Consider the following 288,358-nt stretch of genomic DNA (forward strand, 5'->3'; position numbering starts at 1 on the left):
CCATTAAGCATTTCCATTGCAGAGACAGCCTGGAAATACAGATGTGATCCATTTTTTTCTTGTGCATAGATTATCTCGGGTAAGTGAAAAGGTATCATGATCATGTCAACATGGAGAATGCATGCTCCCACGGTTAAGCTAAATGTGTCATTATGGAATAAATACTAGTTCACATTTCCCTTCCACCAGATGAAATGTCACTAAATTATTTTCTTCCATTCAAGAAATTTACCAAGAAAAAAAAGTTTGGATAAATAAACCATTTTGAATTTCTATAAGAACTAACTCGAAGCAGGGTGGTTTTCTACTTTTTGGACATATTTTCACACACTTGTATTGGCTTGAACAGGTATACTTAGAATATATGATTTCCGCATGAAGAAAGGCAAGGGTGGGAAAATGGTCTGAAAGAGCAAAACCAATTCGTAGCCATGACACGAGGAGCAGTTGAACCGCACAAGAAAGCAAAGACAGGATTTGTTTCTATTGCAGAAATAGATTTTCTTCTCTTTCTCTCTTGTCTCTTGCCAGTAGATGGACATTAAAATTGTGGTATTTGCCCTTGTTTCCTAATTAAGGACTTACTATGATATAGAGAATGAGCTATTGCCCCATATGCTGTTAGGTACAAAGTTACAGTAGTTAACTGAATAGTGACTAAACTAAATTAATAGGGAAACTTGAAGAGTAAGGTGATTATTAAAAGCATAGAGTTCAGTGATGAATAACAAAGTAAACCTAAAATAACAGTGGGTTAAATATGGAGCAAGTTTACCGTACACTCTGTGATGTAAATTCTGGAAGAATGGGCTGGGATGGTGACTCTGCTTTGCAAATATCCCAGAAACCCAGGTTCCTTTTAGCTCACAGCTCTGCCTGCTGATGGCGTGCCCCATTTTTGCACAAGGCAGCATCCTCAAACTGGGTAATGGGATTGATTTAGGAAATCCTAAAGATAAAACCCTGAATACAAAGGTAGAAATCCCCACCTTCATGAAGTAGATGGCCATGAACAATATAAATAAGCAACTGTATTATGTTAGATGGTTCTGAGGCCTAAGGTTTAAAACAAAGCAGAAAAGAATGCTGGCGATGAAAATGCCATAATTTTCATGGGCTGGTTAGGCGTGGCCACCTGCAAAGGTGACATTTGATGGAAAACTTGAAAGTGGTGAGGTGGAAAAGAAGATATCTGGGGGAAGAATGTTTATGTCACAAGAAACAGCAAGTCAGAAGGTTTGGGAGGGAGGCGGGAAGAGGAAGGTTGATCTTGATTTGTTTGAGGAAAAGAAAAGATGCTGGTGTGGCTGGAGCAGAGTGAGCAGAGGGAAGACACACAGGAGATGCGATGAGACAGGTAAGTGGGGAGAAAGAATACATGGTGCATTAAGGCAGCCCTAACTCGTTTGGCTCAGTGGATAGAGCATCAGCCTGCGGACTCAAGGGTCCCAGGTTCGATTTCGGTCAAGGGCATGTACCTTGGTTGCGGGCACATACCCAGTAGGGAGTGTGCAGGAGGCAGCTGATCGATGTTTCTCTCTCATCGATGTTTCTAACTCTCTATCTCTCTCCCTTCCTCTCTGTAAAAAATCAATAAAAAATATATTTAAAAAAAAAAAAAAGGCTCACTATAAAAGCTTCAGCTTTTACTCTAAGATGAGAAAGCCATTGGAGGATGGGGCAGAGAAGTGATTATATAATTAACATTGAATGGGAACCTCAGCTGCCAAGCTGAGAAATGCCTATAGGGGAGGTAAGAGGACAAGCAGGGAGATCAAATATGATGCTATGACAGTCATCAGAGTTGGTCGGTGGTGGTTTGGACCAGGGTGATAACAGAAGTAGTAAGGAGTAGTTTTGATGGGTACGTTTGGAAGAAAGAGTGTGTTCAATTTACATTTCTGTGTAAACAATCTCATGACTACAAATGCAGTGGCTTAAGATAACGCAAGTTTATTATCTCAGTGTTTTCAATGGTTAGGAGTCCAGTCATAGCTTACCTGGGGTATCTACTTCAGGTCAACATCAGGCTGCAATCACGTTGTTGACTGGGCTTCATTCTTATCTGGAGACTTGATTTAGGAAGGATCTTCTCCCAAGCTCATTCGTGTTGTTGGCAGAATTCATTTCCTTGTGACAATAGAACTTATGGGGGCTTGCTTCTTCAAGTTAAGTAGGAGAGCTCCTAGCTGTGTTATGCCCAGATTTCGTGATCCCCAAAGACCACCAGGGAGCCGAGTCTGATGCAAAAGCAAAGAGCCTTTAATCGAGCTAGCTCGAGCCCAGTCCCCCCCACACACACACACACACACCGGCGCAGCGGCGAGGTGGAGAGAGAGAGAGAGCCCCAGAACCCAAACGCGCTGATTTATAGGGGGCCTGGGAGAGGTAGGAGGGGTGAGGTAGTGTGGCCTCCGCTGATTGGTCGGGGTCAGGTTGCACATGGGGGCAGGGCGCGGCTTACTTTCCTCTTGCATTTCTATTGGCTAATTCAAAAGTGTGGGTTGGGCTCTTGGAGAGGTTCTAGGGCTGGAACCTGACTCCACAAGGTGGAGGACATGGAACAAAAGGAACATGGAGTCGGTCTCTCCCCGCCCTTTCATTCCCCCCTTGTCTTGAAACTTACAGGCCCAATCATGGGTCGGTTTGTATTTCTACTGAACAACATTCCTGGGTCACGAGGGTACACCATCCCAAATTCCCTGCACTGATAAAATCGGAGTCCCCAAGTCTTCCCGGTGTCCCATCTGGTAGCCTTCCTTCCCCCTCCAGCATCAGGCAGGTCGAGCGAGCCATAGCTTGAGCTTGAGCAGGTTGCGTTGATCTCGATCAATGCTCCATTTGGTGACGAAGTCTTCCCGGATCACAGAGGGGTCCGCTGACTGGATGTGAGTGTGATGGACCCAGGTCGCGACGCCATCTACCTGGAGAGCGGTGGGGGTCGTCAGCATCACAACGTAGGGACCCTTCCAACGTGGCTCAAGGGTCTCCTGGTGGTGTCTCTTGACGTAGACCCAGTCCCCAGGCTTATGATGATGAGGAGTCGGGGCTGGGCCTGTCTCTTAGATAGTGTGGAGGCGCGGCCAAATGTCCTCGTGCGCCCTCTGGAGCCCTCTCAAGGAAAGAAACAGTTCTTGACTTTCAAATTCTGTAAGAAATTCAGCTTTAAGGTTAGGGATAATAGGGGGTGGCCGGCCAAACATGATCTCATAAGGAGTAAAACCCAGGGTGTAGGGGGAGTTCCTAACCCGGTAAAGGGCATATGGAAGGAGAGCCACCCAGTCCCCGCCAGTCTCCATGGTCAATTTGGTAAGGGTCTCTTTTAGAGTTCTATTCATCCTCTCTACTTGCCCTGAGCTTTGGGGCCTATAAGCACAATACAATTTCCAATTTGCCCCAATGGCCTTGGCCACTGCCTGCGTTACCTGCGAGACAAAAGCTGGTCCATTGTCTGACCCTATCTCAGCGGGAAAACCGTACCTGGGCAAGATGTCTTCCAGCATATACCATCACCCCTTCTCCTCCTTTGCTTGGGGAAGCTTCCTAATGTGCTGTAACTCCTCCAGGGAATATCCTGGCTGAACTGGCAGAGCTGGGTCTCCTGGGTCTGGGAGCTGTAGGGCCACGGTGAGGATCGGAGAAAGGGCTACTGCCTTGGCCGCCTGGTCAGCCCTGCGGTTTCCTCTTGCCACTGGGTCGTCAGCCTTCTGGTGTCCTTGGCAGTGTATGATGGCCAATTTGGCAGGGAGCCATAAGGCTGAGAGTAAGTCGAGTATCTCCTGTTTATTCTTTATAGTCCGCCACTCTGCGGTTAGTAACCCTCTCTCTTGGTAGATTGCCCCATGAACATGAGCGGTGGCGAACGCATACCGGCTGTCTGTGTAGATGTTGAGCCGCTTTCCAGCTCCCAGTGTCAGGGCCTTGGTGAGGGCCACAAGCTCTGCTCTCTGGGCTGACGTCCCGGAAGCAGAGCCTCTGCCCATACAGTGTCCGTTTCAGTGTCTACAGCTGCACCCGCATACCTGCTCCCATCCCGTACGAAGCTGCTTCCATCCGTGAACCAGGTGACCTCTGCATCTGGAAGGGGCTGGTCGGTCAGGTCCTTACGGAGCCCATTCACTTGCTCTAGGATTCCCAGGTCCTCGTGCAGGGCCTCGTCGAAGATGGTGGGCGAGTTCTTGAACCCGAGGCAACCGAGTCCACATCAGTTGTCCGCTGTAGCCCTCTATTGGAGAGGCTTTTTGGTGAAGCCGGTACTCATCCTCCAGCCTTATGGTCAGGACCTGAATGGGGTGGCCCTTGCCTTCAGTAACCTGAGGCCCCCCTTGTCTGAAAGTTATCTGAGCTCCAATCTTAGTGAGCAAGTCTCGTCCTAACAGTGGGTAGGGGCATTCTGGAATTACCATAAAAGAGTGGGATACCCAGCCCGTCCCTAAATCCACCGTTCTTCGGGTAGTCCATGAATACTGGCTCATACCAGATGCTCCTTGTACCCAAGACTTATTTGTTAATTTTCCTTGAGGCGTACAGAGGACCGAGTGTTGTGCTCCGGTGTCGACAAGGAAGTCAATGGGGGTCCCCTCCACTTTAAGAGTTACCCTGGGCTCGGGGAGGGGATCCGAACCCCGACTCCCCTAATCACTCAGTTCATCTAGCTCCAGGACCTTCACTCGATCCGCTTCGCCTCCCTTTTTGCTGGCCCTTTTTGGACACTCTTGTTTCCAGTGCCCTAACTCCCTACAGTAAGCACACTGATCTTTCTGCAGCTTCCGCCTCCCGCCCCGGGCGGTCCCCTTACCGTCCTCCTGGTTGCCGGCGAGTTGGCGGAGACGGCGGTTCCGTTCCTCGGAAGAGTCCGCGGTGGTGGCGAGCAGGATCTTAGCTAGGTCTCGGGTTTGTTTGCTGCTCGCAGCCGCCGCAGCGTGAGCCTGCCTTTCTTCCGGGGGCTCCCTATTATACACCTTCTCGGCTACCTCCAGTAGGTCCTTTAAACTCTTCTCACCCAACCTATCTACTTTTTGCAGTTTCTTTTTAATATCCCCAGCCGATTGGTTTACAAAGCTTATGATCACAGCTGCCTTGTTTTCAGGAGCTTCTGGATTCATGGGGGTGTAGGTGCGGTATGCCTCCATGATCCATTCTAAAAAGACAGCTAGAGACTCATCCCTTTCCTGCTGAACATTCCCTACCTTGGCCAAATTAGTTGGCTTTCTAGCAGCCATTCGGAGACCCCCCATTAGAGTCTGGCGGTAGACCCGGAGCCTCTCCTTACCTTCTGCCATGTTGAAATCCCATTCAGGCCTAGTTAAGGGAAAAGAGACATCTATCTGGACCGGGTTGGTGGTTGGGTTCCCGTCCACACCTGGAACCACTTTCCGGGCCTCATTGAGGATTCTTTCCCTCTCCTCAGTTGTGAACAGGACCTGTAAAAGCTGTTGGCAGTCGTCCCACGTGAGCTGGTGGGTGAAAAGGACAGAATCTAACAGATCAATAAGCCCTGCTGGCTTCTCAGAGAACTTAGGATTCTGAGCCTTCCAGTTGTAAAGGTCACTAGTGGCAAAAGGCCAATAGTGATGGGGTTGATTGCCATCTGCATCTGGGAGCCCACCGGAACCGTAGCCACTCCCGGAACTCCGCCCCCAGCTGCTCCCCGTGGCGTCCGCTTCCCCTCGCATGGGAGGATCACCCCCCTGTGGACTCCTAGGGGCCTGATATGAGGGAGGAAAGATTAGTTCCTCTTCAGTTCCCCCCTGAAAGACAGGGTAGAGGGGAGCTGATGGCGGGGTGAGATCCTTCTTCTTCACCTTCTCCGTTTCCTGCAAAGCAAGTATGGGTTTCAGCTCCAGGGGGCACGGGGACAGAAAGGGCTTAAGCCAGGAGGGTGGATCTTCCATGAGGTCCTGCCAAGTAATAATGTAAGGGAGTTGATCAGGATGTCCCTTCTTGGGCTGAGAGACGATGTCCCTCACCTGGTGGATGGTGGGGAGGTCGAAGGTCCCCTCCGGCGGCCACCCGACACTAAAAGTCGGCCACTCCCTAGAACAAAAAGTTTGCCACCGGCCCTTCCGGACCTCTACACTGAGGTTGCTATCTCTTCCCTTAACCTCTTTGAAATGATCAACCACAATGCTTAAAGGAGTGGTTTGAGTCTGTCCCATGATGTCCGTCAACAGAGTCCACAAAACAAAACAGAAAAACACAGACACAGACAAACAAAGGGCCCTTGAGACAAGCTTTCCAACGCAAGTCTGTTGGAAAAAAACTGACAAAACCGAAAGTGCAGAAAACGGCCTCACGCCGATTGGTGGGAGCGACCCACCTCGTCCCAGAGGTTTGAGGGGAATACACGTCCCTCCTGAAGGAGGATCGGGACGTCTCCCGATTCCTCCCGCCCGTGGTCCTCCGGTGCGTCCACCTAGACCGCTTTGGGCACTGCCAGAGATCCAGAAATGAGCTCACACAAAAAAGAGACAAGGAACAGACAGACACCTACCGTGGCCAGTCAGACTCTACAGATCGGGGGTCCCTTGAGGGTCTTGGGGATCCCGGACGAGCCCCCAAATGTTATGCCCAGATTTCGTTATCCCCAAAGACCACCAGGGAGCCGAGTCCGATGCAAAAGCAAAGAGCCTTTAATCGAGCTAGCTCGAGCCCAGTCCCCCACACACACACCGGCGCAGCGGCGAGGTGGAGAGAGAGAGAGCCCCAGAACCCAAACGCACTGATTTATAGGGGGCCTGGGAGAGGTAGGAGGGGTGAGGTAGTGTGGCCTCCGCTGATTGGTCGGGGTCAGGTTGCACATGGGGGCAGGGCGTGGCTTACTTTCCTCTTGCATTTCTATTGGCTAATTCAAAAGTGTGGATTGGGCTCTTGGAGAGGTTCTAGGGCGGGAACCTGACTCCACAAGGTGGAGGACATGGAACAAAAGGAACATGGAGTCGTTCTCTCCCCGCCCTTTCAGCTGCTGTTTGCTAGGAGAGTCATCTGTGATGTAATGTAACCATGGGAATGACACCCCGTCACCTTTGCCTTATTCTGTTGGTTGGAAAGGTCATTTGTTCCGCTGCCACTCAAGGGGAGAGAAATTCTGGATACTAGGAGGCTGGAATAATTGGAGGTTACCCTAAGGTTTGTCCATCACAGTGAACAAACAGGATTTTTTTTTTTTTTTGGTCTATTTGAATTAAAGTGTGAGATAAAGAGGAGAACAACTGAAAAGATGGAGTTGCCATTAACTGAGAAAGGGAAGACTGAGGGAGGGAAGACCCAGAGCACAAATTTGGCTACATAAAATATGAGTTGCCTGTTGCACACCCACACAAAAATGTCAAATAGACAGTTTCATGTACAAATCTAGATTTCGGAGAGAAGGTTAGAGAGATAAATTTGGGGTTCATTAGCATGTAAGTGGTACTTAAAGCCAAGGAATGAGATCACTAAGGAGTGAGGATAGACAAAAAAACAGGTCCAAGGACTGGGCTATAGGTTCCTCAATATTAAAAAGTTGGGGAGTCTATGAAGAAGCAGTAAAGAAGTGAGAGAAGAATGAGATAAGAGGAATGCACAAGAGTATAGAGTCCTTGAATCCTTTACATGTTGACTTAATTTGTTTAAGTCTCATTATGTAAATTTCACCCTTATCTCTCAGTTTTGCGAGACACCTACCTACCCTGCTGCTTCTCTTCTCTCTGAGATGCCAAGTGTGAATGAAAACAAGATTTGATTTTGTTGTGAAAGTTCAACACCCAAATTTACATTCTTGCCCGAATAAGCCAATGTAATTCATTCAGCCTGCGTGTGGGCAATGTGGTTGTGGGAATGTGTGAACTGTTTTATTTGGGGATTAACACCATCAAAACCAGGCTGCTTTAAAGCGTACACCCCTCAGGTGTCAGGTGACACATGCCATGCCGTACCTCAAAAGTGAAAGGGTTCAAACAGTGACGAGAGAATGAGTCTTCCTTTCATGTATTAGGTGTAAATAATAGAGGCATTTCCTTTTTGTCGAAATTTATTTCAGTATCCATTGATTATGCACAGAAATTTATTGCAATCATTTAAATGTAAAGCTTGTCTATGGGCATAATAAACTACCCTCAGTTCACCTAATCATACCTCAAATTTAAGGATATACTTTATTTTTGAGATTTAATCATGTTTTCAAACAGTGTACAAATAATGCTATGAGCTCTCTTCCACATGTTAATTTATAATTTGTTAAACGAGGAAGCAGAAGCAAAGAGTTCAACAACTCTCTCTGAACATAGGGGACCACACGCTGCACCTGGGCAGCTGGCTGGCTGGCTCCTGTTGGACCACACAGCTGACATCTCAACTGGGGCAGGCTGAGTCCGGAAGCAGGAGTTACAAGCAGTGTAATGAAATGACTGCATTGCCTTTCAGATAGACCTGGAGGTCAAGCCAGTTTATTTGTTTTTAATTTAACTAAAATGATAGGCTGGTTGAAAGATTGCTTTGTTGGTAGGGATCTTTTGAATAGCCATACAAACCTTTTGGTCTCTCTCTTACTTTCCTCCAACCCCTATTCCCATTTGCAGGATTAGAAAAGCACATTAATCTTGCCAGCGTTGTCAGGAGTGATCAGCGAGTTTTATTAAAAGCGTTGGGATTGCCTGAAAGGCCTCCTTGTCTGAGTTTGCAATGAAAGAAGCATGTTAAGAACTTGGGGCACATTGTCAGGACCCCTTGCCCTGCCCCTTGGACTATGAGCTGACATCCCCGGAAGAAGCACAGAAGCACTCCTTTGTTGAAGGGATTTCACTGGTGGACGGAAGCGAGCTGGCCCTGTCGGCATGAGCTCCGTGAGTTGGGGTGGGCTGACAGCCCTGCTGCTGCTGCTCCTGGGTTGGGCCAGCCCCACCTTCATCAGCGTGAACCGTGGGGTCAGGGTGATGAAGGGCAGCTCTGCCTTCCTGTCGGGAGATGACCTGAAGTTTGCCATCCCCAAAGAGAAAGATGCTTGCAAAGTGGAAGTTGTGATGAATGAGCCAATAACCCAGAGGGTTGGGAAACTCACTCCACAGGTAGGTCATGCCCGAGATTTTTCTCTTCAGTAGTGTGTATGGATGTGAGTGGGCGAGAATGTGTGTTGGGGGAGAACACAAAACAGAGACAGCCCTCCAAGAGTTGGAGTAGGCAGTTTCTTGTGTGGTGAGACACGGTAGGTCTTTATGGGTTATCCCTGTCCCAAATGATCTCACCCATTGCTTGTCAGGGCACCTTTGGATAAGATATCAGGATTTCAAGGCATTTTTAGGATACACCTGTGGCCGCAGAATAGCAAAGTAAAACAGGAAGGCATTTTCATTTGTTAGCATCACTTGAATATTCCCTTGAGTAAGGGAAGAGATGTGGGAAAGAGGTGAAGATAATTCTTTTTCAATATTCACTGTTCTTCAAAAATGTCTGCATAAATTTTTTTCCTTTACTCAAAACCTAGGAGATCTTGTCATTTAAGGGAAATCTATGCCCAAACATTTTCTAGGGTGAATAATAGCCTTCTAATTCATTGGGTTTAAAAAATCTATATGATCATATATTGTATTTGCTGAAAGTTGGAGTTTACTTGCATACACAATAGAAATATTGCTTCCGGTTTTATTATTTGTTTCTACTGTAATTTAATTATCCTCCCGATGTAAACCATTTTGAGAATATTCAACACTGGCTGCTGCTTCTGGAAAAATATATCATTTCCGTTTGCTAAACTGTGAACATTAATTTTCTTCTTCATTTGAGTAAAGAACATATTCTTTCCATAAAGTTGTTCAAAAGTGGTAATGGAAGTTGTAGAGGTGGACTATAGAGACTTAGATAGATGGTAGCTCAAATTAATATCTCTAGATATTCTATTTATGACACTAAGTTATGGTCCAATTCTGAAGCACATCAGAATTCTGTGGAGGGCTCTCATGTTGGGAGAATTCCTGATGTGATAGTAAACAAATATTTCCCTCCCATTTCCCACGAGCTTTGTCCACCAAAGAGCTTCAGGTGGGCATTAAAAAAATGCTAATATACAGTAATGGCCCCAGGTCCCTAAGTGTTTGATAATTGCAGTATCTCCTCACTTTTTCTCAATACACCTGCACTCTGAAAATGTGTTTGATTGACACCTATCACTCAAGGAGAAAGGAGAGCCCAAATGGCCAGGTGACATAAATAAGCTCAGCGGCAAGCAATGGAGACCAAATTACAGGGACAGGGGTCATAAAAAAAACCCTCAGAGTTTTGCGAGCAGTAAGATAGGATCCTAATCCTTGGGGCTTGGGGTCCCCGGATGGATATGTGTAGGTGCTTTATAAAGACTGATGAACTAATAATTTGGTACCCCTTCCAATCAATATATTTTAAAAATGTCCAACATTTATTTCGAAGTGAGGATGCATATTTTGTGGGTGGAGAAGAGAAGAAAAATTCCTCCTAGTAGCATGCTGGGGCAACCTTTGGTCTAGCTCCTTCCCAAGCATGCATCCCCCACTGAGCAGAACAAAAGCCCTGTTCTTCACCAGATTCTCTCTCCTTAGAAAGCACTTTGGGGAGGAGGTACTGTTACTTAAGTCAGCCTATGAGGGGTATCTTCTTCCCATCCCAAAAAGCCATCACTTCAAAATATATATAGCACTTTTTCTGAGAGCAATGGAATTGTCTCTATTGTATATTTTTAATGATGTTTCAGTGGTCCTCACCATTTGGCTGGCTGTGAGGCACTGGAGAGCAAAAAGGGATCTAAAACTAGGTAAAAAAAAAAAAAGCTATTTGGTCACAAGGATGAAGGGTTGTAATAGATCTCCAAGTTACCTTTATCGCAAACTTTCCCTGGTTTTGGGACAAAATTCCATATAGAAACACAATTTGGATCAGAAACAACAACATGCCTGGCCGACTTAGGAAAGCCCTGACTGCTAGGAAAGGGAGTGAGCCAAGACTGTCCCCACATGATCCCTTAGGATGCTGCTGCTCATTCAAAAAACACACAACAACAACAACAACAAAACAACAAACAAGTCCTGAATGTTCAGCGTATTTCCGGAGGTAAATTTGACATATCAAATAGATTTATATCATATAAAGTAGATGTGTGATTTGCACCTTCTAAAATGTATCCCATGGGAAGGGAATTCATTAACATGTGAAGTTTCATCACCCTTTTTGGGTCAAATATTAGAACTTCGTACCATAAAGAAATCTAGATATCCAGAAAGCTTTGTTTCTCAAACTGCCAGGTCATCTTCCTATTTTTATTATGATAATTTTAACAAAAAACAAGATTGCCAAGTAAAGTCTACTTTTTTGAAAAGTGTGCTTGTTTTTAATCCAGGTTGATTTAGCTCACTCCAGGGATTTATTTCTTATGGAGTTTTTGAAATGAAGCAAAGCCAAGTACACACACACACTCACACACACACACACACACACACACACACACAGCCTACACATTATTCTTTAATAGATCTTAGTAGGATGTTGAAAGCAAGGCTTATGTGAACCCATTTCTAGCAAGATGACTGTATTAACAACACCCTGCTGGGTAATGAACAGTTTTATTTGATTTGCACAGGAAATGTTTGGTTTAACATCTGTTCAATTAGTGTTTTCATTTCATTACTGAAGTTTGTCCTAGGACCAACAGGTTCATTTTCCTATTGGATATTTGGAAAGGGATTTCAATTGGTAAACATCAGTATCTTCTGTTTAGACAAGCCTCCTGATATAGTCAATTAGATAAGGTCGATGGCTGTGTGTGTTTTTTTTTTTGTTTTGTTTTGTTTTTATGTTTTAGGGCAAGACTTCCTCACACACAGCACTTCTCACACCTGTCCCAAAGCAAAAAAATTCCTGGGTAGAAAAACACTCAGGTTTGATGCTGAGCTTGCTCTTTTGTGTAAGAAATACAGCAGTAAGAAAACATTTCTAGTTTGAACCAGTTTACTGTCATTAAAGTGAGTAATGAGTTAGGAATGTGTGACAATTTAATTATAAATTGTAATTGAAAAGCAGTTGAAGTGGAAAAAAACAAAGCTAGACAGTAATTAGAAAAGGATTTAGCTCTTTTTTGTTTTAGTTAGTAAATTTATGGACAATTATGGTTGTCGCCTTTTATAAAAGGAAAACATATTACGAAACATAAAACAGATGTTTCTTTTAACAAAACAGATTGTCTCTTTATTACCCTGACTATTTGTCAATGATATGGGAAAGGTCTTTCCTTTATTCCTTCTTTGTTGTAAATTAGAAAGAGGAACCAATGATGTCTGTGGGAAAAGATCATTTGTATTAGTGGTAAAGTCTTCTCAGAGAGGAGTATGTTGTCTGTAAATGTTTGGAGCTATAATGTACAGGCTAAACATCATGAACTCAACAGTGATGATGTGTGAATACCTCAAGGGAACAGTAAGTCCTCACTTAACATCACCAATAAGTTCTGTGACTTTACGCTAAATGACGTGTAACAAAACCAATTTTACCATAGGCCAGTGGTCGACAAACTGCGGCTGGCAAGCCACATGTGGCTCTTTGGCCCCTTGAGTGTGGCTCTTCCACAAAATACCACGGCCTGGGCGAGTCTATTTTGAAGAGGTGGCGTTAGAGGAAGTTTAAGTTTAAAAAATTTGGCTCTCAAAAGAAATTTCAATCGTCGTTCTGTTGATATTTGGCTCTGTTGACTAATGAGTTTGCCAACCACTGCCATAGGCTAATTGATACAAACAAGAGTTAAGGTCCTACTGCATCTCATCAATGTTATAACAAAATGACGTTGAAAGAAACAACATTATCTGAGGACCTGCTGTGTTTCTTAGAACTCTACCAAGTCAGAGTGGGCAGAATGAGGGTAATGGCATAGGTGGAAGAGAAAAGACATCTTTTAAAAACTAGAGTTCTCAGTTCTGAATGAGGTGATCCAGTTAATTATAATTTTATTTGAATAGAAGTAATTGCCTTTAGGTTGCTATTTGTCTTACCAACTATTTCTGTTACATAAAGAATAAAAGCGGTCTCTCTAAAGTAGATGAGAAACAACTGTGGGTCAGGTTTGGCTCTGATGAACCACATTAGTGTTCATAGTTAGTGCCTTTGTTTTTTAAATATAAAAATGCTATTTGGAAAAGGAAGAAATAAAAGGAAAAGAAAAAAAATATAGAACTCATCCAGTGTATTCCTGGGTTGGGTAATGCATGCCTTTATATGCATACACATGGTAGACCTCCCTTACCCAACTGCTATGAACTATGAACTCCTGAGGAGTGTGGGTAAATAACATTTTGATTTATGGAACCATATTTCAAATGCACTGTAGACTGTAAAAAGATAATTATTTAGAGAATGATGAGTGGGTATGGGGGTGGGTATAGGTGGTGGTGATTAAAACACACACACACACACACACACACACACACACACACACACGAAACAAAACAAAAAAAACAAGATGTTAACAAACCGTAATTTCTCCAAGCAGTACTGCACTCACTGCTGGAAAAATTAACTCTTGTACCAATTTTCTCATAGATATTTATCCATTTCTTCATGTGAACTAGGTCTTTGACTGCCATTTCCTTCCCAATGAAGTAAAGTATATTCACAACGGGTGCCCAATTCTTGATGAAGACACAGTGAAGCTTAGACTCTACAGGTAAGCATCACAGGATCATTGCGCATTCTTTGCTAGATAATTATTCTGGGCACTTCCTTTTCTGTGGATAGGTATTACCACGGAGGAGTTACTAGATACCAAACAAGAAAGCAATCAGTAGAAACTGGAGACCTGAATGGGTAAGGCGAGAATTGTAGCCAATGTTCAGTTTTCTTTATTTGTATCATCTTTCTTGGTGCTTTTCTGTGGCAAATGATTAGCCCTGTCCTGTTTCCCATTAGGGTTCTTGTACAGGTATCTCTGGATCCAACTATCCCCTTATAATAGAAAATGGAAATTATACTAGTAAACTATAAATTCTTAATGAGAATTTGGAGGAATATATGTCCCAAAATTCAGTAAAATTATTCTTTTTGATGAGCAGCTGCTTAGTTATAAGAAGTTTATCATCTGTTTTTTAAATGTATTAGATAATATCACTCAGCCATAAAAAAGAACGAAATCTTGCCATCTACAACAACATGGAAGGACCTAGAGAGGACTGTGCTGAGTGAAATAAGTCAGACAGAGGAAGACAAATACCATATGATTTAACTTATATGTGGAATCTAAAAAAACAAAATAGTGAATAAGCAGAACAGAAACAGACTCATAGATACAGAGAACATTTTGATGGTTGCCAGATGGGAGGGGGTTGGGGAGATGGGTGAAATAGGTGGAGAGATTAAGAAGTACAAACTGGTAGTTACAGAATAGTCACAGGGGTGTAAAGTACAGCATAGGGAATACTGTCAATAATATTGTAATAACTGTGTATGGTGTCAGGTGGGTAATAGATTTATCGAGGTGATCACTTCATAACTTATATGAATGTCTAATCACTCTGTTGTATACCTGAAACTAATATAATGTATGGCAACTGTAATTGAAACATAAAAATTATTTTAAAAAAGTAGAATAAAAGGGGATTTAGGGGATGAAAAAAAAGTACCCGAGCACCAATAAATTTTGCCTTTGCTTTGTTCTCCCCACAGATTTACTGAGACAGACACTTTCACAGAAACCTTTATCCTGCGGGTCTATCTCCTGGAACCAGAATGTAACATCATCCGTATGAGTAACAATGTACTGGAGGTGTCTGAATTCTACGGCCTGTCCCGAGCCATTGATAAGAACCTGCTTAGATTTGATTATGATAGGACGCCTAGCCTGGAGTGCACAGTCAGGCTGGACCCTGCGGGCACTCGGCTGCCAGCCCATGGCCAGGTGGTTATGGTGGAGCCTGGGCCAGAAGAACCTCGTGGAGATCAGCCACACAGTTTTTTCCCTAAGTCTCGTACGAAATATTTTAATAATTATCTGAGGGTTACTAAAACTGACAAAAGTATCTGTAAATGGTCATCTTCCACTATGAGAGAGTTTTGCTTAGTCTAATTTGTAGCTGGTTGAAAAAATGTAGGGTAGTGGTTATGAGTAGGGACTTGGGAGTCAGAGAGATCTGAGTTTGAAAATTGCCTCTGCTATTTATTTCCTGTGTGATTTTACTTAACCTGTACAAGCTTCTATGAAATGGGCAAGGATAATAGCTGCTCCATAGGGTTGTATAAGGATGGGGTAAATGAGCACACAGTACTTCACACAGTATGGGTCATAATAAGTGCTCAAGAAATGTCAGCTGTTATTCCCAGCAGCAACGGCGGTGGTAGTAAGAGTAGTTGGTGTATTCATTAAGTATTATTAGATTATGAGCAGGTTTGAGGTAGAGCTGGTGGGCATCAGCCATGGTTTAAATCAGGAAGAGTTAGTAGATCATTTTCTTCTGTTATTCATTTAATCAAGATATTTTGGACAACTCCTATATGGCTAATAGTGTTCTAGGCATTATGGGAAGACCAAGAAATATAAGGGGTAATCATAGTCATAGTAACACCTTGAATCTGGATAGCAGTTTACAGTTAAAGACATGTTTACACATGTCATTGCATTCAATCTTCTGGTTAAGAAGTAGAACATCCATTTTGTACTTTTGAGAAATATATAGAAGGCCACTCAAAAAATGACAGGAAGACTTATAGAGGTGATTATGGTTTTCAGTGGAAGAGAGCAGGTTGGTTCACTTGGTCAAAGAATGTTTATGGGGAAATTCATTAAAAGACTAAGTGGACCTGGAAAGGTATGTAGGGACTCCAGTGTGTGACAAGCGTGATGGGGAGATCAGCCTAATAGAGAGAGATTGCATGATGGATCCATGGAAGTGAGTGCTGTAAAGGGAGACTGTGGCTGGACTTGGGAAGGCTTACAGTGAGCCACTGGCTTATTTGTCAGAGATGTTCAAGCACCAGAAAATGCATTTTATTATTTTTTCTCTCAGTGTAACTTCTAGTGGGCAAGGATCTCATGAGACAACTGGTCAACTATTCTTTTTAGTAAAGGAAATTACAGGCTTTAAGAATAATAACAACCCACTCAATGAATGATTGGAGGGTACACATGAGTATTCTTGGGGGCAGTGAGAGGGAATAAATATCCTCAGGAGGGAGGATTGGCTTTTAAATTTTACAATCGCATTGTTCAAATGACTATCTTAATTCAGTGCTATACATTCCAGAGCTGGGAACAGAACTCAGGTGTCCAGGGGGAAGCTGTGCCCTGGGACTGAAAAAAATAGGCAGTCTCACGGTGAGCTGTGAGGAGTTCCTGCTGATGAGGCTTCGATATCAACATAAGGATCCTCCTTCTCCCAACATTGATTATATCTCCATCCGACTGGACCTCACAGATAGCAGGAGTAAGATCGTATACAAGGTAGAGTTTGGGTTATGTGTCTGTGTCCCCAGCTGATCCACAAAAAGAGGGCCAGTTCCATGGGTGTGTTCATGTTGGTTCCCATGTCAGGGAGAGTTCCTGGGCATTGTGGATGGAACTGTTAAGTGACTCATTAGAACTCTAGGCTTGTTGATTCTGCCAGTAAGTGCTTGAGACAGAGGCTTTTGGATATAATCCTCCTATATAATAAAAGGCTAATATGCAAATAGACCAAACAGCAGAATGACCGGTTGCTATGACATGCACTGAACACCAAGGGCCGACGCTCAATGCAGGAGCTGCCCCCTTGTGGTCAGTGCGCTCCCACAGGGGGAGCGCTGCTCAGCCAGAAGCCGGGCTCACAGCTGGCGAGCACAGCAGCAGTGGCAGGAGCCTCTCCCACCTTCGCGGCATTGCTAAGGATGTCCAACTGCCAGCTTAGGCCTGCTCCCCACCATCATTCGATCCCCTGAGGGCTCCTGGACTGTGAGAGGTCACAGGCTGGGCTGAGGCCCCCCCCACTACCGAGTGCATGAATTTGGTGCTTCGGGCCTCTAGTGTCAGTATAAACAGCTGGGGTAACGGTGTAACAGCTAAGCAGCTTTGCTGTTTTCTATCTCTGGACTGGGGCCAATTTCATGCTTCTCCTCTTCCCCTCTTCCCCCTTCCATATTCTTCAGCTTGTCATTTGACCTTTTGTAACACCTCTTTGATGCCTCACTTCCCCCTTCTTTATGAGAACCACTTTTCAGCTGTTAGGAAAAATCAGGGTCTACATACCCACTCTGTGAGGCCACAGGAACTGGGAGGGAGGGGACCTCAGCCCCTCTGTTATGGGTGTAGCAGATTACGTCCTTTAACTCTTTTGGATTTTGAGGTGGAGGACTGGATCATCAAGGAGACAGGCCTCCAACAGCCTTCTCCATCTTCCAATTTCTTTTAAGCTCTCATGCCTTTCCTCCTCTCGTTCTCTTCACATTGGAAAATGATGACATAAAGTGAAATCAACTTATCTGAAATATTTAACATGCTACTCTACCGATTCATGTATTCTATAATTTATTTATTTGGGTTGTTGAGGAGACTGTGTAGCATATGAAACAGTTTGGATTTTTTGCTGATATCCAATGATCCAATATTACATTTGTGAAAGACCTTCATTGCTCACAGTATGATTTCTCACTAGGATTTCTCCTGTGATCCAAACATTGAACATTATTATCCCTCAGGAATTGATAAGACATGATATAATAAGGAAATGAAAAAATAGGATCAGAAAATTTTAGAATTGAGATTTGGAAAAAACTTTGAGGTAGATTTGAGTCTAACATTTAATAGTTAAGATCATGATGCTGGGCACAGATGGTCTGGGTTCAAATGTCTACTTAACTAACTGTGTGACTTTGAACTTTATGCTTTATTTCTTTAATCTTAAAATGGGGGTAATAATACCTACTTTTTAGAATAATCGAGAGAATTAAATGATGTAATACTTATAAAGCACTTGGCACAAAGCCTGGCACATAGTAAGCACCACACAAAAGCCAGTTAAAAAGCCACCCATTAAAAAAACCTGGTCATCAGCCAGGTTTGAAGTAACTGGTTTAGCCCATCTTATTGTATAGTTGTGGCCAGAGGAATTGTATACCTTGCCCAAACATACACGGCTCTTTTATGGCTGAGCCAAGACTAAACTCTAGGTCTCCTAATTACTAGTAGATGTCTTCTGCTTGTTTTGATGTGAAACTCCTTTACTTTTAATGCTTTCTTAGCTCCATAAAAAAAAAAGTAGATCCTTTTTTTTTACTTGATTGATTTTTCTTTTTTTCTTTCTATACTGAGTTAGAGCTTTATTTATATTTTCAGATCAGTTTTATTGGAAGTTGACCCCTTTAAAGCACCTTCTTAGTTTATTTAGAATTAACCTATGCAATAGTACAGTGGTCGGCAAACTGCGGCTCGCGAGCCACATGCGGCTCGCGAGCCGCAGTTTGCCGCTTTGTTGACTAATGAGTTTGCCGACCACTGGACTAGACTAAATGTTACCGTGTAGTTGGAAGCTGTGAGGATTAGGCAATTGTGGCATATTGTGTGCAAAGAGGTAAGGGGTAGTATATACAGTGGTCGGCAAACTCATTAGTCAACAGAGCGGCAAACAGCGGCTCGCGAGCAGCATGTGGCTCGCGAGCCGCGGTTTGCCGACCACTGCGATAGTCAATTTGGCATGTCATACAACAAATTCTCTTATGATTATAAAATTAATATGCTCACTGCAAAGAGCATTTTTTAAAAAACACAGAAAGCAAAATAAGAAGAAATAAAACTACCTATATTTCTACCACTTTTAGATACACACACAAGCAGGGAGACATGTACACCAAAGTTAGTTTTGTTTCATGGAGTTAAACTTATGCTCTATTTAAAATTTTATATTTTTATTATTTTTATGCTTGTATAAGTCTATTCTTATCAAATTATTTTACCGATAAATTTTTTTTCTAAAAATTTAAAGGTTTTCTTGTTTATGTTTGCCTCTTTAATCCACCTTCAACAAATTTTATTATATTTTGAAACACAGGAAGAGTGTTTTCCATGTAGCCAAAATTTTCAACACTATTGTTGAATAATTAACCTGTTAACCTTGATTTTCAATGATTCTTTTATTGTACAGAAAGATACTATTTCAAAGCTAGCTCTTTTGTTCTTAGATTTGCCTATTTATTGCTTTGTCAATTCTGAGTTATTCTAAATATAATGGGTTTATAATACACTTTAATATTTTATAGGCAGGTTCTTCCTCATCATTCCTTTACAAATTTTTTTTTTATTCATTCTCACCTATTCTTAGTTCCAGATAAATAATTAAATCATTTATGTTGGTTTAAAATTAAGCCCCTATGTATTATTATCAGGATTCAATTAAACTACAAGTTATTTAGGGAAGAATTGGGACATTAGAACATTTACTATATTTAGTCTTCTCACCCAGAAGTGAGGTGACTTACTTCATCTAGGCAAATGTTCTTTGATATGTCTCTTTAAAGTTTTCAGTTTTCTTCATGCAAGTTGACCCCACTTAGTAAATCTAGTCCTAGGCAGTTTTTGGGTTTTTTTGTAATCTTATTGGGAATGGGCTTTTCCCCCCTCTATTATATCTTCTAATTGGCTACTGATGAAAAATAGGAAAGCAATTTTTTTTTGGTATAATTTTCTTCTCTCTGGCTTTTTTTCTTGGATTCAATTATTCTAAGAACATTTCAATTCTTTGGGCTTTTACAAACCATAATTATATCTTTTACTAATCATGATAATTTTATCTTTCCTTTTTCAGTAATTATTCCTGTTATTTCTGGTCCCTTCTCCACTGAGTTGGCCAGAATAATATTAAATATAATGATGCTTATCAGAAGCCTTGTCTTGTATAAATTATCGTATCAACTGCCCACTCTCTCTCTTTTTTTTTTTTTAGTGCTTTTTGCCTTGGACTTATCTTTCTTTGAAATTGATATGGTCACTTTTGCTTTTTTATTTTCTTACATGATAACTTTGGATCATCCTTTTACTTCGAACCTTTGTATATAATTTTATTTTAAATGCTTCTTGTGCAAGACACACATAATTAGATATTTAATTTCAAAATATTTATCATGAAGAAAGGAATATAAGCTATATTTTTGTAATAATAGACATATAAGGGTGTTTTTTTCCTTTTGTTTTTTGCTTTTCTTATTAAAAAGCTGTCTTACAAGACAGGCTAAATTTTCTCTGGCTTTATCTGTACTTATTTGGAAATCCTTTATCCCACTTGGTGTTTTACCAGGATTAAATTCTAAATTTAAAAAAATTATTTAACCCATGTTTTTAATATTTAAAGTAAAAAAATAACAAGGTCACTGGCTCCTTCCTATAGATGATAAGGATTGATCCTATTTGTCCCTTTTACTGGCAGTTACCACACTCTCCAGGTTTCGGTTGTGCGTTAAATGTCACACTACTCACCCTGTGTGTTCCAGCTTTATTCACATCATTTTTCCCTTCATATTTTCTTTCTCCTTCAAAAGTCAGAGAGTGCGTGGTTGCCTGTCTACATCAGAGCTGGCATTCCTAACCAGGTTCCGAGGGCAGCGTTCATGGCCATGTTTGTTCTGGAAGTGGATCAGTTCATCCTGACCTCTTTGACAACGTCAGTTCTGGACTGTGAAGAGGATGAGACCCCCAAACCCTTGCTGGTGTTCAACATTACTAAAGCCCCACTGCGGGGCTTTGTGACTCACCTGTGGGATCACACCAGACCCATCTCCTCATTCACCTGGAAAGACCTCAGTGACATGCAGATTGCCTATCAGCCACCAAACAGCAGCCATTCTGAAAGGAGACATTACGAGGTAAGAAGGAAGGGAGACAAAACTTGTAGCCTATTTGGTAGTCAGAGTTACTTAAAATCCATGTCCCTTAGCTTTCAGGTGCATTTGTATATTCATTGCCCCAGAAGAGAAGCAATCACTGTCCATCTGGGTGCAAATTTGAATGCCCACAGGAACTAGGCTAGTGATGCAAACTGGCAAACCCTCCTGGAGGGACACTGTGGGGAACTGAGGAGCGAGCTGGTGCCTTTTGAAGCAGCTGCTGCTCAGCTTCAGCTGATCCAGAGGTGCCTGGAGTTGCTCTGGCTCTTGTTTGTCAAGAAAAGTTGGAAGTCTATAATTTCTTTGTAAAAAGGTTTCAGTTTTTAAAGATAGAAAACACATATTTAAGCATTTTTTAAAATATATTTTTATTGATTTCAGAGAGGAAGGAAGAGGGAGAGAGAGAGATGGAAATATCCATGATGAGAGAGAATCATGGATTGGCTGCCTCCTGCAAGTCCCCCACTGGGGATCGAGCCCACAACCTAGGCATGTGCCCTTGACCGGAATTGAATCTGGGACCTTTCAGTTCGCAGGCTGATGCTCTATCCACTGAGCCAAACCAGCTAGGGCCATATTTAAACATTTTAACTATATTGGGCCATCTACGAAGTATTTCTAAGGGCCACACTTGGTCCAGGAACTCTGCTGCCCTCAACAGCCTTCCTGCATTACACAGACCATTGAAGTTAGAGATGAGTTTTGTTTATAATTTTTAAATTCTTTTTTGTTTGCAAAAGTGTTTTACTGGGGTCCTTAATTTTGATTAATAACACTGACTTGGGGTAGGCGATTCCATTGTCTCATATGATGACTAATTTCACTATCCAACACTTTCCATCAGGAAAATCTTCTTTTCATTTAACCTAAATCTTTCCTGCTCCCACTTCAGCCTCTTTCCTCTTGCTTTGTATTCAAAGGGAGTAGAGAACAGCTGGTTACAGACTTGCACATAATAACCCTTCACATACTTAAAAACCTACCAGCAAGCTGAAGTTTAAATGAGCAGATTGATACAGACTTGAGTTCAGGTTTATTAAGGAAAATGAATGTCCCTGGGGTTACCACATTGTCCTCCACCTAATTCTGGCATTTGCAGCATTTAGTCCCAAGGGCAGACAAAAGACTTCAGACTGTAAGGGCTGCGTTTTGCCCTTTGCTTTGATTTCCTTCATTTCATAAAAGTAAGTGGCAGCTTTTGTTTCTTTCCTGTCCCTGCCTCTCATTCCTTCCATATTACGAAGTGATTTCTCATTAGCCATCGGGTTTACCTGCAGCTCATAAATAAAGCACTGCTCCTCTGCTGCTTCCTGTGTGCATTTTCTGGCATTGTGTCATGGAATCTCAGTGCAGCCTTTGTTCAAATCTGATATTTTTGTTAGACGGTAGTTCAATTATCTCAGTGGGGACTATGCCCTGTTCCAGTATTGTGGGCGGGAAGCCCTGCATCTCTGCAGAACTTTGCTCACTTAGCCGCCTGGGGTGGAACTGCTGGGGTGGAGCCTTGGTCAGAGCCCCTGAGCCAGCTGACCTTCTCTGGGTGAAGGTCAGTCTACCTTCCAGTCACGTTCGCCTCTTTAGGAAACGCAAACTCATTTCATTGGGTCTTACATATATTTGAGAGGAGTTTCTTAGTGAGTACATAACATATAATTTCATGTGGTTCAACCTAATATTCACATTACGCCTGCAAAAGTACTTCTCCCTCCTCAGTATAGTTTCATTTTCAGCCCGTCCCCTTGAAGCTGTTTTCTCTGTTATGTTGTAGTTGCTGACATGCTGCTGTCTGATCATTGCTCTTATCCTCTCAGAGGGACCATACGTTCTTCCAAAGTAGGCAGTATGTCTTCCATTCCTGCCTTATACCTCATCCTTCTCTGTCAACACCTGGTGAGACACACGCATATCACCTAATAAGGCTCAAACTTACATAGCCCCACTTAGCAGTTATGGATTTCACGGGAGCAAGTGAAATCTGGATATTTAAAAGTACGGCTAGTGGTGTAGATGCCTCTAGATCCGAATCTCAAGAGCAGCTGCAGTGACATTTGGACTAGGTAATTCTGTCATGGGGGCTGTCCTATGCATGGAAGGATATTAGCAGCACACCTCATCGCTCTATCCACTAGATGCCAGGAACACCCCCTCCACACACACACCCAAGTGTGAGACCAGAAATGTCTCCAGACATGCCCAAATGTCCCCTGGGGGCACAAAATCACCCCTATTTGAGAACTGCTCTAGGCCCTATACCTTTGAGAGAGGCTCCATTGGTATGATGCTGAGCAAAGTCAGGGATACTTTTTCAGCATATTTGCTTATTTCAGGTTAAGAATTCTTTTATTGAGAAGAAAATTTAAAAATTATAAACTAGCCCTGACCGGTTTGGCTCAGTGGATAGAGCGTCGGCCTGCGGCCTTAAGGGTCCCAGGTTCGATTCGGGTCAAGGGCATGTACCTTGGTTGCGGGCACATACCCGTGGGGAGTGTGCAGGAGGCAGCTGATCGATGTTTCTCTTTCATCGATGTTTCTAACTCTCTATCCCTCTCCTGTCCTTTCTGTAAAAAATCAATAAAATATATTTAAAAAAATTATAAACTAAGCAGTAAGATCTAGAGCCTGCAAAAGTGAGGTCAGGTTGTCATGAAGGAGATCAGGCAACAGCAGCCCCTGTCTGTGCTGTGAAGGTATTTTATGCTCTAACATCTCAATGCATGGCTCATATGCAACTGTTTGTTTACAGGTGGAGTTGGAGGTATACGACTTCTTCTTCGAAAGGAGCACGCCGATTACCATCCACATCTCCGTCAGAACATCAGTCACAAACGCCCCGCGTGTGTCCTGGAACACAGGTGCAGCTCAGTGTAGGGTGTCAAGCAACCTAGCCCTGAAGGGAAGAAAGTATATGGGTCAGGAAAGAAAAGCAGTTTTATTCCCATTTCACACACGAGGCAACTGAAACTTAGTCCAGTTCGGGCATCAGATAGTTGGTTTCATTTTGTTTTTCCTACAGGAAGGGTAAGAAACTTGAATCCAGGATTCCTGAGTCCTGGAGATGGGTTCTTTCCTCAGCAGGAGATAAGCCAGGACAAGTTTCACCTGAAAGAGGCACAAAGTGACTGTGTGTGATACGGAGCTCTAGTTGGACTGAGAGAGAAAAGGTCTCCAACTCAAATTGTTCAGAGGGATAGAAGGGAGACATACATTTGTCTTATTGTTAAGTTGGGTTGCTTGGAAACCACAACATATAAAGAAGAGCTTATACTGCTTGATTTGTTTTAAAAGAAGGCTTTACTCTGCCTCTCATTTCTAATTGAACTTACAGTGCAATGTATATATTTAGGTCAAATGTAAATGAAGATTTTATTCTTTCCCATTAATCCCATCAATAGTATTCAAAACATACTTATAAAAAGTGATGCTAGGTTCTGTTAAGGGGATAATATCTGTGTTTGATTTAACTCCTCTGGTGGCAGCTTAAATAAATCTCGTGTGTGTGTGTGTGCACGCTGTTGCATGTAGGTAGTATCTGCATGCACACATGTATTTGTCTGCATGTGAGTTTCAGTAGAGATGGATAACATTGGTTGAGTAGCCTTGATTTATAATTTTGACTCTGTGTCTCATCTACCTCTGTTAGAGGGATAATGAAAAGAAAAGAAGGAATTGGTGTCCTGTAGTTTAGTAGTTATAATCACATATTAAGTAGATTATTACGTGAGTATAGAGACTTAATAGTCTATATATTTATGTGTGATCTGTGAAGCCCAGGCTTGTTAAGAGAGCTCCAAATCTGATTTTGGCTACTCTGGACATTAGACTCCATTTTTAAAATAAAATTTTACTTATTATGAACTTATGTGTTCATTGTTAAGAACTGGGAAAGTACAATGAATAAATAGTAAAAAAAAAAAAGAATGAATAGTAATGAATGATCAAGAAAAAATGAATGATATAGTAATAAATGAATAAAATCATTTATTCAAAATCATTTATTACTTCACCGTGCAGACATTGCTACTGTTAATGTTTTGCTATATATACTTCTAGTCTTCTTGCTTACTCTTTTGCTGTGTCCCTTATGATGCCTTGTCCTGAGCCATACTGTACACTCTTGGCTTCAAAATTGTTATTACTAGTCAGAGATTCTTTATATGTACCCCTCCCTCCCTCCCTTCTTTTCTTCTTTCCCTTAAATATGCTGCATTTCTTAGCTCAGGTTCCCTAGCAACAGCTACTGAGGCAGGTTGCATGCACTAATCCTACACTGAAAACAGGAGAAAGGGGAAAAGGGAAAATCATGAGGAGGATGAAATACATTTACAGTATTTATTGAGAAAGTCTGTATAAATGGACCTGTGCAGTTCAAACCCCTGTTGCTCAAGACTCAGCTTTACTTGTAAAAGTACTTCTGCCACTTGTGCCCACAAACTATCTGGATGTGGCCTTTGGAAAACTCCCTGTGGACATTTTGAGTTAGAGGCCACTGTGAGCATAATATTTGTTCTTTCCTTGGTGTTTATTTTCTGGCACTGTCATGTCTCTAAAGGATATGTCCCAAGGAGCCAATTGTCAGATTGGAGGTGATAGTATTAAAAGTGAAAATATTACTAGAAGTAAAAGCTAACTTCCAGTTTCTTTTTAAAAAAAATATATTTATTGATTTCAGAGAGGAAGGGAGAGGGAGCGAGAGATAGAAACATCCATGATGAGAATCATTGATCGGCTGCCTCCTGCATGCCCCCTACTGGGGATCGAGCTCACAACCCGGGCAAGTGCCCTTGGCGGGAATCGAACCTGGGACCTTTCAGTTCGCAGGCCGACACTCTATCCACTGAGCCAAACCAGCTAGGGCTAACTTCCAGTTTCTTAAAAAGCGTTTGGGAATACAATTTCAGCTAGTTTTGTGAGTTAAAATGCCTTAATTTTGTCTTAACGTATGCGTGTTGGCATGCCATAGAACATTTTTGTTTTGTCTCGCAGGTCTGAATCTCCTGGAAGGGCAGTCTCGGGCCATCACCTGGGAACAGTTTCAGGTTGTTGACAACGATGACATTCGTGCTGTACAGCTGGTCACCGTGGACGGCCTGCAGCATGGGCGGCTCACAGTAAGAGGTGAAGGATCAACCTTGGTAACCGAGCAAAGAGCTGGAGAAGAAACTTCTCCAAAAGCAAATTGTATTTAACAGGATATACATAGCATCTCTTGGGCCCCATTTCTAACTGAATTGTCATATCCCCCAAATCTAGAGATCTTGAAACATTTGTGTTAGGGTGCCTTAGGCTCAGCTCATTATTTAAAGTTCAGATGCCTTATTGGGCTCCTAAATATACTCCTTAATTGATTATCTCATCCCAGTAGGAAGACAAAATATTTTCCTCTCATTTATCTGTCTCAGAGAAATGTATTGAAAAACATGCTTTTAAAAATACTTTGGTAATCATTATGTTATTATTATATTAGGGACAGTTACCATAGTTTAAAAGAAATGAATTTATAATTATAAGGATGGTAGTTAAGGTTAATGAGCCTAATAAAAATAATAGCCATACTTTATGATGATATAGTCCATTCCTGATAATAAGCTCAGAGGATTTAATTCAATTATCCTCTTAGTTTGCCTAATTATAAAGCAGAAAGAGAGCTCTTATTTATCATCATTTATGATAAGGGAATTCTGAAATCAAAAATAAAATGATAAATTCTCCTGTCTAATCCCAGGACCGTGCCAGGTCAGCTTATGCCTGAGCCTGCCAGTTAGGGTGGATGTGCGGCTGCATGTAGGGAAACTCAATTATAGTGGCTTAAAAATTCCTATTTTCCTCATGTGACAAGTTGTCCAGATGTAGGCATTCCATATCTATGATGCCAGATGCTCTCTTTTCTGCTCTGTTGGTGCTCACAAGATGGCACCTACACTTCTAGCTTTGGGTCTGCATTTGAGGAAGGAAGGAAGAAAGAGAAAAGTTACGCCATCTTAGTTTGCTTTCTTCAACCACTTGTCCCAGGAATCTGATACAGTGACTTTCACTTATATCTCCTATCGACTCACATGCTATCCCAACATGCAGTAGAGTCTGGGGACATGATTTTTTAAACATAGTCCCATGCCATTCCAAATAGAACTAGGATCCTGGTACTGAGCAAGAAGCATTCAGTGGCTATTGGGCAAGTAGCTTGCAGTGTCCATTATACTAGTGTTTAATCATGATTCCAATGAGGTCTTTAACACAAACACATGGTGTGGGGAGAGTAATGAGGGTCCTGCCATCAAGAATGGTAAATGTTTATACAAAGTGAAGCAATGTTTATTAATACTGTGAAATGAAGTAGAGAGAGAGCAGTAGTCCATAAGACAATCATGTTCTGGGCTCAGAGGATATAGGCAGTAGTACTAATATTTATTAAGTATGTACTTTGTGCCTGATATGGTGCAAAATATTCTACATGCTTTATCTCATACTACTTTATGAAGTGAGGTACTATTATTATTCTACTTTACATATGGGGAACTGAGACTTAGAGAAGTCAACTTATCTAAGGTCATGTATCTAGGAAGTGGCAGAACTGGGATTTGAACCTTGGCCATTTGATACCAGAGCTTTAGCTCTTGGTCAATAAGCCAGTGCTTCTCAAATTTTAGCATGTAGTAGACTCTTGGAGGGTTTGATAAAGCACATAGTGCTGGGCCCACCTCCAGGATTTCTATTTCAGTAGGTCTAGGGTAGGGCCTAAAAACGTGCATTTCTAACAGATTATGTTGATGCTGCTGGTTTGAGACCACACCTGCAAGTTCTGCCCTGTAGGTTGATAACAATGAGTGAAACAATAATTAACATTTATTGTCGGCTTACTTTTGTTTAGGTTCTCCCATCCATACTAGGGACTATGAGGTAGGTATTATTTCTGCTTTATAGATGAGTCTCAAATAAATTAAATACCTTGCCCAATCTACAGATAATAATTGTTACAACCAGTGTTCAAAACCTGATTTGTGGAGGTGGTTTCTCCCAAAGAGGAAAGTGTCAACTGCACCCCTTTCCTCAGTGCCCTTTTGCCTAGTGCAGTGTTCCCTGTAAGGTCTGCTTTGTGCCCCTCCCTCAGTCAGTGCCATCTCTGCTCTCTCCTTCAGGGGGGAAAGGCTTTCTCTTCACCGTGGCTGACCTGCAGGCTGGAGTTGTTCGCTATCATCATGATGACAGCGACTCCACCAAAGACTTTGTGGTCTTCAGGATATTCGATGGTCATCACAGCATCCACTATAAGTTTCCCATCAACATTCTGCCCAAAGATGACAGTCCCCCATTCCTCATCAATAATGTTATTATTGAACTGGAGGAGGGCCAGACCATACTGATCCAGGGTTCCATGCTGAGAGCTTCAGACATGGACTCCAGTGATGACTACATCTTCTTTAATGTCACGAGACCTCCTCAGGCTGGAGAGATCATGAAGAAGCCAGGGCCAGGACTGATAGGTAAGTACTGGGCAGTTAAGATATTTGTGTGAAGGTGGACATCAGTTTATGAGGTGAGATACTATTATTATTCCCATTTTATAGATGGAAAGCCTGAGACTTAGAGACTTGAAGTTGATTCATTCAAGGGTGGGCATCCAGAAAGTTCCAGAGCTGTGCCTGAAAGTAATCATTTCACTTGGAAAAACTAAGTTTGCCAAGTACAGTGATAGAACAAATAAGTTTGAAGAGAGATGTTTGACTTACTGTAGATTATTGATAAAATAATTTCGTGAATAACATTTCCTTATATTTTATTAGAATAATTTCATAACTATTTCTTAAAATAGGAGCATCAAAATAGGAATCAAGTAGTTTTTCTTAAGACAATGTTTCTTAAAAATATTTTTCTAATGCTAATTTATCTACATATTTTTAGACAGAGGTAACAACTTTATTATTTATAAGCTTTTATGAAGAGTCCTTGGGTACATACAACATGATATGCAGAGAAGACTTGAGATAAGTCCAATATCTTTATACCCAAACACTTGCAGTTGGTTGCAAAAATATTTGGTGTTTTGTGAACCCAATAGGCTATCCTGTCCCTGGCTTCCTTCAGAGGGACCTGCTTAATGGCCTCATTTACTATCGTCACTTTGGTGGAGAAATCTTTGAAGATTCTTTTGAATTTGTCCTTTGGGATAGCCATGAGCCTCCAAATCTCTCAGTGCCACAGGTAAGAGGCCATTCTGAACACCTACTCAAAGCCTTGTCTGCAGATATCAGTTCTGAGGAGATGTTATTAGGGACTACATGAAAGTAGGTTTCAAGGTTCAAAGACTGAGAAGCAATGGAGTAAGCAAAAGAAGTCAATTTCTTTGTAACATCATTTCTCTACCATTTACTTTTCGAATGAGTTCTGCAAATTTTTGTGCGTGATATTTCCAGCACCTTTATACAGGACACCTCACAAAATTTGCTGTCCTCATATCACTCAGGAAAACACTGGCATTTTATGTGTAGTAGTTCAAGTATAGGCTGTGGAGTTTGGCTGCCTATGTTTCTCTCTTGCACTTGACACAATTATCTGATTGATCTGTGGTTCAGTTTCCCCATCTGTAAAATGGGACTAATATAACTTCCTTATAGAATGACTGTGAGAGTAAGTAATATATATAAAGTGCTGCGAACTTTCTGGCACATGGTAAGCACTCAATAGATAAATTAGCTACTATCTATTGTTGCTTTTGAAGAACTAAAAGTTTTACTATAACTCAAGGATATCACTTAAATACATAGGATGCAGAAATAATTGTAAGGAGGGATTCTCATATAAAAATTATAGAGATGGAGTTAGTATAGTATCTGGACAACTGTAAGAAGATAAACTCTCTGCAAGGAGAGAGTGGTTAGTGGTTGGAGTGAAAAAAGGAGAGCTCAACATAAGTGATCACCTCCTACATATCGTTTATTTTTCTAGGCATTTTATCCCTATTATCTTGGAAGGTAGTATATACAGGGCTCTAAGCAAATCTTGAATCAGTTCTGGAATGGCTATTTACAGCTTGTGTCCCTATTGGTTATATAATGTCTTCTCATGTCACAGTCATTCACATTAGCCAATGCATAAATGATTGAGCTATTCATCTGATAGAATTATTTCTAAATCTTGGAAAATAAGTCATACTAAATACTGTAAGATCCAGTTATGAGATTATTTCTTTGGATGGATGGATGGGTTTCTAAAGAAGGAGTCATAATCACATTTTTATCTGCTTTCAGCTTATTAATCTACTAGAGGCCCAGCACACAAATTCATGCATGGGTGGAGTCCCTCGGCCTAACTGACGAATGGGGCCAATCGGGGTCAATGGGGGCTGGCTGGGGAGGGACCATGGGAGGTTGGCCAGCCAGTTGGGGAGGGACTGTGGGAGGGCTTCAGGGCGTGTCCAGCCTGTCTTGCCCAGTCCCAATCGGCTGGACCCCAGCAACAAGCTAACCTACTGGTCGGAGCATCTGCTCCCTGGTGGTCAGTGTGCATCATAGCGACTGGTCAAGTGGTCGACCAAACGTTTGACTGATCAGTCAGACACTTAGCATATTAGGCTTTTATATATATAGATGTTGAGGGAGAGGGAGAGAGAGAGAACCTATAAATTACTCTGTATTCATGTACCATTATTGTTTGGCTCCTAAGTATTCTCCAACTCAGCCTTGTGTACTCACCTCTCTACTTGTCATCTCTACATGTATATCTCACCAGCATTTTAAAAACACCATATCCACAGGCATTTAGTATATTTTCCCCCAAGCGTGCACAAAACCACTGTAACTGGAATCTCTGAAGTTATCCCTAATCCCTTCTCTCTCTAAGATCTGAATCACTATTTAGTCAGCAAATCTAACTAAATCTACCAGATAAATTTCTCTCATCTGCCTATACTTCCCCACCCATTGCCATTGCTTTAGTTCCAACATTCATCTTTTTCGGACTAGATTAACCTCAGAATCCCTCACAGGGTCTCTTGAAGAATAGATTAGCAACATCCTTATAACTGACGATAGTTAAAATCCACTGATATAGTAACTTTGTATTCAGTATAATTCATCTAGTATCCATTTCCCCAATTCTCCCTCTTCTAATTTGTGGCAGTGCCAGCTCACTTCCTCTCCAGACATGGATCTTCTCTCAGCGATAACATCGTCTGTTCCAGAAAGCCTTCTCTAGTGCCCTCATCCCACAGTTCCCCCACGCTGGGTCAGGTGGTCCTTTTATGTAGCTGATCCAGTGTCAAATCACTATAATGTGAGGCCATTATTTGTTTTATTGGATAAACTGTGAGCTCATTGATGACAGGAATCCTAAATTATTCATCTGTGTCTTCAGGTGTTGGTACCTGACTCAGAGTAGAACCTCAAAAACTGTTCTGGTTCTTTCAACTTTTATTAAAACTAAGGAGAAATAAGAAAACTGAAATGTTTTGTAAGAACTGGGGAGGTAGTGAGATGAAGAGGTAGTAAGTGCAAAGTTTAATTCTCCAGAGTTTCCAGGAATTAGTGTGTGCACTACAACAGAACAAGTATTTTATGTGTGTGTGCTGGTGAGAACTTTTGTGTTGTAAAATCCTGATACCTTCATTGAAAAGTCCAAATTTTAAGGGACTTAAATGATGATCTAGTCCAGTGGTCAGCAAACTCATTAGTCAACTGAGCGGCAAACCGCGGCTCGCAAGCTGCATGTGGCTTGTGAGCCTGTTTGCCGACCACTGATCTAGTTTATTTGATGATTGCATCTTCAATTTGGACAAGTATCTAGTCATGCCCTGCATATAAAATTGTATTTAAAGTATTTTTAAAAATTGTAACTTTCAGCTGTTCAACTAAAGGTCCAGATAAGATGGTTACTTAATGGGAACTATTGTGATCAGTAGGTCCCATGGTCACTGAAGGTTAAGTTAAACTCAGGTGATTGTTTAGGCCACATGTTAAAACTCTTCCTTTGATAGAGGCAGAAACCAAGCATCTCCTCAGGTGAGAAACAATTTAATAAAAGCAGGAAGGAAGTTGCATAAACAGGGATGCTTTTTACCACCTTTCATGCTTCCTAACTGGATACTCCTGCTGAGAGAACTACCTGTACATCAACAAGGTGTTCACATATCAGCAAGAAACCCCTCCCTCTTTTTATCTAGGTTGTCATGACTGTCATTAAATAAAGCCTCATGCTCTCAATTTGCTTTTTAAAAATATTCCCTTCTTTATCCTTCTCAGTAGAGAGCTTTATAGGGTTTAAGCCTCAGGAGATCTTAAACCAGGAGAGAGTAACGTTGGAAGTAAGATGGAAAATGCAACATGAGGATAGAAGAGAGAAGCAGAAAGATGCCTAAGAAATGACAGCAGATGCCCCAAAGGCCGGAGGGTGAAGTGGAAGGGAGCAATGAACTGAGGCCAGACAAGAGAACAGGCACCCAGGCTGTGAGCATTCAGAAGAAGTCAAACCTGAAAGTGGGGTGGGCAAAACGCATTGGAAGTAGTTCCTGGGAGCAAGAAGTAGCACAGGATAAACTCGAAGGAAGCTGTAAGATAAAGAATTAGGCGGGAATCAAAGGTCAGGGCAAAGAAAGGATCAAGAATCCATGTCAACAAGGAAGAGATATCAGCCCACAAAATATCATATGAACACTGAGGGTCAAGGTTAGGCTTTGTCACTCTGTGTACTGATTTGTCACTTTGTATTCTGATTCCCTGTAAGTCTGTCTTTGGGTGCTTGTGACCATAAGTAGACTGGAGGCATGCAGAGGACCCCAACAAGTGAGAGCCCGGCGATTGGGCTGGGCATTGCTTTCCCACCGTTGGGGAATGGCTATTTAATAACGTCTTTGTTACAACCAAATTTCAGTAAAATGTAAATGGTTCATTTCTCTATGGAGTTTGTTAAAATAGGATTTTTCTCATCCACAGACATACACACAGTAATTGTTTAAACATGCATCAATATGTAAAGACACATCGACCTAGGCGATCATAAAGCATGTTGAAAAATGTGCCCACCAAGAATTACTACAGGAGTATAAAAAAGCATGCCTTGTACATTCTTTTTACACAAAGAACACATTGGAGACTAAATTAGCATGGAAAATGGTCTCTTTGAAGGCACAATAACTATTGTTTCCTTATTAAATCCAGTTTTTCAATTAAGTGCAGCCTCACTGATCCACTCTGTGGCTGGGAAGCCCCACAGAGAATTTCTGAACTTTGTAGATTAGCAAAAAACTATTATTGGGGAAAAAAAATTGTGACATAGACTCCAGGAGATTGGAGAAATGACTGTCATCGTGTTTATTTATTTCGATAACTGCCTTTAATTTTTAATTATTGAAATGATTCATAATGGAGTAGCACGAATGCTGTAGGCTTTTGTAAGAGCAATGAAGAATGGAGACAAGGAATTAACTTATTGAACACCTACTACCAAGTACTCACTGTGTTACTAGATATCTCATTTGATCCTGACAACACTTCACTACAATAGCCATTGTTATTATTCCCAATGTGCAGAGAGAAAAACTGGTCCCAAAGGGGCTCACTGACTTGCCTCAGGGAGCACAGCTTGCACAGCTCATGTCCCAGTATTTTCTATATTGTAGTTTTGTTTTTTTGATTTGTATGTCAATTTAAAAAGGAAGTCACTTTATTTTCAAATTGGGTGTTGTGAATACTATTATTGTAGACAAAATTGGCATTGCTGCAGGCTGGTGTTGCTCAGTGGTTGAGCGTCCACCCGTGAACCAAGAGGTCACCAGTTTGATCCCCAGCAGGGGGGTGTGCAGGAGACAGTCGATTGATATTTCTATCTCTCTATCCCTCTCCTTTCCTCTCTCTAAAATCAATAAAAAAAGATATTTTAAAAAATTGGCATTGCAGATCTGTGCTTCAATGACAATATTAAATTTATTAAAATGAAGTTATTAAATTAAAATATTAAATTCATTAAAAGAAATAAAAACCAGGATAAAAATACCCACGACACCAAGCAAATGTACCATTTCAAGAGAGAATAAGTAATTGCTTTCTCACAACCAGTCGTGGTTTATTGTAAGAAAATGTGATGATGAAAGCTGTTCGGCCGCCCAGCTAGCGTGGCTCAGTGGTTGAGGGTCGACATATGCCCAGGTTGCGGGCTCGGTCCCTGGTGTGGGGTATGGGAGGGGCAGCCAATCAGTGATTCTCTCTAATCATTGATGTTTCTATCTTTCTCTCTCTTCCTTTCTCTCTGAAATCAATAAAAAAAATATATATTTTAAAAAAGCTGTTCAGCAAACTCTCCATGCCCCCTAGCAGGTTCCAGACCTGTGAATGTGCTTTAAGAATTCTTAAAATCACAAACAGGACATATTGACTCATTCAGTTAGCAAACACTGATGAAGTGCTTTCTACCTACAAAATACTGTGCCAGATGTAGAGCTACAGAGATGAACAGAATATTTATTGAGCACCTACTATCTGTGAGACATTTTTATCTACATAGTGGTCTTTGATCCTCATAACAACTCTGTGAGGCTGTTGTCATTATACTTAACTTACATATAAGAAAATCGACATTTAAAAAAGTTTAGTGACTTGTTCAAGATCAATAGCTACTAAGTGGCATATGTAGACCTTTAACGGCCTGCTCACTGCCAAATTCCATGTGGTTTGTATTATTCTATGATCCCCCTCTTAGGGAACTTTCAGTCTAGGAGAGACTGACATGTGAACTACTAACTAATAATATAAGACATAAAATAATACTGTTTCTCAAGGGACAAACAAATTTAGGAACAATTAATTCCAACTGAGAAATTGGGGAAAGTTTCAAGAAGAGCCTTTAAGTGTAAGAAAAACTCGTGTTGCTGGAGAAAGCAAGAGAAAAGAATTCCAGGTTGAAGAAACAGCATAACTCAAAGTCTAGGACCCAGACCTTTGTGTGCAGCTGGAGTGTTGGCTTAATGCTGAAAGGAGTAGCAGATAAAGTGGAAAAATAGGGTGTGCAAACTGTGGGGGGTTATATATCCTTTTCACAACAAATGTTAAAAGCAATAAAAAAAAACCCCAACACCATAATATTGGCAAAAAATCACTACAAAATCAAAACCAAACTGTAGAGGCTCTTAGATGCCATGCTAAGGAGTTTGAATAAGGCTGTCCCTCCTGGGTGGTTATTAAGACTGAGGAAGGGAATAACCTGATTTGATTTGTATTTTTTAAAAGATAACGCTAGAGGTATGTAAGTCTAGATTAGCTACTGAAGTTAGGGCCAGCAGAAAACTGTTGCAATAATGTGAGGAAGAAATTATGAGAGCTAGAGCTAGACCAGTAACAGTAGGAATGACAGCTGGGGTGGGAGTGGAGTGTGGTCACTGTATAGGAATTTTATAAGTAGAGACTCTGGGAGGTGTTTTGTACATATGTGGAGAGAGAATGAGGAGCCAAATTTTCTGTCACAGTTTCTAGAATCTGAGTAGAGGGAGGTAAAAAATGCACAGGTGGTTATTGGAAGGGAGATGCAGAAATACCCATTCTATATAGCACTCATGAACGATTACCTATAATTGTGATAATTATATTCTTAAAATGTAATATCGAATGGAGGGAGAATGTTCCATTTTTGGTTCACATTCTTAATACCTCTTAAATCATTTCAATTGATTATATTATATTATATTATATTATATTATATTATTATATTATATTATATTATATTATAATTGTAAGTTTTCAAAAATCACCATGACTAGGTGATTGTGGGTGTTTTCTTTGGTGTCTTTTTGGTACCTCAAATTAGTGGTACAGATAATTTCTTTTCAGGTGGTGACAATTCATATCACTCCAGTGGATGACCAGCTTCCAAAAGAGGCTCCTGGAGTTTCTCGGCATCTGGTTGTCAAGGAAACGGAGGTGGCCTACCTAACTAAGAAGCATCTGCATTTCATAGATACGGAATCGTATGACAGAGAGCTGCTCTATACAATAACAACTCCTCCATTTTTCTCTTTCAGTCACAGGTATCTATGAAAGGTCATTAGTGGAGGGTTGTGTTCTAGGACTGGAGAGTCCAAAGGGTCAATATATGGTGCTGTGGTTCAATTCTTGTCAGACATGAACATACATTCAATTCAGCATTTACTCTAATCTCAAACTTATACCTCCCTTCCAAAGCTGTATTAATGGGTATGTGACCTGTATCTTGTGTCTTTAGCTTAGATGGCCTAAAAACAGTCTTTAATCCCCTTTTCTAAAGAGAATGCTACTTTTTTCTTTTTAGTAAAATGTATTGAGTCTCTATAGCATTATTTTTAGGTATTGCAAGCCACAAAATGGTCATATTCTATGATGCCAATCCAAGGAAATGACATGAATATACCTTAGCTGGTGTCATGTACATGATAGCAAGGAAACATTTTTAGGATGAGAACAATGATTCTCTTTCATGATGTCAAAGCAGAAAATATTGTACATACTTTTTTGCAACAGTGATGAAAATAGCATTGATGAGATTACACTGAAGGCTAGCATCCCTAACATAAAGAGAATATAAAGATGTAATATTTTATTTCTTCCCACAATGAGCTCTTTTAGTTTTAAAAAAACTTGGTTGTAGGCTATTTGACTTAATTTTCATTACTTGAAAAATGAGCTGATGTGTTTAATATTTTTCTTTAGACACTTGGACGCTGGGAAATTATTCATGGTGGATAGCATACCAAAGCTAAGCAAGAATCCTGCAGCTCAGAGCTTGAAGTCATTCACTCAGGTGGGATGCTATGCTACAATGTTGAAAAACATAATGGAAGGACGTATCCTCAGAGAAGTCATGGTGCTCCTAGTATTGCCCTTGAGAATGATGGCCTTTGATGTCTGTTACCAGTGCTTGATGTCTTTATTCTTTCTGCTTGTGCATTTACATTAAGCATGCAACATCTATTTGACAGTGCTTGATCAAGCTGGATATGATTTCACAATCTTGTAACTCAGTACAGACTTTTGCATTGTTTTGCCAGCAGGGACCAGGCACATATGTTTTTATTCCACTAAATTCAGTTTATTTAATATCCTGCCATATTAGTGTACTAGAGCTGCCGTATCAAAGTAACACAACCAGGATGGCTTAAAATAACTGAGAGTTATTGTTTCACAGTCCGAGGCTGGAAGCCTGAAATCAGGGTGTTGGTAGGGCCATCCTCTCTCTGAAACCCCGTAAGGGAATCCTTCATTTCCTCTTCCTCACTTCTGGTGGTTTGCGGGCTTTCTGTGATATTATTTGGTTTGTAGATATATTGCTCCAACCTCTGCCTGTCATCCATGGCTATTTTCTTCGTGATTGTCTCTCTTCTCTTCTTGTAAGTTTATCAGATATGTTAGATTAAAGGCACACCGTACTCCACTATGACCTCACCTTAACTAATTACATCTGCAACAACCTATTCCCAAATAAAGCCACATTCTGGGGTTCCAGGGATTAGGTCTTCAACATACCTTTTGAGGGACACAATTCAACCAGAACATCTACTAGTTTCCAGAATTTTTATCAGTCTTCTTCCTACTCCTGTGGACCCTTCTGAAGACCTACAAGGGTGATAAGTGTGCAGACAGTTATAGCTGTAGTTTGGGTCCAATTATGCCTATCTCCCTGTAGTTAGATGCTGTAAATGAGTATGTCAACCCTATATGGTAAGTACTGTTATTTTATCATTTCATTTATCTTACAGATAAGGAAAAAGAAGCCTTGCAAGTTTCAGCAGCTTGACCAATATCATGCAGCTACTTGAACTGGTAGAGCTCTACTTGTGGCGAAGCTGTTAAAATTCAAGTGTCCTGTCTTTTACAGAGCTGATTGGCTTTATGCACTTGATATATTTACCTATTTTCTTTGTCCTTTTCCCTCCTGATTTTTAGAAAATGTGATTTATAAAGTGGACTTTTATGGAATGCTCAAATTGATGATGGTGGCATTTACAATATTCCATGTCCTTATCAGGATGGTTCTCTGAGACCTAGTTCTCTAAAAGTCTCTAATCCTTGCAAATTGGCATCCATGTGTCCATCTCGGTTTACTTTGTAGGATGCTGTGAACTACAGGAAAGTGGCCTACATGCCACCCATGAGTGACATAGGCCCCCATATAAGACATGTCCAGTTCACATTTTCCATCAGTAACCAGCATGGCGGGGCTTTGCATGGGATCTGCTTTAACATCACTCTTCTTCCAGTGGACAACCAAGTTCCCCAGGTATGTGCAATGTGTGCTGTGAAGGATGAAGATGTGGGAGGGCCTAAGGAAAGCCTTTAAGAGTTATTGGAAGTGCTAACTCCCCTTCAGGCATTTTTTAAAGAACTTTTTTATGTTCCAGTCACAGTGTAGGAAAAAGCAAGGGGAGGGAAGCCCTTCACCTCCCATGGGACTTTTTGTCTAAAAGGTGTGATTTTTCCAGTTGCTGAATTTGGCATTATTTTCAAAGCTTTATCAAAATCTCTTTCATTTGCTTTTCTTTCTGCTGAGTTTCACGTGTTGATCAGGGGAAGGGGATTAAATTATGGGTCTCTTAGCAACCAGAAGGGCTTATTTGCTCTCACCGCAGGCCAGCTATGCTACTCTGTAATCTACAGAAGCTTTTAATTTTCCAAAATGAATTAAGATGGGCCCTTCCATTCTATTCAGTCCTACTCCCCAATCTTTATGCAGCTCTAAAGCACTGGGGTCTCTCATGAAAACTGACTGTAAAGGCAATGCCACTTCATGTATCTTATCTGAGAAGCTGGGGTTCATACTGAGCTTGTTCCATAACCCGCCTCCTCCTCATCAAAGTGCTAGGCTTAATTAGTGTGGCTATTCCTGGGCTCATTTTCCCCCTAAGAAGCCGAAAGACAAAGTAGGATTGCCCATCCATTAGGAACACGAGGGGACTAGAACCTACACATGCCTCATCCCCGAAGGTTACCTTCACAGGTAGCTACCTGGAATATAGCCAGGAAAGTACTGATGTTCCCTTTCTTGCTCCCTCCTCACCATCTCTACACCAGCCCAGTTGTGGTGCAGATGGTTTACCCCGAGGGAATAAGGCTTACCTAATCCACAGAACTTGGGTAAAAAACAATATTTTTGAAAAATGAGTTGCCAACACTTAATTATCAGGAGGTTTCTTATCAAGTCTCGATTTCTGGGTTCCATTGAAAATTTGGAAGCTCTGGCAACACTGACCTCACACATCTCATAGCAACAGTGGAGAAAGGCGTGTTCTCCAGCCCCCAAAGTCCCCACTCAACTCAGCACAGCCATTTAAATTTCCAGCGTGAGGTTGTAATTTTTCGTAGAAGATGCACCAAGGAACCCAGACAAAATAATCTCAACTCTATTCTTTGACTCTTTCTCTGTCAGAAACCAGATCACATTCCTGTGGAGAAAATAGTTTAGAAAAACAGTTAATTAGATTAGATTTTATTCACACTATTCTCTTCTTTATGAGATAGAGGCCTGAAATAGTCTGGCATTTAAAGAAGGTAAAACTGTTCTTGAACTATTATGGGGAAATACTCTTTTATGCAAAGCAGTCCAAGTCATTTCCCGGAGAAAGATGACTTGTGGGGAAAGCCAAGAAGAATGCAGTGAGCAGGTGCCTACTTTATTTGAAGGCTGATTGAATAGTTATGAGGACTTGGAGCTAACATGGCGTAATGGCTTCTTTTTTCTACAGTCTACGGGACAAATGAAATATTATCTTAGAGACCTGAGAAAAGTAGAAATAAAATTAAAGAGTTTCAGTGAAACCAGTCACAGGAGTGGTTTCCTGATTTCAAATACCCACATCGCTCTGGGATGAATGATAACTACTAGGGATCTTGATAGCATGTTAACCTGAAGCCCCAGAGACTAAGCATTGGTAATGAGTGGGGTGGGGGGCAAATTAGCCTTGTGCTTTTATGTTTTGAAAGTTGTTCTATATATGTATTATACTAAAAAATCATCTACTCTAACAAAGTGTATTCCTTGGGATATTAAGCAATGTAATGCAGGAAAAAATGTTTCAAAGATAATACTCTTTTCTCAACAAGAGCGCCCTTTATTTCTTTCTCCTACAAACAGTAGAAATGTAGGGTTGGCAAAATGAGAGTAAGGCCACTGAGAGAGTGAGGGTGGTTGTAGGAAGAGAAAGCTCTTGCTTTTATGTTTTCCTTTTCTGGTGGAAATAGTTTCTATGGCCCAGAGGGTTGTCCCTGGGACATATGGATGCCCCTGGCGGCTGTGCCTGGTGGGCAGGTGGGTGGAGCAGGGCTCTGAGTGGAGCTGCGCCTTCTCCTTGCTGACTTCCCTGTCCTCACCTGTTCCTTGTCTCATCCCCTTTAACAATCTTCCCCTGGGATCGGTCTTCTTTCTGGCAGCAGCCGTTCTCCGAGGAGCGTGGCTGCTCACATGGAGAATGCTGTGTCCTCAGAGGGAAGGGCATCCACTCAGGTCATCTGTGAGGGCGCTCAGAGCCCAACTGGATCCGCTTGCTTTGCTTCTGGGTAGTAATACAAACTTGAGAAAATGCCAGGTTAGACACATTTAACCTTTTCTTACTCTAGGATCTCAGAGCATTGACTGTATTCTATGCCTTATAAATCTCCAAGGTGAAGACATTGTAGGTAACATTTTTCTAAACTTTCTTGAACATTCCCTTGGAACATTCCCTTGCTATACCTTCTAACTTTTTATTTTACTTTATTTACAGATAAATTATTAGTCAGTTGAGCAGTGAGTTTTTCGAATATAAAAATATCTTTATGGCTTCAATATTTAAGTCAAATGTTTGGATAAATCTATCTATTTCCTATGGAATCTTAAAATTCTGACCCATTTCCATCTTTAAGATACTCATTATAACTGATGTTTATAAACTCCAATTTCCCAAGTCTTTAAGATTTTTTTAGGTTGAAAAAAAGAGATGAATTATTTCTAGGGGAATTTGATAAAGCTTTTGATCATTTTATATGTTGAGCAATGGTAGGTGTCGACATGATGATAACTATTATTTTCTCACTTTAGCTCCGCTGATAGTAACCAATGTGCTGCTTTTACTCTATAGGGTCTGGGATAAATGAAATGTAGATCATGTCAGGTTCACAGACCTGCCTTGATTCTTCATATCCATCCATGCTTAGAATCAGAAACATTTAGTAAATAATATTTTTCAGCTGAGGTGTTCAGCTATAACTTGACCCCTTTACCACATTCTTTTTTTTAATATATATATTTTTTAATTGATTTTTTTTTTTTTACAGAGAGGAAGGGAGGGAGATAGAGAGTTAGAAACATCGATGAGAGAGAAACATCGATCAGCTGCCTCCTGCACACCTCCTACTGGGGATGTGCCCACAACCAAGGTACATGCCCTTGACCGGAATCGAACTCGGGACCCTTCAGTCCGCAGGCCGACGCTCTATCCACTGAGCCAAACCGGTTTCGGCATGGAACTTTTTTATTGATTTAACGAGCTCTTTCTTCAGGGATACCACATGGAACAAAGCTTTCAATGTTGCTTTCCTTATTTCTAGGTACTCACCAACCTCCTGAGAGTGGCTGAGGGCGGTCACTGCGTTATCAGCACGGAGCACGTCCTGGTTTCGGATGTGGACACCACACTGGACAGTATCTACCTCTCCCCGCAGAGACTGCCTCAGCATGGAAGGGTGGAGCTGAATGGATTTCCTCTGACCACAGGGTGCACATTTTCTTGGGGAGACCTCCATGCCTTAAAAGTTAGGTTAGAACATTTCCTGGCTTTTTTCTTTTGCACGCTTTGGCTCCCATCTGGATCAGTGGTGAGGCAGAGGAAAAGAAAGAAGTTTGTCCAATTCGTTCAGAAGTGCTTTCATGCCACTTAATACTTTCAAGGGACAGTTGAAAATTAGAAATGACAAAATTTTAACTTTTCTCCAGACATTTTCTTTCCCTCTGGCTTGCTGTACCAATGGGAATGATTTTATGGATATTTAAACAGCAAAAATTCATTACCACGAATATTAAATTTGCTGAAACTGCACATATTGTAAGAGGTAACAGTCAAACTAGATGAAAATAGAGTGAAATCATCGGTAAGGCGAATCTACATAATTGAACTTGGCTTTAAGAAAAGCCAGTTTCATAACCCTGGAAACTCTGGGATAGAATTCTGTTGGTCAATGTCTTCAGTGTAAATTTTATTATATTCTACTGGGAACGGGATTTGTAGGCAAACAAATAGGGTAGGCTGGGTAGGTATGGCATGGAGTAGGTCTTGGCTCTCTGACAATCACAGATAGGGCAATTCCTGCCTCATGGTCCTACAGTAGTTCCCCTTACCTTGAACTTAGTCTTTCATGGTTCTGTAAGAAACTTTTTACAAAATCTAGTAAAAAAAACCTTCTTTGTAAAACAATGCAAGATATTCAAAAGCAACATACTAGTTAATTTCTCACAAGTTCAAGTTATAAATAGGAATTTTGGCCTTTTTGATAGAGTATAGTAGAAAGTGTTAAGCATCAAATGCTTAGTTCCACACTTGAATATTGACTAGGAACTAGGATTTGTACACAAGAAGATCAATTTAATCTGACAATTTAATTTATTTACGTTGTTCAGTCTCCCTGACAATTTAATTTATTTACATTGTTCAGTCTCCAATATCTTTATATCTTTTCACTACTCTTATTCTCATTAAGATTTTGTTTTCTTTTGATATCTCAGCTCTTAGTTTCATGTTAGAGAGCTGTTAAAGTAATTCTTACTAGGGTGTGAATGATGGATAGAAAAATAAAAGTACCAATATTTGCCAGCATATGTAGTTCAAGTGTTCTTCTAGAGACTTGCAATTATGTTTTTTAATTTAATCTTTACATCAGTCAAACCTGACAAGGTAGATGATTCTAGTCTCATATTATAGTTGAACCTAAGGTACAAAGAGGTTGAGGTCACTTAGCTAGTATATGGAAGACTCTAGTTCCCCTCCCCACCTCTTTATTGTTGTAAGTATGTAGGAGACTTGTTTTAAAAGAAGTTCTGTTTGACTTCATAGACATGCCTTTGGATGTGTACTCCTCCTAGACCTACTTGGCCCTTTTAGAAGTTTTAGCATGGTAAGATAGCTTTAGCACATTATCTCATATCAACCTATTTTTGATGAAAACATCAGGGAGCATGACAAGATAAAGGAGGCAGCTTGTGGGAGGGATACTGGGGCTGGGAGGGGGACCTTCTCCACCACTGGACTAGAATCCCAAACCTGAGTCCCTAGCCAGAATATGGGGGAGACTAGTCCTGAGTAAAATACCTTTTAGCTTTAGAATTTTTCATATGTGATATATATACATATATCACACACACACACACACACACACATATATATAGCCAATATACTATACTATTTTTAATGCAACTTTCTTTTCTTTTTTGTTTTTTTAAGCAACTTTGAGATATAATTTACATGCCATACGTATACAATTCACTCATTTAAAGTATACAATTCAGTGGCTTTTTGTATAATCATAGATTTGGGCAACTCGCACCATTATCAATTTTGAAATGTTTTCATTACCCCAAAAAGAAATGCTGTACCCTTTATCTGCCACCACCACCCCCATCCTTTTTCTCCTCCCAGCCCTAGACAACCACTAATCTATTTTCTATATCTGTAGATTTACCCATTCTGAGCATTTCATATAAATGGTGTCATACAATGTGTAGTGCCTTGTGACCAGCTTGTAATAGGACTTCTGATTTAATTTCCTAAGTCTTACTTTCTTTCCTACCTATCTTAAACAGATCATTGATAAGCTAGAAATTTGGCTCAATGCAACAGCTATTTAGGACTCACTGTATATCACTACAGTGGTCTGCAGAGTAAATGGAAAGTCTAGGATTAGACAATTTCTTTAAGACATTTGACTGAGAATTAAAGGAAAATGAGGCCAAGGCCAGACCAAGGAAAAATATTTTTAAGTATGAATTTTTTATAGATTGAGAGGAAGGGAGCTAACAAGTAGAAAAGGTAAAATGGCAGGAGAGAAGCAATAACTAATTCATAGATCAAAGTTTTAGAGAAGAGATGAATAGATCCAGAGCATAGGCATAAGGATTAGCCTTAAAAGTGGGGGAGGAGGGAAAATCATGAAAATCCACACAGTGTCCCGCTATTACCTGCCTACTGCTCAGTCTCAGCACCTCCACCAACCAGTATTTTCTGTAAGTAGCCAGAGCTGCACCAACTGGTTCCCATTGTCACTGTGGCAAGCTGAAGGACTGCTTTTTGATTTGGGAAGAAATTATGTATGCATATAACACATTTTTTCCAGGGTGGAGCAATTTTACATTCATGGACCCTTGAGTGACTAAATCTGTGACTTCATGATTACGTCACCATCTTCCAAGGTCTCCCGCTGCATTTTTGATACTTATTTATTAAGCACTAGTGGCCCTGCGCATGAATCCGTGCGCCAGTACCTCTCTACGGGGCCTGGCCACTTCGCGCCCGCTGCCCAGAGGCTCTCCGCAGCCCAGAGGCCCATCCGCGGCTGGGGCAACAACACAAGCGTTCGGTGCCCTGGCCTGGCCAGAGGCCCATCCGTGGCTGGGGTGGAACGCTTGCCTTGTTGCCGCTTTGACAAAGCAAGCATTCCGCCAGGCCGCTCACACTGCCCGCTTTCAGCGGCCACCCCTCCCAGGACTGGGGACTCGGGCAGGGTTGAGAGGGCTGGGCGCCGCCATCTTATGGCTATGGGCGCTGCCATCATTGTGATGGAGTGATGGTTAATTTGCATATTTCCATTTTATTAGATAGGACATGGCCAAAGCCATGGAAGAACTCTTGTGTCAGGCATCTCAGTGTGCTCTCCTAGTGGCCTTAAGAGGTCAGTGACCAATGTCATCCCCACAGGTATCAACATGATGGATCTGAGACACTTCAGGATGACATACTCTTGGAAGTCACAGACGGCACCAATTCAGTAGAATTTGTTCTGCACATTGAGGTGGGTAGAACGTTTCCTTCCTGGTGTTCATATAGAAATAGAGCATCTAGTTTGGAAGCCTGCTTAGAGTCCCTGGTAGAATTTAAAACAGAAACTCCAAAAAAGAGAATGCCTGCTTTCATCTGTGAATGTCTCAGGACAGGCAACGGAGGGCAAAGTTGTACTGGTGAAATGGGCACACTGTTTCTCTCTCCAATCCATTTAAACATAGAACTGCTCTGACCTCAAATCCATTTACTTAACTTTAAAAGCAATTGCTTTTATATATAAATTATTTGTAATATTGTTGAGCTGTAACCCTCAACCTGCGGCTGGGCAGGTTAGACTAGTATCACTAGGATTTTCTTTTAGTGGGGAAGAAGCTGTGTATGTTTACTAGTATGTGTGGTGCCCCTTTGTGAATTTGCCTGCGGTCTATTGGAAAGGCTTCTTTTCCCCCTTTTGACAAATGAAGAAAAATCTGCACTTACAGGTTGAGTACATGCCCAAAGGCCTGAGGGGAACCCCCAAGTTTCACTGTTGAGTGACCACCCAAGTCCATAAGCATAACTCATAGGATTTGCAGGTATTTACAGTTAGTGACAAAGGAAGGTTTTGAAAAAGACTCATCATGCTCCTGGAAGAGTCACTGATTATCCTTACTATACTATATCCTACTTCTGTTTGAATTTTGTCAGATCTTTGTGATATGAAATTATTTGTGATAATAATAATGTGTTTGTACAATGTTTTACAGTTAATAATTAAGAACGATCACATCTATCTAGTGTTTTAAGAAGTAGACAGGGAAGGCATTATCCCCATTTTATGGTGAAGGAATGTAGGTCCAAGAAGGTTCAGTGACTTGCCCAAAGTCATTATCTTGACTGTGAAGACCTGGGCTGACACTGTCTGGTACTTGGGCCAGTGTTCGTTCCTCCTCACCACTGCCTCAATTGTAACTTACCAGGTGATTATAATTTTCATGCTGCTAACCTTTCCTGAGTACTTCTCCATGCCAGTCACCATGCAGAGCCCCTCCTTGCATTTTCCCACTTAATCCTCCTAAGGGCCATGCGGTCTAGATGAAGAGCAGCATGTTATTTCAGCTTCAATAAGAAAAGTTAATTTTTATTGGCAGACTTTTATATATAGAAAACTTTTCTGAGTTACCTTTTTTCCCTGAAAAGCAAATTTTAGGGGAAAATAATCCAATCTAACCTATTTTCTATTGATGACCATCTTCTTATTGATGACAGTAAGCAGTACATTTTGGGAAAGACAGTGTGTTCCTTTTTAGACAAAAAGGGCATGACCTTTGAAAGCCAGTCAAAGGCACAAGCAATTTTTGGCATATGATTGTTTTTTATCTAGGAGGAATGTTTTGATTCTGTTGCCTTTGGACTTTATTATTCATTTGAAGCAGAGGCTATTTTATGAACTTCAAGATGGTCATCATGAATATATTAGTGAGATTCATTGATCAAGTCAAGAAAAATAATAAAGAGAGTCTTTAATGAATCCACTCAGAGGATTTGAACAAAGATATTGTTTCCTAGTAAGCCAATAGAAAATATACTATTGTATACATGTTTTTACCTGTGATTAAATAAAAAAGGCTAGGTTTCTATCACCCCATCCCTCTATCCATTAAAGGAGAGTGTCAACACAGTTTCATGTATACTTGTAGAGTTGAACAATTGTTTAAATAGCAGGATAACTGGTGCATATATACATGGTTACATTAATTTATTCCATAAATATTTAATTAGTGTCTTCTCTTTGCCAGGTCCTATGCTAGATGCTTGGGATATGATGATGAACAAGAAATTCACATGTAATCTGGGGGAGGAGGTAGCCAAGCAGAGAGCTGGGGGCAGAGCATAGCAAGCCAAGGGGCAGAGAGCAGATGCAGAGATGGTTCAAAGACTGAGATGTGAGGAATGCAGTGTTTTGGGGTGAAATGGATTGGGGTGGCAAAGGCACCCCGTAGCATGAGATGAGGTCAAAGACATCCTAGGAGCAGCACTGGGAAGCCATTGAAGGTTCTCACAGGGCAGGGACTTGATGGGAGCCAGATTGTAAAAGATCCCATTGGCTGAAGCATGGGGGAAGGAAATGCAGGGTTGAGAGTATTCATGGGGCCGGACTTGATAAATAAACATGCAGCATACACCAAGTTGCCCTTGTGAACTCAGAGGAGGAATGCCCTTCATTCCCATTTAGAAGACATGCTTTTTCAAATTTCCCCATCATCTTTTTAAAATCTGAGAGCCAGCATGAGCTCATGTGGCTTTTCTTTCCCTTCTGTGTGGAGTTTTATTTTCATGACTGTGAGAGAAAAATGTTTTGTCAAGCTGAAACCTGGCATTGATTTGATGGTTATGGAGTTTCAAATTTAACTGAAAATGTTTGACATGCAGCTGCTGCTTATTGTAAGTCCAGAGAAACTTCCTGGGTGGCAGGAAGTCGAGGGTAGAAGAAAGGTTTGTAATCACCAAGTAATTTGAAGTATAAATAACTTTGATGTGGGAAATGTAAATGCATCAGACTGCAAGGATCAGACTTCCTCTAGAGTATGTGTGAATTTAATGAAGGAGGACAGGGGCTTTGGTGAAGGATGCTTTATATCACATTTATATTTTGTCTGCCTGGAAACAAATGGGATATTTGAGTCCCAAACCATAACTGTACTCTCCCATGCTTACCTAAAATGTCTCTCAGGTGGGTCGTTTCTTGCAAGATGGTTCATATGGGGAAAGTTAAAAGATACAAACTGCTTGGCCTAATTCCATGGCTATTGTTTCATGTGCCTGGAAGATTGAAAATGCCTGTCATTCCAACTATGAGCTATGGGTTACCAGTTGGGCCATTTGTCATTGCTTTCTTTTTCTTGAAAACATGCAATTTTTTCCTACTTAGGTGCTCCCCGTCAATGATGAGCCACCGATCCTGAAGCCTGACCTCAACCCTCAGATGCATTGCTCAGAGGGTGATGAGGTGGTCATCACCTCTGAATACATTTTTGCTACTGATGCAGACAGTGATGACTTGAAACTGATGTTTGTGATTTCTCGAGAACCTCAGCATGGGGTGGTGAGGAAAGGTGGAGTCACAGTGGATCAGTTCTCTCAGGGAGATGTTATCTCAGGGGCCGTGACCTACAAACATACAGGTAAGTGACAGTGTTGTGACTAGTTTGAGAGAAGGAATGTCAGTAACATGACAGTCTTAACCCCACTCCTCACGGTAGGCTCCAGTGATCTAACAGTCTTACTGCATCCATGACAAGGAAGCAGCAGCAGCCTGTATCCCATTGTTCAGTAGGCTCAGCATCCTTAGAAATATTTCTGATTTCAGTAATAGAATGCATTTCAGAGTAGAAAAAGAGCAAGTGTTATTGTTGCTCTGTTCATGATGCTCACACATAGACCATCGGTTCACTTTGGGCTTGTCCTCATCCCCTTTTGGACAATGTCTTTCTTGGACCATAACAGTTTCTGGGTTCATAAATCATAACAGAAATGTTATTAATTTTCAAAGTTTTACTGACCACCGTCTAGCTGCTAAGAAGTAACTGGCCTGCCTTTTGAGTTTCTGAGAAGCAAAGATGAAGTCTTAGGCTTTGTGTAACTTGTCCACAGTCATAACAGTGATGGACACAGATGAGAGATGCAGCAAACACTTATTGATCAGCATCATGCTTATGTTTCTGGCATCACATTACATCATTACTCAGGTGGCATGTGTTCCCAGGTAAAATATTCAAATAAGTGTAATATTAAATCACCATCTAATATCTGCAAGGCACAGTACTGGGCACTGTGGACCACAAAAGAGTATAATCCAGACCCTCTTGTGAAGAACTTTTCCTTTAAATGAGTAGACAAACCCACTCCCATGCAAAAGTGACAGTGTGATGCATCTGTACTTCATCACCCCTTGCACATCTTCAGAATTCCAGATTGGGGGCACTTCCTCAGCAATGACACTGTATGCTTCCTCTGACGTCCTTCCATTGCCTCTATTACCATTTCATGTTTATCACCCGTATGCCTCTCTCGCCTGTACATTCAATGGGGGGAGTACAATTGGCTATGTAGGCTAAGTGACTGGTAGTGGAAATAAGAGGCATCAGAATTCAAGTCATTTTCTTATTTGAAGAGCTATATAGAGAGAATGCAAGCAGTGAATGGGGTAGGGACCTCAAGAAGGGAGGATTGAGATAGCTAAGAATTAATTTGGAAATGGGAGAAAACATTTGGAAATAATATTTTTGTGTGTATTTTGGAAAGCAATGATTTATTAGGATACCAATAGTCTCATGCTAATTAGTTAGTATGGCACATTTTATTTACTGCCAGACAATTTTTTCTTTAAATGATATCTCCTTATATTTTCACCTGCGTTTAGTCTTAGATAAGATTTATTTCGTTATTTCCTTTTCTCAAGGAGCATCGTCCAGGTGTTTGATGTCTTTCAATGTCTCTCCAAAGTTCATAACTAGGTATTTCTTTTTGATTTCCCCAGTCAATCTCAAATAGACTGGCAGAGAGGGACCCAAAGACCAGAGATTGTCATTTACAACATAATTTTAACATCTTTGGCAGGCTCATGCAGCATGGATGAATTAGGGTGAGATGAATGTGTCTTCTCTTCCAGTGCCCTGTTCCAGGTGCTAAACAACAGGGATACATGCCTATAAATCTCTTCTAGTGTGATAGCCACGTAAGGGAATGTAACTAATTTTTTTCATAAAACCAGGTAGGACAATGGGGCAAATTATTTCAAATGAATTTTTTTGCTATGTTATTAAGTTAGCAGAAATACTATATTCAAAAGGTATTTTCTTTTTTTAAGTAAATCTTTATTCAGATTATTACAATTGTTTCTCCTTTTTCCCCCCATAGCTCCCCTCCACCCGGTTCCCACCCCACCTTCTGCCCTTACCTCCCCCGCACTGTCCTCATCCATAGGTGTATGATTTTTGTCCAGTCTCTTCCTGAAACCCCCCATACCCCTTTTCCCCTGAGAATTATCAGTCCACTCCCTTTCTATGCCCCTGATTCTATTGTATTCACCAGATTATTCTGTTCCTCAGGTTTTTAATTCACTTGATTTTTAGGTTCACTTGTTGATAGATATGTATTTGTTGTTCATAATTTTTATCTTTACCTTTTTCTTCTTCTTCCTCTTCTTAAAGAATACCTTTCAGCATTTCACATAATACTGGTTTGGTGGTGATGAACTCCTTTAGCTTTTTCTTATCTGTGAAGCTCTTTATCTGCCCTTCAATTCTGAATGATAGCTTTGCTGGGTGGAGTAATCTTGGTTGTAGGTTCTTGCTATTCATCACTTTGAAAATTTCTTGCCACTCCTGTCTGGCCTGCATAGTTTCTGTTGAGAAATCAGCTGACAATCATATGGGTGCTCCCTTGTAGGTAATTAACTGTTTTTCTCTTGCTGCTTTTAATATTCTCTCTTTGTCTTTTGCTCTTGGCATTTTAATTATGATGTGTCTTGGTGTGGTCCTCTTTGGATTCCTTTTGTTTTGGGTTCTGTGCACTTCCTGGACATGTAAGTCTATTTCTTTCACCAGGTGGGGGAAGTTTTCAGTCATTATTTCTTCAAATAGGTTTTCAGTATCTTGCTCTCTCTCTTCTTCTGGCACCCCCTTAATTCTGATGTTGGTACGCTTGAAGTTGTCCCAGAGGCTTCTTACACTATCTTCAACTTTTTGGATTTTTTTTTCTTTTTGCTTTTTCGGTTGAGTGTTATTTGCTTCTTTGTATTTCAATTCTTTGACTTGATTCTTGTGTTCCTCTATTCTGTTGTTGGGTCTCTGTATAATATTTTTTATTTCAGTCAGTGTATGTTTAATTTCTAGTTGGTCCTTTTTCATATCTTCAAGGGTCTCATTATATTTATCGGCCTTTTCTAGGATATTCTTGAAAAGCCTTATAACCGTGGTTTTGAATTTTATATCCAGTCGTTTGTTTTCCTCCATTTCTTTCGTTTGTGATCTGTTTCTTTGATGCCACAATTTCAGTGCTTCCCTGAGTTGGTAGGGTAGATTTGTGTGCTAGGTTTCCTATATGGCCCAGTGGGTCGGCCTTCCCAGTTAACCTGAGGTGGACACTCTTGGTGCACCCCTTTGTGGACTGTGTGTACAGCCTTGTTGTGGTTAAGTCTTGATTGTTGTTGGTATCACTGGGAGGAATTGATCTCCAGGCCAGTTGGCTGTAAGGATCAGCTGTGTCTACGCTAGGAGAAGTTCGGTGTTGGAGACAGCTTTATGAGACAAGACTTGCCAAATTGCAATAGCCTCTGTGCTCAGTTTGGGTGGGTGGAGTCTCAGGGTGGAGCAGACAGTCTTGGTTTCCAGTCAGCCTTGCCCTTGCGTGCACGCTCGCGCCTTCAGACCTCTGCCTTCCCTGGCTCCCGAGTCTCCGCCCGAGAGTCCAGATTCCCCCCACAAGAGCGTGGGTCCCCAGGAGCTCACCTGGAGCTGGGGTCCAGTGCAGTCAGAACTGGGGCTCAGTGCAGTCAGGAGCTTCTGACTCCCTTCCACTAGGGAAAGCCTGTGGCAACCTCCGCAGCCTTTGTGCACACTGGCGCGTGTGTCTCCAGACCCCTGCCCACCGGGGCTCCCCCGGGTCTCCCCCGGGTCTCCGAGTCTCCGGATGCCTTTCTCTCTACCTGACAGTCCAGACGCCCCCTGTCTGAGCCTGGGTCCACGGGGTTTCACCCGGGACTGGGGTTCAGTGCAGTCAGAACTGGGGTTCAGTACGGTCGGGGGCTAACTTCCCCCTTCCGCCAGAGAAAGTCAGCCAGGCTCTCAGCCACCCTTCCTCTCTGCGCACACAAAGACCCTTTGCCGTACCTCCAATTCTCTGTGAGCTTTTCTCTTTCCTTCTAGTTGTAGAATTTTCACTCAGCCAGCTTTCCTGTGGTTCTGGATGGTGTCCGTTCTGTCTTTTAGTTGTAGTTTTGAAATTGTTGTGCGAGGCAGCAGTTTAGGTGCTTACCTATGCCGCCATCTTGGTTTCTCCTATCGGTATTTTCTTTTTTCGTTATGTTTTCTTATAACGAAACGTTCACTCAATTGCTCAATTGGTAATTATTTAGGACCGTGCTAAGATCTGTATAAAAAAAACTACAGTATTGTAAGATCTAGTTTCAGTGGCCCAAGTCTTGTCTACATACAGTGATTATAAAGGCCACCTGAGAATGATTTTGTCACCATTATTTTATTTGCTTTCTATGACTGAAAATAATACATTCTTATTGCAGAAAACTTGGAAAGAATGCAAAAGTATCATGAAGTTTTGGAAAAACTGGTCTATCACCTTATTTATCTATCAAAGTTGAACATTTCAGTATTTTATTTTCTAATCATAATTTTTAACATAGTTGCAATTGTATTGTATGTCCAGTTTTGTAGATTACCTTTTTCATTTAAATCATCATATTTATTAAATGTTATAAAGTTACTATAAACATAAGCTTAATAAATGAATAATATTTTATGATATAAAATACATTATTAATTTGCTATTCTCCCATTATTAAACATGAAGTCATTCAAAACTGTTCTCTTAAATACTACTATGATTAAGAGTTTTAAGTATAAATCATGTCCTTAGACTATATTTTATTTCAAGGTAAAGAATTCCTCCACTTGTGTTATAGTTCTGGCTTAATGCTCAGGCTACTTTTCCAGCTCTTTCTGCAAATGTTTCCCATGCTTCCATTATATTGAAATTACAGTTACTGAATGTACTATACTTGACTTTCTCTGGCATGTGTGCCTTTCCCCAGCCAGTCCTCTCATCTTCTTCACCCTTGGTGCTTTGTACAGAATCAGACTGAGATATATGTATTTTTCACATAATAGGTAAAAATTGGCTCAATAGTGGCAATTTCATATCATTCCATTTCATAGATACACACATCTGTGATATTTTAAGTAAATTTGCATCTCTTTTTCTATAGACAGTGTCAGTGCCTGACACATAGTAGGTCTTCTGACATTTGACATACTTTTGAAATGCCTTTTGACATTTTCAAAATGTCTTCGTTTCTCTGCTGAAGCACTCAGAACACTAATTGTCACATAGTAGGCATTAAATATTCAATATGTATTTATTGAGTAAATGATGAATAAATATGTTTTAAGCCAATTTGTCTTTTAAGTATATTAAAGGATGATAGGCCTCTTGTTTTTTACCTTTCCTAAGGTTGAAGGCTGGTTGTTTGATTCTATTTTATTTTTTTTTTCAAATCTATTGATATGTTTTTAGAGAGAAAGGAAAGGAAAAGGAGGGAGGGAGAGAGACAGAGAGAGAAACATCAATTTGTTATTCCACGTATTTATGTATTCATTGGTTAATTCCTGACTGGGGATCTAACCAACAACCTTAGCATATTGGGATGACGCTCTTAACGGACCTTCCCAGCCAGAGCTGGTTGTTTAATTCTAATTTTCTCAACCTCAACTCTATTTTTCCTACTTTTCTTGTCCTTTGATCATTTAGTTGCTCAATAATATAATTTCTCCATTTTTCTAGTGTGTTTTTTTAAAATAGTGAGAATAATGCCAAGCATAATATTCTATAGACGTGACCAATGTGTCTTGTGAAACAGCGATGCCATCCCTGATATTTTGTGCTCTAGTCTCATTAAAACTTCAAACTTAATTGCTTCCGTTTTGGCATTTCAAAGCGATGCATGAGAATTACCAAAAGCACATCTGAACGTTTCTGTCCCCTGGATGCTGAACACTACAACCTCAGTGCTGTTAGTAACCCAAGAGTGGATTGTCCTGTTCTCTGATAAATGATCTAATCTTCCCTCTTCCCCTCACTGCCTAAATTGGAGGCATTTTGAAATTCATAGGTGTAAGCCCCAAAGAGTAAAAAAGAAAACAAATCTCACTTTTTTTCCCTGTGTTGTTCTTATTTTGTTAACAGCGTGGCTATTTTATAATGAGGAAAATACCAAAACAAATGACAAGAATGTGGATTATCTTTGTGTTTCACCTATCCGTGTTCTTCTATTTCTTGGAACTACTATGTGGTTGATGGTTGTTCATTTAAGGTGGTTAATGCAAATGGGCAGACAATTACCACAGGGACAAGGGTGCCTTCTGCTCTTCCTGATGTGGTCTAAACAATTATGAGGGAAGAATGAAACCATCACTAGTCTAGTTTTGTGTCTGTTCCTTGATCATTTGTGAACTGTCAGGCCCTCGTTAGCCCCTTTTGCCCCTCCATATGGTGATAGATGTCTGGCAGGGATCTCACCAAAGGCAACAGATGGGCAAGCATTTTTGCATTATTTTCACGACTCTATTTAATTTCATAGTGATAAAATGGAATTTTTGCATTTTAGCCACATACTTTTTTTTTTCTTGACATTCTGTGCTCGTGGAAGGGGTTTGAGTAGAACACCTTGGTATTCTATATGTTTAAAAAGTCAGGTTTCAGCTACAGTTGTGTCTTCCAGGTGGTGAGGTTGGCCTGGTGCCTTGTTATGACACCATTACATTAGTGGTTTCGGATGAAGAAGCAGGCCCTTTTGTGAATGGCTGTTGCTACAATGGACCTCACCCATCTGTTCCTCTTCATGCGTCCTTTCCAGTGTATGATCTCAACATCACAGTGCATCCAGTGGACAACCAACCACCTTCACTTACAATAGGTGACAGTGATTTTCTGTTAAAGTCCTATTATCTCACCGAGTCACATGCCCATGGTTCAATGAAATAAAGCACTTATAGTCAAAATAGAAAACCACCATACAGAATTGCCTCCAGTAATTGCCTTAATACAAATTTGTGGAAAATCCCAAATCTGTAAAAGATTTCGGGGCAAAAATAATTTATTTATTTAAAAATTTATGTAATTCTGTATGGAGAGAGCATGCAAGTGTGTGTGTGTGTGTGTGTGTGTGTGTGTGTGTGTGTGTGTGGTGTGTTGGGATGAGGACAACATTGGAATCCTCAATTATTCTGGTTTTATTTCACATGGGAAAATACTATTTGCCTTCTGGAGAGAGAGTAATTTATTTTACCCATAATAATTTCTATCAGAACAGAATGAGTATACCAGAGAGACCATTTATATACATTTAACCTTATTTGCTTTTTAGAAAGTCATCTCTTCATAAGCATTATGTATATGTTCTGTCTCTCAGAAAAAAATACAAACATATGTATGAATGTTATTGTAATTTGCAAACTATCTCCCAAGCAATGTTCTGGAAAGAAAGCATTGTCCCTGCAGAATAATTAAGCACCAGGCATGAAAAAAACGTTGGTTATGAGCAATTCATAATAGCGTGCAGGCAATTAACGCTCTGACAAACAGAGGTAACAACTGATCTTGAAGAGTACATAAACCACATTTAGTGCCTTATCATTAAAACAGTTTGGCAATTCTTATTTTCATTTGTCACTTCTATAGAGACACAAGGGAAATCAGAGTTCCTTGAGAATGACTGAAGGGCTGAACTGGAGCATTTAGCATTTCTGCTGTCTTTCCATTATTATCTGGCTTGCTTATATAAGAAAAAAATATAATTCCATAAGTCAAATTAAATTCCACCCATTACCCCTGAATATTTTCACTGTAAGGAGAATTATGCTGAAGGAAATGAACATCTCCCATGGAAGTATATGTGCATGTGGGAGGCTTCTCTGAATTGGAATTTCAGTCACCTTCTTTGTCCTCACTGTTCTGATGGGAGGATTGAACGCTAAGTCATAATTGTGCTATTATTTGCATGCAGGTACCATGTTTGTGGTAGATGAGGGTTTCTCAGCAGCCCTCACCATTAACCACTTGTCGGCCACTGACCCTGACACTGCAGCAGATGACTTGGAATTTGTTTTGACTTCTCCTCCCCAGTTTGGCTACCTTGAAAACACCCTCCCTTCGTTGGGTTTTGAAAAAAGCAATATGGGCATAAGTATAGGTAAGTCAGTTTCATGACCAGGAGTAACTCGCCTATGTTTACGGGTCTTACTGGCCATCCTGTGCTCAACAACTGGGTAAGGACTTCAAAAATGTTCAAAGCACCATATGCATTTAAGGAATTGTTACAGTTGATACTTTTGCATATTAGTATTTTTTCATTTTAACTTTGAGATTTCCCATGCATGCAAGTTTACTTCAAAATAAATGGAAATGTCACTTATGAAAATGAATCATTTCTGTGGACCTAAGGTACAGCATGGGCACTGTGGTTAACAATAGTGTGTTGTATATTTGAAAGTCACTTTGAGAGTCTGCTTTACTGTTCTCACTGCCATGACCACAAAATGTTTATTATGTGAGATGAATGATGTGTTAACCTCATTGTGGCAAACATTTTGTGATATATATATATATATATATATATATATATATATATATATATATATATTGAAATCCTTACCTTAAACTTATACAATGTTATATGTTAATTTTATCTCAGGAAAGCTGGGCGGGGGGGGAGATTAATTGCATTAAAGTTTATACAATTTTCCTGTGACTTAATGCACAATACAGAGCATTTTTTTCTGATTTAAGACAGTGTCAAAATACCAAAACAGCAAGTCAGCTAATTCTACTCAATCCAACCAGTTGTTTGATATGGATGTCAAGTATGCAGATGATTGATTGAGTATTGTTTTGCTTTTATTTGAAAGAGATGGTTCCTTTCTCTTTTTTCCGAATACTTTCTTTTACTTGATATTTTTAAAAATTGCATTTGATTAAACCCTCTATCAGGAGAAAATCTACCTAGTGAAAGAGTAACATGCTAATTGACCATACCTTTGCGATGCCCACCAGCCAATCAGGAGTGAGTATGCAAATTAACTCAACAAAGATGGTGGGGTAATTTGCATACGCAGGCGCCGAGCGGCTGCAGGGCAGGATGCTTGCGTAGTTGCCATGGTGACGAAGCAGGCGTTCCACACCACCCTAGCTGCTCTGGGCCTCTGGGCAGCGTGGGAAGGCAGAAAGGCGGCTCTGGCCAGAGCGAAGGCGGTGCCAGCAGCCAGGGGAGGGAAGGCCCATTCTTGCATGAATCTTCATGCATTGGGCCTCTAGTGAATATATAAATGAGAAACTGAGGCCTCAGGAGAGGAAAGGTAAGTCTACAAAGGGTAGATTGTCTCCAAGCCCACACTTTTAACTCAGCACATGGCTTAGAAAACATTTGACTCCGTGTCTTTTTCATCTAACAGCGATGGTACAGGGACTTCCTTAGTTTCTGGTAAAGGCAGAGAAATGGCCTCTTTTAAATGAAGCATGGACAAGAACTGCTCATACAGAAGTGGTTTTAATCAAGAGAAGATTTCACTGACCTAAGTATATGAAGAATGGTCATGAAGTCCCTACCTATCCTGGCTAGCAGTTATCAGTTATGGCTCTTCCGTTTTCCATGCAAATTTTACCCCTTCTTTAGGATTTATGGATATCCGGTTTTATGTTGACAGCTGATAGTTTTTGTAGCAGACTCTGAGAGCTGATTCTTAAATCAACTGCCATGATGTCTTATTTGATTTGCTGAGAAATAGTCTATTGGTTAAAGGATTAAGGACTAGTAGCTTGGAAAAAAGGCTTTTCTTATTTACAGCTTACTCTCGGTGTCTCCAGCTTCGTTTCAGTGGAAAGACATGAAGGCTTTGCATGTTAACTATGTGCAGTCCAGGCACCTGAGGGTGGAACCAACGGCCGACCAGTTCACAGTGTATGTCACAGATGGGAAGCGCCGTTCCCTGGAAATACCATTTTCTGTTATCATCCACCCCACCAATGATGAAGTTCCCGACTTTGTGGTGCAGAATATTACTGTAAGACCAGAATTTTCTATTTCTCTTTTATCATTTTCTGATTTTATTTTCACCTTGTCTGTTTACACAGGTTCAGGTGTACTTAACACGTCAAGTTGATGAGGAGTGGGGAGGGAAGTAACAAATGTCATGTAATGCAATCACTTAAAATATTCTAATAATTATAATGCTAATGATAATAATTGCTAACATGTAGCCAATGCACAGATGCAATTATAATTGCATGTATATAGGATAAATACTTTCTAGGTTGTAGGTACTATTCCAAACTCCTTACATGTATTCATATTTAATCCTCACAATAGGCTTTTAGGGTGATGGTATTATTATTGCAATTTAGTAACTAAAAAAATGAGGCATAAAGAGGTTAACTAAGTGGTCCGAGATTACAGAGCTTGGAAGTAAGGGGTACATAGGGAATCTGTACCCAGTAGTCTGTCCATACCACACCCACTTCAGCAATGTTCATTGCAAGGACTCTTGACTCACAGACTACAGGCATCTTATTTTATATAGTTAGATATAAAAAATAAAAAATAAATTTTGAACCATTATTCTAATGCAGATTTTTTCTTTTTGTTTTGTTGTTAATATTTTTCCATTGATTTTTAGAGATAGTGGAAGGGAGGGAGGGAGACAGAGAAAGAGAAACATCAATGTGAGATAGACGATTGGTTGCCCCCTGCACACACCCTGACCAGGGCCCGGGATTGAGCTTGCAATGAGGTACATGCCCTTGACCGGAATCGAACCCAGGACCCTTCAGTCCACAGGCTGATGCTCTATCCACTGAGCCAAACCAGCCAGGGCTCTATTTCTGTAGTTTTAAAACTGTTTTTATATAATAACATTTATTGGTTGTATTTACAAATTCATATATATATAGTTAAAATGACCCATAATTATCACCCTCAGATAATACCTGTTATCTTTTAAATAATAAAAAATATATGCTATTAAACAAGTTAGAATATTGATAAACATATACAGTGAAATATGAAATTCTCCCTTTTCAAGAGCTCTTACCCATAGTTGAAATTTTAGTAATTAATACCACCAAAAAATGTCTATGCACATGCCAGTATGTTTATATGCGATTTTTCTACATGTTTTTACTTACAAATCAGGGACCTTATTATACCTACTGCTCTCTACTTTAAAAATATAACTAATTATGTATGTTGAAAAATTTTTATATCAGTATAGAATTGATTTTAAACACTTTAATTTTTTACATATGATGATTTAAGCAAATATATAGCCAATTCTGATTAAATAGATGAGCCCAGACTTTGATCTATGTGAGGGAGAAACATCCATGGGCTGCCTCCGGTACACACCTAAACCCACAACCTAGGTACATGCCCTGACTGGGACTCAAATCCTTTTGGTGTACAGGACGGCACTCAAACCTGGTGAGCCAACTGGCCAGGGCTCTACTGAATCTTTTTTTTTTTTTTTTTAAATATTTTTTTATTGATTTTTTACAGAGAGGAAGGAAGAGTGATAGATAGTCAGAAACATCGATGAGAGAGAAACATCGATCAGCTGCCTCTTGCACACCTCCTACTGGGGATGTGCCCGCAACCAAGTTACATGCCCTTGACCGGAATCGAACCTGGGACCCTTCAGTCTGCAGGCCGACGCTCTATCCACTGAGCCAAACCGGTTTTGGCTCTACTGAATCTTAATGGTGTGTGAGAGCCACTCCCCAGGGAGATTTAAGTGCCAGCTCCTGCCTTTCTCCTCCCGTTGGAACATGGATTTCTCTGAAGCTCACTTATGTAATTATGAGACAGAAAAAACCTACAAATCATTTCCTCTACACCTACCTCTATTGTCTTGTATGTATGTAGGGCTTAGGGTTGGGGTTTCTGAAACAATTAGGCCACTGGACACTGTTCTTTGCCCTTCTCTGAAGGTAACCATGCCTTTTCCCCGAGCGAGCATTCCTTAGAGAAACAATTGAAGACTAACAGATGTAGAGCCCTATGTGTTATTAGCAGAGCTGGCTTTAAGTGCCAGGTGATTTTTTAAAAAGTCATTTATTTTGCTTTCTTGTCAAAAAATTTATTTTGTAAATACCTGGGCTTCCGTCAAGTTGTGTGCAATGTGAAAAAAAGTGAGATTTTAGTTTAAGTTATTATAATCCATTTCAAATCTACTAGTGAGTATCTGTTTTTGTACATTGATCTAAACCTTTTATTTATAATCTCAATAAACAATTAAATGGGCACATACAAAAAAAGAATTCTTTATTTTTTCAATAAAATGTCCCAGTAATCTTGTGAACTGATTTACCATTTTTGCCACATAGTGAGTCTGGGAATCCCAAGCTCTCTGAAGAAGGATCATTAGAACATATGTTTACATTGCTTTATTAAATTTCTTGGAGGAAAGAACAAGTTAGATCAAAGATGATTTCATAATTGTATCAGTGTGCATTAAATTTTGATGCCATCTTCATCCTTAATAAGTTAGGGCCAGATTTTTTTAAATGCATAATTTTAGCTCAAGTATCAGATATGGCAAGTAATTCTTCTTTATGCAAATTTGGTGAAAAGTGGTTGCAGGAAGACTGTCTTTGAAGTCAATAAGAGAGGCTGAAAAAAAAAAAGGGCATTTTCACAAATCTGTACATCCTAAGGCTAAAAGGCCCATTCAGCCATAATGACATTCTAGTCTCCTCTTCCCTTTTGCAATTGTCTATCCATATTTAATAGCACTAGACATTTTCTTCCTTGCACTATAATTATTGATGGACAGGCCTTCACAGTTCCATCTAACATTGATTCTTTAGAATATTTATAGTCCCCACAAAATATAGCACAGTGACATGGCAGATTTCTGATAAGCCATGTTAAACTGATACATGCTTCTTAATTAGATCTTGCTGCATTTCAAAATAGAAAACACATATTTCTTTGTTTACTTTATTTTTACTGTAAGAGAAGACCAAGACAGCTAAGTACAGCTAGTCAAGTTCTAAATGACTAGCTCCTACATGAAATAAAAAACATTCAGTTTTTGCTTAAAGGAGTAGGAAGCCTGATGTGGGGTGTGAGAGTGGAGGAAGGCAGTTCAGGAAAAGTAGAGGTGTGATGGGGGTGGGGGGGTGGGAAATGAAGGGTCCGGATTAAAATTTACACCATGATGCATCCAGAAGGACCCTTTTCAATTGTTGTTGATTTTAATAGAAATACAGAAGTTTTTACTTAATGATAAAAACTTAAAGATACCCCCAGTGTGTTTAGCAGCTATTTGTGCCATTTCTAAAACAGAAACATTGAAATTGTAAAAGGAACGAGGTCTAGCAGATTAAAAGGGCAGCTTAGGATCTGAAGGTGAAGGGTCTGTCTACACTCAGATTTACAAGTGAACTCTAACTTTCAGAAAGCAAGCACCTTTTGGTTGCTTTTTCCCCCCTAACTTTTGAATTATGAAATTTTATATATGCCCACAGACACACACAGAGAATCTTTTGTCCATCATAGAAATGAATAAACTGCTTTGAAATCTTCACCAAAAAAGTGTGAGATTAATAGATTTGTTGTCATCTTTTTAGGTTATGTTAAACCAGAGATATTTAGGACTCATGACACACAAATCTCATGGACAATTTGCAACAGGATATCTTAAAATTAAAGGAAGACCAGTTTTAATGTGCACATAGCTGACTTTTCTGACTTGCCATTTAGGTGTGTGAAGGTCAGATGAAAGAGCTGGATTCTTCCGTCATCAATGCAGCCGACCTGGATGTGCCCGAGGACCCCTTGCTGTTCAGCATCACTCATAGACCTCGCCACGGCCTCCTCATCCACGGGGTGTCCAACAAAGACTTTCCTCAGTATAAGCAGCCAGCCAACCCCGGCCAGATGCATAAACTTGTTTACAACTTTTCCATGGAGCTTCTCAAGAATGGTATATCACATTCCACTTGGATTTGCTTGTTACTGACTTAATAATTTAACCCTGAAAAGACAAAAATTAACCAGAGGAATAGGAAGTAAAAGAATGGCATTTACCTACTTTATTCATTTATCTTCCAAGGGTTTCCTCTGGGCTCTGGATTAATGTAGGACATAAGATCCAGCTAAAGAGAGTGGGTAATTGAAAAGGAAATAATATGTTTTCTTTCATTTTTAGAGCATCAGTAAAAATGATATATGTGATTTGGGGTATTTTAGTGCAAGCTTTTAACATCATAATAAAAATTCCTTTTTAAAACTATTGAGATCATGGCACTAAACTTGGAGAGATTTATCTGCCAAAATTTCCACATTTGAACCATATATATAATAATTCATTGTTCTCTGAGGAGACAATTTCCTCTTTAAGGAAATGACGCATTGGAATAGTAGCCTGAATTATATTTTTAATTACACATTTAAAAACATCGATCTGAACCCATTTTCTCTATATAAAAATACTTTAAATCTTTGAGAAAAGTGTGTGATTCTAGAATCACTGCCTGCTCTCTCTCTTTCCTGTCTTCACTATTCTGTTCCCCAGCCTGAGGGTCCTTCCCCTCCTTCGCCGGGCTGCCAACACTGTGCCTTCAGAACCACTTTCCTACTGGCCTACACCTTGGATCCACCCAGGCCCTCCAAACTATTCATTTTCTATGCTCATTTTAGCACTTGAACAACATTTCCTACTGTCTTTTCCTTTTTCCTCTCCCCAACTAGAGTGTAGGAGCTCTCTGCCCAAAGGCTAATTTTGCAATAGTTGTACAATGTCATCTCATGTTTGAATTTGAAAAGCTAATTCATATATTCCTCAGTTTTTATCAATTGCAAAGATAAATTCTGGAGCTTAAATGATGTTACCAAATAAAAGCATGTGTAACAAATAATACAATGTATTGTTACAATATTTTTTTCTAAATTTACAACACAGGAAAAGGAATAATAATTCAAATTTTACTCTTAAAAATGTTTTTTAAAAATAACTCTCATTGATTACTGTTAGGTTAAATAATTATATATGTACTTTTAAAGTTTGCACTATATAATCATTTTAAATAAAAAATAAAAATTGTTCATATAAATTAATATTTTGGTGATATTCTCAGGGATTAGATTTTCATCTTTTTTATTTTTGGTTCATTTAGGACTACTTTTTTTTTAACTTTAGTGGAGTCTTACACACATTTCCTGACCCTAAACATATAGAACTTCTAAAACTGCTCGCATTGCCCCAGCCAGTGTGACTCAGTTGGTTGTCAACCTATGCACCCAGAGGTCACCCGTTCGATTCTGGGTCAGGACACATGCCCAGTGGGCTTGATCCCTGATAGGGGACATGAAGGAGGCAGTTAGTTAATGGTTCTCTCTTTCATTAATGTTTCTCTCCCTCTCCCTTTACCTTGCCCTCTCTCTCTCTGTAAAAAAAAAAAAAAAAAAAAAAAAATCAATTAGCAACATATTTAAAAAAACTGCTAGCAGCCCTAACCAGTTTGGCTCAGTGGATAGAGAGTCGGCCTGCGGACTGAAGGGTCCCAGGTTCAATTCCGGTCAAGGGCATGTACCTTGGTTGTGGGCACATCCCCAGTAGGGAGTGTGCAGGAGGCAGCTGAATTGATGTTTCTCTCTCATCGATGTTTCTGACTCTCTATCTCTCTCCTTCCTCTCTGTAACAAATCAATAAAATATATTTAAAAAAATAATAAAAAACTGCTAGCAGATTATGCAATCTGTTTATGATTATTTTAAGCATCTTTTTTACTTTTAAAACATTAGTTGAAAACATGGTTTGTGTTAACTACAGTTTTTCATTCTCTGGACATACTGCACTGTGATTTTATACAAACTGTCTTTTATTTTAAAATATGCAAATAACTTAATTTCTTGATATTACAAGTTACATATCAATAAGCATATTTTACATATATTTATATAACATAAATCTTGGTGTACATTTCAGTATTTCTTTTTCACACATTTTTATAATAAGATTACTTGGTAACAAAAGGTGAGCATTTATAATATTTGTATGGGAAAATGGCCATTGCCACCATATGCATAAGCATGCCTATTTCCTAGTCAATAATGAATATTATTTTTAAAAATCTTTGCATATTTATTAGTCAATAATAGTTTCTCATTGTTATCTTGATTTGAAAAATTCTTAGATAAGTAAAATTGAACCTGTTTTTATTTTTATTGACCATATGTTTCACCTTTTGTGAATTACCTGATAATGTCATTTGCCCACTTTTTATAGATTCAGATTGATGTATAAGGGATAATTAAATATTAATGTTTTATTTTTGTCACATATTATGAATAAGATTTTTCATATTTCATTTGCCTTATAACTTACGTTTTTAAGTGCAGAAATAAAAAATTGCTAGTCCTCCAAAATTGTTCTTTCTCAAGACTGTTTTGGCTTTCTGGGTTTCTTTGCATTTCCATATGAATTATTTTATTTTTTTTACTTGAGGTGGGGATCTAGGTGTAATTTTCCCCAAGTAATGAACTAATTGTCTATTTCATTTGAGCACCTCAACACCTTTGTTCTTAGGTAGCTTATCAAATAATATCTCATTTTCTCAGTGATTTTAAATAGACCTTTATCAAATACTAAAGTATTTAAATAGGAATTTTTAGATGAACTTAGAGGATATTCTTACTGCATGAAACAGTTTAATTTCACCCTGTTGCACTGATAAACGATGGCTTGGAAATTAAAACAATTATCTGTGCTATGTTTTGGAATTGTCCAATCACAAGAAAGATTTACTTTCTCCCTTTTTCCCCTTTTCCAGGAATGAGGTTGATATATGTGCATGATGATTCAGAGAACCTTGCTGATGACTTTACAATCCAGTTGTCAGATGGGAAACATAAGATACTTAAGACCATTTCAGTAGAGGTCACCCCAGTCAATGATGAGAAACCCACGCTGAACAAGTAAGCTGCCTGAAGAGAGTCCCTTTCAGATTCTCTATAAACTTCTGATCTGGAAGGCTAGGTGTAAATGCAATGTGTGTCCTCTGAGAGAAATAAGTCTTTTGTTGCTGCTGTCTGTCACAGTTTGTCCCACCTACCAGGTACCTAGAACTTATGTGCAAATATTAGTTAATGTAACGACTTCTTAACAATTCTCAAACGAGCCTTTTAATTATTTGTGTTTTTTTTCTCTAAAACTTCTACTTAATTTTAAACAATTAAGAATGACTGAACATACAATATAGAATGAACAGCATATTAAATATTTAAACACATGCACCAAAGTGTAGTTAATATGTAGATTCAACTAAAGTGTGATACTATTAACTGCAGAAAGCCCTCACTGTGGATTTGGTCAAACCTTTAACTAAGAGTGGCTGAGGGAGATATACCAATGCCACTTCTATCATTTGGTATTTCCTTATCCACCAGTCCTCTACCATGCTCCATATGAATTAACATCCCTTGCCACCTGATGTCAAAATAATAGTTCTTTAAAAATTCTGGGCTGATATTATTAATTGCAGACTTTCTCAGTATCTCCCTGTGTAGTTGATCAGAGTGTGATCATAGGATATAATCTTTATCAATTATATTTCTACTAGAGGCCCGGTGCATGAGATTAATGCACTGGGTGTGGGGGGGCGGGGGGGTCCCTCAGCCCAGCCTGTGCTCTCTTGCAGTCTGGGAGCCCTCGGGGGATGTCCAAATGACAGCTTAGGCCCGCTCCCTAGGGGGTGTGGGCCTAAGCAGGCAGTCAGATCCTTAGTGCTGCCATGGAGGCAGGAGAGGCTCCCAACACCACCGCTGCACTTACCAGCCATGAGCCTGGCTTCTGGGCTTCTAGCTGAGCGGTGCTCCCCCTGTGGGAGTGCACTGACCACCAGGGGGCAGCTCCTGCATCTTCCCCCTGGTGATCAGTGTGTGTCATAGTGACTGGTCGTTCCACTGTTTGGTTGATTTGCATATTACCCTTTTATTATATAGGATAGCTCCAGCCATTTCTCTTATTATTGGCAACTGTACAGAAGTGGACAAGTTTAGACGTTTGTTTTCCAGTGCTGAGTGTAGAGAAATGTCTGCCCTTTGACCAACTTCATCTCTATAGTCAATGGTGCTCTGAGATGTATTGAGTAGACAGTCCAAGTTTTTATCAGGAAGTGAACAACTTTGTGAAAGTGTGTAAACTCCCAAAGTCTCCTCCACTTTGCAGAAAAGAGGGCCTCAGACAAGTCCCTGCCAACTTTCCTGCTATTCTCTTAGGGGCCACCAGCAAGGCCCTTGAAAAGCATTATGGGAAATACTGATGACAGTATTTTGGAGGGTTGCATCTCAGACATCAGTTTGACTAAGACTACCCAACAGAAATTTCTTCTCTAGCTAGAGTGTTGGATTGGTATCACTTGATATGATTTATAAAAAAGAAAATATGAAAGATATTGCAGTATTATAAAACCTCCTTTCTGAAAGAGGTGAAAACTGTCGTTTCTTAAGTGCTTACTATGTGATAGTATGTTTGATTCTTTCACATATATTATTTTCTTAAAAACACCAAAATGGGGGGGGGGGAGTAGATATTATCCATACTAAGAAAATCGAGACCAGACAGGTAAAATTAATAAGACACTCACTCAATTCTATCTCACTATTTCTTGCTACAGTCTTGCTATTAAACTTTCTGGGATAGCTTCACCTACAGAATCACCAATCTCTTCTGACCCTGCTTTGAAATCCCTCCTTTCTCTTTCCTTTCTTCTTTCCTTTTGTCCTGTGGTGGGGAAGTTATATTCCCACTTCTCTTCCTTCCGTCTGTGTCCTTGGGTATATCACCTCTTGCCTCCTCCCAGAATGTGCTCCACAATATTTTTTTCTCCTGTATCTCTAATCTCTCCCTTTTTATTCCTTCTTCTAACAAAACATAGGAATAGAGTTAGTGGTTGAGAGAGCAAATTCTGGAGCCAGATTGCCTAGTACTGGTGGTGTGACCTTGAACACAACCTTGAACATGTTACTTAACCTCTCTCTACTGCTTTGTCAACCTCTTTGTAAATGGGGATAATAACATATCCTCTTCATAGGGTTGTTGCAAGGATTAAATCAGGGGTGGGGAAACTGTGGCCTGTGGGCCATATAAGGATCGCAAGATCATTTGGTCTGTTCCTGCCAAGGCATTAGTGGTGAATTAATTAAATGTTTGACCAAATACAGCAGGCTAAATTTTTTTAATTTAATAAATCTTTATTGTTCAGATTATTACAATTGTTCCTCTTTTTCCCCCCATAGCTCCCCTCCACCTGGTTCCCACCCCACCCTCTGCCCTTACCTCCCCCCCACTGTCCTCATCCATAGGTGTACGCTTTTTGTCCAGTCTCTTCCCACACCTCCCACACCCCTTTCCCCCGAGAATTGTCAGTCCACTCCCTTTCTATGCCCCTGATTCTATTATATTCACCAGTTTATTCTGTTCATCAGATTTTTTATTCACTTGATTTTTAGATTCACTTGTTGATAGATGTGTATTTGTTGTTCATAATTTTTATCTTTACCTTTTTCTTCTTAAAAAATACCTTTCAGCATTTCATATAATACTGGTTTGGTGGTGATGAACTCCTTTAGCTTTTTCTTATCTGTGAAGCTCTTTATCTGACCTTCAATTCTGAATGATAGCTTTGCTGGGTAGAGTAATCTTGGTTGTAGGTTCTTGCTATTCATCACTTTGAAAATTTCTTGCCACTCACTTCTGGCCTGCATAATTTCTGTTGAGAAATCAGCTGACAATCGTATGGGTGCTCCCTTGTAGGTAATTAACTGTTTTTCTCTGGCTGCTTTTAATATTCTCTCTTTGTCTTTTGCTCTTGGCATTTTAATTATGATGTGTCTTGGTGTGGTCCTCTTTGGATTCCTTTTGTTTGGGGTTCTGTGCGCTTCCTGGACTTGTAAGTCTATTTCTTTCACCAGGTGGGGAAAGTTTTCTGTCATTATTTCTTCAAATAGGTTTTCAGTATCTTGCTCTCTCTCTTCTTCCGGCACCCCCATAATTCGGATGTTGGTACGCTTGAGGTTGTCCCAGAGGCTCCATACAATATCTTCAAATTTTTGGATTCTTTTTTCTTTTTGTTTTTCCAGCTGAGTGTTTTTTGCTTCTTTGTATTTCAACTCTTTGCCTTGATTCTTGCAGTACTCTAGTCTGCTGTTAGGTCTCTGTATAATATTCTTTATTTCAGTCAGTGTATGTTTAATTTCTAGTTGGTCCTTTTTCATATCCTCAAGGGTCTTGCTAAATTTATCAGCCTTTTCTAGGAAATTCTTGAAAAACCTTATAACCGTGGTTTTGAACTCTATATCCAGTCGTTTGTTTTCCTCCATTTCTTTCGTTTGTGATCTGTTTCTTTGTCTCTGCATTTTCGTTGATTCCCTGAGTTGGTAGAGTAGCTTTGTGTGGTAGGTGTCCTCTAGGGCACAGTTGCTCAGCCTCCCCAGTTACCTGAGGTGGATACTCTTGGTGCATCCCTTTGTGGACTGTGTGCTCAGCCTTGTTGTAGTTAAGTCTTGATTATTGTTGGTATCACTGGGAGGAATTGGCCTCCAGGCCAATTGGCTGTGAGGATCAGCTGTGTCTACGCTGGGAAAACTTCTATGCTGGAGACACTCTTATGAGACAAGACTTGCAAAATTGCAAAAGCCTCTGTGCTCAGCTTGGATGGGGTGGAGTTTCAGGGCGGAACAGACAGCCTTGGTTTCCCATCAGCCCTGCCCTATGAGGCCCCTGGGTCTCAGTGTCCCTTGGTAATTGCTGCAAGCACCTCTGAGAGAAAGCCTCCCTTGAGTTTCGCCCGCTTCCAGACAGTCCAGTTTCTCCACGTATGAGTCTGGGTCCCCAGAGTCTCTCCCGGAACTGGAGTTCAGCACAGTCGGGAGCTTCTGTCTTCCTCCCGCTTTAGAAAGCCAGCCGTGCACTCAGCCTCCCGTGCATTCAGCAGTCATTCCTCTCTGCACGCGTGCGCCTCCAGAACTCCGCCTTCGGCAGCTCCTGAGTCTCAGTGTGCTTTCTCTTTTCCTGACAGTCCAGATTCCCCCTGAATGAGTCTGGTTTCCCAGTGTCTCGTCCGGGACTGGAGTTCAGTGCAGTCAGGAGCTTCCTTCTCCCTCCCGCTTTAGAAAGCCAGCCACGCACTCAGCCGCCCGTGCACACAGCCGCCTGTCCTCTCTGCGTGCACGTCTCCATACCTCAGCCTTTTGCAGTTTCTCTGAGTCTCAATGTGCTTTCCTCTTTTCTACTAGTTGTAGAATTTCCACTCAGCCAGCTTTCCTGTGGTTCTGGATGGTGTCCGTTTTGTCTTTTAGTTGTAGTTTTGATATTGTTTTCCGAGGCAGCAGTTTAGGTGTTTACCTATACCGCCATCTTGGTTTCTCCCAGCAGGCTAATTTTTAAGTTGATAATTTTGTATGGCCCTCGAATGATGTTATAAATATCCAAATGGTCCTTGGCAGAAAAAGTTTCCCCACCCTTGGATTAAGTGAATTAAAATATGTAAAACTGCTTGAAAAAATGAGCTAGTGCATAGTGAGAGCTCGTAAGTGTTAGTTATTATTATTACAAGCAGGTATCCTCATTCTAAAACTACAAAGATGACCCAATTTCTCATTTATTTCAAACTGGGGGACAGGAAGATATTAACCAAAAAACTTGTATGTGTATATGCATAACTCATGGACACAGACAATAGTGTGAAGGCCTGGGACATGGAACGGGTAAAGGCTAGAAGCGATCAATGGGAAAAAAGGGGACATATATAATACTTTTAACAATAAAAATAAAAATAAAAGAAAGAATAGATTATGTTCACTTCCTCCATTTCTGCCCACTGTCTCCATCCTCAACTGCTTTATTAAAGCTATTCCCTTCATTCCTACCAAATCTATTGGCTCTTCTTATCTTACTGGACCTGTTAGAGCATTTGACACGATTTCTTTGACATTCCTTGAGGATGCTATAGCAGACGCTATTGGTTGCCTGGGCCACATCCCCACAGCTCACCTCTGACTGTGGCTGTGGTGGTGGTGGAACGTGCTGTGCACACTGTCAGCGCCCACCCCTTGTGCCTACACTGTCTGCTCCCTTCTCTGCCTCAGGGCTTTCTCTGAAGCAGCAGTGGCCCATCCAGCTGGTGTTCAGGCACAGCGAAGACACTCAGGACAGCTTTTGACCTGTGGGAGACAGTGGATAGATAAATATCCCAGCCTCCTAGCCTGCAAAGCACAATTTGAGGCATATTTCACATGTTTCTTCAAAGGATCCCAGCAGCACTGAGCCCCACAGCAGTAAAAACACCCTTTGTTGCTGCTTCCTCCTTCCTTCTCTCACTCCTCGCTCTATCTCTTGTTCCTGAAAGCACTTCCCAAAGAAATTACCTGCAAAGTTCTTGTCCTGGGGTCTCTTTCAGTGTAATTCAGACTATGGCACACTTTCCTCTCTTCTTCTCCGTGAAAAGAACACTAGCTATGTGACAGACACCATAGTAAATCCTTTCACATATATTACCATGGAGACGGAGAGGAACGTAGAGGTCCACCGATTACCCAAATATCACCGAACTCCTAATGGCATATCATAAACTATTATCAAAGGACCCCTGTGGGTGTCTAATCTCTGTAAATTTCTGTCTGGAAAATTAGAGTAATAATACCTGAACCACTTACTTCATGGAGCTGATGTTGTATGAAAAACAGTATTAGAAACAAAATAATTTTATAAAATAAGTTACAACATGAACTTGTAAAGTTCTATATGTGTAAACAATTAGAAGTATGTGATTACCTCATAGCATATTTGTTGTTGCTGACTAATTGTCTTTTAGGATTTCTATGTGTAAAGTGAAATGAGAGCCTGTTGTATGAGACTGTCTCGTCATTTTCAATAATTTGGATATTGAATATTATTTCCTAGTTGTTGAAGGTTGAAAACTGTAATAGTCATTATGAGTGTCCCCTGCTAAAGCAATACCTTCTATTTTCATATCAAGCCAGACACCTTTCTTTTTACAGGAAGGCTGAAATTACAATGAATATGGGCGAAACTCGTGTTATTTCTAGTGCTGTTCTTTCAGCCACAGATGGAGACACTCCCAGAGAGAAGATTTACTTTCTATTTGACAGGCTTCCCCAAAATGGGCAACTTCAGCTTAAGGTTAGTGGCCTTTTTACCTTTATTTTTCAAAATAAGTATAGCTGATATAAATTTTCTCAACACACAGATTTCTATAACTGAATTTATTCTCTAATAGCCATATTTTCTCCAGAAGTAGAACATTTAATTTTCCTAGTTTGGGGATAATTCACACTATTCTAAATTTCCTTACTGAATTTGGGGTAAATTCAACCAATATTAAGGTTCTTCATTGCTCCCTCTTTACTGAGATTGTACCTAAATTTGGGGGGAGGCAGAGCGAGTTGCTGGGGTAAAGCTAGTTGTCGAGTTTCTGATGAGAATCTTTAAAGTATCTTCATTCCCACCAGATTTTTTAAAAGTTTTTAAAATAAATTTTGTTTCTTAGAGCTATTGTTGTGATTATCAATAAACTGATTTTAAAGTTTATATGGAGAGGCAAAATGCACAAGGAAAACAACATCGAAGGAGAACAAAATTGAAGGACTGATACTATCTGACCTTCAGACTTGCTATAAAGCTTCCGTAATCCAGACAGTGTAGGTTTGGTGAAAGAACAGACAAATAGATGAATGAAACAGGATAGAGATCTTTCAAACACACACACACACACACACACACACACACACACACACACACGCACACACAGCCAACTGATCTTTGACAAAGGAGCAGAGTCAATACAATGGAGAAAAGATAGTTTTTAACAAATGATTCAAACAATGTGCCTGATGCCCAACACAAATTACAGATCAGACACTTGCAAAGGTCACTTGGGTAATCCATCAGTTGCTTATTTGAATGGTGGATTACGGCAAGCAGTAACAACCACCATCCATCCTCAATGTGATTATCTGACTGAATGCTTAACTTTTAATGCCATGTAGACACTCCTCCAGAGGCAGCAAGGATTCATTCTGTGTGGAACAGCTTGATCATCTTAGATTGTAGGTACTATAGAGAATCAAAGTGAAGAGCAATCACTGATTTAAATTGAGGTACAGCTGTGTCCTTAATTCATTTCAGAGAGTAATGAAGCAGAAATGCAGTGAGAGCTCACACATTTGGGTGGCTTGGGAACTGAAGTGTTTTTGGATATGTGGAAATCCAGATGGGTCCGGGTTCCCAGCATGGCACCACGTAATTCTCTCCCAGCTCTTTAGGGGTTCTCCAAGTCTCTCCAGAACCAGGGGCCAGGACTCCAGGCCTCCTGGAATTTCTCCAGGTTTTTGTTTTCTTGTTGACCTCCCTTAGTTTACCCACCTTGAGTCTGACTCTTCTTCTTCTTTGGTGCTTTGCAAATGACTTTGTCAAGTCAAAGCTCACAATCCGGAGTGCAAGTGGGGAACTAGATGGAGATGAGAGAGCAAACGATATCATTTTCTGTACTTACTTCCTGAGAAAAGATTACAAAGCAAAAGGTTAAATACAATTGTAGGCTGTCCAGTTTAAACCCTGAAAGAGAATCTGTTTTTAATAATTAAATTTGCAAATAGATCTTATGATGGAAACAGTGAGCTTAATTATTAAATGTAATTAATTACCCTGTGAGCACTGGAACAGAACATAGCTGTGTACAAATATAAGTTGGGCAAACATATTAAAAAGAGGACACTTTACCAAAAGAATGACAAAAAGAGAAGTGGTAAAACAATGAGAGGAGAGGAGGACAAAGCAGTTTTGTAGGAACTGGGAATCTGAGGAATAATGTGTCAAGAAAAAAGTTATTTAAATTTCTGTTTTAGTCTCTTAAACCAGGCAGGAAAAGCGCAAGATAATATCATAAAGTAAATTTTTAAGATAGTATTTTTCTTGAATTATGTCAAATGACTTTTATGGCTTATTCTTGGGGAAAGCTATGTGTTTTGAGGGAATTATTAACCACATTCAGATTTATTATAATATTTTCTAATACTCTCAGTTGTCAACTCCCCCTAGCATAAGAGCCTCTTTTAACTGAAAATATCACAATTTCTGAACTGAATTCTGTACAGAATACATGCATAACTAATGATGAGTTGTTTTAAAAGAATTCTGATATTTGCAGTTACATGTTTTGCTGACTGCTCAGGGTATAAGTGCAGATAGTAACAGAGAGCTTGATAATTTTCCTCTGGCTTTAGCAAGGCTGTAAAATGTATCACAAATAAGTACATCCATTCTCTTTTTGTTTTATCTTCTTCACCCATGTAACAAACCAGTTTGATAATATCGTTTTTATTAGTTGTACAATGATATGAACTAAAGAAATAGAAAACCCCAGGTGAAACACATTTAATATTTAAAGAATCAATTCCAGTAGCTCAATTACCCACCTGCTCTCATTAATTGGAATATTTAATCAGCTATGATTGCTTATGATAAATACCTCGCAAGTAGTATTGCTGTTGAATTGCCACAAAAACCCCCACAACTGTGTAAAAAACCCTTTGGCTGACACTGTTTTCCCCCCAAAGTCTTAAATTGTTTTAGTATATCTCTATGAAAGGAAAAACTAAGGTAAGTGGTAAAAAATTGAACTGGAGTTTCTCTGAACTATCATTTATATTGGAGGTTTTCAGGGAATATAGAAAATGTTCGCTAACACAGCTTGGAAAAAGAAAGCATGGGCAGCTGACTAATTCTGGCACCTTTCAGATAGGGAGGGACTGGGTCCCTCTCCACCCTGGCATGAAATGCACTCAGGAGGAAGTGGACCTGAACTTGCTGAGATACACACACACCGGGGCGATGGATTCCCAAAACCAAGACAGCTTCATCTTCTACCTCTGGGATGGTGACAATAGGTCACCTGCATTTGACTGTCAGATCACCATCAATGATATGGGAAAAGGTAAAAGCATTTCTACCCAGGTTTGCTGGGATCAAGTTTTATAACCAAAAGTGAGCTGTTGTAAGCACTCCAAGTTTTCCCTCCCTCCTTTCCTTCCCTTCTTTCTTTTCTCTTCCTTTCATTCTTTGCATCTGAAATTCCATCATTTATGATTCAATCCTTTAGCCCCTCACCTACTTTACCTGAGATTTCTGAGGTTCATGACAGTAGCCAATATATTTGTTATTTTTTAGTATTTACAAAAAGCCTTTTGGATATCCAGACTCATCCACAACATGGCTGCATACCCTACTTTAATGATCAGAGTGTTTTGCTTTAAGGAAAAAATTGCTAAATCAATGTGTTTTATCTTCAGAAAGTGAATTATTACTTGAACATGAATTTCAAAGGAAGGGAGAGAATGAGCAAGAGAGAGTGTAAGCCCTTGAAACCCAATGTCACTACCCCATACTTCTGCTTAGAGATTAGGTAAGGAGGGTAAGGATCATATCTCATTCATATGTATATAGTCTAGGATCTATATATTCCCAGGACCAAGCATAGTCTTAGAACCTCAATACATGCTTGATTGACTGAATACTTCCTTTTTTATTTGTTTTTTACTAGTGGCCCAGTGCATGGATTCTATTGCACACTGAAAGGGAATCTGGTGTGGGTGAACCAGATTCAGGGCTGACAGGGCCCCAGCAGCAAGCTAACCCATGGCCGATTCCACAAGGAATCGGGCTCCCTCCTCCCTCCTCTCTGGGTCCGGGGTGCGGGTGAACCAGATTTGGGGCTGACAGGGCCCCAGCAGCAGCCTAACCTACTGGTCGGAGCATCTGCCCCCTAGTGGTCATTGTGTGCCATAGCTACCAGTCAAATGGTCACTTAGGCTTTTATATATATAGATAGATTTTTTTTTTTTTTTTTTTTGCCTTGGCTGCCAGGAACCTCAGAGCTAAATCAGATGCTTAGTAAAAATCTTACTTCATGTGCATGGTAAAATTACAGTTCTCCTGAATCTTTTAAAACAAAATTCAAGTTAGTTTGAATTGTGAGATGTTTATTTTGAGCTGTATAATAATATATTTTATTTGTTTCTCAGTTGTAAAAAATGTATATTCCATCAAGATGTCTAATAAGTGACTCTCAGATAAGCTAGATGTTTCTTTCTGCAAAAGTAAGACTTGTTCATCATAAATATATGTAATACAAGTAATTTATCAGGGCAGACAACTAATGTGTGAGGACAGAAGTCTTCTCATTGCCTTCGCACCATACATTCCTGGGGCGCGGGGTGTGGTGGAGTAGGGCTATGTGCCACACAGCCATCTGGGGATTTTTTCTAGCTAGGATTCTTCATCTCTGAAGGCCTTGGAGTCACTCCAAAAGTGAGATATGGAGGAAAATGAGAACATTTCGTGGGTGAGGCTTGGAGGCAGGTACCTGTCTTCTTGTATCCCAGTGGCTGAATTGCAATTACTTTCTATGTTAAGGGAGGCTGAGCAATAGAAACCAGTTGCCCAAAAAGAAAAAGAAACCAGTCTGCCTCAGCTGACATGTGATTATTTTCTAAAAGGACTTGTGAATACATTAACCTGTTAACATTGTCATAGGTTCTGAATTTATTCTCTTTGTTTCTTTTTAAAAAAATATATTTTTATTGATTTCAGAGAGGAAGGGAGAGGGAGAGAGAAATAGAAACATCAATGATGAGAGAGAATCATTGATCTGTTGCCTCCTGCACGCCCCCTACTGGGCAATGCCCACAACCCAGGCATGTGCCCCAACCGGAAATTGAACCATGACCTTCTGGCTCATAGGTTGATATTCATAGGTTCATCTCTATTTGAAACTACACTGAATTGTTAGACTAAATCATAACCATAATATTGAGCACTTGGGTTAATTTCATTTGGGAGCTATTATATAAATAACATGAGGCCTTCCGGGTGTGCTATGTCTTCTGATTTGCACAGTGGCCAAAATTATGACCAAAAATGTTTCCAGACATTGCCAAATGTCCCCCGGGGGACAGAATCACCCCTCATGAGAAGCACTGGGCAAAAGTTATATCTGCTTGCTGTTTTATTTTTACTTTTTAGTTCCTCATGGGACAGAATATATTTTAAAAGTTTTATTGACATTTATATATTTAAAATTAGAATTGGTTTGGCATTTACTTCACTTACATTTCCTTTTGGCTATTCACACATTTAGTGTTGAAGTATAAGAAATCCCTATATATTGAAGAGAGGAAACAAAATAATAAAGAGTTTTAATTTGTGCTCTTGAGTCAGATGGCTTGAGTACAGACTTTAGCTCCACCTTTTATTAATTGTGTAATAATTAATGAGTTAGCATTTCTATGCCTTAGTATCCTCCTCATTTATAACCTGGGAAATATGGCAGTACCCCACCTTATAGCATTGGTGTGAAGATGTCAGAGCCCCGAGGCCTGTGCCTGGCACAGAGTGGAAGCTCTGTATTTTAGATGTGATCATATTTTTAATGAACAAAACTGGATTATAATCCTTAATTTGTGAAACTCTGTATCATTGTCCATGTGTGACCCACTCTGCTTCACTCATTCGTTCATATATTCTTCTAAAAATATATAATAAACGCCTATGCAACCACCATTCAACTCAGGGACTGAAGTATGAACACTAACCAACATCTACCACTTCCCATCCTCCATCCTGACTTTGGTGTTAATTTTTTTCTCACTATTGTTTATAGTTTTCTGGGACTTGCTCGTGAAACTAATAAATGTTAGTAAGCTACATCTATCTGTGTGATTGCAGGGAGCTGTAGTTCATCCATTTTGCTATTGTGTAAGATTCGGTTGTATGAATAGACCACAGTTTGTTTATATGATATTCACTTTTTAAAAAGGCATTTGGGTTGTTGCCAGTGTTTTCAATTAGAAACAGTGCCGCGGTGACCTTTTTGGTACGTGCCTCCTGGGTGCTTCTCTCCAGTACACAGCTGGAGTGGAATCTCTGGGTCAAGGCGTACATGATATTCAACTCTTTACAAAATAATGCCAAATTGTGTACCAATGTATCTACTGGAATCATCGGAAAGATTATCTTGATCGACATCCTTTTCAACACTTCACATCATCAGACGTCTACATTTTTCTAATCAGTTGATTATGAGTTGGCAATTTATTGTGATCTTGATTTGTATTTCGATTATTGAGATTGAGCATCTATTTGTATTTTTATTGGCCATATGTGTTTCCTCTTCTGTGTAATATCTACTCATAGCTTTTGCCTAATTCTTTCATTAATCATAGTTACAGAAACCTTTCTACCTCATGTTAGTTTTGATTTCTGCACAGTTTGGCCTTTGTTGTTGTTGTTTTTTTGACCTTGGACATTTTATTTTATTTTTAAATCGGGTTCTTGACCACAACGTCTTCTGCCCTGTAGGTGATATTGTCATCCTTGCAAAGCCACTTGTGGTGCCTCAAGGCGACAGAGGTTTCCTGACGACCAGCACTCTCCTGGCTGTGGATGGAACAGACAAGCCTGAGGAACTGCTCTACGTCATCACCTCCCCACCGCGATATGGCCGGGTGGAATATGTCCACTACCCTGGAGTCCCCATTATGACTTTCAGCCAAATGGACATAGTAGGACAGGCAGTCTGCTACGTGCATCAGAGGAAGGCACCTGTCCACAGTGACACATTCAGGTGAGCCCCTAAATGTTTCAGAACTCCTTCCCTGGCCCAACTCAGTGGTTGAACATTAACCTATGAATCAGGAGGTCAAGGTTCAATTCCCAGTCAGGGCACATGCTCGGGTTGCAGGCTCGATCCCTAGTGTGGGTTGTGCAGGAGGCAGCTGATCAATGATTCTCTCATCACTGATGTTTCTATCTCTCTCTCCCTCTCCCTTCCTCTCTGAAATCAATAAAAATATATTTTTTTAAAAAAGAACCCCTTCCCTGAATTAATGCTTAGAAAGATGAAAGGAAGGGAAAATGAATCCTTTTCCAGCTCTGATATATCTGTGTTCTTCTACTACCTAGTTGTATAAAGGTGAAGGTGCACAATTAAAATGCCAGCAGAAGGCAAGAAATGAGGGCTTGTTTAAAAATAAACACATAAGCAGATTTCAATGCAAGCTGTTTTATGAGGGGGAATGTAGAGACATGAGGATGCCATCTAAAGGGAGACATAGAAAAGGAACTTAACACTTTTTTGAGGATGTTTTTCTATATGAGGGAAAGGTATTTACTAGTAAACATTTGGCATAAGCAGATACTGCCTGTGACACAATGTGTTTGGGTAACCATATCATAAATCATATTGTCATGTAGTGGATCATATTTCCCCACAGAAACAATGTTATGATGGGGGGTTGTGCACCTGTTCAAGGATTGTGAATCAATTAAATCATTGAAATGAATAACAATCTGGTGGAAAGGCAAGGAAACTACATTAGTTGAAAGTCTACATTCATTTAAAATACTGAAATCTGCTTCTAGTCACATAAGAGCAGGAGAAACTCTAGAAGGCCCATCATCTGGCTGTTCTCAGAGCTGGCAAAGTCAACGTCCTTGAGAGAAATGCAGGTCTTCAGGGCTAGGATAAGAACCAAAAAATCCTGGACTAGCCTTTGGGGGAATCATGGTACATATCCAACCCTGAGTTTTACCAATTAAGAAGGAGGCCCCGAGAGCATTGGTTCATCTGTCATACCTGCAGGGATTCTGAATAACTTTCACCATGTCAGGCAGAATACAGCGTTCAAAGGAGTGCCATCAAATAACATAAGTGCAGCATACTCCTATATTACTCAATGGTTCCCCATAAATTGTAAAGTGTACCAATACATCCAGGTTCAAATACCACACTCTATCATACATTTTTTATCCATCTAAATTCAATAGGTTTGCTATGATAACCATGATTTAAATGTCTGTCAAGATGATTTTTGCTTGCTTTTTTAGAATTAAGAATCAAGATTTGGATAGTTTAATAGTTAAACAGAAAAATTCAAGGAAGTTTGAACTTTTTTTTTTTTCTCTTGACAAATGTCTTTAACAAGCAGATAATCATTTGATAATCATTTGATTAATCAATATCTTCATAACCAATTCATTGCTTGAATGTTGCTAGTCATCAACTAAATAAAACATGAGATGTAGGGATTCTTTTTCATGCTGGTTCTTTTGCTCAAGAAGTGATGCAGTGTAATTGTTGAGGCACAGGCTTAAGGTCAATTGCTGCCTCCATTACTCATTCCATGTACTTGCACTTACTGCCTCCACTGGCTCTCATCAAGCCACACTTCCCCCTGTGCTCCTGTTTCCTCTTTTGTGAAAAGGAGTGATATTTACAGTACCTGCCTCCGGGGTTGTTGGAAGGTTTAAATGAGCTTATACATATAAAGTACTTAAAATAGTATGTGTTGCTCAGCTGGTGTGGGTCAGTGGTTGAGCATTGACCAGTAAACCAGGAGGTCATGGTTCGATTCCAGGTCAGGGAATATGCTCCACTTATGGGTTCGATCCCCAGTATGGGGTGTGCAGGAGGCAGCCAATCAATGATTCTCTCTCATCATTGATGTTCCTATCTCTCTCTCTTTCTCCCTTCCTCTCTAAAATCAATAAAAATATATATTTTTAAAAATCAAAACAGTATGTGGCACATAAGAAGAACAAAATAAGTATTAGCTGCTATTATTACTACTGTTGTTTTGTTACCATTTTTTATTATATCCTTTCCTTGCACCTTTTCCCCTCCTATCTTTACAACACCAAACATAATATTAAGGGAGGAAAGAAGTTACATTGTTCTTTTCCCCCCATTAACTACTGGACAGTGGTTGCTTCTTGCTTTAATCCAAGCATATCAGATTCAGGGCTTTTAATTTTTTGCTTTTGCTCTCATCTATTCCCATTCCTCCCAGTCAGTACCCACCAGAGAGTCTACGGAAGAAATCACTCACTTTGTTGGAGAAGCCAGTGATCCTGCTGAAGAAGTCAGTGAATAAATGAATATTTGGTATTAATCAGATGGTGGTGATGAACTAAGAATGGAAAACAAAATCTCCACATTTGGTGATACTTAAAAACTACCTGGTTCACATCCATAGAAAGCCTTACTAGAGGGCACTTTAGAAATCATTTATCCCAAGAATCTCTAAATTTCTAGATCCTCAAGATCCTCTAGATCTTGAGGATCTAGAAATGACCCGGGATATTTATAAAAATACCAATTCTTGGGCCTCTGTGCAGAGGCGGCTTTGGTAAGTCCTGTGTAAGCAATCTGTGTGAGATGAATGCAGTCAGGACCAGCCATCCCTGGCCTGGCCCAGGCCTTTGTTCTAAGTGCATTCTGAAGAGTTCTGGGGATATACAGAAGACACCTCAGGGTTCCCAGAGACAGAAAATCAAGGGGCTGAATTGGTGGGCCCTGGGCCCTCACCCCAACTTACTAATAGAACTTTGTTTTGTTTTGTTAGAGCTTTGGGGGCCACACTGGACTTCTTCTGAGCAAGGTTTTCTTTTAGCAAAAAGACGGTGGCTCTGTTGCCCAAAGTGAGTGATATAAAGATGCAACATGAGTCAGGACGGCCCAGGAAGCAGGGAATCAAGAGTGAGAAGCCACTGCCTTACTGTTCCCTTCAGTGTTCTCCGTGCTTCAGATGGTTGCCAGAAGGACGTCTCAGGCCTGTGCTCATATGTCCCGAACAGCTTTTCAATATTGACTGTTCTCCCTTTTTCACAGAGAGTACAAGCCTCAGGCTCCAAGCCATTAGGCAACAATAGCTAGCTAGAATTAAAAACAGTATTTTTCTTATATGTATTTTGTAGTATTTATGGTGGTTTTTGTAGTATTTATGGTGGTTTTAAGTACATTTATTGAAGTAAAAACGTGAGTTGATATGAAGCAATGTATTAAGTAATAAGAGTACAGGTAATACAGGAAAATGGCCAAAATGATGAAGGTGATGTTTGAATGACTCAAGAGTAGGCAACAGGTCTATAGGGAGAAAATAAACAACAGAGGTTGAACGCATTGATTGAGTCCAATCCTTTCATTGACTCCTGGGAAAGAGAGTATTGCTTTACACCTGCAATGCATCAGGCAGTGTGCTAGATCCTTTTCTGTATATCATTTCCCTCCACCTCCACCTCGAGAGAGACGGTTTGTGCCCATTTTATGCCTGAGAAAACTGAGGGTCCAACAGGCAAAACTGAGGAGCCACCTAAACTGAAATGCCAGAATCAGAGCTGCATTTGGGCCAAGATCTCATTTTGGAGAGTTCTTCCCATGAGACCTCACGGTACCCATAACTTGTGGAGAATCTTCACTCGTGGGAAGGAACCTCCTCGACGTGTCGTTTTGAGGTTCGGCCAGCACGTTTGCATATTTATAATGGAAGAGCCTAGCATCTGCCCCAGGCCCTCGTTTTAATCTTGTCATTCCCTAACCCAATCACGGGCGGCTGTGTTGTTTGTCAAGTGGCGCTGAACCAAAGCCGAAAGCCTGTTTTAATGAAAGTGTGATCGTGGTGCTTTTTAAAAATTAAATATATGCAACCAATCTAATCACCTAAATTTATGTTGCTTGCTGTTAAATCTGGCAAGAAATTTGGCTTGGGTAGGAGAAAGAAATTCTGTGGTAGAGGATCCCCCCGCTTCTCTTTTTAATGTAAGGTATGGCAGCATTAATTAAGCAGGGAAAGGGGGCGTTTAATGATCAGATTTTACCTTCTGCAGAAATATTTTGCGAATCATAAATTTCCCCAGCATTGTTTGGTGCTGCTGGCCTGGAAGAAAGATTTGGCAGCACATTCTGGGACAGATGACACCAAGTGATTAGCAAGCTGACTTCAGCTGCTGGCAGCTGAGCACGAAAAGAACATGCTAATGTCCTCCATTTTGACATGCCGGCTGGACTCCCCCCCTCCCCTCCCCCCCCCCCAAGGAACTGGCTCTATTTATGATTCCATTTTTATCCTTTAAATGCCATGACAGATGGCAGATTCTTCAGCCAACTCTATTGCCAGGAAATGCAGAAAGCTTGAAAGCACCATAGTGATGGTGAAATCAGACCAGGCAGGCACCCAGACAAATCTGAGAGTCATCCCCCAGATTTCAGGAGAACAATGGTCATCTTGGCTGCGCCTGTTCTCGGGGAAGTGTGATAAAAGAAATGAAACCAAATAGACCCATGGAAGGAGCTGCTACCTGCTACCACCGGCTTCCGAGTCTGGGAATGGGTGCCATCACAGCCATGGCATCGCTGTTTGGCAACTTGAGGCTGTATCTGGAGGGTTGCTTTGGGGGCGGGGGAAGGCAGGGGACATTTGGAAGATCATCTGGTTAACCTTTGCAGACGTGAACAGTGCTGCCCTCCTTGCACTCGGAGGTCCTGCTAGGCTTACTTTGGCACTTCACCCTGCCTCTCCCCTCGACAGTGTTTCCCTGCCTGTGCATAGTCTGCATTGTCACTTGTGAGAGTGAATGATGGGTTGGAGCCAGTCATGTTTAGAAACTGCATCCTTTTCACCACTGGCTTATTAGCTTTAGGTCAGTGCAGACAGCTGCCTGGGTGTCCCCGCTGGGAACACTGGCCTCAGTAAACATATTTCTTTCTCTTCTGCGGTCCCTGCTCTGCTTGCCCTCACTCCCATCTGTCTGATGTCAGGCAGCCAAGTTCCAAGGTGGTCAGACCCCTGTGATCAGGCAGGGAGGCGTTTGAGACGGACAGCTTGGATCCTAAGACAACAGCAGCATCCTCACACAGGTCACAGGCTCATAGGTAAATGCAACCACCCTGAGACTGAGCTCTGTGGACCTTGTTGTTCAGGCATTGTCAGAGTTCAGTCTCCAGAGAGAAAAGACAGAGTCAGAAACTCACATTGGCGGCCTCTGGTCGAGACCTGGCAGTGCCCGGAGCTCCCACCCAACCTCCTGGCTCCTGAACCTGCCTCCCACTTGCCTTCCCCTCCCTTCTCCTCGGATAGTTGACATGCTTTAATGGGGCACCAAGTCTTTAATTCCACAATTAATGCCAATACCAAAAATATGTGCCCTGGACTGAAATTTGTGCTAAACTGTAAATGGCTGGTTGAAAATTCTCCACAAGAGCACATTTTGATACAGGGATCTTGTAGGGAAGAGATGGCCACTTTATTTGTGGAAGAGGATCAGGGGGGAGGCATGAAGAGGGTCATGGGCGAGTTTCTGGGTGGGGTAAGTGGGAAAAGGGGAAATTGCAAGTGTTGAGGGAACACCTAGCCTTCTCCCTGTTTTGCCTCTGGTCAGATGACAGAATCCAGGGAGGACATGAGGAAAAGTAATAGGAAAACAACAGAATAAAAACATCACCCCATGGAAAGCTGTCCCTGAGAAATAGACCATGATTTTTATATCTAAAAACGCACATCACTTGATCTTTGACACTGTCAAGGTGACTAATAAGTAAAAATTTGGACACATATTTTTGTGGGTGCACTTCGATTTTCTTTAATAAAAAAAACAACAACTAATTTTGTTAACACTTCACGATTCAGCAGTGAAATTACCCTATTTGCTTAGAATATATTGATTAAAAGTTCAGTTTTAGGAAAGGAAAGCCAATGGTTTTGTTTTAAGGCAACAAGGAGATTTTTGTTCAATCTATAATCTAAAGTTAATTTAATACCCTTATTCAAACTGTAAAATAATGCTGTGGAGGAAGAAAACACACAGCAGGTTATATTCTTTACAAGTCTAGGCATGTGAAATGTTGAGATTTGCTGTATTTGTTATATTTCTCTTAGCATTTTAAACTTTTTGGGCATAGATTCCTTTTTCTACCATTATATTTTCTTTGTAGGCAGACTTATCAACTAGATAATTAAAAAGCTCAAAAATTTTAGCTCAGCCTTCAAAGCAAAATCTGGGTCAGCCAAACTCATCTCCTTTACTTTGCGTCCAGCTGCTCTTCTCCCTCAGTCCTTTGCCTCGGGCCAGCTGGTCTACTCCTTGTGCTCACACAACCTGGTTCCAGGTTCCTTCGTGTTCAAAAGCAAGGCAACAACCCTCAAACCTTGAAGGACAAGACACATTTTTGCAAAGAATAAAGAACTTGTTAGTCAAATTTGTCAGATTAGTAAAATAAATATAAACCCCATTTCTTCACTGGTTAAAAAAAATAACCTCCAAATGTGGGGGTAAGTAGAAGAGAATAAAGGGGGATACATAATGATGGAAGAAAACTTGAGTTTGGGTGGTGAACACACAGTACAATATACAGATGATGTGTTGTAGAATTGTACACTTGAAACCTATATAATTTTATTAGCCACTGTCACCCCAATAAATTCAATAAAAATTAAGAAATAAAATAAATAAACTTGACCAAAATAAATAAGTAAATATGAACCTCCATAAAGTTCTTATATAATTTAAACTAATTTTGCTATATTCAGCTGAAATTATTTTTAGAGATTTTTACATTCATGTAAAAATGTAAGAGTGTGTCCACCATGAATATTTCTAGCAACTATAGTACATGGAGAAAAACTAATAGACACAACTCCATGATCATTTTGAAAAGTACATTTTTGGGGTCTTTGGTGAATTTGTCAATTTCATTTTGAGAGTAGTGATTTCCTAACTTTGGAGTTTTAATAGTGCATTTTGTTTGCTTATTTGAATGATATTCTAAATTTTCCTTAAAATAAAAATTACACATTGAAATTTTCTAAAGATCATTTAAATTAGTTTTATTTTGAGATTGGCAGTGGTGGGTATAATGCAATTTAGTCATCAATATAATCAGAAGCACATTGTGGTATCACAAACACAAGATTGAGAGAGAGATTTTGCTTACCTTGAATTTATATCATTTCAGCTTTCTCTTTATAATTCTGCAGTGGTGCTCAGATACACCACTCTTTCTCAGTGCATTGCTAAACTAGTATTTATTAACTCTGTAAGAGCAGAAGGTATGGGGTCCAAAGACCCGGGTTCTAGTCCCAGCTCTGTCTCCAACCTGCCTCATCATCTTTCTGCTATAATTTTCTTTTCTTTAAAGCAGGGAAATAATCCTTGTCTACCATAACTCCCACATATCTTGTAAGGGGCAAATGTAGGAGCACAAGAAAAAAGGGATTAGAGCATCACACGATATTTTAGAGTTGGATGGTACTTAGCGATCATTTGGTCCATCTTTCACTTTGCAGAAGAGAGGAAATGAGGCCCAGAAAGAGAGATGAGTTAGGCATGATTACATGGCTCCTTTATGTGACCTGTCCTATACAAATACAGTGAATTAGCCAAACTCAGCCTACTCAGCACTTGATTGGCCTCCAATTGTTAGTCTTAAAAGTTTAGCTTATTAAATTCCCTCAAAGAAAATACAATTGGAAAAGTATAAATATATAAAATGAGTTCTCTGCAAGCTCATGCAATGGGTCTAATTGGATGTGACATTCCTATTTGGGGCAAAGAACCACACTAAGCCTGAGAAATATCACTGGCAGCATAGAGTCTACCCTTGATGTTAGTGAGGAAATACTTTTGGATGTGGAATGGGCAATTTGTGTGTTAACCTAGTGACTTATTTAATAGAATGGTGTCCTCTGAAAGACCTGCCCTTGATTTTTCATTTGAGTCCCAACACGACATATCCTTTAGTAAAGGTGTGTGTTGTTATCATTTCATTCCAGTAGATGGTGACACAAGCATCCATGCTGAAGGCTGCCTTGCCTCTCTTTGCCAGATTCATTGTCAGCAATGGACTGCAGACCAAGCATGGGGTGTTTGAGATCATAGTGGAAGCCGTGGACAGAGCCTTACCCGTGGTGACCAAGAACAAGGGGCTGAGACTGGCAGAAGGGGCCACAGGCCTGCTTTCCACTGACCTCCTTCAGCTGACCGACCCTGACACTCCAGTGGAGAACCTGACCTTCCTTTTGGCCCAGCTCCCACAACATGGCCAGCTCTACCTGCGGGGGACTGTGCTGCTTCAACACAATTTCACTCAGCAGGACATAGACAGCAGGAAGGTGGCCTACAGGCACTCGGGAAAGGACTCCTGGACTGACTGCTTTACTTTTGTGGCCACAGATGGGACCAACCAAGGCTTTGTTGTGGATGGAAGAGTGTGGCATGAACCTGTTTCATTCATCATCAAGGCAAGTATGAAAAATACACAGTTCCTTGTCAGAGAGGTGTAGAAAACAACTTCAAGGAAAACTATTTCCTCTTTCCTTCCTCCTTTCATTCAAATATGTACTGTGTGTCTATAGATGCCTGGCACCAAGCAAGGCACCAGGCTTATTAATATGAACAAAACAGATGTGGTCCCTGTGTACAGGTAATGATTGACCTCGAGTAAGTAGTAGGTAATACAGAAAGGAACAAAAAAATACAGGCTTTGAAGTCAGACACACCTGGGATGAGATTTCTGCTTTGCCATTTATTAGCTGTGTGACCTTGAGAGCGTTCTTGAACTCTTCCGATTCTACTTTGAAAAAATATGCCTTATAGGATTATGGCGAGAATTAAATAAGATTAGGTATTCAAGGCACTGGCATGTTGCCTGAGACATATTTGTTTCTCAGTATCTTGTACCTACTGTTACAATATTTAACTACACTATTATGTTCATGCTTACTGATCCATGTCACCTACTGTAACTTTAATGGTTTTCAACTAAACATATGAAAACTTACAAGGCCACATCATAATTACACATGTAATAACGGTGAGGATAATATTTGCAGCAGCTGCAATTTTTGAACATATCTGATTTAATTCTCATAAAAATCCTCTGAGATATGTTTTGTTCTCTCTATTATATAGATGTTGAGAAGTTTAGAAGTTAAATAATTTGTTGAAACACATAAAAAGCTCAATTCTTCCTGATCCAACAGTGGTATCCTTTCTGGGCCCAGTCCTGCCACATTTGTGTTGACTGTGATGATGATTCTGGAGGGCATAATGTGTTTTTCTTTTTTTAGCCAAAACACATCAAGTATGTCTGGCTCTCAAAGTCTTGGATCTGCTCTTCTTAGATGTAGTCCAGCCACAGCAAAAAAAATATATCTGTCTCTTACTTCAGGATACCTTCTGATTATGCAAAATAATCATAATTTCCCCTTGCTCTTTAGTCTCTGTACTAATCAGGATTCTCCAAAGAAACAGAACCAATAGGATATATCTATATCTATCTATATATCTATATCTATATCTAATATATATATATATACAAATATATATATATATGTATATGTGTGTATATATATATATATATATATATATATATATATATATATATATGGAGAGAGAGAGAGATTGATTTATTTTCAGGAATTGGCTCCACAATTGCAGGGTCTGACACATCCAAAATCTGCCGGGCAGGCCAGCAGGATGGACATTCCTTGAGTGCAAAGGCAAACCTGGAGGCAAACTTTAAGGGACACCCACTTTAAGAGACATCAGTCTTTTCTCTTAAGGCCTTCAACTGATTGGATGAGGCCCACACACATTCTAGGGGGTAATTCGCCTTATTCACAGTCTACTGATAGAAATGTAATCACATCTAAACAATTATCTCCACAGCAACATCTTGACAGGTGTTTGAACAAACATCTGGGCAGCATCGCTCAGCTATGTTGACACATAAAATTAACGGTCACTGTCTCTATCTAAGAGGGGATCTGAGTAAAAAGGTGAAGAGTCATGATGACATACAGAGGGTGCTCTTCTCCTCCCCCTCGTCCTCCTCCTCCTCTTCTTCCTCCTCCTCTAAAATGAATCATCGTGGTATTAAGTCATTATGTTTTGGAGTCATTTCTTACATGCCATAAATAACTGGTACATCTCTGCCCCATGAAAGCCCTACCTTTCCTTTATCCTTTCTAAATCGCAGCTACTTTCAGGGATTATTATTTTCTTCACAAAACCTCCAGGTCAAGCACATTCTCCTATTTTTGTGCAGAACCTTTCAATACATGACTTCTTAAAACAGAAATTATATGACTTGTTTTATATTTTTAAATTTCTTTATATGTATTAACCATATCTTGCTATGTAACCTTTTATGAAGATAGCCTTCTCTTTAAAAACAATAATGTCCTGTACTCCAATATTTTAAAATGCTTCAATTTATTCGGAGGCAGAAGACTTGCTTTTGAAGAATATAGAATTTTAATAAAACTGGGATACCTTTTAGCACACGTATGACCAAAGACACAACAGGCGACCATATGACCAGAGTTCAGATACTAACATTTTTAAGAAACAAATGATCCCAACAGATATTCATTCCTCTTGGAACATTTTTGTTTTCAAGGAAAACATAACATTTTATAAAACCCACCTACACTCAGATATTTATCAACTTTAAGAAATTCTTACTTGGCATGAAGCATTTTGATTTTCTTTCTCCTGACATTGACCACCCATCTAGCGGCCACCAGAGCTTCTCCATTCAAAAGGCCCTGAAAACTAAGACTTCCCACCTTCCACCCAACTGCACAGTAGAGTTCACCATCCATACTTTACAGAAGAGGAGAATGACTGTAACTTTTAAAAATGTGTGTTGCTTTTCAATTTATAAAATAATTGTTTATTGTAAAGAATTCATAAACTGCCTAGTCGGCGTGACTCAGTGGTTGAGCGTTGAGCTATGAACCAGGAGGTCACAGTTTGATTCCAGGTCAGGGCACAAGCCCAGGTTGCAGGCTTGATCCCCAGTGGGGGGTGTGCAGGAGGCAGCCAATCAATGATTCTCTCTCATCATTGATGTTTCTATCTCTTTCTCCCTCTCTGAAATCAATAAAAATATATTTTAAAAAAAGAATTCATAAACTATAGAAAAGGACAAGAAAAAAAAATCCTTCACAATCATACCAAAGATAACTATTGTTGGTGAGTTCCATTCTTTTCTTCTGTGCAATAAAAATGGCACGATATTCTATGTATTATTATGTATATTGTATGTTTCCACTCTTCATTATGTTATGAAAATATTTTCATGTCATTAAATCTCCCTTGAAAACATAATTTTTAAAGGCTGCATAGCATTCAGTCTCAGGTAGAGATGGTTTATAAATTCCATGTTAGACTTCTATCTTTTCTGGAATTTTAGTAAACATCCTTATATATGCATTTTGTGTACATGTCTATTTCTGCAGGATATACTTAAAAAAGTGAAATTTTTAGATCAAAGTATGTGCACATTTCAGTGTACATACATGCCAAATTTCTATTCAGAAAATTTTCACTCCTATCAGCAAAATATAGAATGCCTGTTCCTACAAACATTAGTCAACATGATTTATTTCCAAAAATTTTAAAAGTATAGTTGACATACAATATTATATTAGTTTTATGTTTACAACATAGCGATTTAACATTTATATACTTTACTAAGTGATCACCATGAAAAGTCTAGTAACCATTTGTCACCGTACCAAGTTATTTTATAATTGGCTATATTCCCTTTGCTATGCATTTCATTCCTATGAGTTATTTAGTTCATAACTAGAGGTTTGTACCTCTCTTTTCCCTTCACCTTTTTTGCCCATCCTCCACTGCCCTTCCCTCTGGCAACCATAAGTTTGTTCTCTGCATCTATGAGTTTATTTCTCTTTTGTTTTGTTTATTCATTTATCTTATTTTTTAGGTTCCACATATGAGTGGTCTTTTTGTCTTTTTCCATCTATATTATTTTACTTATCTGGATTCATCTCTGTTGTCACAAATGGCAAGATTTTATTTTAATATGTTTTTATTGATTTCAGAGAGGAAGGGAGAAGAAGAGAGGGACAGAAACATCAATGATAAGAGAGAATGATTGATTAGCTGCCTCCTGCACGCCCCCTACTGGGGATGGTGCCCACAACCCAGGCATGTGTTCTGACCAGGAATTGAACCGTGACCTCCTGGTTCATAAGTTGATGCTCAACTACTGAGCCACACTGGCCTGACAAGATTTTATTTTATTTTTTAATGACTGAGTTATGTTTGATATATACCAATCTTCTTTATTTATTGATCCATCAGTAGACAACTAGGTTGCTTCCGTATCTTGATTATTGTAAATAGTGCTGTATTGAACATGAGGGTGTATCTATCTTTTCAAATTAGTGTTTTCTGTTTTCTTCTGCCAAATATCCAGAAGTGAAATTGCTGCGTCATATGGTTTTCTGTTTTCAGGTTTTTGAGGAATCTCTATACTGTTTTCTGTAGTGGCTGTGTCAATTTTCAATCACACCACCAGTGCGGTTGTGTTCTCTTTTCTCAACATTCTCCCCAATACTTTTTGTTTGCTGTCTTTTTCATAATAGCTATTCTGACAGATGTGAGGTGATAAATAGCTCATTGTGGTTTTGATTTGCATTTCCCTGATGCTTGCTGATGTTGAGCATCTTTTCATGAGTCTGTTGGTCATTTGTATGTCCTTTTTGGACAAATATCTATCTAGATCCTCTGCCCATTTTTTAATCAGCTTGGTTTGTGTGTGTTTTTTATGTTGTGCTGTATAAGTATTTTATATAGTTTAGATATTAACCCCTTATTAGATATATCATTTGTGAATATCTTCCCCCATTCAAGGATTGTCTTTTTGTTTTGTTGATGGTTTCTTTTGCTGTGAAAAAACTTTTTAGTTTGATGTAGTCCCATTTGTTTATTTTTACTTTTGTTGCACTTGCCTGAGTAGACATATCTAAAAGAAATTTGCCAAGACTGATGTTAAAAATTTTGTTGCCTATGGTTTCTTCTAGTTTGATGGTTTGAAGTCTTACATTTAAGTGTTTAATCCTTTTTGAGTCTATTCTTTTTTCTTTTTTAAAAATATATTTTATTGCTTTTTTACAGAGAGGAAGGGAGAGGGATAGAGAGTTAGAAACATCGATGAGAGAGAAACATCGATCAGCTGCCTCCTGCACACCCCCTACTGGGGATGTGCCCGTAACCAAGGTACATGCCCTTGACCGGAATCGAACCTGGGACCTTTCAGTCCGCAAGCCGATGCTCTATCCACTGAGCCAAACTGGCTAGGGCTTGAGTCTATTTTTATATGGTGAACAAAAGTGACCTAGTTTCTTTTTTTCTGCATATAGCTGTCCAGTTTTCCCAACAGCATTTATTAAAGAGACTGTGTATTCCCTAGTGTATATTCTTGCCTCCTTGATTATAATTATTTGACTATATCAACATGGGTTTATTTCTGGGCTCTCTCAATTCTGTTCCACTGATCTGTGTGTCTGTTTCTGTGCCAGTACCATACTATTTTGATTACTATAGCTTTGTAGTATAGTTTGAAATGAGGGAGCATGAGGTTTCTCAAGTTCTTTCTCAAAATTGCTTCAGCTATTCAGGGTCTTTTATGATTTCATATAAAGGTTAGGATTGTTTGTTCTAGTTCTGTGAAAAAAATGTCATTTTTGCTAGGAATTGTATTGAATCTGTATATTGCTTTGTGTAGTATGGATTTTTAATTATATTAATTCTTCCAATTCATGAGCACAGTATATCCTTCCACTTCTTATGATTATTTTTGTTAATCAACTTCTTATGATTATTTTTATTAATCAACAAGGACCTTGCCAACCTGAGAGGAAAACATATTTGGTTATTACAAAATTCCATATGGAAATACACAAAGGAGGAGTGGTGCATTTTCGCCATACCAAGACAAATGTAGATTTGTGCAAATGCTCCCACAGTTTTGCTTATGTCTGTATGAACATATATATGTGTTTGATTTGAACAAAAATGGTGTTATAGTTGTCTTCTATTCTGCAAAAAAAAATTAACTGGGTTTTTTAATCAGTTAACACTAAGTTGTAGAAATTATTATCAGTTCTTCCTACCTCTTTTTCTTTTCAATATCATATATATATATAGATACACACCACACACACACACACACACACACACACATATTTATAATAATAAAAATGTAATGTGCTAGTTAGACCAGACATCCTTCATCCGGATGATCTTCCGGATGATGCCAGGGCTGCAAGGGAAGCCCAGGTCCCAGGTACCGGCAGCCAGAGGGAAGGAAGGCCTACTCTTGCACGAATTTCGTGTATTGGGCCTCTAGAGAGTGTGTATATATATATATATATATATATATATATATATATATATATATATGCTTATCATTGACGCTTATTCTCACTTTGCTAGGATGAACTAAGATTTGTAGTGGTATTATTTTTGGGTAAGTGAAGTTAAGAACCGAATGATTAGGGGTAAAGGGAATGAAGGTAGTGTTCTTGTGCTTGTTTTCTGATATTGGTGGTGAATTGTGCTAATCCATCTAAACCTGTTCCATCCCTAACCTACAACTATTATTTGCAAGATGGACCAAGCTCCCTGCCACACCTGAGTGAGGCCCTTTGTAGTGTTTGAACCTGTATTCCTCTTTGCCCAGGCACCGTCTTCACAAATTGAGTTCACCTGTTCTCATCATCAATGAAACAGATGCACAAATGCCTATACATAATTACCTCTCATTATTTTCTTAGGTATTTCTACTTTTATTGAACATTTTTGCCCTTTGAACAAAGGCATGACAAAAATAGTCAATGCATTTGTAAACCCTTCTGTAAATAACCAAACACTGGGAAAATGGGGAAATCTTTCTGTGGAGCTAACATTAAGTTTACGGTACAATTCACTTTATATATATATATACATATATATATATATATATATATATATATATATATATATTATTGATTTTTTACAGAAAGGAAGGAAGAGGGATAGAGAGTTAGAAACATCGATGAGAGAGAAACATTGATCGGCTGCCTCTTGCACACCTCCCACTGGGGATGTGCCCGCAACCAAGTTACGTGCCCTTGACCGGAATCGAACCTGGGACCTTTCAGTCCGCAGGCTGACGCTCTATCCACTGAGCCAAACCGGTTTTGGCGGTACAATTTACTTTTAACATATCCATTTAACAAATATTCCTGAGCTCCTGTTACAGTCAGGCACTGTGCCAAGTGTAAGGAATAGATGGGGGAGCTTACATCCTAATGGGGGAGTGTGACAGGTAAATAAAGCTGGGTCCAAGTTTACAATGGAAAGTCCACCTCTGTCCCAGGCTCTATGATATTTGCTGAGGGTATTGTGAACAAAACAGTCTTCAGCAGAAATTAACAAAAAAAGAGTAAAAGGGATCTGAATGATATTCAGGAGCGTTTGTCATTGTTAACCATTAAGACCCCATGGGGATGAGAAGCCTTTGTATAAACTTATAATGATTGACAATTTAGGTGGACCAGTTGGACAAAACAGCCCCCCACATCACACACTTGCATTCTGCCTCTCAAGTGGGACTCCTGAAAAATGGCTGTTACGGGATTTACATCACTTCCCGTGTGTTGAAGGCATCAGACCCCGACACTGAGGACGATCAGATTATCTTTAAGATTTTACGAGGCCCCCAACATGGACATCTGGAGAACACAACAACAGGTACTGTCTTCCTTCATCCTTGTTCTTGCTCATTTAAAAATACCCAGTGCCTGGCAATGTTAGAAAGTAATTTAATTAGGCGCAGGCCCATTTGGTAAACACTCCCCAGGCCTTACTGCTAGATGCAGTTGATAAATCAATATTGATAAGAGAGTTTGAAGCTGAGCCTTTCCAAGTGCATCTTGAGTGGGAGATCCAAATACTGACATATTATTTCCTTATATACTGTTGTTGTTTACTTTTCAAAAAAAAAAAAACAACAGCTATATTGTAATATAGTCAGAGGAACACTCAGTCTCAGAGCCAAATTCATATTTGCGACTTTTTTCTAAAATAAATTCTAAATGATGTCAGTTTATGTTTTTAAATTCTGGGTTTTTTGGTATAGTGGTTTATCTGGATTGCATATTACTTCTGCTTTATGAAGATAGTGATCAAAATAAATCACTAAAGAGGACGGCAAGAATTACATATTTTACCGTATTACTGTCTCTTCCTAGTCTTCCTCTATTTTTATGTTTTCTTTAAGGCACAATATTTCTGAGACAGAGTAAACTTTAGAGACTCATTTAAGTTCATTGCATATGAGTTTTAAGATAGTTGCAATAATGTCAATTTCTTTAAAGAATATACTTCAGAGATTTTGAAAGCCAGTATTTAAAATAAAATAGCCATTCAATTTTATCAGCTTTTATTTACTATTTTGTTTGCTCACCCACTAAAGTCATTTGTCTCTCTCTTTTTTTTTTTGTAGGTGAATTTATCCGTGAGAAATTTAGCCAAAAGGACTTAAACAGTAAGACCATTCTTTACGTCATAAACCCGTCTTTGGAATTTAATTCAGATACCATGGAATTTCAAATCATGGACCCCACAGGGAACTCTGCCACTCCGCACATGTAAATTCTTTTGCTTATTCAGTTGTCCTGCATATAATATCCAGCACATATCTGATTAGGAAAGTGAAATGTTGTTTTGAAACAGAATCTAAGAGGATAAATTCATAGACCATTTCACAAGCTCATGGAGTGTATTTTGGAGGGAGATGATTCTTTCTATTACTGCTCAATAATGGGGAAACCAGTAGTTTACGGAGTATTGAAACATTAGAAAGTTAAGGTGGATAGCGCTGGCTCATTCCATTTATGCAGGTAAATGCATTCACTTTCACATGCAGACAGGTTTCTGTCTTGACAATTCACAGGCATCCAGGACCGAGCTTGCAGGCTCATGTACACATCGTGCAGCAAGAGGTCACTCTAGGACCATGTTAGCACTGAGAGTCTGAAACATCTAGAGCGGGAGGCGTGAGGCAGCCAGGAGGGGTTAGCAAAAACAGCTCTTTGCTTCCAGAAAACCAAACAAAAAAAATTGATGGCTTGAGACTGCCCTTACCAGTGAACAGACCTATCCTGGGTAAGATGAAGACAGTGTAAAGAGGAAAATAGACATGCAGGTATTAAATGACACTTAGAAGTTATATAACATGTACAACCCTCAGAATAACAAGAGTAAGAAATCCTAAAAATTAACAAGATTAACAGGCTGCAGTAATTTCACTCACTGGGTCCCTCTTCTAGACTCTTCTTGGAGATAGACCTTGAATAATTTACCAGTTTATCGGATGGCTGTAGAAGATGTATTACAGTCCAGTTCTTGTGGTGCTGAATTTTCTTTCTTTATAAATTTGATAACCCTTCTCCCGTCACCTCAAAGAAAAGTGGCTATTAACCAGATCTTAGTAAAATGACACATTGTAAGTGAGTATAGACTCTTTATAGGGTTTTTTTTTTATGCTAGTATATGGACAAAGGAAGAAAAATTGCAGAAATTCGTCTCTGTTCTCTTCATTCTTGCTTTTTCTTTCTGACCCTGATTGTAGTTCCAACGTGTACCAGCAGAGGTCTCTGTAGTCATGGTTAGAAAAACTGGCATCCTTCTCTTAATAACACATTCCCAGGGTTCACCTCCATTGCCCTGATAAAGTGTAGTATCTGGGTGCACAGTATTAGAAACTGGTAAGTGGATATGAACAAGGAAGGCCTCACCATCACTCATTAAACTGCTCTTGCCTAAGAGAAATGATTCCTCAGGATTTCCTTTATAGAAAATGTACTAACTACTTGCTATTTTAATCAAACATCTTATAACTCAAGCCTAACCGGTTTGGCTCTATGGATAGAGCATCAGTGTGGGGACTGAAAGGTCCCAGGTTCGATTCCGGTCAGGGGCATGTACCTTGGTTGCGGGCACATCCCCAGTAGGAGGTGTGGAGGCAGCTGATCGATGTTTCTCTCTCATTGATGTTCCTAACTCTTTATCCCTCTCCCTTCCTCTCTGTAAAAAATCAATATAACATATTAAAAAAAATCTTGTAACTCAAAAAAAATGTTTTTAAAAATCCTGTTCCCAAAACATTAATAAATTGACTGCACTTGTGTTTAGTAGATCAAATAAGAAATATTAGAATACTGGTCAGACTTGCTACTGGCCTCATGCTGTCTGCTGGGCTTCCATGTGTGAACACAGCAGAGCTGATAAGAGATCCCCCCACCCCCAGCAATAGCGCTAGATTGATGTTGCTTCACTTACATACCCTTTTATTCTTCATTGTTACAAAGAAATTGCTTTTGAAGATGATTTATGTTTTTAAATAATCCTCAGATTTATAGGAGAATCCTGGAAGAAATTATAACCTTAATTGAGGCTATTTTAAATAGGCTCCTGCTTGTGTTGGATATTAATGTTCATATAGCTATGCTGACGATGTTTCTAATAAAGCTTGAAATGAGTAGAACCAATGGAACAAAATGATGCCTACCAAGGGCTAATCCAAAAATGATTTAAATTTGATTCTGATGTTTATTATTTTCTTTAGAATGAGCAGAGGGAGGTAGAAATTGCTCAGCATTTATGTCCATAATTTTTGAGTGGCGTAATTGTCTCCAGCCTCATTTATTAGATCTTTTTGGAACAGGAAATATATTTTTCCAGTAAGAAACAATCTTATCAGTAGTGGGTTGTCTTTCCAAGACAGCCAGCAAGAACCTAGTTACGCGTACAATATAAACCACAGGCATTAGCAATATAGTTGTTTTTTGCTCTGTTTCATCACTCTTCATTTAATCATCGCAACCACCTATGTGTTAGGTACCATCATAATACAGAATTTACACATGAGGAAACTGAAGCACAAAAATAGGATGTGAGATTTTCCAAGCTTGTGCAGCTAATTAGTGAAGGAGCTGGGATTCAGGCCCAGGAAGTATGGCTCTAGAGTCCATGGTTTTTCTCACTGCATGAAAGAACTTGCCCATTCTTATCAAGGTGTGCTAACTGGCCTAAGGGGAGGGAGCTGCAGACTTAATCTCCCTTCTTTCTCTCCAGTCATTGGCCTACCTAGGCAGCAAGAAAGGGGAATACTTACTCTTCAAGGACCTTAAGTCTTAGTTGTTGTGTGTTTTTTGTTTGTTTGTTTTTAATGTAAGGCCTGGCAGGTGTGGCTCAGTGGTTGAGCATTGACCCAGGAACCAAGAGGTCATCAGTTCGCTTCCCGGTCAGGCCACATGCCTGGGAATGTGGGCTCAATCCCCAGTAGTGGGTTGTGTAGTCGATCGATGATCAATGGCCAGCTAAAGTCCCACCTCTCTCTCTCCCTCTCTTTCTAAAAACTCAGCAAAAAAAACCCCACACATTTAAAAAATGTAAGTTATAGCTATTAATATTAGCGTGTACTCCATGTTTAACACACCAGGAATTAGTATAGATAATAAATAATAAACCACTGGACTTAGAACCAAAGAATAGGGTTTGGGCTTTGACTCTGCCATTGACTTAGATGGTTGTTCAAGCCTCAGTTATCTCATCTGTCAAATGGGGGCAATACCAAAATGTGTTTAAAGAAACAAATGAGGTAAAACATATGAAAGCATCTTGTATATTTAACATCCTTAGCAAGTTCAACTTGTGGTAGTGATTACTATTGTTGTTCACTCATGTGGGTGTAAAGATCGACTGTTTGAAGAAGTATTCCAGAGACATTGGGTGGCCATCTAAAGCCCACCTCTAATTAGAAATTAATGCTGGGATGATTCACAAAGCAAGCAAGCAATATGCTCCTTAATCAATAAGCTAAATGCTGTACCACTTTGTGTCTTTCTCTGGCTTAGACAGTGTGAGTACATTAATATTCTGCCTATTCGAAGGAGTGAAGACCTTCTGTAATAAAGCTAAAGCGACTGGTGGGTGCACTCTTGAGCAGAAGGGGAGCTCTTTTAAAAAATGAGAAGGACCTATGTTCAGAGGGAAGGTCCCAGAATCTTGATTGCTAGTAAGTTTTTGCTCTTGCAGCATTTCTATGGAATACCAGCTCTGAAGAGTCAATGGATGCTCCATTAACAAAGGTATTAGAAAAGCTGATTCGAATCAGCTAAATGAATCAAGTTATTACTAGGTAGCTAGATTGTGTGCTTCACATTCCAGAATTATAGAGAAGCATGCATGGATTGGGGATCTCTGAGGGAGGGATATAGTATGTAGCACATCTGACCTTGATTTGACTACAGAACTACTTCTCCCTCCCTTGTCCCCCTCAATAGCTCATGGAACAAGTTGTTCATGGAATACATGTGGGAGGTATTTTATCATGAATAGAAATTATTTTATAACTCTGAAATTCATGGAGATTTGCATGAAGATTTAGACTTGGCTGAATGCCTAAATTTCAGGTACTGTGCTAGGTACTTTCACATATGTTGCCTAATCATGAATAGAAATCTACAAAGCACAATCCTCTGAGAGTGAGAGGGAAATCAGGCTCAAAGCATTTAAGTAATTGTCCTGAAGTCACTTAAGTGGATGAGCAGCAGAGCCGAAAGAGGACCCTGACGTCCTGACCTCAAAGTGCATGCTCCTCTTATTCACCTTGGTGGCCAAGCTCAAGTTCATTCTCCTGTCCAACTTGAACCTCAATGTGATCTTCAGAATTCTTCACCTAAACTACACGGGACCCACATCATTCACCCAAAACTCCTCTGCAGACCACAGAATGTAGCCAATTTTTGACCAGTTTCTTCATACGTCTTCTCTGTTGACCTCTTCCTTGAGTGCACCGACAAAGAGTAAACTTCGCAAGAAGCGCTGACCCACATGGAGCTTCTTGATCACTCAGAGGCTGCTTCCCCAGCTGCTCCGTGATCCCAAGCACCCGATTCCTCTCCTTCCTCTGGCTACCCTCCCTCTAGCTGGTCTATTATTCACTCTTGGCCTTAAAAGAGAAGGCACAAAAGAAATGAAACAGAAAAGGAATGTCTAATAGGTGAACTCTGCAGTGGTTTGGCAGCTTTTGTGAAACACCTTATAGGGGAAGAGGTTGAAACAATCGGCCAGGTAAAGCTTTCATGTTACCTGCATGCCGGAAGTTAACATACATATTTCCAGATTCGATCTCAGAAAGCACAGAGGATGAAAAGGGAAATCACACTTATTAAGCACCCACTGTGTACAGGTGCTTTCCACATATTAACACATTTAAATTTTCATCATTTGACGTGAGTATCATTCTCCTCATTGTGAAGATAATGAAAGCTGAGACCCAGGGAGACTGCGTAACTGACCGTAATCACACACTAAGTGGTTGCAAGATGTGTCTGACTCCGAAGTACTTGTCTGGGTCTCACTGTGCTGCCTCCTGGCTAAACACTGTTTCCCCATTATCATGAGTGAGAGACAAAAAGGAAAACACAGGTGTTCAGAGCATTACATTACGGATCTTAATAGCATCCTCTTTGAATTGATAAATCTTAGATTGACTACTTGGAAAAATATTTTTTATCATCTCAATTTTCTTAAGTCATATGCTACTTGATTATAGATGAAGATTTAGTTATAAGAATAATTTAATCACAACTTTAGCTTCTGTAAAACCTTTCACTGAGAGACTCAGCATACTTAGTGGGTACTCATTAAGGTTCATTTGGCTCCTTTGAAGCACAGACTCATGATTATGACACTTAGGGAGGTGAGGAAACTGAGGCATAGAGTGGCTGAGGACCTTTTTTATACACTCTTGTTAACCTAGATTAATGTCCCAAATCCCAAACTGGAGTTTGAATCACAAGTGGTTCTTTAAGTATATTGTTCCTACATATTAATGAATCAGGTAGCCACAGAAAAAAAATGTCAGAAAGTATATATTTTTTACTTTAACCTCAACACTGTTGACATTTGGGGCCAGGTACTTCTTTGTTAGGGGATGGGGGTGGGGTGGGTGTCCTGTGCATTGCAGGATGTTTAGCCGCATTCCAGGCCTCCACCCACTAAATGCAGCATTACCCTCCTCCGTGTGGCAATCCGAGCTCTCTCTCAACATTGCCAAATGTCGAGAACCATGCAGGCACTTAGACAAGAACATGCATGTGTGTTAAGAAATCAGGATGCTGGGAGAATGCTCTTTTATCAATGCCATCTTTCTCTCTAATAAAGTCCAATAATAGCCAAAGAACCGAGGGCTAGTAAGAACATAGAAGGATCATCTGAGCTTCGTATTGTTTTTTTCAAATTGTGTGTAATCTGATGTTAATAGGGATGTGTGTGTGCGGGGGTGGGGGGGAGGGAAGGTTTGGTGGTCAACTGAGCTTAGGAAACAGTGGGCTAAAGGAGATTTATTTAACAAATATTTATTGAGCACTTACTATATCCTATGCACTCTACAAGGGACTTAGAAATACATCAGTGAGCAAGGCCCCTTTTTACTTGGAGCATACATACTAGTAGTATCTAAGTAAATTAAATAGTATGTTTAAATGTATGTGACACATACTTTGGAAAAGGAAAGAGTTGGTTGGGATATGGGGAATCACAGATGCTGGGCTTTGGGGATGCATTGTGATTTTATTTTATTTTATTTTTTTTTATTGATTAAAAATATATTTTATTGATATTTTACAGAGAGGAAGGGAGAGAGATAGAGAGCTAGAAACATCGATGAGAGAGAAACATCGATCAGCTGCCTCCTGCACACTCCCCACTGGGGATGTGCCCGCAACCACAGTACATGCCCTTGACCGGAATCGAACCTGGGACCCTTGAGTCCGCAGGCCGACGCTCTATCCACTGAGCCAAACCGGTTTCGGCTGCATTGTGATTTTAAATTGAATATTTAAATAGCTTTTCATGTACCTGACTTAGTGCCAATGAGTGACAGAGGGACCAGAAGCCTCATGACTTATATTCCAGTTTAATTCATACTACTTCATCCTGTGTCTTCCATTCACAATAGTGGTTTGGGGAACCAACATTTAGTTTTCACATCAAATCAAAGTTTCTATTTTGACGAGTGCACCTGAATCACTTAGCTAAGTGTCCCTCCACTGGGGATGACTCCCCCTAAGGGACATTTGGAAATGTCTGGAAAGAGTTTTGGTTGTCGTGACTGAAGGGAAGTGGGTGCCACTGCATTTGGTGGGTCGAGGCAGGGATGCTGCTAAATATCTTAGTACCCAGGACAGCCCCCCACAGCAAATAATTATCACATTCCAAATGCCGATGGTGTGGATTGAGAAACCCTGACCCAGGGGCTAAAGGAGTTCTCACCCCCTGCTACAAGCCTTGAAACCATTTCCATATGGGATTTGCAAACCTGTATCCAGAAATTTCATTTCTTACCTTAGAATGAGCTTTACTCAATGGTAATAGGGGAAGGAGGGACCATTAAAGGGGCAGGTTTGAAACAACGCTCGTCTCCATGACAGCCACACGTCCAGAGCTTTCCCAGTCTCTCCTGGGCTCCTGCATCTGGTTATCTACACGATGTCAAGCACACATCTGGGGGCGTCCAGCAGGGGGGATTCCCACGTGGCTGACTACACCTCTTACTTTTCTTCCAGGTGTTTGTGTAGAGTTTAAGCAACCACAGTCTCAGCATAGAAAGCTCTTCTCAGATAAAGCACTGCAAAAACCAAAAAGCATTTGAAACATGCCTTGCACACACCCCATAGGTATACAAGTGCTTCACAATTTAAATATTTTTTCTGGAAAATGGATAGCCTGGCTTAACCTGTATGGATTTTCAATACATCTTTATTATTTGTAGTGACTCCTTTCCAGGAGATAAAATGGAACGTTGTGTAACGACAACCTGAACCTCTAAGCATTCTCTGATGCATCAGGGAAATGCAGGCACGCCCCAAATGCCAAGACCCTTTATGCTTTGAAGCTGAGCAGCACGCTGCGTAGTCTCTTGATTGATGTAGTCCAGCAATCAAACTGCATTTAGCATTAGGCCTGGAGGTCCTCTGGATCTGCACAGTAACACTGATGAATTTCTGCTTGTCATGGTGAACGTCAGCAATGGCTAAATCCTCGGGAGACTGGACAGGAACACTCATCTGAACCTTGCTGAGTCTTAGCTGAAATGCATCCCTGTTTATCTATTGCACACGTTCCCATTGCTTTTCTGTCTTTTCTGTTTCAGGTTTTTGTCCTTTCCCCCAACCTCTTTGCTGGTTCCTTCAGGAATTCTTTGCAACATGTTATTTAGAACAATAATAGATTTAATTAGAAGATGAAGAATAGTATGTTATTTCTATTGGTATTTGTAATGTGCTTGTTGCTTGTTATCTTGTACTTTTTTATTATTTTTTTTTAAATAAATCTTTATTGAGATTATTACAATTATTTCTCCTTTTTCCCCCCATAGCTCCCCTCCACCCATTTCCCACCCCACCATCTGCCCTTACCTCCCCCCCACTGTCCTCATCCATAGGTGTATGATTTTTGTCCATTCTCTTCATGAACCCCCCATACCCCTTTCCCCCTGAGAATTATCAGTCCACTCCCTTTCTATGCCCCTGATTCTATTATATTCACCAGATTATTCTGTTCCTCAGGTTTTTAATTCACTTGATTTTTAGGTTCGCTTGTTGATAGATATGTATTTGTTGTTCATAATTTTTCTCTTTACTTTTTTCTTCTTCCTCTTCTTTAAGAGTACCTTTCAGCATTTCATATAATACTGGTTTGGTGGTGATGAACTCCTTCAGCTTTTTCTTATCTGTGAAGCTCTTTATCTGCCCTTCAATTCTGAATGATAGCTTTGCTGGGTAGAGTAATCTTGGTTGTAGGTTCTTGCTATTCATCACATTGAAAATTTCTTGCCACTCCCGTCTGGCCTGCATAGTTTCTGTTGAGAAGTCAGCTGACAGTCGTATGGGTGCTCCCTTGTAGGTAATTAACTGTTTTTCTCTTGCTGCTTTTAATATTCTCTCTTTGTCTTTTGCTCTTGGCATTTTAATTATGATGTGTCTTGGTGTGGTCCTCTTTGGATTCCTTTTGTTTGGGGTTCTGTGGGCTTCCTGGACTTGTAAGTCTATTTCTTTCACCAGGTGGGGGAAGTTTTCGGTCATTATTTCTTCAAATAGGTTTTCAGTATCTTGCTCTCTCTCTTCTTCTGGCACCCCCATAATTCTGTTGTACTTTTTTTAAAATGCATCATCATTTATTTCTTTATTTCTTGATCTGTTTCATGCCAGGTTTGAATTTAGGTGCATTAAAGACCCATGGGGTTTCCAATATTATTTAAAGTAAGGATCCTATTTTTATGTTAAAATTGTATGAAGTCCAGCATGCCAGTAACACTACATTTCTATTGATAAATGAACATCAATGCTCATAGAAATTCATGAACCTCTGCAATAATTCCAGGCTCCCACATCTGTCCTACTGGCCCACGGTCACTGAAGTAGGAGACAATGCCAGTGAGTTTATTTTGCTAGTGAACTTAATATAGAGGATATGACTGTGACACATGCTTGGTGCAAGGACATAGAGTGGTAATCAGAGGATAAACTTACTCTCCAATCGGAATGGTCCCAGCAAAGCCCGGAGAACCCTGTGAGATTTGAGAACTCCACACTCCATCCACATGGTAGCACCCGGAATTTCTACTTCTGCAAGAAGAAAAAAAAAAGATTAAAAAAATCTAAATCTAGAGGAAAGAGCCTGAATCCAATGGGAAGTTTGAAAATACAGTAAGGCAACCACTGTGGGTTTTGTAAATGTAGCATGAAAGGGAAATGAATGAAACAGAAGCAGGGGGAGCGTGTTAAATGATCATAATGAAGATTGTCAGTGTCTTGTAGATGGCTGAAGGTTACCGGGGGTGAAAAGTAACATGTTTGGAGAGAAATGTTTGGGCGGAACATTTTAAGTTTTCTAACCTCACAAGGGGAAATATTTCAGGAAAAATATAAAATTGTATTTTTCTGCGTGAGTTTAAACACAAGAGTCATGAACTTCAGTTGGGGAGAAAAATGGTGGAGAAGGAGGAGGAGAACATTTGGCTTCAGATTTATGCTGGGAATTTCATCTCTGCTGTCTATTAGCTTTGACATAGCTTTTTGTCTTTGAGCTAGTTATTAATATCTCTTGCGCTCAGTTTCTTTTCTGAAACAAAAAATAAAAAAGGGTTCTCTCCACCTGAGGATTAAAGACAGTTTATACCAAATGTTGGGCTCGCTACAGATACTGCAGGGAAAAGGCATCTCTCTGTTAGGTTTACTCCATTGCTTAGCTGCGTCTGAGCTGCACATTAGGACGACCCTTTTAAATGCATAGACGTGGAAACAGATACTGCTTATAAAACACATGTACATGCTAATTCTTAGGCACATCCTCAAAGATAACTTGTTATTTAACTGAGCCCAAGTTCAGGAAAGGTCTGTGCCGGGAACAGTTCTTGGCGTACTGATGAGGAAGGCCAAAGATAAGAGAAAAGGTTGCATATCAGTGTCCTTTGCAAAAGTGAATGTCTCCTTGAACTCCACAACTGCTGGCTCCTTTCCTTCAGAACACTCAAATTTGAGTGCCCCCCCCCCCTTTGTCATTAATAACTGTGGGAACTCTGGCAGTCTTTTGTTTTGTTTTAACAATGACACTTCCCCAACTACAGGGAGATGCCATTTTTTAAAAATATATTTTATTGATTTTTTTACAGAGAGGAAGGGAGAGAGTTAGAGGGTGAGAAATATCGATGAAAGAGAAACATCGATCAGCTGCCTCCTGTATACCTCCTACTGGGGATGTGCCTGCAACCAAGGTACATGCCCTTCACCAGCATCGAACCTGGGACCCTTCAGTCTGCAGACCGACGCTCTATCCACTGAGCCAAACCGGTTAGGGCCCGACAGTCTTTTAACCTTAGCTTCTGCATTTGTAAAATAGAATTCCAATCATTTCTTTGTCTACCTCATAGTGTTGGCAAGAGAGTGTTAAATGAGGTGATGTTAGTAGAAGTTTTTTGTGAGCTAAAGTGCAGCAGACAAAAGTAAGGATTCCTAGCATTGATTTATGTTGATGAACCACTTCCATCACCAGGATTGCACCCAGGGTTCCATCTCCTCCCCAGCAGAGGACCCTGTTAGCCATGAGTATGCACTTCTAATGATTTCCCCTTTTTCTTTCGTGCAGTCTGGAACTGAAGTGGTCTCATATTGAGTGGTCACAGACAGAATATGAGGTCTGTGAGAACGTGGGCATGTTGCCCTTGGAAATTACCAGGAGGGGCTGTTCCATGGACTCAGCCTTTGTGAGTGTAAAGGTAACAACTCTAAAATGTAAACTGTCCAGCTAAAACGTGGGTTGCTGAGTGATGCCTTTGATTGTTTTCTTAGAAAAAAAATCAGAGTAAACAAGGAAATATTAAATTGTGGAAGTGTCAACAATGACCTGCTGGTTTTAGGTACAGAATCTCCTTATGCCTCCCTTCTTTATCTGGCTTCATTAGCTCCTAGAAAGGATATGTTCAACACATTTTTAGCTTTGAAATCTGGTTATTAAGTCTTGAAGTTCGTTTCACAGAGAGATATAACCAACCTAGTGAACTTGGGTCACACTCTGCCTTGGTAAGAAACGTTGTAGGCAAGACATTCTGTGAGGTGCCCAGAGCCAGTTTCAGTCCCCAAATGGCTTTCTCTTAGGATGCACCAGGATCACTTGCTCCAGTCTCAGTGGGGAAGAAAAATCAGGGGACAAACCTATCTTAAGAGTCCCCAAGTCTTAAATGAAAAATTAAGAGAGCATATTTCAATATAGACACCCTGGAATTTTCAGTAATCCCTTTGGAATTAGTCCACTTGCTATTTCTTTCCATTGACGTGGACCTAGAAACACAGCCTATGGCTTCTGGAATTGAAGGGTTTTTTGTGTGTTTTTTTTTAGGAGTTGCTATCCCAATAGCACTTCAAGAGAATGAAAGTATGAAAAGCTTTTACATGCTAATGACAGCAACCACCTTAGCACTGCCCTCCTCAGTCTAATGAAAGGGACACTGGGCTTAGCTTCTGGGGAAAACAGCATCTCAGTTAGGTCTCAATTACAATCATAAATTCAAATCAGAACCTTGTGCACCTAAATTTGACCATCTGCAGACTCAGTATTTATTGTTCCAGTGGGCCTCGGTTCTTTGCCCCGGATCTGTGGATGCTTTGTTTTTGGTAAAACATCAGACAGTGTGGAAGGCCCTGTAATTTTCCAGCAGATTGTTTATGGAAAAAGAAAGAGTCTGCCTGGATGGTTTTCTAATCGTCCTCTGGTCCTCCAGAGAGAGCACCATATGCTCGAGTCTGGAGATTTGGGCCCCACTACCTCTCCCTTGCCAGGTAGAAAGAACATACGTGGTGTGACATGGAACCTTGTGTCTACTTAAGTGAATGCATACTGTGAGCCTGCCAGCTGAGTCCGTCAGACAACCCCGAGTCCTTCAGGGATGACTCTACCCACAGCCCACAGCCTGTGCCTTGCACCAGAGCTTATTGGTTACTTGACCAGGAGCAGGGAAAGAGGAAGCACTTGACCTGGGTGTTTGCCCTGGTTTACATCATGCACCTTCACTGGACTGATTTCTCCAACCACCTTGCCTCAGACCATTCCTCTTCCCACGTAGGATGCTGTAAACTCAGTGGTGGTAAATACTAGGTAATTGCACGTGCAAGAAGCATGCGGGGATATGCAACTCCCGGCATATGGTGGGTACAGGTGCACCATGGGCTGCCTTTCCGCAGTGAAAGACTTCAGGAGGAGCCCTGGCATTGCAGGCACAGAGCAAATGGGATTTGGGGAGGTAATACCCTTCTTGAGCAAAATGTTTCCACTGCAGACCCATTGGCAGATGGTAGGGCCTTTGATTAGAGATGGAGATAATGTCTGAGGCCGTAGAAATAAGAATGTTAGAGTTTTTAATCATGCCTTTCATTCCTTGGTAACAAAGTGAAGAAACATATTAACCCACTTTCCTGACCATCTGAAACATCTAAAAAATGCAAAAGCAGCAGCTGCCTGTGCTTTCCGCAGGGTTCTCACCGGATGGCCTCTCTTTCAGCCAAGAGCACTGTTCTTACCATACATATTTAGGCTCCCTTTGAGGGAGGTGCAGGCCATGGCTTTAGCGCCCTTAAATCACCCTGGTTTTCAGCTGTAGGTAGGGAGAACAGGAGATCAATCAACAGTCTCTTTAAATTAGAGCAGTTTTTGTGTTTTGTTTTGTGTGTGTGTTTTTGCCACTTACTTGATAGAACCTCTCGATTCAGAGTGTAGATTGCCTTTCTGGGGTTGCTCACCAGGTCTCTCAGCCCCACAAAGCCCTCATTCATGTCTGTGAAGAGGGATGGTGTCGTTCAGACAGGAAAATGGAGCAGACTTGCTTTAATGCATCCAGTCTACAGGCTTTCAGGGCCCTGGAGCTTGCAGGAGGCCTCAGAGCTGGCTGCACCATCAGCACCAGGTTGTCAGGGGCACCTGTATGTCTTCCTCTCTTCACTCCCTCTCCCTTCCCCCTGAGGCATTATTTTAGAGCAAGGCTGGGATAAAGGGAAAGTAATGAAATAAAATCCTACTCGTAACAAAGAGAAAATATTGATAAAATCCATGGTACTATCTCCAATAACGGAATTATTTTTAAAGAAGCAAAAAAAGAAAGTTTTACTTCCATTGATATTAGTTTATAAAAACCTTAACTTTAGGGAAGATCCATGTAGCTTGGATCAAAAATGGTTTCTTATAATAAAAAACACACATATTATGTTAAAAATATTTTAAGAGTGAGTTTAGTCTAGACTAGAGGTTTCTCTATTACAGAATATTTATTTTTATTTTTAAAAAAAGGACATATTTTTCCTTTTTAGGTCAACCAAGTGTCAGCTACAGTTGGAAAAGATTTTACGATGACTCGATCTAAACTGATTCAGTTTGACCCAGGTACGTTTTGTGTCTACAGTTTATTTCATGTTTTTGTAAGAAAGTCTAGAGATTTGGGAGAAGACAGAACATTATGCAACTTCAGCCAACGAGAAACTCCTCAGGGAACCGTATCACCCACTCCAAGAGAGATCAATTTGGACTTGAGGGGCATTTTATTACAAGTGAATATGTATTTAAAATAAGATCATAACAGCCCTGGTTGGTGTGGCTCAGTTGGTTGGGCATCATCCCACACACCAAAAGGTCACTGGTTCAATTCCCAGTCAGGCAGATGCCTGGGGTTGTAGGCTCCATCCATATAGGGGACGTGTAGGAGGCAGCAGCTCTATGTTCTGCTCTCACATTGATGTTCTCTGTCTCCCTTCCTCTCTCTCTAAAAACCTAAAAAGTTTTTTAAAAATGAGATGGTAACAAATAGAGAATATAACATACCAAAGAAAACATCTCAATATCCAGAAAAAAAAGTGATGTCACTTTTAAAATTATTTAAAGCTGGGATAATTTAATTGTCTCATCTTTTTCTTTTTCCTTTTTTAAAAATTGCCTCTTATTTTGATGGAAATTTTCAAAATGTTATATTCCCGTGGATTCCTAAAGGTCATTTCTAAATGATTTCTATTGGAATAGGTTGATAGGAGGACATTCCAAAGGAAATTATTATTTAATTAGATAGCACATATTTAGCATCCAATCTGTGAAAAAATTTTGCTAGGTGCAAAAGGGGGTACAAAAAATATGCTGCCTGCTCTCCAGGATGTTCTGTCATGTGGGAAATACAGACATGAAAACAACTCACCCACAGTACATTGGGACCCAAAGGATGAGTCATTGTTCTGGCTAAAGAAAATCCTGGAATGTTTCCCAGAATTCTGAGCAGGTGGGATAAGAAGAAGGGGACTTTCAGTTGAAAGACAGACACACTTTGGGGGAACTGTGTCTTAAGCACCGAAGCTGGAGCCATGCCTTCCCTCCCTGGTGTCCGTAGGTGGGGCAGGCAGCGCGCACTCACTGCTCTGCGTGGTTCTGTCTCCTCCCCTTTGCTCTGGATCACCTGTGCAGGGGCAAATGGCAAAGGCCTGGAGAAGCAGCCAGGACTTAGGGCTTTGTGGTCTCCTGCAGAGGAGGTGTTCCGTGCTCAGAGAACACACAGCAAGTCCAAACTCTTGCTGTTGTCTGCCACTGACACATGATGTCTATGGCAAAGGCAAAATGAAATGGCTGAAAAAAATACCATCAGCACTCCGAAATCGATGACTGTAATGTTAAACATAGACAAGAAACGCTTTTCTGCAGCTTATTACAGGAAGCATGATGTTTGACCACTCTGTTCGTTTGCTGGGACTGCCCTAACAAAGAATCACAAACCAGGTAGCTTAAAAATGGAAATTGATTTCCTCCCAGTTCCGAAGGCCAGAAGTTGAAGGTCAAGGTTTTGGCAGGTTGATTCCTTCTGAGGGCTGTGAGAGAAAACCTGCTTCATGACTCTCTTCCATGTTGTAGTGGTTTGTAGAATCGTTGTCATTCCCTGGTTTCAGCTGTCTTCATGTCCATATTGGCATCCTCCTCGTATGTGTGTCTCTGCTCAAATCCCCTCCCCCCTTTTTTAAATAAGACCTTTTTATTTTCAAATCAGGTCACACTCAGAGGTACTGGGGATTAGGACTTCAATATATGGATTTTTGGAGTGACAAAATTGAACCTATCACAATGAGCCTTAAGTTTACATGGCAACAACCCAGATATTGTGGTTGGCCTCCCTCCTGTGATATCTAAGTTTCTGACTTGCGAAAGTTTGTCCCGTAGGCTGACCATACTTTGTGAGAAGAGCTGTTCCCATCGTGTATTTGATGTTTACCTTCAGATTGCTGCAGGCTCTTGTCTTCTGGTCAACCCTAAGGTGAAAGGGTGTGATGTGTTCGCAATATGCCCTTTTTGTACTTCATGTTAAGGCAGTCCCAACCTTTCCACTTTTTGAGAGCCGAGTCTTTGTCATATGTTGTCTTTATTATTTGAGCTCAGTTTGTCACGAGATTATAAGTGACTTTGGCTCACAGTAGATTTGAGCAGCCACCAGGGGCTCTATTTGGAACTAGAATGTATCACACTAGAAGACTCTCTGAAAGCTTCTTGGAGATTCCACAGGATAAGATAAATGCCCATTTGCCTAGAAGAGTTTATATGCTGTTTTGAGTAGATACTAATGGTTTCTAGGGGCCCTAAATAGTCATGATTTTAGAGCTTATTTAGAGTGGTTAAGAAATAAATAAACATATTTTATAAATTAAAAAGAAACAATACTTGGTTGTTCATTGTTTAGGAACTTATTAGTCATAAACATTTTCATAACTTAAAGGCTTACTTTAGAGAATTTCAAAACTGTGGTACATTTATACCATGGAATACTATGTAGCAGTAAGAAAGAAGGATCTCTTACCCTTTGAGACAGCATGGGGGGACCTGGAGAGTATTATGCTAAGCAAAATAAGCCAGTCAGAGAAAGACAAGTATCATTTGATCTCACTTATATGGTGAATCTAATGAACAAAATAGATCCAGAGACATAGAAGCATGGAATAGACTGTCAAATCTCTGAGGGAAGATAGGGATGGGAGGTTGGATGGGAAGAGATCAGCCAAAGAACTTGTAGGCATATAGCATAACCCATGACACAGACAATAGTGTGGTGAAGGCCTGAGGTGGGTGGTGGGGGCAGGCTAGAAAGGGTCAATGGAAAAAAAAGGGACATATGTAATACCTTCAATAATCAAGATTTTTTTTAAAAAAGACAAAGAAAATAAAGTTTCCCATGTCCAAGGGTCCTGTAAATATTTATTTACTCCCACTTGTTAATTCTTGCCTCTTTTGCGTCTGATGTCTCTCTCCATCCTCACATCCAGCCCTTTGGCCCAAGCAATCTGTTCATGTCTTTAAAAACAGCAATCTCCATGATTGGAGAAGAAACTGAGAGTGCAAAATCAAGGAGTGGGATATTATAAGGTTACAGAGTTGTTGGGAGGCAGCTGGAGAGAAACTGAGGGATTTTTCAGGCTAGGGAGCTATACTCAAGTAGGCTTGCCTTTGCAGCCATTGGACCAAACCAAAAAACAAATCCTGATTCCTTTGCATCCAGTTTTTGTGATTAATCTTGAGTCAAAGTAAACATACTCATAATAAAGGGATTGTTTTCCTCTAAAATCCATTCTTAATGGAGACTTCATTATTCCTCACTGAAAAACATGCAGAAAATGCCTTCTGACTGTGAAATCTACTTTGCAGGAAACTAGCCAGGAACGGACCTGCTCTGTAAAGTGGAGTAAGTCTGCATAAAATGACACCTTCCTCTCCTCTTCCACACCTTTTGTTTTATGGGAACAGAGGGCCAGTTCAAGCCTTCTAAAATGGCTTATAATCTCCGTAATTTAACGAATACTTTTCACCTTGAAAGTGGGAAAGAAAGGAAAAAGCAAAAACAAGAAAGTTCTTACTTGCAATTTCATTAACCTAAAAAAAGTCAGTCCTATGTGCACACCTGCTCGGCATAGAAACAAAGTGGAAATGCAGGCAAACAAATCAGAAGCACTTAAATGAAACTAGGAATAGTTTTTCTCTAACCATCTGGTTCTACTCCATAAAATATATTCTTAAAATAAGAGGACCTTCCATTAGGCTTGGAAATGTTTTTTTCTATGGGATTATTATTTGAATAATGCTTAACTCTATGGGCTTTGAGAGTCAAAACAGTTCTCCAAATAGTAAAAATTTTGTATTCATATCTTTTTCTTCATTGTCCAGCCTCTCATTTCTTCATGCCAGTTTCATTATAGGTGTTGCCCACGTGGTCTCCCAACTTTTAGCCCCTCTGCCTGGGCCCCTAAATCTTCCCACGTCACACTTCCAGTTCCTTTTTTCCAGGACATCCATTTTCAAGAGCCTTCCCTGTTGCCTGTGGTTTAAAGTCTGAATCCGGCCACCTAGTTAGTGTCCAGGGCTCTCTGCAGTCTGACCAGAAACTGCCACTGCAGCCTGGCTGGTGTAGCTCAGTGGTTGGGCTCTGTCCCATGAACCAGGATGTCACGGTTTGGTTCCCAGTCAGGGCACATGCCCGGGTTGCAGCTCCATCCCCAGTAGGAGGCATGTAGGAGGCAGCCAATCAATGTTTCTCTCTCATTGATGTTTCTATCTCTCTCCCTCTCCCTTCCTCTCTCTGAAATCAATAAAAACATATTTTTAAAAAAACTCCCACTGCAGCCTTATCACCCCCTGTTCACCTTGGTGACATCTCTATTCTTGCAGCTCATCTGTTCAGTGTTCCCTGAGCAAGTCTCTCTTCACTATCTTCCTGCCTCTGTGTTTGTTGTTTCCCCGTGTCTTCCCTCCAAATCCTTCCTTTCCCCCGCTTCAACTTGAGCCTTTCCAAAGAGGTTTTAAATTCCTTTATGTCAGGCTTGCTTAGATGATACCTCTGGTGTTTCCCATAGCATCGAATGCAAAGGCAAGTACATAATAGATACAAAATAAAATATTTTGATGGACTGATTTATCCATCCATGTGGTGAGACTTTATATAATATTTTCTATTAGAGACTTCAACGTCTATTTTTGCAGACTGTGAAAGTAACTGATTGAAGAACTCAACTGATATTGAAGACCTAACAAATTAGCTGTCAGCCTGTTTTTTTTTTTAAATAAAATTCTTTCAAATACACTTAATTTTTTTCCTTTGAGTGCAGCCAAGAGTAGTATAAGTTAACAGTTTCATCTTTCCATTGAACTGGGTTGGGGATTAATGAGCCTTCCATTAGCTCAGGAGATCTATTTTGAATGCCTTCAAGAAGGATGCAGGGCACAATCTGAAAACAGTCTGCAAGGAGCAAAGTACTCAGATTCTCAGGTGAGGAATAAAATGCGCAACTGTAGACGTAGGTGAAATGCATGGTAATACAGGCACTTCAATAGCCAATGAGTCAATGATGGAGTCAAGTTTTCAAAACTTAGTCCTAGAGGGTTAACACCACAAATTTATTATCTTTTTTCCCCTTCAATTTGAGCCTTTTTTTCTTCACTAAACAGTACTGTTTTTTTCTTGCTGCCACCACTTTTCTTCTAAATAAACTCTAGAGTCTGTCCTGTGATCCACATCAGAGGAACTGGTCAGGATTCGCCAGTCTCCGCGGTTTCTTCCAGCTCTCATGGTTTGTGTTTCTGGGTTGCTATGTGTCCCAGACGGCTGGGGATGTGTTTGAAACATCAAAACTGTTTAGTATTAAGTTCACAAAGTTACTATAAACCAAGCTTGATTGTCACTCCATCAACAGAGGCAGACAGAAAAGAAAAACAAATTGGCTTGGTTTATTTCTAGAACTCCCAGCCCGTACACTCTCTCTAGGAGGATATCAGTCTGACATCATCAGAAAAAGCATTTGCAGGCTAGAAAGATCCCAGGAAGTGGGGTGGCCGATGGAGGCAGCTGTCTTGAGAAATCAATCATTTCTCAAGGGTTCCATGAATAGCACCAAGTACCATCCAATAATCACTTGTAACTGTCTGTACCGACCTCTTTAGAGTTTTGAAACTGGTGAGCTTTAAAGATTGCAGTACTTGTTTATTCTTAAGTAGAGAAGGGGCAGGTTGGGGAGGGGGGTGGAATTAAATCTTGGCTCTCATCTACTAACCATTTTTTTGTTCATCCCTTGCAAAATGCAGCTTACTTTTTTTGTTACAGTGTTTGCATTTAAATGAAATCATCATTGTCCGGGAACAAATGTGGTCTTTTAATATGATTTGGGAGAACAGCAGGACTTCAGGGAGTTGGGAGCCGTACAATGGCTCACTCAGGCCACTGCCGCGGAGCTGGAGACATGTTAATTAATATATTTCTCTGACACCTAGGTGATTGAAATAGCAATTAAAGAGTAATTAAAATGTTTACTTCTTGTAGGAATGTCAACTAAGATGTGGAATATAGCAATTACCTATGACGGATTAGAGGAAGATGATGAGGCCTTTGAAGTCATTCTGAACTCCCCCGTGAATGCGGTTCTTGGCACAAAGACAAAAGCTGCAGTGAAAATTTTGGACTCAAAAGGAGGTATTCTTTTTGATCCTCATCTTGAAATCAGAAGCGGTCCTCGCGCTGTGGCTGCTTGCTTTCAACAGCCAGTGTGCATGATAACGCCTTCACATCAAAATGCTTAATTTCTTGTCAAGAAAGCCACCTCGGTGGTGGTGCGGGCCCTTTATTCTGCCCTCTGCTTCATGCGGTGTTCCTCCCGCTAAGAACTGTGGTTTCAGAAAAGCAACAAGTCAGTGCCATAGTTCGTTTTTTTTTTCCTGCCGTTTGTTGTTCTCACCGAGGGGGAAACAATGTTGGTGAGAATCTACCCACAATTATTTTCCCTCAGGGTTTGGAGGGCTGTAATTATCTTGCTCTGTTAAAGAGAGCTCTTAAAGCCGAAAATCGAAAATCGGAATCCCCACTGGAGTGTGACCAGGAAAGGCCTAAAAGAGGAAGGAATGGGAGAAAAATAGACGTGAAAGGTGCAGCTGGCTTGGGGATTCAGGAGCAGCTGGAGAACATGAATGAATAACCTTGGACTGCAGAGCCAAATGGGTCCTGGGTAGTAGATGCTAAAAAACAACCTGTGAACTAAATAAAACAAAGACCCACCAAAGTTTCTGGTGCTTTGATTTGTCCCCTGCCAAATACCTTCTTCTTATTTGTCTATTTTGCCTTTGATAACTGTCCAGTTACCATGCTAGCTCGTAGTCCTATGTTTTTAGACCTGTTATGCCCTATGGTTCATATGTTTTCCTTACTTTAAATCTATTATCTCCTCGTCTCTTTGTCATCCTATAATAAAAATATCTATTAAGATCTTTCTCTTATAATACTCATATTTCCACAACATCTCTCCCCACCACCTTTCCTCACCAGATTCATGTCTTTTTCAGTAGAATTTTCTGATCACATTAAGTCTATAAAATACATGAAGCACACACTTTTCACATGAAGTATCACATATCCAGATGCCAGTTCTGGGTTTAGATTCTTTTCATACTACTTGGCGATGTTTCCAATAGAAGTAACTCCATTAAGACTTACTGGACCTTTGCTCTGTAGCAGATGAATGCTAATTTTTGTAACTGTTCCTTGATTTCACAGCTATCTTCACACAATTCCGGTTTCTTTCTCTAGGACAGTGATCGGCAAACTGCGGCTCACGAGCCACATGCGGCTCGCGAGCTGCGGTTTGCCGCTCTGTTGACTAATGAGTTTGCCGACCACTGATAGATTCTCGATTCCAATAATTACAGGCTGTTGTTGTTCCTTGTGATTAAGCCTCTATCCCAGTGGTCGGCAAACTCATTAGTCAACAGAGTGGCAAACCGCGGCTCGCGAGCCGCAGTTTGCTGACCACTGCTCTAGGAGATTGGGGAAAGGGTGATCACTTCATGGAATGATGCTTTATCGACGACTAAACCTGATGTATTGAGGAGAGCTATAATAGGAACAGCAGTGAGGCCGATAGTATACAAGTAGGATTCTAAAACCACAACAATGATTTTCATTTGTGGTTTGTGAAATCAATTTCATGGCTTTACAATTTCCCTGTAGATGGGCAGAAGGGCATTGCTTTCCTGGATGGAAACTGATGAGGAGTAAAGGATTTTCTGGCAAATGGCAAAAAGGCAACATCTGGTGGGAAAACCATCCGTCTGAGTGTCATGACAAGTTGCCTCAGGGGCTGGGTCGATGTGATCACTTATCTGTTTGTGTAAATGAATGAACTGACCTGCCGTCTTGCCCGCCTCCAGGATGGTGCCATCCTTCATATTCCTTCAACCCAAACAAGCACCACGCGTGGAAAAAGGGCTCTTGGCACCCGCTGTCCCCAGGATCTTCCTTCCCCACCATTTCTGGTTCCTTTCATCTGGAAAGAAGACCTCTTCCATCTTCCAAGGGGCCAGCAGTCACCAGGGGAGACACCCCACGGGGCTTTGATTCTGCAGATGTTTATGGGATGAGGCTTCGAAGCCGAGGGAATGGCAAAACAGTAAGGGTGGGAACCTACTGGGATTTGATGTGTGGGGTACATATTAAAAAACCAAAAGATATTCACGAGTATTGCTAAGCACAGAAGAAACTGTTTTGGTCCTTATAGTGAATGGGGACCATGGTTCCTGCACAATCATGCAGCGCCTTCTGTATACAAATGGCATAGTGCTGTCCCACTTCATTAATTATGCTAATTGATTAATTATGCTATACGGGCCCATCCATATAATCTCTGCTTTGGTTTCTTTTGTAATCAAGAAATGACCAGTGACCCTGGAGCAGGATGAGATTAAGCAATCTGCTTGAGTGTGGGTGGAAACCATGGCTTTGACCTTATTCGCACAGCAGTCTAACCAGACACACATTCATTAGTGTGTGTGTGTATTTGAAAGAGAGAGTGTGTGTGCATGTTTTCTTGGGTGGCGTGCACTATAGATATACCAACAAAATAAGGATGTCTTTTCTCCCTAACTGGGGCTATGAATATATGAATCAACATTGATAAGCTGCTATTAGGTTCAGTGATTTTTAAAATTCCAGTGATTGGGACATGGAAAATCTTGAGAAAGATGTTTTAAAATTGTTCAGACATTAACAAGATCTGACTGGAAAGGTTTTAACCGATTGCTAATTATTATTCCAGCCAATGTTGTTCATATTGTGTTCTCTGTTGGTCTTAGGTCCGTCCATCCTCTGTTTACAGAAATGGAACAGACATTATCTATAATGTAAGCATAGTCTGAGAGAATCGCTAAATTTCTTGTGTTTATCGATACAAAATAGTAAATCTATTTTTTATATCTTATACTAATTTCTCTTAAACACCTGGTTTGGTATTTGTCCCAGAGGCTTGGGTGGTCAGGAAAAGAAACACCTTTTAGCTTTCATCCAATTTTTGAATGGCTCATTTTTACAACAAATATTTTTGTTTGCTACCATGGTGTTTATTTTTTTCTGAATTGTTGTGTATTGATTTCCTCAGTATCATGGAATAGTATCCCTGCAGCTGGAGGATGACAGTTCCCCAGTTCACAGAAGGAAGACCAAGGTGCCCATTATTAGTCGGCCACAAAAGACAATCAAAGTGGCAGAAGGACCTCAAGCAGATAAGGTGGAATCCACAACCCACTCACACTTCCCCAGACAGGTATGAGAGTCTTTTTACTCCCTGTTCACCTCACAATGGGCTGTTTCCTGGGCCATGAAATAGCCTTCAAGTTCGGGGATAGTTTACTCAACACAAATGCTACTCAACGAATGAGGACCTAAAGGGGCTGGGTATGCGATCAGCATCCATTAAGTCAAATCTCAATGGCCTTTCTTTCCCACAGAGCCATTTGCCCTCATTCCCAAAGAACTGCACCCTGGAATTGAACGGACTCTTCCATTTTGAAGAAAGCCTCCAAAAGCTGTATAAGTGCGATGGGATCGTCTGGAAAGCTTGGAGCCCCCAAACCAAGGTGGGACACAGGCTGAGCAGCCCAATACCTCTACTTGCAGTGCGCCCTCTGATAAGTAACAAAGAGGGAATCATCTGTCAACTCATGCTACATCTGCCTGCTCTCCTGGCACTTTGAAGGAGAAGGGGAAAATTGGCCTAAGTAGCGTTTTAAAAATCACAAAATACTGTATACCAGTTATATTGATGCAATTTAAAAAGAGGTATTTAAATCACAAAATACATTAGTTATATCAATACAATTTTAGAATTTGAGAAAAGGAAAATACATTAGATATAACACTACAATTTAAGAAACATGTGTTGCCTGGCTGGCGTGGCTCAGTGGTTGAGAGTCAACTATGAACCAGGAGGTCATGGTTTGATTCCTGGTCATGGCATATGCCTAGGATGCAGGCTCGATCTCCAGTGGGGGGTGTGCAGGAAAGAGCCAATCAGTGATTCTCTCTCATCATTGATGTTTCTATCTCCCTCTCCCTTCCTCTCTAAAATCAATAAAAATACATTTTAAAAAAAAAGAAGCACTTATTTAACTATCAGAATATCAAAGGTATAAAATTGAAACATTGCTAACTTTAGTCATGTTTTCTGTAGGAAGCCATTGAATTTCTGAAGGTGGAGAATTGGGATTAGGGCTGACCTTTCTGGTGACAAAACTAATCTATTCAAGGGACTCCTAGGATGCTTTATGCCAAGAACAGACTCTAGATTGTGAAGACCATTGTGATGTGAACACAGACACTGTTTTCCAGGAGGTGGGAGACCAGTCCTGTCCAGCCGGGTGGCACCCTCACTCAGGATACTGCCACTCCCTGATCACAGCACCCAGAGGCTCATGGAACACAGCTGCCCGAGCTTGCAGGGAACAGTAAGAAACCTTGTACATTTGACTGATGTTTTTGTTCCTGCTGTCTTTTTATTTTCTCATGGAATTGCAAGGTTGCTTCATTCACTCAAGTGTTGTCTAATCCCTACCTGGCTTTGTTTTAGGAGCCCAGAGAGAATTCTGTAGTTCAGGATGGATTTGGGACTGACTTTGATGTAGCTTTTTCCTGGTAAAACAGTACCAGTGCCACATATCTATTGCCTAGCCTCTCTCTGTCTCAGTCTCTTAGAGAAAGTCAGAAGGATCTCTTCTGAGTCAGCAGCATTGCAGGCTCTATCATTTTTTAATTAAATAAGAATTCCTGCTTATTGATTTGAAACTATGTAGCAATGAAAGGTCTGATCACTTCAGACCTATGACTCTGTAAGAGACACTGATGATTATGAAACCAGACATGTTGGACAAAGGGTCACTCAACAAAGGATGACTTGTGGTCAAATAATGACAAAATTTGCCTGATCCAGGAAGACTTTAAAAATCATAAATATCCATGACCCTCCTTTTTAGCCTACCTGGATATTATCCAAAAACAATGCAGTTAGACTAATATGCCCTATGGCTAGAGACTAGAGAAGTCCTTGGTGGATATCAGTCAGATCTTGCACGTTATCAGATTTAAAAAATTATGCTCTCTAAAAACACTAGTAAAAAAATGAAAGGGCAAACCACCTTTGGGAAAAGCCAATCTCAACTCATATATATGATGAAGATCTTGAATCTTGAAAATACAAACAACTCCTACAAATCAATTACAAAAAGACAACCTGCTTAAAAAAAAAATAACTAATGACATGGAGACTTCACGAAAGAAGTTATACAATTGATCATTAGGTACATGAAAAAGTGCTCACCACCATTAGACATGGGGAAATGCACATTAAAATCACAATTAAATACCACTTTTTCACACCCACTAGAATAGTTAAAATCACAAAGACAGACAATACCACATGTTGTAGTCCAAATGGAATTCTAATGATTGTTGGTGGATGTATAAAATAGCACAACCACTTTATAGAACTGTGTGGCAGGTTTTTTACAACTTACATGCATCTACCCTCTGACCTAGCAATTTACTCCTTAAGATCTACCTAAGAGGAATAAAAATATATGTTAAAATAAAGAAGTTCACAACAATTTCATATCAATTTCTTTCATAATAATAGTTTAGGTCATTTGTCTTTTTTGTTATTGATTTATAGGAGTTCTTTATATTTTCTCCTTCAAAAGGCAATACTGAAGTTTCTTTTTGATAAATCTGTATACATAAAAGCCTAAGCAACTGTTACGATGGAACAACTGCAACGACTGGTCGCTATGATGCACACTGACCACCAGGGTGCAGACGCTCAATGCAGGAGCTGCCCCCAGGCCGCAGGCCCCAATTGCCCCAATTGTTGATGGGGCCTGTCAGCCAACCTCCCGGTCCCTCCTCCCGGCTGGCAAGCACCAGGGCTGGGATGGGGAACCATAGGTGGGTGGTGACAGATACGGCCCCTTTCCTAGGGGGCCCGAGGGCTGGCTCCCTCCTTGGGGCCAGCGGCCAACCTCCCGGGTTCCTCTCCCTGTTCCTTCCCCCGGCCGGCAGGCCCTGATCACCCAATCAGAGCCAGGCCCCAGGCTGGGATGGGGAACCAGGGGCGGACTGTGAGGGAAGGAGGAGGTGGGGAGGCGGGGAACCTGATTGGCCCTGATCGCTGGCCAGGCCTAGGGACCCCACCTGTGCATGAATTTTGTGCACTGGGCCTCTAGTTATTTTATAAACAATAAAATGGAATGAACTTCTGAAACCTCCAATGATGTGGATAAATCTCAAAAACATTATGTAGAGAGGAAGCAACCCAAAAGAAAAGAATACATATTGTGTGCTTACATTTAAATAAGAGAAAAACAACTAATCTATTAGTTGGTGTTGGAAATTAAAAAAAAAAATAGTTATCTCTGGCAGGAATTGTGGGGTGACAGGAAAATAGATGAGGCTCTAACTACTCTATGTTTTGGTCTGGGTGGTTGTTACATGGATATATACCATTGTCAAAAATTATCAAATTAAATAATTTAAAATATATGCATTTTATTGTGTGGACATTATACTTAGATTTTTAAAAAGTTAATAGGATATTTTAACAGTATATTTAAAAACTGTTCAAAGTAACCATCCCTTTTTTCTCGATGTATTTCATGTCCTAAGTATAAGTAAAGGCAAAATTGAGTTTAGTCAGTGACTTCCATGTCTTTGTTGATATTGGTGGTATACAATAAGTTAAATTAAAAAAAAACTATGAATATTCTTTAAGTACATATATTCCCATAATATTATATGTTAAAGAATAATTAATAACCAAATGTCCTTGTTGCTATGTGTCATTGAATTGGCTGTGGCCTCTGGCATCTCTAAGAATGAGTGATGTCTACAATACCCTGCCCTCAGCAGCCCTGCTTAGCTCCTGTAGACTCATGCCTACGGCTTCTTTCATGGAGTCAACCCATCTCATATTTGGTCTTTCTCTTTTCCTGCTGCCTTCTTTTTCCCCAGCATTATTATCTTTTCCAAAGAAACCTGTCCTCTTATGATATGCCTGAAGTGAGATAGCTTCAGTTTTGTCATGTTTGCATATAGTGATGTTTCAGGCTTAATTTCTATAGGAAATAGAAATTTGTTCATCTTTCTGGTAGTCCAGGGTCTAGATGTCCTACTTTTATTTAATGTTTGTCTTAGAAATAGTGGAATAAGTCTTGTTTACTCCTTAAGGACAGAGCTTTGTTGTGTAATTAAAGCTTTCTGAATTAGCAAGGATGAGATCACAATGCTATAGAGGGGAAAAGAATAGTTTCTCTACTGACAAAAATGAGGGCAAATGCAGAAGCACAGGTTCTGCTGGGATTTATTAGTAAAATATGATGAGCAAAGCAACAGAATCCTCAAACTTCAAGTTTCCAAATAGACTTATTGTTCATCTTCCAGTGGTTTTCAAATGACAGTTCCCTGACCAGGAATCGAACTGTGGCCTCTTCCTAGGTCAGTGCTCAACCACTGAGCAACACTGGCTGGGCTGGAACTCTGGTGATCTTAATGAGGCTTTACTTGATTCTTAATGTTATGAGAAAAATAAAGACATCTATTGAGTGTTACCTTTCCATGCATTCATCAATGTTGGTGTAAGGTCACCAACGGTCTCTTCTTTGAAGGACTAGTCTTTATTCTGAGATTATGATCTTCTAGCTTTTTGGTGTCAAAAATTATTTCTATGGCAACTTATAGTAATGCTGATAGTTTCATGTTGACAACCCTACATTTGTCCTCCAATACTTCTATTTATTTTATTTTATTGATCCATCTAATTATAGTTGGATTTTAATGATGAGTAAGACTATAAAGGGGCTCCTCATATACCTATTACTATTACACAATTCACTTAACCCAGTAATAAAATAAAAGCCCAAATTAATGTAAAAGCCTTTCTACTTCCTCATGCATTTGCTCTACGATTTCAGCTGTAACTTGCTTTGAAGCACCTTCGCACCACGACCCTTTTACACTGACTTTGTTCTACATGCTTCTTTGCCAATAACACCTTACTTTTAGATTACATTTTATAGTTAACAGAATTCTTTCACATATAGGAGTTTATTTGACCCTCCCATCACTTCAGTCAGAAAAGCAGGTATTATGGTTTACATGTTACAGATAAAACAAAGAGATTCAGGGAAGAAAAATAACTTGCTTGTCGTTATACAAGCAAATAAATGAGAGAGAGAGAGAGAGAGAGAGAGAGAGAGAGAGAGAGAGAGAGAGAGAAAGGGACAGAGAGAGAGAGGGAGGGAGAGGGAGGGAGAAAGGGAGAGGATATAAATTTGTTATTATACTCTCAAAAATAGTTTCATAAGTATAGAGGGATATCTCATCTCAGGTGTATTGACAAGGACACTTATTTTAACTTTAACTTTGTATTGGTCTAATTTAAAGGAGGTTTTCAAAATTATATGTTAATCATTTTGTATCACAGCAAAGACATATTAGGGTTTTTTATTAAATTATGAATACTAAGTTTTCTTTGGGTTAAAATCAAAATAACCTCTTGGAGCAAACCTAAGGAAGATACAATCAAGTACTGAGTTTATAGGTTCATTCATTCAATAATTATTTATGTGGACACTTACTGTAGACCAGATCACACTTTTAAATATTATTCCCCAGTATTGACCTCACTACCCAATAACTAAATTATTCCTCATTCATCTATGAGCTTCAAAGATATAACACCATAACTCTTCATGTGGCAAGTCCTTACACCCTGCATTTTACATCAGTAAAGTTGTCATACAATCCTGATAATTTCCTTCCACATAACCCTTCCCAGAAAGCTCCTTTAAGAATGTAAAAGTCACTGAATTTAAATGACAAAATTCATCTTTCATTGAGTTGATGTCTTACTATAGGTTGAATTAAAAAGTTTTCTGGACCTAACTGTAACCATAGGGCTTACAAGCAATATTTGTTTATTGCATATATAAAAATATAAATGGTATTTAAAAACAATATAAATTGGTAGATATTTTGTTCTGCAATAAACTATTATAAAATCTATTACAATGATGTAAAATTCCTATCTCTCCTATTAATTCAAGGAGATTAGTGATCATATCTAGCACATCAAACACAAAATAAGCAGGGTCAGAACTAATTTGTTTATGTTTTGAGGTTATTTTAATAAACTCTGGTCTCAGAATTGTTTTCAGCTATAGGACTGTAACTTATTTTTAGATGTAAAATTCAGAAGCTTTCAGAACAAGAGAAAGTTTTTAGGGCCAAGTAGAGTTTTTTTATCATATTTTTATAAAGTGATGATATTATCTATCAGTAATGTAAAGTTTGTTTTTGAATTACACATTATCTATTCACCATATTGGTCCAGAAGTTAAAACATCTATCAAATACCATTTCTTATAGTTTTCCAAGATGTATAAGAGAGGCAAAGAAAATAGATATGGTATACAATTTTTAAAATATCATAAAAAACTTCTGATTTGAAAATTTTAATTGAAAGAATGGGTATGAATGTTTGATCTAATTTTATTGTTATGGTACTTTAATATGCATTTTATTTCAGAAGGACAAGAATGGTTACCCCAAGAATAGTTAATACTAGTTACAGGCATTTCAGAAAGTGTCTAGCAGATAAAAAGCAAACTAAAAGAAAAAATGAAAGATCTCCATATACCTTTGGATTAGTCATTCCAAGAGGAACATTTTAGAGAAGCAAGGGCACCTCCTCAGTACAATTTTTCTCTGAACCCCAGTTTCTCACTTACCATTCAACATGTTTGCATTCACTGTGGGCCTCCCTCCTCTCCTTCCCCCATTCCCTTTCAGGTTCCTTTTGTTCATTTTTTCTCCTACCCATATGGCTTGAAAAATGATATTCCTCTGGGAATTATCAATTCTTTCTGCGATGTAAAATTATAATTTCAACATTTTATAACCTCATGTTTTCTTTCTTATAAAATATATTTATGAGATGGTTTTAATTTCTATAATTAGAATTAATAAGCACCTAGTATGCCTTTGAGTTGGTCTCAGGGGCCATTATTCAATTTTGGGCTATGTTTCCCTGGGCTGCCTTGCTACTTGGAGGTCCTTTACAGCAGGCCATTTACAGCACCCATGTTTCAAGAAGAACAGCAAATTTTACTTTATCTCTTGTCCGTAATCAGATCACTAGCTCAAGTCAATCTTTATCTCCAATCTCCTTTCCTCCCCATTGGTATTTTATTATTTTTCTAACACAGAGGAGCCAGACTGCTAGATTGGGTATTTCTTGAATTTACATATTGTAATCTCATCTGCTCATTTCCTTAGGTAGTCATTGTACATTTGAAAATTCTATTATTATAGATCATTATCTTTCAACCCATTTTGTTTTTCCACAGGAGTGTCTGGAACCCCTGCTGACATAGCCTTAAAGACTTACTCTCAAATATGTCTATGCTTAATCAAAAAGTATCAAAAAAATAGATGGTGTGTTTCTGTAACTAGAAAAATTAAGGTTTCTGTTTTAAATGCTACACTTTGAATGATTTAAAATTTCAAAGCTGTCAAAAGATTTATTTTCATGTAGATCTCTGTATTTTATTTTTATTTCTCTCTGTATGCATAGTTATCTATCTAATATCCACCATCGTTTATGTATATAAGCATCATATATATTTGATGGAATGATATTTTTATAAAATAATCAACATACAAATGCCTAACTATTTTTTTATGACTAACTATGGTCTCACATTTTACCTATCCTAAACACAGCTATTTTCTCATCTTGATCCTTTAGGACTTCTTGCTTCTTAGAGTCAAAAAGGGAATCAAACTTGCACTTGACCAGCAAAAAATGGATTTTATAGGCTCTTTTAAAGATAATTTCAAGAATCTTAAAGCAGGAGGAGGTGCTAAATAAAACTTGTTGCTTTCTGATGATGAAGATGAGGCTGAAGTTACATCTATAAGGGAGTTAGGGGCAGAGCAGAAAGTAGAAGCCAGGTCTCCCATACTCTGTCCATTATACCGTGTAGACTGAGGAAGTCCCTCAGCCTTCCTTCAGCCTATATTTAACACACATTTAATGTTCTGTGTCCTAACTCTTATCACATTAGAATTGCCATATTGGATGTGAGGGGTCTGGGAAAAGGTGTGCTCTCATATCAGCTGAACTGTCAGACAGGAACTGACAGTAAATAATGAATACAGAGACAAGTCACAAAACCCAAATCCAGCGGCCTAAAGCCACTCAGAAAAGGAGTAAAGAGCCTTGCATATCTCAGAAGGCCTAGAAGTACCACTGCATTATAGAACAGTAAAGGACTGGCATTGGTGGGGGGAAAAGCATTAAGAAATGGCTTAATTGTGTTCACTATATGTGATCTGAAAAAGCAAAGAAATGGATATGCAGTTTGGAAAGATACAGGCAAATTGAATAAAATTCAATTCAACTATTTTCTATTGCCCCAGTGTTTTTTACTTTTTAATATATCAGTTGATATTAACCAGTCAAGAAGATCATGGTTACTTTGTTTCTTGTTGGAAACTGTTCTAAAAAAAAAAAAAAGAAAATAATTACCTATTAGCTTTTTACTTGAAGCATTTTAAAAGAGCTCTTAATGAGCACTGCTGGGGAATTAAACACAATCAAATATTGCTTATAGGAATAATTCAGCTAGCTGCAAAAATAATTCACAAAGAATTATCATGCCAATTAGAATGTCTATCATCAAAAAATGAGATAAGTTCTGGCGAGGATATGGAGAAAAGGAAACCCTTGTGCACTTTTGGTAGAGTTGTAAATTAGTGCAGCCACTGTGGAAAACAATATGGAGGTTCCTCAAAAAATTAAAAATAGAGCTACCATATGATTAAGCAATTCCACTTCTGGGAATATATCTGAAGGAGATGAAAACACTATATTGAAGAGATATTTGCACCCTCATACCCTCATGCTCATAGCAGCAATGTTTGTAATAGCCAAGACATGAAAACAATCTAAGTGTTCATGACCAGATGAATGGATAAAGAAGTTGTTATATGTACGTACACACACACACACACACACACACACACACACACACACACACACTGAAATAGTGTTCAGCCATCTTGCCATTTGTTTCACATGGATGAATCTTGAGGGCATTAAGTGAGACAGAGAAAGACAAGTATTGTATGATCTCACTTATATGTGGACTCTAAACAACAAAAACAAAAACAAAAATCATAGAAAAAGAGATCAGATTTGGGGGATGTGGGGCAGTGGAATTGGATAAAGATAGTAAAAATGTACAACCTTCCATTTATAAGATAAAAAGTACTTGGGAATGTAATGTACAACATGATGACTGTAGTTAACACCGCTGTATGGTATAATCAAAAGTTATTAAGAGTTCTCATCTCAAGGAAAAAAACTTTTCTCTCTCTTCTGGTATCTATAGGAAATGATGAAGTTAACGTATATTAACTAACATGTTAGTAATCATTTCATAACATATGCAATTCAAGTCATTATGCCGTGTACCTTAAACTTATAAAAAAGAATTATATTTTGGAGGAAAGTATACATATATTTGTGTGTGTATGTATATGTATATGTATATGTATATATTTATATTTAAGAACAGGTGCTTTAACTTCTACACAACATAAAAAGGTTTGACTTTTTTTCACTGGGTATGATGAAAGGACCACAATTATTGGGATATTTAACTAAACACACCAAGCTCAAAAAGTAGGTCTCAAAGTCATTTTATTTGAATTGTCTGGGTTACCTTACTAACACATTAACTGGATAATTGCCAAATTTGTGCCATTTAGGGAAAAATTTCCTATGAAAGGAGTAATGTTTTGGCATTGAGGACTTAATCTTTATAAGTAGGCTGATTTTCTAAAAAGATATAGAAAGACCTATTGAATTTGTGGTTTAAAGCCCAGATATTATAATAAAATATCACTTTCTTGCTGGTCACTTATCGCACCCTGGAGATGCTTATTAAATTTTAAAAAAGGTATAGTATTAAAATCTTGGAAAGTTTTTTTTTCTGCAAATGTATATTTTTCTATTTCACCTGGGTTTGATTTCTGCTATGCAGATCATATCAACAGAAATGCTGAACTCCTTGTCACTGATGCTCTCATTTTCATTCATTTGCTTATAGTCACCTGGGCAGCCTTGTAACTGTCCTGTCCAGGCAGCATATGCGATGGCTCTGGGACTTCAGTGGAAGAAAGCCCTTCTGGATAGGCAAGTATTTGCGCTGCACTGAGCAGGGAGACAAGAACATGAGGAGAATGTCTCTCTTCCATGGGCCAAATGGTTGTGATTTATAATCTTTAAAAACTCATCTTCTTTTTTTAATTCTTTATTGTTTAAGGTATTACATATAGTATTACATTTGTCTCCTTCCCCCTCCCCCGCCATTGACCTCTCCCTGGCCACCCCCACCCCCCAGCACATGCCCTCACCCCTGCCCCCCACCCAGTGTCTATGTCCATTGGTTATGCTCCTATGCATGCATACAAGTCCTTTGGTTGATCTCTTACACCCCCCACCCCCACCTCCCCTTGACAGTCTGTTTGATGCTTCTTCGTCTCTGTATCTATTTTTGTTCATCATTTTAGTAAAAACTCATCTTAATTACACAAAACTTTCATTTTTAGACACATCTCAAAGAAATAATAAGGAATATGGGTCTATTTATAGATAAGTGAATTCAACAAGTGGTATTTCTAAAAGTAAAAAAAAAATAGAGCTATAAATAGGAGATGATTAAATAAATTATAGTATAGTCATGTGAAGGAATATTTAATATTTAGTGCTTTATGGAAGCATTAAATATTAAAGACATGACAAAATGTCTCATGCTTATTAATAGTCAATAAATACATATTGGATGAACATTATACATAAAATGTTTGTGGCAAGGTACTTAGTAAAAAGGCAGAGTGTATAAACATATGAAGCATGAAATAATTTAAAATAAAAAAGAAATTTATATACATGAGATACATATATATTTATATACATGCAATAGATAAAAATATTAAAAGAAACATGTCAGAAAATTAGAAATGTTTAACCTGCAATTGAGAATTATAGGTGATTTTAATGCTTTCCCTTGTTTTCTGAATTTTTAATATTTCCTACATTTTAAACAACAATACAAATCCTTTCAAACCCCTTTAGAACTAGAATTCTCAAGGCCCCTCAAAGTCAGTATTCTCACTCTCTCTCTTGAAAGGTGGTGTGTTTCAGGAGGACACTAATAAACCATTCTTGGCTTCTCCGGATCTCTTTACCCCTCAGTGAGTCTCTAAATTCTGAAATTATCTGAGAGTATTAAGTTAAGGCTGAAGGATGAGTTTTCATTACATCCACAGCTAATTTCAAGGCTATATCCCCACAAAGTACTAGGCATAGTGTGACCTGATCAATAATTCAAGGAAACAATCTAGAACAAGATAGGTTACTCCTAACTACAAGTACTTCATTTTATTCTACCCCAAAATATTGACTGAGAATCGGTTGAGAGAAGATTGTATGCTATGTAACTAAGATTGTTTTCACAGTCACGTGTGGTTTTGAGATTCAGATCATGCTATTGAAGGGGATCCTTTTCTCATTTTCTTCTTTTTTATTTCTATTATAAAAGAAAGTGAGGGGGAGGAATACTTCTTTAAAAGAGATTCCAAGAGCTTTGCAACATTAAAGTGTAATTTTCAAAAATTGCCAGTGGGAATAAAGAGGCAAGTTGAGAAAAACTGCTTTTTGTTGGAATTGTCACAGATGGAAAAAGTCTTAAGCTCCAGACTAAAAATAATACTGAGTAAGCTACTTTCACATAGGAAAACCAAGACATTTAAATAATGAAGAACAAGAACAATAGACAAGAGTGTATCTGTATCCCTGTTATAGAAGTTCTGCCTATAGGATAAGATAAATAATAATTGCCATTTAGTAAACACATATATGTCATGTGCTTAACATGCATGATATTATTTCACTCTCAAAACAGCCCTAGATATAGTATTTTTAAAAAATACCTTTTTGTTGATTTTTAGAGAGAGAGAGAGAGAAACATCATCAATCAGTACCCCCCAGTTGCCTACCAGGAATTGAACCCACAATCTGGGCATGTTCCATGACTGGGAATTGAACCAGAAACCTTTCGATGCACAGGACAATGCTCAACCAACTGAGCCATATGGATGAGGACGATATACTATTTTTATTCCAATTTGTAAATGGGAAAACGAAAACTTAGAGTGGTTAAGTAACCTTCCCAAAGATGCTCAATGTACACATGCTGGAGCTAGGTTTATATATTTTTATTGATTTCAGAGAGGAAGGGAGAGGGAGAGAGAGATAGAAACATCAGTGATGAGAGAGAATCATTGATCAGCTGCCTCCTGCAGGCCCACACTGGGGACTGAGCCCACAACCCAGGCATGTGCCCTGATGGGGAATCAAACTGTGACCTCCTGGTTCATAGGTCAATGGTCCATCACTGAACCACACTGGCCATGCTGGAGCGAGGATTTAAATTCAGATCTGCCAAACCCCAAAGCCCTATGTGCTTAGTTGTGCCGTGTAGGGTCCCCAGATCCAATCCCATGTTTTAGAACATAGGCCCATGTTTGCATGTGGCTACTGAGCTTAGAACAATAGACTGATATGATATCCAAGTATAAATGTAATAAAATTGTTTGGCACATTGTTTTGGTTCACATTAGGTTTGAATAACAAAGTGCATGCTGGCCACTGGGAGTGGATTGGCGGTGAGCCTGTCACCTTCACCAACTGGAGCAGGGGGCCCCCTCGGCGTTCAAAGCCTGGCAAGAACTGTGTTTTGATTCAAAGACAAGGAAAATGGCAAACCAAGGACTGTAGGAAGGGCAAAGCTCACAATTATGTGTGCTCCAGGAAACTCTGAATGCAGCTGGCCTTCCAGGTACCCAATGGGATTTCTCACCTATTTATTTACAAGATTCATGCATATTGCTCAGTAGAAAACAAGGTGTCATGACTAACTTGGTACATTTTTTTTATCATAGTGTATGATTGATTTTATTTAGTCTAAAAAAAGGGACATAAATGAATACCTTCAGGAAGACTGATAAATGAATATTTTTTACAGGAAGAGATACAATTCTTGCATCTCAGTACTTTTCAAAATAAATGCCTGATGTATTATTTGGAACAAGATTGGCTTATTCTAGGAGACCATCACCCCAACCCCATTCAGTATCTCAGTCAGCACCAATTTCATGGTCTTTGGATTTTTTGGTCCCAATACTTCAAATGAGTCCGTTCTGAAATCCATACTGCAGGGGCTTCTGCCACTTCGGGCTGAGTGAAGCTAACCCTAGTTCATTCAATCGGGGTTGGACTGCCAAGGGCTGCTTTGTCCCTTTGGAGCCCTTTCAAATGTGAAACCCGAGCTAAGAGGCTGCGGATCAGAAGGAGAATTCTCTGTGTTGAAAAGGGAAAGCTTTAGATGGAAGAATCTTGCCAATGGAAGCTCATCTGCAAAGCTCTAGTTCAGGTAAGAATTCAGAGGCCACCTGTGCTTCAGGAGGTCTCCCCATCAGTACTCAGAAGCCAGATCTCCTTTTGGAATAAGCATGTTGGCCTTGTGCCATTCCAAGGCTAATGATTGCATTACCCCAGCCTTACAGAGTCATGAGAAATTTGAAGGAACATGAGCCTCTCTATTCATTTATGTTTATAATACTGACCAGGATTTGTCAAGGACATTTTGGAATAAAGAGTATATATAAATGATGTTTATTATATGGAAGAAAAATATTGCTTCCTCAGAAGTGTCCCAATGAACTCTGCTGATGAACAACAACAAAAAAAAAATACTGAAAACAAAGCCCTTGAAAGCCTATACTCTCAGAAAGGAGTTTGATGCAAATTTGAGCCCTTAAACCTGTAATATCTGTAGAAATGCTAGGATGATGTGATTCTCTGATGTAAAGGTACCTTGTTAATTTATAATGTTATCTGAGTGAAACGTAGCGGTGAAGCATGTCGCAGACTTATAAGAACTCCCTTCTGAAATCAAGGTTTAATTACAGGAAATTAGAAGTTTATTTCTGAAACATTTACTCAACATTTTCCTCTTTTCATAATCACTAAAAAATATGGTTGTGCCAAATGTAACTTGCTACATGAGCACCAGAGTAACTTCAGAATCGAAATGAGGTTACCCAGAAGACCAGTGCTTCAGTGCAGGGTTTATTATAATAATTCTTTGGGCAAAACTTAAAAAGACTGAAGAAATTCAGTCAAATTTCTAGATGTAAAACAGCACAAGCTTGTTTTATTTCTGCTCATTTATCAAGATTTTGGTTAATAGAAATATTTACAAAGAGAGGCTGAGATAAGATTCAGACATCCTAGGAGAGAAAGAAAAAGTTCAAGGAATGAGGAATTCAAGTGCCACACCTTCCTACTGGAACTCTAGAACTACATTAACTATTTAAAACTGAAAATTCAGAACCATGGCAACCATGTAGAACCTGTTTGGCATGGTAGATTTTATTATACAATGAATATAACCGCAGTGACAGTGCTATTTAAGTATAATTGCAATGTTAGCACAAAGAGAGACTGTTTTGAATTTTTATAGCCACTAGAAATACCACAAGAATGTTTAAAAGTATTCCTGATCATGAAAGCATTAATCAAGTTGTAAAATCCAAGAAACTGAAAGAAGAGACATATAAAAATTTAGGCAAGTGTGAGTGCTTGGCAGTATTCATCATGATCTTCACTTCTTTCTCAAGATTGGGCTTGACTCTGGGTCGGGGGAAGAATTAAATGATTGTCATGGTTCTCTCCACCTTGATTGGTCATTGTCACCATTCGGGTTCTGGGTGGAGCAGGGAGGAAGGAAGTGGAGTAATGGTGGAATGGGAATGGGAGATTGTAGAAGAGCAAAGGGAAAAGAGGAGAGGAGGGTTGAGTAAGAAGAGGAGGGGACTGATGGTAGCTAAGAAGAAAAGCACCAGAAAGAAGGACCTGGAGCCACCACGCTCTTCTCCCCACATTGATGACGAATTCAGGAAAAGACCCACTTTATCCAAGGGCGTCAACCCAACACAATAGTGTGTAGCTTTTCAGAATATTGTGATATTTGGTTTTTAACAAAAACAGACATGTATACATCATATATTTGCTCAGCATAAACTTGTAAAACATTATTTTATCTCCTTGCAAGGAATGATAAAAATGAACTGGGTGACATTTATTTACGTTTCTGCTTTTGTTAATTTTCAATACAGCCCCAAGTAACACGCACCTATTTTCAATAACAGTACAGTTCTGTATAATTTAAACCATGAACTGGTGCTGATGAATTTCTGCAAAAAAAGCAGCATATTAAATGTACTGTATCTATTATTGTATCAAAATCAATAAAATAAACATTTCTGAACCACTGTTCCTTTAGTTTTCAACATTTTATATTCTATCCATTGTAAGAAGGGATGGAGAAGAAAACTCAGCATGTCTTTTTTGTTGTTGTTAATCCTCACCAGAGGATATTTTTTCCATTGATTTTTTTTTAAGAGAAAGGGAGAGGGAGAGGCAGAGAGAGAAACATTGATGTGAGAGAGATAGATTGATTAATTGCCATCCACATGCACCCCAACCAGGACTGAGGATTGAGCCTTCAACCGAGGTACGTGCCCTTGACTGAAATCAAACCCAGGACCCTTCAGTACAGAGGCCGACGCTCTATCCACTGAGCAAAACTGGCTAGGCGTCTTTTTTATTCTTTTAGATCAGCCTTTAGTTATATGGCTTCCATCCGTTCACCCAGCCACCCAGCCACTCATCCACTGTTCATTCAACAAATACTGAATCATGAGTTCCAACCCTGAATAGCTCATATATGCAAATTTCTAATTGATGTGAGTGTGTGTGTGTGTGTGTGTGTGTGTGTGTGTGTGTGTGTGTGTGTAGCTTTTTATCAGGGAAGATGTCACAGAGGAAATCACTGATTACATCATCTCTTTTCAGAAATGGAGGAAAACACACACTGATAAAAACCGCTCAGCCTGTCTTTTGTTGTATTTCTCTTCTGATTATGACACTGGCATTAACTCAGTGAGTTTATAATCAGCTCAAAGTGTTACTGACAGCAGCTATCTGAAATGTCCTGTCTCCAGATTGAGTTAGAAACTAAAGTTTTCAAATCTAGCTAATTGTTTTTGCAGCTATTATTTTTCTCCAAAAAAGACAGAAGTAGTAGTATGTCTCTCTGTATCTTTGAGATTTCTGGAGTAACAGTAATTTTAAAAAAGAGAACTTTGATATTATCTCACCTGATATCCATGTTCTACAACAGAGGAGACTAAAGTCCTTGAAAGTTAAAGGGGGGAAGAAATCACCACTAGAACTTGGGTCTTCTAATTATTCCACATATCTATTACCCCTTTGAGCAAGTGGTTTTATTGTTGTCAACTAACATATATTTGAATAATGAGTGTGATATGATAAGGTTCACCATACATTTTAATATGCTGTAAGTGAAAGAAGGTGGACACAAAAGGCCACATACTAGTATTGCATGTGGCCAGAATAGGCACATCTGTAAAGACAGAAAGTAGATGAGTGGTTAACAGGGGATGAGGAGAAGGGGAAATTGGGACTAATTGGTAATAGGTAAGGGGTTTCTTTTTTGAGAGGGTGGAAATTAGATAGTGGTGATAGTTACACAATATAGTGAATAAACTGCAAACCTTTAAAGTGTGCACTTTAAAATGGTGAATTTTATGTTATAGGAAATGCATTTCAATAAAAGTGTTATTTAAAATCACCATAAAATACTTATTTTAGAAAGCTATAAATGGCTTGATGTATTTGACTCATCCAAGATACTTTTTCCAGTCCTTGTCCCATGGTTCACCCAGGTTTCTGTTTATCCTTTTTATATAGTTGGTTAAGGGGGAGAGAATGCTTATTTAACATATTTTTTAATTTACAGTACTGTGTTAGTGATTTTCCTCCCCTTTCTCTCCATTAATCAAGGGGAGAACTGTTAGTGATTCAGAGTGTGTCTGGATGTCTGTAATGGCCTGAATGCCATGATTTTCTTTAAATTAATTTTACAAGTCTTTAGAACAGGATCATGCAGGAAATGAATATACTGTCCTCATAACTTACACACATAACTGTTTATTTTTGAACATTTTTATAGGTCTTATGTTCTAGTAGGCAATAAAGTTTAGTTTCTCTTAAGACAGAAAGGAACAAAAATAAACCAACACTTTAATTAAAGGCCTTACGGTAACCTGCAATGCTTTTTCCAAGCAATGAAGTATGAGTTTACCTTTTGCTCTATCCTTCTCTATATTTTTGCTTCCCAAAGGCAATCAATCCTAATTTACCCTACAGAAGAAAAATGAAAAAAAAGATATACTGTCCTAAAACTAGTCAAAATAAAGCTGGAGTGACTATATTAATACCAGAGTATATTTTAAAGCCAAGATTATTACCAAGGATAAAGAAGGTTATTTTATCACTTAAAGGGACCAATACATCAAGAGGACACAATAATCCTAAACATTTATGCATCTAGTAACAGAGTTTAGAAATACATGAAGCAAAAACTGATACAACTGCAAGGAGAAATAGACAAATCCGTAATTATAGTCAAAAATGTTAATACCCTTCTCCTAGTAATGAAGAGAGCAAGAAGGCAGAAAATCAGTAAGGACAGCCGAAACCGGTTTGGCTCAGTGGATAGAGCGTCGGCCTGCGGACTGAAGGGTCCCAGGTTCGATTCCGGTCAAGGGCATGTACCTTGGCTGCGGGCACATCCCCAGTGGGGGGTGTGCAGGAGGCAGCTGATCAATGTTTCTAGCTTTCTATCCCTCTCCCTTCCTCTCTGTAAAAATATCAATAAAATATATTTTAAAAAAAAAAAAGAAAGAAAGAAAATCAGTAAGGACATAGAAGTGCGGGCACTGTTGATCAACTTAACTTGATTGACATTTATAGAACTCTCCACCCAACAAGAGCAGAAGATGCGTTCTGATCAAGTGCACACAGAACATTTACCAGGGCAGACTGTTTTCTGGGACATAAAATGAGCCTCGATAAATTTAAAATGATTCAAATCACATAAAATATGTTCTTCAACCACAATGGAATTGAATTATAAATCAACAGAAACACCTTTGGAAAATCCTCAAATGTTTGGAAGCTAAATTATAGATTTGTTTAACTCATGGGTTAAAGTAGAAGTCAAGGGGAAAATTAGAAAGTATGGTGAACTGAATAAAAATGAAAACACAACATATGCAAGTTTGTGGCATGGCATTAAAGCCTTACTTAGGGGAATTGTATAGCACTAAGTGCCTAAATACAAAAGAAGAAAGGTCTTAACCTCTAGTTTCAACCTTAAGAAACTAGAAAAAGGAGAAAACAGAAGTAAAGAAATAACAAATTATTACAGTAGAAATCAATAAAATAGAAAACAGAGCAACAATAAAGAAAATTAATGAAACCAAAGCTGGATCTGTGAGAATATCAATCAAACTGGTAAATCTCCAACTAGACCAATCAGGAAAAAATGAGTGAGGAATGAAAATGAGAAGTTATATCAGGAATGAGAAGTTGTATCAAGTGACATCACTAGAGATTTTACACTACTAAACCATCAATAAGGAACTATCATAAACAGCTTGTGCCAATATACAAGTTAAATAAAATGGAAAAATTCCTTGAAAAATATAAACTATCAATGCTCAATCAAAAAATTTAAAACCATGTAACCTATAATTATTACAAAAATTAAATTTACAGTTTAAAACTTTCTCACAGTGAAAATTCCAGGCTCGGATAACTTCACTATTGAATTCTACAAATATTTAAGGAAGAAATAGAAACAATTCTACAAAACTCATCTAGAAAATGGCAGAGAAAAGACTACTTTCTAACTTGTTCTATGAGGCCAGTTATTACTCTGAAACAAAACCATACAAAAATATAACAAAAGAAAACCACAGATCAACCCCCCTCATATATATAGATGAAAAATACTAAACAGAATTTTATCAATTCAAATCTAACAATATATATAAAAGGTAGTACATTTTCTTTTTTTTTTAATTTTTATTTTTTCTTTTTTTTTAATTGTTTGAAGTATTACAAATAGTAGTACATATGTCTCCTTTTTTTTTCCTTCCCCATTGACCTTCCCCCGGCCTCCCCTTCCCCCCAGTACATGCCTTTACCTGCCCCCTCCCCCCAGTGTTTTTTATCCATTGGTTATGCTTATATGCAAAAGGTAGTACATTTTCACCAAGACACTGTTAAGAGAATGACAAGCCATAGAATGGGAGAAAATATTTTCTATGCATATATTGATAAAGGACTTGTATTCAGACTTTATATATATGGCAGATGATTTGAACAGATACTTTACCAAAGAAGACATATAAATGGCAAATAAATATATGAAAATATGTCAACATATTTTCATTAGGAAATTGTAAATTGAAGCTAAAACAAAATAGTATTTCACATCTATTAAAATGGCTAAAATTACAAAGAGTGGCCGTATCAAGTATTGGTAAGGCCTTAAAGAAATGGAAGTCTCATACACTCCTGGTGGAAATATAAAATAGTCCAACCACTTGGGAAAATAGTGGTTTCTTTAAAAATGGTGAACATATACCAGCCATTCCACTCCTAGGTATTTACCCAAGAGGAGAGAATGCATATTTTCATTCAAAGATGTATGCATGAATGTTCATAGCAGCTTTGTAACAACCAAAACCATTAATGACCAAATGCCCATTGTCATGTGAAGGGATTAAAAAATTATATCCTTTCAAAGAAATACTATTCAGGAATAAAAACAAATCAGATATTGCTACAACACCTGGATGATTCTCCAAATAACCATGCTGAATGAAAAGCCTGACAAAAAAGAATGCATAGTGTGTATGTACTCCATTTATAGAAAATTCTAGAAAGTGAAAACTGATTTATAGTGACAGAAAGGAAATCAGGTGCTAACCTGTGAATGGGAGAGGAGGACAGGAACGGGCAGAGGAAGAGATTGCAAGAGGACACAAGGAAACTTGGGAGCGATGGATGTGTTCACTATCTTGACTATAGGAACAGTGTCACAGATATACATACATGCATATACATGTCTAAGTCTACCAAACTGTGCAGTTTGACCTCATGTTGTTTATTTTATGTCACTTTTATACTTCAATAAAGAAAGAAAGACAAAATCATTTCTACAAAGTGGTAGAAAAATTTTAAAAGAAAATGAAAGCTACTTGCATGAAGATATCTTTATTTCAAGGCACTAAAAATTGGAGCAAAATTATATGATTTAAATGTCCAATTAAAGAAGAATGCTTAATGGAATATTATATTACCACCATTCAAATAATAATTCTATGACATAATGTTAATTTTAAATAGCAGAATACAAAATAACACATTCACCATTTTAATAGCTATGTTGCAACATGCAGACTGATAGTGAAGAACAAGAGGTAGATTTATATCTCAATTCTACTATCTAAACTTAGGTTTCTCATCTATAAAATGGGGCTGCCTATAACTCCCTAGAAAAATTGCTGTAAAAGTTAAATGTGAAACTATAAAGAATATGCCTGGGACATAGGAGTCACTCCATAGAAAGATCTTTTTAAAAGCTGGAGAGAGAGAGAGGTGCAAACTACTTGGAGGAAGGTGAAACTTCAAACAGTGCTTGTCCTCACCCGTAAGCAGGGAAGGAGGAGCTGGGAGAAGGAGAATTGGGATTTTAATTCCATATTACAGGTGAGAGCTTCCCACATATTAGCACATTTGTGTTGAACAATAGTTCCAGTTTTGGAAGAAATCTGGGTGACCGAGGAAGCTCTCTTTAGAACTCCAATATGCCCTACTTTCAGACGTGATCTATGATATGTCTACAAACTGTGACAGGTGTGACAAAGTTCATATCTATGACCTGATTATAAAGAGAGTCAAGTTAGGGATCATTTTTTCACATGTCAAAAAGGATTGGTTGGAGAAACCAAGATGGCGGCATAGGTAAACACCTAAACTGCTGCCTCGCACAACAATTTCAAAACTACAACTAAAAGACAGAACGCACACCATCCAGAACCACAGGAAAGCTGGCTGAGTGAAAATTCTACAACTAGAAGGAAAGAGAATAGCTCACAGAGAATTGGAGGTACGGCAAAGGGGCTTTGTGCGCGCAGAGAGGAAGGGCGGCTGAGAGCCTAGCTGACTTTCTCTGGCGGAAGGGGGAAGGAAGCCTCCGACCGCACTGAACCCCAGTTCTGACTGCACTGAACCCCAGTTCCGGGCGAACCCCTGGGGACCCACGCTCTTACGGGGGGAGTCTGGACTCTCAGGCGGAGACTCGAGCTGGGAAAGGCAGAAGTCTGAAGGCGCACGCGGGCCAGTGCACACAAAGGCTGCGGAGGTTGCCACAGGCTTTCCCTAGTGGAAGGGAGTCAGAGGATTCTGACTGCACTGAGCCCCAGTTCTGACTGCAGTAAACCCCAGATCCAGGCGAGCCCCTGGGGACCCACGCTCTTGTGGGGGGAGTCTGGACTCTCGGGCGGAGACTCGAGCTGGGGAAGGCGGAGGACTGAAAGCGCACATGCGCGCAAGGGCAAGGCTGACAGGAAGCCAAGACTGAGACTCCACCCCATCCAAGCTGAGCACAGAGGCTATTGCAATTTAGCAAGTCTAATCCTATAAGGCTGTCTCCAGCACCGAACTTCTCCCAGCATAGACACAGCTGATCCTTACAGCCAACTGGCCCGGAGGTCAATTCTTCCCAGTGATACCAACAACAATAAAGACTTAATTACAACAAGGCTGTACACACAGTCCACAAAGGGGTGCACCAAGAGTGTCCACCTCAGGTTAACTGGGGAAGCAGACCCACTGGGCCATATTGGAAACCTAGCACAAATATCTACCTTACCAACTCAGGGAATCAGTGAAAATGCGGGGTCAAAGAATCAGATCACAAACGAAAGAAATGGAGGAAAACAAATGACTGGATATAGAATTCAAAACCACGGTTATAAGACTTTTTAAGAATATCCTAGAAAAGGCCGATAAATATAACGAGACCCTCGAAGATATGAAAAAGGACCAACTAGAAATTAAACATACACTGACTGAAATAAAAAATATTATACAGAGACCCAGAAACAGAATAGAGGAACACAAGAATCAAGTCAAAGAATTGAAATACAAAGAAGCAAAAAACACTCAACCGAAAAAGCAAAAAGCAAAAAAAAAATCCAAAAAGTTGAAGATAATGTAAGAAGACTCTGGGACAACTTCAAGCGTACCAACATCAGAATTATGGGGGTGCCAGAAGAAGAGAGAGAGAAAGATACTGAAAACCTATTTGAAGAAATAATGACCGAAAACTTCCCCCACCTGGTGAAAGAAATAGACTTACAAGTCCAGGAAGCCCACAGAACCCCAAACAAAAGGAATCCAAAGAGGACCACACCAAGACACATCATAATTAAAATGCCAAGAGCAAAAGACAAAGAGAGAATATTAAAAGCAGCCAGAGAAAAACAGTTAGTTACCTACAAGGGAGCACCCATACGACTGTCAGCTGACTTCTCAACAGAAACTATGCAGGCCAGACGGGAGTGGCAAGAAATTTTCAATGTGATGAATAGCAAGAACCTACAACCAAGATTACTCTACCCAGCAAAGCTATCATTCAGAATTGAAGGGCAGATAAAGAGCTTCACAGATAAGAAAAAGCTGAAGGAGTTCATCACCACCAAACCAGTATTATATGAAATGCTGAAAGGTATTCTTAAAGAAGAGGAAGAAGAAAAAAGTAAAGAGAAAAATTATGAACAACAAATACATATCTATCAACAAGCGAACCTAAAAATCAAGTGAATTAAAAACCTGAGGAACAGAATAATCTGGTGAATATAATAGAATCAGGGGCATAGATAGGGAGTGGACTGATAATTCTCAGGGGAAAAGGGGTATGGGGGGTTCATGAAGAGAATGGACAAAAATCATACACCTATGGATGAGGACAGTGGGGGGGAGGTAAGGGCAGAAGGTGGGGTGGGAAATGGGTGGAGGGGAGCTATGGGGGGAAAAAGGAGAAATAATTGTAATAATCTGAATAAAGATTTATTAAAAAAAATAAAATAAAGTAAAATAAAATTTGACAAGTTAAAAGAAAAGAAAAAAAAAAGGATTGGTTGCTTTGCTAAAGGATTGTTTGTTGCTAAAGACTTAGGGGTGTTTTCTAAGAGTGGTTTTTCCATGGAACCCGATTTTCAAAATTTCCCTTTCCATTCAGTATGTGAGGAACACACTTGTTGCATATATTGAGCATTCATCAGGCCCCCAAAGAAGACTAAGGTGATGCTAAGTGAAGGGAAAGGTGTTTCAGGGTGTATGGGAGTCAGGAAGGGTTCAGGCTAGAAGCTAAAGAACAGAAAAGACCAGCAGACACTGGTTCCCAGTAAATCACTGTCTTGCCTACAGATTGTCTACCCATTTCAACCCTTGGGGCATTTTAGTCTGGCCACAAAGAATAGCCTACTTAGCGTTTCAGATTTGATCAAGAGTTGAACTTTGGCAAATGTGACTAAGGCCAGCTGAGCTCTATGAAACTCGCAGGCTCAGGGTCAGCACACAGCGGAAGGCAACCCTTCCTGGAAAGTTCTGCTTTGCTTTTGCATTTTATTGTCATAATTATTCACACTTTGTCTCATGCCACCTTGTTACTTAATCCCCACACCTTGGATGGGAAAATGTGTAATATTTTAATATTTATGTTACAGATACTTAACATTATGTTTCTGCATAGGTGTTGCCAAGATAGTCAAGCCAACCTTTATTTATAGAGGGTAGAAAATGTAAATCTGTCCAAAACGTTTCGTGAAATGGTCTTACCACTTCCAGAGTTGATTTTGGTGCCTTCGCTTGGAGAGAGCCTCAGAAGGGTTGTCAATACAAGGTGTCATTGTTTTAGGTTTCCAATCCACGGCTCACTTTCCTCCCCAAGTTCTCTCTCTTTTGGCAACTTTTCCTCGCATTCTGTCCTACATTTGGCCCTGAGTCAGTTGAAAGCTTTGCAAGTTGATTTTCCACTCCCATCTGAATTTTTGCTTAGCGGTGGAACTGTTTTCCATGTGTTTTTAATCATTTGTTCATGTGTTATGAGCTTATAGGGACAGTATGGTTCCCCCAAGCTGCCTGCATCGTATAAGCAGAAACTGGCAAGGTGGCCAGTGGGGGAACGGTTTTCAGACAGATGCCCCTACATTCCTTCCTGTTGGTGATACACCACCCCCATCTTCCAACTGGAGGAAAACGATTTACAACCTGCGTAAAGTTAACTGACACAGACTGTGAGTCCTCAGGTCTGAGTGACCTTTGCTAGGAATGTAATTATCCTTCCACAGAGACTTGCCTGGGAACAGTGGCGGGTAAGACAAAGTTCAAAGACCTACTCTGACCCTGTGGCCAGGTGGGGAAATAAAGGCATATTCTGAGTCTTCCCAGATTCCATGGAAATTTGATTTAAAAATAGGGCCTAGACACAGAGCATTAAGGATATGTTCTCCAGGACAAAGAGATCCCTTTTCGAAAGTAAAGCACACTGAAGACCTGGGTCAGAAGTTTCTGTCCACATTTCTATTGGATCAGGTATGTTAAAGCAAACATTCACTCACCTCCTAAGTGTAGAGTGAGGGGCCAGGAATGGGAAATAAACAGGCAGATGTGTTCAGCACAACCCCTGTTCTCAACGTGGCTGACAGTGTCTGTCCAACAGAGACCTTGCCTCTAAGGAGCCTGCTTTCCTGGTTAGGAGGACACACATGCACCCCTATTAAGCCAAGTCTGGGAAATTGCTAAATGGTAGAGTAAATAAGGCACTTTACTGCTGACCCAAATAAACCCTGGTGTTATGAGTGAAATCTTCTATTACTGAGGGAGCTGGCTGGATAGCAGGTCTGCTTTTGTAGCTTAAGACTTCAGGATTCTCATCGTTCTTTTGCCTCTTCTGACCTTTTTTCTTTCTCTGTTTTATTTAGGACCAAATTCATGATAAATGAGTTAAATGTTTCAGAGAGTTCCAACAGCTACAAGAAGGTGTGGGTGATCCTGGGAAGAAAGATGTAAAGGTTTCCTGGAGCGAAAAGCAAGACCTCAGTGGGTTATGTCCGTGGGTGAGAGAAAGTGGAGTTGGGGTTTGGATAATTCTTTCCAAAATTGGCCTCAGAAGGTAAAAGACAACACTGAAGTGCAAAACCTGAAACCTTTTATGAAATCAAGAGGCATTTTAAAAATATTCAAAACAAATATTATATTAATGCTGATGGGAGGCAACCAGTGGAGTGAATGAGGTTTGACAATAAGAGGGGAGACTATTCAATAAAGTAGGCTGGGCAGGATGGAATTCCAAGAGCAGAGTGGAAAGGAGAAATCAACTGGTATGGTTGATGGTCAAATGGGAGGAAACTGTCCCTTCTGATGGCTCCTATCTTTCTCTGAGCAAGAAGGGGCGAGATCATTTGCTTAAAATTAGTAAAGAGGCAGAGCAGTCAATGATTTGCAAAAATAGAGAAGCTTTAAAATTATCTATATGGAAAATGAGAGAGTTGACTAGAGCAATGAGAAAGATTGCTGGGCAGAATTGAAGGTTCAGTAAAGACTGAAGATAGCTAATTTATGTAGAATCAATTTTTGCCATTTTGTTATCCTTTCTGCCGGCATTCTACAGCCCAGGTGTGGCCCCAGGAAGGTGGACAGCTGGGTGTCTCCAGGGCTGGAATTTTACTGGACACATACCAGAGAAGGAAAAGGGGGCAAGAGAGTTAGGAATATTGCAAAAGTTTGAAGAAATGGCCATGAATACAACCTGGATAGCGAAGGAAGTGAAACAGAGAACTTAGAGATTTCATTCATGCATTATTTTTAAACCAATGTTTTGAGGCATCTGCTACATGGAAGGAACTGTTCTAGGGCCTGAAATGGTGACTAAGAAAGACATAGCTCCTACCTTCATGGACTTTACATCCAAAGTGGAGACAGATGTTAGACAAACGTTCACACCAATAATGATTTAACTACAAATACAGTAGTACTATTGTAAGGAAGAAGCAGAAAACAGATGCTGTGGGAATAGCGTGGGAGAGCACTGAAGCAACAGAATATGGTACGAGAGACTGGGACGTGGAAGCCACAGTTTAGAGGTGGAGTAATTCCCGGCAATAACCGGGGTCAAAATGTAACGGGGATGGGGAGACCAGTTGGAGTAGGAGTCATCACATTTTGGCCAGGGTATTGGATGTGACATCATGTAATACCGATGGTAAGTCATGGATCAGACCCATCCAGGTGGTCACTGAGGTCGTGCAGAGTGGTAGATGGACTAGGGGTGAAAAGAAAGGCAAGGAGCCAGATGAGGAAGGCAGAGCAGATGTTATTGTAACGGGCAATATTTAGGGACACGAAGTCAGTTTTGGACAGAGATCAATAAGATGACTGAATCTGCAAACAGAATAATCAGATGTTAAAAGGTAACTCGGTGCCTAAAAGAGGAAATAGGGGATTTTTGTGACATGCTACACCAGTGGTCGGCAAACTGCGGCTCGCGAGCCACAAGCAGCTCTTTGGCCCCTTGAGTGTGGCTCTTCCACAAAATACCACGGCCTGGGCGAGTCTATTTTGAAGAAGTGGTATTAGAAGAAGTTTAAGTTTAAAAAATTTGGCTATCAAAAGAAATTTCAATCGTTGTACTGTTGATATTTGGCTCCCTTGACTAATGAGTCTGCCGACCACTGTGCTACACCATTTGGTATTAGTTCTTTTCCATTGGCTATACAGTTTGTTCTCTTAGTGTGATATAATTAGTTTGCTGGGGCTGCCATACCAAAGTACCACAGAATGGGTGGCTTAAACAGCAGAAATTCACTTTCACACAGTTCTGGAGCTGGAAGTCCCAAGATCAAGGAGGTGGTAAGGTAATTTCTCTCTGAGGGCTCTCTCCTTGACTTGGAGACAGCCACCTTCTCTCTATATCTTCACATGGTCTTCCCTCTGTGTGTGTCTTTGTCTTAATCTGCTTTTATGTCTTATGAGGACACCATTTTTATTGGAATAGTGTCCACCCTACTGACCTCATTTTAACCTAATTACCTCTTTAAAGGCCCTGTCTTCAAGGACGGTCATATTCTGAGGCACTAGGGGTTAAGATTTCAACATATGAACTTTGGGGAGACATAATTCAGCCTAGGACAGGTGAAAACTTCAAAATATTCCATATAAAGAAGTTGATAACAGTGATTGGCTCCATGGCAGGATGGGAAGCCTGGGAGGTCAGAGGAAGAGTTCCCTTTCATTGTATACTTTGTATCATTTGAATTTTGTTACTACGTATATTTAATACCTAATCAAACATAAAAGGAAATGATTGCATATCTACTGCCCATTCTTGAACTTAACGAATATCTTGTGAATAAAATGAGCAGAAACACAGTGTAACAGTTCACTGTGCCTTTGGGACATGGATCTGGACGTCCCTGCTTAATACAGGAATGGTGTCTACCTAGCTGTTCCTTGTGTAACTTATTTTAAAAAAACTAGTCTCTCCCAAATTAATTGCAAATCCACCAGGCCTGGACAAGGATCGCCTCACCATTTTATGCCAGGACCAGGCACAGAGTTGGCACTCAGATACCTGCTATGTGAATGAATGAATCCATCCACACGAGTCCTATGAGTGGAGCAGCTTTGGGAATGAGCTCTTTCTGATGTGTTCTTTCCACAGCAAGTGGCAGGGAGGGCAGTGCATGGGGGAGTGGTCTATGTTTTTAATAATTTAGTAAACTAAATCATGACAAAAGGTTCAAGAAGAAACCACTTACCCTAATCTACCCTCTTTTTTTTTTTTTTTTTTTTTTTGTCGTTTGTAAAGGAAAAGAGTCTGCCTTCTTTTGGGCTCTTTTTAAATAATCTAAAGTCTCTCAACACTATTGCTGTTCCATATTTTGAAAAGAGAGTTAGTTATGAGGCAATGGCATGCACCCTAAGCAGACTTCTTTCGCAAATCCATCAACCCAACTTCCCTTTTCTGCCTCTCAGTTTAACTCCAATGCCCACCTTCTTTCCTAACACTGCCTCTCACCTTTTGTTGATTTAGGTCTGGGGTTTCCAGGAAAGAACGTGGCGTCTCTGATTTTCCTCAGAGAGCGCTAGACCACTTTTTAGCTCCCTTCTGAGAGTCTGTAAGAGGGACAGAAAATGTGGCTTGTTACTGTCCCCTCAGGGGCACGTTGGGAGCTCAGCCAGGTCCTGAAGACATTTCAGTGCTTGGGAAAACCAGGTTAAGTTGAAATCAGAGAGTTCAGATCATGCTGAGCATGAGCTGTTAATTATAATGAACGAATGGATTATGAGATTGGCCCCACTGACTCTCACACAGCAGGCAGTTCTCCCAAGAAGTGGACGGAGCAGGCTTGGGCATGTGGGAGTTCAGGCCTGCCTTTCTGTGGCATTTGGTACTAAGCACACCAACAATTTGTGATGCTCTCTCCACACAGCAGTTTCCTGCTGGGTCTGAAGGCCCCCTCCAGACCTACCTCCTTTTGGCTTCATCCAAATTGGGAGGCGACCAGATAACCTGCATCACTGAGGACCCACAGAAGCAGCATGTTTTTGCCAAAAGCTGCAACATGTTTCTGCTCTTAAGAGTAAGCTGCAATGTATCGCATGCTTAGCATTCGAATTAATGAAAGGTGGCGAAAGGTGAATGCCATCTGCCCTCACCTGTGAAAGACGAGGGTTGAGGACAGACTTATGCACCATAGTTCTCATCACAGCGGCTTTCCGTGGCTAGATTAACCCGTTGGGATATTTGCACATTTTCCCAACAGGAATGACAGGTCAGCAAAAGGGAATTCTCCATGAGTCCTTTCAAAATGGCATTTGTAAACACCAAAATTAAGATCAGAAGAAGGGAGTTTAGGACAAAAGAAAATTAAAAGTGAATAACTGACATTCTTACAGCTAATATAATAAAGTTACAAAATGTATGGCAAGACTCTACAACTTGCTTGAGGGCAAGAACCAAGTGTTTATCATTTGCTATCATCTTCTAGTATCTAACAAACTGAGTCTTATACAAATTTTAATTCAACAGAATTACTTTAATTGTATCCTATGTTCAGAGCCAAGTCACCTGAGGCCCCAAATGGAATCTCTGGGACAGTCTTCATTTTGGGGAAATGTTAGATGCTGTGACTGACGGCAATGAAACTTCAGGCACTACAGTAAAGTTTAGAAAGAATCAAGGAACCTGTCATAGTTGTCTTCCATGCTTATTTATAATCAGGGAAGAGTGGCCAGCTCCGGGAAGTCTATTGCATTGGCTACTGAGGGGAATTCAGAATCAAATGAGAAAAATACTTGAAAAGAAATGGCAAATGCTAATGCTCATTTAGTATGGATCAACTGTACCACTCTCACAGGTCTTGTGGTATTTGGTACAAGTAAAATACAGGGTGGGGCAAAAGTAGGTTTACAGTTGCGAGTACTCAAAACAGAGTTTATTCTTGTATTAATATTTATTAGTTATTATATTTTTCTATATGAACAACTGTAAACCTAGTTTTGCCTATCCTGTATATCTCATCTGATAGAATTCTGGAAAAATGATGCTCTATTTAAAAATAGCTTCTCATTGTAGGCTTTATCTCACAGAATCGGGCATGACTATTAAAAAGAACACGTGTCTGAAAAAGAGTCCAATGGGATTAAGTCTTTTTATTGTTTTATTTTAAATATGTTTTTATGGATTTTTAGAGAGAGGAAGGAAGAGGAATAGAGAGATGGAAACATCATTCAGCTGCCTCCTATATGCTTTCTACTGGGGATCAAGCCTGCAACCCGGGCATGTGCCCTGACCAGGAATTGAACTGGTAACCTCTTGGTTCATGGGTTAATGCTCTAACACTGAGCAACACTGGCTGGGCTGATTAAGTCTTCTTAAAAAGAAAACAATCAGTAGTAAAAAAATGTGGTAGGGAGCATGATCCAGCATGTGTTACTGAAAGTAAGGAATATGGTGATTAAACTAAAAGGGCAGAAATATAAGCAAGTATTGGATCGATTCCCAATGGAAATACTGTTCAAATGGTGTGGAAGGTCGATTGGACTCAATTCTGGGGTTTCAGTTTGGTGGATAAGTTTCTCATATCCTGGCCTGATTTACAATGTTTTTGAATGATAGTCACCTGGCAATTTTTTTTTATTTATCCTAGTCATAGAATAAGGAAGACGATGTGGATTCTATAATGTAAAGAATTGATCAGCCAGCTGCATGCCCAAAGCTATCAAACCTGGTTCTTAGAATCCACGTTTGCAAGTCTGGCTCTTTGTTTAGAAAAAGAAAAAAAAATCAATAGGGAGACACTTCCCCATCCCCAGTGAAGACTGATGGGCATCAGTCTATTACTTAGTATCTTGTTGAGAAATCTGTGAACAATTGAAAGAGTTTATCTGACCAGCTGTGAATTTAGCACCCAGGGTTTGATTCTTAAAGTGAGGGGAATAGCTTGGATATTGTGAGTTTCCCTTTACTCTGTCACCACACAAAATCAACAATTGCAACCACATCTGAGTATGAAGGAAAGTCCTCTGCTCCACAAAGTTAACATCTTTCTATTTCTTCCTTTCCCTTCCCATAAACACACATTTGGTCTATTTAATCCCAGCACAAAGCAGATACACTGCAAATGCTAGCTGAGTCTGGTCCTTCTAATAACTGTGGTGGGAAGTCCAGGCAAAGAATGTGTTGTTTCCTCTAATACTGCTCTTCCAATCTCAGACTTTAAAATGTCAGCTAATGACCCCCTGGGTCCCGGCCTTTCCCTGGAGCCTTCTTAAATACACAAAACCCAAGTGAAGGCAGGACACCATTAGCACTACATAATTCAAGCAAACAAATGTGTTTACACTGCCTGGCTACTGACCACCTGCCTTCCCATCCCACAAGGCAGGTATCTATATATGGGATCTCATCTCCTTGTTCACAGTCCCAGGGGAGGGAGCCTCTCCTTTGGGCCTCGCCATCTGTGAATCTGAAAGAAGCTGGGGCCCTGACACCATGCATCTCCTCTTACTTCAGCTGCTGGTGCTCCTGCCACTGGGGAAGGCTGCGTGGCCCCATGATGGCAGCCAGAGTCAGAGTTCTGTTCCCCCTATGCTCCTACTAAAGAGGAGTCCCAGAGAGCTTCCCCTGGGCAACCACGGGGAGGCTGAGGAGAAGCCAGATCTGTTCGTAGCCCTGCCACACCTGGTAGGTGCCAGCATTTCGGGGGGAGGCCAGTGGCAGAGAGAGAAGATGCTATTCAGGTTTGGCAAGTTCTGGAAGAAGCCTGAGAGAGAACTCCACCCAACCCAGGACCCCGTCAGCGAGCACAGCCCACCTGGGACCCAGGCCCTTCCCCAGTCCAAGGATGGGATGCAGATAAAGAAGTCTCCTCTTCAGGAAGAAGCCAAGAAATTCTGGCACCGCTTCATGTTCAGAATGAGTCCTGCTTCTCAGGGGGTCATCTTGCCCATCAAGAGCCATGAAGTGCACCAGGAGACCTGTAGGACCCTGCCTTTCAGCCAGGTATCTGCTCTGGGGAGAGAGTGGATCAGGGTGTGCAGGAAGGGGGTGAACAGTTGGGGCAGATGGGAAGGAGGGAAAGAGGAGTTAGTCTTACCTAACTCCCAGACTTGGTCCTTGAGCATACATCCTAGGATTTGGCAAAGTATGGTCATATTCCCTAAATTTCCTTTGAAACTTCCCATTGTTTCTTGGTATTCTGCAGATGTTGCAGGAATGGTTTGATTGTCCTGCCAATATTAGGAATCATTCATATTGATGGCATAGAATGTTGTTTTATGTGGTTTTATTTATTTATTTTTACAAGGGGGATGGTCTTCCCAGAGAGATAAGACTGCACCCTCAGGAAACTGGGAATTTAGAGCTATCACCAGAACTCTCTCTAGTTATATCTCTAGATTCTATCAGAATGTGGGTGATCAGGTCAACTCCATCTGTAGATAAAGTGGAATACATTGGACTCGTCCCCAAACACTCCCATGCCCATTTGATGGTCTTAATCCCTGTATTTCACATGTAACTACTTCATAGGTCTATAAGATATGTTGAGGTTGTTAGGCATAAGTTCCCATATCATTTCTAGTATTACCATAGCAAAAATGATTTAACTTCACTTATTTTCTCATAAACTTTTAAAAAATAATCTCAATGTGAAATCACATTTTCTCTCCTTAGTAACACCCATCTCCTCATTGATGTTGTGTCAGTTGATTTGTAGTTATTATGATTGATTGATTCCACACTATAAGACAAAGGGGCATTCTACTCTCTACTTCCTCCAGTCAGTCCTGACAACCCTCATACTCCAAATGTTAAATTTAAATTGAGAAATTGCATCAGGTCCTTTATGTTTAAAAAGATACTGAACCAAAAGCTATGCAGGGTAAAGTTTTACAGCCCAATAATGCTGCCTAATTAAGCAGGCAGTACTATAAGGTAATTGGGTGTGCAAGGCAGTTATGTATTCTGCCTAAAAAGGAAGGGTATGTAGCAATAGCAAGTAAACTCTCAAATAATAATGACTGCTTTGTTGGTCATGTGCAATTAGAAAACTGCTCCTAAGAATCGTGTAATCAAATTTCCTTTGAAACTTTTATTTTAAATTCTATTGCTGATTAAATTCAAATTAAGGTGTTTGACTCTTGCATATTTTGAAGGCCACATAAAGCTAGGGGTCTGGGGTTCAGGGGGAGGCAAAGGTGATGTCATGCATGATGATTTGCGAGCATATGTGTTGCAACTTCATAGACTTGAATGTACTTAGGCGCTGCAGAATGGGATAGAATTAAACTCATGATATTGTGATCTATTCTATGAGCAATTGAAGAACATGTATTGAGAATCTATTATGCACAATGCTCGGTGAGGAATAGAAAGGTAAGGCACATTACTTACTTAAGAAGCCAGCTGCTAGAATATTTTTTACTGGTAACATCCAATTAGACAGAATTTCTTGAAGTTTGGCTTTTAAAAAATAGAGTAACATATTTTCATATCAACTTAGGGATTTCTTACAGGCTAATTTATTATATTACTGAGTAGAATAAGTATTTAGTTGAGGTGGCTTTTTGCCCTTATAGATACCATTACTTGGATATTGGCAAACATCCAGAATTAGAAAGATTTTGAAATTTTAGTCTAGCTTATCCTCAGACTTACAGTCTATAGTACCTGCATCATGTGTATTAATGAAATGACACAAGATGATTTAATAGAGATTTGTTTGCCTTTTAGACTATCACCCATGAAGACTGTGAGGAAGTGGTTGTACAGAACAACCTTTGCTTTGGGAAATGTGGGTCTGCTCGTTTTCCTGGAGCTGCACAGCACCCCCATACCTTCTGCTTCCACTGCTCGCCCGCCAGGTTCACCACAATGCACTTGCAGCTGAACTGCTCAGGCCTTGCTCCCGTGATCAAGGTGGTGATGCTGGTGGAAGAGTGCCAATGCAAGGTGAAGGAAGAGCACCGGGAGCATGGACACCTCCTACGGGCAGGCTCCCAGGCAGAATTCCATGCCCAGGAGCCTTTTATCCCAGGGTTTTCAACTTAAAAAGCTATCCCACTATTACCTGGAAAAGCAAAACCACCATAGCAAAGTTGCTGATTATTCAGTCTGGAAGCATTCAGTGGGTACATAATCGTTTAACTGAAAGGTGGTTTAAAAAGTAGTAAGAACAGTTTGGAGGAAATGGTATTCATCTAGTTATCAGTACACAAATGGTATCTAGTTTTAACTCTGCTGCTTACTAGCCATTGAATGTTAAGTTGCGGAAGCTTTCTCCACCTGGAGCTGTTCATCTGTAAATGAGAGACTTGAACTAGATGATTCTAAAGTCCTTTTCACTAATAATATTTCAATAATGATCTACTGTCTCCAAGTTTTGGTAAAATCCGTCCCTCTGAAGGAGGAAAAGAAATAAACTAGACCATAAAACTAGGCTTCTTTAATAGCGCATGAGAGCACCAGCAAATGTATGTATACCTAACATTCGCAGAAGGATTCCTCATATTTATAGCTGCCTTTGCATTTCAGGCAGTAGTTTATTTGACTTCTATCCGATTGATTAAGTAGTTCCACAGATGTAAGGAGTAACTTGTTGGTTGCCTCCTAATTTTTGATACTCCCCATACAAAGTTCTCTGGTTTTGAAGAGGAACATTGATGTTACTTTTAGTGCTTTCCACAGAGATGAGGAACAATCATGGGTAGCCAAACAAGAACCTATTTTATGGGGAAGGAAAAATAGGTAAATCCAGAATTAAAGGTCAATCCAGAGATGCTAATGAATGTAACCAAGAAATTCCAGTAGATGTAGAATTAAATAAATGGCAAATGGTTTAGAATGGAAACAATCTATAGGTGAAATCCTTTATCCACATGCATTTGGATTAGATAGCAAGGGTTCAGTGTTTGGATGACTGTTTTTTGCTACTGTATATAACTTTGTATTAAAAATCTTATTCTCCAAATGCCAAAATTGCAAGTTCTGAAAATATTCAGAATATTTTAGTGTATCAAATTTTAGCGTATGAAGCATTCTGGGAGATGTCAGGACATTCGATTGCCTTATATTATGTCCTTATTTGTTTTGTCTGTTCCTAATTTGAAGGCACTATCTGGAGATTATCTAGCTAGAAACAATTTGGAAATGGCTTTCAATACTAATGACAATGGCTTTTTCTGACACTTCAAACAGCTTTCTGTGAAGGTCCTTCAACCACTGTCTTCTGTGGTTATATTTGTTCTTCTGCATTTGTTTCTTTATATGTACGCAGTATGCAGAACTGGCTTTCTCTAGCCATATTTCCTTTTCTATAATCATTCTTTAAAAATTCACCTTAGACATTATTTTAATTATTTGGACCCCTTTGTTTTCAGTAAGCACATAAAAAAAGTGTTTCACAGAATAATGATTATTTTCTTTTAAAAAAAGAAATCAGTGCATATTTTAGTTCTATTCTTCTTTGCTCACACTGTCCTGGTATTCTGAAGAAGTGAATGCATTTATATTTAGTGTATATTCTACAACACATCAATATAATAGAATATGTGCTACACAGATACACATGTGGCATTTACATCAGAATATATTATACCCTTTGGTAGCCAAAGACAACCCAATTGACCAAGATATGGTCATACGAATAGAACTGGTAAGCGTTAATGATATCCCAGCTGGTCAATATATTTTGGTGCCAAAAGCTATTGAGCAGCTGTCTGGTTTGCAGTTGCCTAACCCTGATTGTGTAAACCTATCTCTGCCAATTGGACTATCCTTCTCCTCCTCACACATTTGCAAATCCCTTTTATCTGTCCTTGCAAATCAACTCTCTAGTCCAGGCCCCAAACAGTTATCAGCTTTATTTAAACTCTGGTCTGCGTTTCCCTCACATGTGAATTCAAGATGAGATAGCTGATAGTGGTATCAGAGCTTACATTCATGAGTAACAGCATGAAACTCATGAAATTGCCCATATTCAGTCATTTCACTTACAAAAAAAAGGCAATTTACAATGGTTTCACATAATATATGGGAACATAGGAAAACAAGAGGAAACACCCCTATATCGAACATCTAATTAAGTGCCAGACACCGTGCTAGGTCATAAACATATAAATTATACATTCCTCACAAAATCTATCTATTTGATAGGTGAGGAAAATAAGCCTTAAAATTTTAAAGCAACTTGGAGTATATTTTCTACTTGTATTCAAATATTTGCTCATTCATCGTCCATCAATTTACATTTAACTCTAGGTCTCATGACTATAGGTCTCAAAGCTAATTTCTTTTTACCTCTTTCCTAGCTCTCATGATTGAAGGACATTGATATTACCTCTTGAAAGGGAAATCATGCTTAGGTCTGGTCCTCAGACAAGCATTGAGAGGTAGTCATGGCCAGCCCCCTCATCAATTTTTGTCTCATTTTTCTCCTGATTAAAATAAGGCTGATAATGATTTCTTCAAAATAGTTGTGATGACCAAGTGTAACTCATAGCACATTAGAGAGCTTTAGATCCTGTATAACTACAAGGGATTAATTCATTCTTCTCCATCCAGACGTTTAAACCGATTTTTGTTTTGAGAATTAAAAAAAAATACAAGTTATTTATTTATCTTTATTTGTGTTTTTTTAAGAGAGAGAGGGAAACATCGATTTGTTGTTCCACTTATTTATGCATTCATTAGCTGATTCTTGTATGTGTCCTGACCAGGAATGGGACCCACAACCTTGGCATATCAGGATGATGCTCTAACCAATTGAGCTACCCATCAGGACTTGTTTTGAGAAATTTAAAAGACAGAAAAATGCAAAGAATAACATAACACTTAAATTTTTTCACCACCAGAATATTTAATATTTTTTCATCTTGTGCTTCTTATCTATTTTTAAAAGAAATAAACTCTTTCACATATAAGTAAAGTCCCCTCTAACCACCATGCTGAGTCCCATTCCCCAAACCCTGACCCTTCAAACACTCCCAACCCAAATATTCCTGTTTATAATTCTAATATCCCTTTATATTTCTGCAAAGGTGAAGCTCCTCCATAAATAATATAGTATGATTTTTGTGTATATGTTCTTCCTTTAGCAGGTATTTATTAGTTCACCAGCTATGTGCAAGATGCAGCTATGAATATAGTAAGGAACCTGCTCTGAGTGGAGGGAGACAAGTAATTTGAAAATCAATCAACTCAGCGACCAATCAACTGAAAAGGCCAAATATCGGATAGCTATAAGTGCAATGAGTTTTTAATTACATGCATGATATTCTATATGAATTGTACAATTATTTTTCCACACAGGATTCAGGCTTGTATTTATAAGTTTTTAGGTTTTTTAGTTATATTTTTATTTCTATTCTAGAAACTTGGCATTAAGTATTTCCTACAGAGAGTGATTAAATTAGCTTTGATGATTTATTCTTTTTAACATTCATAGTCTCTTTAATCTGTCAATTTAATTCCTAGTTAAGAATGTCCTATATCATCTAAATGTTTAGGTTATTTATTCTATACAGTACACTGTGCTGAGAACTCTGGGATAATCAAAGGTAAAGGGACTTACATTATAGTAGCGGAGTAATATATGGAAATTATAAATCAATAATGATAGTAATAATACTAACATCTACTAATTACTGAGTCTTTACTCCAAGTTCAAGTGCTTTATATTCCTCATCTCATAGAAATAGACATTTTATACCCATTTTTTTTTTACAAGGAGAGTGAGAGTCAGTGAGCCTCGTTTATTTAGTTCCAAAATATTTATGATTGTGTTGAGCCTGGTTACTGTGCTGGATACAAAGAATATAAATAAATAAATACATGATTACCTGAATATAATTTCTGATTTTAAGAAGTTTACAGTACAAGAACAAGTAACAATGCATTTGTTTCTATAAAGCTAGAGTGATGTTTCCCCCTACCACACCCCAACACCAACTCAAGCGCCACTTGCCCAGTGAAGCCTCCTTAATTCCCAGACAAAGTCAGATTCACTTATTCTACGATTTCATGATGCTATATACCTTCACTTCATAGCACTCATCTCAGTTTATAATTATACCTTTATATGCATCATTATTAGTCAAATTGTAACCTCCATAAAAGCAGGAATTATATGGGGTTTCTTTTACCATTGTAATCAATGTGATGTAATCAGTGCATTATAGGTACTCCAGAAATATTTTTGTCTGCATAAAAGAAACAATATCAACAGATATAATATGTTGGAGGTATACATGTTTTAGGTACTGTGCAAGAACTTTATACACATCATTTCATTTAACCCTCATGAAATCCTATGAGGTAGGGATTACCATATTATTTTATAGAGGAAGATGAAGATCATATAAATGAAATTACCTACCTAAATACTACTTGCTGCATAGTAGCAGAAGTTGAATGACTTCAAGGTCCCATATCTTTCCTACTTGAGGCTGCAGTGCCTCAAGATAGCAAAAATAAAAGAATATATAAAAATAAATATCTATATATATAAAAGCCAAGTGATCGGAACTGTGGAATGACCGGAGCAACCGGTAGCTATGACGCACACATGATGCACACTGCAGTGGCCAACCAGCCCGCTGGGGGCCCTGATCGGCTCCCCCCAACCTTCCACATCACTTTCCCCCCCGCCCCCACCGACCTGGCCCTGATCAGCCCCCATCGGGGCAAGCCAGCCAGACCCACCCACCCATGCAAGAATTTGTGCACCGGGCCTTTAGTATTTATATATAAACATATATACACATATAATACATATACCTGCATGTATGAACACACACACACACACACACACATAATATAAAATCAGGGTTGAACACCTGATTCATCCACTAGTCTGTTCCTTCTCTGATTCCCACAGCCCATAATCCAATGCTGTCTTAAGGCACTTATGCCAGTGAGGATGCTTTCAACTCAAGTACCAGAAAACACAACTCAGAATATATCTATACTAATAAAAGGGTAATATGCTAATTAGGCCAGACATTTTCTGGACGTCCTTCCGGACAAAGCCATGGTGACAGGGGCCAAGGCAGAGGCGGTTAGGGGCGATCAGGCCAGCAGGGGAGGGCAGTTAGGGGGCAATCAGACTGGTAGGGAAGCAGTTAGGGGTGATCAGGCCGGCAGGCAGAGGTGGTTAGGGGTGATCAGGCAGGCAGGCAGGCAGACGCAGGAGCCAGCGGTCCCGGATTGTGAGAGGGATGTCCGAGATTAGAGAAGGTGCAGGCCGGGCTGAGGGACACCCCCACCCCCTCCGTGCACAAATTTTGTGCATCGGGCCTCTGGTAAAGTTATAAATGGATTTCTTATTTCACTAACAAGAAGTCAGGAAGGCAGCCAGTTCACTTGTTGGTCAAGTTGGAAATTTCACCATTCCATCAGTGACTTGGGTTCCTTCCATCTTTCTGCTCTGCCATTCTCGGTGTGTTCTCCACCAGCTACAACTCCCCTCAGTCACAGTATGGCTGCTGTGGTTCCAGACATCATGTTTCACCATGCACACATCAATGTCCATAGCAGTGTCCCTTTTGAAGAGCTGAGTAAAGTCAGCTACATTGAGGAAAATTAAACAATGGAACAAAATCTTTGCCAGCAAAGAATAAAGAGAACACAGCTATTAAATAGGAAAGCCTTTTTCTGCCACAGGCTTAGCCACATTTCAACTTATGTTATCATTATTTATTTACTTATTTTTTCTTTCTAGGTTGTAAACTCCTTAATAGCATCCTGTATATTAAACATTTTTATTATCCTTTTGCTTCTAACGTAATGTTTTCTGTTTAATATTTTGATATTATTAAATACATTAAATATATTATTTTATATATTATAATATATGGTATTTGCATATATGCATATTTACGTTTTGTATATGTACATTAGAATATAAATATGTATTTATATTTTAATATATTTGCATTTATACATGCATAAAATGTATAATTTTGTATTTTATAAGGGATAAATACTCAACACATGTAAGCTAAATCAGTGAATTTTGGGAGCAGCTCTTGGAAAGAAAGGTAGTGTACATAGTGTGGGGAGTTTTGAATGGCAGCCAACAGTTTTTAAAATGTATTTAGTAGGCAGTAGGGAGTAGCTGAAGGTTTTTGAGCAGATTAGGATGGTATCAGTTCATAACAGTTGCTTCAGAGGGGCTCATGAACCCCTGAAATGTGCGCAAACGTTGTGTACATGGGCATACTTCAGGGGAGAAGGTCCAGAATTTCATGAGCTTCTCCAAGATTTCCATGAGTCAGAAATTCTAGCAGTGGTGTGACAAATCAGAATGGAGAGAAAGCAGGGATGCCAGAGGAGCTGGAAGAAACCTAGGAAATTATATGCACAACCCGCTTCTGACTGGAACTCAGGAAAGTCAGGTTTCTATTCTAGGAACAAAGGATGGATTTTAAATACTCACCAGAGGGTCCGCTTCACCTTCTTTCATCTAGTGTTCACATCCAGGAGCCTGCAGTGGTGAAATGGGTGAGTAATAATACCCTGCACAAAGGAATGGGCTTTCCTGTAATACTAGTTTTTCCAAAGCCAGGTCCTACTTATCCACCCACATTTCCAGGAGGGAGCTCACATTTTCATTTTATTGCCTGCCTCCCTCTTAATTCTGTTTTGTTCCTCCCCCTTCCCCCACAAACACACACACACACACACACACACACACACACACACACACACACAAAAACAACAACAAAAAAACCCCCACAAAAACAAAAAAAAAACAAAAACAAAAAACAACAACAACAAACACCAGTGACCTACCTGTGGGTGGGGACTTGGGTTAATACTAGTATTTCTCAAAGAAATTATCACAACTTCCTCTTTGTCTACCAGCTAAGGGAAACACACCTATTTCTGTCCAATATCCAAAGAACAAGAATATCCAGTCAGCACTTTGTCAGTCATAATTCTATTACTAAAAGGAAACCTGCATCCTGCCTAAACCTCGGGCAAGAAATAGGTGAAAACATAAATGGATAGACAGATTTCACATCTTACATGAGCTCAACGAAGACACTAAAAAGATGCCCTTTCATGGGATTTTGCAGTGTCTTTGAACATCAGAAAAAGAAGTATCTTTTCCGGACCATGAGAACTTGGTGTGAACCTGTCATTGAAGGCTCTCCCAAAGGTGCAGCTATCACAGAAAGAGACTATGCCCCCGTCCTCCTGCTTGCATATAAAGGAGATTATGAGTCCAGGCAGAGCTCGATAATAGCAAAGAAGGTAGAATTTCCTTTGGCGTCTCCTGTCCCTCTTTCTGCCTATGATCTTTCCCTTGAGCTCCCTTCCCCTCTCTCACTGTCATTTCAGGATATTCAATGATCTACAATTGCCCAGTGCTTCTAATTCCTGTCCACTTACCTATCTGGCCCATCAATATGTTAAATGTACCCAATTAACATATATTTAGAACTTATTGAATGCCAGGCAATGTGCTGACCCATTGGGCTACCAAGATGTCTATGACAGGTTCCTGCCCCTGAGGAGACATAATTTACCTGGCTGGAGAGTTTCATTCTACAGGCGATTGCTTCTTAACCTAGAATTACCTATGAGCCTTTAAAATATAGAAATTCTGTTTCAATGGGTGGAGGAAGGGATAGGGAGTAGTAGGCAACAGTCAATATATTTTTAAAACTTTGCAGGTGATTTTGCCACCGGGGCCAGATAATGAGAAGGTGGGCATCGCAGAAGTATTCTGGTCACAGGAAATCTGAAAATTTGCTCAGATTTTTTCTATAATGAAAACATCGTGCTGTTCTCCCAACCCTTCTTGATCTTCCTGTTGTTCCAAAACTCTCTTCTGTTCTTCAAATTTTATTTCTGTGTGATCTGTAAGTAATACTACTATTGCCCAGTTAATGAAATTGCAGGTCCCTTCTCTCCCCAGAGGAAATAGATGTGTTTAATTGAGTTGATTTTTCTCCCCCAAATAAGTTGCTCTTTTTTAAAAATAAAAATCACATACTTATTGCACTTATTCCTTCATTAGTATTTAGAACTGTAATTCAATAACTTTCAAAAACTAATGGGCCTAAAACTTACTTTTGGTTCTTATAGCAATGCTTTCTTGGTTCCACACCCAGGACCACTGATTTATTGGTATGCTCAGGGATCTACATTTTTCTTTTTTTTTCTTTTCTTTTTTTAAATATATTTTATTGATATTTCACAGAGAGGAAGGGAGAGGGATAGAGAGCTAGAAACATCGATGAGAGAGAAACATCGATCAGCTGCCTCCTGCACACCTCCCACTGGGGATGTGCCCGCAACCAAGGTACATGCCCTTGATCGGAATCGAACCCGGGACCTTTCAGTCCGCAGGCCAACGCTCTATCCACTGAGCCAAACCGGTTTCGGCTACATTTTTCTTAATTGTGAAGATTTAAAAAAATATAAAAATGTTGAAAAAAATTGCATCAAGAATATCTTTAGCTGTGACCTTAATTCAACAATTGTTGACATTTTACCATATTTTTTATTTCTGTTTTTATGAATGTGGGTATGTGTATTCACTATGTGTTTTTAGATTGTTGAACCATTTGAAAGTAAATACAGGTATCATGACACTTCTCCCTTGATACTCCAGCATGCATCTGCTAAGGATGAGGATATTTTCCTATATAATTAGGATAATGATACCATTATTACCCTTAAGAAAATTAACACTATTTCCAAAGTATCATCTACCAGGGGTGGGCAAACTTTTTGACTCGAGGGCCACAATGGGTTCTTAAACTGGACCGGAGGGCCGGAACAAAAACATGGATGGAGTGTTTGTGTGAACTAATATAAATTCAAAGTAAAGGAGCGGAGGGGAGAGCAAGAGAACCGGATAGAACAGCCAGATCCGGTCCGCGGGGCCGTAGTTTGCCCACGACTGAGCCATTTGCATTTTCACAGACACCTTCTGAATCTAGTTCTCTTTCTCGAGTTTGGGGGTGGAAGTTTCAGACTTTATGGTGGACTAATGACGGAGATCACTGGAGAGCAAGCAGAACTAAGTAAGTCTTGAACTAACTCTGGGTAGATTTTACAAATCAGAGCAGACAACTCATGCAGAATGTCCATTCCACTTGACACAGTCTAAGAGAAGCCAGGCAGGTCAGGCAGCTCCTGGGGTGCACTCCCACACACTGGTTTTAACTATAGGAAAGGTCTGATGTTCTTTCCTGTCCTGAGACACTTCAAAGGAAATCCTCCTGTCCTCATTTTTACAATAGGAAGTTGACTGCTGAGTCAACTTTCTGCAGAGTTAACCACCTACTTGGTTTAAGGGATACGATGTGTTTCAGTGGAATGATTCTGGGCTGTGATTAAAGAGTTAATCAGTGTGGCTCAGAGTCATGCTTCAGGGGAGCTGTAGAAAATGGGGATCGTGGGAGTTGTAGTGCGACACTTCTGTGAGCTCTCTAATATTGTCTCCATAAAACAGCATCAGCTGCTGCCGCACATGTGCCATTTTAACATGCTCTTTTCATATTGACAGTGTGCCCGTAAAAGACTTTATGATGGCATTAGGTGATTCCTGTGGCACTTGGCGCATGGCAGTGCAACTGTGGTCAGATTGCTTCAGAAAAGAGTGTCTGAGAATGCAGGTTTTCACAGACCCAGGCCTGGGGGTGATTCCTGGGTGTGGGAGTTTCTGAACCCAAGGTAATCCCCATTTCACTGCCTACATAGTTCCATAAGGTCATATCTCCACATCCTTCCCACACAGCAAGAGTTGACTAGGAAAAGGGAGTGATTAAGATTGCTTGCTAGAACAAATACGAACTTGGGAGTGACTTTCTTTCTGTGTTTGTAATGCAGTTCCAGTGAAAGTTACTCCTTGACTGAGAGAGCAAAGGACAAAGATATCAGCAGAAATGGTGTGTGTGTGTGTGTGTGTGTGTGTGTGTGTGTGTGTGTGTGTGTGTTATGCATATCTATGATTTGGCTGCTATCCAAAGTAGCACAGGTATTTATTAAACCCAAGATGCAGTCAGTGCATTTTAAGTAGTTGGCCAATCTTTCCCTGAAGTCCTCAATTATGTGCTTGCTTGCCCCGTGCTGTTCTCCATTATGACACTCTGAGCCTGCACCACCTATGAAATGTTCTCAGACATCTCTCTTTATTCCATGTTGACCACATTTTTACCAGCTAAGGCTAAGGCTTCCTGCTGTGGCACTGCAGGGTGTCAAAAGTTGAAATATCAGGTGGCCTAAATTTTTCATGTTAGATGTAAATACCATGAACCCAAAGCAGGTTCCTTGAGTCAGTATATTTGGAAAGCAACAAAAGTTAATTCTCCAAAGTGTTTTGGAGGCATATGTTGTAGCAGGAAATACTGTTTTTATTATCTTTGAAACCTGGGTTTTCCTTGAAGCACTAGATTATTTTATTCCCCACATGAGCCTTGTGAGCCCTCAGCCTCTTCATCTCCTTCCTGGTGCTGAACACTCACTCCCCTCTTTCCTTTCTCTTTCTGAAAGCTGGGTGCCTCCTGTTCTTTGGTCTACGTGGAGATGGAAACCATTGAATTTTAAATCTCAGCTTCCCTCCTCTCCACTCAAAATCTCCCCCTTGGTCACCCTCTGGCTCTTATTGTACTTCTGACTTTGAGAATTAACTGTTTCTTTTTCTACTAAAGATAACCTTCCTGTTTGGACTCTTGAGTCTGCTAGTTCTTTGCCCATACTGTAAGTTCCTAATTTCAGCTTGTCTTCCTTTTCTCTATTTTCTCTTGTCTTGGCAACAAACCCGGTTTCCCACATTTCTTTTGCTATTTTCATTATAATGACATCTCTCAATGAAAATCTCACTCATCGAGGAGTTTGGCATCATCAAATAGGAAGGTGTTCTAATTTTTAAGGTGTTCTTTACATTGAACCAGGGCAGTACTTTTCCTCATTCCTCTGGACCCATTTTATTTATTTGAATCTCTGTTAATTCCACTTAAATTCATTGTTTTCTAAAAAAGACTACTCACAAAAATAGTTTTTAAAGGCTAGACAAGTATTTATTTTAAAAATAAAAATATTTTTATTGTTAAAAATCATATGTATTTTTCACAAGTGAATTATTAGTCATTCAGAAATACACATTTGAGTTCTGATAGTTGTATTGATCTGCTAATGGACTGCTTTTACAAGTTATTTTGACATCATACCTGGAAATTTCTGTTTCATAGAAAAATGTTACTTGACATTTAGTCCTACCATTTGGCTGTCATGGCATTTACCTGGTGAGAAATCGTTATGATAAATATATACGTGTATTATTTTTGAGCTTTAATAGGCCACTGAGTTTTGAACAGAACATAAAGAAATTATAGTGGGTTTTTTTCCTCAGAGGGTCAAGTTTTGTTTTTTAAGTTAGTTACCTGTCTTTGGTTATATAGTTTTTTTTGTCTGAGAGATATTTATGCTGTAAAGTTGCTACAAAAATAGCTTTTAAAAGCACTTTTCCCTTCTGCCTTATAACTTCACACACATTTCTCCAAAGGATGAGGAATCAGGGTGACCTGCCCATGGCATCACTTCCTCCCATTTGGAAGAGTGAAGCAGCCGAGTCTCATTGCTGAGAATGGCAGCTACTTTACTGTGCCATTGTCACAGAAAGGGAGACCTTTTTCCTGAGGAACCTTGACTTTGAATCCTGACTATGGGCGGCTCTCATTATCAAATGGGTAGTTAAAACTTAATCAGCCAAAGACTACCAGGAGCAAGCCTGTCGCCTGATAAAATAAAACTTATTGCCTTGCAAGGCGGGAGGGCACTTTGGAGGAGTGCCATTAAGCAAAGCATGAGGATCAAGGCATCTTTTGTGATTTGGGCTCCCACTGAAAGATTTTGAAGGTAATCTACGGGAAGGAGAGATCAGTTTTGGATTAGTGTTTTTGAATTGGGATTTGAAATAGAAGGAATGAACTAGGAACTGGGTGCTGTCATGAGGTAAAGGTGGCTGAGAAATTGGGAATCCCCAGTAATAAATGAAAATAGCAAGCAGCCTGTGGCATCATTGGTCAATAATCACCCTAAGAGAGCATCATTGTGGTAACATAGAACTGCTGCATGACCTTGGCAGAAAGAGTGTTTTCTATTAACTTTGCAGCTGGCTTTATCTGTGTGTATTCTCCCAGCCCAAGATTAGTGGCAAGGCTTTTTTTTTTTTTTTTCTTTCTCTTTTCCGTCCAAGCCATTGCCATTCTTTCCATTCCAAACAGATTTTAACTCTTTAGGGTCCTGGACTCTAAACTCACCTGGATACAGCGAGGGCAGTACCATCATCAGACAGAGTGGAAGGTGTTTGGAAAGGTTATTAGTACCCTAAGTTGGAACCTGTTGGTGAAGCCACGTGGCTTGGCCTCAGCTTTTTAGGGTTGCTAACTGCCCTCACTGTCTTTCTACATTAGATCACCCTACTCCAAAAGCTTCATGGCTCCTCATTGAAAATAGCATTGTATTTGAAGCTCATCTGGTTGGATTCCGTTCTACCTTTCCACGCCCTTTTCTATTTTTCAGTGTAATCTGCATTTGAGCCACACTAGATGGACCATTGCACTTTCATGTCTCCATGCTTTTGCTTACACTATCCCTCATGGTAGAGGGATCCTTTGTCCTTAAAAAAATACTATTGTCACTTGTCTGATGCAAGAACTTTCCTTCATGAAGGCACTCTTGAATCACCTGCTGATCCCACTAGCTGCTTCTTTAGCACCCCTAGAGCACTTTGTCACTCTGTGTAGCATTGCTTTTGCTCTGTCTCCTAAGTGCACAGTGGGTTTTTAGAGTTATCTTTGACATGTAGGGGAAAAAAAGTAGTTTATTTTACCTGCTCTCCTCATCCTAGGGCAAGTTCTTAGCCTGATGTTCATGACTTCTTTGTGGTCTCTGCAGATGTGGGAAGGTGGAACATTTTGTGAAGCTTCACATATACATATATATGTACAAATTTCTATCATTGTGTGTGTGCATGTGTTTGTTTTGTTAAGAAAAGGGTCCACAACCTTCATCAGATGCTAAAAGAGAGGAGTAACCCACAAGAGGCTAAGGACCACTATTATAATATTAGACTGTGGAGGGATGGGCACTCTGCCACTCAAACAGATGGAGGGGATGACTATAAGCAACCAAGAAATCATGAATGTGCATCAAATGTGGGTGCATAGGGCATGGTACCCAGATGGGCAGGTGGAGAACGCCATCCACCCAAAGCTGCCAAGGGCTGTTAGCCAGTACTGATTAAACTCTGGACTGTACTTACACTCACTTTTGGAAATTGTGGTAAAATCCAGTCCTCCACAGTCACGGCACAGAGCACAGTAGTTGGCTGAGTTTAAGTTGGCAGTGGTAGCAATGCTACTTGTCCTTGTCTATTGCTTCAATTCCCAGTTAAATATTAGTTTGATTAATAATTATGTTTCCATCAGTCACAGGCACCATGAAATAGACTAGATTTCTGGTGGGGAAAAGTGCATGACATATCTCTTCTCTCCATCTCACAATAAATAGAAGAGCTCCCCAAAAGATTACATGATGCTATATCTCTATATCTCCCTTCTTCTCTCATTATGACTAGGTGTCTCCATCTATGAGTGGCAATACAATATAGTCATGTTTATCATAAATGATAGAACTAGAGGACTTGATCTTCAGTCTAAGGAATTGATAGGGACAGAGCCTTGATTATACTTCTTAACTCCCCATGCTAAGAAAGCTCATGATTTTCGGGGTGTTTTTTCTTGCTACTTCTCTCTTTCCATGCCTTTTGAAGAAAATTCTCTGTGGCATTGATTTGGCTGAAAAGAGACAAATTAACTCATGGAAAAAAAAAGGCATGAAAAATATGTACACTTTCAACTATCCTGTGCATTCACATGCCTGTCCACCAATTCTCATTTTGGCACCTGTTGAGATCATTGGCCACAAATTACTGTTTGTCACAAGGGTTGGCTAAGGGAGCCACATTATGCAACTCAGTTACCTGACTATAGGAGATAAAACTCCATATATTTCCTTTTCCCCTAAAGTGACTAGTTATCTGTAGTATTTCTTTATTTTCAAAGAAACATCCTACTGCAATGAAAATCAGAGATAATTCTTCCAAAAGCAATTGCCACAGCTTTCCAACTAATTATGCATGAACTGAGCAGGTTATTTCTTAATCCAAAAGGCAATAAAACTTGCCTGTATCAAAATCAAACCCTGACACTGAATTCCTGTGGGGGTAGAGACAATATTCTAGGTTAGTAATTCTAAAACTTGAGTGAACATTAGAATCACTTGGAAGCCTTATTAAAACACTGATAGCTGGGCTTACCCCCAAGTAGATGTAGGATGGAGCTGGAGAATATGAAACTTCTCACAAGTTCGAAGGTGATGTTTATGTTGCTGATGTGGGGACCACACTTTGATAACCACTGACTAGGTCTTTAAGGTCCTAAGGTGTTTGTAATCCATTCAGAAACTAGACCATAACACATTTGAAAATACCAAGCAATACAAGGTAATGTAAGGGCCCAAAATAAGCTACAGTGTGTATGATGTAAGTGTAGTGAGAGAGAACTCTGGGCTGACAGGATTTGAGCTAATTCGTAAGTTTGGATAGAATTAAGATCAGCAGGGTGGAAGATGGAGAGCATTCTAGATGGGTAAATGAACCAAGTCAGTAGTTAGAGCTAGAACTGGAGAGGTAGGTAGAGACTCGTTTGTGAAGGGCTTTTGACGGCGTCCCATCCTTGTAAGGAGTTCAGATTTTATGCAGCAGGTAATATTTCTTCCATTCATATGTTATCTCCGCTGGCATGCAGACAAAAAATATTTAACTCCGGATTATTGCAAATATTTAACCTTCCCAAAGTACTGTTCAGTTGAGCTGAGGGAGGAGAGGGAGGGGAGGTTTTAGTATATCCCTGGTGTTTGATAAGATACCAATTTAGATTGGGAGGTGGATTATTTGCTGTTGAATCAATTTATTTTTCCTAGGTTGCAGGATGGGGAAGCTGGCAACTTTTGGATATATCCTGAGATCTTAAGTAAAATTTGTTTGGGTCTCAATTTAGGCTGCTGACAGCAATAGGAAAAATTTTGGATGGCTGGGGCAACATTGGCTCTTGTCCCACAGAGGGTCCGTAGTGGGCAAGACCTTTAACTAGAGTCCAGTGCTTTTCTGTCTTTAAGGTGCACGCGTAGTAATGGCCAGGAGATGGTGTTAAAATGCAGATGCCGATTCAGAAGGCCTGAGACTGCATAGCTAAGAAGTTCCCGCAGGATGCTGATGCTGCGGACTGCACTCTGTCTGAAGCAAGAGGTTGCAGGACATTCAGAGCGCCTTCAAGGGAGAGAGGCCGGTTGAGCAATCTCTCCTTAAAGAAAAAGGGTAAATACCATCCTTAAAGGGAGGTTCTCTCCTGTCCCCCTGGGTGTGGGGACAAAGCGGAAGGCGGCCTGGGCAGAGCTGGGAAGGTGGCATAGGGGGAGGGCAGGGGCGCCCAGGTGTGTCCAGGTGATGGGAGGTCCGGCCCGCTCGCGGCCTAGGTCCGCGCGCGCGCGATTGGCGGTCTTTCGGGCCTCGGCGGCTCCCATCGCGGCCCCCGGGGCGAAGTGGGACGGCGCGGGCCGCAGCCGCTCCATCAGCGGCGTGGCGGGCGGCGGGCGAAGGGCGGAGGCTTACCCCTTCGGCCCGGCGCTCCGGCTCCCGGAAGCGGAAAAGGAGCGCGGCCCAGCCTCGGCGGCGGTGGCGCCAGAGAAGGAGGAGGAGGAGCTGGAGGAGCCGCTGGCGCCCGCGCGTACCGTCGGCGACAGGAGAGCAGCCAGCGCCGGTGAGTGTGTGCGGGCGCGGGGCCGACGCGCCCCCGCCTTCCCCGATCTCCGCGCCTGCTCCGGGCGCCGCCGCCCTCACCTGCGCGCTCCCGCCGCGCCCGGCTCCCCGCACCTGCGCCCGCGCCGCGGAGCCGGGGGTCCTGGCGCCCTGCTCGCCCGGCCCGGCCTTCCTTGGAGCATCTTCAGCCCGAGCGGCGCCCGCCCGCCCGCTGCTCCTCCCAGTAGCTGGTGAGGGTTCCTACTCTAGTCCAGGGGATTTGGGTAGGTTTTTTATTATTATTGTTGTTCTTATTTAATGTATTGAATCTCTGCCCCGAGTTTCTCGCTTATGAACTACTTGTTTCCCCCTGTGTACCCGGGATCGCCCGTCTCAGGTGTAGGCTTCCATAGCCTCTCATTCATTTCCAGGTCGCGGGTGCCAGGCTGCAGAGGATCAGCAGGAGCAGAGTTTACTCCTTTATTGACCCGCCTCCCTCCCTGGGATCCTAGAGTGGTTTGGAGAAAATGGCTTATGGATGGCAGCAGTTTGCACTTGTTACCATTCACTTTAATAGGTCTGGGTTTTAACTGGAGAGTCCATTTAAAATTGTGGTCTTTCTCAAGCTATATTTGGGTCACGGTTTATGATCCCTTGTGAGTTAGTGGAGGATGTCTGTATCTCTAGGGCAGAGAGAACCTGACCGGTTATTACTTGAAAATATTGCAATATAGTCGCCCATAAAAGTCCAGGAGGGGAAAAAAAAATCAAGGTCATTGTGGGCGGGTCATAATTCATAGTGCAAAGTTAGTCTTAAGTAAAGAGGACTAAGGCTAATTAAGGGTAAATTAAAAACGTGTCAAATGGATCCTCAGCTTCGTATGCTAATATGTGTGCTTAAAAAAATTCACTACCTTCCTTGTGATGGTAATAATAGTATTAATAATACTAATAATGTAGTATGTGTCATCCCAGGAATAAAATGCATTTGATGTAATATCTAGTTAAATTCTTCCAACTTTTACAGATTTTATTTATTTTAAAGATAAAACCTAGAGAGGTGCTTTATTTTGCCTTAATTATGTCTTAATGGCAGAAAGACTTTTGAAGATGAGATGATGTGAGAAATCAATCAGAAAGAAAGAACCACATGAGATTTAGTGTTGTGGAAGGGAAACTAGATTTTAGTCCCAATGCTGTCATGGGTAGGGCAGTGACCCATGTTGTTTTCTCATCTCTACAACCAAGAAGTCAGGCTAAATTCTGTAAGGCTCATTCGCTTTTTCATTCTTACTTGGCATATGTATGTTTGTAAGTAATTTGAGACCCTTTGACATGTTACAGGTACATTTAAAACATTTCCTTGAAGAAATATTGGTAAAATTATATCAAATTTAAGTAAAAAAATATATAATTCCATACGTTTGGAGTAGTGTTTGGTGTAGTGCTCTTCCAGAATTCCTCATTTTGGATGTAAAGCAACAGGATTATATGAGGTCCCTTCAAATGGTTGTGATTTCTGTTAAGCTTAACATACCTTAGAAGCTATAGTTGGAGTAAATGAAATAGAGCATATTTTGAATAAAATGGTGATAACTGTGATACATTGTCTACCTCTGGATTGTTTAATTCAATAAAAGAAATTTGAGCATTTTAAAATGCATGCACAGAACCATTAACCTAACAGGTAGGTTCTAAAACAAGCAGTAATCAGTGAATCATAAAAGTGTTACTTATTTGCCCACTTCCTGATTTCTTTAATTGATGGGGACTGATTCAGAACTTTCAAAAAGAGTATAGATAAAACAATGCCATGGTATTAATGAAGAAGTGAATTGAAAATTCTAGTAATGTCTCCGTGGAGCTTTTATTCTGGCATTATAATTGAGTGTGAGTCAATAAAATCTTTTTCAGCTTAGAAGGCCAGTGGTGGTGGTGTCAGTATTATCAGGCATAACGGGAAAGGCAGAGGAAAAGCTATTTTTATTACCAGAAAATTGTTCCCTAAGCTCAGTTTTACTTTTATATTAAAGAATGAAGACTTTTTATTTAGTAAACTATTAGGGCTTAGATTCAACTTTTCAAATGTATTAAATATAAATGGCATTTTATAAGATAGTAGAGTAATCAGTACATTAATAACTCTTAAGTTGAAAATGTTTGAACTGCTTTTGAATCAGTAAAAAATACAGGTGAAACACAAGAGTGGAAAAACACCAGTCTTGCTTATCGTCACAATAGTAACTTTTTGGTTAAGAATCATTGGTGAATTGAGTCAGCCCTAGTTTAAAAAGCCCATCTTCATAGACATGAAGTTGCACTGCTCACATTTTCACAAAGTCTTTCTGGAGAACTCAGCAATTAAATCAGGATTCTTTATGCATTTTTCATTATCTTCGAAAATCAGGTCCTGATTTTCTCCCATGCTTCATTCTATAACTCACCTGTCCTTCTGCTTTTACTGAAATAGATTTAGTTTACAGGCTTCATTTCAGTCTGTCTATTTTAGATCACATCTCTGTTTTTGGTTTTATGCTTGAAGAGACCTCATGCCAACATGTGGAATGTGACCTCCCTACATGCTTATGGTATGATATTAGCTGAAAGGCTGTACCATCTGAGGTTTTTCATCTCTGACCGGTGGTTTTCAGACTTCAGTGTTAGAGAAAGTAGGTAGCTGCCATATGGTTAAGTTGTACCACCACTTTAATGATGGGGAACCAGAATCATTTTTCATTCTGGAGTTTGTAAGACTAGAAGTAGAACTCATCTTTCAGTTTCCCTTCCTCATTTTTGGAGGTGCTTATCATTTGTAGTTTCTCATTTAATCACCACAATTACCCTGTGAGTTAATATTTTTATTACCATTTTACAGATGGTTAGCTGAATTCTGAAAAGAAACTGAAGCTTGGAGAGCTAATAAGAGGCTGTGTCATAATTGGAATGTGGCTCTCTTTAATATTTATACAAAATTAATTTCCTATTCTATTGAAATAAATTGAATACCAATGTGGTTTTAAAAAAATGAATATGTCATTGGCTAATTATTAAGGATAGCTATACTTGATCCTTTAAGTAGAATTATTTAACTTGACCAATTTTCAGAGTAGATAAAATCAGAAGTTAAATAGGTTTATAAATTTATGCTTAAAGTTATATAGTTGTAACTTCGTTTTTAAATTTTATTTTAAGCTGCAATTATAGGTTTATATTTTATATATATATATATATATATATATTTTTTTTTTTTCTTTTGTCCCTGTGGGTAATTTTTTTTCTTTCTGGTATGCCCTATATCTTGTTGATTGTATTCTTTTAGACCTAGCAATGTTACAAATTTAATTACATTGTATAGTTATGAGAGTTTGGAATATTCTTTGTTATCTAAAAATTTCTTGAATTCTTAAGACTAACATTGCTTTTATACCACGTAGAGGAGATTTGATTCCACAATGGTGGTAATGTTGTTGAACTAGATGAAATGTTCATCTTATTTTGGATACATTAGCTGCAGTGTAGCTTTAACAACTAATGAGATGAAATGTTCATCTCATTTTGGATACATTAGCTGCAGTGTAGCTTTAACAACTATAAGGTAGGATTTTTTCTTGATTTTAAGCCAATGAGTGATTGGGGTATGACTCATGGATGGTTGACCTGTGCTACTTCCTAATGTTACTGACAGAAACTGCTGTGCTGAAACATTGGGAAGCCACCATGGAGTCATAGTCTTTGCAGCGTTGTTGACCTTGGCCATGTTTCAGGTCATTTTGATGTACCACATTTAATTCTGCTTGAGATTTGTTTCTAGAAAATGAACTCACCCATTTTCCATTAGAGCAGCAGCTCCTTTACTTTCTCATTCCACATTTTGTCTCTAAGAAACAAAGGTACAGCCCAGGAGACCACTTTAACTTAGCTTAGAAAGTTAGAGTAGAAATACTTACCTTTGACAATCTAGCAATCATGGGCCATAGAAAAATTGGCCCTGGGAGAAAATAGTTGTTTTTTCATAACTATCTAAGGGGAATGGAAATGTAATGATAATGATTTTGATGTATTTTTAATATTCTCAGTATGTAATAGTTTCTCATTGCTATGATAAGCAGTATGCTTAACAAATTCATAACTTGTCCTTTATTTCCTGTCTCAGAGAATGGTACCACCATTCACTTAATCCCTAAGCCAAAAACTGGGGAACCATTCTGGCATGTGCTCTTTGCTTCCACTTGTTCACCAACTCCTATAAGTTTTCCTCATTAAGTTCTTAATTGCCCTTTTCTAACATGCCTGCTGTCTTAACTTTTCCTTCCTCTCCCCACCCCTCCCCACTCCTCTTAGAAGTTACGACTTTTGGGTTGTTTACCAGGTGCCCTAATTTCTTATGTGGGTAACCGGTAAGCCTGTCTTATTTCACTTGGTCAGTCTTGGAGCCTTATCCATCCACTTATATCCATACTTCAAGGTGTTGTTCTTTCCAAAATGCAAGTTCATCAGGGCATTCTTCTAACAATCCTTCGGTGGTTTCCACTGTGTTCAGGGTGAAATCCAAACTCATTGGCATGGTTTAGCAGTGTTTTTCACTTTTGGATCATTCTCTGCTTGTAAGTCATGAAATAATATCATAGTGCATCACATATAGTAACGGTAATCATGTCATTAAACTTTTCCAGATATATATCTCATATATATTTCAAATATATACTTACATATTGCACATATTTGTGTGTACTAGTAATATTATGAAATATATTTTTTTGGAGTTGATTGTGGTCAAAAGGATAGATATGTTTTATCCCATTCTTCCATATGCAGTGACTCTTGTCATTTCAGCTTAATTGGATTTTCTTTGCCTGCCTTTATACCTTTGCTTATTTGTTCCCTAGTTCAGAGGAGCCTCCAATCTTCCTTTAGCTAATTCACAGATTTCACTCTCTCCAGAAACCTTTTCCTGATGGCAATTTACCATGAGAAATACATTTTGTATTACAACCTGGTACACTTGTAAATGTTCACGTAAGTGAAAAAAGTGCCATGAAACAACATCCTTCTTATATGAGATGCTCTTTCCCTGCCCCTCTGTCTTACCTGGTATTGGTCTTGTCTGTTTACTGTCTTTCTCCACTGAGGATAGGGACTTCTCTATTATATTTATATCCAGTGCCAAAGCACAGCATGTAGTCAGTAGGTGTTGATTAAATTAATGAAATATTGAATTAGTATATGTTATCTAGAACTCTTTATAGTATTATTATTTAAGCTTGAATTGTAGAAACTAACTTTTATGATTGCTTCTCTTAATGGTTTTATTACAGGAGGATAACTTCTTTCCTTACAACATTTTAAACTAAAACTCGCTTCTATTTTAAACTCTTAATTTTATGTTTATCAATTGTGATTACATAGTTTTAGCCTCACATTATGATAGACATTACATTGCATTTTGTCTCATCAGTGATCTCAGAATCGATTGTCATTTTGTGATTTGTGGTCAGGAAGCTTGATGAAGCCCAAATGCTGTACACATAATGCTGATTTGATTTTATGGGAACTGAGTGGTTTCAAAAAAAAGAACCTTCATGTACAATGGTAATCAAATGCACATTTTGGGGGGGATGGTGTGGGATCTGAAAGCACAGGATCTTCTTACTAATTTAAAATTTTGTAATTGGCATTTTCTCAGATTATTTAGCTGCTTACAATTTTTATCTTTGTGAGAGATAATTATTTGTTAAATTATTAATAGATTATTATGGAGAACTATTATTGAAGAGAGATCCATTTGTTGGCATGTAAAAAAAAAAATAAAAGAATGAATCAAGATAAAACTTCTAAATGCAAGTACCAGAAAAATTACAACACATCACAGTGAATTTGCAAGTGGTAAGTCTGCATTTAATTTTACATGGGAATATGTTTCTGAATTATGTGGCATTATATCCTTAATGCTTCTATGTAGATACATTTAATAATTGCTATTTGCAAAAAAGTAGTTTTCTTATATTTATTTAAAATTATTCACATTAAATTTTAACTAAACATTTTCTTAGAGGATAAGAAAATGTCTAGGCTTTTCCATAGAGAAAAATAATCTGTTAAGTAATACAAGTTTCAGAAACATCTTTCAGGTTTACAAATCTTATATGGCTTTACACCTGATGCTTCTGCATTGCATTTTTTAAAATATTAATTTTAAAAGCATTTAAGATAAGGGAATTACATAGTGATAAAGAGAGGCTTAATTTAAACATTTTGTTTGTAAGGCTGTAGGCTATCTTTATTTTTCAGTTGGTTGAAAAGAATTTAGAAGTACATATGTTTACTAATAAACTTAGGAGAACACAAAATACATACATAAAACGTGAAAGCCTTCCTTCTCATTGCTCAGTCCTTCCTCAGCCCAGTGATAACCACTGTTCACAGTTTTGGAGGTCTGCTCTCTTTCACACTTCTTTCTGATCCATATACAGAATTTACTCATACATATACTTTGCTTCTAACAGAATCATGTTGTACACAATTTTCTATAACTTGCTTTCTCCTCCAACATTTAATTATAAAAAAATTTAACAGGAGAGTTGAAAGAATTATAGTGTAACATCTGAATACCCATCACCTACATTCACAACTAATATTTTACTGAACTTCATCATATACTCCTCCATCCCTCTGTCCATCTAGCAATCTACTTTAATTATTTTGGATCCTGTTCAAAGTAAATTGTAGCTATCAGTACACTTCCTCCCTTTCTTCCCTCTCTCCCCAATACTTCAGCATACATATTATTAACTAGAGTTCAATGTTGTTTTACAGGGTTTTTTAAAAGGTAAATTTACATACCATGAAATGCAAGACTCTTAAGTGTGTATTTGCTGAGTTTTGACAGTTCATGACCTCTGTATCTCAAAGTTATATCAAGATAGAGATCTTTATCAGTGCCACAAAAGTTCCCTATGCCCTTTCCTAGTCTATCTTTTTTCTCCTCTCTCTTCAGGAAACCACTAAGACACCCCCCACCCCCATAGACTTTGCCTATGTAACTCAACATTTTATGTGAGTAGCCATATGGAGATCTAGAGCTACCTCATTTTTTCCCTTTTAAATTTGTAGTGACTTGGAAATAGTTTACACTATGGATGTTATAATTTATTTACTCATTCCTCTTCCTCTACATGGACATTTATGTTGTGCCATACTATTATGATTAAAAAAGTGCTGTATAGAAAATCCTTGTACAGACCGGTACACTCTAATGAGTATTTTTTAGGTATTACTAGAAATAAAACTGCTGGGTTAAAGAGTTTGGCATTTACTGCCAAATTGCCCTCCAAATGATTGTATCAGTTTACATGCTACCAGTGTGTCCTTTTCTCTCTGTCCTCTCAACATTGGATGTCATCTGTCTTTCTAAAATTTGTCAATACCAAAGATGAAAAAATATGCCTAGTTATTTCACATTTTCCTAATCACTAGTGATTTGCCATTGCGTTTTTCTTCTGTGATTTGCCTTGCTAAGTATTTATTTTGTATGCTTATTAGTCATATGTTATTATTTTCCAGGGATGCATTGTCTTTTAACTTCATTTTTGGTGTGTCTTTGGCTTCAGAACTTTTTCCTTTATGTGGTCAAACTTGGCTTATGGGTCTCCTTTGCGAAGGCCTACCTCATTCCAAAATTATAAAACCACTTGCTATTTTGTTCTACTAGTTTTGCTTTTTATTTGGAATAGAAGAGAAAGAGAAATCACTGTGAACTGAGGTACCAGGAAAATTTTTATATGGAGAGTGAGATTCAAATTGACCTTGAAGTATGAGTTGAATTTAGAGTAAGCAAAATGGTAAGAACATTTCAGATAGGAGAAATGGGAGATGGAATACATTCTCCATATTCACAGAACAGTAATAAGACCACTGGCTCAGGTGGAGAGTTGGCTAAACCTGTAAGTTTAGACAGATATGTTTGACTATATTTCTTGTAAATTATGTTAACTAACTTTTATCATTTTCTAAAATCTGAAAAGGCAAAAAAGGAAAGGTGGTTTTCTACCAGAATAGTTTAAATATTGTAAATATTTGTGCAGTCCAGTTTATTAGAGTTGAATTATAGTTTCTCGAAAAAAAGTTTGTGCTGTAGTAATTTACATCATTAATTATGTAGACACAGCACTCAAGTATATTTAGTTACTAGATAGCAATCTTTAAAAATGTTGAAGAACCAGTATGTCCACTAGTTACATCAAAGTTTAGTTATAAGCTCATCATTTAATATACAAATTAATATGTTGGGATCCTTGGCTAATGAAAGTATTTTACAAATGCCACTGGAGTAGCAGCATTGTCCGTTCGGTTGTTGCTCAGGATGTGTAATAGTTTCTGTTCAGTCATAAGCCACGCCTAGTTGTCATTAACTGAGTGGAGTGATCCTGCAGCTCTACCAGTTAAGTGTTTCTGGGTGTAATCTGATTTGGAGCTCTTGGGAGACTACTGTTTTCTTCTCTACAGTCCAGTTGTAAGGGTTATGTGGCACTAATTTTCACTAATCAGGTATTTTAAAAATATTCAACATATTATTTGTTTACTATTTTATTTTTTTATCTTTTGCTCACTTTTCCTTGAGCATGCTTGTTCTTTTAGAGTTTGCTACCTATATGTTTACATCCAGGAAAGTAGATACATTGTAACTATACTTTTCACTATCTAATATTTTCTGTTGTGAGGAATCTCTCTTTTCTAGTGATAAAAAATTTGTTCTCTGGTAGAGGAGAATAAAAATAAAGTTAAAAAAATTAATGAGTATTATATAATTTTGCTACTTGTTTTGCTGGCTTGTTTTCTCTTCTGTTTCTAATATTAATAAATCTGGAAATAAGTTATTAAATTACTCTGTTCTGTATAATTATTGTAATTCATAATTTGTTGTTTAGTCCTGAATGGAACTGAAATATTTAGAGAAGTTACATGAAGTTAATAATATTGAATGTGTTGAGAGACAGAGCCTTCTGTCGTTTCTTTTAGCACTCGATGATTGGCAAGACTGTAAATGTAAACATTTTTTTAGTGTTTCTCGTTTTAGCTTTGGTAGATAGCTTATCATTTTTAGTTGAGCATCTTTAGTTTTTAAAATGATACCTAGTAAGTTAAATAGCATGTTTTATCCTCTCTGACTTTTCACGCTTAAATGATACTGATAGGTATTTTAATTTTCTAATTACAAGGTATTGAAGTTCAACTTTTACTTTTTTAAAGACCCAGGCGCTATTCGTGTTTTAGATTTCATATATAAGGATTAATTTAGACCATATCTGATTTCATCAGTTGAGTGGTGGTGCATTTGAGTTCCCATCTTATTTTTAGCTGCCTTGATATTAGTAGCTTCTAGGAATGATAGCATAGGGGTGTCCTTTTAAAATTAAGTAATCCTTAATCTTGTTTTTTTCTTTGTTCTGGTAGCTTTGAAGAACATTGTCAAGGTCTCTAAGAGTTGGTACCCTGAGGCTTTTCAACTGATGATAAATTATTCTAAGAATTAAGTAGTCTGGAATATAAACTGCAAACCTGGGAGTCATCCTTGACTTTTTCCCCTATGACCCCTAATATCCAGTCAATTAGTAAAATTACTGGTTTGATTCTAACTATTTCTTCAATTGATTTCTTCTCCAACTGATCTTTCATCTTCCTCACCAGAGTGTCAGTAATTTATTTTAAAGTATAAATCTCATTATGTTAACTCCCTGCTTCAATAGCTTTCCAATGCCTCAGAATGACGTTTGAATATTCTTTTTTTTAAATACGTTTTTATTGGCTTTAGAGAGAGAGAGGAAGGGAAGGGAGGGAGGGAGAGAGACAGAGACGGAGACATCTATACAAGATAGAAACATAGATGGGCTGCCTCCTGCATACCCTCTACGGGGGATCTCCGAAACCTGGCCTTGTGCCCTGATCAGGATGACCTTTTGGTGCATGAGACACTGCTCAACAAACTGAGCCACACCTTCCAGGAATGAATGAACTCTTTTAATATTTTAACATGGCATCTTACTGTCCTTCTTGATATAGCACCTTCTCACCACTGACTCTCTCTCCACTGAAAGATTTGTGATTTATGATGGCAATTTGTAATACCTCCTACAACTTTTACCCTTGTATACCTTTTGCTCTTCCTTCTGTTTACAGTATTGTCACTTTGCTTTACTTGAATAACTTACTCATCTTTTAATACTGAACTCAGGTTTCACCCCCTATAGGAAGTCTTGCCCTGATTTAATTAGTCCTCGTCTTTTGTGCCTCTAGTAACAATTTGTCCACATCTCTGGAACTTACCATATTATATTAAAACCATTTTATGACTCCCTTCCCCATTAGACTGTTAATTGCTTTAAGCAAAGGCCATGTCTTATTCATTACTGTGTCTACACAGGTAACTGCTGTATAGTGGAGGCTCAATGAATATTTGTTGAACTGAGTTCAACTCATTGCTGTAACAGTAAAGTCTTAGTGAAGCTCCTGAATTAGTGGTTCCTTGATATCACTCAGCTGTGTCATATACAATTGGGGAACATTTTTAACATTTTGTTGGTTTTTGAGCTTTACTTTGTAAAGAATTATGATTCAATAGATTTGGATTGGGGTCTGAGAATAGTATTTTTAAAAATCTCAGTTGATTCTGGTTTGCGAAACATCATCGTAGTATATTAATGTATTATGTCATTGTATTTTATATTATAATTTGTTTAAGCTTATAAGTTACATCTAAAGAATGGATTTTTAAAGTCATTTTTTTAATGTAGGTATAGAAGTATCTTAACGTTAAGAGGCTCATTATTTTATTAACACTCAACTGAAAAAAGCCTTGATAGTAATAAGATTAATTGGTCTTCATTCAACAAATTTAATTATTTTGGCAATTTGTAATTGCTTTTCAGTTTTTATTATAATTTTTCAAAATGATTTATAAGCATTTTACTATGGTTTTAAATTAAAGTAAATTGCACAAATCTTAGGTGGACAGCTCAGTGAATTTTTACATATGTATATACCCATGAAACCTACCCAGGTCAAGAGAGAGAACATTTGTAACCCCTCTAAGGTTCCCTTATGTTCCTCTCCAGTTAAACACCCTTCCCACCACAAAATTACTGCTATTTTGACTTGGATGACCATCAGTTAGTCTTATGATTAAAACTACTAAAAAATTATATATAACATATATATCTTTTGGTGGATATGTGTACTCATTTCTTTTGGGTTTACACATGGAATTTCTGGGTTAAGAATAGACTTGTATTTAACTTCAGAAGGCAGTGCCAATTTATATTCTATGATAGCAATTCATAAAGGAAATCAAAATTAAATTATTTGAAGCTTATGGTGAAATTTGAATATCCTGAAACTTTTTTTTCTTTTCTAAAGTATTTTATTTTGTCAAAAATATACAAAGAAAAGTCAACAAGTATTATGTTATAGTTGCCAATAAGGTAATTTTGTTTTAATGAAATACTTTTTTCTGTGTACTAGTAAGTAACTTCTTTCTTCTTTCTCTCTCCGTAGGATTGTCTTTCCTGTGGGTTGGCAGGCAGTTGTAGGACTGCAAAATGGGTCTCCGGATTCACTTTGTTGTTGACCCACATGGTTGGTGCTGCATGGGTTTGATTGTCTTTGTCTGGTTATACAATATTGTTATAATTCCCAAAATTGTCCTCTTTCCTCACTATGAAGAAGGACATATTCCAGGCATATTAATAATAAGTAAGTTTCTAGGTCTTTATTTCTTTATATAATTAAAGATTTTCTTTATTGTGAATGTTTTTAGAATATAGTGCTACTATATTAATCTTCCTTTTAATATTAGTGCTATTAATACTAAGTTATTTACTGAATTATGGAAATTTTAAAAAATAATGTCCTTTATATACTATTTTGCAGGGTTAGATAAATAGGTTAGATATCGAACTCTACAAAATATATAAAGATCATTTTATTTTTAAAAAAGATACATTTTGTCAATTTGTGTATTTTTTTTTTTAAATATATTTTATTGATTTTTTACGGAGAGGAAGGGAGAGGGATAGAGAGTTAGAAACATCGATGAGAGAGAAACATCGATCAGCTGCCTCCTGCACACCCCCTACTGGGGATGTGCCCGCAACCAAGGTACATGCCCTTGACCGGAATCGAACCTGGGACCTTTCAGTCCGCAGGCTGACGCTCTATCCACTGAGCCAAACCGGTTTTGGCAATTTGTGTATTTTTAATATTTCTGTTATGTACTTAGTGCAAATGTATAAAGAGTTTAAGAATGAAGATGGTATACATTAATGAGAATTAAGATTTTTGTGATACAAATGTTCATTATACTCTTTGAACTTCTACATAATTATTTTCTGCTATAGTTCATAGATGATGGCTTGCTTATGATTAAATTTGAAACGACATAGTTTACATGTACATGGCATTTACAGTTTCCGTATACATTATGTCATTTTGACCTCACAAGAGCTGTGAGAAATATGGTTTCTGATATATAAGTGATAAAATTGACCAGTGCCATGTAGTCAGCCCTGTAGTTAATACTTGAACTAAATTTCCTATTACTGGTGCAGTGCCCTCTCCTCCACCCCACCCTCAAAAAATGCCTATGTTTTTATTCATTTAAAAGGTTGAATTATGATGAATGAATCTCTTTTCTCTTACTGTTACTTTATCTAGTTTTTCATTTTAAAAAAGTTTCTAGATTCTTTATTTTCAAATGAAATATTTTAAAATCTATTGAAAGGAACAATTGAACATCACTAACTCAAAGTAATTTTGAAGATAGCCAGTTAAGAATTAATGAAAAAGTTTAATTGTAGGATAGGCTTAGAAATGCTGCTTTAATTTTTTTCAAGTATAGTACATGTACTTAATAGGGAACCCATTCATTTATACCATTGCTTATTGGGAATCTCTATTAATAAAGAATATGATTTACAACAAGTTTATTGGTTATTATGCAAAGTAACATTTAAAAGTGGTATACTTAAGATAGTCCTCTTGGCAGTATTATTTGATGAACCAAGTGAATTAATCATTTAATTTTTCCATCTTTTGAAAATTATTTATCTGGATGGTATTAATTAAAATGTGCAGTTAAACTTTAAATATGCTTGTTGATAAAAATGTTTCTAAGGGTAAGTAACTAATTTTCTTTCTTCCCTTCCCTTTCCCTTTGCCCTTCTCCTACCCTTTACCTTTCCTTCTAGTATTCTATGGCATTGCCATATTTTGTCTGGTTGCCTTAGTAAGGGCCTCAGTGACTGATCCAGGAAGACTCCCTGAGAACCCTAAGATCCCACATGGAGGTATGGTACTCTTCGGATTTATCAGTTTTACTATTCCAGAATTACCCTTTTTATTAATGTATTTATTGCCTTTAGTATGCATTAGTTATGCATGACATCTATTACAACTTAAAATTTTTTCTCAGATGTTTCCTTTCTAGAGTTCTCTATTTAAAATTGCAAATCCCAGCCTACTCCTCATGCCCCCGCTCCTTGGCTGTCTCTTTCAGTTTGTGTATTGATTTGCCTGTCCTCCCACCTAGATCTGTATGACCACGGAGAGGGTGAAGATTTATTGTTTCGTTTTTTTGTTTTTTTTTAAATATATTTTATTCATTTTTCTCAGAAAGGAAGGGAGAGGGATAGAGAGTTAGAAACATCAATGAGAGAGAGACATCGATCAGCTGCCTCCTGCACACCTCCCACTGGGGCTGTGCCCACAACCAAGGTACATGCCTTTGACCGGAATCGAACCTGGGACCCTTCAGTCCGCAGGCCGACGCTCTATCCACTGAGCCAAACCGGTTAGGGCTGTTTCGTTTTCTTCATTTGTTCAGTGCTGTGTCCTCAGTGCCTGAACAGTCTCTGTCACTTAGTAAACACTGGGTAAATATTTGTTGAGTGATATGTAATTATTTGAGAAATTACGTTTTTACTTAATAATAATTTTTTATGAGAAATTTCATGATTTAAAAAAATATTGGCAACTAGTTAAAAATTTTAAAAAATTGTTTTTAAATGAATACCAAGCAGGTTAATATCTGTGGGCCTAATTGAATCACGAAACCACCTTTAGCTTATAGACTATAGCAACGGAGGACACCATCTTGCTGACTTTTTGGATATCTGTATTATATCTGGTCCCATTGACATTTGGCCTATTTTTCTTCGCTAAGTTCAGAAGATTTCCTTTTTGTCCAATCAAAAAATATGTTAATTTATCATATTTTAATGTTTTCAAAGTCTCTCGATATCTATCTCATGTCATATAATCTTCAGGGTAATTGTATGAGGTAGGTAGACTGTGTGATCAGGAGCATAGATTATGCTTTATAGGTCACATGGCAGAATATTACAGAACAGATTTGAGGCACAGATCCTTGTTCCACCAGCTTTTACTATGACTTTAAATACAGATTTAAAAAAATTGTGACCTCCTGGTTCAAAGGTCGATGCTCAACCACTGAGCAATGCCGTCTAGGCCCCAGAATTTGATTTTACAAGCTTTTCGGCATGCAGATAAAACAGTCAAGTGAAATAATTAAGTGTATTTTTATATTATTCAAATTATTCACACTTCTGAAATATAGAAATAATACTTCTGTCACTTTCAAATTTCATGAAATGATTTTATCAATCTTTTAACTTTTTAAAATAGCTTTATTGAGTATAATTCATATGCAGTATTATTTATCCATTTAGTTATACACTTTAGTGGCTTTTAGTGTATTTACAGAGTTATGCAACTGTCACCACAATCAGTCTTAGAACATTTCATCATCAAGCTCTTTCTTAATTAGTAATTTTGACTTTAGTGTTTTTTGTCATCACTAGAGCTACTTTTTGACGTGGTTAGAGACCAATAGCTTCTAAGTTTTAAAAAATATATCATGTTTTAAATTTGTCTAATATTGTTCCTTGAAATTTAACCCACATTGTTAATGCTGAGGGTCATGTATTCACTCATAGTTTTGCCTTTTTCCTCCCTCTTACATTGTTTTATTTTTATTTTATTATTATTATTATTTTTGTTAATCCTCACTTGAGGATATTTTCTCCATTGATATTTAGATAGAATGGAAGGGGCGGGGAAGAGAGAGAGAGAAACATTGATGTCAGAGAAATACTTTGGTTGGTTGCCTCCTGCATGCACCCAACTGGGGCCAGGGATCAAACCTGCAATCCAGGTATGTGCCCTTGACCAGAAATTGAACCCATGATCCTTGGGTGTGCAACCAGTGCTCTAACCACTGGACACACCAGCCAAGGCTTATATTTTTTTTCTATTTTAAATTTTTATTTTTGATCCTCACATGAGGATATGCTTTTTTATTGCTTTTTAGAGAGAGCAGAAGGGAGAAAGAGAGAGAGAACTACCGATATGAGAAACATAATCAGTTTCCTCCCATAGGTGTCCTGACTGGGGATGGAACCTGAAACCTAGGCATGTGCCCTGACCGGGAATAGGACCCGCAACCTTTTGTTGTATTGGACAGTGCTCCAACCAACTGAGCCACCTGGCCAGGGCTTATATTGCTTTTTAAAGGTGAGCTGTAGGAGACTTACTAACATTTATTTCCTACATTGGCAACCAGTTCTGTCAGGAAACCACTATTTTTTTTTTTTTTAATATGCATTTTACTGATTTTTTTTTTACAGAGAGGAAGGGAGAGGGATAGAGAGTTAGAAACATCGATGAGAGAAACATTGATCAGCTGCCTCCTGCACACCCCCTACTGGGGATGTGCCCACAACCAAGGTACATGCCCTTGACCGGAATCGAACCTGGGACCTTTCAATCTGCAGGCTGACGCTCTGTCCACTGAGCCAAACTGGTTAGGGCCGGAAATCACTATTAAGACCCAAACCTTGTATTGATTTTGGTAGTTTTAAATTATATTTTCTCCAAAACATTACTTTGTGATTTGAAATGCAGTAATTGAGAGAGGGCCCCTTAACAATTGGAGTCTTTTAAAAGACTGAAACAGAAGGTGCTTCCTTCCTTTCTGAGGGATAAACAAAACAAAATAAAACCTTGTTTTATATTCATTCATGTATTTACAGCATTAATAAGGATCCATGTTAAACAGTGTTATGCTCACCTGGAAAACTGCTGAATATTCTCTTGAGATCTTCCCATGGGACTTCCCCTAAAATCTTCACCCTTAAAGCCCTTAGAAGAGGACCCTCTGTGCTCTTCCTCTGGAGCACGCCCTTGCCTTTCCCCTTCTTTTTCCTCTCCCCCCTCCCTGTCCCAGACCCATTACCATTAGCTTCCTCACTTCCAAGCTCCAAGGGCCCTTCCAGGTAACTTGTTTCCTAAGTCCATTTCTTCTAGGAATTACTTTTTCTACCACTATGATTTACCAAATAAATGTTCTCTTACAATAAAAAAAAAAAAAAAAAAGTGATGCTGTTTACTTATATTAAAATCCTCAGTCATTTGTGGAATTTTTTTTTCTCTGATTAGTTTTAGGTTTTGATTTTTCTTTTTAAAAATATATTTGTGAGTTCTTAATTTATTTATAGTTATAAATTAGCAATTGGATTTTCTCTCCCATAGGCTTTTATTTTATATTTTGAGATGGCTGGTACAATAGTATTGTAGGTAGTTATCAGACATCAGAATATATTGGTCACCACGGTCCTATTTGCACATGCATACACCTAAAGAAGGAAAGGGAGAAGACCAAGAAGTACGTGATTTACAGATATGTAGGTTGAAACTATTCTAATAACCTCCTAAACCCATCTGAAAATCTTTTCCAAATCCCCCCCATAAACTTTCACCAATGAACTCATTAATATGAGAAAATAAAATGGTTTGAGGGTTGGGAATGCAATCTGTTTCTCTAATGAGATTATAGCAGCCGTGGGCAAACTATGGCCCGAGGGCCGGATCCGGCTGTTCTATCTGGTTCTCTTGCTCCCCCCTCCGCTCCTTTACTTTGAATTTATATTAGTTCACACAAACACTCCATCCATGCTTTTGTTCCGGCCCTCCGGTCCAGTTTAAAAACCCATTGTGGCCCTCGAGTGAAAAAGTTTGCCCACCCTTGGATTATAGGATTTATTTTGATTTATTAATCCATGAAACCAGAACTCACCATTATTCCTTTTTTAGAGCCTTTAGATAACAAAATTTCTAGAAATTTGTTTAAATAAAATTCTGTCTTAATATAATAATTTGGTTATATTTTAGGGGTTTGTCATTGAATTTTACTTATAGCACTATGTCCCAAACCCAAATACATTGTTTTTTATCCCTTAGTTTGACTAATAATAGTGTCTTATTTTTTTTATAGTATTGAAAATTAGAAACATACAAAATCAGACATACATAGAACAGAGCAACAACATTTATGTGAAACACATACTGGAGACTAGAGGAAAAATTTCTTAGACATATATATTGAAGACTTTCTATAAAATCTCTAAACAGTTGTTGCTAAATTGCAACATTACTCTTTTACCTTCATTAAATGGATTTTAATTTCTTTCCCTAGAAAGGGAGTTCTGGGAATTATGTAACAAGTGTAATTTGATGAGACCAAAGCGTTCCCACCACTGCAGCCGCTGTGGCCACTGTGTTAGGAGAATGGATCATCACTGTCCATGGTAAGAAATGAATAGTTATTCACTTTTAGAAAAAACTAGTAAAACTAAATTTTAGTACTTAGCAGGTTTAAACAAAAGTTACATGAAGGTGATGTAGTTTAAAAACACCTTTTAATAAGCATACATTTTTGATACGGTTCTATGAACTCCCAAAATCATTTTTTCCCCCCACAGAGATCCTATCTTTTCTAACAAGGTAATATTCTAGTGGAAAGCTAAGAATTAACATGCAGCCACATATACAAAGGACTAAAGTGGTTATATTAAATGAGGCATGTATGTAAAACATTTTGTACAGTGTCTGAGACTTAGAAAGTACTTAAATAGTAGCTCTTATTGTTTCTAACTGTAATAAACTGTATACATCCCATTGTTTATATTTTCCTTTCCATTTGTTTAAAGAACAATACATTTCAGGTACCCTAACCTCATTCCTCTCCCCTTAAGCCTTTTTCAGTATTCGATGTTTTAGGTATTAAGATTACATACATGCTGGATTTGTGTGAGTGTAAATCAGCTGATTCCGCTGAACAGCCAACATTTTTGGTCAATAGGGGGCTCTCTTGTAATATTTACAGAAAATGTTTACTTGAAAAACCGAATTTTTAAAACAAATGCTATGAGAATTCTGCATTGTGTCTCACTTCAAAGCTGTCACAAGAATCTGTGAACAAGATATTGTATTTAAATGTTTTTCTAGCATGGGATAGCTGTATAAATATTTAAACTGGTATAGTGTAGCATTCTATAAACATATCTGTGTATATCTATGTTTATGTTTGTACATACATGCATGCATATATACAAAGTTAACTGTATAGCAGGCTTGTTAAATTTATAACTGCTTATATCTAAAGCTGACTCGAGGGAAGAGTTTAGCTTTGTCTAGTAATGCTAATCAATTTAGAGTTTCCCTTATTTTTTGATAACTTATTTTGATAGCACAAGTTATTAGCAAGGTTTTAGTGGAAATTTGTGTTTTACTATAAACTGGTTATTTAAGTAGATAAAAAGCACTTTTAGATAAAAGCACTTTGTTACTATATATACTTCATCAATAAGATAGTATAGTTTATAACACATAGTTAGTCTTTAAAAATGTGCCTAGAATTTATATAGGTTAATCCTCAAGTGTTTTCTACAATTCAGTGATCTTTTATAATTATAATAGTAATAGATAATAAAAGCTAGGCAAACTGGTAAGTTGTAATCACACTGAAAAACTCAATTTTATACACTTTTTAGAGCAATATTTCTGATTAAAAATATAATAAATGTTCATATATGGTTGGATATTGATACTTCCCTTTAAAAGAATGCAATAGTTTAAGCTTAAAAACATAAACAGTGAATAAGGAAATATTTTGGTACTATAAAGATTAGTGATATTTTTATTTTTAAAGAATAAAGATTAACTCAGTGACAAAATACAGTAAAGTGCTGTTTAGCCAAACTCGAAGATTGTGGTGAGTTCCCTATTTCTATGCCTCTTGCTTCCAATTTAGTCAACTTCTCAAAATATTGGGAAGAAGAGTGGAAGTAGAAAGAGTTGGAGGATAGGAAAAGAGGGTAGACCAGGGGCCTGAATAAACTTAGGAATTTTCATGAGTTAATTTCCTAATAGAATGTTGTTGAGATACTCAGAGTGAGGGAAACTATACAGTGTAAATTGGAAACAAAGAGAATTTTTGTTATTTTCAGAAATGGCATTGTTCTAACTGCCTAAAGCTTTAGATTTGGAGGTCAGTTCTCAGGTCACCATAAGATTTTCTCTGATCTGAATCTGGTCACTTTTTCTATGTAGTATAATTGTTACCAAGAGAACTCTTACATACTGTGGTCGGCAAACTGCGGCTCGCGAGCCACATGCGGCTCTTTGGCCCCTTGAGTGTGGCTCTTCCACAAAATACCATGGCCTGGGCGAGTCTATTTTGAAGAAGTGGTGTTAGAAGAAGTTTAAGTTTAAAAAATTTGGCTCTCAAAAGAAATTTCAGTTGTTGTACTGTTGATATTTGGCTCTGTTGACTAATGAGTTTGCCGACCACTGCTTACATATATAAACTAAGGACCTTAGTGCTTCTTAAAGCTTTCTGGTTAAGAAAAATGCCAGTATCAGCAGTTGTTCTCAAATTTAGGGGGACAGGAAGGATAAGACAGGGATAAGTCATCTTTCAAGCAGTCTCTGTTGCAGAGTACATACATAAACACTTCGATAGCTCTGCTTGTGAGTAACAAAACACAGGACATTTTCTTACTAACAAAGAATGAGCTCTTAAGTCTAAGGAATGCCTCTGCAAGGTTTTCCGTTTAGTTCTATATCTGATTTTAAAAAATACTTTAATAACACACTTTTAAAACAACAATTTAAATTAGGAATTGAACCTATTATATAGTTTTTTAAAAACAGTGCCAGTGCCCTGGCTAGTTTGGCTCAGTGGATAGAGCATTGGCCTGAGGACTGAAGGGTCCTGGGTTCGATTCCCATCAAGGGCACATACTTGGGTTGCGGGCTCAATCCCCAGTAGGGGGTGTGCAGGAGGCAGCCCATCAATGATTCTCATCATTGATGTTTCTATCTTTCCCTCTCCCTCTCTCCAAAATCAATAAAAATATGTACCAAAAAAAATGCCAAAAAAACACACACAAAACAAAACCCAAAAACATTCTTCTAAAAAAACCCCACAAAACAGTGCCAGTATAATATATTGAAATAAAAACATTTGTACAGGGTAACTTACAGTTCTGAACTAGGGTTTTCTCCTGGAATTGTAAAATATTCTGAAAATTTGGGTACAATAAATTTTGGAATAATAAAACATTTAGCTTGCATTAGCTTTGAAATTTTGGGGATTATGACATTAATCGTTTTTCTTAGTTATGGTTCTCTATTGTATTGCTGAAAGTGTAGCTCTAAGAATCTGTAAGTAGTTTTGGATATATGTCTATTTTTAGCAACCAAGGATAGCTTTTAAAAGTAAGAAGAATTGTGAATGCTTAGCAGTTATGTCAGAGTGGCAGGATTAAGTTATTTTACTTCACATCATTCAAATTGCTCTCGAAGCTAGAATGCTTCATAGAAGAGCACTGTGTAGGAGAAGGTTCTTGTTCTCTTCATTGCTAACTACTTGCTTTGGCAAGTGTCTTAGGTTCTAACTGTACATCTCTGGAGAGTTTAATGCCTTTGTTCCTGTTCTCACATCTGCTCTTCCTGCCTCATGGGGTGTTTGTGAGTTAAAGAAGGATCATATATATGGGCTTCCTTTGTAAAGTACAAAGTGCTTTACAGATATTATATATTTTCCTATGTACTGTTTGCTTTTAGGTTTGAGTGATGTTAGCCTGTCTCCATGAAGTTACCCATATAAGAAGTTTTTTGTGTTTATTTTTACCAATTCTGAAATTAACATCTTATTAAAGTTTAATTTCTTTTTATTTTTTTTCTTCAGGATTAACAATTGTGTTGGTGAAGATAATCATTGGCTTTTTCTGCAGTTGTGTTTCTACACTGAACTTCTTACTTGCTATGCACTGATGTTTTCTTTCTGCCACTATTATTACTTTCTTCCACTAAAAAAGCGTAACTTGGTAAGAAATGTTTATATTCACTAATGTTAGAGCAGCTATAGCATACATTTATCAACATGCTTCCTTTATGTTCAGAAGATTGAAAACAAAAGCAATAAAAATAAACCCCAAATTAATGGATTTTAAGACATACTGGGATTGAGAAAGTAGACCCGAATCGGACATTACCTTTTAACCAAATCTATTTGTGATTATTAGTGTTGGATGATTTTCTTTAAAAAGCAATGTAATAGATCTTTTGATATACAGTATATGTTTTGGTTTAAAATATCTACAATAATGAGAAACAAAGTGAAAAATGTTAACTACTTATTTCTTTTCAGGAATAAAAATAGACATTAATTTTTTTCAAAAGAACTTTAAATTATTGGGAAAAAAGATGTTTCCCCCTAACTTTGAACAATATATAATATAATAATAGAATTTGTAGGATGCTTCAAAAAGTTGTTATATATATATCATTTGAGGAAAGGCAGTACTTTTCTTGCTATGTAGAAGAAATACAACAGATGTTAATAGTACTTGCCCAAAATGGTGATGGTAGTGGTGGTATTGGTAATAGCAGCAACTAGGAGTTTTAAGTCTTTGACTATATATCAACACTATGCTATGGCTTGTCATTTTAGTTCTCACTCTAGTACTCATAACCACTACTTGAGGTGAGTACAGTTTTGCCCACTATCATAGATGAGGAAGTAGACTAACAGACTTTTAATTAGTAGTTGTTAAAGGCACAAAGCTAAGAAGTGATTATTCAACTAATTTTAGTTGGAGAGCTGGGATTTGAACCCGATCTTGTGTTTTCTGAATCTTACTTTGTTTGCTTTCTTATAGAGCTGGTTTTTGACTCTCAGATTGTATGTCATTTAGACTTTGTGTTTTTAAAATACTGTGTGTGTGTGTGTGTGTAAGAGAGAGAGAGAGAGAGAGAGAATGCACAGGTGTGCAAATGTGCATGTGAGGAAGAAAGGGGAGGAGAGAGGGAAGAAAGAAAAATCTTTTTTTTTTTTTATAAGAAAGGATTCTTTCTTTTTAATATTTTTTTTTATTGATTTTTTACAGAGAGGAAGGAAGAGGGATAGATAGTCAGAAACATCGATGAGAGAGAAACATCGATCAGCTGCCTCTTGCACACCTCCTACTGGGGATGTGCCCGCAACCAAGTTACATGCCCTTGACCGGAATCGAACCTGGGACCTTTCAGTCCGCAGGCTGACGCTCTATCCACTGAGCCAAACCGGTTTTGGCAAGAAAGAAAAATCTTGATAGGAAGTTTTTCTTTCTTTACATTATTTCAATCTTTTTTATTAAAAATAACAAGTTCAGTGGTGGTACACATAATTAAATTTTGGAATAAGGGAGAGAAGGTCTTTGAGTTCTATATATTTATATTTCTTGTATGTATTATTTTATGTAATTATAAGGACATTTGTTACTGTTTCTGGGCTGTGGTTATGCTTATTAAATATACATAGATTGAGCAATTGTAATTATATACAAGTAAGTGAAAAAAGTTCAGTATAGGAACTTTAAATATTGATTATTTTCACACTAAGTATTTTGTGTATGCCAGTACTATATATGGTTTTAGGAATATTTCATCTTATTTGTAGAATAATTTCTGATATGATTGGTACTGTATTTAGACATTATAAAAGGTTGTGCATAGTTTCCCAATAATAACCTGTTTCAAATAATTGAGCCTAATAAGGAAAGCATTAAAATAAAATTGCCCAGTAAGATTAAAGTCGTAACTTTTTTAACAGTGAGAGAGAAAATTTATTGCTGTTAATGAAAAGCTAATAGAAATTCTCTAGGAGGGAATGCATTGTATTATCTTGGAGGAATTGGCAAACTATGGGCTTTGGGTTAAGTTAGACCCTCCACCTATTTTTTAAAAACCATTACTTATTTTATTGATTTTAGAGAGAAAGGGAGGGAGAAGGGAGAGAAAGAGAAAGGATGGTAGGAAGGGATGGAGAGAGTGAGAAAACATTGATCAGTTGCCTCCTGCATGAACCATGACCAGGATTAAACCCACAACCTGGTATGTGCCCTGATCTGGAATCAACCCATGACCTTTTAGTATACCGCACAATGCTCCAGCCACTGAGCCCACACTAGCCAGGGCAACTATCTGGATCTTTATACTGAGTTTGCCAACCCCTCGTACTGGAATGATCTTGGCTTTGTAAACAGATATACCTAGGATCAATGCCTGGCATTTCTTATTATATGTATAACCTTTGACACATCATTTAATCTTCCTGAAATTGCAGTGTTTTTTTCTGAGAAATGTAAATAATTATGAAATTAAATAAGATAACACATTTATAAAAGTACCTTGTATATAATATACATTTAACTTATGTTACATTTGATTTTTGTGAAAGCTCTCAGATGGAAGGAACTATTTATCTTTGGCTTATTTTTAGACTGTTTGAAAACATTACTGGGAAATTTACCATAGACTTAAAGAAATTCCAATACCAAATAAGAATAGAGTGGTAATATTCAATTGAAGGATTAGACATTTGAAATTACAAAATATGATTTTCTCTCCAAATTAAAGGTAGAAACTCTGGAAAAATTATTACTACCAATTGACATTTTTAATGGAAAAACTGATTATAGGTGATAATATTTGAGTACTTAGAAATATATATATTTACCTTCATTTTGGATGTTAATGGAAGACTAGCAGCGTAGTAAAAGATTAAAAATCGAGGAGGAAAAGATAAAAATGAGTATAAGTTGGGTTTTGGAAATTCAAACTAGATTTTCCTTAAAGCAATCAATTATAAAACAATACAGGTGATTTTTAATTTTAAGAAATCATAAGAATGTTAACCAATAGGTTTATCAAATAGAAATCAAATAATTAGCTAGCTCATGTTGGCTGTAAATAAGCATCTTAAGTAAAAGCAATAAATTATAAATAGTTCTAGGTACTTGTCAGAGATATTCTAGTAGCGTGGAGCAGAAATTGTCCTCTAGACCAAGTATCCTTATTGTATTAAATAGGATGCTTTCATAATTACCTTCATATTAGACATAATGAAATTGAAACCCAAAGGGGTTATGTTATGACAATCCCAAAGTCATATTGAAGAATCTAGTATGTTTTAACCTTGTTTATTATATATTCTCTGAATCATGAAGTGATTCATATATTATCAAGTTAGATATATGGAGAACTTCACCATATGTTGCCCAATATAAGAAAAGACAATTTTATTGGACTAAGTTAAATTCATAAGAACAGAATGTTTATTATTGTTGTTTCTAAAATACTTTACTAGAGCAAAGCTAAATTCTAGGACCAGAATTATTACATAATTAAGCCTGGAGAACATATTTTATAATTTATATATCCCTAAATATCCCAGTGATCTGAAGCAAACCAAATGTTCAAAAGGCACTTAATATTCATTGGAATAAATTCTAGTCATTTTATTGATTTAGATGTTGATCATTTGAAGCTATATTACAATATCTGGATTGGATGGATTGACTCTGGTATCATTATAAATTACGCCTCTTCATTTGTAGTAAAGATTCTTTCCTTAAAGTATTTTTTCTGTTATTAATTTGGGGTATAATATAAATGTAGAACTAAAAGACACAAGATATTATTGTTGTTTACATATTATGTGCTATAATGCATATGTTATATGAAGTCAATTTTCATTTAGAGTTGTCCAAATATCAATGCTTCTCCTAGTTCTCCAGAAATATCTAACTTCTTTCTGGAAGTATTTTTTCTGCCTATTAGTGCAAATCTGCTGGACCACATTTTCCTAGTTTGAGTTCATCTGAAAATGTTTTTATTTCACTTCTGAAGGACTTACTTGCTTGAAGTAGAATTATAACGTGGAGTTACTTTCTGTTATTAAAGGTGTTATTCCATTGTTTCATAGTTTCCATTATTTCTATTGTAAAATTTGTTGCTAGTCTTATTGTTATTTCATTGAAATAATGTATCTTTTCTTTGGCTGCTTTTATGATTCAGTTAACTTATTTTATTTCAACTTTACTGAGGTATAATTGACATAAAAATATAAATATTTAAATTGTACATAATGGTGATTTGATATACATGTCAAATACATATACACTGTGAAAGGATTCCTTCATCCAGTTAAGACATACAAATTAATTAATTAATTAATTTGGTGAGACCACTTGAGTTCTACTCTCTTAGCCAATTTTAATTATACAATACAGTGTTATGAACTATGGTCACCATGTTTTACATTAGATCCTCAGACCTTATTTACCTTATAGCTACAGTTTGTACTACCCTTTTAACAACCTCTCCTTATTCCCTGCAGCCCCTGGCAACCATTTTACTTTCTGTCCCTATGAGTTTGAACTTTTAAAGAAAAGTTTATAAATCCCACATTTAAGTGATGCCATGAAATATTTGTCTTTGTCTGGCAAATTTCACTTAGCATATATAATGTCATCAGGTGCATCCATATGTAACAAATGTTCTTATTGCTGAATAATATTCCATTGCATTTATATTCCACATCTTCCTTATGTATTCATCTGTTGAACACCTAGGCTGTTTCCATAGTTTGGCGATTTTGATTATGTTACAGTGAACATGGGAGTGTAGCTTTCTCTTTGATATCCTGTATATATATATGTGTGTGTGTGTATATCCAGAAGTGGAATTGCTGGATTATGTGGTGGTTCTATTTGTAATTTTTTTGAGGAGTCCCCATACTGTCTTCCATAGTGGCTTCATCAATTTATTTTCCCACCACAGTGTACAAGGGTTTCCTTTCTTCACATTCTTGCCAACACTTACCTTTGTTGCTTTTTTATGATAGCCATTTTAATAGGTGTGAGTGATACCTTGTGACTTTGATTTGCAATTTCCTGATGATTAGTGATGCTGAGCACCTTTTCATGTAACCGTCAGCCATCTGTGTGACTTCTTTGGAACAATGACTATTCAGTTCCTTTGCCCATTTTTTAAACATTTTTTTTCTATTACTGACTTGTAGAGTTCTTTATATATTTTGGATATTAACCCATTATCAGAAAAATGATTTGCAAGTATATTTTTTGCCATTCTATAGATTGTCTTTTCATTTTTGGTTTCTTTTGCTGTGCAGAGGCTTTTTAGTTTGATGTAGTCTCACTGGTTTGTTTATTTTTATTTGTTGCTTTGTTTTTGGTGTCAAATTCAAGTCTATGTCAATACCAATGTCAAGGAACTTACCCTGTATGTTTTCTTCCCTGCATTTTATGGTTTCAGGTTTTACATTCAAGTCTTTAATCCTTTTTGAGTTGTATTTTGTGTATGGTGTAAGATAGGGTTCTGGCCCATTCTTTTGCATGTGGCTATACAGTTTTTCCAACACCATTTATTGAAGAGACTGTCCTTTCTCCATTGACTAATCTTGGCTCCTTTGTTGGAAATTAATTGACCATATATATGCATGGGTTTGTTTCTTGGCTTTCTTTTCTGTCCCAGTGATCTATGTGTTTGTTTTTATGCCCGTATCAAACTGTTTTGATTACTATAGCTTTGTAATGTAGTTCAAAATCAGAAAATGTGGTGCTTTTTAGCTTTACTCTTTCTGAAGATTGCTTTGGTTATTTGGGGTCTTTTGTGGTTCCATACAAATTTTAGAATTGTTTTGTTTCTATGAAACATACCATTGGAATTTTCACAGAGATTGTATTGAATCTGTAGGTCACTTTGGTAGTGTGAACATTTTTGGAATCCTATATAATAAAAGGCTAATATGCAAATAGACTGAACGGTGGAACAACTGAACAACTGGTCCCTATGACATGCGCTGACTGCCAAGGGACATGGCAGATGTTGGCCGCGGCAGGATGGTGGTGCAGGTGAGCAGGGGCTGCCAGTCGCTGTCATCGGGGCAAGCCTCTGGTGGTTACTGAAAATTCTTTGCTCCCACGCGCTGTGGTCCCTGCCCAGTGCTTGCTTCTGCTGCTGGCGCTGGAGCACCCACTAAGTGCTGGCCCCGCTCGCACCCACAGCCGGTGCCCAGCGCTGGTCCCAATCCCTCAGTGCTATCAGCGGGTGCGAGCGGCACCTACTGACCCTGATCGCCCTGAGGGCTTCTTCACCTCCCCCTGCTCCTGAGGGGTGATCAGGGCAGCAGCCGCCGCTCGCACCGCTGATGGCACTGGCCCTGCTCATACCCACTGCTGGTGTCAGCTCCATTCGCTTGGCGCCATCGGGGTGCGAGTAGGGCTGGCGCCGTCAGTGTGTGGGATCGGTGGCGGAGGGAGCGGGGCTGCCTGCAGACAGAGGACCAGGGGCCACGGCAGGAGGGGCTGGGTGGGGGTGCGGAGGATGGGCCCAGACCCGCCCCTGTGCCTACTGCAGCCTTGCAGCCCACAGTTCTTTTCAAGGTGCACGAATTTGTGCACTGGGCCCCTAGTATCTATATATATAAAAAGCCAGTGACCATAACTGCCATAATGACCAGTTGCTATGACACCCACCGTAGCCAGCGAACTGGCCCGATCAGATGGTGGGGCCAGCTGTCCAACCTCGCGGCACCCTCCCCCCTGCCGGCCTGCCCCTGATTGGACTCTCCCACCCCGATCAAGAGGGGGTCGCCAGCCAAATGTCCCATCCTTCCCCCCCCGCCAGCCCCGCCCCCAATAAGCCTGCTGCACCACGATAGGCCCCTCCCAACCGGCCTGCCCCGATTGCACTCCCCACCCCAATAGGGGGCGGGGCTGGGCAGCCAACCTCCTGCAGCCCCTCCCCCCATCTGGCCATGCCCCTGATGGCCCCCACCACCCTGATCGGCCCGCAGCCCCTCCCCCCAGCTGGCCCACCCCAGATCGGCCCCCAACCCTGTCAGGGGCAGGGCCGGCCGGCCAACCACCCATGGCTCCTCCCCCAGGCCGCTGGCCCCCAATCGGCACCCCTAACCCCATTCAGGGGTGGGGCCGGTCAGCCCACTGCCCACAGCCCCTCCCCATTGCTGGCCCCACCCCCAGTTGGCCCCCCAACCCCAATTGGGGGCAAGGCCTGCTGGCCAATGGCCCGCAGTCCCTTTCCCCAGCCGGCCCATCCCTGATCCGCCCCAATAGGGGCGGGCCGGCAGGCCATCCTTCCGCCATCCCCTCCTCCCGACAGGCCCATCCCTGATCTGCCCCACTGGGGCCGGGCCAGCTGGATCCCACTCATGCACGAATTCGTGCACTGGGCCTCCAGTTTAATATAATCCATGGAACAGCTTTTCATTTATTAGTATCTTCATTTTTTTTTCATCAATATCTTATAGGTTTCACTGTACTGATCTACCACCTTCTAGGTAAATTTATTCCTAGGTATTTTATTTCTTTTGATTTTGAAAACAGGATTGTTGTCTTAATATTTTTTTTTTCTCAATAGTTATTAGTGCATAGAAATGCAACTGATATTTCTGTGTTCTGTCTTCTGTAACTTTACTGAATTTGTTTACTAGTGCTAAACAATTTTTTGGTAGAATCTTTTGTTTTTTTCTATATAATATGTCATCTTCAAATAGAGATAATTTTATTTTTTCTTTTCTAATATGGAGGCCTTTCATTTCTTTTTCTTGCCTAATTGCTTTGACTTCCAATATTATGTTGAATAAAAGTGGTGAAAGTGGGCACCCTTGTCTTTTCCTGATTTTAGAAAAAAAGCTTTTGGCCTTTCACTATTAAGTATGAGGCTTCTGTGAGCTTGTCATATCTAACCTTTATTATGTTGAAGTATGTTCCTGGTATACCCAGTTTTTTGAGAGTTTTATCATAAATGGATGTTGAATTTCATTAAGTGCTATTTTTGCATCTGTTGAGGTGATTATATGATTTTTGTCTTTTTGTTCATGTGGTAAATCACATCGATTGGTTTGCAGCTGTTGAAGCATCTTTGCATCTTTGGAATTAAATTCCACTTGATCATGGTGTATGATTCTTTTAATGTATTGTTGAATGATATTTTTTAGATTTTTGCCTCTCTGTTCATCAGGAATGTTGGCTCTATTTTCTTTTCTTCTGTTATATAGGTTTGGTATTAGGTAAATACTGGCCTTACAATATGATTATGGAAGTATTCCCTCTTTAATTTTTTTGAAATGTTTGATGAGGATAGGTGTTAATTCTTCTTTAAATGTTTGGTAGAATTGACCCATAAAGCCATCTGGTCCTGTACTTTTCTTTTTTGGGAGGTTTTTGATAATTGATTCATTCTCCTTACTTAGTAATTTGTCTGTTTAAATTTGTTGTTTCTTTATGATTTGATCTTGATGGTTTTTATGTTTCTAGGAATTTATTCATTTCTTCTTTCCAACTTGTTGGTATGTAATTTTCATGGTAGTCTTTTATGATCCTTTGTATTTGTAAGGTATCATTTGTAATGTCTCCTTTTAATTTTTTACTTTATTTATTTGAGTTCTCTTTTTTATGAGTGAGTGTAGCTAAATGTTTGTCTATTTTGTTTCATCTTTCAAAAAAACAGCTTTTAGTTTCCTTTATTTTCTTCTCATCTTTTAAGTCTCTATTTTTTAAAAAAAATATATTTTTATTGATTTTTTCCAGAGAGGAAGGGAGAGGGATAGAGAATTAGAAACATCGATCAGCTGCCTCCTGCACACCTCCTACTGGGGATGTGCCCGCAACCAAGGCACATACACTTGACTGGAATCAAACCTGGGACCTTTCAGTCTGCAGGCTGAAGCTCTTATCCACTGAGCCAAACTGGTTAGGGCTACGTCTCTATTTTACTTACTTCTGCTCTTTGTCATTTCTTTCTAACTTTTGGCTTGGTTCTTTTTCTAATTTACTCCTTTTTTTTTTGGACAGGCAATAGGAAAAAATTCATCTTGATTCAGCCAACAGTGTATATATAACAAACATTTCTAAAGCTAAATAACAGAACATTGGTCGTAATACAGCAGTTCTTTTGATGATGACATTTATTAAATTTACTAGAGGCCCGTTGCAGGAAGATTCCTGCAATAGGACTTCCTGTGGCGGTTTGCTTCCCTCCCTTCTCCGCAGCCCTGCCTGCTTCCCTCCCTTCTCCGCAGCCCTGCCTGCTTCCCTCCCTTCTCCGCAGCCCCACTTGCTTGCTTCTCAGTAGCTTCGCTCCCTTCTGCAACTCTTGGCTTCCTTCTACGCTGTCTTCGGTCTTCGCTCTACTCCTGGATATGCAAATTAGCCGTCATCTTGGTTGGGTTATTTTGCATACTCACTCCTGATTGGCTGGTGGGCATAGTTGGTGGGTGTTGCGGAGGTACGGTCAATTTGCATATTACTCTTTTATTAGATAGGATTGAAATGTTGTAAGGAATTATGATTATTGGGTTTTGTTTTCATGAAAGACTAGTTTCAGTTTGTCTTTTCTCTTATACTATGTGTACCGGTTAATCGGATTTTTTTCAATAGATGGAGTTACACATATGTTGATATATATGCGATTTGATATGTATGCTATTTTGTTGTATTGACAATAAGCTTCAAAACTTCATATGTCAACTTTGCTGAAGGTGTTAACATCATAGATATTTTTACACTTAAAAATGTCGAATTTCGTTCCAAAAAAAAGAGCATTTGCGGGAAGTTTTAGTTCATTATTTTATTTTGAAGAAAAGTGCTTCTGAAAGTTATCGTATACTTCGGGAAGCTTCTGGTGAACATGCTCCATCTCAAGATACTTGTGAACGCTTGTTTAAATGCTTTAAAAGTGATGATTTCGATGTGAAAGAGAAAGAACGTCCAGGTCAACCGAAAAAGTTTGAAGACCAACAATTACAAGCATTATTGGATGAAGATGCCTGTCAAACTCAAAAACAACTTTCAGAAAGATTAAATGTTGGTCAGCAAACAATTTCCGATCATTTACAAGCAATGGGAAAGATTTTAAAGGAAGGAAAATGGGTGCCACATCAACTAAAAGAAAGACAAATGGAAAACCGAAAAGTCATCAGTAAAATGTTGCTTCTACAGCACAAAATAAAGTATTTTTTGCATCGAATTGTGACTGGTGATGAAAAGTGGGTTTATTTTGAGAATCCCAAATGCACAAAACCATGGGTTGATCCAGGTCAACCATTAACATCGACTGCCATACCAAATCACTTCCGAAAGAAGACAGTGCTCTGCGTTTGGTGGGATCAGGAAGGTGTGGTGTATTATGAGTTTCTAAAACCAGGTGAAACCATTAATACTGATCACTACCGAGGACAAATAATCAATTTGAACCATGCTTTGATCCTGAAATGACCAGAATGTTCCAAAAGACACGGCAAAATAATTTTGCTTCATGATGATGCACCATCACACACTTCAAAACCAGTTAAAGACATGTTAAAAGATCTTGCCTGGGAAGTATTAACCCACCCGCTGTATTCACCAGACCTTGCTCCTTCAGATGACCACTTGTTCCGATCGATGGCACACACACTTTCTGAGCAGCACTTCAACACATACAAAGAAGTGGAAAATTGGGTCTCTGAATGGTTTGCCTCAAAACAAGAAAAGTTCTGTTGGGACGGTATCCACAAATTACCTGAAAGATGGGGAAATGTGTAGCTAGCGATGGACATTACTTTGAATAAAGCACTTTTGATGTTTCTCTTGAAATTATCATGTTTTCTTTGATTACAAAATCGGCCATTATTAATCGGTACACCTATGTAGTCCTTCAGGAGTCTCAGCTAAAAAACTTAGGTGTTTAATGTAGGTTGTGCCTTCTTACTTTCCCAGCTCTGTGATAGTTCAGAGAGCTCTGAGCCTCCATTTTTACTCAATCTTTCATAAGTACTGCTTATGAATTGCCAAGTACTTTAAGGTAATAAAGCAGTGCAGAATGTATGAATCACCTTAATGCATTTTTACTCTCTCTGGGATCTTGGCCCTTTAAGGCCTAGTTAGTTTGGCTATTTTCCAGTGTCCTCAGTCAAGCAGTTTATTTTTCAATAGATTTTATCTGGCTTTTAGTACTGTTCTTATTTGGAGGGTTAGTCTCATACAATCTCTTCCCTCATAGGTGTCATTGGCACTAGCATTTTGTTTAAACATTTCTTCCCAAGAGATTCTAATCAGTGCTGCCTAACTTTACAACTCCGGGAGGCAACACTCAGTCAGAGTCTGTAAACAGTACCCTGGGGAGTGGTGTGGAGCAGTACTACTCTGGCCATCAGGGTTGAGAACTGTTTTGCTGTAGGGAATGAGACTTGTGATGGACTTTATAGTATAGATAGAGATTAACCAGATGGAGACATGAAGGAAGTTGTTGCTGGATAAGGGAACAATAAAAGTCTTGAGACAGTAATTGGAATAACTGGTTTTAAGGTCAGATCTGTTCTATAATACTGTAGCAAATATTTCTAAGACTAAATAATAGAACAGTGTTTATAGTAGCAGTTCTTTTGAGGATGGCATTTATTGTATTTATATAAAGGTAGCAAAAAAATTATCAGTAATTTCAGTACAAACGTCACCATTAACTTTTTTTTAAAAAAATATATATATATATATATTTTAAATATATTTTATTGATATTTTACAGAGAGGAAGGGAGAGGGATAGAGAGGTAGAAACATCGATGAGAGAGAAACATCGATCAGCTGCCTCCTGCACACCTCCTACTGGGGATGTGCCCGCAACCAAGGTACATGCCCTTGACCAGAATCGAACCCGGGACCCTTCAGTCTACACGCCGATGCTCTATCCACTGAGCCAAACCAGTTAGGGCACCATTAACATTTTTAAAAATAAATTTTTAGCTCTAGCCAGTTTGGCTCAGGGATAGAGCAACAACCTATAGACCAAAGAGTCCTGGGTTCGATTTCAGTCAAGGGCACGTACCTTGGTTGCAGGTTCCTCCCCTGCCGGGGCCCGGGTCAGGGCTTGTGCAGGAGGCAGCCAATAGATGTATTCCTCTCACATTCTTGTTTCTTTCTGTCTTTCCCTCTCTCTTCCACTCTCCCTAAAAATCAATGGAAAAATATCCTCAGGTGAGGATTAACAAACAAAAATAAAATAAAATACATTTTTATATTGGAATAGTCTTCAAACAATCCTGCCCCATACACTTTTTTCTGAGTCATTGCCTGTGTCTCTGTCATTTTTCTATGAAATGACCAAAATACTCTATCCAACCCTTTGCTTTGTTTGTAAAGCTAGCTTAGTGTTAGAAATCTTATTCATTCTCCTCGTTACTCTCTTCATTATTTGGGATATGACATAAAGATCCCCCATATCCCTAGCTATCTTTGGAGATTGTGTTAATGATTACTGTTCATCTTTCTTGTGGCAATAATGGCACAGTTAAAGCATGCCTTAGATTGGGACCCTGTGTTTTTCTGTCAGCTGGGGAAGGGAAAGCTTTCGTCTACATTTTTCGTTATGCCCTCTCAGGCAGGTAGATGGCAGCATAGTATCTTCTGTAGCCCATCTCTAAATTTTAAACCAGAGTGCTTCTTCTCTAGATGGGAAAAGAAAGTGTTAACTTAGATTTTACTTTTGTTTTGTTTTAAGGTGAACATGTTTATTCATTAAACAAAAGAAAAAATGAATTGCCCTGTAACCTTTGTTGTAATGACACTTAACCTGTATTCAATAGAAAACTGGTACATTCTGGTTAGGCTCCTGGGAAAGAGAAAGTTGAAAGAAAGCAGGCTGTTCACAGGCTCTGGGAAAGGCGGGTCTGGGACCCTTGATTTTCTTCTAGGTCTCTCTCCTCTTAGCATTTTCTTTTCAGGCACGTTCTTTCTATGCTGAATTGTTTTAATTGCTTTGCAACTGCCCCACTGTTTGTTTTTAGAGTAACTTAATGCTTTTTTAGATTTTTTCTTAATATGTACTTTTAAAATATCCACCTATCATGGATTTTTAAGGATATATGTGTTTTTGCCATGTGAAGTTTTGAGGAGATACTTTAATATATCCTTTAATGATAGAAGGAGGTAGTAGCAGGTATTGAGATAAGGAATTTATTCATCATGAATCAATGCCCAAAATAAGGATTTATTTTTAAGCTGTAAATATTTACATTCTGTCTTCTACTAAAAGAGGCCTACATACCTAAGGAGAATTAGTATTACTATTTACTTTATAAATAGTACCTTAAAAATATCTCAAAACTCTCAATAATAAGACAAAAATTCGTATCTACAAAAATTTCAGAAACTTAAGGTATAGGTGTCTTTCTAAATAAATGGGATAAATTAAGTATTTTTTGTTAGAATCACAGACTCTAAAATCAATAAAGAGTATAAGCTTTGAGATAATTGGAAAAGTTTTTCAGATAATAAGTGTTAAATTAGTTTGACCATTGTTTGAATGTGTAATGCCATTATAATGTTAAATTTACAACCTTCCCTGAAACTAACATCTTGCTTAGTTATTGGGAAGAAAATCATTTTGAGGATTTCAGAAACCTGTCATTTGGAGAGTGATTTGGCATTTTCAATAAATCAAAGAGATGGATATTAAAGAAATGAATTTTCTTTGATCAAGGTCCATATTTGATTATTTTTCACATAGTTGTTTTAAATGTTTATAAGCAAGTGCCTGCTCTCTTGATATATTTTTAAATTGTAATAGTATATTCCACTTTATTGCTAATTGTTTACCAAAACCAATTTAGAAATTTAAAGGGTTTTTTGTTTGTTTGTTTGTTTTTTTAGTCTTCACCTGAGGATATTTTTCCTTTGATTTTTGAAGAGAGTGGAAGAGAGAGGAAAAGACAGAGATAAATATCTATGTGAGAGAAACATATCAATTTCTTGCCTCTTGCATGAGCCCCAACCAGGGCCCAGGCCGGGGAGGAGCCTGCAAACCGATGTGTGTGCTCTTAACCAGAATCAAACCTGTGACCCTTCAGTCCGCAGGCTGTTGCTCTATCCACTGAGCCTAAGGCTAAAGTTGTTTTTTTTAGTTTTTTTTTAATGACAGACCCAAACCATGAGATGATTTTGTTGTTGTTGTTAATCCTCAACTGAGGATATTTTTTCCATTGATTTTTATTATTATTATTTTTAGAGAGAGTGGAAGGGAGGGAGCAGGAGAGAGAAATATTGATGTGAGAGAGACACATCAATTGGTTGCCTCCTTTATGCACCCCAATCAGGCTTGGGAACAAATCCACAAGCCAGGTCGTGCCCTTGACTGGGAATTGAACTCTTGACCCTTTGGTGCACAGGGCCAATGCTCCACCACTGAACCACACTGGCCAGGGCAGAAATTTATAGCTTTTTAATTAAATGTGAAGGAAGGTATCACTATACTTAAAGAATATACTTTCTAAACTTCATTAATTAATGTGTTGTTCTGTAACTATTTCATTAGTCATATATTTCAGAATTTTTACCTTATATTATTCTAGATTTGTAAGCCTTTGATGAGTGCAAAGTGCCGACTAATTTAAAATATTCCTGAGAGGATAAGTAGTAGGTTCCTATTGTACATATAAATGACTGAGATTCAAAGAGGTCCAATAATTTGTTTAATCAGAGAATTTTCACCAGGCAGAGGTGTTATTTAGGCCCATTTCTTTTTTTCTCTAAGTTGCTGTTCTTTCAATTGTACCAAGTTGCTATTCCACTTTTTGCATTTTCCCCTGGGCAACTTTTTTACCTATATCATTGTAGCAGTGTTCTTTTTTAAAAAAAAAAAAAATTAGAAAATGCTCAGGCAGCACAAAATAGAGAAAGCTCCTGTTTGCCAAATTTATACTTTGCTGCTTTCATTTTTTATTGAGGTGACCAATTTTTACTACTAATACAAAGATAAACTTTGTAAGATAAACATCATATAAAGGCATTTTAGTAGGTTAAAAATATTTTTAAAATATGTACCTGCTGGCAATCACATATTATAGGCAATACTGTCTCTCCACATGAGAAAATGAGATTTTAAAAAAGAATTAATTGTGGCTGTTAGTGTAGAGATTATGCAACTAACACTTATGGCATACCATTTTAGTTCTAAAGTTACGTTTTTTCAATTGTTTTTAGATGAAATAGATTCAGATAATTTCTAATTGATTATCTTATACCAACTTTTATGTGAGGTTCAAAAACTACTATACTAACTGCATTTAATGTTATGGGGAGAGTGACAGAAGGAGGAAGGAAGGGAGAGAATTTCAATAAAGAACATGCTGCCAATATTCAAAAGAGGAAAATAAATAATGTTTATTTAGCAGAACAGCCAGCTTTTCAGCTAGGAAGATCCATTATTGTTATTCCAATGAGCTCATATCTAATAGTGTTGCTAGGGATTTGATGTCAGATATTTAACCATGTCACAGAATTATTTGCCTAGTTTTTTGGCTAATAAAGAATAGAAATAGCTAGAAGACCTGGTTGCAGATAGCTTGCATATTGATAAATCTCTTTATAATTTATTTTAATATTTTATATAATCAATCTTAATGTATACTGAATACTTCTATTATTTATTGCTATTTATAAAAATATCTTAGGCTTTACTCAATAACCTTTTGGTTTTTTTTTCTTTCTTTTTTGGTATCTAAGGTCATTTATTCATTGTGTCACTTTAGAATGGCTATGATTGCTGAAATATGTATTTAACATTTTGGATTTTTGACAAGAGTAGGCAAGAATAGCCAAGAATAGTGTGGCTTTAAGATGAATATGAAATGAAAGTTATTTTTAACACTAGTATGAAGTTAATTTGGCTTTTTGTTAATGTATCCTGAAATGCTAGTGAGATTGTCCCTTGGTAACATTTTTCCTTTTTTGGGGGGGGGGCTTTGGAGAAATAAGGTCAGATATATAATTATTTTATATTTGTAGGGGAAAGCAGTTTAAGAATACCCTGTTGTTCAAACAATTGCCAATTCTGTGTTTCAATATATGTCTGTGCTTTTAGTGACAAATGGAACACAGAAACCTTACAATAAAATGAAGACATTGATCCCACTAAGCCTCCTATCACCATTGTTAATAGACATAGTGCTAAGAATTCTAGCAAGTGAAGTGAGGCAAGAGAAAATTTTAAAAAAATGTAACTTCTGAAAGAAATAAAACTCTCATTACTCTTAGATGATATGATTATGTAAATGATTTATCCTTAGATCTTCTTGGATTTTTTTTTTAGAATGTTTAAGAAGTGTGACTACAAATCAGTATTAAAAAAAATTCTATTTCTGTGTGCTAATATGTACTTCTTTAGAAAATGAAATTAATAGCAAGACTATCTATATATATAAAAGCCTAAGCAATCCAGAACGACCAGAATGACCGGAATGACTGGTCGCTATGATGCGCACTGACCACCACGGGGAACACACTCAACACAGGAGCTGCTTCCTGGTGGTTGGTGCGCTCCGACAGACAACCTCACATGGCCTGCCAGCCTCCCCTGATCCCTGCCCCATCCAGCAGGCCCCGGCTGGCAGCTGGCAGGAAGGCCCCAGCTGGCAGCCGAAAGGCCCCGATTGGCCCTGATCACTGGCCAGGCCTAGGGACCCCTCCTGTGCACAAATTTCGTGCACCGGGCCTCTAGTTTATAATAGAATCAAGAAACAGGAAGTTCCTGAAACAATTCTGACAGAAAAAGTACAAGATCTCTAGGGGGAAATTGTGAACTTCATGGAGATATTGTTTTTGTGTGCATGTCTGATTGTGTGTTAGAACTTGAAAATCTAATTTAAAAATATTTATGGAAATATAATTTATTTAGAATAACCAAGACATTCATGAAAAAGAACAAGATGGGATGACTTGGTTTACTAGGTATGGAGCATTATTACAAAGCCATAGTAACTAAGATATGTGTCATTTGTACAGGGATAAACAAATAAATCAAGAGAACAGAAGAAAGAGCCCACATCAGACTCATGCATGTATGGATGCTTGACCTGTGATCTCTGAGGGAAGGGCAGCTTTTTAAATAATCTGACCTGGAACAACTGGGTTTCCACAGAGTAAAGATAAATTGAGACCCCTATGTTTCACTGCTCAAAAGTGTAAACATCAGCTTAGGTGGATTATTGACCTAAATGTGCAAGGTAAAGCTATGAAGTTTTGAAAGGCTGTAGAAGTTAATATAGGAAAATGTCTTTATTACCTCCAGGTTGGGAAAGATTTCTTGAAAAGGAAATAAAAAGCACTAGAGGAAAAGATTGATAAATTGGACTGTATTAAAGTGAGAAACTTGAAGTTATTAAAAGATGCCATAAAGATAGTGAAAAGGAAGACTCAGAATAGGAAAAGATATTTGCAATATGCAACTGTAACATTGTAGTATCCAAAATGTATGAAGAATGAATCCGTAACCTTTCCCTTTAGGGAAGGGATGAGGGAGAATGATGGGGAAGGAATGCACAGAGGAAAGCCTCTATGTGGTTTCATATGTTCTCATTCTTGAAATGGTGGCGTCACTTTTCTCTAACTTGAACTTATGTTTTATGCATTTATCTGAATATAAGCACATTTCTTAACAAATGAGAAGAAATGAAAACAAATAGTTATTATGTTAGTTTGCTAGAGTTGTCACAATAAAATACCAGAGACGGGGAGGCTTAAACAACAGAAATTCATTTTCTCACAGTTCTGGAGGCTGAAAGTCCAAGATCAAGGAGGCAGCAGGTTTGGTTTCTCTGGAGGCCTTTCTCCTGGGCTTGTAGATGGCCACCAGGTCGCTGTGTCCTCACATTGTCTTTCCTCTGTGCATGAGCATTCCTGGTGTCTCCATTTCTAAGTTTCCTCTTCTTATAAGGACGCCAGTCAGATAGGATTAATGCTTACCTTAAAGGCCTCATTTTAACTTAGTCATCACTTTAAAGGCCATGTCTCCAAATATAATGACATTCTGAATTGTGTTAGGAGAGACACAATTCAGCCACAACACTGATTATGTAGTAAAGATCTTGAATAGTAAATGGGTTTTTGTGATTTTGGATAAATTTTCCCAAGCCAATTTTTGGATTAAAAAAGTCCTATATCTAAAAAACAACAAGTAAGATGGAAGTAAAGCTGCTGTGCTCTGGAGAACTGTGCTAACAGACACACACTGTGGCCATGTATGTGGCCAAATGTGGAACACAAAACAGCAATTTCAAATGAAATTAAAGTATCTTTTATAAATACTCTTAAATATAAGTGTATAACCAAATGAATAAATGACAGTATAAGCAGAAATTTTAATCTCATCTTTATCCCTACACTTATAAATTCTGGTTGGCAAAAAAATTTAAGCCTGTTTCACTGGGAGAAGAGAAGATGCATTTTATTTGGTCATATATTTTTATTACAGTAAGCTCTATTGTAACACAGCTTTTGTATTCCTAAAATCCACTCCACTGTGTAAAATCATGCAGTGAAAACCACAGGGCTTATGGGAAATTGGAGGCACAACACTCAAAAACATTGTCAGTGACACTTAAAAATGTAGGAACCTAATAGAAACAGCAACGTAGTTTTATACATGTTAAATACTTAAGAAATACATAAATACTATAATGAACATGGCACTTTACCTTAAAAGATACCCAAAGTTTTCTTGGAGAAGTGGGCATTGGAAAGGTTGCAGTGTGTGAGTTGTTGTGAAGTGAAGAGGGTCACCTGAAATGGGAGGGTAAGTTGTAATAACAGATGTAGATGAGTGTGGCTCATGATAAATTGAGGTAGCTGGTAAGTGACTGGAGGTATGTGTGTGTTTTGTGTATTTCTATATGGCTTGCTTTAGCTGGCTGTAGTTTTTTGTGTTCATCTAGGGTTTCTACAGGTAAAATCATGCATAAGCCAACACAAATGCTTGCTGTGCTCAAATTATTGCTTAATCGTGTTGGAACATATTTGTGTTTCCAAATAGCAGAACTTGTTAGATGTAATTTAAAAAAAATCATTTGTTGCCACATCTTGTTCTCTTTACATGTTTGTAAGGATTCTGCGTGGGCTCTTTTTACTGAGCTTTTGAAATGACTGCCTAATATAATACTACATACCACATTAAGTGTCTTGGTGTATTTTAAGTTTTTCCAGACTAATGAATTGAGTAACTTGGGAGTGGAATCAGATTTTTGCTTAAGTCTGGTGGGTAATCACTGTGATACACAGGAAAACATCAGTTCTTTTGTTTCAAGCAAGTGCATTATGTTCAGTGGCCTCCTGGCTTTCATTATTGCTACCAGAATAAACCTTTAAACCATAACCTGAACTAATATTATAAAAGTGTGTGGTTGGTTATGTTTGGGGGATTCTTCCCATTCATTTCTTGCTTTTATCCACTGTGGCTGTTTTATATCAAAGTTTAGCAATAACAGGTTTCCTGGGGAGGTGTTGTTCTTTCATTCTCTCTCACTCCTCTTGCATATCTGGTTGGTAATAGTGAGGGCACATGAAATGCTACCCCCTCGTTTTCCTGTTTGTTTTTTTTACCAGTTTTTTTTTGTAACTTTTAAGACCCTTACGTTGATGCTTGAACCAGAAAATCAACTTTCTTTCACAGCATTTCCATTTCCCTTCCCATCTAGGCATTTCTTTATGTTTTCTTAGTCCTTTGTGCATGCATTCCTCTTATAGTATACTAGAGGCCCTATGCACGAAATTCCCCGGCTGCTGGCATCCGCTTCCCTCTTGGTACCCAAGACGCGGGCTTCCCTTGCAGCCCCAGCTTCGTCCAGAAGGTCCTCTGGAAGGACATCTGGTCTAATTAGCATATTACACTTTTATTATTATAGATCATACTGTGTTTTGCAAAGTTGGGCTGTCTCTGAATAAACTGCATATTTCTTGAGGGCACAGACCATATTTTTATCATTTTTTCTATATAGCAGAGTATTTGCAGTGCTGATGAGGTGAGTAGATGGTTGAATGAATGAAGTGAGGTTGAAGAGAACTGTCCATATGATGCTATAGTTTACCCCCCCCCCCCCCCCACCTCATTTTGACTAAGTTACATAATCTCTCGGTTCTTGGTCACTTGATCTTAAGGGTTTTTGCAGTGCAATAGTAAAATTTACTTTTGTGGAACCAGTGATTCTATACCATCTGTTTTGTATTTTGGAAGTTTTTTGCTATAAATAGTAAGCATGGCTGATTTGTAACCTTTGGGTTGATGTTTTTGGCACAATAGAATAGTAAAATCCTATTTTTAATCTTGCTGCTTTGAAATTTAAAGCAAAATATATTGATTAAATGAAATCATCTTAAAAGGGAAGAGAGTATTTTTTTTAAGATAATAAGGAGAGCTCTGGCCAAGATAATGAGGAGAGCCCTGGCCAGGTGATTTAGTTGGTTGAAGCATCATCCTGTAAACCAAAATGTTGTGGGTTCAATTCCCTGTTGGGGCACATGCTGGATTGTTGGTTCGATCCCCGGTCAGGTTGCATATGGGAGGCAACTGATCCATATTTCTCTCACATTGAGGTTTTTCTCTCTACCTTCCTTTCTCTATAAAATCAATAAAAACATAGCCTCAGGTGAGGATAAGTAAATGAATACATAGATAATAAGGGGGAAATGTTACGGCTCAATTCTTAATTATTATTGCAACTATATAAGTAACTTCTTGAATTGTTTTTAAGACTTACTTTTTCTTCTTATAGGACCTCTTCATTGTTAGACATGAATTGGCCATAATGAGACTAGCTGCCTTTATGGGCATTACTATGTTAGTTGGAATAACTGGACTCTTTTATACTCAACTAATTGGCATCATCACAGTAAGTATATTTTTAATGTAAAGTATTATATTTATGAACATATTCCCTAAGTATGAACTTAATTCTAAAATGTTACAGAGAGTTTAGAAATTAGAGGGGAAAATTACCCAGAGTAATTTATCCCCATTTCCAGAAGCCTTTGTAATTTTAGTTATAATCAGTGTACAGAGTATACACACAATTTTTCATCATACCTTTAAAATTTAGCATAAAGTATTTTTATATAGCTGTAGACTCCATAAGTAATCTTTCCCCTGTTGAGCAGGGTCAGTGTGCAATTATTGTTTTCTATATTACAAAGAACATTACTTTGAGGAAATGAAGTTACTGATAGAAACATTTTATTAGTAATTAATTTTTTTTTTGCATATGCGTATTAGCTAAATGGGATTTAGCACAACAGAAAAGATCAAAAAGTGTGATAAATATTGAGTAAGAACTTAAAAGTTTGGCAATACATGGCATTGCAAAAGATGTAGGGTAAACAGACTTTCTCATATATTGTTTGGGGTGTAAATTGCTATATCCTTTTTGAAGGACAAATTATCAGTGTCTGAAAATTTAAAATGCATAGTCATTTCTCTACAAATTTGTTCTATAGAGACTATTTAATTATATGTAAATAGACATGTAATTTAAAAAAGATCTTCATTATTATACTATGTATAATATATGTATTATATATGAAAACTTAAGTGATTATCAGAATGTATTCAGTGAAAAAAATGTATAGTAAGAAAAAAAACACATCAGAATTTACTATAAAGCAATAGTATTCAAGAAAGTATGGTACTGGCATAAGGATAGATATATTGATAAATGAAATGGAATCGAGGATCTGAAGTATACACATATACTTATGGACAATTATTTGCAGTAAGGGTGCCAAGACTGTTTAATGGGGGAAGGTAAAGTCTTTTCAAAGAAATGCTACTGGGACAACTAGCTATCCACATGCAAAGGAATAAAATTAGACCCTTACCTCATGCCATGGACATATATGAACTCAAAATGGATCATAGACCTAAATGTAAGATCTAAAATTATAAAACTCATAGAAGAAAACATAGGAGCAAGTCTTGGGTTAGGTAGTGGTATCTTAAATATGACACCAAAAGTGCAAATGACCAAAGAAAAAAAAAATAATAAATTGGACTTACTAAAAACTTTTGTGATTCAAGGGACATTATTAAGAATGTGGAGGTAGAGAGAGGGAGGAGTGAGAAAACAGCTCACAGAATGGGGGAAAATATTTGCAAATCATGTATCTGATAAGGGACTTGTATATAGAGTATATAAAGAACTCTTATAACTCAATAATAAAAAGACATTCTAATTAAAACATGGGATAAGGACCTACCTGGGAATTTCTTCAAAGCATATATGCAAATGGACAATAAATACATACAAAGATGCTCAACATCATTAGTCATAAAGGAAATTAAAATCAAAACCATAATGAGGTTTTGATTTTACACACACTAGGATGGCTATAATAAAAAATACAAACGTTGGTGATTCATAATAAAGTGCTTATAGAGTAGTAATTCAATCATAAAGTAATTCACAATTACAGTAAACCCTCAATTTTGCAGACCTCGATTTAATGGACTTCAGATTTAACGGACTGAATTTCCAGTCTGTAGTTCATATGTGAAAATTAACACCCTTTTAATTTTAAAATGCTTTTAACCAAGATTTGCTTATAATTAAATTAACCGGGTTTTTTGTTTGTTATTTATTTACTGCTATTTTTAACAAAATTTAGTGAATAAGATAAAATAATTAGAAATTACTTAAATTTAAAAATAGTGGATTTCTAATCTCATTTTCAAGGTTAGAATTCAGCACAACCATATGTTTCTGTGGACTAGACTGATCTAAGCCCAGTTTTAAAGGATTATCTTTGATTATTTTTAGATTTGATTTTAAACAGGATTTAAATATATGTGCTTGTATATTTTTGCTGAAATTAATATTGAAGTTAAAGTGTTTTCAAAGCAATCAACTTTAAAAGGAACAGATTATTCTAATTATTCTTAGACTGTTTAGTCTTTTTTTTTCTGTTTCTGAATGAAATGGATAGTGATGGGTAGTTATTAATGTAATTGATGTCAGAATTTCTTATTGAGCAGTAGTTCACACACAGCCAAGAATAGTGTCCATCTGACAATCACCAATACTCATGGTGCTGGGTGATTGTGTCAGTCATGTTTCCAGTCACTGGGCTTGGAGAGAGTTAATCAAGAAGTGCAGTAACAGCTGGCCCAGTGCTTCTGGCGAGGTTCTGACAGTGAGCTATTGTACGTGTGACAGTGCTCTGACAGTTTCTCTGAATGTTGTATACAAGCATTTTTGTTTTCTGGGCACCGTGGAGTTTATGTAATAGATTAAGCTTTTGGTGGGGTCTCCGGAGCTTAGTGTTTTTCTCAGTTGTGGTGAGGTTTGGGGTAGGGTGGGGAATATATATATACTGGCAGTTTTGTAAAAGGCTTTAAATTCTCAAAGAAAAAATTGAGCTTTTGCTTTTGTCTCACAGGCACTATTGTTGGACTCTGCTTGAATTACTAAAGGTAGCTTAAAGCAAAGCTTTTCCAGTTAAAAGGGGAAAATGTCTTTTCCCGCACCCTGCCCCAGTACTTGCTCATGGTTACCTAAATAAATACAGAAAGAATTACAATGCAGGGGTAACTTAATTTTAACTTGGTTATGTTATGCAATGAAAAGTATCTATGTTCACAATGTTAAGTTAGTTTAAATTAGATTATCTATTAAATAACATTCTCATTAGCAGACAGTTAGTGGGTTTACCTGCCTTTTAATATATACCCAGAAATGTAGTTCTGAGATTATTAATCCTTATAGTTAAATTTTGCCAAGTATCCCACTGAATCAGTGTGGTGAATTAGCAGCATTCAGTACAATCTCTGTACAAATTATGTTTGGTTTACTCAACTCCAAACCAGCATTGCAAATATGGAAAACAATTTAAATCTATTTGTGTAATAGTGTAGGGGAATAGTGCGTTTTAATTTTCTTAAAGCATTACTAATTGCTTGAGTGATTAAATAGATGTTTTCTTATTTGGTTAGGAGGCTAAACACGCGTTTTCCTTTTACTTGCAATTTTCCACACATTGGTTTTTAATATGACTTTAAAACATTATAGGATTGGAGAAAACAGTGACTCTTTTATAGTAACTTGTAGACCTTCTCTCTGTCATATTCCATCAATAGGTTAGTTACTCCCCATGTCCCAGCCAAAGGAGCACATTCACTCATCTTACTTCTATTGCTAACCAAAAATCTTACTGAAAGTATAATTTTGTATTAAAAATATAAGAGTAGTTAACCTTATGTGTTGATCACAAACATAATTTTTCAGCTGTTCCCAGTACTTAGTGTAAGGCTTATTTATACAAAATATTCGTGTGTGTAATCATACTCTCTGGCATCCTCAGTGTTTCTGTATAATTATTTCTTGTAAACTTCTGATTTCACTAGCCTGTAAGCTCCTGATGCTAAGGACTATGTCATAATAGTTACTTAGTAAATTTTTGATAGATGGATTAATAAGTAAATGAATCTTGGCTTATGTACTTAGTACTTGGTTTTCAACTAGGTTATAAGTCCCTTGCAGAGGTTGGATTTTATTAGCATAGTCTCCCACAGTCCTGGTCATTTTAACTTTTATGATAAAATCCACACTTTTATTTAAACATAATTTTTAAAAATTGCATCCTGATATAATTGAGATACTGTATCTCCAAGCCTTTTCAGAAAGTATTTAGTAGGCAATATGAAATAAGAATGAGGACCGCCACTTATTGAGTAGTTATTAAGGGCTCTAACGTATATTAACTCCTTTAGTCACTGTAAAAGACCTATGAGGTAAGTATTATTATTTGAAAATTGAGATATACAGACTTTTAGTAACTTCCCTAAGGTTTTATATAGCCTGAAAAGAATTATGGGAATTATTTTGGAAAGAGATTTTCAGTGACTATATACATGTAAGATCTCCTGTCCTCTCACTTTAGTTCCATGATTGATTAAATCCTTATGTGAATTTCAGATTTCTAATAAACTATATAGCTGGCCCTCTGTTGGAGATGGATGCCTAAAGAACCATATATTTCAAATGAGGGATAGTGTGAGTTCTGGCTTCAGAGGAGGGGAAAGAGCTGATAGTATCAGGAAATGCTTTCTCTTTGCACTGCTGATATAAATTAAAATTAAGGAATCATGCTATTTTTGTCCATGTTCAGTTAGTTTAGTGCTGCAAACATATATTCAGTACTCACTTTGAACAATATATACTGGTAGATGCTATGGAAGATGCAAAGTTAAATGAGCTTTTTGCTATCCGAATGTGGATCAGAGGTGCAGTTCTGAAAAAAATTTTTGAATAGTTTATTAGTTCAATTTAAATCAACAGAATCGGGTATGTACAACAGCATTAAAGGCATTGACAAGACCTATAATAAGAGCAAAGAGTGCAGGTGATGGCTGAGGTAAGATTGAATTGTCTTTGGGGAGGTTTTCTGATAGAATGTTCTTACTTATTTCAAGTCTTCAGTTTGGCAGGTCTAGAAACTCCATTTTGAGTTTTGCACAGTAGCAGTAGCATAGCTAATGAGGTTTATTCGAGGTGCAATTATTACTAATTGAAAATATTGCCAGAGTTAATGAGGCCGAGAAGCAGTGATCTTGCTTCCAGACTTAAAAGTGATAGTTATAGATATAAACCAGATTGTCACCTGTGTCAAAGGACTCTTTACATTCTTCTTCCCTATGACAACATATATGGCAAAGTGTTGGTGAGAATGAACTCAAAGCACGATAAGCTAGTTGGATGGATTGTATCATCGAAGTATCTATTTCAAGAGGACTAAATTCTCAGGTCTGTCAACCAGGAAACTTCTGGTGATAAATTCTTCCTCTTTGCCCCTCCCCTTCCTAACTTTTCTAGTAGGCAATGAATACCTCCCTCTTATTTTCTGCTAGGAACTTTTCCCCTCCACTATAGATATAATCTTATTAGTTAGGATACAGCTTTTTTTTTAAAAAAAATCATATTTTCTTAGGCTGAGTCTGAAAGATAATTTCTTAGGGTAAGGTCAGCCATCAGGAAAATTATATAGTATTGATTGATATAAGTAAGGCCTACATTTCTGTAAGTCTTGCTTTTTCTAGTTTATTCTTTTTTTTTTTTTTAGAAAATAAACTTTCAGTTTCTAAAAATAGGAGAGCATTCTCATATATCTTAGTTATGCAGGCTGAAGAAAATCTTAGCTATTTGATCATTAGACCATAATCAAAACATAAATATTTCTCTGGAAATAAGATATTCTGATTGTAGAGAGCATAAAATAAAAATGTTTCATATTATTCCTTGAAGAATGAATTTTTCTGGATAGCTGAATTTTATATATCCTCCTATATAATATAGAGGTAATATGCAAATTGACTCTCACACTCTCACAAGATGGCCACCTCCACGTCATCACAAGATGGCTGGCAGGGGAGGGCAGTTGGGGGCGACCAGGCCTGCAGGGGAGGGCAGTTGGAGGAGACCAGGCCTAAAGGGGAGGGCAGTTGGGGGCAACCGGGCTGGCAGGGGAGGGCAGTTGGGGGTGATTGGGCCAGCAGGGGAGCAGTTAGGTGTCAAACAGACTGGCAGGGGAGAGGTTAGGGGGAGATCAGGCTGGCAGGCAGAAGCAGTTAGGGGCAATCAGGCAGGCAGGCAAGCAGTTAGGAGCCAGCAGTCCTGGATGGTGAGTCGGACATCCCCTGAGGAGTCTCAGATTGGAGAGGGTGCAGGCTGGGCTGAGGGGCAACCCCCTCCAGTGCACAAATTTCATGCACCGGGCCTCTAGTAGCTAATAATTAATAATTTATACTCCTCCTTAAGGATAGCAGTTATCTTATTTGTCATTTTCTGATGGCCACCAAAGGCATTGAATCTTTTATATTGAATTGAATTAGTTATGTGCACCAAAATCTATTTTAATTAGTCTTTGTGTATTTTTCCCTATAATATTACATATTTCCTTGCATTATAAGCAGAAACAAGAATATCAAATCTGATTTGGCACTTGGAAATAGCTTATGGTTTTCCATGTTCCAACCAATAGTAACTTCTTTCTTTTCTAGTTTGCTGATTCTGTTGTGCTTATGACTATGATAGCATAATAAATTCTGCTGCTCTGAGTATGTGTGCAAATGTCAGTGCAAAAATTTTGTGACATGTTTAGTTGTTCACATACAAACTGTACTTTTTTCTTATATCATAACTTGATTCAGGATAGCTGAGTTTCAGAGAGGTAATTTGCTATTTCTAGAGGAAAAAATAGCCTTTATGTCTACCCTCACAAATAGTGTTCATAAAGTCATGATAAATGTCCCATCCTCTGATAAAATAACCATCTGTTTATGATGATTTAGTAGGCAGTAGTCTATTTTCTTGAACCAGATTCTAGAAAGATGTCAAAAGCACTTGAAAAGAAAAACTTTTCCCATATGAAGTCTAAAGTTGATTCTTTTTTTTTTTTTCTTAATATATTTTTGGAGAAAGAGTGAGAGAGAGAGAGAGAAACATCAATGATGAGAGAGAATCACATTGGCTGCCTCCTCCACACCCCCCATTGGGGATTGAGCTTGCATCCTGGGCATGTGCCCTGACTGGGAATCCACCCGTGACCTCCTGGTTCATAGGTCGACACTCAACCTCTGAGCCACTCAGGCCAGGCAAAGTTGATGCTTTTTTAAAAAATATATATTTTATTGATTTTTTACAGAGAGGAAGGGAGAGGGGGAGAGAGTTAGAAACATCAATGAGAGAGAAACATCAATCAGCTGCCTCCTGCACACCCCCTACTGGGGATGTGCCGGCAACCAAGGTACATGCCCTTGACTGGAATCGAACCTGGGGCCCTTCAGTCCGCAGGCTGACGCTCTATCCACTGAGCCAAACCGTTAGGGCTATTTTCCATTTTTTAAGTATTATCCACAACTGCAATTTTAGTCCATTTATATGTACCTTAACTAATAGCACTTGACTTCTTTCTTACCTTTTGTTTTTGTGCACAACTTATCTCAATTGTTTTGGAACAACATGTCACCCATCAGTTCTAAGACACCATTAAAATTACTTGTCACTTTCTATACAGATGTGAAACCAGAGGCTCAGTTTTTCTTTAAGTCTCTAATCAATGCTGCCAAGTATTTGCAGACTGTGTTTTCACAAAGTAAAACATTATTTTGAGGAAATTATGCAACAGAACCAAAAAAGGTTCATTATAGGTAGAATTGTCATTGGATATCATGAATTTCAAAGCATAATAGGAAAACCAATTAATAGAAAGTATGTAGCTAATCTGCAGTCTTGTCCCAAATTCCTAGGTAATTTGGAAATAAAATTCTGTTATTGGTTACTTAGACATCTTTAAAAAAAAGATTGTTTTTTTCTGTATATGGGCTAACTGTAGTTATTCTACTGTTCATGTGTAAGAAATTAATTTATAGCTAATTATTTAACTTCAATAAAGAGTCTTTTAAATTGAAGGTGCTTTTTATTAGTTTCATTGGAGGAAAGTTTTACAACCAAAAAACTTCTTGGGATTGTAGTTGAAACCAGAACTATTTGCATGAATAGTACTGCTTAATAGCAGTACAGTCCACCTGCCGTATGTGAGCAAGCTAGTAGAGGAGAAGAGAATAACTTATGTAACTTTCTGGTATATTTAAAATAAGCTATTTTCTTTTATACTACTTTAAAGTATATTTAAAATGTAAATATCTAAACTAAGATTATGTACTTTGTTTTGATTATTATTTAGATAATCAGTTTCTCAATCTAATGATAGATCTTCTGTTAACATGAGTTGAACCAGCATGTCTGGAAACTACCTTTTGTTTGTTGACTTGTTTTTCTTATATGTTCGTTAGAGCCTTATATAAAACATATAATAAGAAATTGTATTATTATGAAGAGGCTGATTTTTCTGTTGAAAAAAGGAAATTGTTTTTTCACCAAAAGACTCTGATGAGTTCACGTCACTTTCAGAACTCTGGGTGTTGTGGTGTGGCAGGTGCAGGGGCCTTGTTGAATCTGTGTCTTCTCAGAAGTGCAAGCCCAGCAGCACTTTTTGGCTCTCTGTGCATTAGTGCCTTTCATTTGTCATTTTTGGTATTTATTTTTAAATGCATATGTATGGCAGTTGAATTAAAAATAGATACTGGACTTTTAAAAGAATTGTCAAGGAAGCAAGTATAATAAAAAATATTACATTAATGAAGTGAGACTCGTACAGTTTTTGTGAGGTTTTGTAATTGAATAATATTTGTGGAGTGGGAGTACAATGTAATTTTGATTCTGTTTTTTCCAAGGAATTTCAGCAATGTCTGTAGATAATTTAGAAATCGTATTACTCATGTATAAGCTGTTTAAATCTTCAGAATAGTCTCTGGATATGATTTTAAAACATAAAAAATTAATATAGAATAAATCCTTAATAACTTTGTTCTGAGTATTTTTCTTAATTTTTAATAGGATACAACATCTATTGAAAAGATGTCTAACTGTTGTGAAGAAATGTAAGTATAAAAGTGAAGTCTATAGAGTTCTTATTAAAAATGGAAACAACTGGCCACATTTGAAAAAATGTATGCATCTAGGGGAAAGATAATAGAATGATGGTTTTTTCTTGGAGCCTTGTCTAAGGCCTGAGCTAGGCAGGCATAACCCAGTCTTACATCTGGGGTCTTCTAGCTATGCTAGTTTTCATACAAAATAAGTACTGATCATTCTTGTTACTTGTCTCACTAAAGTAAGTTAAATTATTTGTCCTGAAAGTACATCAAAAGAGATTTGCTACTGTGTTGTTGACACACATTCTGTTAATACTGAGATTCTCCTCCACTTCAAAAGTTTCCATAGGTTGATTGACGACACAGATACAATATCTGCTCTCCAGAGTTAAAACTCAGCTGCATGCCATAATGAAAGAAAAGCTGTATTTGTGATGCTGGGACACAATTCATCAGAGTCCTGTAATGGATCCCCAGCCAACCTGTATTGTTTTAGCTGACTGAAGTGCACCATGGGAGTGCTGTCTTTCACTAATAATGCTGTCTTCTGTAGATCCAGGCCCCGAAAGCCATGGCAGCAGACCTTCTCAGAAGTTTTTGGCACTCGTTGGAAGATCCTGTGGTTTATTCCTTTCAGGCAGAGGCAACCACTGCGAGTTCCCTACCACTTTGCCAATCACGTCTAAACAGATGGATGGTGGGCACAGATGGGTCCTCCATGCTGGAAATGCGTTACAGGTTTTCTGATAATAGAACGATGACAGTCTTCAAGTCAATTAAAATCCACCCACCAATCTTAGGCATCATAATGTGCCCCAGGCTTTATTTTAATAGTGATCTTGATCCTGTTGTGGGACTAACACAAGATCTATAGTTAAGTTTCAAAGCATGTTTACTTTCAAATTAGCTTTCCACAGGGATTTCTTAAAGTGCTTTTGTTATTAAACTCAAAAGGCAGTGATTGGGATGAAATAATTGTACATAATTTCTTTTAGCACTGACAATATTACAGATTTTAATTTATGGGAATTTTCAGATGTTTATTTAAAATTTTCATTCTTGAGCAGTACTAATCAAATCTGAATTTAATTCTTCAGCTTTTACAAAAGGTTTTACACCTTATATGTGAAATTTCTTTTTCAAGTACAATTTAAAATATGTTAATACTTTTATATATGCTGCAAATGCAGCATAGGATTGAAAAACAAAAAGGGCAGTGTTTTCTTAGTAGCTTTCTAATGTTTTCTCTTCACCAAAAACAAAATAAAAATACCACTAAAATAAAGCACCAACTATCTACCTTATGTTAAAGGAAAACTTAAATGTTTTTCCATGTTAATTTTTCCATTTCTTTTCCCTGTACTGTTGTAATTATTGATTGTTGTTAATATATTTGTTCCAAGGAGAAAACTTTGACTAAGTGGGCATGTATTCCTATTTTACCCTAAGATTTTGGTGAGCAAATGGATAGAGAATTTGCAATAATTCCACAGATACCTTTTCTAGTGCAGTTAAACCAGAATGCGTGTTTTTAAAACTAGAAAATATATAATGTACAGTATAAAGAGGATTATTGTGCTTTTGAAAAATATATATACGTTTTGCTTTTATTTACCTACTAGTAGATCTAAAAATTACACAATGAAGGTTTATATATAATAAATATTGGCCAACTATTCCTGAAACAAAACTATAGGAAATTACTAGTAAAAGTAAATAACTTTTGTATACCTACAATCAATCAGCCAAATTGAATTTAAATTTTAATGGGCCAACTGTAATTTGGATTGAGAGACTTTTGGTAGCTAATGTTAGAAAATAGCCTTAAAATAAGAAAATATAATGATCTACATTTATCATTAGCCTTACACAAATTTAAATTGCTAACAATGATGGTCTCTTGGAAAGCATAGAATATTTGTATAAAAAGAACTTTAGCATACTTAGAAAAAAGTTCAGCTTTAGCCTTTTTTCCATTAGAATACTGCAAAATCCATATATCTTTTTTGAAAATGTATGTGCTCACAGTCTTTCTCTTGAATCTTAGAGAAGATTGAAGGGATCTACTGTTCTTGGAACAGTAGTTTCCTTTTACTTAGCTTTGATGGTAGGGAGTCACACCTGAGAAATAATGAAACAGAAAGTTGCCGTATCAGCCAGTTAACTATACTGTGGTTAGTTCTTTGAGAAACTGTCTTCTAAAAGAATAGAATTAGCTGTTCTCAGAAATATAAGTGCCATGTCTTACATGTTCTGATTATAATGCTTTATTATTTAAAAGTATAGAAGTGGCAGATGAAAATACGTATTGGTGCTGATAAAATGCATAGTAAATTTAATATGAGAAATTTATTTGTAGAGCTTAATGAACCACAAAATTAGTATGTTCATGTCATGGAAATGGGTTGGGTTTTGTGCAAGGTAACATATTGACCAAATTTGGCCTGATGGGGGAACTGTTATAAGGAAGTAATGTATAAGTAATGCAGATAGATATCAATTGATTGCTCTACTAACTGGACCTTGAGAAAACAGAGAAGTGTAAAGTGAAGATCCCTTAAAGAGCATTATGTCCCTTAAAGACACAGTTACACTTCATGTAGTAGTACTAGTTACCTTGAAAGGTATCTGGGAGGTATTCAGAGCCAACTTCTGTCTCCGTAATGAGAACCAGAGGTGGTCCCTTTCCCACTCTAAGAGGGTTTTGTTTTTCTTAGATTTACCATTTCTAGGGCACATTCTCTTCCCTCTTTCATACCCTCGCTGATCTAATCCCTCTGTACCTGATTCCCCTGGTACTGGAATACAAACTAGCACACTAGGCAAGGCATATATTTATTTTGTTTGAATGGTAGAAATGCTACATATCAATATATTTATATAAGATTCTATATTAAGGTATATCTATATATACATGTGCTTTAATTTTCAGTATTCTCAAATTAGCACGCCTAACTGTGGATTTAGCCCTTGTTAGACAACTTGAGAAAAACCAGAGGGTAGTTTCCTAGGGAGTGCATGAACTCTAGTGCTTTCTTTGCGCCCTCTTTTGGCTAATTGGTGTAATTATACTGGCTCTAGGGACTTACTGCCCCACAAGTAAATTGTATGGCCAAATTCTGAACCTAACAGAGGTACAAGCTTAGGGGAGTGTATGTGCAAGGCTGTTATATTTTATGAAGATTGATGTGTTTCTGTTTATGATGACACATATAGTTCATACAAAATGATGACTAGTTAGCTTCATTTGCGTATGTTCTTATATACATATATATATTTGCTGTCATTTACAAGTTTATATCAGATCAGGATAAACAAATGTAAACATTTCATGAATTTTATTTTAAACCTTATTTTGGCAAATTAAGTCTTTAGAATTAGAAAAGTCATTACTTTAAAATTACCAATTTATTAGGAAACACAGAAATACAGAAATCTATTGTTACAGTGGTAAGCAAGTATCTAATGTGCTTTACTGAGTACCTAAAAAATACATTTAGTGTTTTTAATCTCAGTTTTGGAATGATTTTTTTTGCTGATTCTTTTAAACTAAAATAATAAGATTAATAATTCTTTTTAAGCTTTCCTACTCAGAGTTATAGCTGTAGCTTTAGTAGCCAATTTATTATATATTCTGGATAACCATGAAAATAACTAATGATGTTGACCATTAGAAAATAATTATGAGCTGCTGTTGGATGAAGATAGTTCCTTATAAACATTTCATTTGAAGCAAAATGTATGTTAAAGGATATTTTACTCAGCAAAGTCATTAATTGGGCTTCGGGAGATGAGTTTTACGTAGATATTATGTATTATACCTATTGAACAATTATATTTGTTGTTGTTCTTTTCCTTAAACAAAAAATATTTATGGGCTGAAGATTGTAAGCAAAAACTGACTGAGTTCACATTCCCAAACAGTAGGCATTTAGTTAAAGTGCTTTTGGTACTTTATAACCAAGACTTACAGTTTAAAAATACTAAGTTAATTGATGTTCCATTATTTTAAAAAATACTACTTTGCTTAAGAGTTGTATTAAAAATATTTGCGGTTAACATGAGATAGCTATATTTAAATTTCCAGTTTATGTATTAATCTCTTTAACAGAAGAAAACATAGTTTACTTTTTAATAGTAATAGTGGTAGAGAACATAAGCTACATAAAATTCAGTATAATGGTGAAGTTAAAACTTCTGTGAGAATGAACATCAGTAAATTTTTGCTAATGTTTAGAGGTATTTTTCTCTAAGTATGGTAGCTAATTATAACTATACTTCATCAGGCCTTTTCAGGCCACTCTGTACAAGCAATTAGTTGAAGATATGTTTTAACCAAAAGGGCTTATTAATTCTGAAAGCTAACCATGAAGACTTAAGTTAGGACAACACTTCCAGCCAGGAAGTGTGAAGTAATTTAGATTATGGCCACACAGTCTTTTATGTGTTAGGTCAGGGGGCAGTTTGAGTGTTTTCACATGAATTGCTGTAAAATCACAATGTGTGCAGCCCTTATTTACAATGGCATTAATATTAACAAAGCTGCTAGTCTTCCCCTAGATTTTTCTCTAGTCTCCAATGGCTTGCTTCCCTTATGCTTCATGGAGAAATAGATCACCTAGCTCAAGTTTACTATACTCTTGCTGCTTCATTCAATAAGTATTTTACATGACTTTTAATATACATAGATCTACCTAGAATTTATTTGGTGAAGTTTATACTTACAAACATTAAATAATTTACTAATAGATTACAGGTATTGGATTTTTTACCCAGTTCTCTTGCTTTAAAAAATATAAGTATTGGCAAATGTAGTTAATAATCATGTACATTTAGTATGTTCTACTTGCTGTTTTTTTTTATTTACTCAGTATTTATTGTTTTTACCACTTCTAGAAATTATGCTAAGCCTTGAGAATATAAAAATAAACAAAACAGATCCCTGCCCATATGGAGATTACAGTCTACATACTTTTTGATATTATAGAAGTCAACTTAAAAAAAAGGAGTTCTAGTTAGAATGTTAATATAGTTATAATATCACCCATTATATAATTAAAGAGTTGGAAAGTATCAAGAAAAGCAAGAAATTAGTATCTTAAACCAGAGGAAATATTAAGGATGATTTTCAAAAACATAATTCTGAAAATAAAGTAGTACTGAAAAGGTATCAAAGGTGACATTAAAAAATTTCCCCTATAGACAGTTTTCATTAAAAAAATTTAGGCAAACTTGTTTTTACCTAGTATTTGCTGGATTTTTGGCCATTCTCTCTGTACTTCCTGTGCAGACTACAGTTTAGCACACAGAAGCATATAATCCATATAACCTATTAATGTACAAATAACACTGGCTACCAAGTGTTTCATCCAAGGAACTGTAATACACTCTCGGACAGGTTATCCTATATTACACAAGATGTCCATCCTGGCAATACTCCTTCTTCTATCTCTGACCACATAAACAATTCCCAAATATGTCCCCACACATACACTCAAAGCTCAGCTCCACTCGACAGCCATCATTTAACAACAGCCTCAGCATCACCTCATCGTTTAGGGCATACTGAATGGCAGGCACTGCATTCAGGACTTCTGTGCAATGGATATCATTATTAGAAACAGCAAAATCCAGCGCAGTCCTCCTCTCGTTGTCATAGGTCTTGGAAATGTGGTCAGCAAGCAGAGTATTGATGACAAAACCATTCCCAATTAGGCACTGTGCTTTTGCCCATCTGCTGTTGAGTGAATTGGTGTTAGCTCACATTTCCAGATTCCATGCTTGGATGTTATTGGGATAAGATATTTCAGTGCAAGATAATTTCCCTCACAGGCAGCTCAGTGTAAAGGAAGATGTCCTTCTCTGTTAGGTACATGTCTGCTTCCTCCATATCCCAGCAGGAGAGAAATGCAATCAGGATTGTCCCCTCCTGCTGCCTCAAACAACGCTAATGTCCCATCATTCGCCAAAGCAGACACATCACCATCTTTGAGGATTAGGTGTTCCAGCACATCACAGAGACCATACCCAGCAGTAGCACCTAATGGTCTGACTCCAAACTGTCTTCGGCGACATTGCCAGCAGACCTATGAGATCTTTTTAAAATATATAATATATATGTATATATATTACACACACACACACACACACACACACACACACACACACACACACACACGTATATCTCTTGATTTCAGTGGGGAAAGGAGAGGAAGAGCAAGAAATACATTAGTGATGAGAGAAAATCATTGATCAGCTGCCTCCTGTACACCCCCTACTGGAGATGGAGCTCGCAACATGGGCATGTGTCCCAACTGGGAATCCAACCGTGACCTCCTGGTTCATAGGTCGATGCTCAACCACAGAGCAACACCGATCAGGAGCAACACTGGCCAGGTGTAGGTCTTTTTAGCCTTGTTTGGCTGCCTCATGCATGGCCGACAGTTGTTGACTCAGGGCTGGTCAAGGCTGGTGGTGTGTTTGAGCAGAGCAGACACCATGTCATAGGAGCCCTTTTTAACAACTTGAAGATTTTATTTATTTTTCTTTAATTGTTAACTGACATCTCATGGCAATATCAAGTTAAGGAAAGTTATTGCTGATCTCATCAAAGATTGCAGCATTCTTTGGTGTCATGCCATATTTGCTTGTAACCTTTTGTGGTTCTTTGGTTAATGCTGATACATCTTTTTTCTGAGGCTCTAAGGCATCACGAATATGTATCTTTTCCTCATTCATGCGGGTACCTACATACTTTGAAAAACTCATTTGAGTTACTCGAGCACATAATTCTTGAAACTGATCAGATGAACTTTTCCTATCAGCCTTAGCTTCTTGAAGTTCTTCTTTAATAATTGCCACTTCGCTAAGAAGAGTGTTGATTCCAGCGTCAATTCTTCTTAGTAGTTGTCTATCAGATGAGGTGAACCTTCCTCTGTAGAACATTCCATCACAACTTGCAGATGTCTCACACCCATTATGGCCTCAACTTGACTTGCATCAGCAGTGTCTAATGTAGATCCTATGGATGAGGTTGGGCTTGTGGCTCTTGATTCATCATCATCCTCAAGTTCCGTGATTTCAACGATGGTTCTCTCTTTCTTCCTCCCTTTTGATGATGCATTGTTCTTTGAGCTGGAGGTTTTCCGTCTTCGTGATTCAGCCATGATTGGGAGGTTAGTCCAACAACTTGAAGATTTTAAAAAGAACACTTGACAGTAGGCATATTAACATGAATATCTTAGATGATATTAAACAAGTTACCAAATTTAACATCAAAAGAGATGTTAGCTATTCCCTTCTATAAGAGAATATTGTATTTTTCGTACCCCTTCCATTTCTTATATCCAAATTTCTGTTGAGGAGTGTAAGCATGCAGGATAATACCTTCTCTTTAAGACCCCGATCTGAGCAGGTTCAAGAGTTGCATGAAAGATAGTACACATTGCTAAGATGTTGTATATAATCTTTCTAAATTTTAATGTCTTCATTAAAATAAAAATGACATCCACTATTGGATTGTATAAATTAAATGCTGTATGTAAAATGTTTCATATATACTAGGAGTGCAGTAAATGATTACTATTGTTATTAAAAATACCGTTTCATCACTTCTAGGATCCTGGAACCACATGTGTAAATAAGGTTTATCAAGTTTTTCCCCCTCTCCACAGAGGTGTGGTGTTTTTTTCTTCCCATGCTCTTAATGGGGGTTCAGCATAGGAATGTTTAGAATCTAGGTAGGCCAGTTATTCTAAGCAGATGAAGCATATGACAGCTAACGTGCTCCTGTTTCAGAGGCCTTCTAAACCAGCTCTCTTTCCCCCTCTGCTTGTCGCTGGTGGCTGAAATTACACTGTTCAAAGTGTTTCCCCCTTTAGATGAATAACAGATTTTCCCAGCTTAGATATAACTATTTCTAAAAAATGTAATGCATTTTCTCTTATCAAAAAGGGGGAAGAGGAGAGGATAAAGAGGATAGGAGAAAGAGGGGAGGGAGGGAGAAAGCTACTTACTAACCTATAATTAACAAATGAATTAATGTGTTACTTCATGTTCATATTTTTTACCTTCTAAGAATCATCCTCTGAATTTATATATAAACTAGAGGCCCGGTGCATGAAATTCATGCACGGGGGTATGTGTGTGTGTCCCTCAGTCCAGCCTGTACCCTCTCTAATCTGAGATCGGGCCTAAACGGGCAGTCGGACATCCCTCTCACAATCCAGGACTGCTGGCTCCCAACTGCTCGCCTGCCTGCCTTCCTGATTGCCCCTAACCGCTTCTGCCTGCCAGCCTGTTTGATGCCTAACTGCTCCCCTGCCAGCCTGTTTGCCCCTAACTGCTCTCCCCTGCAGGCCCGGTTGCCCCCAACTTCCCTCCTCTGCTGGCCGGGTCACCCCTAACTGCCCTCCCCTGCAGGCTTGATCGCCCCCAACTGCCCTCCCTTGCAGGCCTGGTCCCTCCCAACTGCTCTCCCCTGCTGGCCTGATCACCCACAGCTGCCCTCCCTTGCAGGCCTGGTCCCTCCCAACTGCCCTCCCCTGCTGGCCATCTTGTGGCAGCCATCTTGTGTCCACATGGGGGCATCCATCTTTGACCACATGGGGGCAGCCATCTTGTGTGTTGGAGTGATGGTCAATTTGCATATTACTCTTTTATTAGATAGGATAGAGGCCTGGTACACGGGTGGGGGCCAGCTGGTTTGTCCTGAAGGGTGTCCCAGATCAGGGTGGGGGTTCCCTTGGGGTGTGGGGCGGCCTGGGTGAGGGGCCTGTGGTGGTTTTCAGGCCAGCCACGCCCTCCGGCGACCCAAGCGGAGGCCCTGGTACCTGTTCTATAATTGAAACTTTGTAGCCTTGAGCGGAGCCAAGCCTCCTGCTTGCTCCATGGCCGCAGCCATTTTTGTTGAGATTTATTTATCTTCTATAATTGAAACTTTGTAGCCTTGAGTGGAGGCCAAGGCAGGCCAGGGTGTGCAGAAAGCTTGGCTTCCTCCATTGCCAGGGAAACTCAAGCCTCCTGCTCTCTCTGTGGCCGCAGCCATCTTGGTTGGGTTAATTTGCATACTCACTCCTGATTGGCTGGTAGGCGTGGCTTGTGGGTGTAGTGGAGTGATGGTTAATTTGCATATTGCTCTTTTATTAGATAAGATTACAAATTTCATTATACTCTGAAGTTAGCCCTTCTCAACTGAATTTTAGAATATTCTGCAGTAGAATGTGAGAAAGTAATAGAAGCAACTTTCTTAAAGTATTTTGAAACGATGTTATTATACTATGTGGTGATTAGTATTCTCTGCTGCTTTTAGGATGATGATGGTTTAACTTCAAGAGAGTGACTGCTCAGACATCTCATTATCATTATACAGTTTTTAACAACAAAATTTACTATATTTTCATCTGTTCTTTAGATGTTGTAATTGTGCTAATTTGAAACAGAAATAACAATGGTGTTTAAAATTATTAAGTCATTTGGTATTGCCAGTGTTTTCCCACTACCATATTTTTTTACTATTATGTCCTTTTCCTCTAGTCCACCATAGAGGACATGGAGTACAAAATTGGAGAAAGAAAACAGGGGTACTTGTTAAGATGGTGAGAAAGCCAGACGGAGCATGGAAAATAGCATCTCAGCAACAGAGTAGACTGGATGGAGTTCTGTGGCATCAGAAACTCCCTCTGCTACAGTCATGTTAGCCCTATCTCTCACTGTTAACCATTGTATTGTAAGAGTTATCTTATCTAAGGAGTTTATATTGCTGATTCTCTTCAGCTGGTCAGATGCCTTTGAGAAGTTATTTTAAACAGTAAAGTGTTAAGAATAATGTGAAAGGTGCAGCTATTTAATGCTGAGGAGACATGAATAGATTGCCTGGAAGTTTGATTGAAAAAACTGGGACCTTTTTCACAAGTCTCCTATTGCAAAGAAAGGATACTAAGTATTATAGTAAATTTTGTCACTAAAGTAAAAATCAAGAATTTATATATAAGGGATGATTTTTCACTTTAAAATTTGGGCTATTTGGCATTCTTGATACCTTGAAGGTCTCCATACCTATTAGTATTGTGAATGCCTGGAACATGTAATGTAGTGCTTGCCACAGTGGTTCAACACTCTGATCTTTTTAGTATTGATATTTTATATATTATCAGTGATGGAGGCAAAATGGCAACAAAAAAGGTATGTTTCTTTTTGTGGCTTTGCTTGATTGTTTGAGGAAATAACAGGGTTTACTTGCATAGACTGTTAACTACAGGGAAAGGTTGTCTTCATATTGCAAGTTCTGTGTTCTTACCAGTGTTCATTGGGTGACACTTTCACCTGCTGGTGCCTGAAGTTAATGTTTTACAACCTCAACAACTCAAACATCCTGGTGCTACTCATTTAGCATTGAGTGACGTTTTTATTTCCTGTACCAAAGAGTTAATTTTCTTTTGGTTGACTGGGAGTTTTCTTCTCACATCCTTATGTTTATAAAGTAAAATTTAATGTTACTAAAAACAATTTTGATTAACAGATCTTAGTTTTTACACACTGCTGCCTCAATTTAATTGGTTTTAAAGGTTTCTCATTTGAACTTTTTTTTAGTTAGGCAGATTAGTATGGTTTTTTATTTTCTATTTTAATATAGATTGACTACTGTAAAAGTTTAATAGGTTGAAGTTGCAAAAGATAAAGCACTTTTCACAAGATATTTTGGTTTTGCTTTATTTCTGCAGGAAAAATGAGAAATAATAAGTCTACCTTTATTTCTGTAAGTGAATTACCTAGCTTATTGGGCCCTTTTAATGAATGCTGAAACAAAATGATAAAGTGAAAAGGTAAGGGCCCGTTCTGATTACAAATGAAGAACTCTGCTTCTTGCTCTGTGTGTAATCCGTAATGCCTGTAAGGAGTGATGCTGTCATTTGTCTATTTTGTAAACAAGGTTAGAATTAAAGAACACTTTAAAAATATACATATACCAGGGTGTCCCAAAAATGTATACACACTTTGAATAATTATTAATTCCAATTGGTTAAATCTGAAAAGAAAGAAAAATCAATTGAACTGTCAGTTGTTAAGTGTGTATATATTTTTGGGGACACCCTGTATATATAAACACTTCCAAAGAGGAAATGCAAATATACTTGATTTAAGCAAAACTGTAATAGAAAATTGAACTTTACAAAAAAAAAAAAAAAAAAGGTCTCTATGCTGTTATTCACTTAACATAAAAAAATTGAAAGTAAAGGTATTTTAAAAATTTAATTCTTCTCAGTAATTCATTTTATAAAAAATGGGAGAAATAAAAAAAACCTTAGAAAAGTACTTATAATTGTCCAAATGTAATATTGCTATGTATACTATTCTGGTTTTCTATGTTTCCTAAAACTTTCAAAACATTCATTGGGTGACCTTAAAATTGTGTCTGAAATTGTTAAAAATTTTGGCAAGAAGATAACTGTATGTATGTATTGGAAAAGTAGACAGTCACATTTGAGAATGTTTTGCATCATTTTCACTCAACAAATATTCTCTCATTGAATGTAGATACAATATATGGTTTTGCAGTGAATTCTGAATGGAAAAAAGAATCAAGTCTGAAACTTATATGAAACATGACTTAGGATCATTTGAATGATATGTAGAAATACAGATATACATGTCATTAGAGGTAAAAGTAAAATTGAAAAGCAAAATGGGAAGAAGCAACAATATGTCTCTCTGTCAACAATATATTTCTTAGATTTTGTTGCCACAATATTAGTACTGATTCAGCTTGTTAATGCATTATTTAAATTAATGTGGCTGAATGCAGTTATTTATTCAAGTGATTGGGTAGTAGAGAGTTCACCACTATCCTCTGTCTTCCAGAGATGAGTATTAAAAAGAAATTTCTACTGTAGCATAGGTACATTAAAGCAGAGATACTTGGACATGAGTTGAGGGTCTACGGGAGAACAGGGTAGGATTTGGGAGGACTGAGCACAGGTGATTATGCTTGTATGAGCTTTATGTCCCTGAAATTAGCCTTTTTTAAAAAATCTAACTAGCAAGTGTAATGATTAGGCAAAATCTGTGATATTTTGAGACTTCCAAAATTGTGTATCAACCTCAAATTGTGTCTAATACTATATCTCCCTAAAATAAAGGACAACTTTTTTAATAATGGTATGTTCCAGGTGCCATATAAAGATGCCATTTTTGTTTTTTAATTTATTTTTATTGTTGAAAGTATTGCAGATGTCCACCCTTTTTCCCCATTGACCCCTTCTAGCCCGCCCCCACTTTACCACTCTAGGCCTTTACCACTCTATTGTCATGGTCACTGGGTTATGCATATATCATACAAGTTCTTTGGTTAATCTCTTCCCACCCACCCCTTGCTTCCCTCTGAGATTCCACAGTCTGTTCCATGCTTCTGTGTCTCTGGATCTATTTTGTTCATCAGTTTATTTTTGTTCTTTAGATTCCACATATGAGCGAGATCATATGATACTTGTCGTTCTCTGACTGGCATATAAAGATCCCATTTTTAAGTTATTCAGGCAGTTATTTTGTTCAGTGGATATGTTTACATTTAAGTGCTAATGCCACATTGTCTATTTCACCTTGTCTGCTCCCCTAAGGTTAACTTAAAGTCTTCACTACTATTTCCAGTGCTGATGGTAATGCTAATGATAAATATGGAAAATAGTTGAGAAGTAAGAGACTAGATTGAGAAGAGGGAGGGAAAAAAGGACAAGTGTAAGCCATGTGTCTAATATATACTTGTTTAAATGAAGAGTCTACACTGGTTCTTAAAATGAAAAGCAAACTATGTACCTACCTTAAGAATAATGTTGTTGTTTAATTTATTTTAGTGATTTGGTTTTATTGTAATAGTTCTATTTTTCTTTGAAGGTTGTTTATAATTTAAATTGTGGAATTTTTACTTCTCTTGAAAGGTATTATGTAATGTATTTTTAGAAATATTATTTTTAAATAAATATTTTTTAAAAACATAGGACTGGCTTTCCCCCACTTCTTTATTTATTAAAATCAAATCAAACTCAGACTATAGCACTATCAGTGTAACAGATCAATTTTTTAAAAGTTTTATGCAATTTGGATGACTATTCAAAATTAGTAGCCTTAGGATATTGTTCTACCGTAATAAAAAATTCACTATGTGTTCAAGAAGAACTAGGTAGACGTACTATGGTTGAAATTGGCAAATGCAATATTCCAAATTAGGCATATTTGTCTTAGAGATGACCCAGATGGATAGATTTAATCACACAATTGAACATTTATTGGGCCAGACACTTTTGTATGGAAATATTTTTTCTTTGAGGAGTTATTTACATAAAATGCATAGAGTTTTAGTGTATGTCTAGGTATTATTTTAGATCTAGGAATACTGAATTACTTTGCCTTTGGTCTAATGGAGTTATATTCTAAGAGTTTCTGGATAGCTTTTTATTGACAAATTTCTGAAGTCTGAATTTAAAGTTGCTTTACTTGTACATAGGAGTTGTCACAGATGAGTGTATATTAGTATAAATTGTCAAAAATGTTATCTGAAAGGACAAATCAGTATATCTTAGAAACAGTGAAGAAATAAAAACTGCCCTGAGGCTGATAGAGGCTTGGCTTTTTTTTTAATTTCTTGAATTTTTATTGCCAGAAAAGTAAAGTTGGTAAATATTCTGGATTAGTACATTAAATGACTTGGTAGAGTTGCATATAAAACTGTAAACTTTGTTGCATTGGTAAATAAAAGCAAATTGTTGCATTTTTGACAAACTGTCAAGGATTATACAACTTTAATCTTGTTCCTTTTCCAGTTTCCTTTGCTCTGATTCTAAGCAGCATTTACAATAATTATGCTCTCTTAATAACGATAAATTATGATTCTCAATCTTTTTGGTCTCAGGACTCCTTTACGCTCATAGACATTATTGCGGGCCCCAAAGAGTTTTTCCTTACGTAGGTTGTCTTGATCAGTATTGACTGTATTAGAAATTAAAACTGAGAAGTATTTTAGATGCTTATTAATTTATTTGGACATAATAACAAGCCCATTGCATGTTAACAATGTATTTTTATTTAGAGACCCATGATTTTTACATTGTTTGCAGATCTCTAATATCTGCCTTTATAACCGAAAGTTGGATTTGCATACTGCTTCTGCGTTCAATCCGTTGCATTGGTATTGTGGTTGAACTCTATAGAGAAATCCAGTCTCATATAAATACGGTACAGATGTTTCATGACTTAACAATAGGGTTACATTCCAATAAACACATCATATGTTGAAAATACTATGAATGAAAGTGCATCTAAGACACATAAACTTCTGAACATCATAGCTTAGCCTGGCTGGTTTCTACTGAATGTACATTATTTTCGCACCATTGCAAAACCTTAAGTTGGGGATCATCTGTAGTTAGAAAAATGAGGAATATTTTCATAGTTTGTTCAAGTGACTGTGCACTTCTTCTTTGATACAAAACAAAAACTCAACATGTGATGTTTTCTTAAAGTTTAGTTACAATTTTGGACCAGAAACAATACAAAGAAACTTTTTATATTCTGTTATATTAAAATCTATTGGTCTCTTTTTTACTTTGGAAAGTTCTCTTAACCCATACATGATTTTGTGACATCATTCATTGGTCATTTGGGAAATATTGGAGTAATGCTGATCTTCCAAGTATTGACACATTTCATTCTATAACAAATTAAATTGGGTTAAGTTAAATTTAAAAAATTAATAGTGCCACTGATCTTGTCAGAAAAGTAAGTACTGGAAAGCTGTTAAGCTTGTAATGACACGTTACATTTTTCACAATTCTGATTTTCACTTGAAGGTTTGAATTTTATTATTGGTAACCACATTCTGTCAGTGGTTTTCCTTGAAGTGTTATATTCACTCATTTTTTAGAAAATATTTGCCATATAACCACATGTGAAAAACCATAGTTTGTCAGTTATTCTTTCAACTAAATGGGGCTCCGTGAAAAACATGGCTACTTCAGCTCACAGCTCACAGTCGCACCAGTACTTTTCCTCAAGAATAAACAACAGTACTTTGGAATGCAGGTGAAACGCTTTGTGTACTGCCCATGTTGACAAACAGAATATTAAAAATATACTCAAAAACCGAGATTTAATAAAGTTAACCATACTGATTCACCAAGGGGATTACTAAAGACATCATTTGTATTTGTATATTTTTGCTTTTGAAGCACTTAAAATATATAGCATCCTTAAAGATTAATATCTATTTAGCATTAGAAAACAGACAAAAACTAAAAATATATGATAATATTATAATACTGCAAGATCATTTGAGAAGCTGCCAGATCCTGTAGAAGAGCAAATGCATGCAAATGCTGCTCGAGGCTGACCAATTACCCATAGGAGCAGCAATTATATTAGCGTGCAAGGGCAATTGGAGGGAAAATTGGACCCTGTGGACATCCAGCTGAGCAAACAGGACTGAGGAAGGATAGAGGATGTGTGTTAGTTTGAAAAAAAATACATCTAAGCTTGCTTAAAAATATTTATCAGTCACAGCACATTCTTTGTATGTCTTCTGGTTGCTCGTGGTTTTCAAATTAGCCCACTTCTCCAAACAAAAGAGCACCTCTGCTTAAAGACCAAACACCCAAATAGCAACGTGTTTTGCACATAAAAAGGCCAGAATAATTCAGGAAACAGAAAACTTCGAGTACACATATCCAAATATTCAGATGCTACTGTACAGATACACATGTATCACCACTAGTCCTTTAACTGTGGCATGGTCTAGATACGTATCCTTAATGCTGAAATTTATTATTCTTATCACTAGAAGTGTTCCCTAGCTCTAACTTCTGATGATTTTTGACAAAAACTGAATGATTAAGGACCTCAGTTGGGGCTGTCATCAAGAACACCTTCATGAACCTTTCCATATGTGTGCCTGTGTTCCAAGAGAGAGTGGTCCAAGAGAACCGGGCTGAACCTATATCACCTTCCATGACCTGGTCTCAGAAACCACAGCCTGCTGTAGTCATAAGCCAGCCCAGATTCCGTGAAAGAGGATGGAGACTCCACATCTTGAGAAGAGTGTCAAAGCCAAATTTCACAAGAAAAGCATGTTGCAAGGGAGATATTGTTGAGGACATCTATGGAAAATAAAATTCGTCATAACCATTATGTTTTATGGAAGAATTCAATGACCTTGAACTAAGACTTCTGGGTTTTATCTTGTTTAAAAAAGGCCTTTCCTAAATCAAGATGATGTATTTTTCTTTTCAACAAAACTTTAATCATTTTATTTTTCTGTACTTGTTGTTGAATCCATTTGAAGTTTATAAACTTTATTTTAGTCAATTTCAATGGTTTTGTATATTTCTATACAATTTTATTTTTGTAATAAGGGTATACTGGGAGACTAACTTTAATTTTTTTAGATGTACAAATATCACCAACACATTTAGATGTACAAATTATCAACCAGCACATATTTTACAGTTTACTTTGTCTCACATCTGATTTATAATGTCACTATGTTCTTGAAGGTATATAATATGTATTTAATTTAAAAAAAATATTTTTATTGGTTTTAAAGAGAGGAAGGGAGAGGAATAGAGAGAAACATCAATTGACTTGCTGCCTCCTGTATGCCCCCTACTGGGGATCGAGCTACAACCCGGGCATGTGCCCTGATCGGGAATGGACCCATGACCTCCTGGGTCCTGGCTGATGCTTAACCACTGAGCAACACCAGATGGGCATAATATGTGTTTAATTCTAATAATAATTGGTAAAAATTACAGAAACATTTACCTATGTTTTTCTAATTGTAGCCTGGTATTTTTTATAACCTTCATTTATTTGAAATAAGTGTTTCATATTGCTGTTCCCCATTCCCACTTATTATATGATATGTTTTAGAATTTTATATTATTATTTTAAATCTTCCACTTACAAGTCAACTGATCAGCTTTATCACACTATAGATAAAGTTTGCCTTTTCCAGAACTTCACTTACATGGAATTATACAGTATGTCCTCTTTTTCCAACAGGCTTTTCTGCTCAGCATGTGTTTTGAGATTCATTCATGTTGTATCTATTTGTTTCCTTTTGTTGAATGATTGTCTATGTTATGAATTATCCTTAATTCTTATTGATTTCAATTCCTAAAGTATTAAGGATTGGTGTTATTTCTTTAATATTTAATAGATTACACCAGTGAAACTGGACCTGGGCTTTTCTTTGTCAGATTCTCAATTATTCATTTAATTTGTTGTTACAGGTTTTCTGTTCTTAAATTTTGGGAATTTGTCTTTTACATCCTTGGATAAATTTATATCTAGGTATTTTATCTTTTTTAATGCAATTGTAAATGGGGTTGTTTTCTTAGTTTTCCTTCCAATAGGTCATTATTGGTGTATAAAAATACAACCAATTTCTGGATATTTATTTTGTATTCTGCTACTTTACTGAATTCTTTTATCAGTCCTAGTAGTTTTTTTGGTGGAACTATTTTTTTATTTTTATTTTTAAAAAATATATTTTATTGATTTTTACAGAGAGGAAGGGAGAGGGATAGAGAGTTAGAAACATTGATGAAAGAGAAACATCGATCAGCCGTCTCCTGCACACCCCCTACTGGGGATGTGCCTGCAACCAAGGTACATGCCCTTGACCGGAATCGAACCTGGGACCCCTCAGTCAGCAGGCTGACGCTCTATCCACTGAGCCAAACCGGTCAGGGCTTGGTGGAAATATTTAGGGTTCTCTCTATACACCATGATGTCATCTGCAAATAATGAGTTTTACTTCTTTTCAGTTGTGATGCCTTTTATTTCCTCTTGTTTCATTGCTGTGTCTATGATTTCTAGTTCTATATCGGATAATAGTGGTGAGAGCAGACACCCTGTCTTACTCCTGATCTTAAGGGAAATGCTTTTAGTATTTGCCCATTGAGTATAATGTTTGAGTGGGTTTGTCATATGTGGACTTGATTTTGTTGAAGTATGATTCCTCTACTCCCACTTTGCTGAGAGTGTTTATCATAAATGGATGCTGGATTTTATCATATACTTTTTCTGCATTTATTAATATGATCATGTGATTTTTTAATCCTTCATTTTCTTTATGTGGTATATCACATTTATTGATTTGTGGATATTGTACCTACCTTACAGCCCCATAATAAATATCATTTGATCATGGTGTACGATCTTTTTAATATATTGTTGGATCCAGTTTGCTAATATTTTGTTGAGGTTTTTAGCATTTATGTTTATCAAAGATATTGGCCTATAATTTTCTTTGTAGTGTCTATCTGGTTTTGGAATTAGGATAATGCTGACTTTGCAAAATGAGCTTGGAGTCTCCCCATTTTGGTGGGGTGGCCTTATGCAGTAGGTGTCCTATGGGGCTCAGTGGTGCATTCTCTTTGAACAACTGAGCTAGGTGCTCCAGCAATGTCCCTTGTGAGCCCTTTTGTTGTAGTTGAGTCTTGATTACTGTTGGCCCTTCCAAGGGTGGAATTGCCCATTGGGCTGGCTGAATATGAGGATCAACACCTACCACAGTGTACAAGCTGCTCTGTGGGGATTGACCTCACAAAGAGGAATTCAGCCCAGTAGTGTCTGGTGCCTGCCAAGATGTCCCATTGGGTGTGCTGCTCACTCAGGTGAGTTATGGAGCAGGGTGGGGCTGATGTGGGTTAGGGGTAGGGATGGGGGACCCCGACATGGGGCAGGGCACAGGCAGGATGAATGGGACCTTGCAGCTGGATGTGTTACTTCCAGGTCCCTTCATCTCCTTCACTCCCAGCTCCTCCGCCTCCCTCGCTCCCTGAGATCTCAGCCCCAGTGACAAGGTGATCTCGGATATAGGAAACTGCCCTCAACACCTTAAAATTGTGTTTACATTAGACTGAGAATCTCCACTTCTAGAGACCTGTCCTAAATAAATAAAGATTTATGGACACAGATGTTCGCTTCAGCAAGATGATGGGAGTGAAAAACTGGAAATGGCTCATGTTCCACAGCAGGGGCTTTGGAAATTCTGATGTGGGGAGACAGGAGGAAGAGGACTGACTGGCAGTGTCCACCTCTAGGGAAATAAAGTTCTGGGAGGGCACATGCCCGGGAATCCTTCCTGCCCAACATCCACAAGTGCACACACATGCACACACACATGCGAACATGCACAGGCACCCACACATGGGCACAGAAACAGGTGCACACAAGTGCACATGCCAACACATGTGCATACACATGGAAAGGACTGGAACGGTGAACAGCCCTGTCAGAGTTCTCCACCCTGGAAAGACTTTGTTCTTTATTTGATTCTGACTTGCTTTAGAATTCATTATTGTACTATAATAAACATTTGTTTTTCTTGTCATAAGTTCTTTAAAAATTAAAAACTAATCTATATTACTCCATAGATGAGCAACTGCCGGAGGCTAAAACCAACAGTAGTTAGCATATTAATGCAAAAGACCCATTGGAAGGCCAGTGGACTTTGATATTCAGCAGGACTGAAAGTAAGCATAATATTGCCCTGCTGTGGGCTCAGTGGCTCAAGGCAATTCCCTAACCTGATAATGCTTTTACTGTTTACCAAACTTTACCTTTGATATGCCTTTATGCATTCCTAAAGGGCAAATGTATATTCAAGTGAATAAAAGCTGACAAGGCCAGGGTTTCATTGAGCTTCTCCACTAGAGAGAGGTTTCCACCTGGCCCCCCATGCCTTCTAAATTCACATTTCTTGTATAGTATTTTCATTTGCACGCAGCCCCTTCAGATCCTGAACCCTCACTGCAAAAGGTTGCAGCAAGCAGCAAATGTTTAACATTAAACATATGACTTCAATATTTTTAGAACTATCAAAGTCATCAATGCATTATACAAATATATATACATCACCTCAAGGAGAAGAGATTTGCAAGTCCAACCACAGAGGTGGCTCAGTGGGTATTTCTCAGGCTCTGCCTCACTCATTCTGTTTGTCTCTGTTACAGGCAGACTCATTCTCACATATGCGATTCTGCCTATTGATATCACATCTGTGGGGTCTAACAGGTAGGATCTTGGATGTAGACAGTGGGTCCACATGTCTCACATGAGAGGATCCATGAGGCTTTATCTCCAGGTACATAGAGACCCCTTTACCCACTTTAGCAGCTGTTCAGCTTCTCTCATCCATGTGGACCAGGATTGATGGATCCCATCCCCTCGCCATGGACATTAGTGTTTTTCCCAATTCCCAGCTATTACATCAATGCTCTGATGGGTAGTCTGGAAAATATATCTCTGAACAATTGTGCAGGAATTTCTGTGGGGTAACCTCCTAGGGGGAGCCCTGCCAGTGCAGGTGTGCACCTGTGGGACTTTGGCAGGTCCTGCACACTGTTCTCCCAGAGGAAGGGCCTTCTCCCCAGGGGATCTGCTAGGGCTTCTGCTGCCTCACATTGTCCCCAGGGCTAGTCCCTACTAGGCCAGAAGCCTGCCAGTCTGAAGGTGACAGTGGTCTCCCCCCAGTGTTGACAGTGCGTGTGTTCCCAGCGGGGAGGGGGGCATCTCTGACATGTACTGGCGTGTGCACTGCCTCTCATGGGAAGTGCATGTGTTTGCCCTGTGTCCCTTTAGAAACACCCGACTTTCCAGCATTTTCTGCACCACAGGGGTGACAACCTCTCTCTGCCCTTGGCTTGTGAGGAATATTTTCCAGCTGGCCCTGATGCATTTTCCACAGGCTGCTCCTGCTCGGCAGGTTCCGGAGAGCATTCTTCATCCGGGATGGTGGGTCCTCAGTTAGGTCAGGTGCTGCTGCACAGGCCGGCCCTGCTCCACAGCTGCAGCTGGAGGGGCTGCTGCAGGTGGCAGGACCACTGGAGGTGACACCCCTCCAGGCCTGCCCCTGCATCAGGCTCCTGGGAATGGACAACAAGTGTTAAAGCAGGAGTCTGTTCTGCCTCCTGGGCTGGTGCTGGAGTTGTGAGAGAAGAAAAGATCATCCACGTGCCTGCATGCCCATGTGCCCCCCAAAGACAGAACACAGCTAGAGTCCAGAACCCACCACAGAACAACCTCCCTGCCCACAGTCTAGCAGGTGGGTGGTCTGAGGCCAGTCTTTGCTCCTGGCCAGGCTCGGGAGGTGCTCCCTGTGTGTCTGGCACCATCCCTTCCTCATAAGCTCCCCTCTCTCCACCCCCACATGCACTTCCACTTCCCATTCCACCCCCACCTCCCTGAACTTCTCACCCTTGGGCTCTGCCTCCTTGGGCTCTAGGTCATCTGGCCTGGTTTGATTAGCACGGGCACAGGTCTCCAGGTTGGAATCAGAAATCATGAGCTGCCTGGGGAAACTGGGCAGTTTCAGGGGAGGAGTCCCTCTCGTGCCATTCACGGGCCCTGGCTCCCCAGACCCCCAGGTGGCCTCACTCTCAGACCTGCTCTGGCCCTCGGTGGTGTGGTTCACTGGCCCCTCACCCTTGGACATGGGGTGGGGGTTTTCGTCGAGCTGTTCCTCCATGTCTTGCGTTGAGCTCTGCAATGGCAGTGACCAGCAGCTGGTTGGGAGTCCTTAAGCCCTGCCCAGCTCTAGTCACTGCTGCTTCTGCCCACTAGACCTGCTCTTCGGTCAGGCCCAGCCATGTGTCTGCACAGACCTCCACCCAGGGGGAATGAGATTCACCTCTAGGACTTGGGATAGACCCATGGTAAGCTCTCCAGGCAACTGATCCGCCCCCCCACCCCCATCATGCTGTTCCTTCTACACACACACACACACACACACACACACACAGGGACATAGGGCTGGTAAAGTGGGATCACAGTGGTGGCTTGGCCCAAACAAAACCACCCTGGGCTCCGTGTGTTACCGTTGGGTCCTGCCATGAAAAGGGCCACAGGCCTCTGGGCTGAGTTTGGAACCTGTGGTGGCCAAGGCAGAACATACTCTCACTGTTGCCTTTTTTGAGGCCACAGCCAGACAAGAAAACACGGTGTCCTCTCCAATGTCTCTATCTGAGTGAGCTGGGTAGGGGATGTTATAGAATGTGGCTGCCTGGTTACCAGGGTTCTAAGTTCTATTGTGGGTCATCTTCAGGAAGTGAGGTCATTGCTATTGTCTGAGGAGATGCTCAGAGTATGAGACCCAGGCAGTGACCTCATTTCTTTTTTTGTGAAGTTATTGAGGTAACATTGGTTCGCAAAACCATACAGGTTTCAAGTATACAACTCAAACATCTGCACACTGTATTGTGTGCCCATTGCCACAGGCAAAGTCTCTTTCCTTTCCCATTTTCCATGCCTCTGCCCACCTCCATCTATCCCCACCCCCACCCCTTTCCCTCTGGCTATCTTCACACTGTTGTTTGTGTCTATGTGTTATGTATATATGTTTTTGGGCTAATCCCTTTGCCTTCTTTCATTCATTCCCCCCAATATTATCCTTCTGACATTTGTCAATCTGTTGCATGTATCCATGCCTCTGTTTCTATTTTCATCACTTTTATTCATTAGATTCCACAGATAAGTGAGAGCATATGATATTTGGATATTTGTCTTCTCTGATGAGTTTATTTCAATTAGCATTATAATCTCCAGGTTCATCCATACTGTCACAAAAGGCAAGATTTCCATTTTTAGAGCCGAGTAGTATTCCAGTGTGTAAATGTTCCATGGCTTTTATATCATTACTAGAGGGCCAGTGCACGAAATTCGTGCACGGTGTGTGTGTGTGTGTCCCTCAGCCCAGCCTGCACCCTCTCCAATCTGGGACCCCTTGAGGGATGTCCGACTGCCCATTTAGGCCCGATCCCAGTAGGCTCCCAACTGCTCACCTGCCTGCCTTCCTGATTGCCCCTAACCGCTTCTGCCTGCCAGCCTGATCACCCCTAACCACTCCCCTGCCAGCCTGATTGATGCCTAACTGCTCCCCTGCCAGCCTGATTGCCCCTAACTGCACTCCCCTGCAGGCCTGGTCACCCTAACTGCCCTCCCTGGCAGGCCAGGTCACCCCTAACTGCCCTCCCCTGCAGGCCTGGGTCCCCCCCAACTGCCCTTCTCTGCAGGCCCAGTTGCTCCCAACTTCCCTCCTCTGCTGGCCTAGTCACCCCTATCTGCCCTTCCCTGCAGGCTTGATCACCCCCAACTGCCCTTCCTTGCAGGCCTGGTCCCTCTCAATTGTCCTCCCCTGCTGGCCATCTTGTGGTGGCCATCTTGTGTCCACATGGGGGCAGCCATCTTGTGTGTTGGAGTGATGGTCAATTTGCATATTACTTTTTATTAGATAGGATAGAGGCCTGGTGCACGGGTGAGGGCCAGCTGGTTTGCCCTGAAGGGTGTCCCAGATCAGGGTAGGGGTTCCCTTGGGGCATGGGGCAGCCTGGGCAAGGGGCCTGTGGTGGTTTGCATGCTGGCCACATCCCCCGGCGACCCAAGCGAAAGCCCTGGTATCTGGGATTTATTTATCTTCTATAATTGAAACTTTGTAGCCTTGAGCGGAAGCCAGGGCCAGCCAGGGCAAGCAGGAAACTTGGCTTCCTCCATCGCCGGGGGCAGCCCAAGCCTCCTGCTCTCTCCAGCTCCATGGCCACAGCCATCTTGGTTGAGTTAATTTGCATACTTGCTCCTGATTGGCTGGTGGGCATAGCAGAGATATGGTCAATTTGCATGTTTCTCTTTTATTAGTATAGATCTACTGATGGGCAATAGGGCTGTTTCTAGATCTTGGCTATTGTAAACAATGCTGCTATGAACATAGGGGCACATGTATTCTACTGAATTAGTACTTTGGGATTCTGAGGATATATTCCCAGAAGTGGGATCATTGAGTCAAAGGCAGTTCCATTTTTAATTTTTTGAGGAAATTCTAAACTGCTTTCTATACTGGCTGTACTAGTCTGCATTCCCACCAGCAGTGCCCTAGGCTTCCCCTTTTGCCACATCTTTGCCAGCACTTGTTGTTTTTTGATTTATTGATTATGTCAGTTTTGGTAGGTGTGAGGTGATATCTCATTGTGGTTTTAATTTGCATCTATCTGATTAGGGACATTGAGAATTTTTTCATATGTTTATTGGCCATCTATATGTCCTCTTTTTTCCATCTTTTTATCTTTATTTTTGAAAGTATCACATATGTCCCCCTTTTTCCCCCATCAACCCCTTCCAGCTCCTCCCCCCCCCACACACCATCCCAGGGCCTCATCACCCCACTGTCTTTGTCCATGGGTTATGCATATATGCATACAAAGTCTTTGGTTGATTACCTCCCACCCTCCCCCACCTTCCCTCCAAGTGTATGTCCTCTTTGGAGCAGTGTTTGTTGAGGTCCTCTCCCCATTTCTTAACTGGATTGTTTGTCTTCCTGATGTTAAGGAGTATTTTTTTTATATTAACCCCTTATCAGATGTATCATTGGCAAATACGTTCTCCCATTCAGTCGGTTCCCTTTTTATTTTGTTGATGGTTTCTTTTGCTGTGCAGAAGCTTTGTAGGTTGATGATCCTAGGGTGGGGTTGAGACTCCACACTCCTAGTGGGGGAGGGACTTTTGCAGCAGCACTATCCCTGTTGCTGCACCTGGCTGCAGGGGCTGGCCCATCAGAGTCTCCACCCTTCTTCCCAGTCTCTATGTGGCTTCTTCTGTAAATCTTTGGCCTTCAGGTGGTTAGTCAGGTTGATTGCTCCATAATTTAGCTATAAATCTGGGTTGGGGGCAGAAGCAGGTGCATGTAACTTCCAACTACTCTGTAGCTCTCTTAGAATCCTGTATGTCCTCTTTTAAACACGTATGCATGGTTATAGCAGCTATGTTTTAAGCCCTGTGTTTGTTAAGTTCCATCATTTCTGTCATTTTTACATTTATTTTTATTGACTAACTTTCTTCATCTTATGAAGTTACTTCTTTCTATGTCTGTGAAATTGCCCCCAACATCCCCATTTTACGGGTGAGAAAATTAAGGTTACTTGGCTGTTAAATGGTGGAGCCAAAATTCAGACCTAAAATCTGTAGTTTTAACTGACAGTGCTATTCTTTCCCAAGATTGTACGTTTGGCTCAGTCTTAGTGATGCTATTTAGAGTTGCCATCTTTGGGTGAATGTTTATGGGTATCAGTTGGAGAAGTTGCAGGGGAAGCGCCAGTGCTGTTAGAAGCCATTCTCAAGCAGAAGTCTCGTTTTCCCCTTGGGGGTCTTTTCAGTTTTAGGATTCTGTGATTCAGACATAAATAATAAATATGGTCTAGTAGAGGTTAATAAAACACTCATTGACTTACTGCCAACTTTACTCTAGGTCCCAGTTTCTTTGGTTCTCTGAGGGAATAACTACCTCTTTGGAATTAATTTCCCCATGTGGATTTGAATTAATTCCCTCAGGCCACAGAATTGTAATCTGGAAGAGTTCATTTGGCGAATGGCACTCAGCTTTTCTCGCCCTGGTTTGCCAAAGACACTGTGAGGCTTTGTTTGAACACAGGCAACAGCACCGGACGGCAGATGTTTGTAAATACCATTTGTCTAATTGCTCGGGCACTTTGTAATATATTTTTCTCCTAAGCTGTGGGAAACATACCCTTTATCAGCTTTAAAACAGAGTGCAACTTTGGAGGGCCATTCTGTCAGTCTTTTTTCCTTGTGCATCGGTCCAGACAGATGGAGTTAACAAAAAGAAGAAAAAGGGGAAGCTGTTGGCATTACCCTCAACTTTGCCTCTTTATAGAAATGAGTACCCTTTCTCATCCTGCTCCCCAACCCCTAAAAACAAAAACAAAAAACCCTACCAACAAATAAGCACTCACCATAAGGCTGAAAAGACAGTCAAAGAGACGGATGGTCACATGGCGGCAGCCCTCCCTAGCAGCACATCTTACAGCATCTGAATTCTGGGAATGTCACAGGGACCTGGCATTGCCTTATGTCTGCCACAGGCACTCATGGGGGGTTTACGTGGGCACAATAAGAGCACCCAGCTTACAGTCTGTGCTCAGTAACTTCAGTCTTTCACACACTGCAGAGCCCCGACACTTGCGTCTTGGAGGACATGGCATGTGGCCATGGACCTGGGAATGTCACAGGGACCTGGCATTGCCAGTCCTTGGTGAGGCCCACGAAAGGAAATGAGGCTCTAAAGAGCCATCTTCATTGATGTCTTGTAGCCCAGACTCATTCTTTCCCAGAATCAACGTGCCATGCATTAGTACCATTCTGCTCCACCCTTAAAGAACTTCCAGTGGAGAGTTTGATTCTGTAGGTCTTTTTAAAAAATTATTTTTAGATTTCAGAGAAGAAGGGGGTGGGAGAGAGATAGAAACATCAATGATAAGAGAGAATCATTGATCGGCTGCCTCCTGCATGCCCTCCACTAGGGATCGAGCCCCCAACCCAGGCATGTGCCCTCACCCAGAATTGAACTGTGACCTCCTGGTTCATAGGTTGATGCTCAATCACTAAGCCATGCTGGTGGGGCTGCCACCCATCTATTTCTAAATAATATGCTTAAGAGGCTACTTATTTTTTCAAAGGTTAGTATTGTGTATTGACTCGTGTCTTATTGCCAAGGAGGAGGAGAAAATGCTAGTGAAGAATGTATTTGTGGTCCTAATGTATTTGTTGTGAAGTTGGTCCCTCTGCCGCCCATCTCTTTGGTTGGATGTAAGTTCTGTTGCTGCCTGATATAGTGGAGGTTTTGCTCAAAGGTCTTCTTGACCTTGGCACATTGTTCTTGTTTCAAGTTGTCTGGAACAATGTGTATGGAAGGGGTAGGCCTGTGGCTGGAGGCTTCCCTATGGGGGAATCAGGAGGGTATTTTGACATTTTATGGGCAGCTCACAAAGGTCAGTGTGTTTAAGTCTTTTGAGTTGGTCAGTTTCCCAAAGAGGAACCCTGCTGTTACTGCTTTGGATGTTTAAGTCTGGTTGCCAACTTTCTCAGAGCTGAGTCGGGCATGTGGCTGGGCATTTCTCACCTTCTAGACTTCCCTTTGCTCCCTGTTCTCAGAATGGCGCCCACCATGAGCAATGCCTGATCTTTCTCACTCCAGAGATCCTCAGACTCAGCCTCTTCACGGTTAAACCTCCAGCTCCTGAGTGAGGGAGGTATTCACCTGGCTGGGCAGAGAGCGTGAGGAAACCCAGGGACCAGTGGCTTGTTGTCCATCCAACAAATCCTGTGTTCCGCTCCTCCCACCCCGCCTCCCAGCATCCAGCCCCTCGCTCCTGAGGCCTCTGGGTTCTGGGATGAGATGCACTTTGTTGTTTGGCTCCCCAACACCTTCCGGCACAGTCCTTTCCTGGTCTGCTAAGTGGGTCACTGTGTCTGCTTTCCACATCCCAACGTTTTGTTGGAATACTTTTTCACCTGTCTTCTCCTCTCTTTGCCCTGTAGGCTCATGCACCTTTATAAAGAATCCTCTTGGTATCTGTCACTGGGTTTCCATGAGGGTGCAGAGGAGAATGCATCTTCAATCCGCCTCTTTTAACATGGAGTCATGAGTTCCACTCTAAAGGGTGATTTGTGGGGGAACGAAAATGGCATTTTATGTCGAGGAAATAGTAAGTCCAAACAGCAGATTTCAGAAAGGGTCTTGTGTGTGTTCGGGAAATGGGGCTGCAGTTTGGCTGGCATAAGGGGTGAATGGGCAGGAGAGCGAGGGGAGTAGGCAAGGCCCTGTGATGATAGATCGGTTGTAAAAAAACGGACCCTCCCTTCCTCCCTCGATGCACACGCCTTGCAGTGTGAGTCTGCAGCCTCCTCCGGCAGACAGGAGTCTGCTCCTTAGCCCTGGGCTCTGGGCTGCGTGTGATGGTGTTGGCAGCAGAGATGATGTACAGTTCTGATTGAGCCACACGGGGCCTTGCATCTTCCACGTGCTGTTTTGGAACCTGCCCGGGTGCCATGAGAACGAGCTCAGCTGGCCTTCTGGAGGATAAGAGGCAGGTGGCCCAGTCTTCTCTGCTGTCCCAGCCGACAGCCACTCAATCCCAGAAGCAGCCACCTAGCTGACTTGCAGGGACCACACATAAGGAGCTAAGTTGAGACCCCTTCCTCAGACAAACGCAGGGCCCTCCTCATGCCGGGCTGAGTGTCGGAACCACAGTGTGAACCCGACACAGGCGCTTCAGTGGCAAGGAAGGGAAAAGGATGGAGAGTGCCATGGGAATGAGCTACCTCAACCCAGGGGCTACAGGCTTTAGGACCCTAAATTCATTCTTCACTAGAATTTTCTCCTCCTCCTCAGCCTCTCCTCTATCCAATACCAAACAGATTAGTTGAGAATGTCAGAGTCACTCTGACTGTAACTCAATCCAAAGGAAATACAGTGCTAGTCACATAGGTAACCTAAAATGTTCTAGCAGTCCCATTTTTTAAATATATTTTATTGATTTTTTATAGAGAGGAAGGGAGATGGATAGAGAGAAACATCGATGAGAGAGAAACATTGATCAGCTGCCTCCTGCACACCTCCCACTGGGGATGTGCTCGCAACCAAGGTACATGCCCTTGACCAGAATCGAACCTGGGACCCTTCAGTCCGCAGGCCGACACTCTATCCACTGAGCCAAACTGGTCAGGGCCCCATTTTTAAAAGTAAAAAGAAGCAGATAAATTCATGTTTCATTTAACTCAGTATATTCAAAATTTTATCTCATAACAATTCAAAACTTGAGAATTAATTTAAAAATGGAGACATTTTACATTCCCTTTTTTTGTACACACCTTTCTGCAAGTTACAGTATATCTGCTAAGTCTCAGCACACCTCTTTCAGACCAGCCTCCTTCAAGTCCCCAGTCGCGGCTGCTGGGCGGAGCGTGCGCTGCAGTGGGCTGGCTCAGGGGACAGGCCGTGAGGCAGTGTGGCCAGTCTCCTCACCTGCGCCTCCCTGGGCACCCAGCTAGTCCTGGGCAGGGCCTCCGGGACTCCAGCTCTGGTTTTGCTTGCAGGGAGGCTGCCTCATCTCTGCTGTCAGTGGTTGATTGGCTTCAGGGAGACCGTAGCCTCCCCCAGCGTCCAGCTCCCAGCAGGCCCCTCTCCTGAGGGTGAAACATGACCGTGGCCAGGCCAGGCCGGCAAGCGCACCTCTGAGCAGCCCTGTTTGCAGCCCTCATGAATCGCTCTTTCTTCTCCAGGGCGCACAGAGCCACTTCCCGACTCCCTTTACTTCCAGGGCAGCATTGGATCGGCCTGCGGAGGGAGCTCCACAAGGCTTGCTTTGTTCCCGGCTTGGAGTCGTACCATGTACCTGCTTTCGATAAAAGTCTTTACCCTGAAAAGCCACATTTTTGGTCCCTTTTCTTCCTTTCCCATTTGTACAGAGCCAACAATCAAACCTTCACTTTTGACATTTAACCTTGTAAAATATGAGCAGGTTTCGACTTTGGCAACCGATTTGAGAGTTTCCCAGCTCCCTGCCTGGGATTTGGCTTTCCCAGAGGAAGGCTAGGAACTGGGCCTCGGTTCTGAAGGCTCCAGAAATGCCTTTACAGGATGTGCCTTGACGATCTGGTGCCTCTATGTCATCCTCTTATTCACAGTAAAATCTGTCCCAAACTGCAGGGGACGGTGGCCTATAAGGAAAATGGGTTTGATAAAACTACTGGGCAACTAGTAGTTCAAAGAGAATCGGGAAGCCTGGGCATATGCAGAGGGACATCAATGCCATCCCAAGGCTGCTGGCTGCCAGTGTCTGTGCGTGGGAAATGGAGCCAGCCCGCTCCCCACCCTCCCCGCCCCAGGTAATCCGCTCCCGAGAGGATGTTATAATGGGGGCCTGCAGGTCACCAGTAACCTTGGCCGCTTATTTTAAACCAGGAAACCTTACATTTGCAGCATAGCAGGACAGTTGGAAATCCTCTCAAAAGATTTTTCTTGGGTACACCTTATAAAGAACACTGGAAACAAAGCAGCTCTGTGGAGGATTCAGGCGAGATGGCCTTTCAGAGGCTTGTTACAGAGGCCTGGACATAGGATACTTCTAAGTAGGCGACTGCAACGTCTGCCTTTGGGGAGTTAGTGAAACCAGTTTCCTCTGGAGGGCTGGTGTTTGGACTCCTTTCCTCCTCTCCCTCCCCATTTGATTCACTTCAGACTCAGCCCTCCGGAGCCAGGAGTTCACCACAGAGACACTACAGTTCAGTTCAGTGAATAGGTGTTGAGCATCTCTGACTAAGCACTGGAGATGCAGCGAGCCCAGAGCAGGACCTGTTCATACCACTCACCGCTCTCAGGCAAACCTTTCATTTCTTCTCTTGAGTAATCGTTACCTCCTGATCTCTATACCAGGAGTTGGCAAACGAAGGCCTGAATTACAAATTTGGCCATTGATCTGTTTATTTGTATTTTAAGTTTTTTCTAAAGCATTATGGTAAAATATATATAACATAAAATCTACCATCTTTCCCATTCCTAAGTGTATCCTATATAACAAAAGGCTAATATGCGAATTGACCAAACGGCAGAACGACCGGTCACTATGATGTGCACTGACCACCACGGGGCAGACGTTCAACTCAGGAGCTGCCCCTGGTAGTCAGTGCACTCCCACAGGGGGAGCGCTGCTCAGCCAGAAGCCCTGAGCTGGGCACATGGCTGGCAAGCACAGCAGTTGTGGCGGGAGCCTCTCCCGCCTCTGCAGCAGCACTAAGGATGTCCGACTGCCAGCTTAGGCCCACTCCCCCATCAATCGGACATCCCCTGAGGGCTCCCAGACTGCAAGAGGGTGCAGGCCGAGATGAGGAACTCCCCAAGTGCACGAATTTCGTGCACCAGGCCTCTAGTAATTCAACAGGGTGAAGTATATTCACATGGTTTGCAATCTCCAGAGCTCTTTTCATCTTGCAAAACTCAAACACTATACCCATTAAACAACAGCTCTCCATCCCTCCCTTCCCAATTTCTGCTTACCACCATTCCACGTTTTGTTCCTATGCATTTGACTGCCCTAGGTGCCTCAGATAAGTGGAATTGCACAGTACCGGTATTTGTATTTGTGTGATTGCTTCTTTCACGTAGCATAATGTTCTCAAAGGGTCAACCATATTGTAGCATATGTCAGAATTTCCTTCCTTTTTTCTTAAATTTAAAATTTTAATTGTTGACACTATTGCAGATGTCCCCCAGATTTCCCCTCTTTGCCCACTTCTACCCAGCCCTCCCCCTCTATGTCCCTCCCCACTCTATTGTCTAAGATTCGTCAGTCTGTTCCATGCCACCGTGCAGGGATACTTTCCATGACCTTCCCAGAGGACCCCCTTCTCCATGTTCTGCAAGGACACTGTTTATCTTGCCTCCTGTATCGTATGTCCCGTGCTCTCTACACCAGCACCTGGCTCTCTAAAGGCATTTAGTAAACGTTTATTTAAGTAATGAACAAATGAATAAATGGGTGGATTTTCTTAAGTAGATTTTCTCTGTGGATCAAGAACCTTTCAAATTCTCCAGAACCACTTTCCCCCAAAGAGAAAGTTTTCCAAAACTATTTCCCCTTCCCATGGTTACCTTCTATCTTCATTTTTTCTTGTTATTTATTAAAAATATTGCATAATGGAAAGTGACTGACCCTTAATTTCTAACTGACTATTTTTATTATACCCAACTGAGTGCAAATATGCCATTCCATTACTTTGTTATTTTTTCAATATTCAACATACATATTACTCATAAAAATGTTGCTTCCTGTTTTATTTCCAGTGTGACACATGAAGGCTCCATAAAATCGACCAGAGAAAATGAAATATAGTGCCGACAGGAGATCTTATCTATTCACATGGCTCCCCGCTGTCAACTTGTATCATGTAATTCTACTTAGCACTCCTGGGCCCAGTTCCTTCAAAGGACTTTCCAAGCATTACCTAAGTGATGTGGTGTATGTGAGCGGACCGGACGCCAGGAACTCAAGCTGTAAACGTAGAACTGTTAAACACAGTTCCGAGGAAATTAGATTTTAGAGTTGGAAAAGAAATATGGTCCCGACACTAACACCCTGTCTCAATTCGAATGACCAAACCTCTACCTCCCCTCCAACATCTCCTCTCTGAGGACAAGGGGGATATTATATTAAATGGAAGGGTGGCTGAGAAGTGGAGTTCCAAAGATTATGAAAAGATATAATCCCTCATGGGCAGCCACATTAAAGGACTTTCTTTTTTTTTTAAGGTTTGTCGGGAAAAAAAAGCTGCCCTCACATCATAAGCATGACACAGTATCCTACACCTGGAAAAACCACTAAGGGTTTACAGCCGTGGGCAAACTACGGCCCGTGGGCCAGATCCGGCCCGTTCGGCTGTTCTATCGGCCCGCGGAGCCGAAAGAGCGGAGGGTTCTCTTGCTCTCCCCTCCGCTCCTTTACTTTGAATTTATATTAGTTCACACAAACACTCCATCCATGCTTTTGTTCCGGCCCTCCGGTCCAGTTTAAGAATCCATTGTGGCCCTCAAGTCAAAAAGTTTGCCCACCCCTGGTTTAGAACAACCACTATTTTAAATTATGATGATAGCAATCACTATTTATTAAGTGCCTACTATGTGCCAGGTGTTTTGCACATAGTCTTTTTAGTCCTTTTTACAAAACTTAGAACAAGGTAATGCTTCTACAGAATTGAAGGGTTTTGCCCAGTCCTGTCTCTATGACCTAGGAGGGTTCTCCCACGTAAGGAGGACACCATTTAGAAAAAACTGCTGTATGGAGGAGGCCAGAGGCTAACTATGGGATTGTGCTCACAGAATGAAATTTTTCCAGAGTTTTCCAGATCACATGGAAAAGTCTGGAAGGTTCACGTTAACCACTGGGAAGTGGGGCTAACAGGTATTGAGAGAAGGGCTGCTTTCAGTTAAAATGCTTTATAGACGATGGTATCACCTGCAGTTCGTTAGCAATTATCATGCAGTTGATTGGGGAATTTCAAAGTATTATAATGGGAAAGTATATAAAGACCCTGTATACTCCCCTCCAGGTCCTATTTTCATGTGTTTCTCGCTCCCAGTCCAGTGTCCTCTGCCTTGGAGCAGCAATTCTTCAGTTCCAGCTTCTGTCTAGTTCCTCACTGAGCTGGCTGTCTAGTTCCTTACTGTGTATGCAGCGTCTTAGCAGCTGCCTGGGGCCTAGGGACTCCAATCTCATCGGTTACACGAGTTCTCTCCAGGAATCTTAACCTTTCTCTTTTCCTTTCAATGACCCTATAAAAAGGAAAAAATTCTAATTATCTTCAGACCAATATCACATTTTGGTGCATGTATTTGCGTTAGTGTTTAGGACTGTGCTTGTGACAAGTGGTCCAGGCTAATAAGAAAAGACAACAAGCAACTAAACGGGTAATGACAGGTATGTGCTGAGCGAAGGCCAGTGGCCCTGTGTCAGGCTGTGGAAGGATGACTGCAGGGACATCGCCAGGCCCTCCACCGTTGCCGCGTGGAGCTCACACGCACCTGCCCGTGGCCATCAGGACTGCGAGGTGAACCAGTCATTTCGTGTCAGCCAGAGAACGTCACTTGTCACATCAATGCGTTCGTTTGACTTCCACGGGATCTGCATTTTATTTTTAGCTTCGTGGTTATAGAAAAGCCATGAGCAACATTTAATCTTGTTTGTGCCTATATTTAAGTAATCTATAATAATAAAAGCACAATATGCAAATTAGACCGGATGTCCTTCCAAATGTCCTTCCGGACAACCTTCCAGACCAAGCCAGGGCTGCGAGAGAAGCCCGGGTCCCAGGTACCAGAGGGAAGCTGGTGCCAGCAGCCAGGGGAAGAATGGCCTACTCTTGCACGAATTTCGTGCATTGGGCCTCTAGTATTATAATAAAAATAATTTATGTCAAGCACTGAAGTCTATCAAAACTTCAGAGTAATACAATTTCAAATTGTTCTTGAAAATATTAAGCCAGACAAAACCAAGGACAGAGCCCTATGACATGTACCTTGAAGTATTAAACCACCGTTTGGGTATATTTGTTCAGTTGGGTAGAAATGCACATATTAGCACGATTGTCCACACTGTGCAGTGCCCTTATCCACAGGATATAATCCCCAACTTCATCTACCTTTTATCAAAATCAAGACACACAATGTCTCGGGCCGCCTCCTCACCTATCAGATATTTGAATTTAATATATAAAGAATGGTACTATCAGTATTGTTGGGCTGTTGATTCATCTTTGGTTGATTTATTCACTTAATTTTTTTTGTTCATTCAGCCAGTCATTTAATTAGTATTAGCTGTGTAATATAGTATACATTATACCAGACAGTGAATTCTTATTGCTGCAAGGTTAGTTGATAAGAGCATATACTGCAATCATGAATCTACAGTTTAAAATGTTCCTTCCTGTTACTGAACAATTAATTCATCTTTTAGCAATGTATCCCATATCAATAATCAGGTAAGTGTGCACGGAAAACATTGAAAGGATATTTAGTATGGTGTCTGTAGAGGATCGCAAAATGGCCCCAAATCCCCCCATCCTTACTAGTATATATCCACCTCCTGTAATGTGACATTGCAGGTTCTCCCACCACATGCGGTGGGTCTGTTTCTCCATCCCTTCAAATCTGGGCTGGATGTGTGACTTGGGTTGGCCTATGAGACACTAATCAATGTGTTGGAAGCAGAGGCTTGCACATGGGGGCTTCCTGTCTGAGAACCTAAGGCCACTGTGTGAAGAAGCCCGGCGCAGGCCTACAGGATGAGAGAGGCCCTGTCATTTCAGCTGTGCCAAATCTCGTTTCCTCAAAGAAACGTGAGCGTAAGTAAATGGTTTTTATGTTAAGATATGAAGTCTAGGGGTATTTTGTTACAAGTGAAAACTAATCGATAAGGTGTTATTTGTAATTGCCAAAGACTAATCTGCTTATATGTCCAACAGGAGACTGGTTAAGTGAAATCTCATTCATTCATTTATGCAGTGAAAAATGAGACTACCATTAGAAATGATCTTGATATATGCTTACTGACATGGGGAGCTACTCTTGATGTGCTGTTAAGTGAAAAAGTAAGACAGTATATAAAATCTCTCTCCTTTTTTAAATTTCTTTATTGGTTAAGGTGTTACATATGTGTCCTTATTCCCCCATTACCCCCCCATCCCCCCCTACTCATGCCCTCACCGCCCCCCCCCCCCCCCCGCTGTTGTCTGTGTCCATTGGTTAGGCTTATATGCATGCATACAAGTCCTTTGGTTGATCTCTCCCCCTTACCCCCACCCTCCCCTACCTTCCCTCTGAGGTTTGATGATCTGATTGATGTTTCTCTGTCTCTGGATCTGTTTTTGTTCTTCAGTTTACGTTGTTCATTATATTCCATAAATGAGTGAGATCATGTGATATTTATCTTTCTCTGACTGGCTTATTTCACTTAGCATAATGCTCTCTTTTACATAAAAAACAAAAACCTAAACAAATTAAGAATATGTCTGACATTATACTCTATTGGTTATTTCTGATGATTTAAAAATATTTATATTAAATTCTTTGCTTATCTCTATTGTCTCATTTGTCTACCTGGATTAAAAGAAACAATAAGCCCAGCTGGTGTGGCTCAGTGGTTGAGCGTTGACCTATGAACCAGGAGGTCATGGATTCCTGGTCATGGCACATGCCTGGGTTTTAGGCTCGATCCCCAGCGTGGGGCGTGCAGGAGGCTGCCAATCAATGATTCTCTCTCATCATTGATGTTTCTATCTATCTCCCTCTCCCTTTCTCTCTGAAATCAATAAAAAAATATTTTTAAAAAATAATCAAAAGGGTTTGTTTTATGTAGAAGAGATACTGAATACTAGTACCGTCTCATTTCTATAGGTGATACTTTAACTAATTTTTTAAAAATCCATTGTCTGTACACAGCCCTGGTCCCTGTACTGTGCTCTTCCCTCTTATCCCGTCACCTCTGCTCTGTGAACCACCCGCAGCATCTCTGCTTTTGGGTTCCCCTTCCGTGTCTCTCCTCTTCTGCTTCCCTCCTGTGGTTGTTGGCCTCCATGAAACATTCATTATAATTTTATTCTTTGCTTCTGTCCAGCTCCTGTCTATCTCTACTCGGGTTCCCGGCTGGATCTGTGTTTGTGGATGAAACCTGAGAGCACTTGGCCACAGACATACTTTTGTCTTCTCGGTAAGGAAAGTAATGTGAGAAGAACAGGGATGGAGCGAATGCTACCGGGGGCACGAGTGCAGCATGGATACGGGAGGTGGGCGATGGCGAAATAGTGGAGGGGAAACCGTTTTCAGGCTCATTGTCAACTCTCCCCACATGCCTGTTAGTGTTTATATTATGGTTTTGACTAAGGAGGTAAGTATCTTCTTCAGAGTGATTTTAAAATTCTAACTCATCTTGAAGTAGGCAGACAGCCCCTTTTACTGGTAGAAATATTGAGTACCAAGATGACTAGATGATATGTCTTAGGGCAGAGGTCTGTCCATGACCTTGGTCATCTGATTATACCAGAGGTTTATGTACCGGAAGCTTCCACAAGTAGACGCTCTGAAAGGAATAGTGTGGCAACACTGTTGGGTATTTCCACAAGAAAAACAGCAATATGCCATTCAAAGCTTTAAAGCGAATGAATGCAAATGTAACAATTAATGGGCTCTGATGGAGAAAATAACAATAGTATTTATCGTGACCTTTCTACCGATCTCCTTGTCTGTATCCATCTTTCCGTATGTAGATATCATGAAAACACATTTTTAAAACGTGAGTCTACATAGGTAAAGGTACTGTGTTTACCATGCATTTGGAGGCAGTTTTTGAGCCTTTGTATTGGGTTTTTCCAAATAAAATGCTAATTGTTGCAGTGTAATTATGTGGTTTTGTGAGCTTGAGGATAGTTTTTATTTTTGAAATTGGTTCAGCCCCATGCTTGCCCTAATGGTTACACATGATTGGAGGCTTGGAGCGCTGAAATCTGCTTAGTGGAAGGTAATCCTGCCCTGGTAGTCATTGGCTGTGCCTGGGAGGTGGTGCTGGGAGGGCGGGGTGGCGCGGGTGTTTCATACACTGTCAGCCTAAATGGTCGCACCGATGCTGAACTGCAGCCACAGCCACTGTTAACTGTGGAAGTGTGTTAATCTGTAATTACCATTGAACCGCTTTCTTGGCATAACCAAAGATTTATCTATCTGGGGTACTTTAATACCATGCAGTAATACAGAAACAAATTCCTCCAGCTCTGTAAAATCAGAGGAAAGCACATTTTTTTCAAATGTGCTTTCTAAAATCTGTGTCTTTTTCTCTGTCTTTTATTGGGAAATCTGTATCTTATTTAACTGTGCATTTTTTTCTGGATAAATTTTTTTTCTTTATAACTTATCACCTTTAAGTCCAAATATATTGAAGAAGTGAATAGCAGTGATACTAAAATAATGTGGTTGGAACTAAACATTCTCTGTTTAATCACATAGAAATGGTCTCATAGCTCTGCTGAGCTCCACCTACTGCCCACCCCTCCCCGGGGTGAAGGTTGGAGGCTGAGATACCACCATAGGGGGATAGTGGGTGTTAGTACTTAATTAAACTCCAAGAAAGAACGGTGTGCCAGTTTGCTAAGTCAAATCAGTGCTCTCAGATATGATGTGCAGAAACCATTTGCTTATTCATTGCATCTTCATTACCTGTTATGCACCAAGAACTGTGCTAGTTTCTCTGGATGCCTCCTGCTGAGACTGTCCTCAGGAAGATGCAGCTGAAGTCTCATTGGAGACACAGGCCCCCAAACATATTTGCATTACAGTGTGATAAGTGAAAACGCTAGAGGAAAGTATGCATTATAATTGTTTGGTTGCAAAAAGCCAAAGAAGTCTTTGCTCAGAGAAGAAATGATGATGGTAGACACAGAGGGTTCCAGCATAGGTGTTGGAGCAGACAGACCTGGATACACATTGAACTTCGGCAAAGAAACTCACTCCATGACCTTGGGCGGACTTGCTCATCTGCACTCAGCTTTCATTTCATTCTCAATGGAAATGGGATAAATAATACTAGTGGGGGAATATCTGTAAAAAGCCTAGCACAATACCTGGTACATTCTAAGTTCACATTAAATGACAGTTATCATCATTACTATTATTCGCTACCTCAGCTTTATGGATGAGAAGATGTACGAGCAGCGCAGGGTTTGCAGACTCTTGGCCAGGTTTCTCCCATCACACAGTGACGCCGGGGAGCTGAGAAGCCAGCCTCCTGGCATTTTTCAGGCTTTGTCCAAGCTGTGTCCTTCTGTATAACAACAAACAAATGGCCACATCACCTTTGTACCTGGGGAAATGAATGACATTTCCCTGGTAGGGCAGGCGGTTGCTATCCTTTCTCTGTGAATTTGGTCCAAGATGAGTGAAATGGGGAAATTAGATGGAGGAGAAAGAAGGATGGAATGCCAAAGGGCAGTGGAACCAGAGAAATGGTTCACTCAAGCCATGGACATTAAAACCCAGTGCACAATTGGCCTCTTGTCTCCCGAGCACATTAGTATTGAGCCATTTTCCTCCACCGCCATGTCTTTGCATTGGGATGAGACAAGGAAGAAGAAACAGGTCCCTTCTGAAACGCTGGCCTTCACAGTCAATGGGGGGAGGGGACAGTTATGCCTAGAGTCAGGGGCCCAGGTGGGCTGTATGAATGGATGAATGGATTGGCCCTGGAAAAGGGGGGGGAGCAGGGTGGATGGGACAATGAAGACAGGGAGGGAAGGAGATTTTTTCCAAGTGTTGCTTTATTTGTCAAATTATGGTAAACTGCATAAATCAAAAACAAAATGGGTCTCTCTTGGCCCAAACATCTGCGGAGTTCTTTGATATGAGATCCTTGCACCTATCCCAGGTTCAGAGTCCCCTGGGAGGCAGCAAGAATGGGAGGTGACTGGGGTTGAGTTTCTTGGTGATGCCAGGAGAAGAAAGCAAAGGAGCACCCTGTGCCTCCTAAATCACTTTGGAACTCTGAGAGCTGAACCGCAGCGGCACACACCCATGAACCCTGTCAGGGACGAGCCAAATTGACCTCATTCAAATCCCATCCTTCCAGAACATTTTGACTTGTGCAGCATGCCACAGCCTTTTTATTGGCCACCTCACACTCCATGCAACTATGCAACTAGGTGTGGGAGGTGTCCATTCTCCAGGTGAGGGCCTTGCAGTTCAGAGAGGTTGAATGACACATGTCCCTGACAAAGCTAGTTTGCGGCAAGGCCAGGGCTTGACTTTAGGTTCTTTTGATTCTATGCCTGGGTCCTTCCCTCCAGTGGTCTGCTCTGTATAATGGGTGCTTCTATAAACATCGATTAGCTCAGGCACAGTTGGGCAAAGGGAAATGATATTGGCATAGTGAGGAGATTGTGTTGGTTCACACACAATGTATCCTTAGCAAAGGCACCTGCAGTAGTGAGAGCAGAAGTCTAATCTTCAGTGGGAGTGAGAGAAACCCTCGCTTGCTGTTGCACTGGCAGCTGGGAGCCCTATCAGCTGTATTTTAAATATTTAAAATAGAAACTGACCCCTGGACTTCCACCTCATGCCTGCGTGGCCTCTGCTCATGGCAGGCTTGTGCTTACCCCTAGGCGAGTGGTTGGCAAACTGCGGCTCGCGAGCCACATGCGGCTCTTTGGCCCCTTGAGTGTGGCTCTTCCACAAAATACCACGGCCTGGGCAAGTCTATTTTGAAGAAGTGGCGTTAGAAAAAGTTTAAGTTTAAAAAATTTGGCTCTCAAAAGAAATTTCAATCGTTGTACTGTTGATATTTGGCTCTGTTGACTAATGAGTTTGCCGACCACTGTCCTGGGCCCACCTTCACTGGCCTGCACCTCCCCTTGTAATCGAGTTGTTTCATCTCTTCTCAGTTGTGCTCTGTTTTCCACCATTGCCACTCTGTTATTTGTGTGCATTTTTAATATCTTAGATGCCAGCTTCTAGCCATGCTGAGGCGCCTACTGGGAAGTCCAAGTTATCTCCCCAGGTATCAATGATCATTGCTTTTGTTGCTGCTCTGGTTACAAAACTGCATAGGTTTTGAATGGTCTGCCCCTAACCTTATGTTTTACATTACCTATTACTTGATCTCTCTTCTTCTGATAAGGAATATGTATTCCCTGCATTCAATACTTTATGTTATCATAGGAGTTCATCACACGGACAGGTAATATAAGGTGAATTTTATTATTATTCCTATTTCACAGAGGAGAAAGGAGAAAGGTGAGGCTCAAGAGATTACATAACCTTTCCGAGGGGCAGAATTTGAGTTGAAGCCAAGGACTGCCTGGCTGTAGTCAGCTGTGTGGCTAGTTGCTACCCTATGGGACGGCACAGCTCTAGGCCATGGTACTCTGCCCCCTTGTGCCAGTTCTCTGAGTTTAGTGGCATTCTGGACTTGCAATTTGTGAAATTTTAACATAAGGTCAAATTCCCTGCCAATTGGAAATGCAGAATCATTGCTCAGAGTCATAGAATGGTGGTTTTAGGAGGGACCGCTTGTTTTGTTCACATTTTTATAAAGTATAGTGTTAAGATTTTAAAAAGTATTTGACTTCCTTTTTTTTTTTTCTTTCAAGGCTACATAGATGTGGTTAACCTGAAAAACAGAAAACTGGGAGATATTATAATAGCAAAGTTCAACTATCTGAAAGTCAGTTCTCTGAGAAAGGTCTAAATTCTGTATGACCAAAGGGGAAGGACTGGGGACAAGGGGAGATGACCACAAGGATAGTGATGGATGAAGTCAACTCTACGGGAAGAGAGAGGAAGCCGGCTTGGAAGGCAGTGGATTCGTAGCTTTAAAACTATTCATGCACTTAGCCACTGGTGGGCATGTTGTAAAGCCAGCCTATGCACTGGGACTTAACTGGTCTACATGCTTACATCCCCAAGATTCTTTAAGTTAGCAATGGCAAAATTTTGTTTTTAAACTTTGTGGGATCACCTTCAAAGTTTAGATTTAGATCACCAAATCTAAATGTGCACCTCCATATGTAGATTTTGGCACCAGAGTGAAGATGTCTGTCTACTCTAGCTGTCCAGGCAATAGGCTACCTTGTGTCGATGCCTGCCATAGGGTAGAGTTTGGATTCCTTCAGAAGGAGGTAACATGTCTTCTTGGTTTATTTTAGAAACATCCAGTAAGGATTCTTTAGCCTTTGACTTAATGTTGTGATGTCAAGGCCATACTACCCAAATGAGATCTGCATTTCAGAAGATGTGTCATTTGTTTGTTATCAACCCTTGGAAGCAGAATATGATGGTAACCTGACAATTACTTCTTCCAAAAAACGATAGAAGGTGAGTCTAAATGTGATAAGAGATCCAACGTCAGGAGGAGCCTTGTTATTTCGATGTTAAGTACACAGCAGACCACAATAGTCATTCTATAGTCTCAGGAGGACTTCCTATGCATTTTGGCTTAGGTTAGGTCAGTGTTCCTTAAACTTTACTATGCGTATGAATTGTTATAGACTGAATTGTGTCACCCCAAGAGCCACATGTTGAAGCCCTAAACCCTAACACCTCAGAATGTGTGTATTTGGAAGTAGCACCTTTAAGGAGGTAATTAAGTTAAAATGAGGCCCTTAGAGCAAGCTCCACTTTAATCTGACTAGAAGAGATGATTAGGATAAACAAGGGACATCAGGAATTCATGCCTCATGAGGACACAACAAGAAGGCAGCCACGTGCAAGCCAAGGAGCGAGGTCCCAGGAGAAATCAATTATGCCGACATCTTGATGTTGGGCTTCCAGACTTCAGAGCTGGGGGGAAATAACTTTCTGTGGTTTAAGCTACTTACTCTCTTGTATTTTGTACTGGCAGTCCTAGCAACCAATTCATGAACTACCTGTGTTCTTCTTAAAGTGCACATTCTGGTTCAGTAGGTCTGGGGTAGCGTCTGTGTCTACACTTCTCATAGCTTCCAGGTGATTCTGATACTGCTCGTGCAGGGATGACCCTTTGAATAGCAAGGAGCTACTTTATGTTGCAGCAACAATTTTACTCTGAAATCACAGTGGTTTAACAAAACAAAGTTTACTTCTTACTGTATATCTAATATGGGTGGGCTTGAGTGAGGGCATTCACATAGCTATTGGGGATCCATTACCTGGTGTGGTATTTGTTACCACATCAGGGAAAGAAGGTGTTGAAAGGCTGCCCATGAACCATTCATTCCCTTAGTTTGAGGTGATGCAGGTAATTTCTGCTTATGTTCCCTTGGCCAGACAAGTCAGGTGGCTTTGCCTAACTGTAGGAAGTCTTGGAAGTGTAGTCTTCCTTGTGCCCAGAAATGAGAAGATACCTGGGATCAGGGAAAGCAAGTAGTTTTCACACTTCATTCCCATTTTAGCCTTTTAGACATTTTACTGCTATCTAACAATACTGCTAAGTGGGACAGGAGCACACTTGAGTTTCCATTTGAGAAAGGGAATGTAGTATTTTCCCCTTAAACCCACTGAACTGTATGTTGTAAACTGATATTTGGGGTCATGAACAACACCTACATCCTCAAGATATTATTACAAGGCTCTCTTTCTCTTGTGATGGTCTCTCTCTCTCTCTCTCTCTCTCTCTCTCTCTCTCTCTCTCTCTCTCTCTCTCTCTTTTAAAGAAAGAGCTCTCCGTAGAACATGGTGAATGGAAGGTGCTTTCATCCCACACGCCCAGTCCCAGAATGTGATCACCTGTCCGCTGGTTCCAAGGAAGACCAGAGCCTGAGACATGACACCGGCGTCTGAGATAAGAACAGTGTGAGCCACAGGAACAATGGCTGGTGCGGAGTTTGACAGACCTGCTTTTGGTTCCAAGCTCCAACACTGACTCTGGGGCCAAAGACTTACTTTGTCCTGAGCCTTGACTTCCAAGTTTGTAAAATGAGAGAATTATCCTTGCCTGTAATGTCACAAGGAATAGTGCCCAGGTTTCTCCTTTGTCCACTTCTATGAAATCTTTCCCAATTCCCAGACTCTTGCCTTCCCAGTCCCACAGGTTTAGATTACGGTCCTTTTCCTTCAGAGCACCCATCATAGATGCAATTTTGTCTTTCCTTGTGTGAATATGTGGTTAATGTCATTCCTCCCCCACCCTCCCCACCACCACAGACTGTAAGTAGCTCTAGGGAAAGGAGCCTGTGTATTTCTGCCCACCTGCACCTAGGACTGTGCCTGGCACATGGCAGGTAAGTGATACATGTTTCCCTAAGAAACGATTACTGGCTAAGGCAAGCGAAGCCTCTCTAGTTCCAAACATGCACCACTCTCTCTCCCACCCGCCCCCAGCCGGCCTTTTGGGACCTCCTTTTCCCCTTTGTCATTTCTCAGTTTGTTCGTACCTCCTTTTACTTGTCTTACAATGTGTGTGGAGAGAGAGAGAGAGAGAGAAAGAGAGAGAGAGAGAGAGAGAGAGGGGGAGAGAGAGAGAGAGAGAGAGAGAGAGAGAGAGAGAGAGAGAGAGAGAGAGAAGGGGAATGGAGGGGGCAGGTGTTTGGGGCACAGGGGAGCAGGGGAGATTTGTCTCTTAATGGCAGCCTTGGAGAGATAACCCTGCCCTTTGAGCCCAGGAGGAGACCCTGACACAGTGATTAAGAGGCTACAATTGGCTTTATTCCTTCCAGGAACTGTTACACTGGAGGCCACTCAGGGCCTCCTATCGCTGCCTTCCATCAGAGCCAGGGGGTTTCACGTTTATCTGGGGGTTTCACGTTTATCTGTGTTGCTCATATGTTGGACTTGCACCACCTCCCCGAGTGTTCTCAGGAGCCTGAGTTGTGAAATCCGCCTATCTTTTGGCAAGATTTGCCTTGTTAGGAAGGGGCAACACGACAATATATTGTTACTCTGCCTTCACTGTGGCTTTTTTTTATCTTATTCTCTGCCTGCGGAAAGCAGAGAGAGAGAGAGAGAGAAAGAGAGAGAGAGAGAGAGAGAGAGAGAGAGAGAGAGAGTTAGTTGTTAAGATCCCGGGGACTGGGTATGCTCATGCAGCAGGCCCCTCTGAAGAGTACCTGGCCCTGGTTTTAGTCTTCAGAAGTTCAAACATTTAGATGGAGATATATTTACTTTCTTTCCCCCCCAATTTCTTATTCTGAAATGATGGTTCATTCATAAGTAGTTGCAAAAAATTGTACAGGGTGGTCTTATGCACCCTTCACCTTACTTTTTATTTTTATTTATAAATGGAATGTATGAGCATTGTGACATGTCAGAGTGCAAAAGCATACAGAGTGCAAGCTCCTCCTCACTAACAGGTAAATATCCTCCTAATATTCTCTGCAGGAGTGAGAACATGGAGGTGGAGATGTTTATATGAAACTAGAGGCCCGGTGCACGAATTTGTGCACAGGTGGGGTCCAGCCAGCCCACGCTGATGGGGGCCTATTGGGGCTGGACCGGTTGGGGGAAGGTGACGTGGGAGGTTGGCCGGCCGGTCCTGCCCCCAATTGGGGTGGGAGGGACCAATCGGGGCCAGGGCTGTGGGGGAGGGGCTGCGGGAGGTTGGAGGGGGCCGATTGGGGCCCCAGTCAGGCTGGTTGGCCGCTGCAGTGCAGGTCATAGTGACCGGTTGTTCCGGTCATTCCAGTCGTTCTGGTGCTCCGGTCACTTGGCTTTTATATATATAGATGGGATCACGCTCTCTAGCAAATGGGATTCTGCTTTACCCAGGATCTAAGTCAGGAAGCCTTCCCATGCCTGAGGCCATAGGTGCCACACGTTCTTGTAAACAGCTACATAAAAGAAAACATTGCAAACACTTAAGGTCAGAAACCATGGCAATTTTATAAATTTACTTTAAAAAGGTTAGTGTAATTTCAGAATGAACACACTTTAAACCTAGACTTATCCTAAAACAAACAAACAAAGGCCGTGTTCTAAGGGAAGCTCAGACACTGGTCCTGGTTGCAATGAAATTCTCCTTCCCTGAAAGAAACTCCTGCCTCCGGACGAGCGAGCAGCAGGTGGGTCTAACTAGTGTGTCTCTAACCTTAATGACCAGTGTTTCCATTCCTTTAACTGCACAGTCTCCTTGTTTGGGAAGGTAAGCAGTCTGCTGCTTGTTTCAAAAATGGCCTATTGTCCAGCATGCTGGATGTGGTGCAGGGTGTCCCCTTGGGAACCATTAGGGATGGGCGAAATCAGTTAAATCAGGTCAGGGGGGCGACGTTGGGAGGGCAACCGGAAGCCACTGCAGCAGGTGGGGGAGCCTGGTGCTCCCTAGTGGGCGGGCACCACCTGTGCCCGGGATCTGCTCAGACTGGATTTTGTCCAAAGGAGGTGCCACAAGATCACAGACCCCCTCTGGACAGCATCATGGAGAGGAGACGTAGAAGGTGCTGCATTGCAGATTGTAGCTGACTGTTCTGATGGGCTCAGGTACTGGAGTGGGGCCCTAGGGACTGGAACCCCTCTAGGTCCACACTTTGGATCCCTCCTGTCTCCTCTGAGCTCAGTCAGGAGGGCTCTGACTGGAGGGGATCTCAGTATGTGACACCCCGAGGGTGAGGGGACTTAGCTCATAAAATGCCACAGGTCCCTTCCTGAATCCTCAGAGAGGAGGGAGAGCTGGGGCTGCTTCTCCGGGAGGATCAGGAGGATTTAATACTTCTTTGCCCCATTCCGCCTTACATGCCACACATTCTCTTCTCGGCTACCCTCACGCTGACCCCTGTCCCAGTGGAAAGCTCACAGAACTTTCCTGACCCAAGCCAGTGTTTTTCTGCCAGGTCTGGGTAAATGCCTGGATAACGTGTCTGACTATTGGAAAAGAGCACTTCCTACCATTAGCTGCATTTGCCTTTCTCCCATTATTTTTCCCTTTTGGACCTACCACACCCCCATGCTTGGAACACAGGAGCCGTGGCTGACTCCTCTCTTCATCAGCCTGCACACCCAAGGCCTGCTCCTCTGCTCTCCATAATCACTCGAGCCCACTGTCTGAGTTCAGTCATTCATTTGACAAGTATCTGAGTGTTTTGGGGCCAGCCTCTGGACAGGGATGGTGAGCAAACGCAGCCCTTGTCATCCCTGCCCGGCTAGAGCATAGGGTTTAGGAAATTAGTCTTTACTGGTTTTTCCTGTCTTCTCACTGAGCTACTACTCTATTCTCTCAGCTTTGGTAACTAGTTCATTCCCTGAGGAGTCTCCAGCACATTAAAAAAACAAGCAAACAAAGCCCCGAACTGACTCTTAATGCCGCGGCAGGAGAAAAGAAGCACTAGATGAAGAGGTGAGAGAGAAAAGGTGAATTTTAGCCCCTCCATTGATCATCTGTGGGACTTCTGGGAAGTCTTGTTCCCTAACCTGGGGAATGGAGTTGGAGCAGAAATGGATGGGGCTTTACATGGTCTTAGCTAATCCTCATAATGGCCACATGAAGGATGTCATGGTCAATCTCCTTTAAAAGGTAAAGAAACGGAGGCTCCCAGAGTTGAAGTTACTTGTTCCAGATTATACAGCGAGCAAGTGGGAGACCAGAGCCCAGAACGGACCCCCCAAGGGGAACTTTTCTCTGCACGCTGCACTGTAATCTCACTTGTGAGCACAGGGCCCTCGCACTCCGCCAGCATTAGATTAGATGGGAATTGAACATCAGGACCAAAAAGCTAAAAATAACCTCAGTCATAATAGTTTAATAAAATGGTTCTCCAAATAGAATCTAAATGTGGAGGCTTCCATGGGTCAAGAGCCCTGGCTAGTGACCACTCCCATCCACTGAGCCCCGTGGGAGGGAGGCCAACCCCACAGCCTGGGGGCTGCACAGACAGATGATGGACAGGAAGCCAGCAAGAGCCTGGCAGGGTCAGTGCCTGCCAAGTGGGCCGGGGGCCCCACCAAAGGCCACGGGGATACCTGAAGGGCTCCATTTTGCTTTATTCATTTCTGCCCTTTCCCCTCTCTCTCTTTTCTTTCCATGTCTCTGTGTCTCTTTGTTTCTCTTTTTTCTCTGATTGTCTTTCTCTCTTTCTTCTTTAGGTTTTTAAAATCTCTCTCTTATTTAGGGGAGGGGAGTTGTTTCTTCCTCCCCTGTTCTCCTTCCCCCTTAAGCACTAGTGTATGATTTGGATCCAATTGTGAGCCTCTATTTCCTTACCTCTACATAAAGTGTGATGGTACCAACCACATACGGAGCTGTTACCCACCAGACGCCACATTCAGCACTTGACTTCCAGTAACTGCTCTAAACCTCGTGTCAACGATAAGGTGCTTCGTTACTACCAATGCAGTCTTCCAGATAAAACTGAGGCTCAGAGTGTAAGCGACCTGCCTCAGGCCACAGACTCTAGGTAAAAGCACGGCGACGTGGATCCTGGCCACATGGCTTCCGGGTCATAGCCTTTGACACACCCCTGCTGCTTCTCACAGAGGGGACGCCCATGAACCGTCTCAGGTAGTGTGGGGCCCATAGTGGCCTGTCTGCGAGTGGTGGTGTCCTCTGCCTCAGCTCTAGGATGACCCCTGGTTTATCTGCCAGTGAGAGAAAAGTCCAAGTACTCCCAGGGCATAACTAAGCAACAGGGATGGTTGCTCTGGGCTAAGGATCTGGCTTTTTCCCAAGCATTTGTTGTCCTGAGTGAGATGTGGAAATTGGGGAGGCACTGGAGGTGCCTGGCTGAAACCCTGGCCGAGGGTGGGGGGTGGGAGGGGGCAGATGGGAGTCAAAGAGCACTGAGCACAGGCAGATGGAAACAAATTGGGGGAAAACTGATATTGGGTATTTTAGAAATTTAAGCCAGGGGGATTAGTAATACTTTATTAATTTCCGCACAAAGCTTCCTCACTTGTCATTAGTGCTTTGAGAGTTTTGAATTGGGTTTGATTTTGTTTAACATCTGGCTCAGGTGAGGTGGGTTCAGCAAAGGCATCCAGTCCCTGGCTTCCACCTGTGAGCCCAGTTTGCCCGTCTCTCCCGTTTATAGGCCACAAGCATGCCTTGTGTTACTGCACTTCACAGGTGTGTGTTTTTTACCAATTGAAGGCAAGACCCTCCACCAGCGAAAAGACTGCAGCTTGCTTTGCTGAGGCCGCCGTGGCCTGGAACTGAACGCAGCATCTCCGAGGCATGGCTGCATATTGGCACGCTCAGAAGTTTCCCTCTCCTGAAAGGCACCCCCCAGGACTCCAAAACGTGAGTGGCCGGGCCCTGGGCATGTGCCTTGTGAATACCACCCCAGTTCGGAATGTGTTTCCTCTCTAGCTCTGCCAGTGGCCCCCAGTCACCCGGTCTCCGGCATTCCTTAGCCGTGCCAGTGAAGGGCACAGGTTTGTCACTTCTGTCCCTGTTTCTTTGTCCCCGCCTGACCACCCTCACCCCGCCCCGTTCACATATTTGTCCATAAATGCAGCCTCTCTGCCATGGCTTCCTCTTCCCCTTGCTTCCCTTGTCATCTGTCAACATTTCCCACTTGTGTTGTCAACCACTCAAAGGAGGTGTCCCCACTGACAACGACGACGGACATTTCAGCAGATGCACCTGTGTATTAGCCATGCAACGTGCCAAGATTATCACAGGGTTCCGAGGCAGGTGGCAAAGGGTTGGTGGGTTGAATAGTGTTCTCAAGGCAGCACCCCATGGTCAGGCTCTGCCCAGAAAGAGCCCTTTGCAGCAGGGAAAGGTAGATGGGAGTAGGGGAGGGGTTTCTTTCCAGGTAGAGCACCTGAAAGAGGGGGGCTGCGGCAGGGACTGACTGCAGGCAAGAGGCAGGAAATGGCTAAGCCACGCTGGCCCTAGAGCTGTCCCAAGAGAGTGCTCTGGACATGCAGGTGAAGTGGGGCCCTGAGCAGCCCGAGGAATACCTGTCTGGCCCATCCCTTGCGCTGACCCCACCCCAGCAGCTGGACTCCCTCCTGCCTGTCACGACTCTGGGAGTAGCCCAGTGTCTACAGTGGGATCCCTGGCACATAGTAGGCATTCAGCAGCGCTGCAATTATCTGGGAAAATGCAAACAGGAGACTGTGATTACCACTAATGGGCGTATTAGGCAGTCATTGCTGAAAAGAAAAAAAAAAAACACAAATAAGGATTGAAAAATGGGGTGGGGAAAAGAGAGAGGGAGAGAGAGAAAAGGCGGCACTGTGCTCAGAGGTACTTCAAAGGCAGAGGCCCGGGTGGGGCATTCAGTCCAGTCCCTCCCCCCCGCCCACCGGCCAGAGAAGACACACAACAAACGTGAGGAAGGAGGGGCAGGGTCCGGGCAGGAGAGGATCCGGGTTCCTGGAGAAGGGCAGCGACTGTGCTGCCAGCACTGAGTCAGGCACTGTAAGCTCCTGCCTGTGTGAGACTGGCTGACGTCTGCCGAGTGAATACAAAAATACCCGAAGGACGCAGCTCTCCACAGCAGTTGCTTCTGAAGTTTGGAGTTACAGGCGAATCAAGTTGCCTTTGCAGCCTCGCGCACACCGCACGCAGAGAAGAGGAAGCGCCGGTAACAGCGATTCCCCCCCTTCACTTGACCAAAGCAAATAGGCCTTTGTCTTTTTCAATTGTCTGCAGCAAATGTAAATTCTGACCCTAAAAGTTATTCAGAGACTATGGGCAGTGCGCACTGAAGGAAAACAAGACAGAATACCAGAAGAGAGGTTGCTGGGTTTGGGGGGTGCTGTAACGCCCTGAAAGTCAGTACCACCCCTCCTGGATAAGTTCTTGCCTGTTTGCATTTTAGCAGAAGAAAGGCCAGGAACCCGTCTGTGTGTCCTGCCCGGGTTTCCGATGGCAGTGGCGTGACTCTTGAAGCTTTTTGCTGAATATTTTTTACTCTTTAGAAAAGAAGAAAGACTATTCCGAGCAAGTTGCTTTCCTAGAAAATGTTAGTTCCTGCTCTCTGTGTGTGCCGGTGGGAAGAGCCAGTTCCAAGTCCGGGAGGAAGGGAAAATGGTCAGTGCTGAGGAGAAAAGGAACCCCCTCCCCAGAGGCCCGAGCAGGACTACCTGAGGAATTGAGTCTAGAATTGGGATGATGGGCAAGCCTGGCCTCCCGCTCTCTTTGCACCAGGTCCGCGCTAGCAGAAGGAAATAGCATTTCTAGGCCATCTGCGGAAGGGAATGGGCACCAGGCCGACGCCTCCTGGCTGGGAAGCTGTCCCCAAGGCTGATTTGCCCTTGCAGACTGCAGGGCTCTTCTTGAACAGTGATTTCAAAGAGTTAAACTGCTTCCATATGTCCAGCATGAGAATGGAGTTTGTAGCCTTTGGCAACCTCGGCTGAATCCAGCTGCAGCTGCTACCTGTGTGTTCCACTCTGTGTGTGAGTGTGTATGAGTGTGCGCGCGCGCACACACACACACACACACACACACACCCCACGCCCGTGTGTGCAGTGATATCTGAACCATGTTCCGACCGTGTCAATGAAACTGTTATGTCTTTGTTGGGGGAGATATTAATTCTGAGCAATTTCAGCTCCCTCTGCCCTCACTCCCTCCAGCCCCCCTCCCCTCCCTTCATCTGCTCAGCAAGGACCATGGACCATGTCAAACAATATACAACAGAGAAGAATGCAAATAAACTTTAGTCTGCATAGCCCAGCAAAGCAGTTAGCCGCCCACTTGCAAGATACTTAACTCTTGTACACATGATACACAAAGAACGCTAGCTACTTTCACCAATCCCTTTAGACCAAAAAAAAAAAAAAAAAAAAAAAAGGCAAAAGAACTGATCCTTGTCTTTCTATCTGTGAGGTTGCAGTTCCTCCTGCTAATAAAGGAGCTTTTCCCATGATGCAGTGTGATAAGGATTGGCCTACATGTAGTCCAGAAAGCAACCGCCGATGTCTCCTTGATTAGGTGTCTTATCTTCCATTGAGCCGCATCTGATGAAGATTGCTGACAGCATAATGGCTGGGAAAACATCGGACAGCTCCATAAAATGGCAGCTATGCTATGACATGTCAGCCAGGACCTGGTGGATGGTAAGTGTGGCATGATAACATTGTTTCTTACCCACCCCCAAAACTCCCCCCCCCTTTTCTTTTGAGCTCCTCCTTTATTGTTCCATGCACGTGTTATAAAGTTCGCTGCCTGCAGAAAGTTCAAGCTCAAGTTGTGGGAACCTGGGGCGCCTCGGTACACCAGTGTGCTAGATAGGATTTCCCCGCTATTGTGGCTAGGGACATAGGCCTTCTTCTCCTTCTCCTCCTCCTTCTTCTTCCTTTTTTTTTTTTTTTTTAAGGCAGTGTGAGTTTTTGTTCACTTAAAAAAAAGAAAGAAAGAAAAATGTAAATGGAACAGTCTCGGCCCCAGGCTGGCTGGTGTGAGATGTATGGAGGTGGGGCAGTGAGCGGGCGACGGGAGCCTACTTGGCTAATTGTTCTTGCATTAGTTTTAAAACAGAGTAATGTACTTCTTTCTTCAGCTCCTCTGAATAATGATTTTGATAGTGTATTGTATCATGTTGTGTGCGGTTCCCTCATCAGTATGCGACTGTCCCCCACGCTTCGCCTTAATTTGGAATCCACCTCCCTTTCAATGAATCCTGTAACTGGAGCAACCACTGATTACTATGCCACTCAGCGTAATTAAATTTAGTTAATGAGGATATGCATATTCAGTTCATTTTTCTTTGCTCGGGCAAATGTGTGTGGGTTTGTTGCTGGTTTTTTTGTTTTGTTTTGTTTTGTTTTATCCCCCTATTTGTTCAGCTGCAAATTTGGGGAAGAGGAAAAAAAAAGCATAAAAATTCAGGACATTGATGAATTCTGGGATTCAACTTTTAAAATAATATTGGGAGGAGAGAAGTTATAACTTCCTCTAATCAGAATGCTGGGATTAGAAGCTGTAGTTTTGGGAAAGAAAACCTTTCACATCCAAAAAGTGCTACATGAAAAATTTCAATCTCCTGATTTCTGCTGTGTGGACAATGATCTGTTGTACACAATAGTCGTGACATGAATGGGGAAATCTGCAGGCAACCATTCCAGTATGAATATTGAATTCATTCTTAGGTTCATGCATCTGAACATTTATTTTCTTTCTGCCTTCTTTTTCTCCTTTCTCTTTTTCTTTCTTTCCTCGTGCCCCTTTCATTGTGCCTTGACTGCTTTTGCTTGCTTGCTCGCTTTGGTAATTATTATGCTTACTGCAAAGGCTGTTTTCTCACAATTAGTACAGTGTGAGACAATGGGCACTTTATTCTAAGTGGGGAGGGGTATGGCTAGCCCTGTGGTCAGCCACCCCTGGTGCCCTGACAGAAGGGAGCGCCTTCCGATTAGTCCTGGCTTCTGGCACTGCCGGCTGGGCAAGAGGGTTTCTTACTAATGTGTTTGAGTTTCCCAAAAGGTGGACGTTACGCTGTTGCTTCTAGGATCTTCCTGAGCCCAGGGGACAGAGGCGTCAGCGCACTCTGCACTTCTGGTGCGCTTTCTCTCTGGTGTGCGATGTGGGAGCTGCTGCTGCTACTTGTTGCTGTTTTGAGTCCTCTGTCTCAGAGAGAAAGGCCAGTTCCTCACGGAGAGACGGAAGCCTGCCTCCCTTGCTTTCTTTCTCTCTCGCCATCATTTCATTCCAATTGCAGTACTTTTTATAAGTGGTATAAACTCTAGCGTGGCAGATGTGCATTGCTGGTCGATTCTCCCATCCGACTTTAGCACTGTGTATGGATATGGGTGCGGTGAACTGTTAAAATAACTGACAGATATTTGGAGAAAGATATTGCAAAATGTTCCACATGAAAGATTTGCTTGATGCGGCTGTACCAAGGACCTGGAAGTGATGTTTTAATTGTTACTGCTCATCTTAACTATTATTTTAGGCTGTTGACAGAAGTGAGTTTTAAAAATCAGTATTTTTACTAGTTGGAAAAGGCATAGGTTTTACTCTTTTTCTCCCCCTTAAAAATCAGGATTCTTATGGGTATAGTGAGATACTGTGAATATTTCGCTGTTAAATTTCATCATTTTCCTTGTGCACAGAGAGACATCGCTTCCTAAGAGAAGTGTGGTGTGAATACTGTTAAAGATTTGTGTACACTGATTATTTATTTTTTAAAGTTACGTTCTTTTATTGCCTGAGAAGATGCAGAATATGTACAGGGACAGGTTCAGAGGTAAAATATTGTGCAGTGCAAAATTTTTGCATAAGTTATTTTTACGTTGAGTCTTTATTAGGTTACATGAAGGATGTGCACGTTTCTTATTAAGGACAATTCCATTTTAATAAACTTTGTTTGGGGGAAATGTCCGAGAGATTGATATTTAATGTGTCATTGAAAACTTGGAATGGCAGATGCTTTGTGGAAGACATAATAAATCAAACTACATTATTGCTCATCACAAGTAACATATTGGAAAAGAGGGGAGCGTGTGCGCTGCTTTACCAATATTCCCCTGTGTTGGATTTAAGGAATATTTTTAAAAGGTGTTTTAAGGTTCTTACAAACTAGTTTATTCTTCTCTCACCGTGACAGTGCTTCTTTTATTTTTACAATTACTCTGAGGTTTTTGTGTAAGAAAGGATATCGTATCCTTATTTGGCTTAATCAAATGAAATTTTAGTAACCAAATCCTGAATTCCAAAGCTGCAGTGTTAAAGTATCCCTCAATTGCTTCCTGACTTATTGTCTGTTTCACTTAGATTCTCTTATTGTGTGACAATGATCATAAATTCTACTTGACAGGGAAAAAACCCAAACAAGACGTAGTTGTCCAATTCTACATCTGTTTTCCTTCCTAGATAGGCATGTTTTAGTAAAACAGAGGGAGGAAAACCATTTTATTGAGACAGCTAAAAATAAACAAGTACGAGAAGAGTAAACTCTTGTGTGTGTATGTGTGTGTATGTTAAATATCATCTACATACATGCAGTTTTTTAAATGATGCATACGTTTTGCTTCTTTAGATTCTTTTGCATGTAACTTCTTTCAGGGGAAAATCATGTGAGCCGTTTAAGTTACAGTTGGTTGGCTATATTTAGATTTCTGTTGATGTTCTCTCACCTTATTTAAAATGCCACTTGTAAGTATTAAAGATGTATCCAATAAATAGCACGAGTGCATTAATGGTTATTGATGATGCTGTAGGTTCCTTTTGAACCACTGGAAAATAAAATTAATTTGGGACTATTCGTTCTATGTTGTACTGCTTTTTGCTTTTTCAAGCTCTCTGTGAGACTTATTACAACTTCTTTGTTAGCTACTTGGTACATCAGGGTAACCAGCATGCACCAAACAGTTTTCTCTAAATTTCATAAGTCTAATCCTTTGATCCCATCAGAACCAGGCCAGACCATTTGTAAATTTACCTTAATCATGACAGGTAATTATTTAAATGTTAAGCCATAAAATTAATTTGAAAAACAAGTTGCCAGTCTCTGAGACTTGAAATTCTCATAGTCTTATAAATATCAATCAAAGAAAACAGACATATAAGCCTAAAAATTGAACTAGATCTCATATTATCTAAGGCACAAAGTTGATTCTTGATTGAGCACCAATTTACTCAATGTTAATATACTTTTTATTTTTCTTGAAATAAAATAATTTACTTTTTGAGTAGTTGTTATGTTTTAAAATATTGAACAGGTACCTTTACATAATTTTATCATTTAAACCAAGACAATGTTAATAAGGTGACAAATTCATCCCTTTTTTTACTGGTTTTAAAAAAATCAAATATTTAATACAAATTTTAATTAAATAAGTTGACAAATTTCAGTATAGGTTCGACAACATTGAAGAGACTGTTTTCACAGCAAATATTTCTCTAAAGTCTTCAAGAAGTTGAACTTATGTTTGCTATTAACTATTTTTAACTGAAAATTCTAAAACTAATATATTTTCTTATAAATGCTGGAACTAAAATATGTTACTATATTTTACATTACTATAAGCAAAAGAGTTCCTAAGCAGTCTAATTAATATGCTAAAGATCCATATGAGGAAGCTCTTACCTAGATGAATGAACACGTTTAGACTTCTATGGTAATCAGCCAGCCATGCAAAGAAATAGCTGGAAATCAAACTTATATATTTATTTAATTTCAAATTTTATTTCCTTTAGAAGTGTAATTGAATATATAAATGTAATTGAAACTGATGCAGATAATAACCACATCAACTAGTTTCCTGAGATATTATGTCTATACATCGCATCTATTTCCATAATTAGAAGCTATAAAATTTGTCTCATTCAACAAATTGTCAAGAACTTGCTATATGCCATGCAGTGTTCTAGGTGCTGGGACGACCAAGGCTCGCTCTCCATTCTGGAATCAAACTCGGGTCCCAGGGTTAGAGGCGGGGATACTCATACGAACAAAGGCTTCTGAGTAGTTTCTGGTTCCTCTGTAATGTCGGTCAATATCTGTAGATTTGCCACTCATTGTCTGAGGTAGTTAATGCACCTTTTCAATACTCTTAGTCTCAGAGATGAATGTTAACATTGCCAATTACTTAAGCCATCTCCTATACAATTAATGACATGGATAAAACTAAAAATTTATCAAATATCAATAGTAGTGATAATAAAATAACAACAGTAGGGATGATGATGATGATGTCTGAGTGAAAAAAATGATTTCAACATTTGTAAATAATGTTAACACTTTTCTGCCAGTTCAAATTTTGTCACAGACAGATTGCACTTTTAAAAATTACACATCTTCCATACCTATGTTCTTTAAGGATGCATTTTCATTTGTAATACCATCTTAGCATATTTAAATAAAAGTGAACTGTATGAAAGATGTGTTTAAATACATTAATGTTCTCACAAGACACTTTCTGGTCTGTGAATGATTTTTATTTCATTTTCCAAGATTCAGTTTCATGTACATGCTTGCATAAGAAATGCAACACATACACTTTGGATAAGGAAATATCCTTTGAATTATGCCTTAGTAGTGATTAGATGGTTGTTAATGTAATCAGAGAGTAAGGAAACACAAGTGCCTGTCTATCCTCTTTTCCAGTTCTTTTTTGGATGCAAAGGGTCATGTTCTCAAGGCGCGTTATCTCTTCCATCTATGGGAAAGCTGGTGTTGATTTCCCAGTGTAGAGACTAGTCAACAAAGGGAGATATCTGAGGCGCACCATGTCGTTGAAACTACAGCATATTTCTGGAGGTAGCTGAAGGATGTCAATCACTATCCTTAGGTATTTTAAAATCCTCTGAGATTCTTTTGTGACATTTTTCATAATATGATTTGTAATGTATATGCTGAGGGGTTGAGAAAGTGAACTTGGGTATAGGAAAATATACCAGTGAAAATATACCAGGCTAGTGAAAGAGAATCCCATTCCTCGGTTACATTTCAATATGTAAAATAGGGAAATGCGCCTTCAGTGCAAAAATTCTTTTCAGAAGAGGCTCTGTTAAGGAATATATGCTTCTGTACTATATATTTCACTAACTTGAAGCATTTTAAGTGTTACTGCTTATGTGCCTAGCAAAGCACCAGGAATCCAAAATGTACTTGATAAATGTTAGTTATGGTCATTATTATTTCAGCTTAGACTAGTAGCATGCTTTATAATGGGGCAGCTTTAGCATATCATGTAATGACAGCTTTAATAACAATTTTTTATTTCTCACTTTCTTAACACAAATTTTAACCCAGCACCTCTCTTAAAAATGACTTTATTCATAAGGCAATTATATTTTAACTTCTCACCACTCTGTTCATTTTCTGAGGTTATACCATAATGGATATGTTTATGAGCACAGGGCTGAATCCTGGGAAATGTAGATTTGGTGACCTCTGGCAAATGCATGTGCCCCCCGCCCGGCTGCCGGAGCCAGCTGTAAGGTGCAGATAATCATACTCATTACTTGTCTCTCCAACCTGTCGTGAGAATGAATGAAGTGTAAATACCTGGTGAATGCAGTGTAAATACCAAGTCCAGGACACAGCCCCAGGGGCTGAAACAAGCTGTGACTAATTATACAGGTTCGGGTCTAAGCACTTAGTAGGTGCTCAAAAAATACACAGGGTGGGTTAAGTGACTGTAACTGCTGCAGTTTCTATGGGGCTTTCATAGCCACGTTGACTTTATTAATTTATATACTTTTTTATGGGAACTGCATACATCACGCGAGTCCTAAAAATCCAGTCTTTCCCATTTCAAATTGTAGCAGATTTTTTAAAAGCAGAGCCTGCTGAAGTATTTCCTTGTGCTAGTGAGAATCATAGCTAATATTACACATTAGCTGAATTTTATAATATATATTTTTTATTGATTTTAGAGAGGAAGGGAAAGAGAGAGAGAGAGAGACAGAAACATCAATGATGAGAGAGAATCATCGATTAGCTGCCTCTTGCACGCCCCCTACTGGGGATCGAGCCAGCAACCCAGGCATGTGCCCTTGACCGGAATCGAACCTGGGACCCTTCAGTCTGCAGGCTGATGCTCTATCCACTGAGTCAAACGAGGTAGGGCCATTAGCTGAATTTTAAACATTAAATATGATGATTTTAAGAGTAAAAGAAATCAATGATCAAGTGGCCCTCCTATTTGCCAGGTGTTTGCCAGGTACTTTGGTAGGCAAGTTATGTCAGTGAAATAGGAACGATCAGCCCCACTTGGCAGATGGGGACGCTGGATTCAGGTAAAGCAACCTGATAAGCGAGCTCCCCTCCTGAAGGGGAAGGAGACACAAGAACACCGAAATCTGCAAATTCTGAAGGTCGTCTGCACCTCCCCTAGAATCCAATGATAGACTACGTCATCCAGTGACCTGGGCTATGACATGATGTGTGACCAGGATCAGTGTTTGCCACCCTTCCCCTCCGGCTTCAAGCCTGACCTCCTTCCGAGGCCCAGCTCTCCCTGGGTGTTCAATGGGCTGGTTTGCTCAGCCTTGAGCTGCGTCTGAGAACAGTGCAGCTCCGGGTTTGGAGGTGGCTGGATTCTTTGGAAATGTGATTCCATTCATCTTTCCTCGAGACAATTAGACTCGCTATAGTCATAAGCCATCTGGGGGAAATTTTTTTGGAAAGCGATTGGCAAGCAGAGCATTTCCATTTTCAGGTTTGATGCTATCTGTTTATCTCACGGGGCCCTGGTGGGGCTGCAGTGAGATAGTACATAATAAACGATATGAAACTGTAAAATGCAAAACGAATCGAAGGTACACATATTAGTATCTGGTGGTGTTAAACATGGGTGGGGGAAGGAAAGCGTCCTCGAGTTTTGCCAGTGTTTTGGAGCGTGAGATAATGGTAAATTTCCACCAGGCACAGAGAAAATGCTGGCTGTCTCAAATGTTATATGATGCCCTTTGCAAATTCTATTGCTAAACTTGGAGGGCTTAATCCTTCAGATAACAATGCACTACTAGTTCACCAACAGCCCATGCAACAGCAGCGATAGCGATACCCACTGCCACCCTTTGTACATTTAATGGGAAGGCATGAAATAAAGAAAACTTCCAAAATGCTACCTGTACCATCTTGCAGTTCATCTCTGATTTTTTTATTGATACAACTTTTTATTTTTACTTGTCCCTCAAAAGACTCATATTATAATAATTCTTCGCTGAAGTGATTATTTTAACTTAGCATGTATTAAAATGGGAAATATTTAGCTGATCACATAATAAAATGGACAACACATTATGCTGTAAGTAGGATTTTTTCCTCTTATTTTCAGGATCGTGAGAGGTAACAATATCATTAGCAACTGTGTGAACACAGCCACCCTAGTGTATTTGTTGTGTTTTTATGTAGTATACAGGCTGTATAAATGTCCCAATACAAATGAACCTACTTTATTATATGACATTTGGTATGTAAGGATATAAGATTTGTCTTATATTTAGTTGCTAAGGTGTGTAACCAAAATTATAAGCCTCAAGAGGATGGGGACCAGGTCTTATTTACCAATTCTAGACAGGATTTTGCACACAAAAAAGGCCCTTGATGAATAATGGTTAGATTGCATCAAGACTGTCGCTATCCCTTTTTACTAAAGGAGGTAGTGATTTCAATGGGTGCTCAAGTCCTGAGTTGATTAATGACAGGCTCCTACTCTGGGGCCAAAGTTATGAATCACCACACTGCCCTTCTTCAAGCTAAAACATTGCAAATGAGTTAGAAGCATGTAGGAGTTATGATGAAATGAACAGCAACATTTTAAAGCTGAGGGTGAGAGTAGGAAGAAGGCCCACAAGCAAAAGCAGCAAATTGGTATTTCCCTTCAAGCAGGCAGGCTCATGGTCATTACCAAGAGGTAAGGCAGCAGACAAATAACCATCTTCATCAGCAACAGTCATTGCCTACTTTAAGTCTACCCTTATCACAGTGACTGAGACCTTTCAAGGTCTGGCAAGTTAGAGAATTTGCAAAAGGCTAATGTATTTTGGGGGATAACTGACCAGAGCAAGGTGACTTTGAAATAAATGAGGTTTTTTGTTTAATTTCTTATTTTTAATTTGTGTATTGATTTGAGAGAGGAAGGAAAGGAGAGAGAGAGAGAGAGGAAGGGAAGAGAGAGAGATCACTTTGTTCCACTTATTTATCCATTCATTGGTTGATTCTTGTATGTGCCCTGACTGGGGATTGACCCTGCAACCTTAGCATATCAGGATGATGCTCTAATAACTAAGCTACCCGGCCAGGGCTAATTTCTTATTTTGGATGAAATAAGTTTCACTTAAGAGGTTATTTTTCAACTCTGAGGTTTCAATTATTTTTCCATGTCTGTTATCTTTATTGCAATGTTGGGAAAGACCTCAGTTGTGGACTGGCATTCTAACCTTCAGTGTTTGGGTGAGGGCTCCGGGGAACAGGCTCAAAATACCCAAAACCTAAAATGAACTGGGTAGAATATGGAGAAATATGGGTCTTTGGGAAAGTGAGAAAGAAGGCATTAAAGTACTTGTTAAGAAGTATCTGCTTCTAAATGAATTTGAGAAGGGCATAAAGTTTAAAAAAAAAATCATCTACTTGGATTAGGCCCTGTTTCAACCCGTGTAAGTCTGTGTCAGAATGAAAACCAAGAGCATTGCTGCCCTGCCCAGCGCCTGCTCAGAGGGCGCTCCGGTGTTACAAACCCTGCAGCCCAGTCTTTAGAGCCGAGCCTGGGAGGGCACCCAGCCCTATTTCTGTGTCCTGTTTGCCTGGTGCTGACGTAAAGTGAATTTGAGAGAGTTTTCTCAAGTCTCCTGCCAAATATTAGGGCGCTCTTAGCTCGATACAACTACCCCTGTCTTTCAGATGTATTTTCACATCTGGCAGAAACTAGTCCTGTAGCAACTGCTTTTGTTTACTCCCCCCCCCCCGCCCCCCCGCCGCTCCCAATGCTTCTTTTTGGATATTTTACTATGAAATGATAGTAGAGAGTCACGCGAGAAAAGGGCTGCAGACCACTATGCTTGCTCTTGAAGCCTCCAGTCACGGCTATGACCGGGATGATGCTCCCTGCAAGCAGAGGCTCTGGGGAAGGGGCAGTGCAGGAGCTGTGACCGCAAGACAGGCGGTCTCCACTCGGCCTTGTAGGTGTCTCCGGCTCTTCCTACCACGTGTCAAGGTTGAATGCTGATGAGGACAGCTCACCTGGTGGATGTCATGCAGAGGGAAATAGACTTATGTTTCTCAAACTTAGACATTGGGCAGATACAGGTGGGAGGATATGAGACTAAAACAGCATCATATATGTTGTAGCATCCTCTGCAGAGGACAACAAACACTGCCTTTCTCGAGTCACAGGTCGTTTGCTGTCATCAACAGCCCTGAATAACCTCACACAAACTTCTTTCACCTTCTCTATAAAATTTCCTCGGATTGGCTCTTGGGTGGATTTGTAGAATACAGCAGGTCCTTGAATAATGTCATTTTGTTTGCCGTTGTTTCATTATAATGTTGATGAGGAAAAAAATTGATTCCTGCCCAGGGCCCCTGTCTGTGTGGAGTTGGCACGTTCTCCCCGTGTCTGCATGGGCTTCCTCCGGGTGCTCTGGCTTCCTCCCAGAGATGTGTGTTTGAGGGAACTGGTGTGCCTAATTGTCCCAGCCTGAGGGAGTGTGAGCGTGAAGGTGCCCTGCGAGGCAGGGGCGTCCTGTCCAGGCTGGGTTCCTGCCTGGTGCCCTGAGCTGCTGGGACTGGCTTTGGCCCCCTGTGACCCTGAACTGGCATAATGGGTTTGGAAAAATTACCTTACTTGTTTTTATTCATCTTTCTTAAATGTATGTATAGCTCACATTGATTTCAATGTTGAATGTTAGAACTGTGTTGGATCTTATTTAGAAACTAGAGGCCTGGTGCATGAAATTCATGCATGGGGGGTGGCAGTGGGGAGGTGGTCCCTCAGCCCGGCCTGCACCATCTCCAATCCAGGACCCCTTGGGGGATGTCAGACTGCCAGTTAAAGCCTGATCTCACACCGGCAGTTGGACATCCCTCTCACAATTCGGGACCGCTGGCTATTAACCGCTCACCTGCCTGTCAGCCTGATCACCCCCAACTGCCCCCTCTGCTGGCCTGATCACCCCCAACTTCTCCCCCTGCCAGCCTGATTGCCCCCAACTGTTCCCCCCCCCCCCCACAGCCAGCCTGTTTGCTCCCAACTGCCCATCCTGCTGGCCTGATTGGGGTTGAGGGGCCAATTGGGGGCGGGGCCAGCCATGGGGAGGAGCTGTGGTTGGGGGGTTTGGCTGGCCCCCCCACCACATGGGGTGGGGGTGCTGATCGGGGACCAGTGGCCTGGGGAAGGAGCCATGGGTGGTTGGTTGGCCAGCCCTGCCCCTGATCAGGGTGGGGGGCCAATCTGGGGTGGGGCTGGGTAGGGAGAGGGGCTTCAGGAGATTGGCTGGCCGGCCCTGACATCTATTGGAGTGTGGGGGGGGGTGCGATCAAGGGTGGGGCTGGAGTGGGGGAGGGGAGGAAAGGAGGAGGCATTTGGCCAGCCGGCCCGCTCTTTTTTTTTGGCAACTTGCCTGTGCTATGTCTCAAAAATACCTTCTCCCCCTGCCCAGGACAGCGTTGGGGAGGGGGCAGCAAAAAATAGAAGATGTCTCTCCCTATTGCACACGGACCCTATATACAGGCCCACCTGGCCCAGGCCAGTGGGATGCTTGGCACATTCTCAGATCCCTGCTCAGGGGCTGGAGGGGTGACTGGTGGCAGCACATGTGAGAGGGGACCTCTGGGTGGCCACTCTGGTCCTGGCTACTGGTCCTGGCACTTCCTGGTCCTCGGTTCCTTCCTGGTCCTACCTGCAGCCCTGGTCCCCTTACCTGGCTCAGCCTCCCCTCTCCATCCTGGCCTCAGATGGTCCCCTTGGCTCCTGGGGGCTCTGTCCTCCCCTCCCAGCCTGGAGGTTATGGCTTCTCAGAGACTCCCCGGCAGCCCTGTCACTTGTGTAGTCACAGGGGAAGGGGTGTGTGTGGCAGAAGCAGCTGTATAAATGCGGGTACAGGGGCAAGTCCTCCGGGGTCACTTGGACAGAGCTGATGATGCGGATCAGGGCCACATTCTCATACTTGAGGCGCTGGTTGTCAGCTCGGAGGTTGGACAGGCCCTTCAGTTCCTCTTCCAGCTCAGCAGCCTTGAGCTCCAGCCCCTGCTCTCAAATCTCTCCAGCTCCAGGAAGGCCAACCTCTCTGCAAAGCACTCCTACCTCTGCGTGGTATGTTCCAGCTCCATCTTTAGCTGCTCCAGCCCCAGCATGGTTTGGGTCAGGGCCTCACGAATTCTCTCGTTCTCAACGCACAGCTTTGCATAGAGCTTCCTGAAGCCTCCCTCAGCTCTTCCAATTCAGGCTGGGGTTCTGGGTTTAGGTTCTGCTGCCTCCAAAGGGGAAGGGCTGGATTCTGGGCTGATGTCCGCTGGCTTCGCCTGCTCCACCTCTGCAGGTTCTCTCCTCTCCTTGCCAACTCTGCCGGTGCTCCCTGGAGCCCTGTGGTCCCTGTCCCTGCCTGTCAGGCGCCTCTACTCTCTGGGCAGGGCCATCAGAATTCTCAACCCCACAGACTCGGGGCTGCCAGGAAGGGTCCAGGCTCTGTGCACCCTGCTCTTGATTGGGATGGGAGAGTCCTATTAGGGGCAGGGCGGCAGCGGGGAGGGGCCTCGAGGTTGGCCACCGGCCCCACACCCTTATCGGCGGTTTTCTGGCTACAGTGGGCATCATAGCAACCGGCCCAATCAGGGCCATCTTCTGCCTGTTCGTCAGTCCCCAGGCCCAACGCTGCCTCCACTGCCAGGCTGTCAGGCCGTTGGGATCACCAGCTCATCCCCAGTTGCTTAGGGGCTCAGGCCTGCGGGAAAGCAGGCACTGGCGACTTCACCAGCATGTGCAGGGCGGGTCACTGATGAAATGCGCTGCCCGCTTGGGGAGCTCACACTGGGGCGGGATAGGTTGCGGGTGCTGCTGCAAGTCCCCGCCCACCACGCCTGCTGCATGCGCAACCTCCTCCTGTCTGGTCATGACAATTAGGACATCCTGGCCTAATTTGCATATTACCTCTTTATATATACACTGAGTTGCCAGATTCTGAACTCATAATAATCTGGCTACTCAGTGTATATCCTATATAATAAAAGGCTAATATGCAAATTGTCCCCCAACCAGGAGTTCAACCAGCAGGCAGGCTGGCCAACTGCCCATGTCCCCTCCCCCTGGCCAGGCTGGCCAGACACCACCCATGCACAAATTCATGCACCGGGCCTCTAATATATATATCTATATATCCATATATCTATATCTATATCTATATCTTTATATCTATATATATCTATGCATTCAGAGATCATAATCTGGCCACTCAGTGTATATAGTTTGGGTGATGAAATCTACCATAGAAACTTAATTACTCTTATTTATCTCAATGAGCCTGTGGTAACATTGGGTTCCTTTTTCCTCATTTTGCTTACATAGCAGTTTCTAAGAATCTATGGAGAATGTTAAGTGAGGACTCACTGTATGTGCTATGCAATACAATTATGACCAAGACTTATGTCAGGAGACAGCAATGCTTTTTTATCCGTAAGTAGAAGGAATAACACTAAATTGCCATTTTATTTTTCCAATAAGATATTAATTATCTTAGGTGAGTCTATTCATTTTTCTGGCATCAGAGATGTTTATAAATGGTACCCCATCTAATGCAAACCACATGTTAATGTAGCATGAATGTTCAATCAATTAGTTTACACACACAAATGCTGGAATATTGATGACACATGTTAGCTTTTAGTGGGAAAAAAGCCAGCAGAGCTCATCTGATGCATTGATCCTTGGGACATGCACACAGATGTGAACCTTTGACTTCATCACAAGTGATTTGGCTGACAAACAGTAGCTTGTACTTATTGTTGTGCCATCATAAATTAATTAACAAACCAATCAATCAGTTCAGACCCAGCAGCCCAGGCGGCCCAGCCACATTTGTTGCTTTGGGATGTTTCTCTTCACTTTATCTCCCTCACACGTGCTTTTCTTATCAGATGCCTTGAAAACATTTGCTTGTGTAGATTGGCTTTTCCTAAGCTCCATTAGGGTATTCCAAACAACAGCATGGGTGTAAGGAGATGTTGCTGATAAATTGATTAATATCCTCTTAATTCTTGGCCCTGGGATTGTCAATGGGTAAAGCAAATAATTACTGAGCATTTAAAAGTTTTTGGCCAAAGCCATCTCCCCAGGCAAGGAATAGGCAAATAGCATCCCAATCTCTCAGTGAATAGGATGCATTTAGGGATTGCTAGTGTAACAATTCCCAACATTTTTCAAAAAATGTACTTCCTTGGTTATGTTTCCACCCCCATCCTGTATTTTGAAAGATTTCATTCACTGAACAAGTTGTATTTAGTGAACTGTGAGCAATTGCACTTTTTCAGACACAACCATTTAATAAGCACTCCTATGTGCCAGGTTCTCTGCTAGAGACTTTGTATGTATTATCTCATCTAATTCTTGCAACAGTACTGAAAAGTAGACTCAACTCCCATTTTACAGCAGAAGAAACAGGCTCCGAGGGTTTCAGTAGTTTGTTCACATTTACAAAGCTAACAACAGGCAGTGCCATGATTGAGAGCCAAGTTGTTTGCATTCCCATTGCACCAACCCAGCAGAGAACTTCTGAGTAGCACATTACAACCCATGCTACCACATGGAATAATTCTCCATCTCCTCACAAAGTTACTGTGTGTGTGCGTACGTGTGTGTGTGTGTGTGTGTGTGTGTGTGTGTGTGTGTGTAAAACACTTCAGATCTACTCTCTAAGCAAATGTAACACAGTGTTGTTAACGGTGGTCCCCATGCCATGCTGGGCATTAGATTGCCAGAACTTGCTTTCTTATAACTGGAAGTTCTTGGGTACTTTTCTTCAATCTACCCCTGAGAGTTCCAGAAAGGGTGGGAGACCTCTGAACCCTTTGTCCCACTCTGCCCCTGTTCCTCAGAAACACCATCCACTTCTGGGTCTCAGCTATTGCTTTCCTTTGTTTCACTTTGTCTTCTTGTACTGAATCAACGGGGGCAGTGGAGTGGCAGTCACACTGAGACGAAAACGAACTGGATGGATGCCTCTAAACTGGTCTGGAAGCATAAGCAAACTGTTCAGCCTCTGGTCCTGCCCACTCTGAACCACCTCAGAAGCAAAGGAAATGCCTTGTTTCCAACTTTTGAGACCTCTCATCATAACCTAGCACATGCATACACAAAACCATGGCAGGAAAATTAAATAATCATAAAACACTCTTTACTTCTAATGCCTACAATTCATTTTTAATAGTTTTATTTTCTTCATTTTAAATGAAGGTGTTGTCTAACTAAGTGGATATATTGACCCACTAATGGGTTGTGATACATGGTTTGAAAAACAATGAATGAGCAAGTTCTCTGTTGAGGTTGAATTCAATATCTGCATAAAAGTCCTTCAGATTCTTGTGTTTAGGGGGAATTTCATACTCATTGGAAGAGAGTGATTATTTGGGGGACTGTAGTCTTGGTCAGTGGCCCCATTGTACAACTTTCACTGAGTTATTTCTCCTCTGAGCTACTCTAAGGAGGAAAGAATCCACCCAGTCAGCCCTTGGACCAAGATCAGGAAGAGAGCAAAGTAGGTAATGTTTACTGGGTTGGGTCCATCTTTATAACGTGTGTTGAATTCTTGTTTCTTTTCCTTTATTGTTTAAAGTATTACCTATGTCTCCTTTTTCCCCAATTGACGCCCCCCAGCCACTCCCACCCCCCAGGACAAGCCCCCACCGCCCCAGTGTCCCTATCCACTGGTTATGCTAATATGCATGCATACAAGTCCTTTGGCTGATCTCTTACTCCCCCCCACCTCCCCTGCCTTCTCTCTTAGGTTGGATGGTCTGATCAGTGTTTCTTAGTCTCTGGATCTATTTTTGTTCATCAGTTTATGTTGATCATTATATCCCACACATGAGTGAGATCATGTGATATTTGTATTTCTCTGACTGGTTTATTTCGCTTAGCATAATGCTCTCCAGGTCCATCCATGCTGTTGCAAATGGTAAAAGTTCCTTCTTTTTTATAGTAGCGCAGTATTCCATTGTGTAGATGTACGACAGTTTTCTAACCCACTCATCTGCTGATGGGCACTTAGGCTGTTTCCAAATCTTAGCTATTGTAGATTGTGCCGCTATGAACATGGGGGGGGGGGGCATATGTCCACGTCAGATAAACAGCACCTATTAGGACAGACCTTCATTTTGTAAGTAATGTGATGGAATGAGATGGGAGAATTTGAGGGGAAAAATAATGTGTAGAGACTTCAGTATTTAATTGCCCACTGGACACATAAAGAAATGTCTTTTTAGTGCAAATCAAATGAGTAGAAGATATATTTTCCTAAAGCGTTCCACGTCCCCTCCCCTTGAAATTTTTAGAAGAAAGATCTTAGGTACTATGTAAAATTATATCTAATTACATATTGTATATTCTCATGTGGAATGGAGGAAAGTTAAGATAATTTTTTTAGAATATGGAAACATATTCTCACTAATCTGTATTTTATAATGTTTATAAACTAGAGAACTAAAGGGCAGCACAAATTAAAATAGAAGAGAGCACAGGATATAAAAATAGCTTCTGGAGGGTGTCTTAGTTATATTAAGAGTCAGAATTGCATCATGGTTAACAGCCTTGGCTTTGAAGTCCAGACAACCTGGGTTCATATCATCCATATGCTATTGACCAGCTGGATAACTTAGACCAGTGGTCAGCAAACTGCAGCTCGTGAGCCATATGCTGCTCACGAGCCATGGTTTGCTGCTCTGCTGACTAATGAGTTTGCCGACCCCTGGGATAGGGGCTTAATCTCAAGGAACAACAACAGCCTGTAATTATTGGAATCAAGAGTCTAGGTCAGTGGTCGGCAAACTCATTAGTCAATAGAGCAGCAAACCATGGCTCGTGAGCCGCATGTGGCTCGCAAGCCGCAGTTTGCCGACCACTGACTTAGACAAACAACTTCTCCATGCCTCAGTTTCCTCAACTTTTATATATGGGGAGAGTAGCAGGATCTGTTTTATGAGGGTTAAATGAATTAATATACATAAAAAGCACTCTGTCCAGTATAGAGCAAGTTAATTAACTATTAATTGCAAATGAAATGTAATATAATGATTTACAATAAGTAAGTCTACAAATAAGGTGAAAAAAAAGTTAAACAACTCCTCCCTCCCCAAAAAGACAGAAGCTACCTGTTAGGGAAATGATTCTTAGCAGGCACGCCTGTGACTTTAAGGGCCATCTCGGCCAACTGAGTTCCAGAAAGACTTCACTTATCATTTGTTCTGACACAGTGGTATTTCCTAGATTCCAAGCTCCTGTCCATTTTTTCCTCTGTACTACTATTGTCAATTATTTTCCCCCTGAACTCAATGGCAAATTTTGAGTACAGAAGAGATCTTAGCCTTCCATTTCCTATCTCAACCTCTCTCCCCCTGCACACCCCCATACCCTTGTTCGGGGTCATTCTATAAGACTTGCTGAATGAGTTGAGCTTGCCTTAAGTTCCAGTTTCTTAGTCCATCATTCATGCTTTGCACTCACAATTTATAAATTATATAAATATGTAACAATAATATATTGAATAATTACTGAATTTATAGAGCGTTTACAAAAAAATATGCTGTGTATATATATTTTAAATAAAGTCAGGCCTGCTTTTTCAGATGTATCCCAAACACACACTCAACTTACAAATGAGTTTTGCTCCAAAAGGTCATGTAGTCAGTCATTACAAATCTTGTAACATGTGCAGTAGGTCCTCAAATAACCCATCAAAGATGACTTCACCCACGGTGTACCGGGTGCGATGATGGCTCCAGGCAACCAGGGACAGGAGCCTGGTACCTTTCCACTCCAGGGGAAGGGTCCTTCCTCCTTCCAACAGCCCCTTCCTCCTTCCACAGCCCCTTTCTCGTATGGACAAGGACTTCATTAGCTCCAAGGGACTAAGAGTAGAGCCACTGCTCTAGTCCAGGAAGGGGAATTGAGAATTGGCAGTAAGGCCTGAAGCCCCTGGAGAGTGCACGCAGGGTGGAAGAGGGGCAGTAGGTAACATTTACTCCCCCCTCTTCCCCATCTCCTTTCTCTTTCATTTTCCTAGTATTGGCAAGAAAGAGGGGGGTAGTCCTGCAGCTTTCCTTCATCTGTGACCTGGTTTCCCCTCCTCTCCATCTCTCTCTCTCTCTCTCTCTCTCTCTCTCTCTCTCTCTCTCTCTCTCTCATTTCTTCTCACCACTCTATTAAGCCCAAATCTGCAGGACAGAACTGTGGAGGTTGAGGGTTAGGTTGAATGTGGACTCTAACAGGCACCTTTGTCCTTTTCCCCTTTCTCATTCTAGTCTATTCCTTCTATTCTACCAGCTCATCCCTGATCCAACCACTGTGTACTATAACATGATGAGAGCTGCGCAATCTAGACTATAGATTGAATTATGGATGCTGTTGATCACTAAGATTCTTACCAGCAATGGGCCTCTCAGTGACCATAAAGGTGGGTACAGGAGGCAGGGAGAGAAGTTCCATTTTCAAGACAGCTATGCTCAGCCAGCTAGAACAAGTCAAGAGCTGTGTGTCATTAAAAACAAGAGCACTGTCCTTTATCACTTAGCTTACCCCAAAACATAAGGCCATGGGTAGACAGGTCCTTAATTTTTATACAAAAACATAAATATCTTTGTTGAGGACATTGTTGCTAATGCCTTATTTAGATCATCCATCTTTACAATGTATATACACCCAAACCTTTTCCTTCCTATTAACACTGCATTTGCAAATGCATAAATCTACTAATTCTGTCAAGCATTAGGCAAGTATTTTTATAGAGCATTTACAAAAAAAATGCTGTGTATGAACAAGGCAAACTTCATTTCCTTCCTCATGGGGATTACTTCTAGTGTAGAATGCAGTCTGACAAGTCCTTAGTTGGTGAGTTATTGGCTGTTGTGAAACTATGTAAAAAAGGTACCAAATTTATCTTAGAGGTGATTTAGTTTTCTCCAGATACAAGCAAGAGGAAACAAGATTCATTTGTGCAGGGAGATCAGCCCGTCCAAAGATCCAGCAGCCAGAGAGAGCATAGAAAAAGGCACCATGCTGTAAGTGAGGCCACTTAAATTGAGCAGAAAAATCCACCTGAAAGCCCTGCTCTTTCACTGATTGATGTAAAGGAAAAATGTCCAGGAACAGGGCCCTGGGCTATTAAAACATCCCAACCTACACACCACCAACGCCGCCACCACCACCATCACCATGCCACACTCCGCATACCCACAGCAGGACAAGGATTTCATTATAGTGAAACTTCACAGACGTAGATCAGATAACAGAGGACAAGGGTCTAAGCTCAGATGGCTGCTGTTCTGCAAGTTTCTGGTTTACCCAGCCTGTTAGACTGCAGCCAGATGTACTGTGTTACCTACATAATCCTTATCAGCAGCATTCCATCTGTGTCACCCAAGTAGCGGGAATTAGGCAGGCACCCTTTTGGCAAGTGGCCCGAAGGGTACAGAACGCAGGTCCGCCTTAAAGGCATGTAACCCACAGCCCTCCAAGCCGGGAGAGAAGAAAAACACATTGAGTTTCTGCCCCAGACACTCACTTGAGTCGCTCCCGCATTCCAGGGAGGGGTGGGTGGGGTGGGGGAACTTGGAGGTTAGCTGTGGGGCCTCGGAGTGATGATTACTTCGTAATGGAACAAATTAAATTATGTGAAATTTTAGATGCTTTTCCCCTGCCCTAGTGGCTCCCAATCTATTTAGGGGTAGTCAGGAAAAGGGGACCTCCACAACAGCTGCCTAGCAGCTTGAGCTCAGAGAGGAAAACCATAATTTGTCTGTAATCCCTAATGCCAACAGTTGTTCATTAAGAAACAAAACTAATGTAATCTTGATTATTTGCTCAGATTTCTACTCTATCATGTTTTGTACATCTGGCAGGCTAATGTAATTTTCCTCAGAAACCCAAAGCAATCTGGTGCTCAGACAACACCATGCAGATTTAGGTAAATTCCAGGCTCAGATTAGCATAATACTAACTAATCACGAATATCATTTGCATTCATTAGAGTGTTGGGAGGGGGAAATTGTTTCTAAATGGCAGAAAATTGAAAGAAAGATTAAGGGCAAGGGCTTGAAAATCCTGTTTGGCTTGATGCGACTATATTACAGATGATTTTTCTCTTACAAGGCCTAATATTTAATGTGCAAGTATTAATTAGAGTATTGGAAAACGATTGCATCTAATTAGAAGAAAACGAAGAGAGATTAAGGACCAGGCGTATGGACTTACTTATGCTTGATTCAAGTGTGGAACAGATAATTTCCGTGCAATGCCAGGGAGCTTAAATGTGTAAAAGATGGGTGATTAATTTTTCTAGGCTGAGCCAAGCCTCTTTTTAAGATAAGGGAGAAACACCATTTCTTTCCCTCATGGAGTAACAAGTTATTGGTCAGTGCTTTTGTTTTGATGATCAAGGAGAGAAGATAACAGAATTAAATTTCCAAGTTTGAAGTACTCCCATGAAGTCCACACACCGGGAAAATCTAAAAGTCACAGTAATAGATCCCAAATGATGTACTGATTAAAAAATAATAAAAAGATCCCAACCCCCACTTGCAGTTTCCCAGGCCTGGCCATTTGGCATAAACAGCATTGTTTACAGGCCCGGTACTGGGGCCTGTGCCGGACTGGGGTTGCAAGCAATTGTCTGTAAATCCTGTCTCTCCACAGCTTGGCTGCTGTGGGGCTAAATTCAGCGTTGCCTTCCTGAGGGCTCAGAGCAGGTGCGGGCCAATGGCTTTGGCTTCTCCTTCTGACAGATGAGCAAGCTGAGCCCACTCGCCTGGTGGGAAGCCAGCGGAGCAGCCATTAGCAGACATGACTTTGAGTGTCCAGGCTAGCCAAGCTGCTCGGAGAAGCCTGACTGGGGCTCAGGCGTTGGCCTCAGAGTGGATGAGGGTCTGGGCAGCATGGTATGGGAGCTCGTTACTCAAGCAGTGGGCTGAGGAGCAGCAGCCTTGGCATCATCTGGAAGCTTGTTGCACATGCAGAGTCTCAGGCCCCACCCTAGACCCACTGAGTCCAAATCTGCATTTGTACGTGGTCCCCGGGAGACACATCGACTCCTTACAGTTTGAGAGGGGCTGGTGTCTAGGACATACAGTTTGGGGGCATACGTATCACACTGAGAACTTGTGACAACTCACATTCCTGCACCCAAGAGGTCCGTGGAAGGTAGGATCCCTGGCACTACACTGGAGAATCTGTGAGGTAGAGGGATGAGTGTGGATTCACATCCACCTCACCTGCTGCGTTGGTGGAAAGTTACTTCATGGCTGTCTCAATTTCCTCATTTTCCACGTGGGAAAATAGCTCCTGTTTTAGAGGGTGGTTGTGAGAATCCAGTGAGCTCATCAACAGGTTTAGCGCAGTGCCCTGTCCACTGGCCCTGCAAAGATACTAGCTCCCTTCCCCCCATTTCTGCTTGCAACCCACTTCCTCCACCTGCTGCTGTCCCCAGGTCCTTCCCCTGTCCCCCAAGTGCCCACTTCAGTGGCAGCTGCTCATTGGCTTCCACACCTTCCTTCACTGGGCAGCTCTGTCCTCTGACTGAATCTCCAGACTCCAAGTTTCACTAAACCTTCCCGACTGTATCTGTGCCGTAGCCTGTTCTCCTGGTTCTTGTCTAAACTGGAAGATGATGCAGAGCTAGTGGCTAAGATTGTGTGCAGTGTCTTTCATATGCCATTGTCTTAAATATGACTCTTAGGAGATAATATC

General features: G+C 39.9%; 4 protein-coding genes across 15 annotated transcripts in view; all 4 read left to right on the forward strand.

The window, feature by feature from the left end:
- Window positions 1-8,813: 8,813 nt before the first annotated feature.
- On the forward strand, window positions 8,814-130,700 carry FREM1 (FRAS1 related extracellular matrix 1; the record flags this gene model as incomplete). Of its 3 annotated transcripts, none has more annotated exons than XM_080669320.1 (36): window positions 8,814-9,044; window positions 13,560-13,654; window positions 14,650-14,951; window positions 16,224-16,420; window positions 20,482-20,805; window positions 23,570-23,678; window positions 25,810-25,941; window positions 27,960-28,304; window positions 28,880-29,022; window positions 35,634-35,830; window positions 36,489-36,579; window positions 37,888-38,055; window positions 41,358-41,566; window positions 44,714-44,807; window positions 47,709-47,961; window positions 54,294-54,488; window positions 55,578-55,763; window positions 57,434-57,630; window positions 61,329-61,551; window positions 64,400-64,544; window positions 70,629-70,774; window positions 73,391-73,582; window positions 77,005-77,269; window positions 85,304-85,718; window positions 92,829-93,030; window positions 93,785-93,929; window positions 104,497-104,626; window positions 107,208-107,280; window positions 113,222-113,371; window positions 115,099-115,337; window positions 116,020-116,067; window positions 116,322-116,486; window positions 116,671-116,838; window positions 117,551-117,666; window positions 126,385-126,470; window positions 128,960-130,700. In XM_080669320.1, 36 exons carry the CDS (start codon window positions 8,814-8,816, stop codon window positions 129,157-129,159), a joined length of 6,576 nt encoding a protein of 2,191 aa, XP_080525446.1. In that variant the 3' UTR covers window positions 129,160-130,700. The 3 variants fall into 3 exon arrangements, with proteins under 3 accessions (XP_080525446.1, XP_080525447.1, XP_080525445.1); XM_080669321.1 differs by having other exon boundaries at window positions 116,671-116,799; XM_080669319.1 differs by having other exon boundaries at window positions 70,629-70,770; window positions 73,387-73,582; window positions 116,671-116,799.
- Window positions 130,701-147,241: 16,541 nt separating this feature from the next.
- On the forward strand, window positions 147,242-149,961 carry CER1 (cerberus 1, DAN family BMP antagonist; the record flags this gene model as incomplete). The annotated part of the gene is made up of 2 exons (XM_080669322.1): window positions 147,242-147,912; window positions 149,644-149,961. Exons 1-2 carry the CDS (start codon window positions 147,403-147,405, stop codon window positions 149,959-149,961), a joined length of 828 nt encoding a protein of 275 aa, XP_080525448.1. The 5' UTR covers window positions 147,242-147,402.
- A 15,562-nt stretch (window positions 149,962-165,523) lies between these two features.
- On the forward strand, window positions 165,524-217,485 carry ZDHHC21 (zDHHC palmitoyltransferase 21). Of its 7 annotated transcripts, none has more exons than XM_080668941.1 (9): window positions 165,524-166,011; window positions 171,474-171,610; window positions 177,275-177,472; window positions 178,966-179,064; window positions 183,270-183,381; window positions 186,828-186,966; window positions 207,524-207,640; window positions 216,194-216,237; window positions 216,785-217,485. In XM_080668941.1, exons 3-9 carry the CDS (start codon window positions 177,319-177,321, stop codon window positions 216,915-216,917), a joined length of 798 nt encoding a protein of 265 aa, XP_080525067.1. In that variant the 5' UTR covers window positions 165,524-166,011; window positions 171,474-171,610; window positions 177,275-177,318; the 3' UTR covers window positions 216,918-217,485. The 7 variants fall into 7 exon arrangements, with proteins under 7 accessions (XP_080525067.1, XP_080525068.1, XP_080525071.1 ...); XM_080668942.1 differs by having other exon boundaries at window positions 165,529-165,749; XM_080668943.1 differs by having other exon boundaries at window positions 165,571-165,978.
- Window positions 217,486-266,790: 49,305 nt separating this feature from the next.
- NFIB (nuclear factor I B) overlaps window positions 266,791-288,358 on the forward strand; it is a 443,907-nt gene continuing 422,339 nt past the window's right edge. For 3 of the 4 annotated variants that reach the window (XM_080667999.1, XM_080668004.1, XM_080668007.1), the window contains exon 1: window positions 266,893-267,076. In XM_080667999.1, coding sequence (XP_080524125.1) covers window positions 266,981-267,076 — 96 coding nt within the window. In that variant the 5' untranslated portion in view covers window positions 266,893-266,980. Of the gene's footprint in view, window positions 267,077-288,358 lie in introns of all 4 variants that reach the window. The other variant, XM_080668009.1, reaches the window with a different exon arrangement.

Source organism: Plecotus auritus, assembly GCF_963455305.1.
Source record: "Plecotus auritus genome assembly, chromosome: 5".
Lineage (NCBI taxonomy): Eukaryota > Metazoa > Chordata > Mammalia > Chiroptera > Vespertilionidae > Plecotus > Plecotus auritus.

Bases quoted from the DNA above. Each gene is read 5' to 3' on its own strand.
- ZDHHC21 (XM_080668941.1), top strand. From the start codon at position 177,319: ATGGGTCTCCGGATTCACTTTGTTGTTGACCCACATGGTTGGTGCTGC. The intron at 179,065-183,269 runs GTATGGTACTCT...TTCTTTCCCTAG, and splicing joins CCCTAAGATCCCACATGGAG to AAAGGGAGTTCTGGGAATTA. The intron at 186,967-207,523 runs GTAAGAAATGTT...TTCTTCTTATAG, and splicing joins CACTAAAAAAGCGTAACTTG to GACCTCTTCATTGTTAGACA.